The 223288-nt window shown below is 40.2% G+C and overlaps 10 protein-coding genes and 1 long non-coding RNA gene across 19 annotated transcripts; 3 read left to right on the plus strand and 8 right to left on the minus strand.

Annotated features, from left to right (window-relative positions):
• The first annotated feature begins 17091 nt into the window (after positions 1-17091).
• krt18a.1 (keratin 18a, tandem duplicate 1) lies at positions 17092-23151 on the plus strand. Its single transcript, XM_069694110.1, has 7 exons — positions 17092-17629; positions 19905-19987; positions 20396-20552; positions 21586-21750; positions 21867-21992; positions 22216-22436; positions 22571-23151. Exons 1-7 carry the CDS (start codon positions 17177-17179, stop codon positions 22683-22685), a joined length of 1320 nt encoding a protein of 439 aa, XP_069550211.1. The 5' UTR covers positions 17092-17176; the 3' UTR covers positions 22686-23151.
• Positions 23152-24987: 1836 nt separating this feature from the next.
• LOC138618383 (keratin, type I cytoskeletal 18-like) lies at positions 24988-28010 on the plus strand. The gene is made up of 7 exons (XM_069694111.1): positions 24988-25440; positions 25922-26004; positions 26087-26243; positions 26417-26581; positions 26666-26791; positions 27242-27465; positions 27848-28010. Exons 1-7 carry the CDS (start codon positions 25045-25047, stop codon positions 27975-27977), a joined length of 1281 nt encoding a protein of 426 aa, XP_069550212.1. The 5' UTR covers positions 24988-25044; the 3' UTR covers positions 27978-28010.
• A 28579-nt stretch (positions 28011-56589) lies between these two features.
• Positions 56590-111773, plus strand: tns2a (tensin 2a). Of its 4 annotated transcripts, none has more exons than XM_069694112.1 (28): positions 56590-57393; positions 73279-73384; positions 73726-73763; positions 91864-91902; positions 92424-92465; positions 93843-93892; positions 94314-94497; positions 94801-94851; positions 94956-95078; positions 96771-96835; positions 97287-97370; positions 98441-98553; positions 99398-99458; positions 100268-100343; positions 100699-100828; positions 103523-103588; positions 103762-103878; positions 104139-105710; positions 105993-106158; positions 107740-108878; positions 109019-109150; positions 109283-109378; positions 109500-109577; positions 109907-109984; positions 110337-110505; positions 110623-110691; positions 111175-111204; positions 111589-111773. In XM_069694112.1, exons 1-28 carry the CDS (start codon positions 57280-57282, stop codon positions 111725-111727), a joined length of 5127 nt encoding a protein of 1708 aa, XP_069550213.1. In that variant the 5' UTR covers positions 56590-57279; the 3' UTR covers positions 111728-111773. The 4 variants fall into 4 exon arrangements, with proteins under 4 accessions (XP_069550213.1, XP_069550214.1, XP_069550215.1 ...); XM_069694115.1 differs by lacking the exon at positions 56590-57393 and adding an exon at positions 64459-64534; XM_069694113.1 differs by lacking the exon at positions 111175-111204.
• LOC138618387 (uncharacterized) lies at positions 102177-103766 on the minus strand. Its single transcript, XR_011310721.1, has 3 exons — positions 103482-103766; positions 103198-103227; positions 102177-102833 (listed from the first exon to the last, which is right to left on the minus strand). It is a non-coding gene; the product is annotated as an uncharacterized lncRNA (long non-coding RNA).
• Positions 111774-114065: 2292 nt separating the features above from the next.
• On the minus strand, positions 114066-122173 carry tmem106c (transmembrane protein 106C). Of its 2 annotated transcripts, none has more exons than XM_069694117.1 (8): positions 122058-122173; positions 121476-121710; positions 121206-121269; positions 119025-119184; positions 118105-118245; positions 117712-117761; positions 117156-117209; positions 114066-115714 (listed from the first exon to the last, which is right to left on the minus strand). In XM_069694117.1, the coding sequence occupies exons 2-8, from the start codon at positions 121687-121689 to the stop codon at positions 115540-115542; spliced, it is 858 nt and encodes a 285-aa protein (XP_069550218.1). In that variant the 5' UTR covers positions 121690-121710; positions 122058-122173; the 3' UTR covers positions 114066-115539. The 2 variants fall into 2 exon arrangements, with proteins under 2 accessions (XP_069550218.1, XP_069550217.1); XM_069694116.1 differs by having other exon boundaries at positions 121476-121746.
• Positions 122174-123538: 1365 nt separating this feature from the next.
• fam50a (family with sequence similarity 50 member A) lies at positions 123539-171902 on the minus strand. 2 transcript variants are annotated; one of them, XR_011310723.1, is made up of 14 exons: positions 171673-171902; positions 171289-171373; positions 171086-171185; positions 169318-169442; positions 167858-167934; positions 166770-166836; positions 166009-166070; positions 165793-165869; positions 164597-164651; positions 162555-162603; positions 161781-161851; positions 160339-160449; positions 156452-156567; positions 123539-123550 (listed from the first exon to the last, which is right to left on the minus strand). XR_011310723.1 is itself a non-coding variant. In XM_069694136.1 (13 exons), the coding sequence occupies exons 1-13, from the start codon at positions 171781-171783 to the stop codon at positions 156559-156561; spliced, it is 999 nt and encodes a 332-aa protein (XP_069550237.1). In that variant the 5' UTR covers positions 171784-171902; the 3' UTR covers positions 156314-156558. The 2 variants fall into 2 exon arrangements, 1 of the variants encoding a protein (XP_069550237.1); XM_069694136.1 differs by lacking the exon at positions 123539-123550 and having other exon boundaries at positions 156314-156567.
• LOC138618213 (PTB domain-containing engulfment adapter protein 1-like) lies at positions 124336-127877 on the minus strand. Its single transcript, XM_069693797.1, has 6 exons — positions 127724-127877; positions 127426-127497; positions 125228-125326; positions 124972-125109; positions 124706-124810; positions 124336-124608 (listed from the first exon to the last, which is right to left on the minus strand). The coding sequence occupies exons 1-6, from the start codon at positions 127769-127771 to the stop codon at positions 124546-124548; spliced, it is 525 nt and encodes a 174-aa protein (XP_069549898.1). The 5' UTR covers positions 127772-127877; the 3' UTR covers positions 124336-124545.
• sars1 (seryl-tRNA synthetase 1) lies at positions 129407-142554 on the minus strand. The gene is made up of 11 exons (XM_069694119.1): positions 142419-142554; positions 141329-141399; positions 141117-141197; positions 140862-141020; positions 137795-137938; positions 137426-137581; positions 134722-134943; positions 134392-134521; positions 133487-133644; positions 132907-133036; positions 129407-130480 (listed from the first exon to the last, which is right to left on the minus strand). The coding sequence occupies exons 1-11, from the start codon at positions 142552-142554 to the stop codon at positions 130323-130325; spliced, it is 1545 nt and encodes a 514-aa protein (XP_069550220.1). The 3' UTR covers positions 129407-130322.
• On the minus strand, positions 144008-156119 carry LOC138618214 (interleukin-17 receptor D). The gene is made up of 12 exons (XM_069693798.1): positions 155870-156119; positions 150860-150944; positions 149692-149850; positions 149120-149238; positions 148221-148344; positions 147872-147910; positions 147602-147747; positions 147392-147466; positions 146091-146157; positions 145294-145464; positions 145007-145179; positions 144008-144843 (listed from the first exon to the last, which is right to left on the minus strand). The coding sequence occupies exons 1-12, from the start codon at positions 155990-155992 to the stop codon at positions 144322-144324; spliced, it is 1803 nt and encodes a 600-aa protein (XP_069549899.1). The 5' UTR covers positions 155993-156119; the 3' UTR covers positions 144008-144321.
• Positions 171903-173174: 1272 nt separating the features above from the next.
• Positions 173175-178286, minus strand: cav4b (caveolin 4b). 2 transcript variants are annotated; one of them, XM_069693800.1, is made up of 4 exons: positions 178166-178286; positions 177458-177665; positions 176693-176880; positions 173175-173452 (listed from the first exon to the last, which is right to left on the minus strand). In XM_069693800.1, exons 2-4 carry the CDS (start codon positions 177662-177664, stop codon positions 173269-173271), a joined length of 579 nt encoding a protein of 192 aa, XP_069549901.1. In that variant the 5' UTR covers position 177665; positions 178166-178286; the 3' UTR covers positions 173175-173268. The 2 variants fall into 2 exon arrangements, with proteins under 2 accessions (XP_069549901.1, XP_069549900.1); XM_069693799.1 differs by having other exon boundaries at positions 177458-177669.
• A 2391-nt stretch (positions 178287-180677) lies between these two features.
• arhgap4b (Rho GTPase activating protein 4b) lies at positions 180678-220767 on the minus strand. Of its 3 annotated transcripts, XM_069694120.1 has the most exons (24): positions 220567-220766; positions 205856-206208; positions 203333-203504; positions 203068-203230; positions 199077-199139; positions 198792-198965; positions 198439-198567; positions 197874-198095; positions 194658-194759; positions 194294-194479; positions 193994-194078; positions 193529-193556; positions 192619-192646; positions 191349-191409; positions 191005-191082; positions 189721-189849; positions 188904-189009; positions 188435-188662; positions 187277-187332; positions 186925-187096; positions 185480-185569; positions 185165-185272; positions 182463-182565; positions 180678-181135 (listed from the first exon to the last, which is right to left on the minus strand). In XM_069694120.1, exons 2-24 carry the CDS (start codon positions 205923-205925, stop codon positions 180944-180946), a joined length of 2745 nt encoding a protein of 914 aa, XP_069550221.1. In that variant the 5' UTR covers positions 205926-206208; positions 220567-220766; the 3' UTR covers positions 180678-180943. The 3 variants fall into 3 exon arrangements, with proteins under 3 accessions (XP_069550221.1, XP_069550222.1, XP_069550223.1); XM_069694121.1 differs by lacking the exons at positions 185165-185272; positions 192619-192646 and adding an exon at positions 193157-193253 and having other exon boundaries at positions 220567-220767; XM_069694122.1 differs by lacking the exons at positions 192619-192646; positions 205856-206208; positions 220567-220766 and adding an exon at positions 193157-193253 and having other exon boundaries at positions 203068-203253; positions 203333-203421.
• Between the last annotated feature and the right edge of the window lie 2521 nt (positions 220768-223288).

Raw genomic sequence — 223288 nt, forward strand, 5'->3', positions numbered from 1 at the left:
ACATGCAAACACACATTCAAGAACACATTCACCAAACAAATACATGAAAGATGAGAAAAGTTTCCTCCTGTGCCTTGTTCATCTACTGTATTTGTATGTGTGCGTGTGTATGTCTGCAGCCTGTCACATCTGGTCACACAGGTTAAAAATGGAACACACCCACGTGTGATAAATTTGTGGATTTGATGATTGATTCTAATGCACTTAAGTTTGTCGACCAACAGGTTAAACCACCTGTCTTAATTGGGGCAACACTAGCTTTGTAAATATAGAACATGTCTGTGAGTATGTGTGTGTCCATATGTGTGTCATAAAGTAAAAGGTTAATATCCAATATCATTTTCCTACTGAGATTCAAAAATAATATTTTCCCATTGCTTGTTGCCACTGAGCAGTGCTTAGAAGAGGTTAGTTATACCACAAAAACTGGTTTTGATCCAATAGTATCATGTCACCTGATGCAGACACTTTTTACCGTGAAAGATCTTAAGATATGGCCCTTTATGACTCCTTTTTTACACCTCTGACCGCCAGCAGCCTGTTTCTATAGATATTTACAATAAGGAAACCATTTTTCGCAAACACTTATTCCATTTGGTTTGAGGTCTGGCCCCAGGTTCAGCTACAGCCAATTAAAATGAATGAATAATGCAAACTGTTCCTTTTGCCACATCTTAACAATGAGTAATTGATAGTAAAAACAAGACTTTGTATCAGTCACTTTGATGTTTTGGGGATAGATCTGCCCACTCTAGTGCACAGAGAAATGATATACAAGACAAGATAAGCATGCACATTGCTGTCTCCACAGGGTTCAAATTTGTTGATACTTGGTTAATTTGTTCACTGACATGACAGAAGTAGAGTGGAATTTTGTTTGGGGGTTTTTAAAAATCAACATCACCACATGCAGTTCAAGTTTGAGGGTCCACACAGAGGCAGAGAACTTTTCTTTTGACAGCGCCAGAGGCTGGATTTTCTTGTGTAACAGAATTATGTAACTCTCATGACTTGCCATTCTAACCTGGCTCCACCAGACTACCACTCACAGCTTCAGTTTTCTTCAATGTGATTATAGCGTGGAAACCCTGTTCACAATAGTTTTCTCTCACTCTGAATGGCAGACTAATCGGTGCGGGGGGTTAAGTGCAAGGACGTTGAAGTCAAAGTTTTTTTTTTTCTAAATGGAGTTGCAGCGGTGGTAGAGTTTTGGCTCAAATGGTGGTCAATGCTGATTGGATAAAAGTTACTCCAAAAGTTTCAAAATGAACCTGAGGTGAATAGCCAATAGGATGCAATGACTGAAAACGATTCCCTTTGGAGCATGGCCAGACCCAAATATTTACACTGTAAATTGGTAACAGATGATCGCAATTCTGCTTTTGTATTATTAAAATGTTTGCATTCAAATTTGCTCAAAAGAATTCTGACGAACAGTTGATTTGCTTGCTTGTTTTCATTATTACAATTTCTTCTCATTTCGACAATTAATCAACCTTTCTAGAACAATAACTAGTCCTGTACAGTAATGAACAATGTGTGTGTGTGGGGGGGGGGAGGATGGGGGTCTGTGTGTGTAAGCACATCGTTGTGTATACACCTCTGTGACAGAGTTTGTGAGGCTCTGTCTACACTATCACATGACCACTGCTGATGCTTCAACACCTTTTGTGGTCTTCCTCTCTTGACAGTTTCAATTACTGATACGGGTCTACACCTGGTGTGTGTGTTCACACTCTCGCACTCAACCGTGAGGAGTGTCTTTCACAACTTTACATTTCAGCTTTATCTAAAACATATGAGGGTTGGTTATGATGAAGAACACACCCTCATTAAATAACTTAAACAGAACTGTAACCATGTACAAAAACATCATTTTCATTTGGATTTTCTCTTCAACTTTGCTGGTGCTTGATTGTTATGAAGATTTTATAGCTGAAATATAAATGCGAGGGTCTATTTTCAAAGCCCAGTATCTCAGGAATTACTTCCAAAATGGACGATTTCACACATTTAAATATTCAGTACTACCATTGCACAGTTTTTTGGTGAAGGGAAAGTAAGGTTGTGGAAGTTGGGGTGATCGATTAACATATAGCACATCAGACCTCCATGCAAGAGATGGGAGTTTGTGTCTCACCACAGATTTGTTATCAATGCTAGATTTTGTATTAGCTGTAAATACAATAATATTTTTCATTATATCACAGTTACCATGCACAAATGGTTGAATTGTTAATGAAAAAGTTTGGTTGAACTTATAGTACAGCTCCTACCTCTAGTTTCAATAAATTGAACTTGTTCAAATTGGACCAATCCCATTTGTTAGCTAGTTGTTCTAGTGAGCTAAGGTGATTAGCTGTGCTCCCTGTTCACTCATTTATGAATGCGATAACTAATAAGAAAAGTTGTCAAATTGGAATCAAAATTGAACATTGTGTTATGGGCTACTTTAAAGATGCTGTAAAGTAGAAATGAAAATGAGTTTTTAAGTTCATCACACCACAGAAGTATGGGTTGTTAACTACCCATCCAAATTTGAATGAAAAAAAAAACACAGACAAGTTTGTTAAATTGGGCTTTGAAATCGTGAGAAAATCAGCAGTCTTCTCTGCTCTGAGACTGAGGGGGCGTGTCCTGAAGGAGCTGAAGCTCCGCCCACTCGCTGGAAGGTGTTCAGTGTTGTGTAGGACAGTCCTGTGGCTGCAGTTCTTTTCCCCACTGAGCGGTCCGTCTGACATCCAACCTCTCGGTGACTTTATGCGTGATGTCCCACTGGTCCTCTGTCTCTCTGGTGGACGGAGCAGCCTGCTTTGGGAAAACAGAATAGAATCAGAATTTATTTGTCCAATGAGTGAAACATACAGATGCATATAAATGAAGCTTGTCCCCCGAGCTGTAACACAGGAGTCAAACTGGACACCAGAGACAGCAGACAGTGAGTCTCCAACTACTTCTAACGCACCTGCATTACGATAGTGGAGATAATAAGAGCGGAGGAGTTGATTTAGTTCTGTAACGACTGCAACATGCACAACGCTGCATTACATCACGTTAATTCATTACATCACATCAATTCATTACATCACATCAATTCATTACATCACATCAATTCATTACATCACATCAATTCATTACATCACATCAATTCATTACATCACATGTCAATTCAAACTTTGAACCTGCTCAGGTCGAGCCGACAGTCTTTCTCTTCCACTGATGTCTCTCCTCCTCCTCCTCCTCCTCCTCCTCCTCCTCCTCTTTCTCCTCCTCCTCCACCTCCACCTGCTCTCTGCGGCCTCCTGCACATGTAGTCGGGCTCTTTTATCCGGACCGGTACCGGTGCATGTAACCGAGAGGGTCGCTGATTGTAACGTTACACCGGAGTACAAAAACAACAACCCTCATTAATCGTGAGGATTAGATCTCCTCTGGTCCATGTTCACCATCACCCCGACATGTAAAATACAGAGTTACATATATTATAGGGCCTGGTCGGAGCTATATTGAGACGCATAAAAAAATCTGAGGTTATCAAAGCATTTTCCTCTGAACTCTGCTACGAGCTCAATAGAAGCTAATTAGCACATTAGCTCCCATTTCATGTAAATAAAGTTATTCTACACCGAGTAAAATCACGTTAGCGGTAAATATAGCAGAGTTACTGTGGAAAAGTTATCTAGTATAATTATAACAAGCACACAGAACTGAGTGGTGAACTGCTGGGGGCAGCGGGGGACCCTGCCGACGGCGGTGGACACGGTCGGCGGTGGTGTCCACCGCTACTGGTGGCGGCGGACCCTGGTGGCGGCGGCAGCGGACGGTGCCGGTGCGACCGAGAGATGAACGGCCGTGAGGGTGATGCTCGGTTCGGCTCCGCGCTGCAGGAGAACTCCGTCCGTCTCCGGTGGAAGTTGGTGAAACAATCCGCCGTGAAATGGTCCCTGCACAGGCGGCTGTTGTTGATGATGCGAAGCTCTCCATCAGTGTGGCTGTTGACAAAATCAATCCATCTCTTTTTCCTTTCTTCATCAGTAGGGAATTTAAATAGCGATGCAGCGCTGCTTTGGAGGTTCTTGCTTCTAGGAAAGATGCACTTGCGGGTGGAGGGAGACATCCTGTAGCAGGTGGAGGGAGACATCCTGTAGCTGATGTACGATAACAATCTGACTACAGCAGGAGGAGAACTGAAGTCGAGTGGGATGACCTCTTATGCAAATGAGCTCCAGGCTTTTATAGCGTTTCACCGTGTGAGAGGAGGAGCCATGCAGAAGGTTATATAAACCGGCTGTGATATGACGTAGATAGGTTGTTGTGACGTAGATAGGTTAGCTTTTAGCCCCGCCTAAACAAAACCTACTAATGTACTGAGAAGCAAATCATGGAATTTGCTTTACAGCATCTTTAAGTTGTTGCTGGAATTAAACGGGAGAAGTTTATTTTAGCAGTGGGTTGCATATGTTGCAGGAAGACTCTTGTTGTTCTTGGTGCTGAAGAAAATGCAAGTTTGGACTTATTTTACTGCTGCAAAGTGAATTTGCGACAGTATGACACCTCCCTGTGGGTATTATGTGAGGGACAAGAATCCAAACATCTTATGTGCCTAAAATCTTTGCACAGCTCTGCACATTTTTAAAGTTGCCTTCACATACAAGAACTTGAACCCTCCACCCTCATGTTACAGAAACAGTGGGATCCTCGTATAACTAAATGCTTGAGTGTGGCTCCCCCGCCTCCAAAGGAGGGGACCACGACAACTCCACCCATCCCAACTCCACCCACAGATACAGTAAATCATGCTCCTGCCTTTTTCTACATTGAGCTGTACGAAGACTGCCCCTACACCTCATGTTACCATAACTATAGAGCCTCGTCTTTGACATGCAGGGTTTTTGTCTAGAGTTCAATCTACCCGACACACAGTTAGGAAGAAGAAAAAAAAAGCCTGTCGACGTGTTCAACAACACAGGTTGGCCTCAGGGAAAATACCTGGAGGTTAGAAGGGTGCTGCTGAAAACTTCACAGGAAGAGGACATCTCTTTACTCTTTTTGGACAAAGAAGAGAGAAGAGAATTAAAGAAAAAGAAAAGGGGAATGAGACAAAGAGATGTAAAAGAGTGAATGGAATAGGAAACTAAGGCAGACTGAGGCAAAGGCAATAAAAAATCAGCTGTGGTGGAGCAGGGAGGGGTGCAGCGTTGCAGACCTGTTATTTCCTACCCACTCAGTATGCTGCATTGAGATAACAGTCAGAGACTTTTTTTTTTAATTCAGCATGTGGTAACGCACAGTTTATTTTCTCTATAAATCATTGTTTTGGAAACCAGTCACAACACCTTTAATGTTGCTGGCTTCCCTGGTGCTGATAAGAGGGCTGATTCCGAGAAAACACCCACACACGCCCACACTTTTGAATTCCCTCAGTGGTAGTTTCTGTTCTCCATTGGATAACACACACACACACACACACACAGATTCAATCGTCCAAGAGTAACCCACATCTGATAAGCCCACATTGGGCGCATGGAGCGAAAATGAGCCTTATGCAATTAAGGACAGCAGAGGGTGAAAGCTACAATGCGGAGAGGGGTGCAAAGAGATTAAAGTGGGGCAGATAATCACGTTCCTCACCTGATATTTAACCTGCTGCTTCTACCTGTGCAGCAAACACCTGCACTATACTGCCCCCTTCTGCTGTTGCTGCTGCTTAAAAAACAAACAAAGGGAGCGCCTGAGTTTTCTTAAAACCAGCACGCATGCTGAATAAAGATTTAAGCTGACATGATTTTAATGCATAATTTGTACTTTCTCATGTGGCAAATCCTAGCTATTCTTTTTCAGCACAGCAAAAGACAGTGCTGCCATAGTGTGGCCCAGTTGCATGTGTTTGCATGTAATCCGACACCGTTATGTAATACCTTACAGGGGAGATTTGTGCATGGAGGAGCAAGATCCTGGGGATGTAAAGTCTGTCAACTAGAGAGTAGGCTGGACGTTGTGCAGCAGTGAGCATCATTTCCTATTTGGCAGAGGAGTTGAAGATTTATCCATTTTTGTTCAATGAGTCAGCGGCCACGTCCTGTTTCCATGGAAACTGGTGCGTCTCCACCCGTCATCTCATGGGAGGTTGGCGCAGGCATCCATGACTAAGTAGTAACATTCAGCTGCTGCTCACTCAAACTCAAGGTCTCTTAAACCACTGCAAAAAATGAGCAATGAGAAGATGAAATTACAAAGAGCGAGTTACATTTGGGAAAACCATGTAAAAAAAAAATTGGAAGGTAAGGTAAAGGTAAACATGAATACAGGTAAATAACAACTGTTACATTAAAAGAAATATCACTGCATCAAAATTATCCGGTGACACACACTCACAATAATATAGAGTTGATGTTTGATCCAGTTTATATTATATATATGTATATAATATAAACTATTCTTAAAATAGTTACCTTTGGATGGTAGTTTTAATCCTCTTTGTTTGGGACTTTGTTTAGGAATCCCCCCTTACACAACTGAAACCTAGAATTTGATGACTAATCTTGTCTTCCTTCCCCTTCTTCCTAACCCCTGATTGTGTTACTGGTCATGAAGCCGTGTCCTTGTGGAGAATCACTCTTATCAGCCCTGTTGTGTTTATGTGCAAACAGTACATTCCTGTCAGGGAGACAGGCCAGTGAACCAGGATCCGCAGCTCTGCAGCTGTAAGGTCAGGAGGAGACGGAGGGAGAAGAGAAGGGAGTGAGAAAAAGAAAACACACCAGAGCTAGAAAATTATTAGAGGACCCTCAATACTGCACACAAGAAGTGGTTGGGGTGATGGGAGGGGAACAGAAGGAGTAACGAACAGGGTGGTTTTCAGATAGAAAGCCATGAGAAGAAAATGCCATCTGTAGTTATGTTTGATTGGAGAGAGGGAGAAGCAGACAAGTAAGGCAAGATAAGACTGAAGCAAATCACAGCAAAGCCTATGAAATGAAGATAAAAGGCCCCCAAAGAAGAGGACTGGGTACATGAAGGAAAAGAGACAACAACACGAGAACTGAAAAGAGAGAGTTGAAAACAGGGGGAAGTGAGACTGTTTCAGGAGAGAAAGGAAAGAGAGCAGTGCAAGTTTGCCAAGTTCTGCATTCTCCTGACTGTTTTTGGTCATCATCTGCCACTCTTAGGTTAAAGGTGAAGAGAAAAGGCAAACTGACATACAGTCCACACCCAGAAGTTACACATGGGAACAATCAGAAGGCGTACAAGGGCACATGTGCACAAAAACTTAACACAAATGGATGCACGCATGCAAATACTAAAGCAGGAATGTTTGCATATGCATGATGACAGCCATGTACACAAGAAGACACATACTAGGACTCTCACACGTAACTAGCCAAATAGAAACACTTGTATATTGTATGAATACAGTATACAAACCTGTTTATGAACCTGAAACAAACAGTGACAAAATATTTAGAGTGGAGTAAAATAATATAAGATTTGTGCCAATAAATCTTTTAATATATTCATTGTGTTCACTTTACACGTGGGTGCTTCTTTAGTCAAAATTGTAAATAAATAAATAGAAGAAATTTAAGTTATTTTTTTTCCCTTTTTGGGGGGCAGTGGCAGCACCCCCTGCAGTATTCTCCAGGGATGTGACTTTTTTGTTCACAAACAGTGTCATTACTGTAATTTAATTGGTATAATGTCTTTGTGGACGGGAACGAAAAAAAGTTTGTAACTTAAATTCTATGGCCACGTAAAGGACTTGTTAACTGCCTCATCTTCACAGGTGGAGTCTTCACGGCTCCACTTGGATCTGAGGAACCGAGACCCGACCCAGTGCCTGGTGTGTGTGTCGCTGTGATCAATAGCTGAGTAGATCCGGATGGACCAGAGCATGGAGGTATCATCTCTTTCATTTAAATGATATAATGTCATCTTCCATCACTTTACTATTGAATTCTTGGGGACGCAGGTGACAGAAGACAGGTGCTCTACTGTCATGGGAGACAGGAGTATCTTCTGTGATGTAACGTTATGTAGAATTACTACATTATTTTTAACCAAACCATGATCTTTTCATAACCCTAATCAAATGGTTCAGCGCCCTCACCTATGGTACCTTACACACTTATGAGGTAAAACGTGACACTGACACAGTATGACACACTTTGGCATACGGGTAGGCAGATTAGGTCTGAGTCTGTTTTGAGAAAACTTCTCGGGATGTCTTAAAATCGCAACTGTTATATAACCAATGTTATTGTTAAAAAGGCTGATTGTATCCATGTTTGTAGGCTATACAGTACAAAGTGCCCCAAGTAGAGAACATGTCTTTGCGATGCACTTTAAATGTCACTAAACAACTGTCACTCGCTCACCCAGAGGCTTTAAGATAAGCGTTCCATTAAAAAGAAAAAAATTGCACAATAGCTCCAGCATCATCATAGTCTGTATTGCCTTATAGAAACAATTTGGAAAATCTAATTTCAGTTCAACTTTAAAGAAAACTACAAAAAATGTATTGCCTTTTTTATTAATTCACATTAGAAATTCAGCATTCAGCGATACAATCACATTTCATGAGCGTTCCCAGAGCTCAGCAAGAGGAATAGGGAGGGGTGGAGGTCAGCGAATGGTTCACTAGCTCACTTCTCAACATGTCAACATATGGTTGCTAGACAGACAAATTCCTGGGACGAGACATCGGCACCATCCGAGATGCACTGAGGTGGCTGAAGATTGTCATTTTGCATTTTCATGCTGATATGCTGCACCTAGTGAACATATGCGATATTTATCAGCTCTCTCAACTGGCTCTCCCTATTTTTCAATGCAGCTTTCTTCTTCTCCTGCCACTTTTACTCTCACTGTCCTTTTGTGTGTGCGCGTGTGTGTGTGTGTGTGTGTGTGTGTGTGTGTGTGTGTGTGTGTGTGTGTGTGTGTGTGTGTGTGTGTGTGTGTGTGTGTGTGTGTGTGTGTGTGTGTGTGCCCTAGTGTGGGGAAGCACTGTATGAATGTGCACTTAAGGTTTGTTTTCCTAAAAATGATTGAACTGACAAAGGCCATGGAAAAAGAAATAGCGAAGGGAAAAAAAAGTCTTTCCTGCCATTTGGAATAAATTAAGACCATACACAGCCACCGTGGCGTGGCAGGGGGAAAAAAAAAGGATAGCAAGAAAGACATAGCAAAGTGGAACGCTCTAGCAATATGTAATAGTTTCCAGAAGTGCATATGGCCATTGTGTATGTTTCAGGGTGGCGCTGAGGGAATGGGATACAGACGGATTCCTTGATATGGGGATACCCCCTTTTTAGAGGGATTTCCCTGAAGCAGCTTCCGTCCCTGCACAACTCATTTACTGTACAATCTATGAGGTGGCGGCTGGTCAGCCAGGAGGTAATTACATGGGAGGAATGAGTCAGCCTCTGTACCTGAAATAGACACAGCTTGCAAAAAGCCGTTAACAGATGGGACACATTTAAATACAGGCTTTCAGAACCAATGGAAAGAAGGGATAAAAAAAAGGGTAAACCAATTCATCTACAGACATGTCTGCCTGTTTCATGGGATGAATAAATAACGAAATAAGCTGTTTTGACTCAGAATATTTTCCTAAATAATCTTAATAACAGTTGCTGATATTAACTTTGAGTAACAATACTTAAGTTCATTTTCTTGATTCATGGTCACAGAAAATCTCTAACTATTTTGTGTCCTATGTAGAAAATATAGCAAATTCCACCATTTCCAAACAAAAGGTTGAATTCATAAGCAATAAAACATACACCTTGTGTTTAATAAACCTTTCTTGAACTGGTATATGACAACAACTGAGTGTTGGGCCCTGAGCATTGCCCAAACACAGAGGACCTACACCGTGGCTGTTTCAGGCAGGGTCTAGCAGTTGCACTTGTCTGGGCTTCACTCCCAGCCAGACATCCACCATCATTCTCCACCAATGTGATGCACCCCTGATGTCCTGCTCCAAGGGCTGATGTGGGGTCCCTGTCTGGTGAGACCCCACCCTGGACCGCCCCATGAAACCTTAACCTCACCATTATGTAACTGCTTTGCCCTTTTCACTCTCTGTGCGCCACCGGGTGCCCATCACTCCTCCATCTTTCAGGCACAGGAAATGAGGGAAATAGGCTGCATTTATTTGGTATAGTCTGCAGTTGTCCATTATTTAGAGTAACAAGTGATGAGCCCAATTCAATTGCTGTATTTTTAATGTAACCAGTAAGCAACTCTCTCATTTTATTCATTGCATTATTGCAATTAGTAGTCTCGAGCAGTGTTAGGAGTAATTCATTGTAAGTTATCACTCCCAACACTGGTCACCTATAGCAGATTAAACTAGGAGTGTATTAAATTGAGTAAGGTTGCATTTTGTTGCTTAACTCAACTTCTCATTTGTAATAGAAAGATGTGTTATTTCCTGTTCCAAATTACAAAGTCTAACTTGAAACTGTTATTTATATGGGTAGGATAATTTCAGGTTGTCCAACATGGATGCAACCTACAGTATGCCATTGGCTTTACATTTAAAGTCAGTGCAGACAGGAACACTTGCCTCTCACACACATCTCAATCAATGCCTTTTTTCTTCTAAGACTCAAACTTGGCCCGTTTGAACATTCTTTGAGACCAGACAGTGGTCATTCTTTCTCTCCCCCTTCTTTTCATTCTTCTTATCCCTGACTGAGACTGAGGGCTCTTTGGAGAACTTTTTCCACACTGTGCCTGTCCGCTCCAATGAGGCCATTGTGTTTGAAAACATGCTGTCCAGCGAGTCAGACACAGAGGGGAGCAGGGCAACAGCTCTTAAGAATTGGACCCTGGCTACTGCACTGTGTTCTTGCACGCGCTTGTGAAATGTGGTGTGTGAACATCACCAGGCAGTTGCCAAGAGGCTTCTACAGTATACAAGCCCATGTGTACCCAGCGGGGGTTATAGATTAACAGCCTGAGCAGAGCGCTTTCCCAAAGTGAACATTGCAAATTTGTTTCTCATCACTATGGTAGCTTGGTGAGGACCCAGTTTGGAACTTTCTTTCCCTAGGAGCACTCTGCATCAGAGGGAGGCATTCTGGGAGCAATTACAGAGTGGGAATGTGGGCCGCGATGGGGAAAAGGAGGAGACACAGTGGCTAAGAATGTCTGTGTGAAAGGCACAAAATGGGGGAGTGAGACAGAAAGTCACTGACACAGCATGCTGTGTCAGTGACTTTCTGGGCTTGCCTTGTTTTGAGCTGTTACTCACACCCTCAGTGCTCACATAGGGGCTTATCCATACTGAACTAACCTCCACCCTACAGCGCTTATCAAGAAGTGACACACCCTCCATGAGCCTTTCCTGTAGCATCCTTTCAAATCCTTGTATCTTGGAGCTGGCGATCACTCAAGAAAAACATCATATTCGAATTCAGAACTTCTCCCTGACAGCCACATAAATGAATTCTTCCCCACTACACAGTGTCATACACATTTATTCTCTGTACAATATATCCCCAGATCGCCAATGCACTCCCCTCCTTTACGTTGAAAAACTAAAGAGTTTTTTTTTTCAATTTCGTTGTTTGTTCTATCATTTTTATGATTGATTTTAATGATTGTTTGTTCTATCATTTTAATGATTGAACAACATGAACTAGACTTATGATGCTCTATTTATTCTTATCACTTAATCGTTTTCCAGTACTCCACCCTGAAGACCACACATCCACTGACATCACTGCAGCCAATACTGGTGACCCATGACTTCCCTTTTTGTCTGTGAAACTGTGCACTCCTCCGTTCCAGTAAACCTAGAACCTTGCAGTGAAACCAACACCCTGATCCAATGTGTTGCACCCAGATGTTACACATATTTTATTTCACAATAACATTCGTCCTTTCTTTTTTTATTTGCACCTTCTTCAAACATATACATATACCTCTCACACGTGTATCAGGTTTTTCTGTCTCGTCTTGGCCAACTGCGGCCTCATCCGCCTCCTGCAGACCTGAACAATTACATCCTTGGCTTCCTGGAATCAAGCAGCAGCCATTCTTTTAATCAGGAGCTCATTCTGAAAAACACCCTCTGACAGTGTGTCTGCTCTTGTCATTTTCTCACATATACACAAACACACACACAGGAACCTCTGACAGACATTTCCCAGCAAAAGATCTCCTTATCGTATCAGATCAGTATCTGCAGTTGGCCACTGCATCTGGTAGGAATGTTCCACACTAGTGTTTCCCATCTGTGTACCCCCATCCTCACCCTCACACCTAGTGAGTCACCCTGAGCTTCTTTATGCTGTAAAAATCTCACAACGGCATTGTGAGCTGCATATTCTCATGTCCATTACAGAGATACAGCACAGCCAGATGATAACTTTGCAGTGCAAGTGAGTGACTGACTATGTAAGGAAGTTGTGACTGAAGGTCCTTGTGATAGTAGGAGTTTTAATGGGAGCTCCACTGAAATCTTCTATGGTGGTTTGTCCAACTGAAAGATGTGCTGAGTGATAAATAGCCAAAGGCTCGGTTAATATCGTGCCACAAGGTCAGATGCTTGACGATCCCTTGGCCTGTAAATGAGACTTCTCAGTGGTCATCCTTTGCTTCTGTCAGACTTTTGCTAATTTAGTGCTTTCCGTGGGTGTTCTGGCCTCTGAGGTCAGGACAGCGAGAGGATGGGCCAACAGAACAACAACTCTACAGTCTCACTGAACCACTCAAGCCAGCCAAGCTACTGATAACTACTTTTTACCCCAGTAAGGAAGAGTTTCAACTCATTATCAGATGATCATGAGTCAAACTCAGTTGTGAATAAGTATGTTTTCTCTGTATCAACAACAAACAACCCTTGTAACCAAACAAACCACAGTCCAAACAGTGCATTTCAGCATAAATGCCATATATAGGCATAAACATATAACCCTTTTTGGTATCTATACAGTATCTAGTGAAAGTGAGAGTATGGACATGGCAGAGTATTTGTCATTACACAAGGTTGATAAGGGTGGTGGAGTAGAGTAAACAGAGGCTTAACATTGCCCGGTATCACACACATACGTGTTAAATTGGCTTTCCATGAGAAAATCCCTGTAGCTCCTAATCCAGTCAGATATTTAATGTCTTAGATCATGCACTCTAGTAAAACTTGGGGGCTGTGGGGCAATTGTCTTCAGAGACATTTAAGACTCATTGTTTCAGTCTTAAAAATTTAAACTAAATAATTAAAAAATAAAGACTTTAAATGAAAAAACTATTTTCCAAAGGAAGCAGACGGGCTTGAATTAATGTTCACTCAGATTGTATCTCCTCACTCACCTGAAAGTAGGCTAATTGTGTGTTGCTCTGCAGCAAGTTATGCATCCCGTTTTTCATCAAAGTTGTTAAAGGTAAACGAAGGGCTCTTCTTTCATGTAAATGTTCGCAGTATATAAAAGACAACTTAAACAGACACAAAAAAAAAACCTCTTTATTATAACAGTAAATACTTTTGAAGCAGAGTTTATGTCAGTATCGGTTTTTTACATTTAACATTTTTTCAAAATAAAATCCAGCAAATGAACACAATAAACAGCCCAGTCTAATGTCTGTCTACAACACCCTCAACAACCTCATAGCACTTTGATTAAACTTGAAGCCACCCATGATTTGCTAATATGTATGGGAACAAACTGTGATCTGCCCCTTGAAAGAACAGATTAGTGTGTAGCTGGGAAGGGAGCCAGTCATGGTGGGTGATGACTATCAGAATAATGACAGACAAAATTCTTGACAATGGGCCAGAACTCAGGAGGTAAGTCCTCGGTGGCGTCGCCGACTGCCAATTCTTGTGACAAAGGATGGAATAATGTCTTACATCCAATATATCGGCAAAATGGGCATTATTTTCCTTTTTATATATAAAACCCTTTTTCAGAAATATTGAGTCTAAAGTAACAGGAAATCACAACAAGTGTCAGTTAATCTGACAAATAGTAACATATTGAGATGACATAGTAAAATGTAAGTACTAACCAAGAAACATGATCAAAAGGAAAAACATTAAAGAGGTTTCTGTCGCTATTGCCTTGTGACATTATTGGCAAGTTCTCTGTGAAACATTGTTTTTTCTCATTTCTTTTAAGATTGAGATGAGAAGATAAAGTAATATCTGTGCATTAAGGAGCAGGAGTGGAAAAGCTAGCTCAACTTTTCTAAAGTGCAGAGTACTCCTACCAACCTGGCTACAGGCCACTAAATTTCAATTTTCAATTTCAATCAACAGTGGAATTCACAGACAAGCAGAACTTTTAAATTAACAAGTTTTTAACAATTTGCAAGTTTTCATAGATGTCCACATTTGGCATGAACAAACAGTTATTGCTCTCCCTGTATTACCCCTAAAACCATCAACTTTGTAATCCTTCATTTTCATATTTCTATTTGTATACCTTTTAAATAAACGTGACGTGTATTATCTTAAATAATCTTGAGTATTACAAAAAATATGGGCCGATGTCTTTGATGTGTCATATTGTTTTACATGGGAAAAGACTGAGGCTAATCTCCACCATTTATCTCACACATACACACAGGGAGTTTGAAACATGATACTCGGTCTGCTCTCCACCCGCTATCTTCTCTTTACCTTAGTCTTTGTTGTCTCTGCTGGGCGTGGCAGCCATCAGTACCAGACAAAACATTGCAGTCATTACTACCGCTGCAAGGTAAAACAAAAACTCCAAAACTGGTTAACCATGAAAAAGAGCCTCTTTGACAGGGGCTGCTTTTGTCTGTTTCCTGGCTTTGGGAAGAAGATTCAGGACTTATAATATGTATCTGTTAATCACAAATCATGTTTTTGTCTGCTGCCCTCCAACTTGAATTATTTCCCTTTCTGCTAACTGCCCTCATAAACAGCTTATGAATATAACAAGAACTAGAACAAATAGGCTATGCATTTGGTATTTGTTTCATTGTTATTATAATTCGTGTTTTGAAGCAACCTCATGAATCTACTTTATTGCTATGCTTAGAAGGAATCCCTTTTGTTTGCCTGCTCAATGACAGAGCAAGAGTTGTTTTGATTTCATCAGGAGCTCTTTATATGTTAATATCCTGTTACATGTCATTTCCTGAAAAACAAATGCAAAAACATGGAGCATTGAGGAAACTGAAAACCATTCGTAGGAATTGTATCTGAGGACAGGTTGATGCTCGTGTAGGGAGATCGTTGGTGGGAAGACAACGCAGGATTTCCAAAGAATGATGATGATGATGTTGTTGCTTAAGAGTTTGCACACTGGATTCCAGAATTTGAAGGTTAGAGATACTATAAAACACATGCTTCTGTGCTGATTCTATTTTTCACATAACAAACACAAGAAAATATAAAACTGTGAAGAAACTAAGTAAAGAAGATGTATTTCAGCCCTTGTTACAGCCTGGTACCAAGTAGTGGAATGTGTGTGGAATTTGCTCATGTTAAAAACCTGCAGGGGGGCACTGAAATATGTTTACTGATGTAGAAAAGTCATTGTTCTTAAGTATCAACTAACCAGACTGCGGAATTGTTCCTTTGTTTGACCATATCCTTTATGGGAGGGAGGCAATCAGACACACATCCGGCTATGTAGGACAGATAACATACCGTACCTCACATAACATCTGGAGCTGTCTAATGCCTAAACAACTTTTGTCTAATTTAAACAGATATTTTTGTCCCACTTTATCAACCATAATGGCTCTAAAGTATCAAACCATTATGTTTAAAGCATTTTTTAAATGATGATCTTTTTATGAAGGCACACTGTGTTCTTATAAATATCCAGATGTGCTTTTATATCATAGAGTGATCAAAAAGTTCAGAGAGCAGCAAGGTAATGTGAAGCAGAGGGAAGCAACAGGTTTGTTTTCATGTTTGGGAACCCAATTGCCATCATGCCAGAATTTAGGTCGAATAAGCTAAATGTTTTACCTTAGACACGTCACAATGTCACAGTAGATATGGTTATACTGTTTTCAGTCTTGGAAAGTGAAATGTGTATGCCACTCAGAAAACTTTGCCTAGCTCATTGCTTCATTGCTATAGATTTCTGAAGCATATAAAGGGTCTCAGTTGGCAATTTCTTGAGTTTGAAAAGAAATTAGAGTTGCGCTCTGAACTTTTTGTTGCCTCTAGTTGCCTATTTAAAACCATTTTATCGGAATGCAGATTTTCACTTACAAGATCTGATGCACTGAAAACCTGTTTTGTCTATAGTAAATCTAATGGAGCAATTAAGGTGAGGTTTTTTTAAGACAACCAGACCATATTCTGATGATTTTCCTCCAATGGTGCCAGTTGAGTGAGACATCCTGCTCCTCCAGGTGTGACATGACCTGATCTTTCCCAGTCACAGTGACTACAGACAGTGATGAAATCCTTTGAACATGTGATGCAGTTTGTTAATATTTCACTGTTCAACTGACTAATGTGGGTGTCCAAATCAGACATATTCGTTCATCATGCAACTTAATGTTTTTGGGATATTAGATATTGGTTACCTGTATCTGTAGCAAGTGTCGACACAAAAATATATTCTAACAGCTAAGAGTCCTTACCAAGGCTGGTTTTATTTTATGTTTTTATTACAAACATATTGACAAAGAGTCTAAAACTAATAATGGATTTATTAATTGTCTGTTTGGCGGCATTATATAAATATAATAATTATAAATATAAAACTAATACAATACATAAAAGAAGAAATAGGTCTGTTCAGGGGAATTGTTGTTAGAGACAAGAGGCAAAAATCATCTTGGACTTTACTTTTTTTTTTATTGAAGTCCAAGTGTTATTAAGTATCATTCATGTCTGGTGAAACATTTTTTACATTTCTTTTCTAAATTCCCTCGAATCTCAAAGTTATTGAATTCCTTTGAGTCCTGAAGAATTTACCAACTTAGGAGGGCCGTGAAGGACAAAGGCATGCTTTGAGCAGTCCTGCGGTTTAGGTGGTGGAAAAGAGGGAGGTGACAGGATGAGGGAGGAGTGGTTGGAGGGGCGGACCTGAGGGCCCACAAGGTTTATATAGTTAAACAGCTTCCCCTCTCCTCCTGCCTTGTGTCTGTGAGCTCCAAATTCTGCCTGCCCAGTCTGTGACTCTCTCTTACTCACAGTCTCTCTCACTGAGTCTCAAACTCTACAGCAACAATGAAAACCTCCAGGCAAAGTACATACTCTGTGCACTCCTCCACTAGTAGCAGACCTGCTATGTCAATCACCCGCTCCACTCCTGTCTACAGGGCCCCCACTATTCACGGTGGTGCCGGTGGGGCCCGCATCAGCGTCTCATCCAGCGTCCGCAGTGGGTTGGGAGCCGGGATGGGGGTGGGCTCCGGAGCAGGGGGCTTCTCCGGAGCAGGGGGCTTCTCCAGTAGCGTCCAGGTGAGCGGCAGTGGGAAAAACGCCGACATCATGGGCAATGAGAAGTTTGCCATGCAGAATCTGAATGACCGACTGGCCAGCTACCTGGAGACAGTGAGGAACCTGGAGCAGGCCAACTACAAGCTGGAGATAAAGATCAAGGAGGCCCTGGAGAAGAGTGGACCTGATTTCAGAGACTACAGCAAGTACCAGGCTATCCTGGACGACCTGAGGAAGAAGGTGAGGAGGGGGTTGGCGAGTGGCAAGGGCAGACATTGGAATGTACATGTGTTGATTTATAAAGTGCTGAACAAAAGCATGTGGGGGTAAGTTTGGGGGAGGGTGGGAGGTTCAGTAAACGGGTGAACTGAAAGATGAAAACCAGAAGGAGTTGTTGTGAAATGAGAAATGTTTTGAGATGTAAGTGTAATTGATTAAGACATGGGTAAAACTGACTATAAGGCACTATACTATTATTTTACAGAGCAAATGAGTTCATAGTCATATATCCTTTACCTCCTGAGTCAATGTAGCCACTTCAGTATTGAGGGTTTCAGATTGTAGATTCTTGAAAGAAGGGGTTCCCTGCTGGTCCTCTGCACAATGCCTGCTGCTACTCTGTGGGCTGGGGGCTGAGGGCTGGACCGGAAACAGTATGGAAGAGGAATGTTGGAGCATCAGGGGTCACAGAGACAGGAAACCAGAGATAAACCAAAATTAGGAGAGTCCAGGGACTGAAAAGGGTCATCCTGTCAGCCCTTTATGACATCATGACTTTAACTACATTTTTCCTCTTTCTTTAGTGTTTTTAACTGGATAACAGGACCCAATATACAGTAGTAGTCATTACTACTGTGCATACTGGAGCTGATAAGGAAAGGGAAAGAAGAGGAGAAACTTGATTAACTGATTAATTGATGAGTAGGATCTGTCAGCTCGTTGTTCCACATTTCCACATTTAAACTGATTCATTTCACACTTAGCAGATATACCCCACATACTTTCATTTGGTAGTTTAATAATGCAAAAAGTTTTAAGAATGGGCAGTAAATGACAAAATGACAAGCGGGACAAAATGTTAATCATTCATCCAGATTCTGTTCCAATAAGTGCCACATAACAAAATGTTCACTGAAAGAGACACGCTGCTATTCTTCATTCAAAACACCAAGACAAGAAGTCAAGAGTAGTTTCCAAATTGAACATTCCTGTTGGAAAAACATCTAAATACTGTGTATCTGCTGTAACATTGGAAAATTGTTATTTTTGCATGTTCTCATTGTGAGGAAATGCGCATATAGAGCATTTTCTTCCTCTAATCTTCTGCCTTGTGGGAGCAGCACAGATAGACACATCAAGGTCGGCCACCTTGAAACGAGGTCATGATTGCAGCAGGCTAAACAGGAGGCAAAAAAAAGGTAGAAAAGGTTTTGTTTATTCTACCAAATGCTAAGGACCTTTACAACCCAGGTTCAAAGAAGCCTAATTTTTCTTCTGGCATGATGTAAAAAAAAAAAACAACACAGAAATGGTGTCTTCAACCTCAGCCCCCAACTGAGAAAACACAGACTCTCACAAGAACATTAACAGAGACCAGTCGAGTAAAGAACGCAAAATTAACTACCCGTGCAAACACGCACATGACTGAGCATGCACACACACAACACCATCACAGACAACCAGCATCATCACCTCCCTCATGCAAATCCCTTGCTGACAGTGTAGATCCTGTTCCTCCACAGCGACAGGACAGTCGCTGCCTGGCAGCCACTGATTGGTCTGTGGACTTAGCCACCTTGATACCTCCCCTGCCATCCATCCCAGCTTTTATCTACCATAACCTGACTGCTAAAGCAAATATTTGCAACCATCGGTTTTTTGAGTGGCCCAAGTTCTTATTTATACATGAAGACAGTGACATTTATTCTCTGACAATGAACTTGCTTCTGCTTATATCAGTGGAATAAACACCCAAACTTTCAAATTCTTAGTTTTAACAGTGGCCAGTTTAAATATAATTTGTTTCTGACGTAGAAAAGGGCTCTTACAAAATGTATAGGTGGCACAAAGCCCTTAAAGATATAAAATAGTCTGACATTTTAAGAAATATACTTTTATTTTTTTGAGTTAAACAAGAATGTGGATTACACTCAGGTGTCTGTTCACTAAAAGTGTAGCTACTGCCAACAGCTGGTTGGCTTAACTTAGCGTGAAGAATGGAAATGGAGAGGAACCTTTTGCTGAAGTCTTTTTCATCGGTGTCAGGTTTCAAGGCACAAGGTCAAGTGCCAGCAGGGAGATTTTCTCAGCTTCAAACAGTTGTTTCCAGGCTTTATGCTATGCTATGCTAAGCTAAGTGGCTGATGGCTATAGCTTCACATTTTACTGACATGAGTAAAAAATGAATGATTCCGTTTATTATTTATTATCTTTGTTGGCTCCGTGAATGTTTACCCATGCTGCCCCCTGTCTTGAGTTTGCAATCTAAATAACCTATTTTGTTTTTGTTGTGTAGGTTTTTGATGCCACCACTGACAATGCCCGCCTTGTTCTCAACATTGACAATGCTCGCCTGGCGGCTGATGACTTCAGAATGAAGTAAGACCCGCCTGCTTTACCACTGAGACTGTAAAACATTAAGCCAGACAGCTGTGGGCACACCCTGTTTTACTGCTGAAAGGATGCAGGATGAATACACATGACATGATCTATGGAGACAGTCATTTATCTTGTAGTCATAAATCCTCACCTTTGCCTAATAACCGGTGGAGATATTGCAGTTGTCATAAATTTGATGTCATAGTATGTCATTGTATGCCGACCAGATAATGACTGTCTACATTTAAACATAAAGGAAAGGTACTTCAGAAAAGATTTCTCTAGCCAACCTAGAGTTAGGTAACTAATCAGCAAGACTTTTAGCACAAGTTCTGATGGATCTCTGTGAATGTGAGCAACAGTACATGGTCTTAAGTTCTTCTTGCTACCCTGTTTTGTGCTGTTCAGATATGAGTCTGAGCTGGGCATCCGCCAGTCTGTGGAGTCTGACATCGTCGGCCTGAGGAAACTCATCGATTGCACCAACATGAGCCGCATGAACCTGGAGAGTGAGATCGAATCCCTGAAGGAGGAGCTCATCCACCTCCAGAAGAACCATGAAAATGTGAGTTTGATTGCATTGAAAGCCAAATCTTCATCTTTATAGCTCTTTAAAACATTGTCCATTTCTACGTCTACATCTGACTATATTACTCATTGTGAGTTTAACATTCAAAATGTGGCTTATGTTTGTCAGAACTGTGTTGATTTAATTACATGTGACAGTACCGTCAACATTAGCAAACAACCCTCTCGACTGTCAGCACACTAAACTCTGGTGCACAGTGACATCACAATCCCAATGATTCGCTTCAAACCAGTGACCAAAACCAGGATTAAAATTAAATAAAATCAGCATAAGATATAAGGTTATTGATATAAGATCCATTCACTTATCATAACAACAATAACATATTCAGAAATTAAGTTTTTAAAGTCAGGTTGCAGTTTTGTACATTTTGTCAGTGAAAGTCAAATATTGCATCCATCCCACGTATTGTTGACACTTTTAGTGCTGCTTTCAACAAAGTCTAATATTTTCTCAAATAAAAACTCAGGACATCATTTAAGTAAACACCCACGCCTATAGAAGACCTTAATAAATATTTGCTTACTAGCTGATCTCAATCATCCCCTTCATTCATCACTGTGTGCGTAATGTAACACACTCCACACGTCGAGTAAGCTTCAGAGAGTTCTTGAAAACAGACTTCAGAAGTCTTCATGGGAAAGACAGGGGAGGTTTGTTAAGAAATTTGGAATATCTGGATGTGAAATCTGTGGGAAGCCTCATCGTAAAACTGGTTCCCATCCATATTTGGCAACACAGAAAGCACAAAAGAATGACTATGATTTGAGTGCATAAACCAGAGCACAATCATTTGTTTACTGAAGGAAGTATTAAATGAAATGTTAAGGGACCCAGACACAGGGTTAGATATGTCCCCCATGTATTTACTTGACCATAGCATGTGATTATGGTTGGAACAGGCTTGGGGTCACAACTGGGTCACAATTTAATGAAAAAAAAAACTCTTTAGACCTTGAGGTTTGTGATTTTGTTTACTAATTTCTAAATCCAATATTTATTTTTGTAGGAAGTTATGGAGCTCCGTAACCAGATTGCCCAGTCCGGAGTCCATGTGGATGTTGATGCCCCAAAGGGCCATGACCTGGCTCAGATCATGGCAGAAATCAGGGCAAAGTATGAGAAGATGGCACAGAAGAACCAGGAAGAACTCAAAACATGGCATGAATCTCAGGTAAATGATTAATGAAAAACTATTATCTGGAAACAGGGAAGTTCTTCTCAAGCAAAAAGTCCCTATTAAAAAATAAAGAAGTCTTAGTTGTCTTTTAATCTGAATTACAATTTTAGATAACAGAGGTGCAGACCCAGGTGGTCCAGAACACCGAGGCCCTGAAAGGCGCCCAGACAGAAGTGAACGACCTGCGCAGACAATTACAAACCCTCGAGATCGAACTGGAATCCCAGAAGAGCCTGGTGAGAAGCCCTCAGTCAGCGCACACACTTCATTGACCTCAACACACGCTTATCTTAACTTCCAGCAATGCCCAACTCAGCACTCTCACTTCAAGTCGCTCGCATTTACTTTGTTGAAACAAGCTTTACACTCTAGTAACCCGTCGCTATGGAGCAGCTGCCATCACAGATCTGGGTTCACTGTAAAACTTTAACCCATTCTTTTCATCACCCTTTCTCACAGAAAGGCTCTCTGGAGGGCACACTGAGGGACACAGAGCTACGTTACAACATGGAGATCGAGTCTCTCAATACCATCCTCCTGGGTCTGGAGGCGGAGCTCACACAGCTGCGTAACAACATTCAGCTGCAGACGCAGGAGTACGAGGCCCTGCTCAACATTAAGATGAAGCTGGAGGCCGAGATCGCAACATACAGGCGTCTGCTCGACGGTGAAGACTTCAAGTGCGTGGGATAACTTTATTCTTAAAAACGACATAAAATGTAATCTGCCTGCAGAGGCAAAGTCTGTTTATAGAAAAGAAATGTGTTAATAGAATCTTCCTGGTAATTAATTGGATTTTGATATTTTTGTTTAGGCTCCAGGACGCTATGGAAGACCAGAAAACCGTGAAGACCAAAGTCATGACTGTAACTCAGACCCTGGTGGACGGCAAGGTGGTTTCCTCCAGCACAGAGACCAAGAACCTTTAAGTACAAGAAGAAACCAACTGCCACTCCCAATAATCACTGTCACTAACATACAACAGGCCAAAATATAATTTCTCATGACATCTCCTTTTTAGTCATTCAGCACTAACCATCAGACCCTCAGCTATCTCTGCGATTAGTTTGACTTCCTGGGTATAGCGCTCTTCCACAGGCTGATAAAAAGCTGGATCAGAGGAAAACAAAATCATCTTTTATTTATTTCATCATGGTATATTTATGTGTTTGTGTGCAGACCTGCAGATGTTTACAAAGGTTCATGATTGGAGATATGTGAGCTTTTTCAGAGGCAAACTAATTGAAGACATTGAGTATTTCAAAGTAACAAAATCGTCAAATTGACTGCAAAATTGTTTTTATATTTCATCATCTTTGGTTTTCTTTCTGTCCAGTTAAAGTCTGCCTGTTGTGCTGTGATGTTCAGACATATCAATAAAGTCCAGTTGAGGAATTTGACTTGTGAAAATGTTGTAATTTCTGTCAAACATGTAAAAAGCTAAAAGGAAAAAAGGACATGTAATGCAGGTAGGAATCACACCAAAGCGTATAATCACCCATCAGTCCATTAAAGGATACCGTGTCAGTGTGACGGTTTGCCTGGGCAATGCGTGAAAAGTACAAGCATGTATGACCTGGGTTGAAGAAGGAGGTCATGTGTACAAACAATAGGGGGAAGGTCATTGGTGGTTGGAACACAGGACGTTCACCTGGTGTCTCCCAGTGTTCAAGTCTGTCAGAAAGCAAAAGTCAACATGGCTTTCTTATGAGTAACTCAAGTAACATACACATGCATAATATAGCGTTATAACTCACAGCATATGTAAACTACATTAAGTAATTTGCATGACATACGTAATGTTACTTGTGTAAAATTACCTAATTTAATCCAACCCTTTCCTAACATTTGATGCCCAAACATAACCACCGTGTCATGTGTAGTCCAAAAAAGGATTTTTCCTAAACTTAACCACGCAGGTTTTGGTGCCTCATCCCAGGGCATATATTTAATACGAGCTTTGACGTGATACCGCACTGCAATACATGCTGTATAATGAGAGCAGAGGGTGAAACTGCGTTTACTACCAATAACATCTGAACTCCTGAGAACAGTAAAATGAACCAAATCTAACAAACCCTTGACTTCTGACAAAAACAAACAGGAACACGAACTGAAGGGATGCACCTCCCACAGTTGTTGTATGATTAACATGATATCTCTAATTTCTTGGGTTATTTAGCTTGCTAATCTTTATTACCTCTTTATTTTTACTGACTCTGTTTTCTCGCACAGCTATAAACAGCCTCTTCAAAGGCAGGGTTGTGCAATATATATTAATATATATACTATAATTCTAATGTTAACTTTGCGATTGTTGAATTGATGGATACAATTATCATGGACATGATGAATTTCCCAAAGTTGGAACATAATTCCTTGTAGTATTCTAAAGTACTGTACCTTATCTCCAGTTAATCATTCTGTATTGTGTGCCAACTACGTGACAATGCCCCTGCCAACATTAGCTCTTTCATTTTCGGTTTGAGTACCCAGTTCAAGGACACAAATGGTGTAACTATTTCTTTTTGTTAACAAATTCCAGGAAAAGACCAAAACCAGTTGGTTACTCCATACTCTTTCCTACCCTGTCTGTGGCACTCAGTTCCAAGCCCACCCATTCCTCCTGAAGACATACAGTCATTTTTTATTTATTTTTTTCATTTTCATATGGCTCACATGTGCGCAGTATTCCTTAAGTAATTTCCTAAAACAGGTGGCTGCTGGTGGGTTTGGCAAATGTTACTCAAACAGAAGGAAATTTTCCATTTGTTCAAGTCTATTTTCAACTGCAGATAAAACACAAATTGTGCTCTGATGAGCATCAATATCAATAAACTACAGTGCCAATGTTCACAATAATGAAGTAATGTGTATCCTAGTGTGGCTCAGTATTACTTTTAGTGCAACAAATGGACTCTACTGTAGCATAAAGGAATAAGATGTATGAGGCTTTGGATTTTATTGGATTTATTGTTAATAAGAAAAATAGAGGAGATGTCGACCGTATCCTTTAATCTGCTCTTTATATTAGTGTACCATATATACAGCAAAATGAAAATGTAAGCATATATTTCTGCCTTTGACAGGTCATTTGGCAGTAGGTGTTGGGGGTCAAAGGTAAAACTATAATATAGATAGGAGAGGAGTGGCAGGACGGATATTGCCTTTCAGTGTCATATATAAAACCCCACACTCCACCCTTGTCCTCCACTCTCAGCTGCCACACTCCTCTGTGCCAGGCTGTGCCTCTTCTTCCTCTGATTGACCAGCACACTGCTATCAGCTATGGAGTCCCGACTGACACGCCAGATTTCTCAAGGTCTTGGTTATAAGGGACATACGGGCTATGCCCACAGCGTCACTGGAGGGGCAGGTGGCCGCGGAACCAGGATCTCCACTGGAACCTATGGCATGCAGGTTAGCGGTGGCTTCGGCGGTGGGTATGACTACCAGTCCTCGTCTTCTGGGGCCACCTCTGGGAACCTGGCCATTGCGAACGAGAAGCTTAACATGCAGCACCTGAATGACCGCCTGGCCAGCTACCTGGAGACAGTGAGGAACCTGGAGAAGGCCAACAGTAAGCTGGAGATCCAGATCAGAGAGACCATCGAGAAGAAAGTCCCCTTTGAGGGGAGGAACTACGACAGGTACTATGATGTCATCACGAAGCTGAGGGCCAAGGTGAGCAAATGAATCAGTTTTGACAACACCTGATGTGTGTAATTTAGTCTAGTCAGGAAAAAAAAACAACTTATAAAGGATATATTTCACAACACAAAGTAGAAACAGAAAAAAATAAAAGACAGTGAATGGAGCAGAAATGTCGCTTTTTCTAATAAAGCATAGGGTGCAGTCACTATAAGGAGCTAATAGTCCAAAATTTCAGTTAAACTGTAAAAGTCATTACAGCCTGAATCACTTACTTTTTTTCTATCACACCTCCTGCACTACAAAGTGTTCATGAATCTGTAACTGATGGATTTCTCAATGTTTATTGCCTGTGGTCTGACTTTTATCTTTATACACATGCCAAGCTAAGATAGCAAAAAGTTAACCAGCTATCAAAGTTATCAAAGGCCGTTCTTTTATCGGCACCATTCATCAAAGTGCAAGTTACAGTTACGGTTTGCTGTCCATCACAAAAACTCTTTAATTTTTCCAGATCTTTAATATGATCAAAGGCAACGCCCATCTTGCTATTTCTCTTGACAATGCAAACTTGGCCGCAGATGACTTCAAAGTCAAGTGAGTATTCAGTTTAACATGCACAATTAAACAAGTTTTCCATCTAGCTTAAGCATATGTGATATAAAGTATGTGTCGTTAGGCTGGAGTACGAGTTGTCCATGCGCCAGACAGTGGAGGCTGATGTTTCCAGACTGAGGAAGCTTCTGGATGACACCAACGTTGCTCGCCTGCACCTGGAGGGTGACATCGAGTCTCTGAAGGAAGAGTTGATCAGCCTGAAGAAGAACCATGTGACGGTGAGGGACATTACTTCGAAATTATTTGTATGATTATGACAGTATTTCAAAGAGAAACACACATTCGATAACCACAAAATACTACAGTACAATACAATCAAGGTTCCTTAGCACAGGATAACCTTACAAACCTCGCTCAGGAAATCACTCCCTGTCTATTTCCTCCTCAACAGGATGTTACGGAGTTGCGTGCCCTGATCGCCCAGGTTGGCGTTAACGTTGATGTTGACGCTCCTAAAGGACAGGAACTTGCCAAAATCATGGAGGAGATGAGGGCTAAGTATGAGAAGATAGCACTGAAGAACCAGCAGGAGCTCAAAGCATGGCATGAATCTCAGGTGCAGCAGAATTCAGCTGGGAGTACATCAATGACGTTTTAAGTACTATTTATGAATATTAAATGTATTTAATCTTGTATCCAGATCACAGAGGTGCAGGTCCAAGTGACTAAGAGCTCAACAGCTCTGGAGGAGGCCACAAGTGTAATAAGTGAAATGAGGAGGCGGTATCAGGGACTGGAAATTGAGATGCAGTCTCAGCTTAGTCTGGTAAGAATCTTTATGTTGGTCCATGTAATTAGTGCAATTTGAATTCTCTTAGTGTCAAGATTAAAGCCTTTAATCGAGGCATCCTCTCCATTAAGTGATTTTTCTTATCGTTTGGAAGCCAGATACCCGTGCTTGCTTGAATTATACATTTACACCTAGTAACAGGTGCTCCTTAGGATTAGCAAAAACCTTAGCAAAAACTCTACAGCCAGGAGAGAGTTACATTAATTAATTTATTTCCAAAGGTAGACGAATTCCAGCAACCAGCAACCGTGAATTCACCAGTTAACTATTTTTATCTAGCTATGAAGCTGGCTGTAGCTTCATATTTAATAAGCAGACATGTCAGATATCAATTTTCTTTTCTAACACTTGGTAAGACACCTGTAAAATAAATGTTACTCCTTTTCTCCACTTCATCAGTAAATTTTCTCTTTCACACCTTGACAGAAAGCGTCCCTGGAGGGCAACCTGCGTGACATCGATAGGCGTTACAACATGGAGATAGAGAAGTACAACACAATCATCGTGAGGCTGCATGAGGAGCTGAGTCAGATTCGCAATGACATCCAGCACAGCACCAGAGAGTACGAGCACCTTCTCAACATCAAAGTGAAATTGGAGGTTGAGATCGCCGAGTACAGGAGGCTGCTGGACGGTGAATTAGACTTCAAGTAAGTATGAGGAGAGAAGCAGAAAGAGTGAAACAGTGGAAACGGTTTGTAAAAGTGTCGGTGGCTCCTTTGCTTATAAAGGCAATCATTCAATGCTCGGCTTTTGGAGCTCACTGATACTAGAGCTTTGTTCCTCCCACGGAAGCGTTTTGCAAATTTGATTCAAATTAGCTTCATGCAAACATAGAGCTTCATTGATATGGAAAGTAAAAGTGACTCATCTGTCAATATTATGCCATAATTTACATGTCAACTGCTAAATTTCAGCATGTGGACACCACATAACCGAAAGGTGCAAAATATTTTTTTAAGCCAAAAAAGGGACAGAAAGTATCTGATTATAGGGTCTAAACTAATTCATGTTATGTTTTCATTCTACCAGACTCGAGGATGCAGTTGATCAAAGGAAAGTCCAGACCAAAGTGGTGACAATCACTCAGACTTTAGTGGATGGCAAATTGGTGTCTGAGAGCAAAGATGTCCAAGCCAGCGAAAATATTATGGATGAGTAAAAACTGAAAACAAACCCTTTGTAACAAAAATAAATGATCAACAAGAGCTATCATGCCAGTGACTTTTTTTTTTTTTTTTTTTTTTTAAAGCTTTCTGCAAAGAAGTAAAACACGCATCACAATTACAGTCATGCATATCAAATTCCCAGCTATCCACTGATTAAAATATAGGACTAAAATATGATATTTATATTTCACAATTACTTTAAATTAATATTCTCAGCAGTTTGGGAAATAAGCTTTATTCCTATTTGTAAAGAGTTTGCTGAGAGAATTAAAACCACTCCAATGTGTGTAGGTTAAATGAAGCTGCCCACCGGCAAGTTAGCTAGCTTAGCATAAAGACTAAAATAAGAAGGGAAACAGCGAGCTCTGCTCTGTGTAAAGGAGACAAAATCTACCTATACAGCTCACTAAGAGCCAGATTGTAGCTCCTTAATTTATTCACACATATACCAAAGCATAAAAGCATCAAATTGCAGTTTTACAGGCAGCTATGTGCTGTGTTATTTCTTTCCATACCTGCCAACAGTAGTTTTTGATTTCTCCCACCATCTCGCAGTGCCCTTCCATTTTTTTTTCATTCAGGGGAACTCATAATTTGTATTATGAATAATCACCATACACATATACACTAATTTTGTATGTTTGTCTGGAGTTATACCTGCCACAACTGTGCTGATTAGCCATCATGTAGCAACTTTTAGTGGCTTTTTTGTGCAGGGTTTAATTGGCAACACTATGCATAATGAATTAGCTGGCCAACTTAGTTGTGAAAATGACAGAGCAGGACGATGTTCCACCTAAAAAAAAACAGATACACCTGAAAATTAAAGCAAAGTTGAAGTTTCCAATTATATGTGCCAAAAATAATGTTGATGTGATTTTTTTTTGGTAGGGGGCAGAGACCTACATGAATCACTGGTTGCTTTCCAACATCAGTCATGACAAGGCTCCTGTAAAATACTAAAAAAGTCCCACACAGCGCCCCCTGTAAAAACACAGCTTGTTGTTAATAAAGAAAAGATAACTGTCCCAGTTTCTCAGCTTGCAGTCTTTAAACCTGCCAATCATTGCAGCCTTGCAAAGCTACATGAGGGGTTTTGAGGATGTTATCAACTTTACTAATGAAAAACGATACAACGTATCAACAATTTTCTTTTAGATCTACCTTTTTGTTTGTTTTTGTGTATGAATTGTGTTTTGCGATCTGCAACATTGTATTTTTCAATCGGAGGTCAACAAAGTAATAAAATTTAATATATCAATGCGCAACTTTAACTTTAAATACAGTTCATATACGTTCACATTGAATTCAGTTCATATTGAATATGCGTTGTGTGCATACACACTGATTGCTGATATCCTGCCACACATCCAAGTCTGCAGTGAAATGCAGGAAATTCTTTTAGCTTCTGAGAGTCACATCCTGACCTGCAGGTCTTGAGCCTGTTCCATTAAAGGCAGAGGGCCACTCTTCCCATGCCATGGTCAACAAGCCTGCGAATTGCTGTTTCTCCGCTTTCTGTTTATTTATATTCACATTGGTCAGTCTAGTTCCTGTGTGTCTTTGATAAAAACAAATCTCTTTTGGTCTCAGTTGAACCACTGCATAGCTTTGTGTTAATAGGCCACTCGTGTTGTTAAGGGGTGAACAGATTTAGATATAACAGGCTGGGAAGATTTTTTTTTGACAGTTTGGGATGATTGTGCAGAATGTACTCACATGTCTCACAAATCAATGCACTGTTCAACATCATAATGTCACAATTTGGGGTTTACACAACTTCAGCATTCCACAGAAAGCATCATATCTTCCTGCTAGATCAAAATTTCTCAACTGTGGCAAAACATCAAGTCGGAGTAAGGCGCAGCTGTTGCTCAGATGGCAGTGCGGGTCGCCCACTAAACATAATGTTGGTGGTTCAACCACAGAAAAGTGTCCTTGGATAAGACACTGAACCTCAAGTACCTTGCACCTTGCATGGCAGCTGTGCTGCGCTAAACAGGTGAAGTCCATTTACCCTTTTAATTTGTGCCTCTTTCATCCACCATTCTAAAGCGGTTGTTGTGTAAAGCGTGTGTCTCAATTTTTGTTATGAATAAAGCTGTTTTTCTTGACACTCTGAGCCTTTTTGGAGGGCTCTGTTATCCCCTGTAGCCAGACGCTTCATATTATGGCCTTGCTGAAAGAAGCTGCGCAGATAAACCACAAAGGGGGAAGGAATTTCAAACAAACAGCAGAAAAGGAGGGATGTTGGGACAGACAGGAGTAGGAGATAGAACAGAAAACATAAAGGGCAGAAGTGTTTGTATCTATTGCATGCCTGTAATCCCTCAGTGGGTCCCAACGAAAGCTGGCACAACTGTACTTTTCTCTCTGAGGCTTCACTTTGCTTGGTCATGTCACTCACTAAAAACAGTAATGCAGACGGGCGAAAGTTCCTACTTTAATATATAACATTTCAAAGCATTTTTAGTTTGACACAAAATATAGGCAAATACTGTTTCCACTTAAAGTACCAGTGTGTGAGATTTAATGGCATCTAGTGGTGAGGTTGCAAATTGTGCCCATGAAATATGAAAGGACCTCTCTGGAGACTATGTTTGGTTTGCCCCTTCTGGGCTACTATTGTAACATGGCGGTGCAACATTGTGGACTCTGTGGAAGATGTAGAAATGAAGGGTTGATTATAAGGTAATGAAAACAAAACAATTCTTGGCTTCAGGTGATTCTGCACAGATAAAAACATATGAATATTGTATTCCATTTCTGCAAATAGATCCCGCTAAATCCTATAGATCACAAATAAATTGTCATTTTGTTTTACTGCAGTTAAATTGAGAAAACCCTGTCAGTTCTCACTGAGAGATTTAAAAAATGCATCAAAGTGATTGAGACTGATAAAAGATTAGTGTTTGTGAGAAATGTTGCAGAGGCCTGCAGTATACACTAACGCTATTTAAACTTTTTCCTCCGTTCAGTAGTAAAACATTTAACCGTTTTAACATAGACAAACATGAATCATCTCCCACAAACAAGCACACATTCTTGATGTTTCCCTCTACCCCACACATCTGCAGGGTGTGTCCAGTTGTGAGTCAGTCATCCAGTGCTCCCAGTTTGCTGGGCCTCATCCCAGGGGGAGTAAAAGAGAGTGAAAAGTGGGGGCCGGTGGTGGAATAAAAAAGGGTGTGTCTTTGTGTGTGTGCAGGAAAAAAATTGAGAGACATAAGGACAGCTGTACTAAATTAATGGGAGTAGTGGCAAAAGAAAAGACATACAATTAAGAATTGATTAGAGCTTCACTAAATTCACTCTAATTAGAGTAAATTTTCTAGTTTACATACATAGACCAGCCCACAGGAAGTGCTCATAATCAAAATCCAAACAAGTGGTGAGGAAATGCTCTGCACAAGGAAGGATTGACTCACCAAAATGAGACCTTTGACTTCTCACAGCATCACAGACATGACAGATTAGTAAACAGACTAATTCCCCCTTAAATAACTTCTGGGAACGGAAATGATTCTTCAAACAGTTACTGTTAGTCCCACTATTTGGAGAGGCCAGTGTGCAAATGTGCTAAGCATAGGGGAGAGGTGACAGAAAATAGGTGCAATTGAGGGTGGGAAAATATAAGTGAATGTAAGGAATCAAATTGAAAATGAGTGATAGATAAAAAGAGGGAAAACAGGAGTGTGGGAGAGCAGAGGTGGCTGAGGAGGAGGAGGAGGAGGAGGAGGCACAGAGGGCAGGTTGAGTAAGAACAGAACTGGGCAGCAAGCCACGGTCCAGCCACTGTTTGCTCTCCCCACTTTCATTTTCCAGTTGCATGGGGGGAGAGCTGGAAATCTGAGGCTTGCCTCCCAAACTGAAGCACTGAATTGGCTGAACTTGTTGGGTGACTCACTCGTCTGGTTTCCGTGGAAACTAACCAAAAGAACTCTGTGACCAGAAGGTTGAAAGCTGTACACCCAAAGGAGAAAGATGATTGCTGCCTATCCTCTGCTAAAAATACAGCGGTGCGGTGCGGGTCTCTGGTGTGGATGAATCCAGCCTAAAACAGAGATGCCAAAAAGCTTAGTTCATCAAGTTAAAAGCCCCTCAAGTTGTTTTTTCCCTTCCATACACTCCAATCTCATTATCTGAAGCAGTTTCATTAACCTTGGCATTCTTTGAATGAGTAACTGACTCACATTCCAGAGCAAAGGGTAAAATGATTAAAACTGCAAGTGAAACCATGCTGCACTGAAGTAAAACCCGATCAAGTTTAAAAGACAGAATATACCAAATAAACATATTTTCTTCAACTGTCATGCAGGTTAGACCAAGGCAGACCCATCCCCACGTTACATGGACAGTATATCACGAAATATATTTTTTCATAGTTTAAAATATTTCATAATAATGTGAACAATGAAGAACTTCGGACAGATTCTACAACACTTTAAGTTTTGTTTTTCAGAAATATCAGCATTGAATATGTAACATGCCTAAGCAAAATGAAAATTAAGCAAACTGTAACCATAGAGCAACTATAAGGTATAAAATAAACCATGTGAAATTTTTAGCAGCACTCAAGTGGTAGAGTGGGAACTATAAACTTCCAGTTGCCACAGACTCAGCTCCACCCTAACTTTCTCTCCAACCTCACTCACCGCCCTCTCATCCTCCAGATCCACAGTAGCCCATAGTTCTACAGTGTGGGACTTTGCCTTTCTTCACAAGGTACACGAGTAACCGCCTCACTAAGAAGCAACAGTGACTGTTGAGAAATACGCTGTATTTATCTCATTCCAAACTGTACTACATGTAGTAGAGTAGTAGTGCTTGTTGTGGTCAATATCAATTAAATCACAAATAATATTCCTTTTAAATTTCACAAAAATGTGTAGAGATAAATATAGATATTTTCAGATTGGCAATTTTGTTTATCAAGAACAATACCAATATTTACAGGGTCTCCTCCACCTCCACAATACAGAATACAATGGCATTGTTCCTGTCTACACAAACGCAGTGCAGCGCAGTAAGGTGCATGAAGCAGGGGAAGCAGTAACTTTTGTGAGTAAGTATCCCAAAGTCACGTCGCTTGATCAGCACCTATGTTATATGTATATTTGTGACCAACGTTCTGTTCCCAATGATACAAGTATTCTGTATATTGATACATATCTGGCATTAGTAATAAGCAGATTAGCTTAGAAAATGACTGGACGTTTAGACAGTTTTCATTTTAATGGATAGATCTCCTGTCCTGATAGACACACATGTATTTGGAGACAAGGCTTCACTGGAGTAATGTGGCAGCCATGTTAAAGCAGTGAAGGAGGTATCTCTGTGCATATGTCTATGTGCTGCACCTGTCAGTGAAAGGACCGGCAAATATTTCAATGATTTTGTTGTTTATCACCTGAGAATGAAAACACTTGATTAAAATATGCTTGTACTGTAACAGTTTTTGTCATTGGCTTTGCACTGAGTGGTAAGACTTCACAAATAAATATAACTGGGCTCATTTTAAATATAATAAATTAAATGAATAAAGATAAAGTGATGATAGTGGGAGACTTTAACATTCATGTTGACACGGACAACGACAGCCTCAGTTCTACTTTTAGCTCATTATTAGATTCAATAGGCTTTTCTCAGAATGTAAATAAACCCCGTCACCGTGGTAACCATACCCTCCATCTGGTTCTGTTGTATGGTATGGAAACTGAAAATTTAATTGTATTTCCTCAAAACCCTGTTTTGTCGGACCACTTCTTATTAACATTTGAAGTTACAATAATGGACTCCACAGCATGTGGGAATAAATCCCACTACAGTAGATGTCTGTCACATAATGCTGTGGCCAAGTTTAAGGAAGCAGTTACATGCTTATCCTCTTCGATGCCGTGTGTTAAAGCAGTGAAAGGCATCTACGTTGATCTTAGTCCCACACAAGTGGATCATCTGGTAGAAAACACTGCAGTATCTCTGCTACAACTCTAGATGATGTCGCCCCTCTGAAGAAGAGAGTAATGAACCAGAGGAAGTTGTCTCCGTGGTACAACTCAGACTTACGCTCTGCTAGGCAGGCGACTAGAAAGCTGGACAGGAAATGGCGTTCCACTAATTTAGAAGAATTTCACCTGGCCTGGAAGGATAGTCTAATATTATATAAGAAAGCTCTTTGTAAGGCCAGGACTTTATATTATTCATCATTAATAGAGAACAACAAGAACAACCCCAGGTTTATTTTCAGCACTGTAACAGGCTGACAAAGAGTCATAGCTCTGCCGAGCCCTCTATTCCTTCAGCTCTCAGCAGTAATGACTTCATTAACTTCTTTACCAATAAAATTTTCACTATTAGGGAGAGAATCGGGCAGACCCTTCCTGCCACCATCACTGATGTGATGTTACATTACATTACATTTAATTTATGTTAAGCACAGCAGCCCTGAAAGCAATTGTAGGACCAGATGTATACTTGGAAAATGTCTCTTCTGTTGAGCTCTCTGAGTTAACTAGTTATTTCTTCATCTGGATCCTCTAGCTGTCTGTTAGATCCCATCCCAACTAAACTTTTTAAGGAAGTCTTCCCTTTAATTAATACTTCCATATTAGATCAGATCAACCTATCTATTGTACCCGGCTATGTACCGCAGGCTTTTAGTGGCTGTAATTAAACCTTTACTTAAAAAGCCGACTCTTGATCCAGCTGTTTTAGGAAACTACAGGCCAATTTCCAACCTGACGTTTATTTCTAAAATCCTTGAAAAAGTTGTTGCAAATCAACTTTGTGATCATTTACAAAGGAATGATCTGTTTGAAGATTTTCAGTCAGGCTTTGGAGTTCATCATAGCACAGAAACAGCTCTGGTGAAAGTTACTAACGACCTTTTATTAGCCTCAGATAATGGACTCATCTCTGTACTTGTTCTTCTGGACCTCAGCGCTGCTTTTGATACGATTGATCATACGATCTTATTACAGAGATTAGATGACGTTACGAGGATTAAAGGAACTGCATTAGATTGGTTCAAATCCTACTTATCAGATAGATTCCAGTTTGTCCATGTCGTCAATGAATCTTCCAGACAAACAAGAGTTAGTTATGGAGTTCCACAAGGCTCAGTGTTGGGCCCAATACTTTTTATTTTGTACATGCTTCCATTAGGAGATGTCATCAGGAAGCACTGCCTAAACTTCCATTGTTATGCAGATGACACTCAGCTATATCTTTCTATAAAACCAGATGAAACAAATCAGTTAGTAAAACTTGAAGCCTGTCTAAAAGACATAAAGGCCTGAATGACCAAAAACGTCCTGCTTCTAAATTCAGACAAAACAGAAGTATTGTATTGTGTCCTAAACACCTCAGAAACTCTGTCTGTAATCACTTAGTTACTCTAGATGACGTTGTCTTGGCCTCCACCTAAACTGTGAGGAACCTTGGAGTCATCTTTGATGAGGACTTGTCCTTTAGCCACCATATAAAGCAAATCTCCAGAACTGCCTTCTTTCATCTGGGTAATATTAATAAAATCAGGAAAATCCTTCCTCAGCGTGACGCAGAAAAACTCATTCATGCGTTTGTTACTTCCAGGCTAGATTATTGTAATTCCTTGCTGTTAGGATGTCCAAATTACTCATTAAAAACCTCACAGCTGATCCAAAAAAGAAAGAGTACTGACGGGATTTAGCAAGAGAGATCATATTTCTCCTGTTTTAGCGTCTCTTCACTGGCTTCCTGTGAAATCAAGAATAGAATTTAAAATTCTCTTGATGACTTACAAAGCTCTACATGACCAGGCTCCATCATATCTTAGAGATCTTATAGAACCATATAATCCTAGCAGAGCAGTTTGCTCTCAGTACGCTGGTCTGCTTGTGGTTCCTAGAGTTCATAGAAGTAGAATGGGAGGCAGAGCCTTCAGTTTTCAGGCTCCTCTCCTGTGGAACCAGCTCCCAGTTTGTGTTGGAGGGTCAGAAACCCTCTCTAGTTTTAAGATGAGACTCAAAACGTTCCTTTTTAACAAAGCCTATAGTTAGGGCTGGCTCAGGTAGACCTGAACCAACCCTTAGTTATGCTGTTATAGGCCGAGACTGCTTGTTACATGCTGAGCTTCTTTTCTTTCCTCCTACTCTTTAACTGACTCACACCTCACCATCCTTTTTCTCTCCCATAGCTTTTTCTTACTGTCTGTTGTCTCCATTCAGTTCCCTCGCTCGCGTAGTTTCTCTTCTTTCTTTTGTAGATGTCCTATCATGGAGCTGCATGTCTCGGCCCTGCGCTTGTCATCTCCACCAACAGTTCTTCTCTTCTATCTCTATGCTGTCCTTTTCTCTCTATGCTCTCCTCTCACCCCAACCGGTCGAGGCAGATGGCAGCCCACCCCTGTGCCTGGTTCTGTCGGAGGTTTCTTCCTGTTAAGAGAGAGTTTTTCCTTCCCTCTGTTGGAGGTTTTTCTCCCTTAAAGAAGAGGGGTTTTTTTTTTTCCCTCCTAGCTTATGTGGGAATTGTTGAATTGTTGGGTTTCTCTGTATAATATTGTAACGTCTTGCTGTAAGGACTTTAATGTGTTAAGTGCCATGAAATAACCTATGTTGTGATTTGGCGCAATATAAATAAAGTTGAATTGAATTGAATTGAATTTTGGGGCTTTTTGGTTTGGGCAAATACAGTATTTGGGTTTGAATCTGACAGGACCTGTTACAAGACAAACCCTCTTTCCCTCTTTTTAAAAAAGTTGTTTTTAAGAAATACCATAAGTTAAAACCAGTGTCAAATTTGAATGAATACTTTCTACAGAGACTTCTTTGTTTTCTTATTAATTGTCTTTACTTAACTCCAGATAATCCACTTACTGCAGGATGCTGTGTGAGCAAGGGGGGGCTCTAATTATAGAGATTGTTTGGGAGAATTCTTTTGACGGGAGGAATTCCATCACAGGAAGGGAGGGTCTTTTTTTAAAGAGCTCCAAAAGGTTCCACTGACCCTCTGTCATAACAACATGCCCAGGAAGAATGACACACAAACACAAATACACATGGTTCAAAAGCACATTCCGGCACACCTGCATAGTTCCTGCACTTTGCTCACATACAAAAGGTCTGCGTAACATAATCTTGACAAAGCTCTGGCTTGCTTCACCTATTTAAAATCTAAATCTTAGTAAATGAGGCGGAGAGTGAAAACGAAGACCAGCAGAGATGGGAGTTAAGCTCCTGAGGCCCCTCTCTAATAGTTAGTAGTAAAAACAGGGGGATTTAAGAGAACACCAGTCACTGGCTCAGATCCAGTGGTGAAAGAAGTATTCAGATCCTTTATTAAGTCAAAGTATTAATACCAAACTGTAAAAAATACTTCTCTACAAGTAAAAATCCTGCATTAAAAACATTACATTACTCAAAGTATACAAACTAAAAGTACACACTATGTAGTAATTGCTATCTGTCAGTGTTTGACTATTTTATATTTAATTTTTGGAAGAATATTTCTGCTGCACACGTACAGTTTCCTGCAGTAGTTGTTTACCGTTGTGCTAATTTGAAGTATATAGTAAACTACAGTGATGCATCATATTAAATAAGATCACTATATTCTATCCATATCTACATATACTATATCTCTCTTTACAACTATATCTCTGTAGCATCATTGTTCTGTGAGAACCACGTATCTCTGAAAATGTCAATAAGCTCAAACTCAGTCCTATTTTCAGCTTTGCGACGATGCATTTTCCAGTTGATCCAAGAGGATTTTTACATTGTTTATTTAGCTTAAGAAGTAGATGGATTCCCTCAACCCATAAAAGAATATCCATCCATCCACAATTATCTACAGTATACCCGCTGTATCCTGAACAGGGTCACGGAGGGGCTAGAGCCTATCCCAGCTCACTTTGGGCAAAGGCATAGAACACCTTGGACAGATCGGCAGTCTCTCACAGGGCCAAACATGTTTAATTATTCAAAGTCAAAATCATTCAATTTGGAGGTACATGGTTGTCACTGGACAGAAAGAGTATGAAACTGAACTATGAAAAGTAATTAAAGCTGTCAGACAAATGGAGTAAAAAGTAAAATATTTGTATCTGAGATGTAATGAACTGGAATATTATAACGCTGAATAAAATGGAAACACTTAAGTAAAGTAAGTACCTTGAATTTGTATTTAAGTATTGTACTTGTGTAAATGGGATGAGAGATTGCTTCACTTCTCACACCAACTCACTGATCAATTTGTAATTCCTAAATCAAATGGTGGGTTGTTGTTAAGACATGACACCATGCTCCCTGGTAATGGCATCTGAAGGATCAACTACATTGTGTTGATCATTGAGCCACAAACCTCTGTCTCTGCAGTCAAAATACAATTCTTCAGCTGTAAAAGTAACAGTCACTTTGACCCCTTTTAAACTTTCTACTTTTATACATATAATTTTAAATCAATAAGATTGTCATTTTTACCATCAATCTACACTTAGTAACCCGTATGTTTTTAGAATTTTTTGCAAAAACGGAAAGTTACAAAAGTAATTAGTTCAGTGAATTGTTTTGGTTCTACAGAACACAAACTTGCTTTAAATTAGGTACCTCTCTTACAAACCCCTGCATTTAACTACGGACAGCTGTACCAGCAAACAAGTTGAAACAAATCGAACGTCGTCTGAGTGTCTGGTGGATTAAGTTGACCGAAAAAAGACAAAGGTTAGTAAAAACTAACCCAGAGCTGAATTCTAATGTGAAACAGCAGCTGGAGAACAAAAAGCTAAGACTCATAATTAATGCTGCTCAGTGTGCTCTAACACACTGCCTTCTTATTCTGTGAGGTAGCCGTACAGAGCAGCACCTGCCTGCACTTGACCTAAAACTGGAAGATTATGTGTACAGCTATCCATCAGAAAAAGAAATCAGTTCCCATGTTAGTGTGTCAGAGCACAGTGAGCCTGAGCAGTATCAATTATGAGTCTTTGTTTTTGTAGAGAGTAGAGAGTATGTCTGGCCTCACTGTTTGTTGTTCTTTCTCAAAGTGTTCGGTCTTAAAAGGAAAGCGTTGCATTCCTTTCATATAGAGGCATGCTCTCCAAAACCTTTTACTTCCCTATACATTCTCAGATAAAAAGCCAGAGGAGGTTCACCTGACATCATTGTGTGCCCAGAATGTTTTGGGTTTGTGTGTGTGTGTGTGTGTGTGTGTGTGTGTGTGTGTGTGTGTGTGTGTGTGTGTGTGTGTGTGTGTGTGTGTGTGTGTGTGTGTGTGTGTGTGTGTGTGTGTGTGTGTGTGTGTGTTGATTTGGTTGCCGTGGTAACAGTGACAGCAGTAAACTGTCACATTCTGTATGGTAAACACAGCAGCAAATAATGACTTTATTTTGTTTGTTTTGTTTTTGCAAAGAGAAGAATCATTCGTCAAACAGTTGGAAAGCCCCTGGAGAAGTGAATATGGTGACACTTGTAGAATTATGCAAGTTTTCTGTCTGTTCCACATGCGTTTTCCATCTCCACCTGTGTCCTATCTTGTTTCTTGGGGGCTGCATTTGTATCCAGTTGAGTGTGACAGTCTATCAACAGTGCTAACAGGCTAAATGATGTCTGTCATCACATCAACACCTCCCCCTCAGGCAAGAGCAGGGGTGGGACAAAACTGTCACAGTCTTCTGCACATCAGTCATGAAGGACAGCTTCCTAATTCTTAACCCTTGTGTTGTCCTTGGGTCAAAATGACCCGCAGCTGTGTTCAACCAAGTTCTATTTTATTTTCATATTTTTTGGGATCATTGGTGACAAGGAGGCTGTGAGGGTTTCTTTAAAGAATGATGACCAATGATCCCCAAAAATATATAAAAATATAGAAATAAAATAGAACTTGGTTGAGCACAGCTGCGGGTCATTTTGACTCAAGGACAACACAAGGGTTAACTTCAGAAACCGTTTCAATCCTGATATCCTGTTCTGTTAATAGATATCTGGATGTTTGGATGTGGGTGATTTGTACAGGAATACCTCAGCTGGGTCAGGGATTAACATTTATCGTCATCTTGGTGGTAAAAGTCCCCTTATTCTTTCGCACATCCTCTCCAGTGGAAGTACTGTTCCCAAGGGAGCCACTTTTAGCAATGACTAGCAGACAGGAAGTGCCAAAGGTTGTTCCTTTCTACTGTAAGCGCTCGACAGAATGTCCTGCTGGAATTCAACAAGTGCTACAGAGCAGCACTTTCTGAGATTGATGATATTTAGTTATTAAGTGAATAAAAAGATTGTGTAGTGAAAAAAGTCTGTTCACAAAGCAATTTCTGTGTTGCAAATATTAGCGCTTCACTCCCCCTTGTGTCTGTGTAGACATACTTGCACAACTCTGGTCATATCTGTTTCACAGAATTTGCCAAATACATTTACATAAGACAGTAGAAAGCAAATCAAATTCTTAAAATGTCATGTCCTTTGTGGGGAAAAAAAAATCAACTGTTAATAAAATCGTATTTAATCATGAGGATCGAAACTATTCCCTTGATCCAAATCTCCAAAACAGACCGACTCAGACAACCACTGCATGCCGATGAGTTTTGCCAGTGGTAGGTCAAGCAGCAATAATGCAGCTCAGTGCTGAGTCTACAGAGTTCTTCCTCGCTACTGGCTTATTTGGCCTCCGATTACTCTGATATGACCAAAAAAGGCTTTTCACTGCTCACTGCTGCTGGGAATCCGGCCTTTATCTCTCACCCACGTGGGCTTGGACTGTTGCAAAATTGTGCTAAAGCTCAACATGGGAGCTTTGGAAAGACAATGAGGGAGATGGGACAGGTCGGACAGAAGGTAATGCTGGTCGTGTTCTCATGCGTTTACATGTGAGCGTGTGACCTTTGAAAGCACCTTGATGAATAATTAAACCTTTTCGGACTTGGTAATTATTAACTCATCCACTTGATACAGTGCAGGTATGTGGGAACAAAAACCACTGTCAGAAGAGTTATTTTATCTCTCCTGGTAAACATTTACAGACCAGGAGATTGCCTTGACATGACAACTACAGTTGATATAGCGGTGACACATTAGGAGTTATGGGGTCAGCTGAGGCTTGAAACTGAAGCACTGAGCTCCGGTAAATGAACGCTGAAATAACACTGTGCAAACAAGTCCTCTGTGTAATGAGGAACAACTTCAAAAGAGTGAGAGAAAGTGAAGGGAAATGATTTCAAATTACAGCAGATGGTTTGACCACAACCTCTTAAGGAGCATCGACGTTTTGGTCTTGGCTCAAATGCAGTTTTCTTACATAAGCAGGCTAAAGAGCACTCTGGTCTCCTGTGGTATCTGGAGCTGACTTTGTGCTGCTGAACACGGGAGTGACTGAGGCTATGTAAGGGAGACTCCCGCAGTGATCTCATTTTAAAGGCATCTTGGGTTTTTTTTGTTTTTTTTTGGTCAAGTGAACACACTGAGGTGACCCCTTAATATTTTGCCCTGACTTCACCTAATCTGGTGCTCCTCTGGGGAACTGGCTCGCCTCTGCATACCCACAGCTACTCATCCTTCTCTGTGTTCAATTTAGGCTGCATTGGTTAACAACGAGCCTTCCTTATAAGAGCAGAGAGGGAAGTCCAGCTTCCCACTGGAAGAGTGTCAAAGGAATAACCGGATTTAGTCCTACTGATGCAAAATATGAGTCAACTGTGTTCAAATGGGCTCTGACGCTTTAACTTTCTCGCTCGATGCATAGTGACACACTGACCCACTTCAAACCAGCAAAACATAAAACATAAAGAACCACATGTTTCATGAAGAACAAGACAATAAAGAAATTGCCCAGACTGAAATATTTATCATGAAATATTTTGTTTGATGGACAGAAATTTTTTTGTAAACACGGTACCTCAAGTGTAAATCCTGAATACTTCGTTGATCCCTTGACTTTCACAATTAAGATTTTTTTGTTCTGAGGGATATTCTGCATCTCATTAGCTATAGCATTGATTGTGTTAATTACAAGCATGCTAACATACTAAGCAAAGATGGCGAAAAATGGTCAACATACTTGTTATACCACTTTAATTATGAGCATTGTCATTGTGTGCATGTTAGCATGCTGACCCGAGAATTTTATCGTAGCACTGCTGTATTAAAATTGCATAAATGTATTTATTTAATTGTATTCTTTCTATGTTTTGTTGTGGTTGTTGTTGTTGTTGTTGTTGTTGTTGTTGTTGTTGTTGTTGTTGTTTTGGGGAGTGTGGGGGGGGCAAAACAATCTGTAAATACTGATAGGTTATCATCCTATTAAATATGTACATAAAAAAAATGTAATGTCCATTTTGACATCCAATAGGTTATTATTGTTCAACATTTCTCCCTTTCTTAGCTGTTTTGGTCTCAACCATCTCTTGAATAAAATCTGATTCATTAGCTGCTTAATGCTCCGTTATGTTCACCGGCTAGTGACTAACTGTCTATTATGATGTGTCAGAGCCTTTCTGCTGAAAACAGCTCCCTGTTGTGGATGGAAGCGAGTGACTCAAAACCCAGTGCGTCCAAAACAATGAACTTGAAAGACAAGACAAATCTGTGTTGAGCTGGAGAGAAAGGTAATAATTATTTGAGGATTTATTACTATGAGTGACATTTCTCACTGATCACATCATAGATCATGACTTCATCCAATGCTATTATAAAAGTATTGGTAGCAGCTTTAATATCAGCCTTACAGAGAGTTGTGGGGTGGCTGCAGATGTAGGTTGACTAAACAAAAAAAGTTTCTTTGAAATTTTATTGAATCTTGAACAACAGTGTGAGAGTAAGGACCAACTTAAAATTATGCTGGCTTCTTGTCTCATTCTGCATTGCCAAATGTTGTACAGTGTAATATTTCTACAGAGAACAAAGCCAAACTTGTGAGTTCTTAGAAGCCCATTCATGGTTACACTTACTGTATGTCAGTAACTAAAAGATGCCATCCTTGGAACAGAGTACTCTTCAGAGTCATATAATATGTTATATAGCATGATGTTTCTGGATAAGGGTGGAAGTTATATTGTTGTTTGTTCAATATTTAGGTTTTTACCAGCTTTCAACCAACACCATGGTCCATAAGCCCTCAACATTTGCGGGCTAAATGTCAAGTGCTCATGAACAAATTTAATTGTGAGTTTGAGGTTTTTCAGTGCTCAATGTAATCATAGTTAACATTGTTAAAATCTCAAATTAACTGAGCTCAAATCTAAAATAGGGAAAGTAGTCCGCTGGACAAGCTGCACAAACAATAAAAAAAAAAAAATAGGAAATTGCATTGATTTACTGAAGCTAGTGGCACAGAGGCTAACACTGACATGATGTCATGACTTTAGTTTCATGTCAACTTTTTCTCATTCATTGTATATGACTACAGGATTATACTAATAATACTTCTTTCAAACCAGCCACACCCATGAGGACACCCGTTAAACCCTAAAATTGGCACTCACAGCTTCCCCTTATCTCGTGAATGGTGGAGACAAATGGATATTTGTTTAAACATAAGACACACACAGTTTTACAAGACCTCACCCAAACTCACACTGGCAATCCAAATCTCAGAACAATCTGAGAAGCCGAGAGCCGGATAATGCCAGCCAAGCCTTAAGCTCCCGTCTGCTGTCTCCAGACTCAACAGAGGGTCTGAACAAAGTCTGGGCATGTCAGACAGCAACACAGTGACAAGTCAAATAAATGAGGGATATTAAACTAAATCAGCTGTGTCTCTCAGGGCAACAACTGAAGGATTTAGATTCTAAGTAGTTTATCTACAGCCACAGTTAATAAAATTGGATTCCATGACGTATACCTGTCTCAAAGACAGTGCTAGTTTTTTGCTTAATGAAATAATAACAAGAAGGTTTGGGAAACCGTTCCATAACGATGGCATCAGTTTGTATAACCCGGCACCTTCTTCCCTATAACTTAACTGTGTGATACTATAATCCACAAGCTTTGATTGACCTAAGGGGTTCACATGCTATGTGTGATGTAACCATTTACATCACACATACCGTGTGATCTCATCAACTGCCTCATGGTTGAAATGCACTTATTGTAAGTCTCTCTGGATAAAAGTGTCAGCTAAATGTAATGTAATGTAATGGTTAATTTTAGGGTTGTCAGGAACGGGTGGTATTAGCCTGAAAAATCAGAGATGAATCAAACTCAAAGATATAAATGGGACACCTAATTCATGTTGTCTCTGATTCATGTCTTTCTTATTTTCTTCTTGTGTCTTTTCTTATTTACTTGAGGGGGGACAAAGAAAGAGGATGGAAGCAAGTTTAGGAAAGTGTTGAGACAAGGGAAGACAATAATGGAACTGTTAAGTAAAATGACTCAGCGCTACCGTAAGCCTTTCACTTCAACTGCTCTACATCAAGCGTAATGAAGTGCAAACATTGATTCTCTGCAGGGAATCACTTTACAGCTACAGCAAGCATGACAGAACAATTCCCAACATTCGCATACCTGATTTTACATTTTTAAAGGAATGGTTTGTCAATTTGAGAGATAAATGTGCAATTCTGCAGAGAAAGATTGATACTGTCTGTTAATTTTTGTAACAAAGATCCTCTGCATTACTCACACAACTAAGGGAAACACAACACACATAATCTGCCAATATATATATAATTAATGTGCACAGTAAGAGGTAGGAAATACCAGCACAAACATAGATTGAGTATATTTTATTGACTGAATTTATTGATTCTATTTCTTTTTTTTTTATTTGTGCTTTGTTGATAGCTGCCTCTCAGCTGGCACAAACAAAGGCCTGGTCTGTGGAAGAAGCTCACAGTGGGCTCTACGTGTCGAACTCGAGAAATTAGCACCAGTGACCCTTGAAATGCTAACCCTAACCGTCTGAGGGAAAACATTCGTTGGAAACAACCTTAACTGTGGTGCGATTGCAGTTGGGTTCTCCAACATGACAACGTTCCTGAATTTTTTTTTTCCCCTCAACAACACTATCATTGCTCTGCAAAATTTGACCAAATCTGATGGTTGTGTAGTTTTTGCTAGTTTCAAATCTATTGTGAAATTGCAGGTTCGCATTTACCTGTGGTATCAAACACGTGTGTATCTTAGGTGCTGATGTTGATCAAGTGACATAATTTTGAATACTTACTCAAAGGTTATTCAATGAACACTGATCTCATTATACTCATTATGATTATCCATATGTAAACTTCACTGAGTTGGTCTATTCTGCACAGTGTTGTCAAATGTACGATAAGGATTGTATTTATATACACAAACTCTAATGTGGGGATTTACAGGCAGTTCTATGCTGCAACCATTTCTCTCCAGGGTAAGTGACTTCCTGGGATCTTGTCTTTTTCCACAAACATAATTGATATCAATGTTCTTATCTAAATCCCTGCACAAAGGCAAATAATCACGGTTCTCCAAAACTATTCCCTTGACAAGAAATAAGACAAGGAAAATATTTGAAGTCTGCCTCATTGGCATTGTAGCCTATGTTGGTGCACAGTAAGTGATTCAAAGCAAATTTATCTGGAACCAGGAAGGTAAACCCAAGATCTTCTCCTTTCATTTGGCATCTGCCAAGTCATTATCCTTAATCATTTTTGTTGTGGTTCAGTCAGAGCTTGCAGTCACTCGTCTTCCTGCATTAACAGGCTTACTGTTTATGACTGCAAAACTAATGAGTGCCTCTGTCTGTCATTTTTATGTGGTGATAAATTGCCTGGGTCTGTTTGCTCTGCAAAAGAACAAATCCTCTCTCAATCATGCTCCTTGTGCTCACCTTATGTAATGCTGAAAGGGGGTGCCTTTTGTGGGGTTTTACACAAGGATGCTTCAGCAAATAATCTGTCATAGTAATCTGTGAGAAACTGAAAGTTTAAAAGTTTTAATATACACACACATATTTCACCAACTCACAAGATGCCGTGTCTGTGGACTACAAGCACAACACTGAGAGCTCTCCCTGGAAAAAATTAATCGTGTTCATTTCAGTTTAACTCATAAATCAAATAATACAAAGATCATATTGTATCTGTCCAACCAAACTCTAATACCAAGATTTTCAATAAAATCTTTAAAACAATTTGGCTGCTCATTTTGTTCTGAATGCACACAAAACACTTCTTTCTCCGCTTGGTCAGAGAAAGCAGCCTGAAGGGGGTTATGCGGTTGGGTGAAGTGAATCAGAATTTCTAAAAGCCCTTCAGTTCAAGTTTAGCAAGGACCCTTTCTGCACTGAGCGTCTCCATGCTGAGGAATCTGAGGGATGATTCTGCCAGGAACCACACAGTGATCGCACTCAAATCAAAATTTGACATCTGCAGAGAGCTGCAAGCGATGCCCTGCGAAAGAGTTTGCATTAATTTGACCTCCAATGCAGTACAATTTTAATTAAAACGGGATTCTTTATGGTCATAAGGTAAAATATGCATTACCAATGCAGGGAGTTCTGTGTCTTTTTATACACGGTATCAGAGCTCGTGTAACATCACAAACCTGCATTTGATGTTTGTTTTCTTATTAACTGAGACCATAATCTTTCCCTAACCCTAATCCCTTCAAATCTGGGCAATTTCTTTACACTTCCAGCTAAAGAATATCCCCAAACAGTTCCGCAACTGTACGGCCAAACTGAACAAGTCTGGGCTCAATGAATGTGGAATAGTTGGAAGAATTAAAAAAAAAAAACCAGTGTACTTGTTCCTATCAAAAGGCCAGAATAAGATTTAACCAGAGTGAAAGTTGCCTGTGAATGTACATTTACCGCTCTATTGGCCGTAACCAAAAAATTTTCTAGCCCTGGCCACAGCTGCCATGTAAGTTGTAAAAAAAAAGTTACAAAAATAAAATCAAAAAAGGAAACAAACAAAAACATTAGCATCATACATAATCTGTAGTTAATAAAGCCAACTTTGTCTGGTTATAGATTTGGTTTGTGAGTCCAATATCTATTCTTTCTCTTCTTTAAATTTTGGGTTCCACTAAGTCCTGCTGGAAAATATACTCCACTGTGCTCATCAGCCAGTTGCTAACTTTGTCAGCCTGTGTTTAGTTCTGGTCTAGTAGCACATTATGGATTTATCTGAACTTTTTCACTGAAAACAGCTGCCTACTGCATCTGGAAATATGACCGCTGAAAACAGCGAACCAGAGCAGTTGCAGGCTGCAAAATCAAAACATTGAGCAGAAAGACTGCAGTGGGTTTATCACTACACAGTCAAAAAGTGCATTGGTATTAGTATTGGAAAAGTGTGTTTACAAAGAGTACACAATGGCGGAGCTGCGCTTCCTGCAACTATTTATTGACACAGCCTAGCAAACCTCAACACATCATGATTCTGTTTTTCCCAGAGTCTCAACACCAGGTATAATACACTGTCCTTATTGTGTATCTTTTATGTGATTGTCGAAACACAGGCAAGCTGATGATCTAAAGTTTCTATGGGGGTTGAAATACACCTAATTAAAAGGTGTTGTTGATTAAGAGGTGAAGAGCGGAGCTTTGACAGGAAAACACTATGGCTACATTTGTAAATCACTGTTACTCCCAAAAGAAGCCTTCAGTCATTCAGTCTAGCTTGATCCAAGTGAGGTTTCTGGAATTGTGTCACTGCCTGACAGACTTCTGCTAAAGATAACATTTTTGGAAAAGAGCTATGAGGAAAAAGTGACAGAGTAAAAAAAAAAAAAAAGCTCTTGAGAAATTTTCCACAGAAAAGAAGACAGAGTTCCCTGTGTTTCCCATGTTAAATGCTTCAAAATGTTGTTCTATCGTTTCTAATATCACAATCTTCATAATTATCCCAGCACCGATGAAAGTATCTTATCCCCAGAGCTGTTTATTAAAGCTTTAGACACAGAGATCCCCAGCTGCTCATGGAATTGGACTTAAAGTTTAGAAAGCAATCATTTCTGTGAGTTTTTTTTAAGGCCAGTTAATGACTGTCTTGTTCTGTTGAGACACTTTTATCTGTATCAGTGTCTGAGCTGTGTGTCACTCAGTAAATATGTCATTCACAGTAATGTCTGAACTAAAGGCAGAATAAAGGGCGCATTTCCTCCTTCGCATATGCCTAGCACTGACAAGCAACTACCGTGCATTTGTGCTTTTGACTGTTGCCATGACGATCCGAAATAAATGGGAAGTACTGTGAATGCCCAGTAACATTACTCTGTCACTCTTAAATTAACTTCCTCTTTTTCTTGTCTGGCCTTCTCATGGCAGCCTCAGTGTATAACCAGACAGAAGCTGGAACGTCCAGGAATAACAAAGAAAAAAACAATTCTGGATGGTACATTAATGAAAACCATATAAAACGGAGGAATCTACAGCAGCTCAGGTCTAGCAGCTACTGCAGGAATGTGAGGGGGTGTCGGTGTTGTCAAAACAATGACTGAACTGTTTTGGAGTTACCAAGACTTTCAGGCTTTGGTTTTGATGACCAGCAGGAAAAATCGACAAAAGAGGAATGAAATATTCCTTAGCTGGTGCTCTTTTCTCCTTCTTTCAGCTTAACTCTCATGTTCACACAGATTTTAGTCCCCAATGCAACTTTGTGCTCTGACATGTATTTGCTTGTACACAAATAATACCTTGTTCTTCGGAAGCTGTTGCCAGACAGGTAATGGTTAGGTTTTAAGCACAACAAAGCAGTCAATGAACTATTTGAATGCGTGATAGCAGCACACGAAACAGTGGTGGAAAAGATCTCTTAATATACAAGGACATGAACACACGTATACTAAAACAGAACCATTCAGTAGTTGACACAAACCTCACAAACATGAGACACAATCAGCTATCACCTTATTCCAGTATCACTTCTATCATGAAATGTCAACCGTTCGTCCTTTCCGATAAAAATAAAAAAGTTTTAACAATAACGATATAATGTAACTTAAAGTTCACAAATGTAACAGCTTAAAATAATGTCATAAATGTGCAGATTTATTTTTTTATTATCATAATAATAAATATAATTTAGTCACTGAGTTAAGATGAGAGCAGAGGTTCAATTACAAAAAAAACCTACTGGACATCTATTGAAATATGAACTCTTTCATTTTTTGTCCCACAGATTTCTTTGCCTGCACTGCTCCCTAGTGAACGCTGGGTAAAAATGTTTGACACCAGAGCATCGCCACATGGTTGGCAGATGCTCCACGCTTTCTAATGAGCTTACCTTATATAGAATAAGATTATACATTATAATAATGGTTCCCAACCTCGGGATCAAGATCTACCCACGGAGTCACAGAATGATTTTACAACATAAGAAAAGGAAAAAAAAAAAAAACATGTCTGAGGTTATTTTTTCAATTCTTTAGTCGGTGTTTTGTTTTTGTTTTTTCTTGTGAAACCTCTGACACGATCTTCTCACAGAATCACGGTTTTGTTTTTTCGTGTCACTCCATCCACCCACCAGAGGTCTCTTGCCTGGTTCGCCCCAGCTGCAACTACTCTGCGGTCACTACTATTGTTACAGAATGATAAATAAACCTTAAACCTTAAATAATTAACCTTTGTCACAAGTCTTTGTCTCTTAAAGTTAATCTGATGAGTTTTCTAGGCGAGAAGCCTGTGTTTTGTCAGCTTCATACCCTGCATGGACTTTCCACTCAGCCTTTTCCTTGGTATTGTGTTCACATGGCCAGCTACTATTCTTTGCAAGAAGACTTTGCTTTGTGTGCTTTAACAGCTGTGTGTCGTGCATTTAGGTATTTCTGTATTTCTGCTTGCTTGCATATGTAGTCTCTTTTTTTTTTGTCATCCTAAGGACAAAGGACATATCCTCCACACTTCATCAGGCTCCAAAATGAAAAGGTGAGTCAAATCTGCGATTCCAAAAATTGGTGCAGTACTTGGAACCATCAAATACCTTTTGACAGTTCGTGTCCCATAACATCTGTGAAGTAACGGATTGTAGCTCAGCTACTACAGGCTATGCATGTTAGCATTAGCTTAAAGATTAATAGATTTTTTTTTTGCCACCTGCATTAACCTCTGAAAGGTTTCAAGACCATTGCAAACACCTGAATGCATGTGCAAACAATCAAAAGGCCCAAACAGTGTCGTGAAAGCAATCTAACGCTGTACTACTGCCACCTGGTGGAAGTTATTTGCAAGGTCAAAGGTGAAAATATATGTCACCTTTCATCGATCCATCATCTATACCCGCTTTATCCTGAACAGGATCACAGGGGAGCTGGAGCCTATCCCAGCTGACTTAGAGCAAAGGCAGGTACACCCTGGACAGATCTATCACAGGGCCAACATAGAGAGACAGGCAGAAACAAAGACCATTCACGCACTCATTCACAACATTTTTTTTTCTTTTTCAGAATCACCAATGAACCTGACATGCATGTCTTTGGACAGTAGGAGAAAGCTGGAGTACCCACGCAGGCATGGGGAGAACATGGAAACTCCACACAGAAAAGCCCGAGCCGAGGTTCAAACCCAGAACCTTCTTGCTGTGAGGCACCACTGCGCTGCCCTTGGCACTTTTTAATGCATCACAAAACGTATCTAAGCAAATTCCACCTACTCAGGGAGGCACTGGTTCTGGTCTCTGACAGAAAGACAATATCAATAACCCCAGTGAATGGTGCTATATGACGCTCTCCTGGCAGATAAACATAAGAACACTTTTGGGGAGGTTACTTTTGAAATGTAATACGTTACAGATAGTTACTATGTTATAAATGTAACAAGTAATGTAACTATTTTAAATAGTTCATCAAAGGAATATAACTTATTACATCTGATTACTCTTTGTTACGTTTATGTTCACAGCAGGGCAACAAAGCTAAAAAATGTTTTTTTTAAAAAAAGACCTGATAACTAAATTTAAACGAGTATGTGTAAACCTCACAACAGCACTCAACATGAGACTTTAATCAAAAATTATTTAGTGTGACTTGACTTAAAAATTGAAATGTTTTGAATATAACTCAAATCCAAACCAATCACAAGTGTGTAGATTATAACTGAGTGCAGTAAAGGAAAAATATTCCCTTTATCTTTAACCAAATCTACATTCAGTCCACCTGCATGGTGGGTGATGATACTACTATCAACAGGGCTGGGTACTGTTCACAGTTTTTGGAAAGTGGATCCTGAATGACACTTTTAAAATAGTTCTTCATCATATCTGACATCATGGCCAACCACCTTGCTATGCTTGCTTAGCGCATTGCACATTGATTTGAAACCGCAATATTCAGACGTCATTCCTGCACATCTAATTGTTTCTGCTTTGCTTCTTTATTTTTTTATTTTTTTATCTGACTTCCGTGGTAATATTGTGGCTTCCATTGATAAGATGACAAAGATCAACAATGAGATGACCGCTGAACATGTACAGCAGAGACTGCAGGCAGATTTAGATATCTCACTGAGTCTGACCAGCATCTGCCGCGCCCGCAGAAACCTGATGAAAGAGCGCATCAAAGAAACAAGGCTGCAGCAAGTTCTGGAGTGGTTACAGTCTGGGGAGAAATGGCATGATGTGCTGTTTACAGGTGAAACCACGATAACTCTGGAACACTGTGCCAGACGGAGATCCTGCAGAAAGGATCACTGTTGCAGAAGCACAACCCGGACATCCCGTAGATTTGGCGCTATATAAATAAAGTTGAATTAGAGGTCAACATATGGGGATTGATTTCACGATTCGGTGCCGGCCCCGTCGTCATATTTGAGGGAAAAATGGGTAGAAAGTTTTGTGAGAATACTATAATTATAGAACAGGCAGCCATATACATCAGGGAACAACTGGGGTCACATCATCGCTTCTTCCAGAGCAATGATCCAATACACAACGCTGCTGCAGCTTGCATGGCGTCAGAAGGAATCAACTTGGTGAAAACTCCACTGCAGTCACCGGATTTGAATCCCATCGAGCTTGTTTGGGAAAAGATTAAAAACTTCATCAGAAAGGAGGCAAAGCCAGGCACCGCCAAGAAGGAGCTTATCCGAGCCATAGAGGTCTTCTGGGAGAGGAGACTGACCCTCAACCTCTGTAACAGAGAGATTACGGATGTAGCAAGCGTTGTGAGACAAATTTTGAAGAAGAAAGGAGGCAATTGTGGAAAATAACATGTTCAAAAATCCACGCACATTTAGTGTTCCCTTATAACAATATCTCGTTGTATATTGTTATTGTTTTATTTTTATTTTCATCGGGAATAAACACGACACACAAAAAAAAATCTGCTGCGTTTTTTTATTTTTTGTTAACAAGCAGACCTTTATAATAGGACAATAATAACTTAAAGATAAACAAAATAATTTCCAACGGAATTGTTTGTATTTTCTCATACAATCCATATTTAGCCTATGTTAAAAATAAATAACATTCTGAAAATACCCAACTGCAACTCACTGTATGCCCACTTGTTACAGTCCACATGGCCTTTCGCCAGCAATGGAGGACTTAAAGCAATGTCTCAGTCTAACCACAGAAAGGCGTAACAGATTTGTTGTCAGGAGCTGAGGAGGACACAAACTACATTTAAATTTCAACTTTTAATCAACCATTTAATATGTGAATCCTACTTCAAAGACATGTATTAACACATAATCATGGTTTCATTATAATCCTGGCTTTATTGTTTGGCTGCGATGCATTTAGATATAAGTTTTAAAAACAACATATGGTCCAACATTCCCTAACTGTCCATAATGCTCACACAGGAACCCGTTTCTCATACAAAGACAGTCATGGGAATTTATAAAAATTCATCCAAATCAAGTCCGCAAGACGCTGTTTAAGAGTGGTACAGGTTAACCAAAATGGATGTGAGGAATTTATTACTTAACTTGTCCTCTAAAGGCAAGGGCCAACCACATATGCCAATCATAGCCTATGTTACCCTTTAAAAATTGGCCAAACCACAATTGACTGTGTGGTGTGGCTTCTCCGTGACACCAAAATATTCAGCGCTTGTAGAACTGCTAAGCAGAAGTCAAGGCAGCGAGGCGGAATGCAGGGTTACATCACACAGTAAAGACAGCATAGTTTCAAATCCTGGACAATTTATCTGCCAACATGTTCCTTGGTCTTGCCTCCACTTTTTCCCACCCTTTCCTTTCTGTTTTCCATGTTGTGATCAATACAGTGGACACTCAACATCATCAACTTCCTGCTTAATTCCATCTGTAAAAATAGAAATGCCATTCTGTTTACCAAAATGAGAGTTTATCATCATTCATTTCTTCTTAAAGTGCACATTGATTTCAACTACTACTCCTTGTTTACATGAACTGTGTGTAGGTGGTCTGTATGAAAACTGCAAGCTAAAAAAAAACTTCTGTGAAAAGTTGTGGAGAGACCATTGGGTAACTTTCTAGCACAGGACAAGCAACTAGTTTTCAAACAAGGACTTTCAGAGATTGAAGGGCTTTTAACAAGATGTCAGTTGAACTAAGCACTATATAAGTTTTTTTTGTACTCGTCCATAACCTCCTGATAGCTGCTGGTGTTTCACCAGTTGTGTGGACTAGGGAAATGCAACAGAGGGCAACAGGGGTGGGAAATGTCCATCGTGTCTGGTTTGATCACATAACTTTGTCCCGTGCTGATTCTTTAACTTTTAATCTTAAACACATTTAAATCTTCATTAATTAGGGTTTAACTTTTATCCAAACTTTTAAATATAAATGAACCTTTGTTAAATTCAAACCCGTGCCGAACATGTTCACTGAGTACTTATTAAGTCTATATTTCACAGTATCAGAGTTTTTACATGTGGTGTGTTGTGATATATTCCCGCAGTAGTGCACCGGTGATGCGTTTTACATCTCCCACCATTCATTGTTTTTGCCAGAGCTGAAGAGGGAGAATCAGTTGGGACCAAATGAGCGTTTGAGTTTCCAAAGTGGATGCTCCTGATAAGAAATACTCTTGGCATTCAGAGGGTGGATTTGGGAAGAAAAAAACAAAACAGAAAGGAAAGGAATCGACAGTGATCGCTAGCACAGATGGCGACGGGTGTCGTTTTTCTTCATGTTACTGCTCTTGGACAGGTTGTAAAATATTTGGCTGGGAGGGGTCGGCAAAAGTTCCCCACTGTTTAAAGGATTGGGCCGGCATCTCCATACAGTTTTCTTTCTGTCAACAAATCCAAGGAACAGTCTAAAACTAAATTAACCAGTAGGCTACATCTTTCTGTCTTTCTTACTCCTGCTGTCGCACTAACTTGCGAAAACATTGGTCCTTTACTCAAGGTGTAAACATTTCAAAAGAAAAAAAGAAAAAGATGGAGTAATTTTCTAAAACAGCTGGGCAGAAATAGTCCACTTGTCAGCGCTATTTTCAGCGCTGCATTAATACACATTACGTTGATTAGTGAGTATTCACAGCCGGACGGTGTCTGCAGGATTGATTCAAAATAAGTCCACATGTTCATCATAATGAAGGAACATGTCAGCCACTGTGGCTTGTTCATGTATTTTTGATAGTTTTCTTTACAACTATGGGACAGAGGGAAAGGATAAATCAGACTTTATACATACACATGTTAAAAGGGTCATTGGATTGTTGGCTCTGGTCTTTTCATAAGATTTGTTGATAATATGAAAAAAATACTGTTACATCCATTACATGTTAAATCTTCATAGTGCTATTTTTCCCCACAAGGGGGCAGAAAATCTCCAAGACAAACACATAATATTTCCCATCGGTAGTGTCTCATTGTGACATTGCAATAGTCCTCCTATACTTTCAATTCTGTGGGGATCATGCTTAATGAGGTGTAAGTGTAACCAGTGTACACACCCTTGGCTTGGACCTTCGTCCTTAGTTAATCTGTGGCCTGACAAACATGTTATCACCCTGCACATTTACCACACACACACACACACACACACACACACACACACACACACACACACACACACACACACACACACACACACACACACACACACACACACACACACACACACACACACACACAGTGAAGTTGTGGAGTGGTAAGACCCCCCCAGAAATAAAAAAAAAATTGGGCACAACAAAGAGGCCAAAGAGAGAGTAAGACAGGGCTTTCTAGCATAAGGGCATGCTAATGTGTACACACTTCTGTTTTACAACTAAGTGCCGTTGACAGTTGACAATGATAAAAGTCTTCAGTCAAGAATCCTCGGTTAACCAACACTGATGTTGTAGAACCCTGTGCTTAACATCATCTCTGACATCATCACAACTGTGATGGTTCTGTGCTCCTTTGTTTCTGTAGCTTTTGTTTCATCACATTACAATCCCTTCTGTTTCTCTCTCCATCTCCAGATTTGGACTTGGTCTATATTGTCTTGACTGTCCTTCTCAACTCTTCTCTGAAATGTTACTCCTTTCTTTCCTCCTTATCAAAACTTTCATTGAGAAGTCTGTCATTATCCTCATCACTGATCCAGTCTGCCAAGTCTCCTAACAAGTGCTAAGTATTCTTTGATTTACTGGCATTATTGCCAGAAACACTGAATATTAGATTTAGTATATATGTATATATAACCGTTTCTTTTAGTAGCCTCCCATATTTTCTAATCAGATGGAATTTGGATCTTTCCTTTGGCTTTAAAATAAGCTGTGGATAATGGCTCAGTCTTCAAACTACCCTGTGTCTTTCCCCATGCAAAAACTAGCATGTTGGCAGGACCTGGGTTGATTAGAAGGAGTCCATTTCACAGCACGTAAAACCAGGAGGGGGCTTGTTGTAAACACTGTCTGCAGCCTGAGCTCATGTCTGAGACCTTGCCTAAAAGACAGCACTGGTTGTGGGAAAGCAAAAGGAGGGGCTGAGGTCAAGTGGAGAGGGAAATTAATGCACAGGGCTGGTGGAGACGCAGAGATGGAGGAGGGATAGATTGATGATGGGGCATATAGGAAGGGAGAAGAGAAAGGACACCTGGTAGGTTTGTCTGGGGTAAAATGACTGCAACAATAAGACTGGTTTCAGTCTGGAGAGAGAAAAGAAAGACAAGGGAGACACAGAGAGAAAGAAAACAAAATTAGAGGAAAGGGGGAACGTAGAGTCAAGTTGGGAGGAGGGGGGTGGGGGCCTTTGGAGGAGCATCAAGAATTTGCCTTTTAAGGGGTATAGTCTCACTCTTCCAAGCCTTGTGAGTTTCTGCGTAGCAGCCAAAACCCTCAAGGGAAAAGAAATAAACAACAGCAAAGAGACTGTGAGGAAAAGAAACATGAGCAACTCTAATCATTTTAACACTTAGGCAGTATTAAAAATGCAGAGGGCTACTTTTCTTTCATTACTCAGTTTATCTAAATAATGGCAAGAATGCATCTGATGCTCCTTCATGCAACTTCTCACATCTGTGTCATATAGGTATGGATTCTGTGCTGAAAGAGACTTTGTTTCACAACAAACAGGCCATGGCATTGTACGCAAAGGGAATGCTCAGTCCACTCTGAATCACTGACTTGCGCAGCATCCCAACAGCTGCCACTGTTGTGCTTTTCTTAGTTGTTTTCTGGACAATACCAACAATGTGTTGGCAGCACGAAGGAGAGACTGCCTGTATCTGGGAGCAGGAAACAAGGGGGGAGCTGAGGAGGAGAGCTGGGTGGGGGCGAGAACAGAGAGGTAATTGTATATGTAAGAGTGAGGCAACCTTGGCAGAGGGGTAGAAGCAAGAGGAGAATGAAGGAGAAATGGGAATGGGAGAAAGAAGAAGTGGAGAGCTCTTGGGATGGGAGGACTGGGAAAGGAAAATAATAGCAACAAAGGAAGAGAAAAGACAGAGGGAAGAAATAAAGAAGAGCTTCACAGGAAAGACGAATCTTTAAGTGTTGATGTTTGAGTCAGTGGTCTTGAGTCCATAGAAAAGGGAAGGTGTGAGTGTGTTCGACAAAGAAAAACAGAAAGTAAAGCAGGAGACTGAGGTGTGCTTAAGAAAGTTGGGGTGTTTGTGTGAAACAAAGAGGGACAGTGAAAGGGGGTGGAGGCAGAAACAAATTGGGAGTCCACATGTGACTGCAACAGGGCTGAGTTAGAGAGAGAGGTGTTTTTAAAGTCTGTGTCGAAAGGAACAGGGGTGGAGGAGTAGGGGGGCAGAGTGTATCCTCCCCTCTGTCCCCGTAGCAGAGCTGAAGGAGAAGCAGGAAAAAGGAAAAAGGGAAGGGCCTGCATCTCCTCCTTTCCAGCTGACAAAAACAGCTGCCCATTAGCCTGGGACTGGAACCCGTTCAGAGAGGACGTGTGGAAGAAGACATAGAGGGAGGAGGAGGGAGGACAGAGGAGTAAAGAGGAAAAAGTCCCAGGGTCCTGGACCCTGTCAACCTATATGGGTTGCGTCCTGAGCTTGGACTGGTGTGGGGAGGGAGAGGTGAAACCGGTGCTGGTGGTCAGGAACCCGTCTCTGAAGAGGAGTGAGAGTGGCAGGATGAGGCTTATGAAGGTCAGTGTGCATGTGTGTGTGATGAAGCTGTAGTTCAATAACAGTGGCATGCCGATGTTGATATGCACCTCCCAATTGAGATACTGGACATCACATGTCCCAACATGACAGTGTAATAACACAGCTTTAAAAATGTTGACTGCAGCATGGCTCTATTCTGTAATTGGGTTATACTGAAACATCTCAAGAACTGAATGGTTTGATTGATACAGATATTCATGACCTGCTAAGGATGGATCCTAATGTCTTCAGAGATCCTTTGACTTTTCCTCTGGTATTACCATTAGCTTTGTATTTTTGTTTAGAATGCCAAGCAAATTGGTAAAAATGATTATACTGCTTAATTTTCACTTATACACTGAAATATCTCAACAACTGTCGGATAGATATTGGTAATATATGTCTTTAACACTTTGGTTCATGACTGCAAACCTGCACAACCAATAATATTTCCATCAGCCTCAGCTGCACTTTGTGTTTGTGCTAATTAGCAGATATCAGCAAGATAAGAGTGAAAAAGATAAACATTACAGCTACCTGCTAAACATCAGCATGTTGCCATTGTGAGCATGTTAGCATTTACTGTACCTCAGTACAGCCATACTCTAGTCTTACTATTCAACAAAAATTGTTATTTAAAGATATAGGGGGTATAATATACATAATATATTTGTAATCCACAATATTGAGGTAAATAATTTCATGAAATCAACATTATTTTAGCAACACAGTTAAGTTGGAGATGCTCTACTCAAAGCAGTCATTTTCAGATAATACTTTTGACACCTGCTGGGTAAGAGAAGTGTGAGTGTGATAGAAAAGTGAGGCACACCCCTCATTGTTGTTTATTTTGAGCCAAGTTTAATATTATCTTAATATTAATACTAATAAATAATGAATATTTAGTTATATCAGTTTCATGCATATCTGAGAATAGAAAAAGTGATTCTTGACATTGGATTGTTCCATAGTGTGTGTGTGTGTGTGTGTGTGTGTGTGTGTGTGTGTGTGTGTGTGTGTGTGTGTGTGTGTGTGTGTGTGTGTGTGTGTGTGTGTGTGTGTGTGTGTGTGTGTGTGTGTGTGTGTGTGTGTGTGTGTGTGTGTGTGTGTGAGGGTGTCTCTTTTGTTTGGCCTTGTTTTAAAAGATGTGGATGACGATGGCACATCTGTTCAGTTACAAATGTTCTGTTGTGATGCCTCAACACTGCTGGTGAGTTACAATCCTCTATATAGAGGAGGCATCCAGGCTGGCTGCATGGAGGGATCTTTAAGAGAGCATTGACCTCTTCAGCTAGTTTATATCACATTGGATAACATTTTATCCAGTTGTGTGAACTGTCTAAGTATGTTTGTGTGCAATTTTGTTTCTACATGCGTGCATGCAGTCATCCATCTATGCTTGTTTTCCATGAGTGTGTGTGCATGTGTATCTGCATATGTGTGTGAGCTTGCTTGGTCCCAGCGGCTCCATATCAAATGGAGAAAAGCAGTGTGGGAAAGTGGAGCTTTCGGGACTACGTCATGCTGCAGTGACCGACCCCACGACATGGGTGTGGGAACCAGTTAGATTCCAATTACCCTCGCGTAGCAGATGTTGTCTTATCCATTCATGGTCTGTTTTTTAATGAACTTGTTTTTTACTTTTCAATATTTTTAGAGACATGCAGGCATTCATGTGGGTGAGGGTTACTATAGGTTGCTATAGTTCAGATGCAACTATCACTATGAACCTAACAAATATGATTTAAGCCTTTAATGCCTTTATATTCTGGCAAGAGCTGTATACATTCCTAATACAACTCATGCCTAGTACTTACTGGAAACCCTTGTCAACAAAAAAATTATGTCTGTGATTACATAATTTGCAAATGTTATGTCAGTCACATGGGACAGGGATGTTTTACAACAATTTATTAAAAGATGACATTATATAAGCTGTTTTTTCACATTGTATGGGCAGTGGTCAAAACATTTTTCTCAGAAAGTCACCTGTCTTGTTTTGGGTTGTAAATGATTCTGTGAGCATTAGTATTTTACATCTAATTAGCGAATTTTCCACAGCCTTCTCTAATTTTATATTCTCATCACCTTATGCTGCTTAAATGTGCACAGTATACTCAAAACATGCATGCCTGCACCACATTTTCTTCCTTGCCTAATTATTCTTGGGCAGTCGATAAACTGCTGAGCATCGATAGATTGAGGATAGATCCTTGAAATAAACAGCTTCATCCAGTGAGAGTCAATAGTTTATATGGTTCTCTTTAAATAAAGCACTGAGCTATGTAGGAAAGCCTCTGTCAGATGTAATGAAACTGCCACCTCAATCAGGATTATTATATATTCTTATTATATATACTTTGTTACCTGAGTTGTCTCAAAGCACTACGGTTTGCCTCCCATTTACCCACTCACAAACACACACATTGACACACCAATGGCAACAGAACTGCCATGCAAGGTGCTCACCTGCTATCAGGAGGAATTTGGGGTTCAGTGTCTTGCCCAAGGACACTTCAGTATGTGGACAAGAATTGAACTGCCAACAACATGATTGGTGTGCAAAGCACTCTACCATCTAGGCCACCTCAGAATTATATCCTTGTCTTTAACTTCAAGTTTTTTTGATCGATGTTATTGTATGTTATGATCACAAACTGACTATATTGCCGCTGAAAGTTAAATGTCTTACTATCTTGGCAGGCATCATAACAAAGATGAATATAATTCACCTGTGTGTACAGCCAAGGGTATAATTCTGAGAGACATTCATGGAATCAGTTACCAGTAAAATTCCAACATGAGACTTGTTCTGTTTGCTCAGTTCCCTTTGCCAGGGACAGACAGGATTTCATTTAGCTACATTAGCAGAAAGTAGGTGGTCAAGTCAGTCTGTTAATCATTTTGGTCCAGAGTGAAATATGTTATTAACTAATGGATGTATTGACATAAAACTTAGTACAGATATTCATAGTGCCCAGAGGATCAATCCTCCTGACTTAATTAGCCCCTTGACCTTTCCTCTAGCCCCACCAGTGTGTCAAAGTTTGTACTTCTCCTTTCAAATATCTTATATTTCATGGATGGGCTACTGCAAAATGTTGTTACAGGCATTCATGGTTATGTACCCAGATCATTTTAGAAATTTATTTTCTTTTCCTCTTGGGTAATGAGGTTAACATTTTCATCATGAGTGGTATGTCTCAACAACTATTGCACAGATTGCAGTGAACCAGCATACAGATAAGTATGCTCCCCTCAGGATGACCAGAAATAACTTTTACCATCACCAGACTTTTCATCTAACAAAACCTCAGGTTCATTTTGAAATTATTGGAGCAGCCTTTAGCCCATCAGCATTGACCACCACATACCGTATGTTGTCATTGGAAATTCTACCACTGCCTCCATTGCTGGAACTACCTAAATGTCATCACACATAGCCACAGCCACTGGTTCCTGATTGGTCTGCCCAAATAATAATGCCAACAGGGTTTCCAGACTACAGAAAATACAAAAACTGTGAGTAATAGTCAGGCAGAGTCAGTCTGGAGGCGGTCAGACACAACTCTGATGTCGGTAAAGTGTGGTGGTAAAGGGTTTCCAAAGCTGTTTGATCATCCATAAATTGAAGCTTCAGATGGAGTATAGCAATATAAATTTTGTCAAGGTCTTTTATATTAACCGTTCTAACTCTAAAGTGTGAAAGTCCCACTGTTACTGCCAATCTTGCTGGTAGTTGACAGTGATCTAGGAATAAAAGTTTAATATATTCTTTCTTCCAGCTGTTATTGTGCCCCCACGGATAAAAAGTAAAAGCAATGTTCTTTTTTTGTGTTGTTGACTGTTGAAATATATAGAGACCTGGCGTTGAGACAGAGGTTTATTATGTATTTGTCCATCTTCCCTGTAATTACTCACGAGCAGCAAAGTTTAGATTGGCCATGACCAATACAGAGGCCTTGAACCGCAGGCATTCACAACAAACACACAAGAAGCAGGAGTAACCGGTTCTGGTTAAATATGGACACACACCCCCGGCCCCACCCCCTCCCACAATATCAATAATAGAATGGAATAGAACAGAAAAGAAATAGAAGTAATTCTTACAGTGCTGCATTTAAAAAAATGGGTTACTATGTAAAGTCCAGGCTCAGGGGGCAGCTGTTGTAGACTAGATTCCTGCGGCTTGAAAACAATGATCTGTCCCAAACAGGGTTTGAGGAATGCTTGTTGTTGTGTGTAGCAGGCCGGCAGATGAAAGCCTATTGAGGGAAAAGGGAAAGACATAAACCATTTCCTGCCTCAGTGAGTCCCCAACAAATCCTAACACCGCCCTTAAAAGAAACACCTCCCAGCAAACTGTGCATAAAATGTTTTCTTTTCTTACACACAACAATGTCGAGCTTGATTTTTGGCCAAGTTCTGAAAATGTTTTCGGGAGTAAGCAGGACTGGCTGCCAGAGAGGATTTTATTGAGTTCATCGGCACAATAAATATGAACATGTGCACATTTCTGTCCTCTGTATCTCTGTCTCACCCGCTTGTCCCTCTGCTTTCTCGCTCTTTTTGCTCTGCCAACAGCTGCACCTTATCAGCCTTTGGCTTAGTGCTGTTTTACACAATCCATCGTTAGGCTACACAAGCCCCTTTTTTAGCCTCCTCCTCCCCTCATTTCCTCTTGGCCCTGGTTCCCTCTCTGTCCACCTCTCTCATTTACCTCCAAGCGTGATCCAAGTCCTTCCACTTGTTCAAGACTCTAAAGTCTGTGTTTTAGACAGACTAGACAAAAAGACACCCAGCCTTCCAAATAATAAGTCATGCAACATGAAGCACTTTGCATTATGGGGACGTTTTCCGCCATTTGGTGTGCAGATAAAATGGGATTCATGTTTCACTCCATGTGTTTACCAAAAGTGTTGTGAACCCCTCACTTCATTCACCTCCTCTCTGTCAGCGACTTTGTTCCCCCCTCTTTCCTCTTCTCCATCTTTCTTCCAACATGACCCTCCCCCACTTTACTCACTGACTCATACCCCTCATTCCAATCCCAAGCACCAGCTTCCTGTCTCTGTGGTCCCTCGCTATTTTTTTTGTCTACCTTTTTCACCTTACTATTCTGCTCCCCGCTTCATAATCCAACTCTCCTCCTCTTTATCGCCCTCCTTTTCCTCTTTGCCCTGCTAAAAAGGAGTCAAAAATGCCACACACAAGTAAACTCTCTGAGACCCCCCAATCTATCAGCCAGCGCTTTTCTTCTATTATGAACCGGAAACTCTTGGAATGCGAGCAAAAGGAATGTACCACATTCATACACGTGCTGTTTGGTTATGCACTGATTGGCAGGGATATACTGCACAGCCTTCATACCTGCATTTCAATGCAACACATGAAAAGATATTGAGGCAGCAGACAGAAATAATGCAGTGTGCATTAGGAGTCTGACGCTGAAGAATATTATGAGCTAACAATTTAAGACAGGATGATCAAAAAGCCATATATAGAGTAAAATCCCAGCCAGAAGCATGTACAGATTTTGGGTAGTTTGCTGATTTGAATTATATTGAAGAACACAAAACCAGATTGATATCTGCTTTTACCTTACTATTAAATAATACAAAGTTTTAATAAGCATATATTCATGCTGTCAAAAAGCACAATGTGAACATTTTCCTGGAATTCCTTAGCTGCTGAGAAGTTAAACTCAATAAACAGAAAAAGTTGTAACTGGCAAAGAAGCAGAGCTCTGCCTTACTTCTGGCATTTCTTAAACTATACCACTAGGTGCTGCTACAAACACACAGGTCACTACACTGCAGCAGTGTCATTGCAAGTGTTAATCAAGGCACATGTGTTTGTGTATGCTGGGGATGGGGAAGAAAGGTACTGACCACAGAGCCTCAGATGAGGAAGGCATCTTTGAATTTCCTTGTAAATTGGGTCAGGTTTTTGTTTTTTTTAAAAGAAGAGAAAAAAATATGTTGTGAAGTGATAATTAGATATTCTCACTTCACAAAAGTATATCCAGCAAGTAAGTGGAGAAGCTAAAAACACTGTGCTTGAAACTCAGAGAACAAGCATTGAAACAAATTTAATATCCACATATATGCCATGTCTAATATAATTAAATAACACCTAGTTAAAAAATATGTGATATTGGGGGTTTATAGGAGGAGGAGAGGAGCCACCTCGTGCACATGGCATTGAGCCCATAATCAACACACCCTTGTGTGTGAGCTAAATTGCTTCATGTTTGTGAACATGTTCAGATTTCAAATGCTTCTCATTTTTGGGGGCACACTAAATACCTCGCTGATTACCTCATCAGATCCACCCACCATGCCACAGAATGGACCTTGTTGTCAAAGCCTTGGACGAAATCAAGTCGATTTTTTTCTTAGAAGTGCATCATTAGTACACTTTCCGATAAGTGATTCTAGAGTTACTTAATTACACTCATTAAAATGTATTTTAATGCATATTTTTTTAAGTCTCCCATACTAAAAAAGTGCCTTTCTTATTGTTGGTAACATGGACTTTAGCCAGTCCTGGTAAAACATGCTTTTGTGACATGGCACATGAGCACATCAAGCAGTTAAAGAATTGAAATTAAAAAATATGTCCATGTTAATACTGTTTTAACCTATTCATTTGTAGGAAATCCATACCAAACACAAACCATCATTATAAGGAAAGTATTTTATATTTCCTAAAACATGTCTGGAGGGCATCACTGAAGTAACTATACTATTGGACAGGCCACACAGATCAGAAAATGCATTAGAAATAATGTAAGGGTTTAATATGTGATTAAAAAAAAATACATTGAAAAGTAAAGTATATTCTGGATTGACCACCTCAATCACAGCAGAAGTTCTTATAGTGTAGCGATTAACTCAGCCAATCCGGAGTGAGTGTCTTTACGCTCCCCACTAAAAACTGACCAATCAGGGGGCGAAATTCTAGTAATAGTACTCCACACATGCGTTTAGCTCCGCCCCGCAGCTCCAGAGCTGACGTTAGACCAGAGAAAAGAAAACAAGTTATCTCATATAGTCCCAGACCATGTTATTGATGGACTTCCCGAGAAAGAGGGGCAGCCCTTAAACCAGGGAATATGATGAGCGGGAAAATGAACAAGGCAAGTATCAAGTCTATTATCCTGGGTAGAAAGTTTTGATATCACTCGCTTATCGATTTCCTCATGATTTCCTCGTATTTGCAGTGAATATGAATGGTTTTGGATGGATGGATGATGCTGCGTTTTCATACGCAAGTGTTGCCGTGCAGTTGCGCACTTTTTCTGTTAAGACGCCATAACTTCAGAATCACTGTACAGTATAGGCTTTCTCAAAGACTTACTTTGACCTCATTGTATTAAGTCCTACACAGTGCTACATACTCTAACGATTATAAGTTCCTGTATGTGCTGTTCATGAAGAGGTGGAATATGCCTTTAACATACATGGCTGCGTGTCCTGACCCACGTCTGTGTGATATCCCATATTTAGCATAGCCTACATATTGCTCATATATATATATATATATATATTTTTTCTACTGCAGTTACCATTGGAGTTTTAGGGGAAAACGTAGTGACTTCAGTGACTTGGTGCTGTTCTCTGAGTAGTTGCTCGGTGTGTCGCACTTCATTAAACTGACATCAAATGTTCCGAATAGGGTCATATGATGCATTGGGCAGCAGCCCTGCAGCCCCGCGGTGACTGCCCAGCGCCAAGCAGGATTTGTTAACGTCGCAATGTCACAATGTGTAAGACGATAAAATACCCAAAATAAAAACGTAGCATCTCAGCGCGTGCGCGCGTGCACGTTTTTTTTGATGGTAGCAAAACCAAGTAACAGGTGTTTTACAATTGCAGGTACTAACTTTATTTAATTTTGAAGTTAAAAAAAAAACACAGCCAGTATTGTGTTTAGAAGTTAAGTTGCTAGACATGAATTTGTTAAATTAGAATGGGGTCTATTTTAGAGTTGACTTATTTCCCATTAGCATGCTTCCAGCTGTATTAAATTGGACAAGGACTACAGCTGGAAAGGTCACTTGGATTAGCTGTCTGACTTTTGTGAAGTAATAAATAAATGAAGTTTGTGAATGTATCTAATACAATATAAAATGTGCCCAAATTGAGTTAAAGTGTAAGAACATGTTTAAAAAAAAAAAAAGAAGTAATCTTCAATTACACAAGTGATTACAATTTGTTGCTGCCTGCTTTGCCAATTTAAGATGACACTCTAGTGCTGAGTGTGTGTGCACATTAAACTGTACCTGTGTGTACAGTATGTATGCATATGAATGGGTGATTACTGACGATGCATTCGTCATTCCATTAGCCAATTAGTGTTGGCTCCACATCATGACGCAGGCTTCTTAGAGTTCCTATACTGGTTTACAGCAAGAGCAAAACAGCCACGGATTAACAACAAGATAACATTGTGTCCAACGTCTAATACCTTCCCTTTACTGACAGTGGTGTGGTCATTTTTCTCCTGTGACCCATACCTGCTGGAATTTTGATCAGATTGGAAAAGGAGTTTGTGATGAAAATGTTCAACTATCTGAGAAAACCTGTGAAGGAAATTGGAATAAATGTGCTGCCTCTGAGCCAGGCATTAAAGCCAAGTCGCTCCAGTAGAGATGCTCAGTGACCGGCAGTATGATAGCGGGGCTGTGTTCAGTGTACAGTAGGTACTCTATATTTGTAATTATTGGGTGTAACTGAGAAGTTTGATGGCCCGGAAATGGAATATGATGGTTGGGTTTACTTGGGACACCTGCCAAGTCAAGAGGCTGAAAACAGAGGCTGGTTCACATTCCCTTGTGCCAGATGCAGTTACTCGTTTGAAAAAAAATCAACAGGAGCAACTATTCACTGTCACCTGGAAAATCCTGCAGCTTTAAAACAGGATGGATGCAAACAATTCCCCTCTACTCCAGCAGACTCTGCGACAGGTTCTCTTGGCATGTGTCTCAGGCTGCAAACAGATTACATCTGGGAGGTCATTTATTCATCACCCATGGATGTTGTCGTGCACTTACTGAGGCTACGTCACAGTACATGGGTAACATTTTAAGGCCAAAACAGTTGGTGCACTTTACCAGTTGATATGAACAAATGCAGCAGGGGTGTTGCTGCAATAACCTTTCTGTGTGTGTGGATGTTTGCAGCAGGAGTCCAGTTAGGGAACGGAAGTGTATCATGGCAACATGCTGACCTCACCTCGGGAACAGGCCGTCTCTGTTCCCCCTGCTGCCTGTCACACCCTTTGGACACATGCGTGCACACACACAATTATTAACACACATGCTGGCATTGATGCCAACAAATGATGCAGGAACTCAGGTCCCGGTGAGATACTCTCAATGGAGGGTGGGATTTAAGTACACAAGAAGTCACAAACAAATCACTGTATGACTGGGTGTGTTGTTGTGCATGAAATGCAACATGCTGTGATTAGCAGCCGTTACAAAATGGACAGCTTTGTCTTTTGAAGAGAAAGTCCAGTTCTGACGGACAGTAAACATAAACAGTGAGTGAGGATACGTCTGTTGGTACTGAGGGTCAAGTCTTTAAATTCCTTCTATAAGGACCTAAGAATGTTTCCCCTCCCTGCAGGGTTGTGATTGTCAAAGGGAAAACCTGCTTTGCACTCACACCATTTGCACACCAGATGTGATTTGACCTGCCAGCCAGTTTACCTCTGTTCATTACTGACCTGATACAATTATATTATGTGTTCATTCATCTTTTGACAGAAAAGTAAAAACTGCTTTGATAAGAAATCCTTCACATCAGTTGTCTGGCAAATATGCCAAAAATAATTCAATGATAAGAACTCTTAGCTTTTCTTTGTCATATGTGACAGTAAATGGAATTTCTTTGGTCTGATACAAACACAGAACTAATCCTTTAATACAGGTGTGAATTTGTGGCACTGTAAAAAAAAAAAAAAAACTCAGCTAATGCGCTAACGGGGCTTCGATATGGAAGAAAAATACATTGCATCAATTTTTCATTATATAGAAACCAAGAACTTTGCTGGAAACCTGTCAAAATAATGTAGTGTAGTGCTGAAAGGAACATTTAGTGTAACTTGCATTGCACTTTGTATCTAATCTTTTTACCAATGTCTTGTCTTACATTCTTTGTGCAGGTTAAGGTAGAAAAACATACTCAGTTTTTAAAGGCGAAGTTAACGGCCAAGTACAGAAAATATATTGTGTGGCTGGGGTGTCAGTGGCTAGCTTGTGAGCGCCAGTAGTTCACTGAGTTATAACCGTAGGTGTAGTGCTGCCGGAATGATGCTCTGCCATTATTTTCTCCAAGTGAAGGCATATCATGTTCTGGTGTTTCAGGAGACAGAAACCTTTCACGTCTTAACAGGGCTTTTATTCTGAAATATTTTCTGAAACATGTTGTGACTGAAATCGGACGATAACACTTGAGATGAGCAATACAGAACAACCCAGGAACAACGATTGAAAATATTTATTGTTGACAAAAATAAAGTAATGGAAAACACATTATTAACTATTGTTTGTAAACTTGCCACTGTAGGAACTGTAGGTTGGTGTGTAACCGCTACTATCTGGTACAAATAACTACACCCTTGGTCATCACGTCAAACATCTAAAACAACATTTTGCCTTCAGTCAAATAAAACTCAACTCTGCCATTTTGCCGTTTCTTCTACATTTTACAAACCAAATTTACAAATTGGTTGATTAGGAATATTAAAAAGAGTCAGCTCTAATTGTTCATCAGGGATTGGACAGACCATTTGATGAAATGAGAAAAACCAAGTGATCAAATAATGTCAAACCAAAAGCAGTCATGCTGGTGCTTCACGGAATACACCGTGAAAAAACCTGCCACTGTTGGTAGAAGGACACACAAAATGAAGTGGCTGTGCTTGGCCTGAAACTAATGACCTCAAGACAAAATCCTATAATATTGTAAGAGACAATCACAGAATTCTTCTGAAAACATAGACTTTCCCTTCATCTGCCTCTAAAGCTGAGGTCACAGTTACCAGTCCTGTAGTCAGTAATGAGCCACTCCCACACAAGGCCCATCATTGTCAAATATCAAGGCTATTTTTAGAAAGAAACAAGAGGGAAGGGGCAAGAGAGTTTCCAGGGACTTGTGTGTGTGTGGCCAGGAATGACCCTCTCTGTCTCTGTGTATTTGTCTTTAGGTTTGCATGCTTGTGTGTGCATCTCTTGTGTACGTGTCCGGCCCCTTCCTCACTTAATCCAGCTACTGTTCTGTGAGGGCCGGCAGGGGCAGTGAGGAAGGGGGAGGGATCTCTGGTTAGAAAGCATCTCTTTGACTCCAGAAACTTCTGGCTCCTTTTTCTGCCAGAAGGCTAAAAATATTAGAAAAAGGACCTTCTTGTGTGTAGCAGATGTTATGGAGGGTGGGGGGGGGGGGACGAGGGTAGCCGGGGAGGGGGGATTTGTCCTGGAGCACATCGGGACGGGAAGAGGAAAGGGAACGGCTGTCTGTTTCCACCGGCTGCCTACGGGGACACACGTCTGCACGTGAGTGTGTGTGTGTGTGTGTGTGTGTGTGTGTGTGTGTGTGTGTGTGTGTGTGTGTGTGTGTGTGTGTGTGTGTGTGCATGTAAAGTGTCTCTTCCTGAGGTTTCAGGTAGATGTTTACAACTTGTGTCACTTCTGTCAAAATGTCTGTTTCAGCTGGTGGAGGACGTTGCAGCTCAAATGTGCTGTATATGCAAGATGGGTTTTGTCGTCCATCACTGTGCGATTGTGATGACATGAATCCAGTGTGATTGCCCGTGTGGTCGTAGAAATGTCAATCTTCAGTGCATAAATAAACTAATTTGATGGTTTATTCTGATTTTGAACGTACCTTCATATCTCTTTTTTTCCCTCAGCCAGCAGAAACGATCTTATCAGTGACAGTTTCTTTATTAGTTCAGAGTTCTGAATCTTGAATAACACATTTTGCCAGAGGAAGATGTTTTTTTTATCCATTACGATGGTGACAGTAATTACTATCCCGGGGACCGGGCTCGCCATCACAGGTTGTTTTTTTTGTGCTGATACACTCAGACTCTACCGGCTGTTATGGGTTTGTAATCCTCCATGAAGTTGTAAAACTCCCTCACTGTGGTTTCATTGTCTGGACTCCCAAGTTGAGCTGAGTGTGGTATTTTGATAGACTTGTTTGTAACCTCAGTTAACTTCATTCCTTAATTAAACTGTTATACATTGTGACTTGCTATAGTAAACAGTTCATGTTTTGGATCCCAATGCTGTCCTTTTCTCTCTCTGCTCTCCTCTCACCCCAACCGGTCGAGGCAGATGTTCTCCACCTCTGAGCCTGGTTCTGTCGGAGGTTTCTTCCTGTTAAGAGGGAGTTTTTCCTTCCCTCTGTTGGAGGTTTTTCTCCCTTAAAGAGGAGTTTTTCCCTCCTAGCTTATGTGGGAATTGTTGAATTGTTGGGTTTCTCTGTATAGTGTTGTAAAGTTCTACTGTAAGGACTTTAATGTGTTAACTGCCATGAAATAACCCTGATTGTGATTTGGCGCTATATAAATAAAATTGAATTGAATTATAGAAGTCGCCCCATACAGGACTATCTGAGTTTCTAGGCTGCAAAACAAAGCATTGATCTGAAATTGTGAGGACTTTTGATTTCTTGCCGTCATAATTAGAATGTTAGGATGTGCCTATGTTTCTACGATACAGTGTTAACTGCAGTCTTACAGGTACAACTGGAGGACAAAAGGTTAGCAACTCCTTTTAGACATTTAGATGTTCATTTTGTTGCCCTTTATGACAGCATCATTTATTAGAAATAGATACAACAAGTCTGTACCAAAATTCTGAAAACAGTACCAAAGAACAGAAAAAAACAGGTCAAGCATCCAGTCCACTGCAACGTGGAAGTTGGGACCTCTTTCCCCCTCCTGAAAGAAACAGAATATTAATATTTTCTTAGATTCTGTGCACTCATTTAATTTTAGCTGAAGGTCACGCTGTCTGTCCTTTGTCTCATCTCTGAGACTATTTTGATGGAGCTAATACGCCTTCACTGTCCCGCACAACGAGCAAAGTAGTTTGGCTGGTTAAAGGCTTTTGTTTAGTGATTTTAGCTTTTTCTAAGGGAAGACAAAGTGTCTAGTGGAGCTTTCTAACACAATATTCCAAATGAATATTCAGCTAGATAGCTGTTTATTATAACATACAATGGGTCATTTATGTATCTGAGCAGCTAGCCACGAAGTTAATTTTTTGCTAGTATTTAATTTGTCCAAAGAAAAGGTGTTGTTGAGGTTTTTTTTACAGTGTGGTAATGCTGCTTATTTCACCCATTGTTTGTTATTTTTGTCTCTCCTTTTAGCTTCATATTGTTCCGTATGTGCTTCTTTCTATTGACCCTTTAAAAAGTAGAAAAATTGATCCACTGCTCCTGTAATGCTGCTTCCAAATAGAGCTCATGGTTACAACGTGGAAAGTTGTCAAGTAAGTCGTGAGAACATTGCTCTAAGGCAACGGAAACATGGGGAGTGTTTTTTTTTAAACCTCTACGGGTTGATTATAATTTTAAAACAGGTGGGGGTTTTTTTTCACAGTGTTGCATATGTCATTAGGCCATCCCCTTTATTCTATACATTTTAGATAATGCATTGTTTATGAAACATGCTTTTTCTGGATATTGTATATTTTGTTTTATATATATCAGATTTCTTTTTTTTCAGCGCTTTTTACCTTTATTACATAGTCAAGACAGGTACATTGTGCTTCATGGTCTGCTCATAACACATCGCTGCCTGACCATGATTGCCTGTGGTTGGACCATATATTGGTCTTGATTGTGTCTGAAACAGAAAGAATGCTGCCAACCTCTCCTCCATGCTGTCAGCCCACATCTCCACTGCAGTTAAGCTGACAATAACTGGTTTCTTTTTTTTTTTCACTAACCATGGGCCCCATGTGTATACTTATAGAAGCTGATAGAAACTCTGATCCTACATGAGAAAGATTGCATAGACTGAATCTGAAACCGCATACAAGAAAATGTAAGAAATGTTTGGTGTTCTTTTGTGTATGGTCGGCTTCTGTCTACTCGGTGTGCATAAATGTCACTGCAGTAGGAGTAAAGATGTATATCATAAGGTAGTAGATTGGTCATGAGGAAAGGCCAAGGGGCGTCTGCTGTACTTGGGGTTTCAGGAATACCACCAAATCTAAAAAATGATCTGGACAGGATCAAGATGAGATTGAACATATTTTGGTTTGTTATTGTGAGAGAAAAAAAATAAACAAGAATAGTCCAAGTCTTACTGAGTCAAACAAAAAGGAATGAAAACCCCAACATAAAAAAAAACATGTAACTTCCACAAGTAATGACTATACAGTTTAAGAGAAAGGACATCAATCTCCTGATCGCACCATACTACATACCCAACATCGGCCCATGAGCCACCCACTTTGTCCACCTCCGCCATCCAGGGTGCTGCGGTCGTACTACACTTGTGCCGAGGGAGGCCAGCAGCCACTGAACACAGCTGGCGGAGGGTGATGCCAGGCAGGCAGCTGTCCAAACACTGTTCAGTTCCCGAGAACGGAGTCAGAGAAGCCGGAGAATGGAAACTTAGCAAACAGCCTCCTTTCTCTGTTACCAATGAAGAAAAGCACAGACATAGGAAGCAAAAAAAAAAAGCTTTCCGTGTACGTGTCACCTAAATTATCCAAAGTTTACAGACACTGAGTAGCAGCATAATTGCTTACCTACATATAGCTGTTTGCTCCTGGTGTGATGTGATGGTGTGTGTGTGTGTGTGTGTGTGTGTGTGTGTGTGTGTGTGTGTGTGTGTGTGTGTGTGTGTGTGTGTGTGTGTGTGTGTGTGTGTGTGTGTGTGTGTGTGTGTGTGTGTGTGTGTGAATGCAAAAATAATTGAAGTCCTAAATACTGCCCTTTAGAGTGAATATCTGTCAGTTTCGAGAATGCCTCTGAGCATGACATAGCAGACAATTTATTCACATGCTCTCCTTTTCCCATCATGCATGAGGACACGCTAAGCAGTCCTCGTACTTAGCCCGTGGTCCTTAGCATTCTCATGTTCAAAGCCTCTATAGAGTCACGTCAAGCCCAGTCATCTGTGGATCTGATCCCATGTTGGGAAACAAAGAGGCACTGGGGGGGAATGACTACACACACACACACACACACACACACACACACACACACACACACACACACACACACACACACACACACACACACACACACACACACACACACACACACACACACACAATGAGGATTATAGTGGGGAATGGGCGGGAACCACAAGGATTATTACTGGAAGACAGTTACACAACCAGAACAGAAGTTCAAGAGGCAAAGAGAGTAGAGAATGGATTTTGCCATAGTTCTGCACATATATTCACACACACACACACACACACACACACACACACACACACACACACACACACACACACACACACACACACACACACACACACACACACACACACACACACACACACCATACACCCTGTTCTGTCATACGCACAGGTTAATGCTGACAGTTCTAAGCTCTTGTCAGTATTGCAGTCAACTCACTCACTCAAGCATTACCATATGTCTTTGTTTCGGCTTTTCTTTCTCATCTTGGAAAGATTTAGAGCGGTTGAATGACTTTGTACTGCAGCGTATAGACGGCTCACAGAAGACATTCACTTGCCAAGTCGAACTGTTGGATTAGTGTGAAAAAAGATCAGAGCAGGCAGTCCACAAGCTGCATTATCATGTCTGGTGCTGTTTCAGGTATCTAACTCAGAGTAAATTCTGTTTTTTTCTGTGTGTTGTGTGTGTGTGGAAGCAGGCGGGGAAGGGAGAGCCCCACGTCTTTAAGGAGAAGACTTTCAAGAAGAAGCGGCAGTGCAGCGTCTGTCGGCAGAACGTCGACAACGTGGGCTCCTTCTGCAGAGGTGAGCATGTTGCAATGTTATTTACCCAAGTTCCATTGAATGAGCCCAGAAAAATGTGCTTGATGATGTGTCACAGGCGCCTGTGCAACTTCAGCGCTTGCACACAGGATGCAGGGCTTCAAGTAGAAGATGGAGGGTGAAGTGATCAATGGCACAGCAATACAGACGAGTGATTTTTACTTTATTTTATGTACTTTTATTTTATTTGGTAGATGGACCTCACTACTTCTTATGTAGACACCTATTTTGTAAGTTAACATAAATAACTGCAGCTGTGGCAGGACTAATTTGGTCTTCTTTTTTTTCTTTCCTCCCTCCTTCCTGACTCGCATCTCTCATAGTATGCAAAACAGCCACCCACAGGAAGTGCGAGGCAAAGGTAAGGATCAACATCAGAGAATTTCAAAATAGTTTGTAGCTTTTTCTGACTTCTTTGTCACTCGAGCCACCACTATGTGTGGAGCAATGAGAAGACTTTGATGTTCTTCAAATTAACACATGAAACAAACATGAGGCATATTTCCATTATGCTCTCTTTGTGGTTATCATCCATTTGAGTGTGAACTCTTTCAATAAAGTCATATTTCTTACGCCCTCTGCTTTTGCAATAGTTTGATGGCATCTGATTGGAGAATTACTCCGCCTAGGAAGAGGGATGGTTGATCTGTAATGGAAAACGGAATCCACAAATGCGAGTTGAGAAGTATTACGTTTTTGACCCCAATGGACTTTAGGAAAAACACAGAAATTCTTATCACAGTTTAGTAGATATGAGGTGAGGTGTGAAAAAAACCACATGACGGTGTCTCTATGAAGGCAAAAGTCCCGAGATCCCTGCTAATAAGAAGGCTGCTTGATTGCATTTCTCAGAACAAGCTGCAAGCCTGGCTGGAACCCACACTGCTGCCTCTGTGAAAGGATCATTGATGGGGGGGACGGTTTAATGAATAGACAGAGAGATGCAGAGGGGGAGAATGCCAGCAATGGCCATGGAGTGACGAAGAGCGGGGCAGAGGCTGAGGCAGGGGGGGCCTTGGCAGGCAGTGAGCACAGGAGAGAAAGCCGAGGGCAAAGGCATGTGGCAAAGACGAGCCTCATTCCCACCGTCCTCTTGTCTTCTATCTGAGGAGAGGAGAGCCTTGAGGATCTGTTCCGAGATGAAAGGAGGGCTTAGAAACAGCACATAAAAGTAAAATTGGGCTTTTCAGGACAACTTGATATATGGGTTGTAGCTTAGCATTACATTTACAATAGATAGATATGACTAGTTTTCCTATTTCCAGTGAAGGAGGATATTATGTTATTTCGGTATGTTTGATATGATAGAGTTCAACTTTGAGAGTTAGATACTAGGATCGATACACTCTTATGTCTGAAGGACAAATATGAAGCTGCTGCTCGTTAGCTTTTAATTTGAGCAATTGGAGATAGCAACACAGCAGTAGGTATGTTACGAGAAGATGCTCTAGTACCAAGTCAATACCCAAATTTGTAAAACTTGTTTCCTGTATCAATGGTACTGTAGACTCCAAAGGTACCACAAGAACAGAAGAGAACAGCAAGTAATCATTTCAAATGACAAATCAAAGAGATGTTGTAGGTCCAATGTTTCCCAGTTTGTTAGGAAACAACAAATCTTGAAAAAAATATGTATTATTCAACAGAAATTCTAGACAAACCCAAATTAAACTTAAAATTGATTACAAAAAGGAAGCACAGGATGTTATTTGACAGCCTTACCGTAACTGTGTGATGTGTTTCTAACTGGGAGTTAAACTGATATCCATCACTGCTGCCCAGGAAGGGAGCGGTTCGGATAAGGCAGGGTGGGGAGGTCGATCTGCTGTGTCCATCCTCGCTGTTTTCTAACCTTTTAGTGCAACGATTTAAAGGTTCAGTGTGTACAAATTAGGAGAATCTATTAGTAGAAATGGAATACAATTTTCATGTGTAGGGGGAGATCTGGGGAGGGATTTAGCTGGGATGGCATCAATCTCTACAGTGTGAATTCAACAAGGAAGACATAGATTGTGCTGAATAATAGATCTCAGCACTGCCAGATAGATAAATATATATTGTATGGTTTGTGCTTAACAGCTGTTTTTTTACCAGTGTTACTGGTGTTATTTGTTCAAGGTGTTTCCTCTCTTGCATGTCATTAACATTTGGAAGTTCTTAGCCATAACCCTGTATTTCAGTCAGCCACCTCTACCCTACACTATGAGCATATTTACCATGGTCATGTGTGTCCATGCTCACACACACAAACACACATCTGGAGACATCTGTTAGCCATCCTGTTCTCACCAGACTTCTATTTACATCTCCACCCGGCTGCTGTTGCCATAAACTTGATGACAAATCATGTCACTACCCCACCGTCCAGTATCCTGTCAGTTTGACTCATCCAGTTCTCTGGAAAACCCTTACAGTTTCCGAAACTTTCGAGAGAGAGAATAATTGGTGGTATTAGCTAGTCAGTGTACGGTTCATGTTTTTGTTTTCTCTTTTATACCTTCTCTGTCATTGTGTTCCGTACTCGTTGCCCACAAGGTCAACAGCCTCCAGCTGGTCCGTCTCTATTCTATTAAAGAACACTCCCAGGCTCTCTCAGAGACGAACAGAAGACTGTAAACAGTTTGTATTTCAGCATGTTTTCTCTAAGAGAATAGTTCCCTCTTATCTTTGATCCCAAGTGGAATATTTAGTCCATGGGGAATTGGTCGGGGGCTCTGAGGGAAAGTGCCTGGGGCCCAGGGGCAGAGAGATGAAGAGGGCGCTGGGGAAAGACACGGAGGAAGAGGGGGGGGGGGTGAGGTACAGTGGGAGGAGGAAGGATTAAAATTAGTGAAATGCAGTCCGTGACGAGTTGACTGGCCCGTCTGTCTAATTAGGCAAGAAGAGGCATTTCCGCTGGTCAGGGAAAAAAGTCCACAACTGGCTGTTCGACTGACTATCTGCTCCGCTTACAGACTGAGTCACACGCCACTGATATAAAATCCCACAGGCTGGTTTATTGAATGGCTGTATGGTTGACTGGCAGATGTACAGTATTATACAAAATAGTGCAATAAGACTTGGAGTCTTTCTGACTGACTTGACGAGTGTGCTGAAAGATTGATGGACATTTCGATTGACTGATATGAGAACTTTCTGTTACCGTACATAGCCAAATGTCATGATGTAGCTTTTCTATTTTGCTCAATATGTGGGATCTACCAAGGCGATACAATTAGAAGTCAAATCTGATTGCCTTCTTCTGACTAATATTGCAAATACATTAACATCAGTGGCAGGTTTACTTAACATTACTTAATAATATTCAAATAAACTACCAATATTGTTATGCATGTTTGCTAAACTGGTCATTTTTCAACATAAAACAAAGCAAGTTTACTTTAAGGTTGACTTTTCTCTGACTGTTTTAAAATTTAAAAAAATTGTAGGATCTCGACAACAAGCGGCAATATTATTTAATCTGATTCTATTCATGTACATTACATTCAGTGAAATTTTGTGACAATACTAATCATACCCGCTTAACATGTATAGGAGACAAATACAGGCCTACAGTGTAACTTGATGTACTGTTTATTTCATTAGCAATATTAGTCAAAAAGAGGCAGTTAGATTTATCAGATCTAATTGTATAGCCTTAATAGGTGCGATAACACTGAGCAAAATAGAAAAGCAACATCCTTCCATTTGGCTACCCAACGAGTGCGTTTGCTGTAACGTTACTGTGCAACACTCATGTAAAGCTGCAGTACTGATTTCACTTCTGTGAATAATAATCCTGAAAGTGTGATCACCTCTGCTGTTGCAATTGTCTTCCTGCCGCTTGTTGTTACAATTGTTGTGTTCTTATTGTAAATGCAAAGTTTGCAGCACAGTAAGTGCAAAGTTTCTCATGTATGCTTCACTCACAGGTTTGTGAATGAACCTGGATACGAAGCGTCTGTAGTCCGTTTCTAAAGAGATGAGACTGAGAACAGGACAGCAGAGCAGAGGACTCATAGAACAATAAATCAAAATCTAAAATCCCAAGTTCATAGCACTGACTGGGAAAAATGGTTGAGTGATAAGTCGTCCTACAGATGGTCTATGTTGGCAATGCAGAGATGTGTATCACAGTAATTACAAATCCTTCTTCCCCATTGTATCAGGACTCTTCCTTGTTTCTCGTCCTCGTCAGTCCTCTTATCCGCAGAACATGTCAAAATATATTTTACATGAGACTTGGCTGTGTACTGTTTGCACCTGCACATAGAACCAGATAAAACAATAGCTTTTTTATTTATTTATTTCACTTTATTAATCCCCGAGGGGAAATTTCTTTGCTACAGCAGGGGGGGCTCTCAGGGGGGAGCTGCTGCAGCAGGCTGCCACTAGCGCGGCGCCAGGTAACCTGACCTGAGGTGCATGTTTTTTTTGGATGATGGGAGGAAGCCGGAGAACCCGGAGAGAACCCACGCAAGCACAGGGAGAACATGCAAACTCCGCACAGAAAGGCCCAGGACCGGATTCGAACCCGGAACCTTTTTGCTGTGAGGCGACAATGCTAACCACTGCACCACCGTGCCACCCCATCGCTGCTTATTGTCAAGTTTCTGCCAGTTTTTTTTTTTTTTAAACCAGTCAGAGAAAAGTCGACCTTAAAGTTCGCGCTGCCCGCTCCTCTCTTCACAAGAGGAGGATGTAGTCAAGTACAGATAGTCAGAGCGGAAGTGGGGGAGGATGCAGGGATAGGTGGAAGAGCAACATCACTCGCCTGATGTTCCACTAACATATAACCCTTTCACGAGGAGAGCTGTGGCTGCAGCCATGCTCCTCACACATGGAAATACAGTCAAATAAAAAACTAAACCATTTTACTGAAGACTTCCAATTCATATATTCCAATTCTCTTTCCTTTCTAACTTTGCATTAACCGAAGTTATCCTTCCATACAAAACATACGGCAGAAGCAGAATGGAGGAAGTGATGATGAGGAGATGGAATGATGAGTAATGGCAGAAAAAGAGAACCAGAGTCCGTGTTTTGCCAACATGCAGCTCACCCCGACATCCATGCTACTCTACAGACTTCCCGTCAAACTGAAGTCACTCATTACTGTTAAAACATGTCAGCCACAGCTTACTTTTTAGTGGTCTTCAGTTCCAGGGCTGTAAAAACTTGCAACAAGTAAAAATATCTGTGCCAACAGTTTATTGTTTAGCAATCTTCTTGTTTCAGTAGGTTGTTTTGGGGGATCTGAATGACATCAACAGCGAGTAATTCTTGTGGCCTTGAGCCCAGGCCTCTGATTTCCTCCTGCAGACCCAGCACTTCACCAAATATTCGCTTTGTCAGTGTGAGTCACTCAGGAAAATAAGATCCAACTGTTTCGAATGTGTATTTAATTTTACCGGGACCACGACTGTTTCTCCTGACTAAAGGAGTCCCAACTTTATCACAGACAGCTTTGGTAATTGTGGCGATAAGCTGACATGAGTTCAAGTTCTCTCTCTCTTTCTCTTTCTCTCTCGCTCTCTTTCTCTCTCTCTCTCTCTCTCTCTCTGTGTGTGTGTGTGCGCGCGCGTGTGTGTGTGTGTGTGGCCAGCAGCAGGGTTGAGCGAGGGAAGGAACAAGTGAGTGAGCAGGGTTGATGAGAGTTAAAACCATAAGCATGACAGCTAACTTCGCCAAGTTGGGACTAAGCCAGTCCGCTGTGTGTGTGTGTGTGTGTGTGTGTGTGTGCGTGTGTGTGTGTGTGTGTGTGTGTGTGTGCGTGCGTGCGTGCGTGTATATGTGTGTATCTGCAGTGGTATAAGTTGCACTAATTAGCCTTTGAGTTCGGTCTGTCCTGTGTCTAACAGGAAGAGACTATTTGGATAGCTCTGCTAACAGGGATCTTAAACATCGACAACCACATTGCTGCAGTACACGACACACAAAGGGATTTTAGTGATACACACTGTAAAAGTTTGTACTAGTTTTTAATTTTGGGGCATTTCACATTCACAATTCAACCCAAAACATCTATGTCAACTGATCACCAGTCTAGCTCCTGAACTACTGTTACAGATCTTCCTAAGTACAACAAAAAAAAACATACTCTCAAATTGGGTGTATCAAACGGGTCTAATCGGGTAGGCCTGGTCTTTTTGTCTTATTCGTTTAGTGCCCTGCTCTAAAATTGACCTTATTAGGCCATAACGACATGATGAACAACAAAAATAAAATAAAAATCACAGGAAGACAATAAAGACTTGGACCACAGAGTCATCTTGTTTGGGAGCTGTGGTGTAGGCCCTGAAGCAGCTGTTGACAAGGCCCTTCTAAGGAATGTGAATGCATTTTTTGTGCGTATGGTAAACAGTGTTTAAGCTAAAGGGTGTTGCAAATATAGAAAGAGGAGGGAACAGTGTGCTTTTGTGAATTGTGTGAGTGTCTGCTTATCAACAGGATGAATGACAGATGCAACTCGACTACAGAGGGTAGACATGGAGGGAAAGACATGAGATTTATAATAATGCCCCACGTCGGTTGGTTTACAGATTTTTCCATTGTTGATCTCTCCCAGTCTCATCACAATAAATGTCTTCATGCTGTGTTTATTTACCCACATTTATTTGTTCTTGTATTTGCACTTTCAACCCTTGTTTGGCTTGGGAAGAAGATAAAGATGAGTATCCACTCATCCGAGAGTGCTGTGGTGTGTATGTGCTTCGGCATTGAGCATATACCTAGAAACCGTCTGTACAAGCAACATGTGGCATTCCTGTTTGTGTTTCCATCTGCATTACTTTATGCGCATATATATGTGTGTGTGTGTGTAGTCACTGTATCCAAAATTCCCAATCTCCATAACAGGGAATTGTATCCCACTCGGTCATAAACGCTTCACCACAGGGACCCATTTGACCAGCAATATCTTCGACCTCCCTCTCAGCAGAGAGGGAGGTCGAAGGTTTGTTTTCTCTTGTAGCGAAAACGAAACAGCAAGACACGGACACTTCTTTCTTTCCTTTCGGGGTTAAAATACATTTTGGGAACAACAGACAAATAGTGAGAGAGTAATCCGTATTTAAGAGTTGGAATTAGCTAGCAAGGCTTTTGTGTTTCATTTCTTTTTTTTTCTCAAACAGCGAAGAGATTTGGTCTTCTGGTCATAAGTGTTTCCCCTATAGGTGTTGTTTCTGCTTAACTGTGGCCTTGAAGTCCCTTTGAGGTAGGCCGGGTGCCTTCCGGATTTCTCTTGAAGTCCACCTTGTCATGATTAAGAGGCATCAGACATGTGGGGTGCATTTGAGGGACAGTTATACGACTAACCCAGGTAATTCTCTAAACTGCCATAAAATACGTGCACTCCTTTGTGCCAAAGAGAGACCATCTGCATTTTCAACTGCCAGGCATACATTTAAAAAAGTTTGAGTTACTCTCAAGTGTTGTCTGAAAAGTTTTGGAGAGGGGCATGGAGCTCAAGAAATAATTCATATTATTGAAACTTGAAAAACTTTGAAGGCTTGGATAGACTTTTGAAGATAGTATTTGAAACAGAGATACTTAATTGTAACGGACTTGATATAAACCACATAACAAAAAAACTTTCCAAATCATTGCACTTTGGAAGACACTCAAGTATAACTGCAGTGATCCAGCATTAAGGCTGGGTATTGTTCAAATGTTTTTCGGTACGGGTACAGGTACTGATACCTTGACTTTGGTGCTGGTACTTTTTTTGATCCCAATTTCATTATAGGGATATGAAAATTAGATGACATATTATTGTACACATCTTTAGTTTTAATGCATTTTAGAAGGGGAGAGTGTAACCCATGTTGTTTCCTGTAGCTTCAGTTAACAGATGTCCACTAAATGTTATCATCTGATGCTACAATTTACCAACGTCCCTTAAACGCCTCACATGCCGTCAATAGATGCTAGCTACCGGCTCCACACAGAGAAACCCACTGTTACTGCAGAACATGCAACCATGACACGCAAACGCCCAAGTAGAAACTATGTACTGCTGCTGCTCACTTACACAGATAAGATTAACTCTTGAGGAATGGAGTAAAAGTTATAAGCGTTAAAACCCCATTGATGTAGTCTAAGTATTGAAATTGGTACCGAAATGATAAGGCATCTTTCGATGCAAAATACTAACGGAGGATTCGGTTGTTGCCATAAGTTTGGTTCCCATCCCCAGCTATAGCATGTATGTACGTAGGATGTCTACCATCTAGAACAGAGGTTCCAAAACTTTTTATTGGAGCCCAACCGATACTGGATTTTTGGGGACTATACCAAAAAATGCAGACAGTAATATATTGGCTGATATTGTTTAAATAAACTGTATTTAGCAGTCAGGCTATACTTACCAGACCATGTACCACAATGTACAATGGTACCAAACCAAAGTTTTGGTACATTGTGGTACATGGGAACCACTTCCCATTGCAGAAATAAACATGTCTTTTGGACCTTTAAACATTTAAAAAGATTACCCTAATTCCACTTGCATTTTGTTTAAAAAATGTTTAAATGATTAACAATTCAGTTTCACATCATTGTAGTGTGATTCATACATGGAACATTGTAATGAAATGACCATATTTTGGACATGGGCCAGCTTGAGTGATTTTGTTTGGACTGTCAAACAAGACTCTTAAGTAAAGCCTTGTGTACCACCAGTGGTCCATGTACCACTGTTTAGGACCCAAATTGCTCCCTATAACTTTCCAAAGCAAAATGATACACACTGTGGGCAAGAGCAAAGCTACTGTAGTATGTTCAACCAACTGAACAGCTTTAGTCAACAGGGGAATATGAAACTGCAAAAAAGTATGTGTCATTACCATTTCTGTCTTTTTTTTTGTGTATGAAAAGAACAAAACATTCCCGTTGCTTCTTTCCTTCTTTTTTAGAAAGATTTTGATTAGCTCAGACACCTTTAAACATGCACGTCTTTTTGTTTATTTCTGTGGAATCTCAACTATGACAGAAAACACGTGTAAGACATTAAAATGTACCATATTGCTCTAACTCTTGTCAAGAGCATTGTATGTATGTATATATGTATATATATTCACCAGCTCTTAATCATCCACTTGGACATGTTGTCCATATATATATGCACTATTTCCTTGGGCCTGTAGGTGCTTCAGTGAGGCTGACACATCTGCTGCATCATTGCAGTTTTTACAATCAGAGAAAAAATATGCCTTCGGGTTCTTAAAACATATTATTACTATAATACATTACTTTATTATGTTCACTTTGATACCCCTGCATTCTTCTCGAGCTTGTTCCCTTGATGATGATCATGATGAAAGCGCAAAAGGTCAAGGCCAGTATTGGCATTCACTGCTGACTCCTTGCAACTTTAATCAATGTTCTCTGATTGGCTCTCCCAAGGGAGCTGAGGGAATAAGGACTGTTAGACCTAAGGCTGACTGTCAAAGGAAATAATGCACGAGTGCAGCATTCATATGTAACTAAGGAGCACACATACTTTGATGGAGATCTGGATTGGGTGTCACAGTTTGCAGTGCTCACAGATATAGTTACTATCACGTCCCAGTTACTCACTGAGCAGCTCTTGAGTTAGTCGCTGCACAGATGCTATTAAGTGCAACACACACTGACCACTTCACATCTTTTGATGTACAGTTGTGGATAAATTTGTTGGTACCCTTAACAGATCATTGACATTTTCTCCTGAAAAGTAATTAAATTTAAAGCAATTTTCTCATGTATACCTTCTTTTCTTTGGGTATGTGACAGTGAAAAGAAAAAAACAACCTTAAACTACTGCTTCCTCAACAAAGATATTTTAAAATGGCCTTGATAGATTTGCTGGTACCCTCAGAATTGTTTTTCTTTAAATTTGGATTAAAGTCATATGTCAAACCAACTAATTTGCCTCATTAGTTTCACACGTTTTAAATTTTGTAATCAGTGATTCAGCCTGTTTAAGTGGACAAAAGAGGTCACTGCTGTTTGGTATCATCTTGTGCAACACGCCGAAAGTGGACCAGAGGAAGCAAAGAAGAAAGCTGTCTGAGGAGATCAGAAATAGAGTTACAGACAAGCATATTAAAGGTAAAGACTAAAAGAGCAGCTTGATGTTCCTGTAACCACAGCTGCTAATATTATTTAAAAGTCCAGTGTCCATGGGATTGTAGCCAACGTCCCTGGATGTGTCCGTAAGAGGAAAATTTACCCCAGATTGAGAAGAAGGATGGTGCGAATGGAAAACAAAGAGCCAAGGAAAACTTCCAGAGATACAAGCTGAACTCTGACATCTAGGTACACCAGTGTCTGATTGCAGCATGCGCTACATTTTGAGCAACAGTGAGCTCCTTGGAAGATGAATCTGGAGGATTCCACTGGTGAACGAAAGACATAAAACTGACTGGAATTTGCTTGACTGCATATTGATAAGCTACACTACATCTGGGAGAATCTTTTGGACAGATGAGAAAAAAGCAGAACTTTTTGGCAAGTCATATCAGCACTGCGTTTTCAGGCAAAAAACAAAGCTTTACCAGGTAAGAACACCATGCTTACTGGGTGCCGTGAATCTGAGCAAGGCACAATGAAATTTCAATGCTATCAAGGCATTCTCTCAGAAAGCTCCGTTTCAGTCGCAGGTCATTGGTCTTCCAACAGGACAAAAGCCTAACACCCACAGCAAAAAGCACCCAAGAATGGCTAAGAACAAAACATTGGACTATTCTTAAGAGTCCCTCTATGAGTCCTGACCTGAATCCTATCAAACATCTATTGAAAGAGCTGAAACATGCAGTCTGGAGAAGGCACCCTTCAAACCTGAGACAGCCAGAGCAATTTGCTCAGGAAGAGTGGGCCAAACTACTTGTTGACAAGTGCCCAAGTCTCATTGAGAGTTACAGAAACCGCTTGTTGATGATTGTCTCTAAAGGTTGCGCAATACAATAAGAAAAGGGTCCCATTAGTTTTATCATTGCCATTTTAATTATGTTTTATTATTTAAAGTGTTTAGTTGAATCAAAAACTAAAAGCAAAGTCTGATTTTTATGTATCACTGAATAAACAATCATCAAGTCCACTTACATTTATCAGTTTCAAATTATATTGTTCTTCTTATAGTCTTTAAAGGGTAACAACAATTGTCCACGACTATATATCATTATTGATTGTTGCCCACACCAAACACACAGTTGGTGGCTCCTGTGCCATAACTGCTTCAATCATTTGTGGTGCCTCCACAGCGAGAAGTGACAAGGTAATGTTACTGTAGGGCAGCTGGGTTTACAGAGTTAGTAACTTTTGTCCACAGTTTCCTCACACAAACCCAATATGCTTCATCACGTTACTCCTCAGGTTTGGCACAGTATTGTGTTTTCCTGACCAACATGGCTTACAGGCGTCTCCATGTTGCGTTAATAGAAAGAATAACAATACCAAAGTGATATGGACCTCAACACTTTTTCATGTTGTACGTTATTTGGTCACACAGCTTTACTTCTTCCAAAGTATTTTCTTTGACAGATAAAATGTTTTATCTGATTAAAAAAAAACAAAAAAAAACATCAAATATCAATCAATTCATTCCAAGGATAGACTTTACTGAGATAGGAGCTCATATACAGGAACTATATTAGGATTCTTTTAAAACCACAACAGCTCAGAAATCCATAGTTAACAGCTTCTCAGAATAGAGCCCATGGCAGTGCTTCGCAGAGATCCAGCACCTGTTGGGAGGAGACTGAGACCCAGCTGAGATGGATTGGGATGAGTTGGTGTGAAGATATAGCAGCCAACAAGTGCTCAGCATATGTGGAACTCCCGTAAGACTGTCGGAACAATTCCAAATGATGACCTCACTAATCTGGTTGAAAGAATACAGAGTGTCTAAAGCTGTTAGTAAATCTCTGAAGAATCCAAAACTTTGAAACATTTATTTATTTCCATGGGTGTACTTGCAAGAACATAATAAATATACCTTATCTTTTACAGGGTATTCACGTACAGACACACTGAATCTCTTGGGGTCTCACAAACGTTGCCCTCACATATCAATTTCTCACACTAATAACATACCAAGGCCCCTACCTCACCCCTTAGCTATCCCTCTTAGAGCCCACAGCTCTTAAGCCATGCATTAAGAGGAGAGAGCTGTGCATTATCCATTTGCTATGCTTCCTCTGGCTTGTGATGAATCAAAGAGTGTGTTAGGAGTTGGAGGAGCCGGGGCTACTGCAGAGAAAACAAAACGCTCAGAGGACGAGGAAAGAGTGCTGGCAGAGGGAGATGGAGCAGAGGGTTATGGGGGTCAGGGTCTTTCTGAGTGTCAACAGCTGGACCCACCTGAGAAGAGGCAGCAGAGGAAAGGGAGGGACAGCGTTTCACTGAGTGTGTGTAAGAATAGAAGATACCAAAACAGAAGTAATGTGCGTCTGTGTCGTTTTGATCATACCGGTCACTTTGCAGTCACGCTCTCTTCTGCTACTTCTGTGATTAGGCATGCAGCTAGCACTTCCCAGGGCAAGTTAGAATAAGCTAGCTTTTCTTTTTCAAGGGTATTTGGTGACTGATGGACACACAAGATCAAACCGGTGACCTTCAAGTAAAAAGACACTCAAAGACAGGACCATGAAAACATAAGAAAAACAGCAGCAGTTCAAAAGCAGAGTTAAGGGAATGAAAAGATTTCAAGAAAAGTAGGAGGTCACTAGGGACTTGGAAAGGTGAGAGGAAGACAAACAGGAAAAGCTTTGTTGGAAAGAGATTAGAGAAGAAAAAGAATGGAGGAAAGAGGAAGGAAATATTGGGATCGAGAGAGGATATACATAGGAAGAAGAACATTGGTCATTCGGAGGAATTTCAGGGAGTGAGACAAGAAAAAAAGATGAAATCTATGAGAGGAAGAAGTAAAAGAAAGCTAGAGAGGAGGAAAGATAAGAACAAAAAGAAAAGCAGGAAGAAGGAAAAGTAGCAAAAAAAAACAACCAAAAAACAGTATATAGCTAAAGCACAAGTAAAGAAGGAAGTGAACAGGGATATAAAAAGAAGGGAACAAGACGGGAAACAGGAAAAGAAGGAGCATGGGGAGTGAAATGAACAGATAAGAGAGCAGTCGAGGTAAGAAAAAAAGGGATCCCAGAGGGATGAAAGGAGAAGGGGAGAGATGGGTGGAGGTCTGTTAGCAGGAAGTTTGTGCGTAAGTGTTGGCCTGGGGAGATGGAATCTGGTGCGGTGTGGTGTGTTTGTTCTGGCTTAGCAGCCACCCTCAGCAGGCCCCTTCACTGGGCACTGTAAGACAGGGATGTAGAGGAATAAATGCAGAAGAGGAGGGAAACATAGGTAATGAAAAAAGAACGGGTCAATAACTGTGTGAAAGCCTCAGCCAAGGTAAAGCCTGATTCACACTGCCTTCAGAAATACAAGCAGTGAAGGTTACATGGTCACAAATTGGGTAATTGTAGTCAAAACGACTAGAAATTTAGAACAATGTGGACAACATCCAGGGATACAAAGTGGAACCAGTGAATGATGCCATGAGACTTTGATACTTCTTGTAAAAGGCCAGTTGAGTTGCTGCACTTTCTAACAATTCCACCAGATTGCATGACGAGTTTTGCGGCTCGTCTTTCATTGAACATTGTGCACATCAAGTCTCACAAAGCATGAATGAGGCGTTTGCCGACTTGGTTAACATCCAGTGCAGTATATTTAATGTTCAAATTAAATGTAGTAATGTTACTGGAATAACAACACCTTAATGAATGATGAAGATGAAAGTACTGCGCTGCATTTTCATAGTTACAATATATCATAGAGCTTGACCAATGAATGCAGATGCTATTGCTCAAGGTCATGCATGATATACTTAGGAAATTATTAACCTGTCATGCTCTGTGTCATGTAAAAATACTGAGCAGGCCCAGTTGATCTCAATTTCAATCAAGATGGCAAGAAGTGACTTTGCAAGAGGGTTTAAAGGTCAACCAGAGGAGTGAGGTACTGAATGAATCCAACCACAAGCTCACTAAGACACCAAGGTTGTTAAATTGTTGGGGTTTCCTCATAAACTGTAAACAAAAAATTGGCACAGGCCCTGTTACTCCACCCATAGGTTTCTTGAAGAGCAATTTTGAAGCTCGGTTTCAGATGGCTCAGACTGTCGCCAATTGGCTCTACCTAACCCAGTCTGTCTCCCGGCTGATCCAATAATGGGCAAAAAGGTGTTGCGTGTTTAGGACTGAGGGGGCCTGAATGAAGCCTAATTGCCAAAACCAGCACTGAGGAGAGTCTTTGCCTGTGTGGCTCTGGCTGACAGTTAATTTGTAAGAATTAAACCCAACTTCTTTGTATATTAGGGGCAGTAGTGAGTCACCAAAGCATCCAGCCAGTCACTGAAATCTAATAATTCATTCTTCACCCACAATAACAGAAGTTTGTCATCAACAGAATCATAAAAGATTATTCTTTCAGTGGACCCATCTTTGTTGCTGCTCTGCTTCAAGACCGAGCTTGATGTTTGACCCATTATTTACGAAATGAGAATTAAATAAATGCCAAATTTTTCGATGAGAAAGTTACCTCTGCATTAAAACGTAATCTTAAACCAAACTTGAATGAAATTAAAAATACTCAAATAGAAAATTATCTATCAAATAAAACATCTGCGTCTTCCCTACAATAATATGACTAAGTTGCCCCCTCTGATTAAACCTGATTGCTGATGTGATCAAATCATCAAATGAGGCGAGTGTATCATATCATATATATTTTAGGCCTGCTAAGATGACTTGTTCACAGTGGGGATAGATATTACAGATCACGTGGAAAATTTGTTGACGTTTTTGAGCAGTAGTTTTTAATTTTAAATAAAATCTGACAGCCCGAGTAGCCTATCAGGGGACCGAAAATGTATTAAAACAGCACTTTTTCTGGAGCAATGCCACACATCAATGCAAGGACATTAGGACAACCACTTTTAATAATTGTACGCATAGTTTATATCTACGTATTTTGTGATCCATTCCTTCACTGTATTTCAAAAATGTTTGCCACATATCTGAGCTGAAAACTTTCCCGTTAAAGGAAACTGGAGAAATCAAATCTGAAGTCTGGGTATTTAACCCTAGCATGGCGTCACTCGACTGTTGCTCTTGGCTTCAGTCTTCTCTGTGAATATAGTCTGCAAACCCTGTTTTCATTAAGGTTCACTCAGTCACTGTGAAGGCATACCAATCGGCAACCACTGGGGGTGGCTATAGGTCAGATGATGGTGAAGTTGTTCCAACAGTGTTGGCAGTGGCAGAGTTTCGGTGCAGAGAGCATACGGAATATAGTGTTCAATGGCAAATGGTTCGAGGCTGCTCTAATGGTTTCAAAGTGAACCTGATGTATACGCCCATTAGGATGCAACGACTAGAACCAACCCCCATGACCAGACCCATATATTCACGCAGTCAATTTGGGTCTAGTAATACCGGGCTAGTCAAACCTTACACTTAATTGATTTGCGACATTGGCACTCCTTGCAAAGTTTGGTCGAAGTGCTTGATGTATAAAATAAAAGTCTAAAGATTGAAATAACTGAAGTTATCTGGCTATTCAAGAAAACAGCAGGAGACGGTAAAAGAGAAGAAAAAAACAAGCATCTTTCTTTGAGATGAAATTAAAAAGCTATTTGACAAGGACAGTAAGGAAGTAACTGCTGCTAGTAGGAACTTCTTATAGTTTGACACAAGTACAGTACATGCTCTGCTTTAATAGAAAAACAGACATAAAATGAAACTGACCTGCGTCAGCCAGAGGGAATTAAGATCAATTTGAGCCTGACTCATCTGCCGATGCATTTGGTTCAGAATGGGAATAGAAATCTCAGGAGAAGATTTGAGATTCAGTCCCCCTGTGGAAATGGAAAACAAACATATATTTCCAGAGTGAGTCATACAGGAACATTGTCCAGTTTGTCATTTGATAGCCAAATGTACGTTGTTGTATCTGAACCAGTTTCCTGCGACTTCTGTCAAACACGCCGCATCTCAGTTTAGCTCATTATCTGTTTGTCTGCCTTCCTGTTGATGTCCGTAGTTACGGACACAACAGCAAGCTACTGAGATTTATGCTAAAGCAAGAACGGAAGAAAGAAAGCCTAACACAAACTGTACAACACAGAGTCACTGTGGTGACACACCCCCAGGTTCAGGGCCTGTGTAACTTCCCCTTTGTGCACAATGAGATATACACAGGCCCTTGCCCTTTTCCTGTGTCCAAATAAACAGTCCAAAAAGGGCCATTTACCGGGAACACTGCCTTGAATGTTTGTGTGTGCACGTGTCTGTGTCCATGTGTTGCCATCGTTATGTAAGGATGACTATGGCCCTCAGCCCCCTTCATTAGGGCTGCTATTCAGCTCCTGCTTCCTTCAGTCACAGTTCACTGACCTGTAGGCCCATAACAGACATGGGAATTGGATGTGTCATCCTGTGTGTGTGTGTGTGTGTGTGTGTGTGTGTGTGTGTGTGTGTGTGTGTGTGTGTGTGTGTGTGTGTGTGTGTGTGTGTGTGTGTGTGTGTGTGTGTGTGTGTGTGTGTGTGTGTGTGTGTGTGTGTGTTTCTATCTCAGTGCTCCTCCAGCTGTGGAGCTGCATATTTGGCTTTCAATTCGCACATACTTAACTTGCTACAAACAGGCACTCAAACACGAGCTTGTATTTACCAAACAGTAACACGAAGTAGTTTTACATTGTGCTTTATTCATCATCATGTAGGGTTGTTGTCTATGTGTTCCTCCCTTGTCTGACCTCAACAAGTTGCTCTGCAAGACTGTCTGATTGTGGTAATCCAATTTAGATTAAAAGATCATGACTTTTGGCAGTTACACATTCCCACACTGTAATACTGAGGCAATTACAGTTTATTGTTGATTGACAATCCAAATTGACCAAACCTAAAGCTTAAGGTTTGGTCAACTGAATTGTTTAAATATCAGAAACAAGTGACTTCAATCGCGTGAATATCCTATTATCAAGCCCAATTCAGACCAGATTCACAATAGAAAGTCCAAATTTATTTTAGAGTGTGGTAAGGAAACATTGCATCAGCGTGAACTTGCCCATCACCGCTCCACTCAAGCCAGCTGAGAGTGTCATCCGCGATTCAGCTTGTCAAGTCAGACTGTAAGGCATGATGTATTTGTCTGCTTACTGGAGGAGACACCAACTCCTCTCAATAACGGAACTGCTCCGGGGGAAAAAAATGAGAAAATGATAAGGCGGGGATAGATCTCTTGTCCCGAGTTCACGGCATAAATTTGAATAACTCTCAAGCGTATTCCGTTGGAGCACCCATGGGGGGCTCCAAAGTCTCAACTCTAGTTTATTTTGTTTTCACCATTTAATCATCACGGATAACTCACTATCACTACTTTCTCACTCACTATCACTTTTAAAGCGCTAAAAACTATAAACAGCTACGTAAAAGCCTGCAGTTCAAACAGAAGTACAGAAAATTGATAGATGATACACCATCTCTTGTAGTTGCTTTGGTGGAAACTGGAAGGTTTCAGAATGTTGCAGACTTGCGAATTGTTCGTAGTTGCAAGTTTCAAATGTTTTCAACACAAACTATCGGTCTTAAGATGACCATGGACTTTAAAATTTGTGTGAATATTTACACCTTGGGAAATACCACTTTTATTTTGAATAACAACACTTAGCTCAAAATAAAGAGTGGGAACAGCTGGCATGACTTCTTTAATATATATATATATATATATATATATATATATATATATTAAAAGGCACACCTCCAAAGCTCAATAATTAACATGATATAGTTTATCCTTGTTTTATCTTAAAAGAAAAAAAAAAATGCCAATTTGCTATTTTATGGGAAGACACACTCTGTAACTTTTACATGTGCATTAGCATTTTGAAAAGTCACAATATCCTCTATTTCCACTTTTAGTGTTAAATCCAAATTGCTTCCACACATTACTTCAGACATTTCAACACATGCTTTTTTGTTGTTAGTAAAGAGGACAGCTCTAGCAGTCGGAGGCTAACTATGTTCTGGCTCCTTCATATTTAACAATGCTATCAGTTTAGTCGAAGTATAAAGTAAGAGAGCAAATAAGTGAATTTCCCAAACCTTCAAACTATTATTTAAGAATGTTGGAGTTTTTTGTTTGTGGATTTTTCCACTCTTATCTTGTTGTCTGAGGAAGCATTTCCTTTTAGTCATCTAACAACGCCATCGCTCTGTCCACAAGCAAAAAGGATGTTTGTTGTTTTCTCTCTCTCTCTCTCTGTGTGTGTGTGTGTGTGTGTGTGTGTGTGTGTGTGTGTGTGTGTGTGTGTGTGTGTGTGTGTGTGTGTGTGTGTGTGTGTGTGTGTGTGTGTGTGTGTGTGTGTGTGTGTGTGTGTGTGTGTGTGCATGAGAGAGTGAGCGAGATCAGTCTTGTATTCAGATGTGGTTTTCTTTGTGTTCCAGGTGACCTCTGCATGCATCCCAGTTCCCTCCAATGATCTAGTAAGTCCCCATCATTTCATCTTTCCCTCAAGAGCATTCTGTACAAGTGTGTACTATTTTCCCACTTTGTCTGTCCATTGTTAGGAGGTAAGGCTCCCCAAAACCACCGTATGGTTTCCTCCTGCTGAATTACTTCAGGGAATCTCAGTCCTCGGCCGAGCTTGAGCTCGGTTCATTCCTGGAGCACTGCAGGATTTCTGCCTGAAAGGAAAAAAAATAGTTGATGTTGCTATAAGAAGTAGTAATGTTTATCCATTAGGGAGTCTGTTTGTTTAATTAACTCTCCATTCCTTCCTCTGTGTTGCCTCCTCTTCTCTCCCCTTTCTCCCCTCTCTCACCTCCTTTCAACCTCCTCCCTTTGCCCTACTTCCTCTTACCGTCCCTCGCATCCCTCCTCTCCTCTCCTCTCCTCTCCTCTCCTCTCCTCTCCTCTCCTCTCCTCTCCTCTCCTCTCCTCTCCTCTCCTCTCCTCTCCTCTCCTCTCCTCTCCTCTCCTCTCCCCGTTCATTCCTCACATCCAGCAGCGGAGAGGGACCGCTCCTTCTCGACACAACCAACACCTGGTGAGCACACTTTAATTCAATGCTCTCTGCTCCTCCTCCTCACCTTCATGCTTTTTCTCTGTATCTTCCCTTTTCCATCTTTCCCTCCATGTCCCCAGTGTCATGCTGTCTGTTTTGGAGATTCCCAAACCTTCCAAGGAAAAAAAAAACACAGCAGCTTCACTGAATGCATTTTATACATTCTGTGTAATAATACATCACATCACCGTCTACCCCCACAGTCTTTCAAGTAGGACAAGAAATACATTCTCCTCCTGCTACAGGCGCTGTATCTGAAATAGTTGCAAAAATGATTAGGAGGATTCATGTTTTTTTACTGACTAAAACACAGCAAGCTGTATTAAATTTGTGCAAAGGCTACAGCACAAAGTAATAAATAACAGCAATGAACAAAAAAATGACAAAACAACTTTTAGACATGCTTGAAGCACAAAAATCGAAACACTTAAAGGCTGAAACGCTTCCGGTGGGGTATGAGGATGGGACAAAATATCGGGTCACATTCGACATGACAAACCAGTGCCTGGTGGAAATGCAGGTAAGGTTTGCTCAGCCACCCTAAAGGGCAGACCAATCAACAGCCAGCGTTCATAATGTTCCAACAGTGGCAGCGACTGCAAAGTTTTCACCCTTCCACATACGTTATCTGGTGGTCAATGCTGCTTGGTTAAAGGCTGCTCCAACACTTTCAGAATTAACAACTGGAAACGATACCCATTGGAGCGTGGCCAGGCCCTTGTATTGGCATGTTTGATTTGGGTCTGTAAATATCAAGCTGGAAAAAATGTGAAACAGAATCAGATTCCATCAACAAACAAACAACAAACACAAACGCCAAGTCAAAGGCTGTCTCAAATCACGACCCTTTTACTATGTAGTGCAATTCATTTGCTTTTTTGAATTGTGTCTGTCAATGTATTCACAATATAGCACTTTAAAAAAGTTGAACAAAAACAGTACTTTCATCCAAAAAAAAAATTCTCTGAAAGCCAAAAATGTAATGATGCTGCCAAAAAGTCAGACTGTGTTGACTGTATATATATTGGTTTATATAATGTCAAGGCACCTAATAGTTGTGAAGATATTTTTGTTTGAACTGCAGTGATTTTTGACCAAGAGAGCCTCTGTTCTTTGCTGCATTTGGGAATAGATTTTATTATTATACTATAAAAAATACAGGGTATGCTGTTCTGAATCCCTAATGACCTGACGGTGCTATAGGGGGGCTATATTAGGGATGGATACACAGGTGACTGGCCAGCTGCTCAGGATTTTCATCATCACATCAAAGGGCCAAAGTATATAATCTGAATTGGTCAATCAGTAATGGATAAACTCAGAGTTTTTATTGTATTTTTTTCTTATTTTCTTAAACAGGGATCCACGAAGTCTCTAACTTACACGAAACAGAGAAACACCCTGCCAAGGTAAAGTCATCGTATTCTATTCTCATTATACATGTTGAAGAAATTTCTTCAGAATTTAGTTAATACGAATGCAAATAAATGTCACCGTGACAGCACTGCTCTGCATTTGGCTCTCATCTGTGCCTGCTCACACTTGTTCCTCAAACTACTGTTTTTTTCCCCTTTTTTCTTAGTGGAGGGTTTAGTGTCACCCATGTGATGGAGCGAGTTGATCCGACCTAGATGCTACACACTGTATCCAGTTTCTCTCCTTCCCTTTCCTCCTCGCTTGTTTTCTTTTTCTCCTTTCATCCGGCCAGAGGATTTCCTCACAGCATGTGTGAGGTTCACGTCAAACACCGCCTGCAATATGCTCTGCTCACATTTCTCTGTGACCACCTGACCCCCTGCCCTTTCCTCTCCTCTTTGGGTGTTCCTTCAGGAGCTTCAGCGTAGACCGCGTGATGGAACGAGTGATGGAGCGCAACTACGACTTCGACCTGACCTACATCACTGAGAGGATCATCTCCGTCTTCTTCCCTCCAAAGCTGGAAGAGCAGAGATACCGGCTCAACCTGAAGGAGGTGGCTGCCATGCTGAAGTCCAAACACCAGGACAAGTTTCTGGTGAGGGAACAGAGATGCAGCACTCTCATATCAGCCGGGGATACGCAGCATTTACAGGAGCTGGTATTTGCTGTCGTAGTGATTTCACCTCTCTCCTTGAAGTATTTAGTTCAATTCAATGTAAGATGCTTGTTGCACAATGGAGTTTGGCCTAAAACCTCAAGAGGCTGCGAAATACACTTAGCAACCCACAAATAAGCAGTCTATTTGTTTTTTCTGTCATACCCATAGTAAAATAATTGACATGATAACTGGCTGCAGTGATAGAGTGGAGTAAGAATAAAAACATCTTTTCTCTTTCAGCTCCTAAATCTCTCCGAAAGGCGCCACGATATCACTCGACTAAATCCAAAGGTAGAATATTTCTTCTTATAATTCTCTTGAGAATTCAGTTTAATTGAATTGAATTTAATCTCCTCAAATTGGCACAACCTTTTTGTCTGTCTGTCAACTACCAGGTTCACGACTTTGGCTGGCCAGACCTCCACGCCCCACCGCTGGATAAAATCTGCGCCATATGTAAGGCCATGGAGACCTGGCTGACCTCTGACCCCCAGCACGTGGTGGTCCTGCACTGCAAGGTCAGAGTTCAGGGGGCCGCTGAGGGCTTTCAGACGGACATCCCGCTGATTCCCTCGCTCTAAAACAGGCAGATGTGGTGGTATAATGAGTGAAGTTTTGTAACCAGGTTGCAATATGTCTTGAATTACTGTTAATTGTTTTGTTTTTAATAATGCAGATTTCATATTCATTTTGACAACAATATTTGAAATAGGACTGGTAATAGGGGAAAAAAAAATCTGATATGACAATTGTGGGGATGGCTATTGGGAATTTCACAATAGTTTTAAATGATGTGATTTTTTGATCAAAAGTCATCAGTAATGTGGATATAATGATGGTTTTGAGGCAAACAGTAGAACAGCTCAAACAGTGTGGTTAGTTCAGAGGATTACACTTTACTGTGATGCAGCCTTTAAAACCAGTAAAAGACAATGCTTAGAATTGATTATGATATTACCACATCCAAAACCTAAGAAAATATCTAGCCTCATACTCCTGCTCATATACTGCGGGCTATTTTTTTCTAGAACAAAACATCATGTTTTTAAGTCAGTCATATACTTTAAATATAAAATCCTAACTGCAGCACGTAATTAAATAAGTGCCAGACGAATGAAATGGAGTAAAAAGAACAATATTTCCCTCTTAAATTTCACGGTGTAGACATTAAAGTAAAACACAATATATATACATAATAGAAAATAAGTTGTACATCAAAATTATGAGTGGAAAAGGTTTGTATAATATGATGGAGAAATGTTACAGAAATAAAAGATGCACTGACATTTGGAGAGCTAATATTTAAATTGACCATTTATTTCACTTGATGGTTCAAATTTATCAGCCTTAATCTCTCCAATCACTATTTTCTGATAATAATGCAATAAATTAAATCTAATACTAATGCTAAGACATGACTTGACCGGCGCCAGTTCAATAAGCTCCTTCCACCCATGCCAGAAAATTAGCTGCACGACTTAGATCAAACTCTGTCAACCTGATATTTAACTCCCACACCCTCATGCCACATTTAGAGTTTCATTTATATAATTTGTTCAGGACATTTTAACTCTTCCATTGTTACCAAACAATAACCATCTTACGCTGAGGGTGACTGATCTCCCACAGCTTGTCTGGATGTTTTATTTATTGGTTTTGGTCAGGAAAATTGAAATACCAAAACCACACTGCTTCTGTGGTCTGCTGACTTCCCAGAACATTCCAGCTACAGGCAGCTGGATCTGCAGCTCTTAGCCAGCTGCAGATCACACTAGGGACCAGAATAAATAAGTTGTTGACAATGTCCCTTTTAGGGACTAAAGCACTGTTTTGTGTGCTCAGCACGTGGAGGTGCAGCCTTCCTTGTGGTATCTGGAGGGTTCAAAATTAGGAATTCAGAAATGGAGTTTCTTTGGAATGTGTCAGGAAGTATGGAGCACCCGGAGTAGAAAGAAAAAACACCACAGGGAGCTTTTTAATTTGAAGTCAAACAGCTTTTCCACATCTCTCTCTGTCCCTGCCTTGTCTCCATATCTCTCTCTCTCTCGGTCTTGCCTTAACTGTGTTTCTGTCTATCAAAAATCAACCCTGCAGTTGAAACAGTGAGGCATTGAGGTTTGAGCTGACAGCTGATTTTCACAGCTTATAGACCTGAGGCTGAAATCAGCACATCATGACTTTGTCCTGGTTGTTCCTTCTTCCTCCTACAGGGAAACAAAGGTAAAACAGGCGTGATTATTGCAGCCTACATGCACTACAGCAAGATCTCCGCAGGGTGAGTTTGTGTGTGTGTTTGTGTGTGGTTGTGTGTAGGTGTGTGTGTTGGAGACATTTTTTTTGTTTGTAAAATGTCTACACATGGAACCCATTAAATGTTATTGAACTGATGTGTACAAAAACATTGGATTTAAATTCATCTAATCCAATGTACATGACCAATTATGTTTAAAAACGTATTTCTCCAGTGTATCTGGTTAATGATGTGTGCATGTTCAAGTCTATGCAAGACAATGATTTCCATTCAGACTGGCAATAAGTTGTTTGATAAATGAAGCCCTGTGGATTCTGCACAGGAACAGTGGAAACTGGTTTATCCTGTGGCCAACGCCAGCTGTATCCTCTCCATGTACTTTCTGGCATCTAGAGAGTCTGGTGCAAGTCCCATGATGGAAATTGTTGGCTGAAAGCATGTCTGTGTGTCTGTTTGTGTGTGCATTTATGTGTAGGGCGGACCAGGCTCTCAGTACTCTGGCCATGAGGAAGTTCTGTGAAGATAAGGTGTCCTCTTCCCTCCAGCCGTCCCAAAACAGGTATGAGGCCACAGGATGATCTGAGGGGAAACTGGAAGTGGGGTGCAGAGTGTGTGTGTGTGTGTGTGTGTGTGTGTGTGTGTGTGTGTGTGTGTGTGTGTGTGTGTGTGTGTGTGTGTGTGTGTGTGTGTGTGTGTGTGTGTGTGTGTGTGTGTGTGTGTGTGTGTGTGTGTGTGTGTGTGTGTGTGTGTGTGTTTCTTTTCCCTAGTTAAAGGGAAAGCAAAGAAAAAACACTTTTAGCTTTAAGCTCTTCATGCTGGGTTTATCTTTAGTTTGAGGTTTTTCTCACAAGACTTGTTGCTTCTTTCTTGAATTTTCAAGACAACAGAGCCATTGTTAATGTATATAATAGGAATAAAGTTTATTCCTAATATGACAAACCAAGCAGTAAACTGTAAAATAGACCTATGGAATGGTAAAAGTAAATAAGCTGTGCAAATTATGAATGAGGAAGTGAAAGTTGAAGAAATGCAATGCAATGCTGCAATGCAGTGCCTTCCCACCATCTTTCTATTCACTGCTAAAAATTGTCCACTTGACCTGGATTGTAGCACATAACATTTTAAATAAAAAATGTAATACAGTAATGAGTAGGTGTAAATATTTTCATCGAACCTACAGCAAGAAAAAAAGAGGTTATTTCAAGTATCAAACTATTCTTTTGATTGTTTTTGTCATAAAAATATACTTGCAGAACTTCACACTCACTTATACATTTAGTTATTTTAGAGATTAAATATCAAAGATTTAAAAAAAAGCCAAATTAGTATCAAAATAACAACTGATTCAAGAACATTCCTGAATCAACTTTAGCTGTGTAAGATAAAAGAAATAGTTTCTCACACGCATTTAATTTGAGGAAAAACAGTTTATAGACTCAGCATAAGATATCTGTTGCTTTTTACCTGCCTCTTCATCCTCTCTGAGGAAACTGCTGTTGCTGAGCTCACTGCAGCAGTTGTAAATGTTTGTTGGCAAACTCAGTCCGCAACTGTTATTGTTACTCCTGCTTTGTCATTTCTGTCTGACTCTATATGATAGAATCTCTTTCCTCCCTTTTTATCCTTCAGGTATATCTACTACTTTGGGGGCCTTCTCTCTGGGGCGATCAAGATGAACAGCAGCTCTCTCTTCCTCCACCAAGTTCTCATCCCGTCATTCCCAAACTTCCAGGGTGAAGGAGGTGTGTTTTTTTTCTCAGCCAAATCACCAAAGCTCCAAATGTATTTTTGCTTATTCCTAATGAATATTTCTACATGGGCACCTTCTAAGTCCCTTATTTTGTCATTCCTCGATACTTGATCTGGTTCACGTTATGAAGGGCACCTCTTTCTCTTATTTCTGTTCCTCTGGCCACGAAGCATTCGCAGAGGGTTTTTATTGAGGATACCTGTCATCATGGAAGTCTTTTATCAGACTAACACATATTGGAGCTTTGAAAACTGCAGTTTAATCAGGCTGCTTTTAAGCTTCATCAACACGACAGCAGTTATTTCAACTTAAAAATAACATGAAGGTTTGCATGCCTTTACATTAAAGAAAACGCCTAAGAGGAAGGGACGTCTCGTTTTTACTAAAACATGTTTCATGCTTCCTTTTTTTCCTTGCACAGTCCTTAAATGTGAGTAAGCGAGAGGTTAAGAGAATTGAGATGTTTATAATGTCTCTTTAAACTATGCCTCCGTACGCTGATTAAAATGTATCATGAAGTCGTCTTTATTTTGTGCTGTGACAGGCTTACCTTCTGAATTGCAGCAGTGTTATTGAATGCAGATGCTATACCCCCCACACACGCACACACACACACACACACACACACACACACACACACACACACACACACACACACACACACACACACACACACACACACACACACACACACACACACACACACACACACACACACGTCTGTTTATCTTTAATCTGATGATCAAGTCCACAAGGACGGGATGGCAGTCAACACATTCCTCTATCCTCATGTTGGTAATGCTTGCTATGTCTAAAACTCTCTCTCCTCCTTCTAGGTTACTTCCCTTTCTTAAAGATCTACCAGTCCATGCAGTTGGTCTACACTTCAGGCATCTAGTGAGTTTACCTTTCTTTCAGAAGCTCAACTGATAGCACAGATAAGCCGGCATGTGTTTGTTGGCTCTGGGGTGTTTTCTATTCATGAACTGAGGTTTCAACATCGTCACAGAGTAATTAAAGACATGGGAGTGAAGAAAAATCACAAAGGGTGTTTTTCAGCCAAGCTTTTATCTCATATGTTGATTTTGTTTTTTTTGTTTTTCTTAAGGCCTTTTCAACTTTATAAATGTCATTAGCCCGTGTCAAGTGAGAACATTGTCTAACAATCCTTTAAACCAGAGGTCTTCAATAGGGGGTCCGCGACCCCAAAGGGGTCCGCGGAGGTACTGCAGGGGGTCCGTGAAGTTTTTGGCTGATTAGACCATTTTTCATATTTTGTTTATATTTTTTTCCCCCAATTTTTTTTCTACAAATTTAAATGTCTTGAAATACACATTAACATGAATCCAGTCAGAAATGCACACATTCAGCAACACACAGGAGCGCTCAAGCTGGGCACCGGTTCACTCACAGCGCTAGACTAGCCTGGACCTGTCCCTCCATGCCTCCTGCACTCCTCCAGTTTAATATAAAACACAATTTTATACAATATTTATAGTCAGGGGTCCATGCTCCATCTCTCTATCAGTTTGGGGGTCCTTGGCCTGAAAAACGTTGAAGACCCCTACTTTAAACCAGTTAAAATGCCACAAATTGCATCTGCGTCTTTGTAGTGGTCTGTGACAACATACAAACTTTCATACGATATATGTTTTTTTGGCCACTGTTTATAACAGGCACGTCTGTGTGCACTTTGTTTTCGACAGTGACCTTCAAGGCACTGGAGGCAGACGGCTGTGTGTGACCATTGAACCGGCATTGTTGCTAAAGGGTGACATCATGGTGAGTCATATGGGAAGGAAATGATAAACAGAAGGCCACAGATATGGGTGGGTGTCTAATCATTATTTCATGATGTCTCATTATGTTTGACAAATATAAAAAAAATAAAGAAACAACAAATACAAAGTAATGCCCGATAAGCTACAAAACCTTATCTCATGACTGAACCAAAAATTTGGTCTGGAAAGAGTTTTGTCATTTTGTTACCATGTCTGTTTTATTCAGTCTGTCATTTCTAAAGTGCAAGTGTCACTCGTTTGGGAACACAAAGCCCTATATTTAATGCCTAGGCCTGTCTCAATGCCACATGCATTTTAATCTGCATTCCCTCCCACCTCTCTGCCGCACTCTGCAGGTCAAATGCTACCACAGGCGAGCCAAGAGTGCAGACAGAGACACGGTGTTCAGACTGCAGTTCCACACCTGCACCATTCACGGATCCCAGCTCTGGTTCGGGAAAGGGGAACTGGATGGAGCTTGTACGGGTGCGTTTATTTAGGCGGTAGACCGGAAACAGACGATCAAACTTAAGAAATCACAGAATAGAGCTCTGAACAATGAGGGGTGTGTTGGTGGCAAAATTCAAAATGTGCAAAGAAGGTGGTCGGGAAGATAATGAAACACATTGCAAAAAATGCAGCTTAAAAGTCCAACTGAAATTATTTCTTTTTCTTTTTCTTCTACAGCATACACACTGCATCTGCTCTCATTTGTTGTGCTCCAAAGCAAAAGGGAAGATTTTGTGTAGCTGTGTTTATGTTTGGCCCCTAGTTCTACATGAATTTGATTGAATACCGTTTCACTATTCATCTACATAAATGGAGACCTCAGTTTAATACAGCTAATGTCTAAAGAAGCCATTTTGATGTTTCCCCACAGATCTTTTTTTTCTTATTTCTAATATACTTTTAAAAAACAGATTATTTTCAACGACAAAAAGGTCTGATTAAATATGAATTCAATTGGACAAGTCACACATTTGTTAAATGCTGTTCCTATTCTGCATTGTATTAATGAAAAAGTACCCTGTTAACGGAAGTTGAGCCATACAGTGGATATCCTATGCAGCATGGGCCAAGTACAATGCTTCCAATTCTATTTGCATCCCCTGAAAGTAGTTTCACCGTTTTAATCAGCAAGCAGCAGCTGCTTTCCAGGAAGAAGCTCTTAAAACCCACTGCACAGAACCTGCTCAGCACCAAATGACAGACAGCAGTCTGACAAGTTAAGCAGCTTAAGAGGAAGATATGTTTACCCACAAACTAGTGGAGATTCAAAACATAACTAAAAGGGCAGCTTTTTTTTTTTATTGTGCTAAGTGGACCCAAACCAGACTCCCAATGGATGTTGCTCCATATCTGCTGGATATGTGAACCAGCTACTGTTTGCTAGTATGCTTACCATATCAATGTAGTAAATAGTGTAACAGTAGGACAAATAGAAGAGTCATACAGCCAGCAAACTGACACAATAATATCAGTTACACAAAAATATGCATGTAAAGCTAACATAAGCCACAACAAGCTATCTGGTCATGCCAGATATTAAATTGAACAGTGCTAGTTTTTTTTGCTTAAAGCCTTAACTTTTGATTTGTAAAAGCAAGATTATGGTATCCATCCATCCATCCATTATCTATGCCCGCTTTATCCTGAACAGGGTCACGGGGGGCTGGAGCCTATCCCAACTCACTTTGGGCGAAGGCAGGGCACACCCTGGACAGATCGCCAGTCTATCACAGAGCCAACACATAGAGACAGAACGAAACAAAGACCATTCACGTTCTCATTCACACCTAAGAGCAATTTGTAGAACCACAGATACAGTTGACAGCCATTTGTTCAGTGCAAACAGCCTGCTGAATCTTTCATCTCCTCCTCTGACAGGTGGAAGATGGCCACTGATAAACACCTCAGCATTGACAGAGCTGACTGTGTTTAACAGATCAATAAAGTCTCGCTTCAGAACTTCAGACTGTTGTTTCACAATATCACAGCTTCCTGTGTGCACCATGATGTTTTTCACCGTGGGATGGTCAGCCACGATGTCCAGGATTTTGTCTCTCATGTTAGAGACCATATCTTTCAGAAAGCAAAGTATTTTGGTTTTGTTGCTGCACATCATTCTATAATCTTTTACAGCAAAGTCACCAACAATCAGAGCTTCAGGCCCAGTCATTAGCTTTCCCTGCGGCCTTTTACGTTCACATTTACTCTCAGTTCTTACCCTGCTTTGAGAAGATAGCTGCTTATCCAGGTCATCAGATGGAGATTTAGGATCCTGCGACAATGGAGCAAATCTGTTTTCAAGTTGTAGGCTCGATTGTTGTGGAGATTTTTTGCTGGTTCTCCTTTTCTCAGCGGTCCTTGGATGTGTCCTGCTGAATGTAGGGGTTGAGGAGGAGTTCTGCCTGTGTGGTAGTGCAGGCCAGCCAGTCGCATCACAAATCTCAGGGCGCTGGGCTCTGCCTGTTAGTCGTCCTCCCACATCCTGAGGGTACAAGAACAAACTATGTTGCTCCCTACATGCTCCCTAAATGCCTAATTTTGCTCCTTCAGATACTTTTAAATCATTATTCAAGCACAATTTGTTAATTGTGGAAGGATAATCCCCATTTACAACAAACTGACATAATAACAGCTCTTTAAACTGGCATTGTGGGCTTCATAATATCATGGTTGCATAAGCCTCTAAATACTAGTAGCTAAATCCCCAACTTGGACATAACGTCTCCCTGGAGGAGAGAGTTGTGAGAATGAGCTGTACAATATACCGCAGTAAGTGTCTCAAACTACCCAGCAGAGAGAGTAAATTATACCTAAAAAGCTCTTAAGTACATAATGAATATACTCACTACTCCATTTCCTTCTCGGTTGCACTTTCTCTGAAAAGAGAGAATATGTAGAATCGTGTTCAGAAAGTAATGTGGCAGTCAATACATTACACTTAATCTAGCATGATGCAACTCAGAACACATCTGTAAAAAGTATTTGTAATTTGTTCTACTCAAAATCACCCGTATACTTTAATAAAGTTGGATGTCATGTGGAGATTACATTTATATTTGAAGTCTCCATATTTTTTCCATATTTTTATGTTAGAAAAACAGCTATTTATCATGATCTTTCAGAACGTTACCTCTGTTTTATTGAGAATTCTTCCCTTTTTCTTCTCCCCAGATGAGCGTTTTCCATCTGATGCCACAGTGGAGTTTGTCTTCTCCTCTGGACCTGAGAAGATCAAAGGTGGGTTCGCTCTATTTCAAATGATTCTTTGTGTTCCACCTCGAAAGCTTGGTTTCTTTTTGTCATATGGAAATAAGACAAACTGATTCATGTGCTCAACTGGAATGTAAAAACGTGTTCAAAGATCATAAAAAGTCCAAATTAAGGAAGAAATGAAATGTGTCTTTTCTCAGGCCGTGAATACCAGAAGAACGACCCGGCTGTCACAGTTGACTACAACACTGCTGACCCAGTGGTTCGCTGGGATTCCTATGAGAACTTTAACCAGCGATACCAGGACAGCCTAGAGGGTAACTGTTGACTTATATCTTTATATCTAAGTAGAGAAGTACAAGAGGTTGGCACTTTAGCTGAACCTGCCAGCTCTAAATCTAACCCAACCCCTCAACAGTGGTAATCCTAGCCAATAAACAAAAACATACAGTCTAGATCTCAAGTTGACAACCAAGCACAGTAATACGCTGGATAGGTTCAAAACAACTGGATCCATACATTGCTAATGAGTGCTGTCAGTGTGAAAGTTGAGCTGATCTCTGTACTTTTGTTTCAGATATCGCCCACACCAGAGGTCCCCTAGATGGCAGTCTCTACGCTCAGATAAAGAAGCGCAGAGGTCCCGGCTCTGGTTCTCTCACCTCAACCAATGGTAGCAGCCCAGGGGCAGGTGTTGAAGAGGATAGGCCTAATCATCTCATCACCCAAAGTTCGGACTCCGCCCTCTCAGCCCATTCCCTCCATTTGAACCAATCATCTATCCATCCTGACTGCCCAGAGGAGACCATTCGTCCTCCACCTCCAACCAGGCAGGAAAGGGAGGAGCTTGAGCGTCTTCTCGGAGGCATTGAGGGAAGCCGAAATGGAGAACGAGAGACAGCCATCTTGGATGATGGAGATTCTTTGACCTCGGAGAGAACCGGGACGCTGAGGCTCAGTCGGTCGTGTTCCTGCCGGGATGGTTACCGATCCCAGCGCTGTGCCGAGCCCGGCTGTGACCGCACACTCCTCATGCCTAATGGTTACTGCCTTGATCGGGCTCCTGGCACCAACGGGCACCATGGGGCAACCCCTTCCGCAAGCCTCAGCCCAGCTGTTGCTCCATCACACATGGATCTGTGCCAGCACTACAGCCCCCACTCCCACCAGCCCCTCCCACCCCCAGATCTGGTGTGGGACCGTCAGAGTGGCCCGCCACACTATCTGCACCGCTCCTGCTCGGAGGCTCCCTCTTCTCGACATGCCTGTCCATATCCATCACCAGACCTTACCCCTCACTCTCACAGCCACCTGCATCACCACCCTCTGTCTGCGGCAGGACGCCTCTGCTGTCGAGAGGATGACTATGCACCCTACCACCACCCTCCTCCACCTCACAGCCACCACCATCCACACCCGCATCACTCCAAACCCTCGACCAGCCCCACCTACCATGATATAATGCTAATGGATGATGTGCCACCCCCTGGCTGTCCCTGCAGGGACTGCAGCATCAGAAGAGAGGACTCGACAGCCTTTCACAGCATGAGGTTGGACCGCGGTGACAGCTTTCACTGGGACAGAGAGGCGGAGCTTCAGCAGAGGGAGGTGGGACTAAGGAGAGCCAGGGAGGCGGAGCTACCCAGAGGGTCAGAGCTCCACTGGGAGAGGGATCCTGGGCTGAGACGGGGCCGAGAACTGTCCCTCCACTGGGAGCGAGACAGGGAGGCTGAGCTGCAGTGGGAGAGGGAAAGGGAGGCCGAATACTGGCACAGGAGAGCCACCGTAGCCTCCTACGGCCCACAGGGTCACGACCTTCCAGCATTCACCTTTGACCCTTTGCCATCAGGTCATCCAGCTTATCCAGAGGCGTCAAGGTCCCACGCTCATTCCCATCTGGATCTGAAGTACAGTAGCAGCAGCAGCGGTTACCAAACGCCACGTCAGGTGTGCCCCTGCTCGCCTTACCAGCCCTCACCATCTGAAAGTAGGGGCTATGGTTCAGGCTACCAGTCTGAGTCAACATCCCCGCTGCCTCCCGCTTCTTCCATGACAGGACCCTGCAGCCACAGCAACGGGCCAGCAGTGCATAACCTCCATCATCACCATCTAGACTCACAGCCGTCATACAGCTCTGACTCACACACGGGTGAGTCACGTTAAAACAGAGACACTCAAGTGTTTTTCTTTAACAGGAATATGGAGGAAATAAATTTACCATAATCAGCAACAGCATGCATTGAAAACATCTGTTTTCCCCAGACAGATGCCTTCCACATTACTCACAAACTGCCTTTTGTCGCCGGTCGCCTTTTCTGAATTTTTTTTACAGAGCACTTACTATCAGCTGGCAACATACGACCCCAGCCGATACGATGTTTACCGAGGTTACTTTTCATAAATGCAGTCTATTGTTCCCTTCCCTTCTCAGATGGCCTTCGTAGCTCTGGTGAAAGTGTGGGCTGGAGGGATCACATCACCCAGGGCTCCTTTAAGAGGGTGTACAGGGACGCTCACGCAGCATGCTCCTCGCCGTCTGACATGTCTGGACCGCCCACTCCCGTCCACACCAGCAGCCCTCTACGCACACAGGAAAGGTATAACACTTTTTCTCTCTTAGGGATGGAAAGCAGGAACGTTTCTCACCATCAGGGGTGGGGGGGGATAAAAAATGAAAACATGCTGCTGAGAGCAAACATTAAATATGGTTGTTTAAGACAGTCGGTCATTTAATGCTGACAACATGTGAGCGGGGGTGGTGGGGGATACTGAAAGGCCATTGTTGTGATTTGGGATCCACTTGCACCTGGTATTAACATGTGAGCTATATTTGGATATAATAAATAACATGTGATCCACGAGCCGTAGCATTTATACATAATATTAAAGAGCATTATCATGTTTTACATTCTTTCTGCGCTGTGATTGGTTCTAAGTATGTAAATTAGCTAGAAGGAGCTCCCGGACCAACATGGTGCTTCCCATGACTTTCAATCCACTTGCTTAAGCTTGGAGGAAGAGATAGGGTGAGGGGACCTTTCAAACAATGCTGAGAAGATTTTTTTTTTCTCTTCAGAATATGACTGGACTGCATTTACGAGGGGCAGTCCAAAAAATGTCAAGGCTGCACCATGACATGCAGGGAAAAGTACAAAGCTATAATCTGCCTCAGAAAACAAACAGCAATGAAGCAATGAGCCGGGCAATGTGTTTCAGAGACATTTCAATTTCTAAATGGGCAGAATGTCACCTGTCCAATATCAAAAAAAGGCCATTTGTGGGATTGGGCACCGTGAATTCATCCCCCAGTGTCCAACTGTCAACACGAAGGTCGACTGTGATGTTCTGTGACGTTGTCATGATGGGTTCTTTGACATGACAATTCACTTGCTTCCTGTATGTTAAAAACGCAGACGTTTCTTGCCCTAAAGAACACAATCATTGCTCTCCACCTCCCCCACTCGCCAGGTTTGGCTCCCTGCGACTTCTTTCTGTTCCCTAGAAATTTGACTGCTCCCTGCTCAAGTTCCAGGCCCATGTTGAAACGATTAATCGACATAACTTGGAAATAACGTACTCACCGGAGTTATAGCTTCCACCTGCTCCGTGCACGTCATGGTGCTGTGCTCCTTTTCCTGTGCAACGGGAGCATTCTGTGAAATTTTTGATTGCCCCTTGTACACTTGGCTCCACTGTTGCGGTCCAGCCGAAAATATTGTATTTTTGTTATTTACCTAATTTATGAACACCCGTTTCTTCCAGCCTTCATTACACTGACATGGTGCAGAGCAGACACGGGGAAAACGGAGAGAGCGGAGATTTTCCACTCGTTAATCCATCTCGTCGACGGGGCCGTTCTCTCGACCAAGTTAAAAAATAGACAAATAAAATATTCCAAAATGGATCGCCAAATTTACTTGGGCGGCCGTCCATATACCTGGGCAGCCCGCCCAACTAAGTCTATGTATTAGAAACACTGCACATTCTTCAAACCTTTTGAGAGCTACTCAGAAAAGGGTGGTGAGCTACTGGTAGCTAATGAGCAACGAATTGGAGTCCCCCCGATTTACACATATCATTAACAGGTGTTGTTCCCTATCCAAACTGCACATGAAATTAACATTTCATCAGCGCTTCAGCAAATCTCTCACTGCAATAATCCTGTCTGTCCATTTAAGCCCCAGTCCAGGAGGCAGAGATCATGACATCCGGACCACAGACATCATCGGCAGCGACTCCGAGGCTTCCCAGCCAAAGAACGCACACTATCGTGCTAATAATGTCGTCCAGGAATCTCTGGAAAGCCAAAGAAGCAGCATCGAGCAGTCTTCCCTGCAGTCGGTCGCCAAAATACCACACGCAGCCACACCTCTACAAACAGAATCCCCCAACCACTGCACTGCACCTACAGACTCATCCCCTGCCGCTCCCCAACAGCAACACTGTAACTCCGATACACCTTCAGCACCTACATCCAACCAGGGACACTGCCAGGCTCCTTCTTCCCGTGTCCTTGCTTCCCCTGTGTCAGACACACACCCCCAGCATGGCCCTCTCACCCTTCAGACCCTCAGTCCTTCAGAAGCTGCTGATCTGCCTTCCGCTGCGGCACTGGCGGTGTCCCAGCCTCAGACCCAGACCCAAACCCAAGCTTCTGAAGAACCAACTCCAGCGCAGGTCAACGGCTCCTCTCCGACCAGGGAACCTCACCCTGAAGCCCCCAAACCCGCCACCTCCAACCCCACACCTGCTCCTGCATCATCAGTCCCACAGCCTGCATCCAGCAGCATGGAGGGCTCCCCTGTCTCCGATACCCCAGTTCCAGGCTTTGCCACCTTGGGCAGGAGGTTGATGTTGAGCGGGTCGGACCCTCACCACCCACACCACATGCAGCAGCACAGACCCCCACATCCCCAATACCCAGCCATGGAACACAGTGCTGCTCCGGACTCTAATAAGAGGCACTGCTACTCTGGTCAGGCCCCACAAATCCACGCGTCTTCCTACTCCAACTACTCCACCATCTCCATCCCTCTCCCTCACCCACAGCCACCTCTGCCAGAGAAGCGCCACCCATCCACCCAGTCAGGTTCCCCCAGCGATGTGGTGAGGCCAGCAGTGGACCACGTTCCTCCCTCCACCAGCCAACATCAGCACCATGTCACATTTTCACCCACTGTGGGGGAAATCGCACCCTCTGCGTGCCAAAATGATGAAGCGCTGTCCGTGGAAGCCGAGACTGCAAACAAGGTCAGCGTGAAGTTTGTACAGGACAGTTCGAGGTTTTGGTACAAGCCCAGCATCTCCAGAGAGCAAGGTCAGCTCTTCGATTGCTTTGACGCTCGTTTTCTCCTAACTTCCACACAAAATCTTGTTTGTTATGATTAAAAAAAATTTTAGGAGAATTACCATCTCCAGATATGAAATTCCTGACATTTATTTGTGCTTTGGCTGTAGCCATCGCAGCTCTGAAGGAGAGAGAGCCAGGAACCTTCCTGATCAGGGACAGTAACTCTTTCCAGGGGGCCTACGGCCTGGCGCTGAAGGTAGCTACACCTCCTCCCAATGTCAACAACCACAGCAGCAAAGGTGAGAACGACGGCTGGCATCATTTACATGTCTCTCATTTTGACATATTTCTCTTTTCTGTGTGTGACTTTTCTCTTTCAGTTGCTTTATTCTTGGTAAAACAGTGATAATAGTGAATCTGTGCTGTTGCAGTGAGCGACCCCCTGGAACAGCTGGTGAGACATTTCCTGATCGAAACAGGCCCTCGAGGAGTCAAGATTAAAGGATGTCAGAATGAGCCTTACTTTGGTACGTTTCCTTCTGTATGTGTTTGTGATTCATGGAAAACATTGTGATGACGAAGATGATTATTTTGCACTTTGTCATCTTTGAGATGTAACAGATTTTTACTGTCATCTGTGATCAACAGGGAGCCTGTCTGCGCTCGTCTACCAACACTCCATCACACCCATCTCTTTGCCCTGCGCTCTGAAAATACCAGAAAAAGGTTTTTACAGACTGCTAATATGATCATTTCCATTTAGATCACATGCTGGATATTTGGAGCCAATTCTGATACTAATACTGGGGAGGTGAAAAAGTACCGATTTTGATGGACCAATATATCTGTGATAAGCTAAACTCAAGCTGACTGGACAATATATCAGCCAGGCTCTAGTTAAGAATCTAATAATCTGTGATGAGTTAACCAAGTTTAACATGAAAAACAAAGCATGGCATTTTCCTTTAAATCATACAACAAATTTCAAAGTAACTGTTTAACTGTATTTGACACTTTGATGAGATATTATTGATTCTTTACCTCCTTGTTATCAGATCTGACAGGAGAGATGCAGGAGGTTCAACCAATCAGTAACATCAGCACAGCTGCTGACCTGCTGAAACAGGGAGCGGGTGAGTTCTGCATCCCGCCTCCTGTCTGTTGTTTCCTGTTTCAGTCCACCTGAATCATATTATCGTGTGTACGCAGTACTCTGTAAAAGTTTTAGGCAATTGAGATGTTTTAAATTTTTCTCAATCAGGGTGCATATTTCAAATTCATTATCCTACATCTTATCCTACAACCCGGTTCCAAGCAGGTCAAATGATAAAGGATACTCTCAATACTGGACATAGAACATACATGCATTTACCAATATTACTACAAATGTAAATATCAGTACAGAAAAAGGGGGGGGGGGTCTCTGTCTGTCATCTCATTGGTCAATACGCTCACCCGTCTCTGTATCTATCCGTCTTCCTTCAGCCTGTAACGTCCTCTACCTGAACTCGGTGGAAACGGAGTCCCTGACCGGCCCCCAGGCCATCGCCAAGGCAACAGATGCCACGTTGGGTCGTGTCCCGCGTCCTGCAGCCACCGTAGTCCAGTTCAAGGTGACATCGCAGGGCATTACACTGACTGACAGCCAACGCAGGTGAGAAATTAATTTTCCCGTGGATTCTTCAAAAACATGACTTTTATCTTCACGCACATGTTTACAGTTATTTCATGGAATCTCATGTCAAAACTTCCATGCGTGTATCTATTCAAGGGTTTTCTTCAGGAGACATTACCCTGTGAACAGCGTAACCTTCAGCAGCATTGACCCTAAAGACAGAAGGTGGGGAATCAGAACAAAAGACACGTTTTGGTTTTTTTTGTCTCATAGCTGTAGTCGGAACCATAACTAACATAACTAGTAAGCAGGAGCCGTAGAATCATCACTGCGATCAATCATTCACTGCACCCATGATCATTCACTGCACCCATGATCATTCACTGCACCCATGATCATTCACTGCACCCATGATCATTCACTGCACCCATGATCATTCACTGCACCCATGATCATTCACTGCACCCATGATCATTCACTGCACCCATGATCATTCACTGCATTTGTTGCTGTGAACCGCCGCATGAGCGTCTGTTTAGTGAGTGCATTTGTTTTTGCCTTGTGAACTTGTGTGTGAGAACAAGAGCATGAGACACAGGTGACTTTGCGTGTCAGCATGTTTGGCCGCTGCTGCATCAGCTTGTTTTGGCAGCTCTGCCTGTGTGCGTTAGTCTGAGTCCAGTTTTTGTCTGTCTCTCTCAACTGTAGGCGGACTAACTCAGACAGCACAAGTGTTAAGTAAGTGGTCTGTTTTAATGGCTGAGAGAAAGCAAGTGTGTGCGTGTGCTGTGTGTGTGTGTGTGTGTGTGTGTGTGTGTGTGTGTGTGTGTGTGTGTGTGTGTGTGTGTGTGTGGTTTCACCTGTGGCTGAAAAATCTGTGACATTAGAGCCTCTGCATGGCATCGGATTGCGTGTGAGCTTTGGCAAAAATCATTCAAGCAAACGTGATTTAAGTATGAAGCGACCTTGTATTACGTAACACTCATCGTAGTTTACTCTGTAGGCAGACAAAGACAAAGAGGGAGTATGGCCTTCGCTTCTCTTCATGCTCAGTAACTTGGTGTCTCTTCTTTTTCATCCACATCCCCCCCCCCCCGCCCCTCCTCCTTTTTTCCCTCTCAGGGTGTTTGGTTTTGTTGCTAAGAAACCAGGCAGCTTGGCAGAGAACGTCTGCCACCTATTCGCTGAGTTGGACCCTGAGCAGCCTGCTTCTGCCATCGTCAACTTTATCAACAAGGTCATGTTGGCACAGCGCCGATAGAGGGAGACAAAGAGAGGAGACCCAACTCAGAGTCACCTGCAACATATAGTGTTCAGTATTGGCCTCACGCCAGTGCTTGTGCTTTCTGAGTGTGGATCTTTGTCCATCAGTTGGCGATGTGACAAAGATTTCTTCATTGTTTCAAATCTCAGCCCTCGATCCCTACTGGTTGTTTTGCATTTGTTAAGTTTTCCAAGCCACGATGTGGATTGTTACAACTCCTCCAAAGATGAAGAGGCTTCAGAACAAGCATCTATCAGAGGCTGCTATCATGAAGCAAGATGATTAGGTTTAGTCAGCGCTATCGTTGAGTGTGCCATGTCTTAAAGTTTCACTTTAAATGAGGGTAGATCACCACGGTAACTGGTGCTGTGTTCCATTTCACCTGCTACAAAGCAGGTTTACTCAGCAGAAACCCTTTCAGCCGCCTGCACACCGAGCAGTCTGATTTAAGACGAGCTGAGTCATGTATCCTACAGAATCCCTACATGGACAAAAGGACTGACTTTAGAATAAAGTGACGGGTAAAATAAGAGCATGAGAGACTTTTTAAATATTAGTAGAATAAGTTTGCCAAAGACAATAATTAAATCAGACACAGAAGATGCCCTTTATACGCAACAATGTGGGTACTCTGGTTTTCTAAAACGACTTCGAACAAACATCCATCCATCATCTATACCAGCTTTATAGTGAACAGGGTCACAGGGGGGGGGGGGCGCGAATAAACACCATTTCTAACAAATGGCGTTTGTAGCTGGAATTCTATTATTTAATGATATTTTACCTACAAACAGAAACAGCATTAGTTTACTTTTAACCTCTGTTACTTGGTCATGAGAAAAAAGAAAGCACAATTTCTCTGAAAAAACAAATGAATCATCAGTTCATTCTTGATGATGGACAAAGCTGAAAATGCCTCTAATCCTTCTTATTTTTTATTTTTGCTCTAGTCCTGACAATAGTTTTAGTCATATTCTTCCGAGAAAATATAATCTTCGACTGTAAATTGTGTTGCTGTTGAACTGCATTGGGTTATACTCAGAGGTGTTCCTTTTATTTTGTCCCTCCATATAAATGAATCTGGTTCAACAAAACATTATAATCCTGTTCAACTGACTATAATCTCACTGACTGCAGAGCTGAACTTGGTTCATGATTCGGGCCTCTGAATAAATGACAAACAATGACAGTCGTGCTAAAAGCTGCTTTAAGGAGGATGTTTCCTTCCACTGTTCTGGGCCAACAAAGACACGATAACTGCATTTATAAACAGACGGTGTTTATATTGTGTACTGTCCCCTCTTTTTCTATGTTTAAAAGTGACCAAATTTGTAATAATTGACTTCCTATATCTAGAGATGGTCAGGTATTCTCATGTATGTACAGCATATTTGCAGCCACTTTGGCCTTCATCAGCACCTTTTAACCAGTGGAACACATTTAATCATAACCGACAATCATGCCCCCCCCCCCCACACACACACATACACTTTTAATCAGAGCGAGCGACATGAATCTAATGCAAGTAAACACAAATGGGAGGTTTTTCTAACCTTTAACGAATGTGTGTGCGAGGTAGCGGCGTGTTTGCGTTGAGGGGATTGAGGTGAATATGTTGGATGAAGGTATGTTACGTCAACTTTTAAAGGCATTTTTGTGAAATGGGGGGGGGGGAGCTAGTAGGGGGAGCACGTACAGAGTTCCAACCACAGCACTGCCGTCAAATGTTTGCGGTTCTTTTACTGGTGCACATTATTCACAGGTAAACACACACAAGCAAGCCAGTGGCCTAAAGACAGCCGTACGTAACCAAAGATAAAGCACTCTTGTATTAATACGCGTGTTATTCAGTTATATTTTTGTACTTACTGCTTTTTGTATTTTTTACTATGCATTCATTTAGTGTGTCGCCTTGTTTGGTAGAAAAAAACACTACTTGTATTGCAGCGATAATATATTGTGGTCTGTTTTCTTGTTGATCTCTATTATGTAGTAATATATTTTCACATGCAGCTATAGGACCGTGTATGAGACATTAAAAAAAGGAAGCGTTTGTTTGTTAAAAAAGATATCTGCTATTTTGTATGCGGAGAAATGAAGAAGAGAATAAACTATAATGATGTGGTACATAACGTCTGCTCGAGTGACTGCTTCTTTTGGTTTAGCTGCAACTAACAATGATTTTCATTGCAGATTTATCTGCTATGCATTTCCTCCGTACATGCTTAATAATAAAAAAATAAATACAAAATAATAACAATAAAATACCAGGAAGTAAAATACAGCAGCTCTAAATGGGCAGCAAAAAATAAAAAGCATTGGTCTTCATTGTTAATTCTATTTGTTCACAATTCCCTTTATTGTCTTTTCAAAGCTAGAACCAAGCATGAAAATATATGCTGTTTAAAAAAACACTAAAAAATCTTTCAGAAATGTAAAATTCAAACCACAATCAAATTGTTCTCAGTCACTGTGTTTTCATCGGGACCTGATGAAAGACAAGAGTCCAGTCAGCGTCCAGGCTCTGACATCTTGTACTTGGTCTGATAAGCCAGAGAGCCCACAGATGAAGGACTAACAGTGTGATGGTCAGTCTGACAGACTTCCTGTTAGAATACTACACAACTATGCCTTGGTGCTGAAAATATTGTAGCTGTTCCGACAACTGCAACTTTGAGGTCCAGTGGGGCTGCAGTGTCATTAAGGCTTCAGCTTCCTGTTTCAGTAGCTAAACCGGGAGTGTAAATGAGGAACTTGGCAAAAATGATTGTAATGAATGAAGAAGACTTTTGACAAAACAACAACAAAAAAGTTTTAGTGACGGAGCCGAAATCTAGTCGAAGAACCCATCTTCCACTGAAAAGCTGGTCCTTGAGCTAAAATCAGTGTGCTTAGACTTGCTGAGATCAGAGGTACCAAGAAATAACTTAACAATTCATTTAAAAACATCTATGAAATGTTGCATGTGTAAATGCCATTTTAACTTTAGAACACAGCAAAAAAAAAAAAAAAACCCAATAAGCTCCAGTTGCAAGTCACTAAATAATTCTTTCTGTGGTCACATCTAAAATAGAAACAGCAATGCAGCTATTTCTCTTCTTTTTTTTTTATTTATTTTTTTTAAAAGAGGTGTCAGTAGCCTTCAGTCAACAAATTGTCACTCAAGCTATGCTGAGGACTCGTGATGTTGCAGCACTAGGCACAGCTCTGCAGCATTAATTAAAGCTTGGATAAAATTGCCGTCCCTGGCTAAGGATGTCGGCCATTTTCCCCCAAAGAAAAGATCGTTTTCTGACGTTTGTCCAACTTCCAGGTCAGCGGCAGCAACTCATTCAGTTTACCACTCCGTTGTCACAACTTGAACATGTGACTCATTCTCTCTGCAAGTTGGAAAACAGCACAACGGCTTCTTTCTTTTTTTTAACTTTCAAACAGGATGTGTTTATCTCAGGCAAGTGGAAACCAAAAGTGGTGGAAGGAAATATCCAAGTCCAGAAATAACAGATGACATCCTTAAAGCAGCGCTGACCTTTAACTCACTGCCGTGAAGCAATGTTTTCACAACAACCAAATCAAACCCACTTATCTGAAGCTTCTGGGCTGAACAGTCTCTAAACTGCCTGTTACAACAACTCCCTCAATCTTCAGCAAACTGCCTAATCCTGCAGTTGCACAAGAAAACAACACCTCGGCGAGAAAAAAAAAGAAGCCCTATTTGTTATTTTGCTGCTGGTTTTGCCGGCAACAGGTAGCAGAAATCCATCTTGGAGTGTGAACTAACACACACACACACACACACAGAGAGAGAGTCAGAGCAGAGGGGGGCTGAGGGACATGGCTGGTGAGAGGGTGGAGGAGGCGGAGAGGTCCCGGTGGTGCTTGGCTGTGTGGTGGAACGTGCTGTTGGCGCCGCAGTCGATGTAGCGATAGGCCTCCAGGCTGTTCTGGGATGTGCGCACCATGTATGAAGTTTTCACCGACATCCTGAAAGCGGGTGAGAGCACAGAGACGTAATCATCAGTTAGCTGCAGATAAAACGCAGAAATAAATGTCAACATGGGCTTTCCCACAGCTCTTTAACTACAACACTTTGATAACCAGCAAAGAAAAAAAGCTGCCGCTGCACAAACGATCAGTCCAGTAATTTCAAGAATATCCAATGACGGTATTTTGTCTAAATTACAAAACAGGAATTTTCTTTAAAAACATAATAATAAAGAAATAAATAAAAAATAGGGTTTAACAGAGTTTCACTCTAGTAATGATATTGAGTAAGTGTTTAAATGTGCGGCCTCTGGGTTGTGGGCTGATTAGCAAAGGTAACTAGTAACTAAGTATATTTACTGAAGTACTGCAATTAAGTGCAGTTTCAATCACTTTTTACTTCTACTTCATGACATTCCGAAGGTAAATACGGCACTTTCTACTCCCCTGTGTTTATGTGACAGATAGAGCTTGTACTTTCCACCAGATTGTTTGGGCTGATGCCAATATTAGGAAGTAAAAAAATTCCAGTATAGATATAATCGACCAAAATGTGATTATCAAACAGGCAAAAATATGTAATGGAGGCAGGATATTTTACATTTTACCCCAAGACCTTTATTGTCCAAAATTACATCAGAGTACTGATGCAACACACACACACACACACACACACACACACACACACACACACACACACACACACACACACACACACACACACACACACACACACACAAGTAAAGCCATTTCTAAATTACCCCAACTATGTTTATCTACATGTCGTTTTCATACATCACAGAATCAATACCTGTGACATGCCAATATCGGTTGATAAAATAGGCCAACCAATAAATTGGTCAGGTTCCGCTAGTTTACGTATCTTTTGCGATACATTTTTCACCATGAACTTCTTTTAGTCTGAATTTCTTAAATAAGCTGACATGAAATAAAGTTTTCTTCATACAGAAATATCTTAATAAGATGAAGGTTTAAGGATAAAATTGCTCAAAACCGAGTGCGCTGAGCACTGCGGCTACGAGGGTAGAGCAGGTTGCTCGTTAATTCTAAAGGTTGTCAGTTCGACCCACAAGTACTCCTGTCCAGATGGCGAAGTGTCCTTGGGCAAGACACTGAACCTCGAATTGCTCCTGATGGCAGGTGAGCACCTTGCATGACAGCTCTGGATGTGCGTGTTAGTGGGAGAATGGTTCGCAAACTGTGAAGTGCTTTGAGATTGCAAAGGTGACAAAGTGCTAAATAAGTTCAGACCACCAGTTGGTATTTTTGAATGCAGGAGTATTGTTTACACTGTTGTAGCTGCACTTTCACCTCAGGAAAGGATCGGAGTAGTTGCGCAGCCCATGTGGTGATGAACGACAGAACTGACCGGACCATCGGAACAAAGTGAAACATTTTCTCAGGGAAAAGAGACACTTACTGCATAAACACCACGATGTTGTGGACCTTGATGCTGGGCATGGTGCAGAAGGCACTGAAACAGACACAGAGCAGATTATTAAAGTGGAGACTATTACTTGTAGACTTGTAGACAAACTCTTTAATGGAAAAATAATGACTTGTCAAATGTTGGTCTATCTGTTGCACAACATGTTCCTATTGTCTCAGAAAAGATGTACTCATTTATCTGTTGCACAACATGGTTCTATGGTCTCAGTTACAACGTCTCTGTACCTTTATCTTGAGACCTACAACCTCAGTCAGTACTATCTACAAAATCAGATATACAGAGGGAATGGGGGTGACTGTCAACTGTTTGTCACACTGTATATAATAAGCTGAACTACGGAGGAGAGACTTCGAGCAATGCTGGACATCCTTCTTTGAGTGTACATGCATTTGCCCCTTCTTGCAAGAATAAATGTCCGATATGTTTGATTTTGTAAATACAGCTTCTGAGTAATTTTTCTAACACTCTTCTATTTCGTTTCCCTTCGTGTCACTGTTTGGACAACGTGTGGGCTCAAGACACTTACTAGACGTAGGGTGCGCTCCTACCGATCTCCACGCTGACGGTGTAGTTCACCTGCAAAACACTGATATGTTACACAACAACAAAGTCCAACGTGTTGTTTTGTAGAGCAGCAGAGAAGGAAACTTCACAGCAAACAGATATTATCTTATAAGTAATGGGACAACGGGAGGAGGTGATGTATACAAGGGTTTTGATTATCCCTCCTTTAACATGAGTGATAATAAATATCCAGGGAACAATATTAGAGTGCAACAGCTATTGCATCAAACTGACAATGTAGCTAAAGTGATACTCCTTATTCTGTTTTTTTTTCCCCATCAACATATCAATTGAAAGATTCAAATCGGGTGTGAGCCTGTCGCAGTCTTGAGCCCATTCTGTCTGTTTCACGTACCTGACGATCACTGAGCGGCAGGATGGCGGTGGCGCTGTCGAGCTGCTGAGTCCCGATCACCGTCTTCATGTAAAGGACCTGGCAGCTCACACTCTGCACGAGCACCGAGAAGAAGTTCGGGTTGCTAAAGTTGAGAGTGCTCTGAGAAAAACAGGGTGAATACAGAGTGGAACAAAAAAAAAAAAATCTATTACTTAACGTGTTTCCGTAGCAATAATAGGTTTCTGATGTCAGGAGCACTGAATGACAACATGTTTTCGAGCTGTTTTTGAAACTAGTTCCTAAAAAGGTCAGAGTTGTTAACACAGTTAAGCATCTTCACGAAGACAACACGTCATGCAGGGATACTGTGCTGCATCGTATTACATCTGATATATTCAGATTGGACAAGAGTGCAATAATTAGACTTCTTCTCACTGGTTCAAATCTTTAAAGTTACCATTTTGAAACATTTATGAGGCAGCAATCTCATAATTTCATTAATATTCAAATCTGCAGAATATTTGTAAATATATTGATTTGTTGTTGTGTCAAAAAAAAATTGAGGAAATGGTGAAAAATGCAAATATAGCTTCTCAGTCATACTGTCATATTGATATTGCCAGTTTTCACAGTCCAAAATTTTAAGCTCTTCAGTTAACAATCATATATGACCGAGAAATGCATTAAATCATCACCTTTGAAAAGATAGAAACTTACAATGTTTGGAATTTCAGCTCATAAAATGACTAAAATAAATGATCTAAATAGAGATCTGACTCAATGCTTCAGATCAAATTTGAAAGTAAAAAAAAAAAAGAAGAAAAAAGGTCCCTGGTCATAAACTAGATGACCCACACCACACAAATCTACATTTGACTTAGTGCCATTTGTTTAAACATACACAGACTTGTAAGCTACAAGTATGAGATGAAACCTACCGTCATGTTCATCAGGACCTTCCTGTTGGACTGGTTGAAGTGCACGGTCACTAAGAGTATCCCGTTATCCACCACAACCACCGAGCGGGGATAGAGGAAGAAGGCAACGAGGGACGATGCCAGCAGGCAGAGCACAATCGAAAGCACCACATACATCTTCCTGCCACACAAGAAATGTACAGCCTGTATACACCTGGAACAACTCAGACCACGAGTGTGCTCGAAGTCCATTTTGCTTCAGAAGGTTCCTAACCAGGTGAAATGACCCGGAATTATATGAGCGCCAGCCATATTGAGAGCTGTTCAAATTCTCTAAATGCTGAGGAAAAGGAGCATCAGTGCTTCCTTTCTTATCTCCTTTAGCATAGGATGCCCCGGACCACCAATTGTGAAAGGAGAGACGATAACAAAGTGTCTGAGATACAATCCCATTTCCAAAACAGTTAGGATGCTGTGTAAAATGCAAATAAAAACAGATTGAAATGATTTGCAAATCATATAAACCCATATTTAATCAAAGACAACATGTTAAATGTTGAAACTGAGAAGTTTCCGTTATGAATTTAATGTCAGCAACACATTTTTAAAACCGTGTTGCATCATCAACTCTTTTAACAACACAAAACATTTGGCAACTGAGGAGAACAGCTGCTGGAGTTTTGAAAGTAAAAAGGTTGTCCCATTTGTGCCTCAGCTGCTCAACAGTTTGGGGTTTCCTTTGTCTTATTTTTCATTTTATGACAGGCCAAATGTTTTCAATAGGTGGCAGGTCTGGATTGTACGCAGGCCAGTTTAGCACCCGGACTCTTCTATTATGGAGCAATGCTGTTTTAATATTTGCAGAATGCAGTTTGGCAATGTCTTGCTGAAAGGCCTTCCCAGAAAATGACATTGTCTGGAAGCCAGCATACGCTGCTCTAAAACCTGTATATATCGTTCAGCATTAATGGTGTACTACCAGATGTGCAAGCTACCCATGCCATCGCGGATTCTGCCTTTCTGACTATGGCGGGGATAACAAGCCTGGTTGGTCCCTCTCCTAAATACTGATTTAGCACACCCCAGGACAGTTTTCCACGTCACTTCAGTCCATCTTAAATTAGCTGAGGCTCAGAGAAGGCACTGGTGTTTCTGGATTATGTTTATAAATGGTTTCTTCTTCACATGGTTTTCTTACAAGATTTTCCCGAAAATTCCCAATGCTGCGCAATAAGGTAGTTAGAAATTCAACTCTACACACAGGCATTTATGAATGCAGCAATGTGCTCACAGACAATAGTTTTTCAAAGTGTTTTTTTAAGCCCATGCGATAATTTCCACTACAGAATCCTGTCTGTTTACAATGCAGCGTAGCCGGAGGGTTCAAAGATCACAGCTATCCGATATTGGTTTTTGGCCTTGTCTCTTGCGTACAGAGATTTTAATCTGATCCTCTGAATTATTTTATGAAATGATGTACCGTAAATGATCAAATCCCCAAATTCTTTGCACTTTTAGATTTGGGAACATGATTCTTAATTGTTACCCTATTTACCCACGCAGTATTTCAACAGAGTAGCTCATCTCCACTGCTGAGAGACTCTCTGGGATGCCTTTTTTTTTTTTTATATCCAATCATGTTACTGACCTTTTGCCGGTTAACCTAATTATTTGAGAGATGTTCATTCAGGTGTTTCTTTTAGCATTACACAACTTTTCCAGTCTTTTGTCGACCCTGTCCCAACTTTTTGGAGACGTGTTGCTGCCTTCGAATCCAAAAATAGCATATATTTTTTATTAAACAATAAAAAAATTCTCAGTTTCAACATGTTATGTTGTCTGTGGTCTAGTTTAGATTAAATATGGGTTTACATGATTTGCAAATCATCGCATTCTGTTTTTCATTTACATTTTAGACAACATCCCACCTTTTTTGGAAATTGGGTTGTAGTCCTTCTTATAATTGCAGTTTTACCAAACAGATCACATCATTACCACCAGTGCATAATTACGTTGCCTATGTAAATGGAGTCTGATTCTCTTAACACTGCGAGTGCCTTCGTCCTGATGAATTCTACTTCTCTTCTTTCACTGACCTCATGACGTCTTCCATCAAGGTCAAGTAAAAGTGGTTTAGAAAAGGACTTAAGATGTCTTTTTTTGGGGACTATTTGACCACACCAGTGTACTGTGTTTACTCACGTTCTTGGGGGCTGCAGCCTTTGGTCACTGTATGGGATTAGAGCAACCAGTTCATTCACTTGTTCTGTGGAAGAGGAGATGACAGTGATGTACTGATGACTGTTTGCTATGGTATAAGTGGACACACAGCAAAGCCTCTAAAGTTGTACCGAGCCAGTCTGTTAATCATCATCAAATCAGCTTTTAACAAATAATTTGACTGTGCTAATGTTACAGCCTTGCTTTGGGATATCAAAATAAACGCAGTGTTTCACCGTTTCCTCCTTTTACCTGCGGGGATTCGCCCGGTGCCCTGACATGTTGGACATGTTATGCTGTCCCTGCCGGTGAACTCCACGTACGGGAACTGGGCTATGTCCTCCCGTCTGCCGAGCCCGTCCAGGGATTCGTTATCGGAGTCGTTGTCGTCTGTCCGCCGCTCCCCGCTCCGCCTCTCCGGGAGCAGCGCCAGGCTGCTGCCGCTACGAGACCACCGCGTCCCCATGGCGGCTTCGGCTGGCCTCGCCTGTGGGCACCAGAGCCAGAAAACCCCACCGACGAGCTAGTTCCCGTTGGCGGGCGGAGAAGGAGCCATTCAGTCCCTCCTTTTTTTTTTTTCTTTTTTTTTTTTTTTAGCAAACAAATGGACTAACAGGGTTAACAGGGCAGCTGTGTTTGACACAGAGTGGCCACGTGTCAGCCAATACAATGAAGACACTCCACTAAATCAGCTGACCGTCCGGACCAGGGGGGCGTCTCGAAGCTAGCTGCTTTAGCTGCTAACAGAGGTCTTCTAAGTGAAGTTCCTCATTAGTTATTGGTGTCTGGAGTCGTGTCTAATCTAGTTAGCTGACTTGCCGGAACTTTATTTACCTGTCACCTGGACCGCTTCCACACCGCCATCACAAAGCCGTGTTTACACCCCGACAACAGTGCGGCTCTCTCTTCCTTCCTGCTGTCTCTTCGCTCGATTGGTTGGCTGGTGTTTCTTCTTCTTCTCTGGTCCGCCAAAGTAAACGCGGCGGTAGCGTATTTGCTGCCCTCTTCTGTTCGGTCAAAGCCATTGTTACAAATCGTCCTATACGTCGTCTAGTACAAACCGCGCTTATTCAGCAGTTTCGTAGTTTTCTCCGAGACATCTAGTCTAAGTATGGTCGATATTGTAAATGCAATTTCTGCCAATTCCGCTAGATCACCTAAACAATTTATTTATCTTTTAAATCTCTTTTGTGCAATGAAATAATGCCAATTTCTTGGCACTACAGAGTAACATGTTTCATAGACACCATCAGAATGCTTTTTCAGACTGCAGTGGCCTCATCTCAGTCTCGATAATTTAACTTGCTCTGCCCATCCTTCCCATGAGGTTATGGAAGTCCTATTTACTGATGATTGAACAGGATAGTAAGACCTACCCTCATGCTTTTTTCCATTTCTTATAAAGTTCAGATTTTTGAATACATTTGAACTGTATGCAAGAGATATTTCAATATTTTTGTTTAGGGTTGCTTTTTTTTTTTTTTTTTTTTTTTTAATTGCATGCCCTTGCTCTCCCCTGTGGCTATATGTACTGGGACCCACATGAGTCCCACACAAAATTTAACTTTATGTAGGCTATTCTGAGTACTGACATTCTTTTTTCTAACACCACACCTGGCCTTACACTTTCAATGGTTAATCACTGGTTTCAAATTACATCCGACTTTGGTTCAGACGCTTCTATCCACCGAAGGGCCCATACAGGATTGCCAAAAGCTTTGCCATGAATACTGGAGTCTGATCAGGAAGCTTCCACCCTTTCCCTATTTGATGATCCATGAAATCGCTATCTACAGCAAAGAGCTGTTCTTTATTCCTACCTCCTGTGCACTTTTGCCATATGGAATTGACAAAGCTGTTTTTTCTTCCAAGATTTTCCAGAAAATTCCCAATTCTGTTGAATAAGATAGTTGGAAATTTGACTCTACATGCTTGAATTTGAACCCCGATATGGGGAGCTAATTTAATCTGTCTTAACTCCAGAGGAATTTCACATAATTCTACTGACAGAGCAGAGACTGGGGAGGTGAGGAATGCTCCACTTCATACTCTTAGAGCCTTAGCTTGCACAGTGTTTACAACTGCAACACACTACTTCGTCATTAAAATGCCCCTTGAACTTTGACTGTTTTGGTCATATCTGTCGCGGCCTGCAGCACAACATTTTAAGTTAAAGAAAAAGGATGTGAACGCTTCCTTTTGATGCCTCTTCCTCTTCTTCCTTTTGTGAGTTGCAACCGGGCGAAGCATCAGTGCCAACAACTCTCTTGGCAGTTCAGACTATGTGACGTATCCTCTGCTGTCCAGAGGACAGCCAGAGAAACATTCTAGCCTGCTTACGACAAAATACGACCAGATGACATCCTGGTATTTCTGGCATACTGCATTTCACAAATTGGGACATACTAAATCTTTTTCTAATGGTATGATAGTATAGGTACAGAACGCGCAGTCACTTTTTTGACCATTTTGAGTGCGTCATCATCAGCGTGTTTCCATATTTGTCAGTATGAAAGCACTCATGCACTCAAAATAGTGAGTGATAGTACTTACGTATGCCATTTGGAACACAGCTCGAGACGAAAGTGGACTAAGCTTCCAAATCTAAAAATAAATTAGGCCATAAAGCGCAATATCATTGATTACCACTGGGGGTTGGCTTCAAAATGCCTTCTGCTCCAGAGACTTCCATTTAACTTCTCATTAAATACAAATACATTATTTTTTCCAGAAGTTATTTTGTTGTTAGCTAAAGTCTCTCCTTCTTATTTATTTTCTGGCCGTCCATATGAAATACTCCCGTCATTAATTCGAAATTAGGCCTCAAAAAGCCTTGTGCGTGGGGTTTTGTCGGGTTTTACTGAACGACTTGCTCAACAGTTTCTGATGTTGGTCAGTTATCAGTTCTTCCAAGTCAGCTTTTAAGACTTTGGTTATTCATGCAGGCACAACAACCAATTTCAATATTTCCGACAGTGAAGGCAGCATTTTGACACCTGCAATACAACTTGATGGGCAGTTAGAAAGCTCACTGCTGCCATCTATACTGTTACAGTTTGGGTAAAGTAGCTACATGTATGTCAGAAAAAGGTCAATTACAGCATATCAGATCGGGGTTTTTTTTAATAGTGTTGTTACAACTCCAGCACAGATTTATATTCTTCCTTCTTCCATATTTCTTTCACTTTTTTTGCTCCATCATTGTGAATAAGGTTTCCCTGAGGGAAAACCATGAAACAAAGAGAAAGAGAAAGAGAAAGAATAAGAAAAAAATGTGTCGCAACCGCTGTGTGTACAAAAACAACTGCATATATAAGCATTGCTAATCCCTTTGTCCTGCAAGTCTCCTCTTTAGCTCAGCATTCTCTTTCTGCAGCATTTTATTCTGAAAAAATAGGAAAAGAAAACGACAATAAAATAAAAGAAAAGTGAAAAAAAATGGACCCCCGCCCTGATAGTGTGAAATGCAACACGGTACTAACCTTATGTCTGAGAGCTTCTACTATCAGGTCTCGTCCTCCTCTGACTCTCTCCTCCTTCTTTGACACTCGGAAGGTATCCCCAATTACTGAAACCAGCACGTCAGCCTGAAAAATGCTAAGGAAATTCACATCTAGAACACTAAAAGTCTAAATATCTTATTTAGCCATATGGTGTTTCCTGGCCAACCCCATTGAAACAATAAACCATAAATTGGTTCCTGTTTGGAGTGCATAAATTATATTTATGCTGCACATAGAATACTCACAAACTTGCTGCTGTGGAACAGATAACAGTGGTACATGTCTGCTGCAGGATGCCTGGCTACAAAGCCACAGATTTTGGGTGAAGAAGGCAGGACGGCACAGAAGGAGACGGTGGAGAGAGGGCATGAGTACAACAGAAACTGAGGACAGGAAAGACGGAGAAGTTCATCAGAAGATTTAAAGTGATAATTCATTCAAATTGAACTGCATCTTTAAAATTACTGTTGCGATAATAAATACATATTTTATCAAACACACCTTGGTTTTGTTTTCCAAAATGTCGATCACAGTCTGGGACAGGAAAATATGTACTTTGCTCTTCCTTGTTGCCCTTTCTTTGGAGTCTTTATCTGCTGTCTAGAAATGAGAGGGGTTGTATAAATTACATGTCAGCTGACAGGTAGAGTTCAGAAAGAAAGAATCATTCTGTGATTAAAAAAAAAAAATCAAATGCTTTGATGCATGCACACTAAATGTAGGTGGTTTGGTTAACTTCTAGAATACAAGAATGTATTGGGGTAAATTTAATTGGACTACAAAAATACATTTTGAAATCTTTGCTTTGAACACATTTTTTTTTTTCAACTTGAAAATAAAAACAAGACAATTGAATTGGATTTTGCCAGCATATCTTAATCAATATAGAAGTACCTGAGCCAGCGGTTTGCTCTCCAAGATGAAAATGTTAAAGCAGTGTTTTAAAGGTGTGTAAGCAAGACCAGACGCCTGCAGCCAAGCTGGTGGCCCCGTGGGGTTGAAATTAGACACATTGGCGCTTTGGATTGAATGCTAACATCAGCATTGGAACATACTCACATTGGCAATGCTGACATGCTGATATTGGCCTGTCATTTAGTGATTACTGGAGCACTAAATCGTTACACAAGTATCTAAAGCTGTGGCTGATGGGAATCCTGTAAGGTTTTCAGATATTTGGTGATAAAACAAAGATACTTAATGATGAAGATAAAGTCTATCCCGTTAGAAGCATCAATGTCTGAACCAAATTTCATGGCAAACCATCCGAGAGAAATTTCCGTCAAAACCATCATCTCATTAACTTCGTGCTTTTTCTCTCCCATAGTTTTTGCTTATTGTCTGTTGTCTCCATTCAGTTCACTCAATCGCATAGTTTATGTTCTTTCTTTTGCAATGTCCTGCCATGGAGCTGCATGTCTCTGCTCTGTGATTGTCGGCCCCACCAACAGCTCATGTTTTGGATCTCTATGCTGTCCTTTTCTCTCTCTGCTCTCCTCTCACCCCAACCGGTCGAGGCAGATGGCCGCCCACCTCTGAGCCTGGTTCTTTTGGAGGTTTCTTCCTGTTAAGAGAGAGTTTTTCTTCCCTCTGTTGGAGATTTTTCTCCCTTAAAGAGGAGTTTTTCCCTCCTAGCTTATGTGGGAATTGTTGGGTTTCTCTGTATAATGTTGTAAAGTTCTGGTGTAAGGACTTTAATGTGTTAAGTGGCATGAAATAACCTGTGTTGTGATTTGGCTCAATATATATGAAATTGAATTGAATTGAATAAATGTGGAACTTAATTTTGTACCAACTCAACTGGTAGATGTTGCAATATTTCAGTCATGGAAGGATTACTGAACAGCTCACCATAGAATAGGGAAGGCCATCAAACAAAGGTGAGTTCAAATTTAAATTCAAATGAGCAATGTCAAACCAAAAAAGATACACAAACCAAGTTAAAAAAAAACACAAAACAACTACAAAGAGATGCAAAGATGATGCATTAAACAGCAACAAAGACACAAAACCATGAGAAAAAAAACCCAAAATAATTACAAACATGCCCACAACAACCAGAGACACACAACAACTACAAAGAGACACACAACAACCACAGACACCCACCATCACAGACACACAACAACCACAAAGACACCCACCATCACAGACACACAACAACCACAAAGAGACACACAACAACCACAAAGAGATGCAAAACAACCACAAAGAGACGCACAACAACCAGATATACACAACCACAACGAGACAAACAACCACAAAGAGACACAACTGCATATATACAACAACCAGGAAGCACACAATAACCACAAACTGATACAAAAGTACAATAAATACAAAATAAAAACTAGAACGAGAAACAAAACGACCACAAACAGGAGCAAAGTAATCACATACAGACCCAAAATAACTACAAAGAGACACGTAATAACCCCAAAGACAAACAAAACCAGAAAGTTAAAAAATACAAATAGATATCAAACAGTGTCTACCAACTGCTACTTTCACCCTCTGGAGTAGAAGAGGGGTGGGGGAGGGGGTCATTTACATGTCTGTGCCGGGGGTTTGTTGTCTCATAATCCCTCCATGACTTCAGTGGTGCTTGACTACCTGTCCCATGGAACTGTTTCTAGCTAAGTTAAATGTATTATAAAAACAGCAGCTGGAACAGTGTTAGCGGGGCAGTAACGGCTGACCTTAAGGTGCTCAGCCGCTTCCTCCAGGATTTGGAGTCCATCAGGGCGGACTGTCTCTATTCGACCAAGAAACTAAATTTAAAAAAGATATTGAAAGTGGTGTTAAAAAAAACACAACAAAAAAACTTTACAACCACATGAGCACTGTACTTACAGTATATATCTGAAAACTTGAGATTGTTACCAATCTGCAACACAATATTGTTCAGCTGCCAAAACGAATAGAAAGTATCTCACCCTGTACTGTGTTTTCTACATTCAGTAATATATTTTTTAACTGTCAAAAATCAGTATTTACCTTCACTGGAAAGGAGATCTCGTTGTCGTCTTCCAAAATATTATTCATCTTAATTTCTGATACCAGATTAAACCCTGCTGGTTTTGGAAGACAGATATCTGGAATCACACACGTATCCGAATCACACAACCCTGTAGATTCTGACTTACCTCTAGTAAATATAATACAACCAGGTGGAATCAGCGTTTTATTGCATTACAAACAGATGGGTGTAAAGTCTGTTGGAGTTCATGAGTAACTGATGTATCTTCCTTATTACTCTTTGGTAGGTATAAAGGTTTCCTGAAAGTCTCAATGAAATTTTTTTTTTTTTTTGATGGATCAAAGATATTTTTAACGTGAAGATGTAAAAATGAAAAGAAAATAATTCCTGGAATTTTCTGGACTGACTTACAGTAATGGTGGACTGTCACTTCTCTTTACTGAGGTGGGCAGTTCTTCAGAATTTATATATTTTTTTGCATTTCAGTGTACAACTTAGAGATCCAGCTGTGCTTTGTTTCTTCTGCAAAAGGTGGCTTGGCTACTACTACTACTACTACTACTACTACTCTGCAGTCGATCAAAACTGAAATGTACAATAATAATATCAAAACTATACCTATATAAGCAAGAAAAAGCCAACTTTAAAATCTTGCTCAAAAAGTATCTTAAAATTAGTTTAAAAAGGATAAATTAGGCAGTCAGCAGTGAGTTCTCCTCATCCATTGCTACTTTTCAAACAGCTTTGAATATGCATATAAATAAACCCCTGTGATGAGCATGTGTTTTTGGTGACTTGCTTGTTTTACTAAAGAGAGAATTTGTTCAATTCAGTGTTGCTGTTTCAAGACCAGCATTGTTGGTTCATCATTTCTTGCCAGAATCTTTAGGAAAGGCTTACAGGGTTTTGAATATTTGCAGACTGGAGACAGCATTTTGTCAATTAAGTGTTAATTCATCAAGATGAGACAAACTGATTTGTCATGATGGGTGAACGTTTCTTTCCAGACACATTAAAAAAAAAAAAATTAAAATAGAAAGCTTAAGAACTGAAAACATTTAAATGAAAACATGGATTTGAGCTCAGTGACACACCAAGGCACCCGTCAGTTCACTAGAGAATACTGTGTGAGCGTCACATCTTGCCTCGCCAATGGCTTGAAAAGAACACATACATATGACCAGGGTTAAGGAAGGAGGTCAGCTGAGAAAGGTTGGATAGATAAAACATAGGACCTCATCCCGGGAGACCAGGGTTGGAGTCCAAGAGAAAGTAATGCGGTTATCTTTTAATTACTGTAAACAAGATCTTATCTATTTAACGAACGTATTTAACTGAATGTAATGTACATTCAATAACTTGCGTGACATACATAATGTTGTTTACTTACAATTACTTATTTTAATCCAAATCATGATCTTCTCCAAACCCTACCAAATAGTTTGATCTAAACCTAATCACATGGTTTTTGGAGTCTGAGCAATTTACTGCTCAAAGTAGGGGAGGCTAAATATGACATGACACAGTATCACTTAGTGGTGTTAGCACATGTTACGTGTGATAATGGGTCAGGTTATTGAGTTTCTGTTGATACTCTGACTATTAACAGCATTTGGTCATTTTAGGATTCTTTCTTGTGTACATTCAGCATAGTTTTAGAAATTTAAAGACACATAGTCTCATTAAAAACACAGAAATAGTTCGACATCAACTGCATTTATTGTTTACAGTGAGTGTCGCTTCATTGATGCGCAATCATATCTTATATCTTTATAGCAATTACAGAGAATGTTAATATCTCCATCATAAGCTAGTGGACAGCTGAATGTTATCAATGATATATATGGACAGAGGAAATATGAAGGGAAGCCCACAACACAGTTGAAATACATGATGGTTTTCTCAAGATAGATTTTACATTGTAGTAATCAAATTAAAGTCATTGCATACAGGAAGGAATCACAGAACCGAGGCAAGTTTTGGTCTCGACAGAGTCGCGGATGACAATTTTGGACAGTAAAAGACTTAATCGGTTATTCTGAAAACTCAACATCCCGAAAATGCACTTTTACAGGATAACCGATCCCCAAACAGCGGGAAAAACAAACTTGTATTTTTGTAAAACTGTTAATTTGCTCATCAGTCACAGGAACTGCCGAGGAACTGAAGGCCAAACGTTTGCTGTAGCTGCTGATTCTGATGATATTAACGAGCTCCGTAAGAAGTCATTCTCTTGGTTTTTTAGGCTCAGTGTTGCTGCAGATGTGAGGAAGTGACAGACAGACAGGTGACAGGTGGGCCGTGGGTTGATGGGCGCTCAGTGGGATCCTTTTATCAGTGTGCTTGATGTGAAAGAGAGAATGAGATGAATAATACCACACACACACAAAAACACAGATGGGACAGAGCCAAAGCCTTCACACGGAGGTTAATATTACCTTTTAAGAAATGAAGTGTCCATTTGCGAGATTACTCTCAGCTTTTCTAATCTTAACCATTTCCTTTTAGGATAACCAACAAAACAGATCCAAGAGAATTATAATGCATATGAGGCTCTGTCCCATCAGTGTGCATCTGTGAGGTTGGCGAGGCGTCGCTGCTGTTGTGTGATGGAGTCTATGAGTCGTTGACAGACATGCTCTCCATGGCGTTGGGCAGGTTCTGGTCTCCGCCCTGCTTCTTCTTCTTCCCTCCGTCCTGCTTCTTGGATTTCTTGGCTTTCATCTCCTGGTCAATGGGAGCAGGCTTCACAAACTTAATGATCTCTGTTAAACCTGAGAAGGGAAACAAATATATTCAAGGTTTTCCATATGAATTTATGAGCAAACAAGTTCCACATTGACAAACCGCTTGGAAAACCTTTCAACCTGTGGGTTGAATAATGAACAGAGGAAAAAAAAGGTTACTGTGATGTCATGGCTATTCAATCATAGTAAAAACTCATGCCAACGCTTTTCAGCCTCGAAGGCCTTCATCCGGGCAGGTACAAATAAGCTGCCTTTGGGCTGTTCCTTATACGTGTTGGTCAGTATGTCAGTACTGACCCAGTACATGGGGAGCAGGTAACGACACATGATGGGAAACATAATGTCTGGACTAGAAAACCAAATCTTAAAATCTCTTAATAGTTTAACATACATTTAAACATTAAGTGGCAAGTAATGAGAGAGAGAGAAAAAAAAAAAACAATACACAAAAATGGAGACAAATCAAGTTCTCCATTCAAAGTGGGGTATTGCGTGGCTTTTAATGTGTAAATCCAAAATGATTCTCTTTTTAACCTGTCTTCAAGTTTTCAACTCAAACTTGTTTGATCCCCAAACTGAAGAACACCAGAGGGACAATTCTCACACCGGAGCAGCACTCTCACGCTGACGGGGTTTTAACATTTCACATTGACACTGTATTTACACTCTCATAAACAGAGATATGCTGCAGTGTCATTAAGAGATGCAGCACAGAACCACCAGGAGGCAGATAAGGAGAGCACACAGAGAATCAGATGTCGATGGCAACCCAGTGATGTCACCTAGCAGTTTGTCAACTGTAGTTTTGAGGCCTCCAGTCTGGCATTTTTGGCCACTGTAATTAAATGTGGACAAACTGGGGGCGAGAACGAGGACCGACAACCAGAATTGGTAATTAAGTGTTCCAAAATTCATCTGCTAGATGAGTGACGACTGTGTTGCTGCAGGCGAGTCGTTTGCACATTTTCAATGCGTTATGAGTGGACACGTTGTCATGCTGGAGAAGCCAAATGCCATTGCGTCACACTGTTTGCACCGAATGTTTCCCCCAGACGCCTCAGAAAATCCAGTGTTTCCCCTACCATTGTCTTGTCTCCCCCCCCACCCCTCTTTCCCCTTGAAACAAACAAAATACGACCGTACTCGTAGAACAGGAACTACTATTTATTTACTTAGTTCCTGTGCACCTTTTTTCATTTCAGCTAAATAAGAGTCTCGTATACATTTTCCGACACAAAAAAAATCGTGCTAATTTGTCTGTTTCTCCGCACTGCTGCACAAAATGTTACTCGAGTTGATGAACTACACTCGTCGCATGACATCAAACAAACCGCAGTAAAAGCCAAAGTTAAGCTATTAAATGGCCAAACCTTTTCTTTAATCAAGAGACAAACTTTGGAATTCTTTCTCATGAAAGTTAGCTTCCTTCTGCTCTTTATGAGTGACGGTGCTGCGCACCGTTAACACGCAACAGGAGCAGGATCAGAATTTTTTGATCCACCCTTGTACCGGAAACCTGACAGCCGCTCAAATACCAATCAAACCACGATCCACCAAAACATACCTCTAATATCTAATTCACTATGGAATTATTTTCAGACGGACCATCAGAGCACTCATTGGAATTTAGCAAATGAAACCATAATGACTTGTGGAAAAAATGTATTTTTTCATGAGAGAAGTTGATACTTTTTGAATGGTAATCTATAGGAGCCAGTGGTTTTTTGAAACCAGGCCTCTCAGTGGTATTGCCCTTGGGACACTTCCACATTCGCTTTACTTCTCAGACCCGGAGACCAAATCCATTTATATATACAGTCACTGGATCTGATTTGTTTAAATCCCTAACGATCAATTAAAACCTTCCTGGACTGGCCCCTATATAACAACATTCCCAGCATTCCAGAGGTTACTGCAAAGTTTCACCTCTTCACAGGTGTCAAAAACTGCTCACTGTCTGTGTGGTCCCTCTAAAATGTTCCTACTTGGCTGGCATTTAACACATTTTTTAGGAACCTCTGTTCATTCCCATGAAGAAACGACTTATTGTGATCTGTTTGCTGTACTGTACAATGTGAGCATGATATACTGTTTTTTGAGACTGATCGGTTAGCATCGAGCTGTAGTTTGGCGCTTTTCAAGCACCTAGGAGGCCAATTTCTTATCTGCCGACAGTCAAACGTTTTAAGTCAAAAATGAAAGCTTTAATAGTAGAAATGAACATGGTGATACTTATTGTCCCACACGGAAGTCAGTATCTTGAAGTAGTACAAACTGTGAGCAATTTAGAGAGCGTGTATTAGGAGCTTCCGTTATTATCCTTCATGAGAAACATACAAGACAAAACAAGGTACAATTACGTCATCTGCCAGAACGTATAATAACAGCCAGCAAGTTACCTTTTAGACTGAACATAACAAACAGCAGATGTGACAGCAGACAGCACTGCTTACCTGGAGGCATGAACGCCCTGAGCTTCTCTGGAACAACAATGCCGTCATCTGTTTGGTAGTTCTCCAGGATGGCACACATCACACGCGTGGTTGCACACATGGTTGCGTTCAACATGTGCACATACTCTGCCTACATAACACACGGGAGGGAGAGGAGCAGAATGTGCAGCTAAGGAAGGGGTGGAATATATACAGTGATGCTTCTCTGCCTCCAATCTACCTAATCTTAGAATGCAAGGTGTGTTTGGACCTCTAAATCTCTATCACTAGACTATTATCATATTTTACGGAAAGCTTTTGATCACATTTTTAACTTCCGATGTTTTAACACTCGCTGAGCAGCAGGGAAAAGACGTCGTAGGAACTATTGCGTCGTTCATTTAAAATAGCAAGAAGTCAAAATTTTTTTTTTTTTTTTTAAAACGGCCATTTTTTAATGTAGAGTGGACTAAAATGATTTTGCTTTCTGGAGGGGAAAAAAAAAAAAAGTAACATCTCAGTTCCTTGGCTAGTATTGCATGAATTGCTCAAAAAAGACATCAGGCTGCATTTGCGTCTTTTGCAGGAAATGAGTACTCACCTTGTCCATCATCTTTTTCGTCTGTCCGTAGCGGATGCGGAGGCGTCTGGCCTGGTAGTCGGTGCAGTTTGAGCAGGAGACCAGCTCTCTGAAGGCACCTGAGCCAGGGAACCACGCCTCCAGATCCAGCTTCTTACTGGCTGCATGGTTTAGGGCACCTGCAATATAATTGAGAAGGAAGTAGTTAGCTGATATCACGGTCGCATCTTCTTGTAAACATACACATATACATGCATGCATATTTAATGACTGAACGTAGAAAGTAAAAGATGTCTTTAGAAATAGCTCTTATCACTGTCACTTAGGAGGAACAAACTGAAATCACCTAAAAATCACAATCTCCCTTCAACGTGGTATAACAGCTTAACTTTAACATACACAATGACAATAAATACAAATCACATTTACACTTTCTTAGTTACCAGTAAACGGATTTCGTTGAGTGTTTTCATTTTAGGTGCCATCGTATGAAAGAAGTTGTTAATTGATTAAACGCAGCTCTGACTACCACCTTGCAAAACGCTGTATTGGAGACATTACATGCTGTTGGGCTTCTTTCGTTTTTTGATTTGTAAATATTTCCACACTGTGCACATTTTAGCTGTGCATACGCCACATGTCAGAATACACTTCTGCATCGTGCTACTAATTGTGCTCTCTGTTTATGGCACCAGTGAACACACAGTTTATGCAAAACAAAGGGTTGGAGATAATTATAGCTCAGCCGATACCGATCCGTGAAAAAACAGCCTTGAACAGCCAGGCTTGTCTGAACATGATGTCATTCCCAGCTCTGACTTCTGAGGTAAATGGAACGCATCATTACCCAACAATTTAAAGCTTGTGTAACTATTTGACAGGAAATGATAGTGGGTTATTAAACCTGAGGAGTTTGTCTGACCTACCGGAGACGATGTTGACGATGCGATAAGGAATTCCTAGCGACTGGTAGAACTCTTCTGCCGTCCCTATCATCTCATCAAACATCTCCCAGGATTTCCCATCATGTGGGGAGGAGTAAACAAACTGCTCAATCTACAAGAAGAGACATTTTGGGTTCAATTCCAACCGTTACACATATAAAAATGACAAAAATACATGTAATTTTTATCTTTTAAACTACTTAGTGCGAGTCTTGCATACAGTTCTTGGATAATAATAAAGTTTTAACAAAAACTGGTCATTTGATGATTGAAACATCAATCGGATAACATCACTTTTGCCCCACCACCAACCTTCTCAAACTGGTGCACCCTGAAGATCCCACGGGTGTCTCGGCCATGGGAGCCCACTTCCTGCCTGAAGCAGGTGGAGAAACCAGCGTAGCGGATGGGAAGGTCCTCGGGTTTCAGCCACTCGTCCCTCAGGAAGGCTGCGATGGGCTGCTCGGAGGTGGCGATGAGATATTTCTCATCGATGGAGTTGTCCTCTGACTTCTCGCTGCCCTTGCCGATGACCTGACAGAAACACATACACGGGGGTTTAGTGTGTGTGTGTGTGTGTGTGTGTGTGTGTGTGTGTGTGTGTGTGTGTGTGTGTGTGTGTGTGTGTGTGGGGGGGGGAGGAGTGCAGAAACCCTTTTTCGAGGTACGGTCATGGAGAAATAGAGAAATGGAGAAAGTCAAGGCAGAATAGTTTGGAGGACAGAGTCGTGTGCAGGGCTGGACGGGGACAAGAAAATCCACCCTGCCATTTTTGGCCAGGAGGGCCACCACATTCCGTCGGACACAATTACTCAGCGACACTTCTGTACATTCAGGTCCAGAAATGATGGAATTCCCAGACAAAGATGCAAAAAGCAGTCACCTACAATTTAACCACAACTTACTGGTAACGAGCAAATAGATGTTTATTCAGTTAATGCAGCTGTTCCATCTTATTTCATTACTTATTCAGTTCATAAAGATTTCAAGTTTCCAAACATGTATGATGGAATATTGCACAAGTTTTATGTCGTTAATAAGATGACTTCTTTGTTTTACCATCAGAAAGAAGTAATACTTACATATTTGTACGTAACAGAGCAAATTAAATCAATTGTGCACTCGTTTGTTTGGAAATTGTGAAATGTGAAGGCGCATGCTCAATAACCAGCAGCACCAAATAATATGATCTTACTGTAGCCTAGATGGAGAACTACCTCACAGATATTAATTATTAAAAATTTTATTAAAATCCATCAATCCCAAAAGTTAACGCCATACCTGCCTGACAATTGACATATGACAATTGTCATATATTGTCATATGCCCGTTGTTGGAAATGAAAACATAATTTTCTTACAGACATAGCAGGCACACATTTTAGCAGTGAAGAGTTTCAGCCGTGATATTTGACTTTATGTGACGACCGCCACGGCATCAAACATCAGCCTTGAGAGTTAAAATATTTTTGGCCCGCAGCGTTTTCAGAGAGAAAGAGAAACAGGACAGAGGAGTTCAGTAAGACGTGATCGGGCCAGCCCAGTGTCAGTAAAAAAATGTAAGAATGCAGTTGGACACAACTTTTGTTTTTCTGACACGGTGAATTATTCTGCTTGAACAGTCTTCGACAAAAGATCTATCTGTCTCAAGAACTGCCGCTCACTGGATGTTATTTGTTTTTTTGTACCATCCAGAGTAAACTAGTGAATGTTGTAGTTGAAATCCAAGAGATCAGCAGATTAAGAAATACTGAAATCAAATGTCTGAAACCAAAAATGTTTTGTTCCTCATTTTGATATTTGATACAAACATTAACTGAAGCTCCCTATATCTGCAGGAGTTCATGAATTGCACTGCTGTTAAATGGATAATTGCATGAATAAACAGGTATACAGGTTCCTAATGGAGGGCTCAGTGAATATACAGTAGTAGCATGTTCCGTAACGACAGCTGGTTTTGAAGTTACTGAAATCCACTGGCCAGATATGAATCAATCCAGCATTCAGCAAGCCACTATGCTTCTATCCACAATGTGCAGCTCTTTGATAAGGCAACTCCACTACATGGCCAAAAGTATGTGGACAGTGACACCAGCAGGATTTAATTTGCCTGCCGGTTAGGGAGCTATGTTTTATTAAAGCTAATTGCTGATGCGAGCAGTCAATGCAATTTTACTATCAAATGTGCAGCTTTTGTGTTTCCAATTGTATTTGAAGCTTAAGTATGCGCAGATCAAACCCTGCAGCATTACATTTGGTATGGTCAAACAATGTGACAGGTATATATATTTGACCATCTCACCTGGTACACTTATGGTTTTGAGCCACAGCGTATTGACGACTATCTATTCAGATAGCCTTCATTCAAATGTCAAAAAAAAAAAAAAAAAATCTATTCAGATAGCCTTCATTCAAAAAAAAAAAAAAAAAGCATGTTTCATCAAAAATAAATATAATTTCATCCAGTCACCAACATAAATTTAAAAATGGTTGTTTTATTTTTTTGAATTTATGAAGTAAGAGGGCATGCGTGGAAATAGGAAGGAAGGAGCCCAAGATATGCATTCGGGCCAATCACAGTTATGTTACTCTACTGTATGTTACTGAGCGCCTATGTCTATTAAGCGAGCGAGTGAGAAGCAAAAGAGACTGATTCATGTTCTTTTGCACAAACGTTACCAACGCAAACACCCTCAATAAGACTGATAAGTCTATTGCATCATAACATTAGTGAGTAGATGCAGCCAAAAAACGATACAGGATCTGTTTTTGTCACAATTTGATTTTCAAGAATGGATTTTTAGTTTTTTTAAACATTAAAAAAAAAAAAAAAAAAAAAAGTACACTGCATTCAGTGAGTGAACACCTCAACATTTCATTCCAATCTGATGCTTTTATGATGGTTAGTATTTTCCATCTCATTCTTATACTGGTCTATGTTGCAATAATAAAGACTCCACAAGGCAGAATATCCCCGTCCATCAAATTTTACAGGAATACAGTAAAAGCTTGCATACCTTATAAAGCTCATCATCAAACTGACTGAGCTGGGCGACTTCCTGCATAACCTCTTTCCTCATGAAGAAGGGTGTGTAGAGCATGGTGTAGTTCTTGCTGTAGAGGATCCTTAAGGCATAATTGATTAGAGCCTGCTCCAGGAAAACCAGCGGGCCCTGAAGGCAATAGAAGAGAGGAAAACAGCTAAACAGCTGGTTTCTACATTTGTGGCTCAGGATGCAAAAGAGCAGTCTTGCTGCTGCTGCTTCTTCTTCTTTGGATGCGGCAGTGCGGATTAAATTTGGCAGAAGAATGTTGGCCTGTTTGTGCTTAGCTCTGTGTACTGAATGTGTACTGGTACGAGTGTTGGAGCTCTTAGAGGAACACACCTTCAGAAAGTAACCTCTACTCCCAGCCACGATGGCTCCCTTCTCTCCTTCAAAACCATCGATCATGACCACCAGGTCGACATGGGAGTACTTCTTCTGAGCGCTGCAGTCGCCCCAGGTACGCTCCACCTTGTTATCTGCATCCTGACAAAAGCAAAAAGAGGAAATATTATGACAAGTGACAAGATAACCAGAAGTAGCTGATAAGAAATTAGTCTGCAACAATTTTATTACTCTATTTACTGATGACCTGCAAAGTTATTTGTCAGGGAAAAATGCTAAACACTGCTGGTTTCTACTACTCAGATGGGACGATCATCTAGTTTGCTCCATTTTACATCAACGTAAACTGAAAATGATTGGGTTTGGACCAGGTGGCAAACCACCCATTGATTTGTGAACTTCTGTTTTGGAGTCTTTGAGTCTGGCATTCTAACTATCGCTGTATTCGTGTTTTTGGAGCCAGAAGTGACCATATTTGGTCAAGCTGGGGAGGAAGGAGGGGTGGATCTGACTAAGGAACCTGAGGACACCATGCAGGCCCATCTAGATCGGCAAGTTGACTGCACCCCAGGCATGTCAATCAAACCAGCCCCCCTCCCCCACAGAACACTTGATTCATGATTTTCAGTCGGACCACCAAAACACTGATCAAAACAATTAATTTAGCTAAAAACATTATAATGACTTATGGAAAACAATTGACTTTTTATTTCATGAGAAAGGGGATGCATTTTGATTCGTAGTCTATCAAAGCAGCTAGCCCCTCGTTGTCCCTTTGTGGTACTGCACTTCAAGGCATTTCCCAATTGGCTGCATTGGCCGAAGACTACGTCCATTATTTTCAGCATGAAATCTGTGATTCTTTTTTTTTTTTTTTTTCCTTTACTCTTTTCTGATATCTCAAAGACTAAACATGTTTTTGGTTACATCAATTATTGGATTTATAAATATCAGTGATCACAAATGAATGATGAACGAACACAACAAGTTAATTGACGACATCATATTGAATCTTATGCAGGCCCTTCCCATGCTCGCTCATCTTGCATTTAAAAAAATAAACAATTTAAATCTCTTGCTGCCTTTGCAAGGACTTTAAAAGGGTTTAGTGGCATCCAGCAATGAAGTGCAATCAAATCAAAGGGCGGCACGGTGGTGCAGTGGTTAGCACTGTCACCTCACAGCAAAAAAGGTTCCGGGTTCGAATCCGGTCCTGGGCCTTTCTGTGCGGAGTTTGCATGTTCTCCCTGTGCTTGCGTGGGTTCTCTCCGGGTTCTCCGGCTTCCTCCCATCATCCAAAAACATCCAAAAACATGCACCTCAGGTCAGGTTACCTGGCGCCGCGCTAGTGGCAGCCTGCTGCAGCATCTCCCCCCTGAGAGCCCCCCTGCTGTAGTGAAGACATTTCCCCTCGGGGATTAATAAAGTGTATAAAATAAATAAAAAAAATTAAAAAATGAACACCCCTCCCTTATCCTCGCAGCATTTAGGAGAATCTACAGTGGCCATGAAACTTGCAATAAATATGAAAAAGCCTCTCAAGGCCGTGTTTGGTTTGTGCCTTGTAAAAACACGGCAGTGCAAAAAGGATGTGTTCCATGACAGAGGACATAAGGACATGACATGAAGGGCTTCATTTGAGGTAATTATACCACAACTATTAGTAGTTTCAGGTGATTATTCACTCATGGAAACATAATTATAAATATTAGATTCCATTTCTGCCAATGGATCCCCCGAAATTCTGAACATTAAACATTTAAGTGTTTTCTGCCGAGTAGCTTGAGCCCCTTGCCTGCAAATTTTTGCAAGTTTGCCAACTTCTGCTGCATTTGAGGTTGACTTGACAGTGAAACAGCACTGCTTGCAGTATTTGAGGGTATTTCTGCAATAATAGTACATCACACACGTATGCTCCATAACAAGATGGAATATTGTCATTTGCAAGATGTGATTTTTTATAATATATTTTATAAAATGATACCGATATTGTGAACAACACAACGCATTTACAGATGCTTGCAGCACACACTGCACATAGTGTTGGACACTATACTGGTTCATCCACCGCTTTCTTTTCCCGTCATTTGTCGCACATCAAGAAAATGCCTCTTCAACAGATGTTGGCCTCACGGTTCCACTGGCGCTACTGCTCGACTGCCTCACCACAACAGCGACTCACCAAACTGAAAAATATAGTTTGTGGATCCTCGGCAGATTTCTTTAAAACCTCAAAATAGCAGACACAGCTCCTCTCTCAGGCACAAGTTCTTCTGGTGCATCTTCAGTGCGCCTTTCATCTCTCTCCATTTTTTATTTATTTTCTTGAATGTGCTGTAGCAATGGACCCTCTCCCAGCTGTTTACAGACAGTTATGCTACATGAAAAGTTAGCTCATGTACCCAGCATGCTGTTCAGCAGTGTAATTTGTACAGTTTGTACATGTTTATGTGTGGCGAATTGTTGTGTGCCATAGTGTTTTGTACTGTTCAAAGAGAGTTAGTTGTGGGTTATTAATTGTGTGATTTAGGTATAACCAATGGTAAGATGGCTAAACAGTTAGAGGTCCCGTCTAAAATCCCTTTTCACAGCGTTATGTGGTTCTTAACGAGGCCAAATGGTGGTTGCCAAATTATAACTTCAGTTCTATGACCGTTTATAATTTGCCTTAAAAAAAAATACAGCAAATGTAAAACAGGGTACGGAAATTAAAAAGCAGTGTATCGGTTATCCAACACTATTTAAGTATTGGATTTTTTTTTTTACATAGCAACTACTTAGATAGAATCTATCCTAATCTCAACCGAAATCAACTATCAAACACAATTCGCATATTTCATGTGGCTGACAACAAATAGATTACAAATATCAGGAAATGTCGGCAACTATTCTGTCCAACTATTTGCTGGGTCAAATGTTCTCCAATTGATAACACTTTAGGGGTGACAATCCTGTCAGTCCACATGATAGTGTGGAGTGACAGTAGATTTACAGCTACATAAAAATTGTTAAAAGCAAGTAACGTAATCAGCTCCTGCAGATCAGCCAGTACCAAACCACCAACCTCATCATTGCTGATGGGTACAGATGGGTGCAGAAGGTTGCCGATGTCCCTCAGGTACTCAAAGCGCTCCGCCTCCAGCTTTATCCTCTCACTGTCAGTTTTCTCCACTGCCTCGTCCACCAACAAACGCACCTTTTTGATCTGGGTTACAGTCAGGCCCTAATACAGAAACAAATCAACACAGATTTGATTGACAACATGCACAAATACAGCCATACAGGTGGGAAAAAGCACTTTGAGCCCCGTTTGTCATACCGATAGGGTTTCGGCAGTAAGGGACTCCAGGTTCTGTGTTTCTTCAGGTACAGACTCATCCTCCCCAACTGGTTCCTTCCTCTACATTAACAACATAGGAGGAGATATAAGACACAAAGTTAAAAAAAAACTTTAAAAAAACCCAAAACTGTCAGGGTCCCATTACAAGGTTCAACAGCCATGTAGTTATTTATTTGGCGTTGCTTATATACCTTCATTTTCTCTCCGATGCTCTTGCTGCAGAGGTTCTTCGCTTTGTTGAGATTGTCTGCAGTGAAGCGGCCTGTCAGGGGGTAAATCAGTTAGTCAGTGCATCATGGTGTGTGTGTGTGTGTGTGTGTGTGTGTGTGTGTGTGTGTGTGTGTGTGTGTGTGTGTGTGTGTGTGTGCTAAAGCAGCAGGACTACTAACCTGGTGACATGTGTCATTCGCAACAAACCCTCACAACGATCAAAATATGATGTGTTTTTACTTCTTGCTTAGCTGCAACAATGTACTGACCAAATGATGAGCGTTATCATGCTGGATCAGATTGACTCTGTCTGCAGCTGCACTGCAGAGCGAGGCTGACCTGTTGTCCTGGCTTGCTATTGCATCAGATCCCACGTTTATTACCCGGCACAGCTAAGCTACGCTAACGTTAGCCAACATCTCGTATTAAGATGTCTGTCGATAAAATAACAGATAAGCCCGGTTAACTGGTGCTTGGTCTGGTGTGGTTAGAAAATGTATGTTACTTATTACAAGGAGCTACGAGAAAGGTAACCGTATGGCTTACACAGACTCGTTGAGTAGTGCTAGCCGTGCTAGTATTAGCACCACTCTGGCGAGGACGCCCAAAACTCCATTCAAAAATGCGACTATAAATTGTTGCTCGACTTACTGACAATTATTAATGTGTAGACCAAGTTCAATTCAATCACGTACTGTTTGATTAATGCCCAAAAGCCTAAACTTTCCTTAAGTGAAAGTAGACTACTGCAGTAGAGTGAAACCTACTAAGAGCGTGAAGAATATTTATATTTTAAATATATTCTGAAAAGATGTTTTTAACATTTCATGGTGCCGAATTGAACATTGGGTCCCAAAAGTGCTTGTCGTCTTCTAACACCTCCGATAGGGTGAAGCCGTTAGCGGAGGCGTGGAGTCACAACTCAAACGGACCTATTTCTAGAGGAGTTGGGGTTTAGGTTGCCTGTCCAGTAGAAAATACATTGACGGCTACGCTAACATTAGCATCATTAGCCACTGCGCTAACACCAGCACCGGAGACACAAACCATAAAAAAGAAAAGGGCTCTTACATTTTCTCCACTCTGTATCCGCGGTTACCAGTTTGTCAACTAGAGTCTCGTCTTTAAACCTCTTTATTTGAGTCTCACGGACGATTTCTGGATCGCCGCCTTTATCGGTCCGAAACTGGTCCAAGTCGAGCACCATGGTTCCCGTCGTCTGAGGGAGAGATTGAATGAACGGATGACGGATCACCCGCCGGGTTGTCCGATTACTCAAGTAGCCCAACCCGTAATTACACTTTCAAACTTAATTAATTAGTAATTAGTATCAATTAGTCATTGTAATTACAATTTCAAACTTTCGATTTTATTTATATAAGGTGGATATTAAATTAAAACAGTTTCGAATACAAAAACGTCGGAGTTTTTTTTTTTTTCCCACCTGCAAACCTACAACTTTAGCAAGAGTCATAGTATTTAATATATTTCATGAGAAAGAGGAAACTTGAAAAGGCATTTACAGTATTTTATTTAGCTGGTTAGATGAAGACAAATATTATACACATTATAATGTACAAGACAAGACGAATCACACCATTTATTCATGTGATAGTAGACAGTCAGTAAAAAAAATAAAGAATATATGTAGCCTATATGAATATAAACAAAGAATGTCTGTAAACATCCATGCATACAATGTTCAGTATGTATTTTAAGATACATATTCTCAGTGTTACTGATTTATTTTAATGAGATAAATAGTGTATTTGTAGGGTATATAATTTTATAGAGACTTTTTACATTGCATTGCAAGATAGGCTATAATTTGTTTTTTGGAAAATCTATTTTTGGCTTCTAGAAGGACTCCACAGTTGAAAGCAAAACTTTAAAAAAACAACTGGAATTTGCAAAAATGCATATTGACAAGCTACAATATTTTTGGGAGAACTTCGTTTGAACAGATGAAACAAAACTGGAGCTTTTTAATATCTCACATTAGCTCTGTGCTCACAGACAAAAAGATAAAGTTTTCCAAGAAAAGGACACCGATGGTGAAAAACGAAGGAGGCATGGTTTTGTTTGAGGGGTGCCTTGAATCTGTGCAGGGCTGCATGAAATCTCAAGACGTTCTGCCCAGTGTCAGAAAGCTCTGTCTTGGCCAATTCAATTCAATTTTATTTATATAGCACCAAATCACAACACAAGTTATTTTAGGGCACCTAACATATCAAAGTCATTTCAACAGAACCTAACAACATTATAAAAAAGGACACAATAATCCAACAACCCTCACATGACCAACAACTGGTAGGAAAAACTCCCTTTTAAGAGGAAGAAAAACTTTGTTTCAACAGGACGATGCCTCTGAAAGAACCAGGCACAGGGGAGGGCAGTTATCTGCCTCTACCAGTTTGACTGAGGGGACAGGAAGAGAGAAAAGAACAGCATAGCGATCCAAGAAAATGAACTGTTGGGGCCACCAGAGACATGCAGTTACACGGCAAGGGATACCTGAAAAAAAAAAAAGACAAAGAACCACAAGCAAGCCAGCAGTCTGTGAGCACTCTATTACGATTACATGGTTATAAACTCTTTGAGAGAAGATGGAGTTTGCCCATGAAAAGCTTTGTAAGTCAATAGAAGAATTCAAAATTCTATTGATTTTACAGGAAGCCAATGAAGAGAAGCTAAAATAGGACAAATATGATCTAAACTAAACTTGATTGTTTTAGGTTTCCATCCTTTTTTTCCATTGCCATTTTCATTTCTTGTATTATTTAAAATATTCTGTTGAAACAAAAAGCGTGAGAGCACATCAGTGATTGTAGCTGTGAGCTCAATTTCCTGCAATTTTCATCCAGAATGTCTATCTGCAGGCCAACCTTTTTCCTTTATGGAGCTGAGAACTAATATTAAATCAGGGTATACAGAATCCCTTTTTCACAGTTTGGTCCCCTCCCCTCACAGCATGCTACCTTTTTGCCCCCATTGCCAACCCAGCCTCATAGATAGCCCACTGCAGGGCAGCTCCTGCTGGCAACTTTGCAAAGCCTTCCTCCGAGATGTGGCTTATCTTCAGGTAACTCCCAGGCATGTGCAGAGCCACTCCGTGGAGGTGGGAGAAGAGCAGTGGTAAGTCACTCATCAGCGTGTAGTGAGATATGAGCCTCAGCTCCATGGGGATGTCCGTTATCTCAGAGTGCTCAAAAATGGCGGCCATGTATTTGGACAGGTCCTGTCCCCTGGCTTTGGCTCGACCTACCTCCTCTCCAATAAGTTGGATGACAGCATCAGAGCTGTAGGCGCAGCACCCAAAATCTAGCCCTCTGTCTACCTCCTCATTTTCATCATCCCTCTCTGCCAAATCAGGTCTTTGATTGAGGCCCCGAGAACATATCACTAAGACGAAGTCGCTCTCCTGGATCTGCCGGCAGTGCCAAGCTACACTGCCCTCCTCAGCCACTCTCAGAGAGTCCCACAAGTCCAGGCACACCTGGGAAGAAAATGATCTGATACTACAGTTAACTCCATTTCGATTTCATTTTTATAATAAAGAAATGATGAAATGGACCACATAATAATTAACAGTGGCAAAATTTTGCAGAAACTGTCCTTACAACATTGCAAATTAAGCCATTATATGTCATGTTTACTACCTGTGTGGCCATGTGCTGCTGTATAAAGGCCCCTAACTGCATGACAGCTTTGACATGAGCAGGGCCATCATAGCTGCTGTAGCAAATCAGAAGACGAGGAGGGATCGGCCTGCTTCTGGGCAATGTCACTACATCTTCTTGAGGCCTGCTCGCTTCTTGTTGACTGGTAATGTCTAAAGTGATGACAAAAAAAAAGAAAATCTGGATGCATTTCACACACTGCTGATAATGGAAAAGACAGAACAATGGAATAAGGTTCATAATAAATGTTTGTTTTGTCTTTGCACCTGGTTTTTTGTCAACCTTCTTCATGCGCTTGGGCCTGGCTTGGGCCTTCATGCACTTGGGCCTCCTCCTGGTGAGAACAGCTAGCAGGACTCCAAGTATAGCTACCACAGCCAGACACAGTAGAAGCACCACAGCCAGGGAGGGGGTGACGGAGAGCAGCGAGGCACCCTCTAAAGGTGGAGTTGTAATTACACGACAAATCAGTGTGAGACCTTGAAGAAATAGTCTGACATTTGGGCAATGTGCTTATTTACATTATTTCTGAAAGTTACATGATACCACTCTACCCTACAAAGCTAAAACACAGTAATACACATTTGAGTAAGGATATTACACCACAAAAAGGTGTGATTCTATAAGACAAGCGACCTGGCTTCCAGAAAATAACTTTTTGTTGTTAGTTTTTTTTTGTTTTGTTTGTTTGTTTTTGGGGGAGGGAGGGGGGGATTCTATTAAACTTGAGCAGTGTTAAGTGTATTTTTCAGAGATACATACTCTTTACCCTGAGTCTTTAGGATAGCTAATTGCTTGTGGACTGTAGCTCCATAGTTAGCAGGATATTTCTCAGCATTTCAAAGTATTATTTGTACTTTAAAGAATGAAAGACTGGTCACACATGTATCAAATAGTGTATCTGTGTCGAGCACAAAGACCTGGACACAAAGATATACCGTATCTTTTGGACTGTAGGCCAAAAGATACGGTATATCTCCTCACCAAAAAGTAAGGAGAATTGCACCTGTTAAAATGTATTGTGATTGTGTGGATCAAAAGCAGCCTCAACAAACTCCCCTACCTTTCTGAATGTGCATGACATCAATATTGAATGTTTTCCTCACTGCATCCACTTCGTTAGCTGCGATCTGTGACATGAAAACATTTTGAGCATTTAAGTTTATTGGAAGTTTATTGGACCTTGGGAATTGCATTTTGGCATACAAAATTGACATACACATCACTTTAATGTATTTACAAAACTTTGCTCTCATTGGACTGTTTAGTTTAGCTTTTCACTACCAGCTAGTTGGGAACTTAGAATGTGGACTACCATGTGTCTACAAGGGCTTTATGTCAGCTTTTGTGCACAAAACTGTTGCGTGATATGACATTTTGAAAGCGGTGCAAGTACAGTGGCCCCAAAAACCAAAACAGTTACTCTGTTTTAAATTTCATACAATAATACTTGTATATTCTAACATGCTAATACACTTACTTGTGTAGTATCCTGCTTGAATGTTGACAGCATAGTGTTGTCTCAAATCACACTGCGATTCTGCACCGACCGGAAATAACCGCAACATTTCATATGTATCACCCACCAACATATCTGCCGGCTTTGATTATTTTACCCATAAATTAAAACTAATAAAATGTTTCTCCTGTGTATGGCAACGGCTGCAGCCACCAAAGCTTTAAGATACTGTAGGTTGCTGGCCGGCGGTTCCTCCGTTTCATTCTCAATTTCTGCACCGTTTTGAATACCTCATGTATGTTTTGATAGTGCATTGCTATTTCCAAACTTGACAATGTAAACGCACTTATGCATTCAAAATAGTATGTGTTAGTATGCAACTTCGAACATAGCAACTGAGCTGAAAGTCAGAAAGCTCTGTGGAGCTGAGGGGAACAGAAAGGTCAGCTGATAATTCTCAGTGGGTTTGTCAGCATAACCGATCTTCTTGAAATTACACTCAGTAATTAGATCCATTGTTATGAAAAAAATATTGATCAGTGCAGCTTTAACTTAAATCTTTTCTGGAGCTTATCTCAAAGTTTCAAACGTAGGTCAAGTTATAAGAACGGAACCATTTCTATGACTATGAACCAACTCCATCTGCTAATGAAGTAAATAAAATGTGCTGGAATGCTCCAGAAAAGACCTTGTAAGCAGACTTGAGTTCACAATATTTTGTACAGCTGCAAGAAATGCTGTTTCGGGATGAAGAAAATGAAAGCTACAAATATATTTTGTATTTCAGTGCTGTCATTAAATAAAGGTTTTCATTAAGGTTTTCATTCACCAAAAATACATTTTGATAGCCGATAGCTGTATATTCAGTTTAAGGTATACATTAGTTATAAGTCACTCTAATTTACCTCACAAGTGTAATTGGTTCCTTCTTGAAGGTCATTCAGCTGATAGCTATAGTGAGTTCTGTTTTTGGTGGAATTCTAAGGAAATTCAATGAATGGTTAATACAAATATTACATTTACTTATGTGCATATTTTTGTAACATAAACAATGTATTAATGAATGGAATGAAAACAAAGCAGAAAAATATAAAGCTGAAGAAGAAACCACTTACAGGTATTATGTCTGTGTATTTCTTTCCTCCATTTGCATAACACAGTGAGAAGTAGCTTCTAATGCCCAGGTTTGGGGGGGCCAGATTAAAGGTCACAGTGATGGCAGTGCCTTCCTGCTGAACCTCAATATGTCTCGGATACCAGTCTTAAACAAGAGCATAAACAAATAATAGATGTAAAGTTGATCTTAAGAAGAAACGTTTAATCATGAGATGGGTTTCTTTTACCAGACTGGATTTTATTTGTGATTTATTGGACGTATCTCTTACCTTTTTTGCAGTACTCAAGACCTTTCTTCTCTGCACATGCTGCAAAACCATATTACCATTAAATCAACACTGTTTTAAAACTTTAAGATATACCCATATAAAAGTATGAGGTGTCATAACTAGACAGACTGCAAATGAGCTAACAGGATTCTGGCTTTTAAGGTCACCCCCAGAAGTAACTGCAAACTGTATGAACTCGTGTGTGTGTGTGTGTGTGTGTGTGTGTGTGTGTGTGTGTGTGTGTGTGTGTGTGTGTGTGTGTGTGTGTGTGTGTGTGTGTGTGTGTGTGTGTGTGTGTGTGTGTGTGCATCATGAGATTATATCTAACAAGAGCTTAATGGGATCTTACAGCGTGTTGAGAAGATCTTGCTGTGGTAGAACTTCTCCCACTCCTTAGGAACCGGCAGAGCCATGACAGTAACGGCATACTGCGATCCAAGGGGGAGGCCGGGGAAAGGGTCAGACTTGTACACCTGCAGAATATCTCAAAAATTGAGACCTTTCTTTTCCTTAAAAACACACTGCACAGTTTTACCTGCATACAGGTTATACAAGTTTTAAACAAATGCATTACATGTTGTGGAGAAGTACTTTCCAATAAAATCACTTCTACTGTTAAACTGTTAAAAACAAAATGTTTTTTTCATTCTGTATCTAATATTGATAGCTGTTAGGTTTAGCTACATATTGTAAAAATGGCCATGTTAGTCAACGGTTGGTGGAGGATGTCACACTTGACATGGTATTTGAAACCCTTCATGACATGCTTGTAACAAATGGCTACATAAATAATAGTATTCCCTTGATGTGGCTTCACCTAATATTTATAACTTTTGGATGAGCCTTAACATAAATTGTACAGCTGTTTCCTATTAGGACATGTTTTCAGTTTTGGAAAGGATTATGTCTTTGTGTTGTTACCCAAAATACAGCATCTTTTCGCAATCAGCACATCAAAATTTGGGAGTTTGCCGAGAAACTAAAAGTGACCAATGGTGTCTTCTCAGGGGAATGTTATTGGGAAAATTTAGAATCCACTTTCTGGATCAAAACAAATCAAAATAGTAATACGTCTGTATGAAAACTACATTGTATTATTTCATTCTCTGTTTAAAATAAAAATAGCTGAGGATATTTCTGTAACTAAAAGCTGTGCAAGCTGTACGTTTTTAGGAAGAATCCATGTCGTCCCACAGCACACCAGACAGAAAAATAAGTGAAGAACAAGGTGAGTGAAGCCCTTTGTACCCTTTGAGCATGTGAAGCTGGGAGAGAAATGTTCCATTGGAAGAGAAAGAGCTGACAGGCTACACCAGACCCTCCCAGAGCCTGGAGGGACACCTGAAAGCCCCGCAAGAAGGCGATCCCTGCAACAAACACAAAATGGACATAGTGACACCAGTGTGACGGAATCTGGCTCAATTTCATCATCCAAGTTGCTCGCTGTCAAATACATGCGAGTGTTGCGTGAGACGCACTAGTTCAGTTCATGGTCAATTAAGCTTTAAACATTACCGGCTGTTACAGTGTCATATGAACCATAATTAATTTTTTAGTACTCTCATAATGCTTGAGAATTTTTTCCTTTCATAGAAATTCACTATGTCACCTGTAACAGATCTTGTTTATGTCAAACTATGACGTGAGAAATTATTCAAGGGGGGGGCCAAGTTGTGTCTGACATGATGATTGAGTTGAGTCTTAAAACGGCAATCCAACCAAATTCACAGGCATGTGACCTTATAACAACTGCAACCAGAAATTGTCTTTAAAGTACAAGATAAGGGTACATATTTAGTTGACAATGTGCATCAACATACCATAGTAGCTGGGCTTCCAGGAGACAACAACAGTGTCAGATCTGGGGTTTGGCTCATATACAAACTCAACCTCCACATCATTTGGTGCATGGACATAATGTTGACAGATTTTAGGGTCTTTATCACCAAACAGCTCAAAACATGGCCATGGAATACAACCTGTGGAGGAAAAACAATGTGCGTGCGTGCACACGCACACGCACACACACACACACACACACACACAGTGGACTATCATTTATTTTGACAGAGCATAAGCCAGCGATTAATACATTTCGGGACATCAAATGTAAACTAGGAAACTGGATATTTAAGCAAGATTTGTCAACAGATATCCATCATTAACAGATCTCTGAGGTTGTATTTGCTAACATGCACATGCTAACATTTAAAATCAATATGCTTGGACTTTTAGCATACTAATATTTGCTAAAGTGCACCAATGCAATGTACAGATTAGTCTGATGTGAATGTTGCTGTTTGGCCATAAACTAAAGTGGGTAGCTGTTCCTATGCAGCTCCAGACAAACTGAAATGAAACAAAGAAAAATTAAGGAATCATAATTATTTACATTTATCCTCTGGGTAACACAATTGTCTGAACAATATTTTATTTGAATCCAACCAGTGGTTTTAATATCAAATAGATGTTTCACACACAATCACAAGTAGACAGATGGCTTGGCTAAAAATTGTGGAATTAGTTGACAGTTGATAAAACTGCAATGGAATTTTGCATCAAAAAAAGGTCGAGTTGCCAAAAGCAAGGTTGGAGTCTGACAAATATTTGATACGAGATTATCAGGAGTTCCGATTTTCATCTGCTATTAAACGAAAAAGAAATGCTCAATGCAAACTTGAACTTTGATCCCAGGGATGACGACAGTTTATACCTCTCCTTTGTTTGATCTTGAGGCTAGCCTGCAAGCAAGTGCTAAGTCAAAAGGCAAAGGGTGTGACATCTACTCATTGTGAAAAGCATAGATAGAAGTTGAGTTGAGGGCATGCAGGTTAGACACCTTGAGTACAGGCTGAGCAACATGTTAGTGCTGCTGAACTGTGTTTGAGAAAAGTTCATTCTGTACACAGTGTGTAATGAAGTCACGCAGAGCACAAACATTTGCTTGTAAACTGTGAGGGCAGCGCAGTCCGCCAGAATTCAACTTACTTCCAAACACTTTGATGGAGTTAAAACCCAGAACCTTCTTCACATCACTTCTGGTTATTCTGCAGTATTCGCATGCAGGTCCTCCCTGCGGAGGAGAAAGTAATAATGAAGTCAGGCTACACAATTTCAACTGCATTTCTGCTGATGTTATTTGGAAATGTGTCAGGTGAACCTGATGAGCAACTCGTTAGATGTAATTAGAACCAGGACTGTGTGCATTCTTTGTTCTGCTGCCAAGAGAAAGGTGAACGGAGGAAATTAGTAAGTAATAGCAGCAACAAAGAAATGAAAATAAGGCTATGTAATACAACTCGGATTTGCAGTATTGCTGCGTCATATTGCCATTCTTGCCTCCCTACACTGTCAGCCATAAATGTAATCCCCACATCTCACTGCCAAAGACCTGGCACCCTTTCACAAAAGGCTCCTGCCAGTCCAGAGAGCCAGGACTAAGCACCTTCACTTTGGACTATGGAACTGTCTTCACTGTGCTGTAGATTTGCCCATTTCTGTGGAGGTTTTTAAACTTTTTAAGGTTAATCTAAAAACACTTTTACTCAATGGTCTTTATAGCTGTGCCTTAATTAAAGGCATTGGTAACAACTAAAATTATTGTTGGATTGCCTAAGTTCGTCTGAACGTTTGAACTTGAAAAGCAGGCCCAATCGACACAGCGACCGACCAGGTGAGAACATAGGTTTGCAGTTCTCTCAACACCTGTTTTTGTTCTTCACTACACAACTATTTCTTTCACTTTTCATGTGTACAACACTATGAATGCTTTTAAGGTGAAACTGTCTGAAAATGTGTACTATTGTTGCACTAATGTTTTAGCGAACATTACATCTCTCCCATCATTTACACAGGTGGCTTTTCTCAGAGAGCTTTCAGCTTGAAGTACTTTTGTATTAAGTTGCAGGTGGGCCACAACCTTGATCATAAAGAACATTATTGCCTGACAAAAATAATATGAAAATAATAGAATATTCATTCATAGCTGTTCTGAACAGCCACATTGGAACTGGGGGCAACAGTTTCAGATGGACGAGAATTGACAGAAGTTTGATTTCATTTAAATTTTTGTTTTTGCACAATGTGGAAAAAGTCTCATAGTTTCACAATGTGCACAAAAGGTTAAGTTAGGTCATTTTGATCACAAAATGAGAGATGATAGCTGGCAACATTGGTTGTCATGAATCCTATAAACTGGGATTTGAATAGCATGACTTAGAAACAACTGATCCATTTTTGGGGACTGTTGTAACCCACAACAACAACACACTGTTCAGATTTCTCAGTTTGTATTTAATTTATGATAGCTAGCAAGGTCTAATTAGATGGCATATACTGTATCGTCATTGTGCATCTGATTTTTATTACTTTTTATTTTATGCTATCTTCCTCCCTTCATTCTGTTTTCTCTTTGTATGGATCAACTGTGTATTAAAGTTTTATTTGGTATGCCCCCTACTCCCTGCTGCCTTTCACAATATTATGCTTCAGTCATTGTGGAATTTACTATAGATTAAGACACATACTTTTTAAATAAAAAAAATATCATCTCAAATATGAGATCTGAACAAAAACAGCTGCTTTCAGTCCTTAGTGCAATGTGCTATTGGAGAGGATATCCATATTTTATTCTAAGTAATAGTAAACAATATCATATAAACTTGAACGAAAGAAAAGTGTCCAACATTAAAAGCTAAGTAGAGGCCAACAAAGGATATTCGATTTCCAAACATCTGCACACACTTACTTATCATCATTCAAACCCTGTATCACCACTGACAGTGCTGTCAGAGTGAGTTAATGGGGAACCATAAATCCTGATCGTATAATACAGGAATGTGGATCTTTTTTTGAGCGTTGTCAATGTAATGCTTAATTTGTGAAATGTGATTGCATTGCACAGCATTAGCTGTGGCTAATTCTTGTCTTGGATCACTAGTTGTTCCCTTAAGTATCCAGAAGAACAACTAAAGCATTGATCAGATCTTTGGAATTCTACTCAGATTTACCAATATCAGACTGTTCTGATTCGAACTTGAGAAAGAAAGGGAAATATTTTACTTTAATTTCCATATTTATTTGTATTTAATTACTTTTCCGATAATAACAATACAAGTATCTTATTTGATCACAGGTTTCCAATGTGATGAGTTCTAAACATCTCACATAGTTTCATTTAAATAAATGTTCCAGATAGAAAAAAATATATAGACAACCACCATTAAAAAGCCAACCCCTTAGATGTATCTTGTAATGAAAGTAACACATATGTGTGCTGCTTGCATACCGATTCACCAGTATTAACTAATTATTTATATTTAACAACATATCCTCTCAGTCCCAAGAATTTGTATTTTTACTTTCAGTTCAATTCAATTCAATTTTATTTATATAGTGCCAAATCACAACACAGGTTATTTCATGGCACTTAACACATTAAAGTCCTTACAGTGGAACTTTACAACTTTAAACAGAGAAACCCAACAATACAACAATTAAAAGCATTCATAAAATAATACTTTATAACCTTTTACATTATTTAGTTATGGTAGTGTTGCTTTATACTTCAGTCATGTACTGCAGACTTGCTCGGCAGGTTTAGAGTCCATAACTAGACTAGCAGGTGAAGAAAATGGGACAGAGAGAAATACTGCCTCTGCCTCGGGCAAAAGAGAAAGACTGTGTGTGGTTTTGGTGGTTTAAACAATGGTAGTTAAACTGTCAGGTCAGGCAATGGCCATCAGAGTGTCTTTGTAGCTTAAGTACTTACTTGCACGCAAGCTTAGAGAACATAATCAACATGGAGATCAACACAAAGAAGATGCTCAAAATATAGACAAAATCGGCAAAAAGTTTTGAATATTTAGCTCTTTGTGATTGCATCAAGTTACCACACAGGATATGAAAGATGCGGTATACAGAACACATACTAACCTTAGAGTAAATGTGAACATAAACAGATGGAGGAAACAGTGCACCAAGGCTCCAATATTTTATCGTTTCATAATCTCGCTGCTCAGTGCAACCTATTTAAGTCACCACGGGAGAAATACATTTTGTAAGGTTTTTGACAATTTATAGCAAAGCTCAATGTTTGGTCACAAATTATTTATATTAAGAATAAAATACAAATGGCTTTACAAAAAACCTTTTGTTATTAAAGAGACATAATTATCAGTTCAGGAATAAAAAAACATGGACAATGTTTGTAAAGTAAATATTAGTGGTGGAGAAACTTGTCTTGCCTTTAAAGTTTTCAGCTGATAAACATGAAGCTTTCATTTGAAAATGTTTTAGTTCTTCCTTAATTTATTGAGTCCAGTTCAACCTGTTTTGTGCTTGACTCCTTAAATATAGCAACCTCTGTTGCAAATGTCCTTCAGAGCGATTTGTACTTCTTAGTTTCATTTGATTTAATTCTTGTTAGATGTTCTCGATATATAAATTGTCAAAACAATTGCTGCAAGTCTTAGCAGAAACAACATTTTTGAGATTTTAATGACATTTCTAGCAGACTTCCCTTGTCGAAGTTGTCAGTGAAATCTTAATGAAGGCTGATGCAGGTGAATATAATTAGTGATGGTCCTGCTTGACCTAACACCTTTTTTGACATCGTGGATCATAGCTTTATTGCTGATAGGTTGACAACATGTTTGTATTTCTGGAATTACCCTCTAGTTGTTCCCTTTGCAATTTTCAGAAACAGAGCATTTTTGATGTTTGCTTATGGCTTTACTTCCTCACGAGCACGGTCTAGATATGGAGGACTTCGGGGCTTCATTCTAGGACCAATCCCTTTTTCTCTCTGGTCATTGCATCAAACAGCACTATATTTATTTTTGTTGTTATGCAGATCTTAAACAGCAGTACCTGGCTTGCAAGCCATCTGAATCAGCCAAGTTATCTTGCCTGCTTACAAGCCTTACTGTAGTCGAGGATTGAAAAGTTTTCTTCAGCTAAATTAGTATATTGGCTTTGAGTACACGTCTGGCCAAGTTTTTGCCTGCTCTTGGCAATCAAGTGCAACGTGTTGTACACATCAAGAAACTTGGATTTATCAGACTCTCTCTCTCAAATCCCGTGTTAAAAGTTGTAAACTCAGTTGTGTTTTTTTCAGGGTTTAATGTTTTATTACTCATAGTTTTATACTCAGTTGTATTACTCTATTACTCCTGCCTCTCTAATTGTGACTCTGTCATTTAGAACCTATGGTACAATTTTACTCCAGACTTTTAAGGCCCTGCATGGTATTGCACCGAGTTCAGGGTGACGTGGATTTTGTGGTTAATGTTCCAACCCTTTGGAATATCTTTCCTGAGCAACTTACAAGTAAATTCTTTGCTTTCTTTAATATCGTCCAACAAGACTTGTTTTCTTCCATTTATCTGCACTTTTAACTGTTGTATTGGTTTTTACTTTGTTGACTGACTTTGTACTCTGTTTTCCAGATTTCCTTTAATGTCCTTGTTTGTGAAGCATCATAAATGTATTTCTTCCTCTTTCCAAGCCTTTTTACTTGTGACCCCTTAAAGGGCCTGACCCTCAAGCTCAGAACCATTACTTTCGGATGTGACCATCTTAACTGAAGAATTATATTTTTCTTGTCTTTTTTTAATAGGAGTAATTTGTGCTTGACGTATAATTTTAGATTAACTCATGTTTAAAAAAACAGATTACGAAAACATCTAAAATGTCAATCTGTTAATCATCTAATTTTAGATTTATCTAAAACTAGGTGTAAAATTGCACACTATGTATTATGACGTACTGCATGTTATAGTTTCTGCATACAGTTTCTAGCCAATTTGCCAAAATTGCTGGGTAAGAGGGAGGAAATAATACAATAATTATGTTGTTGGAAAAAACCTTGTGTGCACAGTATAGAGAACCCAGCCAGTCTACAAATGAAACTATATATTTAAGTCCTGCTCCACTGTTACAGGTGTCACAAAAAACTTCAACACAAAGGAGAAATTATAGGTTTGAAATGTGGCTTACCTTTCTAATACAGTCCAGACTGCAGTTCTGAGGAGTGATCGCAGTAGCTGTGGCATCATGCTGAGCCAAGACAGGCTTAGCAAGTGCCAACAACTGGTATAAAATTAGAGCAGCCCTCCACATGCTGGTACAGACAGCATGACACTGTCCCCACTGTGAGCACACCACAAACTCACATACAAACTGGCTGGAAGTAATTGTGAGAAATCTGATGGTGAAGTTCCTCCACTGGTGCGTGAGAATAAGTGACTGGATCCTGGTAGGAGGAAGCATAGGGGAGTGGTGTCTTCAGGCTACGGGTGGAGTGTGGCGTGTTTTAACAATTGCGTTACCAGAGGAGTTCATGTGCTGCAGGAGCAGCAAACACATTTGTCTCTCAGGCCCACCTTAACATAAACACACTTAGAAATGATAAACATCTTGCTTGTCACAAGGGTTTTGGAATCGAGTTTTGTGAGTCATTTTATTCAGTACAGATACTACAGCATGTTTATGAGTTATAAGCGATGTACATAGATTTGATTACACAGGAGGCAATTCAACCACATTTGGGTAAAATCAGTATTTCACCTACAGAGAAACATGAATGAATAATTTATCAAATCTCGAAAAAGAATTGATGAAATATGTGAAATCAGATGGAAAATGACAACAAAACGTTTGCATCAAGGATCCTGGAGACTGGATGATCACCGGATCTGGAAAACAAACAAAATAAATAAGTTCTCCATGAAAAGGAAACATATGGTACTAATAATAAACAGTTGGAATAATGAGTATTCACAGTGCTTCACTTTTTACACATTTTGTTATGTTACAGACTTATTCCAAAATGGATTAAATTCATTTTTTTCCCTCAAAATTCTACACGCAATATCCCATAATGACAAAGTGAAAATAGTTTGTTTAAAATTTTTGCAAATCTATTAAAAATAAAGAACGAAAATGTAACAGCCTTTGCTCAATACTTTGTTGAAGCACCTTTGGCAGAAATTACAGCCTCAAGTGTTTTTAAGTATGATGCTATAAGCTGAATTTAATCCATTTTGGAATAAGGCTGTAACAACAAAATGTGGAAAAAGTGAAGCGCTGTGAATACTTTCCGGATGCACTGTATTGTGCATTTTGTGATTTTTCTCTCATTTATATATTGTTATGATGTTAAAAGTCTCAATTATACATGGTCAAAGTTCTGCTCTGATCAGCTCGTTTGCAGTCTGGTTAACTCAATTTTGAGGGCTGTACCTGATATAGAATTCTGAGCTTGCTCCGATTTGGCTGTTTAATTTGAATACTCGATTATTAGTTCCTTTATTTAAAAAAAGAAGGACTAATTGGCAATTAGAAAATCCATAGCATTCTGTCCTTTTTCTCCACATTGCCATAGGTCTGCCTTAAAAGTGAATCTGATGGGAGGACAGATTTCTGAGTACTGCTGGCTTTCAGACGTTCTGCAGTTTGGTAGAATTTAAATATCCATGTCCTGCTGTTGGTTGGTAGTTGTTTTTTCTATAACTGATAATTGTAAAGTTTGATAATATGCACCCAGACAAAAAAAAAAAGGTCATCAGTTTAGCCTGTAGTTTATGTTAGAGAGTGCTTATGTCCCTTTTAAGGAAGACCATGGTAGCAAAAAAAACAGTCACTGAAAAACGTATTTATTGATTGAATGCATCTTGAATATTTTTCATTAGTTTGTGTTATCATTAGCTGAACTAAAACAAAAACGAGTTTCAGCCATCATTGGGGTTATTGTTGAATTCATAACTAGAAGTTAGAATACACTACTTGTTCCTCTCATGTTGGACTGTGGTACAAAATGGTATTATGAGACAGGCCAGGTCGGCGCTAACTGGTTATGATACTAATTTCAGTAGATATCTCCACAACAAAATACACAGAAGTCACTGATAAAACATCAACACTGCTATTTTTACACATACTGTGGATATGTTTCGACAAGTTTTTCAAATGCTTCTGCATTCCAGCTCTGAAAAATCCCAATCCATATCCGTCTCAAACAGCAAAAATTTCTCTCTCTAATTACAACCCTATTTCCAAAAAAGCTGGTATGCTGTGCAAAATATAAATAAATACAGAATGTGATGATTTGCAAATCATGTAAACCCATACTTATGGAAAAGAGAACAAATTGTTATTTTTTGGGGGAAAATATATGCTTAACCCTGTGTTGCATCTCCTCTTCTGTTAACAACACTGTAATCGTTTGGGAACTGAGGGGACCAGTTGCTGAAGTTTTGAAAGTGAAATGTTCTTGTCAGATATATGAATTCAGATTTTTAGCAGTTCAGGGTTTCCTTTGCCGTATTTTTCATTCCATGATGTGCCAGTGTTTTCAGTGGTTGACAGGTCTGGGCTGCAGGCATGCCAGTTTATCACAACAGACCCATGCTGTTGTAATAAGTGCAGAATACAGTTTGGCATTTTGCTAAAATAATCAAAGCCTTCCCTGAAAAAGCCATTGTCTGGTTATGTTGGGGCTTGAATGAGGCCAGTTTAAGAGAAATAAGGAGGGTTTTTAAATGTAAATAATGCAAAGGCATGCCAAAGTGGTTCCCTTTAAGGTGAATAACCTGTCCCATCGTCTCTTATGTATTCCACCCTTCACCGTCTTCTGGAAATACCATAATGGCTTGAATATAGTAAGACCCAACAATCTGTTTTCGAGAAGAAAACTTTAACTTAAAACCATTTGTATGAGTCATTTTCTGCAATAGTATTTCTCCAACTGTGTGTGACTATGAGGCACATTTTCTCTCCTGTTCATTTGTCGGGAGTAACTATGAACTCATTTTCAGGCGTCATAAATATGATTACTTAGTGGCGCGGCAAAAACTGCTGCAGGTTGAAACACTTCCAATTATAATGTATTCCTTATTGACAAAGCTTTGGCATTCTCTCCAGTATGACTCTAGAAATTTAAATATCAGTAAAAATTACAAGGCCAACTTCGACCAAAGATCATCTTGATGAGCTGCTGGAACCACTCGTATAAACAGATTTAAGAGAGCGGTTCAAGAGACTGTATGTAATTTCTGAATTTTCTCTTCAAACAAAATTCACATGTGGTTCAGACAAGTCTTAAAGAAGATGCCTCTCTCCCCTGAGCGAAAACACTAATCATGCCTTAATCAGACTGTATTTGGAGTTTAAATGTAATACTGAAATGAACTAAAATAAAACTAGGTAAAACTTAAACATTTATATTCTACTCACCATATCATCAAGATCATTCTCATATCTTGCTAGTGACTGATTAGCTTTTATATTATTATTATTATTATTTATTTATTTTTCGCTTTTTTTGTATTTAAGCTAATATTAGACACAATAAAGTGCATTACTGTAATTGCAAAATTCTCACTTTCAAGGCCTGTGTGTAGGTCTCTGCCTAGTTGCACTTTCTGCAAGCTACAATAATAACTGTGTCTGTCTAATATCTGTGTAGCTGAACATGATCACTTATCTGCTTTGGTTTAGAACTTTTTTTTGAAGTATTGGACCATGTAATATAATTTCCTCTTCATTTCTGTCAGAGTAAGGAGCGGCTTGAAGACAGGTCAATGGCATTAACAGAGTGTTTTAATTGTTTTAGGTTCTCCACTGACATTGCTACATTCGTCCTTCCCACAACAGGTTCAGGTTTTCTTTCCAACAAAAATGTTAAGGGTGTTGATTATTTTAATGAATGCACACCTTCAAGTTATCAAACTGAAACAAACAACCAGGGTGATATCTGGCTCTTTACCTCCAATGTTTTCACCACTGACTCATGAATTCATTTGTTTTGGGTTGTTTGGTGCTGGGCAGATAGTGTATATTGTGTTTATCTTTTGATTTTTTTTTTTTAACTCAATCACTTGCTTGCACCTGGACACAAAATGGTTAAGAACAATGACAATGAAGAAGAGCAGTGGAAGTTTTGGGCCATGGAACTAAAAAAATTAGTTAAAAATCTTATTGTGGCTATGAGTGACCACTTTCACAAACAGTTCAGTTGATAATGTAAAAATAGTGATTAGAACTGCTTTAATAAATGTTACAACAGTATTTACTACAATATTCACTGGTGTTGAAGTCAAGTGCTTGGAAAAATTCTATAATTTCAAATAAATGTTTCCTTTATTATTTTGAATTTACTTCAGTGTAAGTTGTCTTACTTTCTGCTAGTATAACAGGTATGTTGTTATTACACTGCAGAGAGGACTGAGTGGGAGGGGCTTGTGATAGATTTGGTAATTTTCAGGGGTTTTTCTTCTTTCATAGAAACAACAGAATATATTTTGGAAAAAATATCCATTTTCTCAATAATGTCAGATGATAAACTATGATAAACTGTGATCGAAGATCAGCTCGAGATTAGATTAAACTTTGATAGTCTCTAAAGGGAAACTGGTTAATTAACTACTACATGCAGCTGGCTAACATTAAGCAGAAATGATTCTCACCGTGTATTTGTCCCATTTTTTTTCAGGATCGTACGGCTCCCAGCGACTAGCAGGGAAGATGTGCTTGTTCTTCTCATACCAGCTCCTCAGCACCACTTTACCTGCATGAGACTTCAGGAAAAAGAGCAATTAACTGCATTAACACTGACACAGCTTTTGGGCACAGTGCATGGCCAGCTCATCATCCTCAGTATGAGGTCTGTAGTAAATTTGAGCAAAGAAATATTTTGATATAATTTATGTTTTTAGATCTAAATTAAGAATGTTGAGTTTGACTATGGTTTGGAATATTAAGCAGATTTTATGTGTGAACTTTCACAAGTTCATACATTAAATATAAAACTACCACCAGATACATTCAGAAAGACAGTTTTGTTTCTGAAACATTTCAGGTGGGTATTTAAATTTTAACATTAAGTGAAACTGTATCACTACTAAATAGTGATACAATTCCACAAACAGGTATTCAGTTGTTTATAAGCTCAAAATCTTTATTGCCATGATGCCCACAGACTGTTCCATGTGTTTTTTCACACTACATAAAGCCAACATCAAGTCTAATGAATTCTGGGTAAGTTAAATTAGTTTGGAAAAAAGGCTTAACTAAAAAACATTGCTGAAAGTGTCACAGCTTTAAATTGCTCAGATCCTTTCACTCCAGTAGAGAACTTATGCCTTCTTGAAGAATTTACAACCTTTTACGGGAAACTTCAATAATTCAGCCGGGAAAAAACGGGCCGTATAAGTGTTAATTGCATCAAGCATCAAAGAAGAATAAAAGGACGTACAAGATGCAAAGAAAGAAAGCGCGGATGCGTACAGGAAAAGTTTAAACCCCCGAGTGTTGGCACTGACAGCAGTCAAACAATTTGGCAGAAAGAGACAGAAGCTCAGGGCCTTAATCAACACAGATATTTTGGCTCAACAGAGCAGGAAAAGCACAGATGTATTTGATAACATTGAAAATGGATACATCGATGGCATTTATTAACTTAGACAATGGATCTTTGTCTTGGTTGTTTTGGTATGCTAATGTTCCCAAGAATGATTTAGCATTGATCTTAGTTCAGCCTCAGGGGAGGTTGGATAACCTACCAGACTCAGAGTAAAGCGGTCTTCATTTTCTGAGCGCGAGACTAATCTAAGAGTATGATTGTAAATGATCTAACACTAAACACCGATCTACAACACTTGTCTCTGAATTACACCCAACACAAATTGTATATTTAAAACCTCTATAACCATCATAATGCCAGACTTCAACATCTGTCTCATGATCTCTTTCATCACAACGTGACACTAGAAACTGATTTGCAGATAATCCCTTGGGCATTAATTGGTCATTTCAGTTTCTTTAGCATTAAGTTTGACATCCACTTCAAATCAACTGAAAAGTGTAACTAAATTCCTGTCGTGACCTTGTTTTGCTGTAAATTCCTTACCTCATCTTTCTCCACAGTGGCATCGTTCACCAGTCGAATATCATCGTGGACGTCAAAACTAAACAGAGGCCCTGAGGGTAAAAGACTATATGAGCAAAAAAGCAGGAATATAGAAAACTTGTTTCATTTAAAAAGAAAAAAATATTGGAGATCAAATCACATAATTATGAGAAAATGTGCCCATTATTAGGAGACTAATGTGGCAGGAATTAGAACCCATCAGAAGTTGCATGCAAATCGTGTTTTTAAGATTTCTTCAGTTTCCAAGTAATTCAGTGATAGTTGTCAGTACATCCAATAGCACTCAGAAAAAAGGAAATGTTAACAGCTAATTTGGCTTGCCTTAATTTCCAAAACTTACTTAAAACAAAAAATAAGGGGGGTTATGCACGGTCGAGTTAAGATCTGTTCACACAAGTGAAGATTTTAAAATACTGGATTGGATTGTATAGAAAAGTGTTTTTAATGTTTTGACCACTTATTCATGAGTCACACTTTTCAACATGAAGCACAGATTAAGACCCAATTATCCACTAGTACCTCTTAACATTAGAGAGGATTATTATCTTTTCACAAACATCAACCTATGTTGTGATTTGGCGCTATATAAATAAAGTTGAATTTAATTTAATTGAATCAACAAAAACTAAAGATGTGAGCTTTCTATGGCAGAACTTTCATATTCGATTGTACTGGGTTGCACAGGTGTTACCATTCAAAACCAAGTAATGACACGATATGCCAATGGGCTGGAAGCTGTTGGTGTTCACTTACCAGATTTGCCTCTGGCTTTGGTCACGATGAAGTCGTAAAAACTGTGGTGCTGAATGAGACAAAGAGATCAAATATGATGCAATTCAACAATTACATTCAAAATTTGAAATCACACCACATACACCAGGTAACCCCGAGAATCTCACACCAGGCCAATGACACAAAAATAAGAGTTTTTTGTTTTGTTTTGTTTGTTTCTTTATCATCAGAACAGACTGGGCTTAAACACATAAAGTCTACCAGTGTAACCAGACTGTGTCTCTGAAAAAGCTTTTGGGTTGTGAGGACAAAAGGTACATCACATATACAGTGGGTACGGAAAGTATTCAGACCCCTTTACATTTTTCACTCTTTGTTTCATTGCAGCCATTTGCTGAAATCAAAAAAGTTCATTTTATTTCTCATTAATGTACACTCAGCACCCCATCTTGACAGAAAAAAACAGAAATGTAGAAATTTGTGCAAATTTATTAAAAAAGAAAAACTGAAATATCACATGGTCATAAGTATTCAGACCCTTTGCTGTGACACTCATATTTAACTCACATGCTGTCCATTTCTTCTGATCCTCCTTGAGATGGTTCTACTCCTTCATTGGAGTCCAGCTGTGTTTAATTAAACTGATTGGACTTGATTAGGAAAGGCACACACCTGTCTATATAAGACCTTACAGCTCACAGTGCATGTCAGAGCAAATGAGAATCATGAGGTCGAAGGAACTGTCCAAGGAGCTGAGAGACAGAATTGTGGCAAGGCACAGATCTGGCCAAGGTTACAAAATAATTTCTGCAGCACTCAAGGTTCCTAAGAGCACAGTGGCCTCCATAATCCTTAAATGGAAGAAGTTTGGGACGACCAGAACTCTTCCTAGACCTGGCCGTCCAGCCAAACTGAGCAATCGTGGGAGAAGAGCCTTGGTGAGAGAGGTAAAGAAGAACCCAAAGATCACTGTGGCTGAGCTCCAGAGATGCAGTAGGGAGATGGGAGAAAGTTCCACAAAGTCAACTATCACTGCAGCCCTCCACCAGTCGGGGCTTTATGGCAGAGTGGCCCGACGGAAGCCTCTCCTCAGTGCAAGACATATGAAAGCCCGCATAGAGTTTGACAAAAAACACATGAAGGACTCCCAGACTATGAGAAATAAGATTCTCTGGTCTGATGAGACCAAGATTGAACTTTTTGGCGTTAATTCTAAGCGGTATGTGTGGAGAAAACCAGGCACTGCTCATCACCTGCCCAATACAATCCCAACAGTGAAACATGGTGGTGGCAGCATCATGCTATGGGGGTGTTTTTCAGCTGCAGGGACAGGACGACTGGTTGCAATTGAAGGAAAGATGAATGCGGCCAAGTACAGAGATATCCTGGAAGAAAACCTCTTCCAGAGTGCTCTGGACCTCAGACTGGGCCGAAGGTTCACCTTCCAACAAGACAATGACCCTAAGCACACAGCTAAAATAACAAAGGAGTGGCTTCGGAACAACTCTGTGACCATTCTTGACTGGCCCAGCCAGAGCCCTGACCTAAACCCAATTGAGCATCTCTGGAGAGACCTGAAAATGGCTGTCCACCAACGTTCACCATCCAACCTGACGGAACTGGAGAGGATCTGCAAGGAAGAATGGCAGAGGATCCCCAAATCCAGGTGTGAAAAGCTTGTTGCATCATTCCCAAGAAGACTCATGGCTGTACGAGCTCAAAAGGGTGCTTCTACTCAATACTGAGCAAAGGGTCTGAATACTTATGACCATGTGATATTTCAGTTTTTCTTTTTTAATAAATTTGCACAAATTTCTACATTTCTGTTTTTTTCTGTCAAGATGGGGTGCTGAGTGTACATTAATGAGAAATAAAATGAACTTTTTTGATTTCAGCAAATGGCTGCAATGAAACAAAGAGTGAAAAATTTAAAGGGGTCAGAATACTTTCCGTGCCCACTGTATTGTAATCTACTGCAAGACTTGTACTTCAAATGAAGTGGTGAAGTGAACCAAATCAAAATAAAGTGAAGCAACGGTTCCTGGGCATGTCACAGAACTTACATGTGGGATTATCAGATCTTCTTTGATGTACATCAACTGTTCTACTCCAGCAGACCTGCACAGTGGAGAAAGTAAGTCCAGTGAAAATCAAGTGTAAGAATGTGGCACCTACTAGTGGCAATAATAAAGAACACACTGTAACAGAGCAAGGTGGGTTAGAGATGGAGGGGCTGAGAGGAACAACAAGTTATGTTATACTGTTGGTAGAAATTGTCTGATCTGGTGACCTGGTCACATTTTTACTATGGAGGTATACAGTTTTTTGTTATGACATGCAGTGCGAATTATAAAACCTCATACAGACAGGTGTCCGTCTCTCTACACTATGTCCAATCAATTTAATTGAACTAAAATGATTGCCACAAACCAGCTTTAAACACATATTAAGGATCACTAAAGCAGTCAGTAAGATTTTATGTACCGTAGATGATGAAATTCCAAAATTCTTTGCAATTTTACAGAGAACCATTAATCTTAGACTGTTGCACTATTGGCCCACATAGTCTTTCATAGAGTGGTGAACCCCTCCCCACCTGTTACCTTTAGCATTACACAACTTTTTCGGTCTTTTGTTGATCCTGTTTGAACTGTTTTGAAACATGTTGCTGGCATCAAATTCAAAAGCACATATTTTTCATAAAACAATACAATTTCTGTTTCAACATTTGACATGTTATGGTCTATTTTCAATTAAATATGGATTTACATGATTTTCAAATCATGACAGCGTCCCAACTTTTCTAACAGGGTTGTAAATTAGCTCCTGTTTCTTCTCCACTCCAGTGCTATTTCCTAGGCTTGCTTTTGCTTTGATTTTTAACACAGAATATACTCTTACCTATTCCTACCTTCTAGTTACTTTAACTGTAGTTGGAGCCAATTTGCTTATACTTTTATGGAAGAAAAGGAAGTAGCGCACCTAATGTAATGAGGACCCTACTCAACTCTACTTCCAATTGGCTTCCGGACTTCAGAGGACCCAAACCTAAGGTCATCAGTTGACCCTTCTCGGAGCAACATCCCTCTGCCAACACAGCACCTTGTGTTGTCTTTCTTTCCCTAGTAGTCTGTTTGGTAACATGGTCTTTCTGCACTCTCAAAACAACAGGAGGAAAGGTGGGAAAGAAGACATTGTGAGAGGAAGGTGACCCATCACTATTATAGCCTTTCAATACATCTTTAATGTCTGAACTCACCTGAGCTCACTAAAATCCTTCCTGAGGACTTCCAGGGCCCTCTGCAAGAAGTTCTGAATGGTATTTCCCTTCTTCATCTGCAGGAAAAACACAAATGTGACATCATGAGAACAGGAAGAAAGAATGTCGTTATATGGCACAAGGGGAATGTACAGGATATCTTCATAATTATCCTATTATCAATTGTCCAGTGCCAGAATTGTTATCATGTTTTACCTTGACAGTTTTACGATGTCCAGAGCCATCCCAGTAGCTGAATGTAATCTCAATCTCCTCACCTGAAGAGAAGATACGCACCAGATACACAGAGATAGTGTTGTGTAAAATGGATAAAGGAAATCCTCCCAACTTCCCACAGTATTTTACCAATGACTGCAGTGAAATGTTTCTGAACAATAAAATCTCTTCTAGGCACTTTTTAGGCACAAATGGTTCTTTCAAATATCATGTATTGTATATGTGGAGCTCTCTAAACAATGACAATCTCAACACAAAACAAATGGTCAAAGACCAAGGCAAACAAATGTGTCTTCAAGCATTTAGAAACCCTTCAACCATGTGTGAACAACCTGCAAGAGACAACATCAACCACCCAGGAAAGAAAGATTTCAATTTAAGTTGAAAAGTATACGTTTAAATAATTAAAATAGCTAAATACATAGAAAAATGGGAAAAAAAAGAGAGAAAGAAAGAATTAATTAACTAATTGAATAATAAAGCAAAAATACAAAAGATGAAAACATGATAACAGAATTACAAATGAAAATTATTTAGATGAAATAATTTTTTTTGATTTTTTAAAACAAAAGAACATGTATATAAAGGGGTCAGCTTGAATTCTACATTGAGACCTTTAGTAGATAATATATCAAAACCATCGACAGAAAGAATCAAGAATGGGATGTTATGTACCTAATGTCTGGTCGTGATTAGAGTAAAAGCATGGACACACTATTGTTTTCAATGCTGGTACTTACTCTTTATCTTCTCCTGTTTGAGCTCCCACTCCTGTCTGAGCTCCTCTCTGAGACGGTTCTCCTCCTCCTGTACAAGAGAAAAATATATATAAAATATTTTCCGGAGCAAAAACGAGAAAAAACTGTTAAAATACCTGAAATGGATAATATGATTGGTTGATTGCTCCTTGATCGCAGTGCGAAAGCTCACAAAAATGTATCTTCTTCTAAAAGAAAGAACATGTTTTTGTTCGCAGCATAAATTCACAATAAATAAACTCTGAAACTACTCAAAAGAGCATTTTGAAAAAATATGTTGAAGTGCAAATTAATCCCACAAAAAAAAAAAAAGCACCTCTGCAGTGTGAAGGCCTTTATTGCGATGTTGGTGACGTCTTAACAAGCAAACCTATTGCACCCACGCTAGACTGGCAATTTCCATGTTCTGTGAGGTACAATTACTGCTTTTGTCAAGGGAGTCTGGTGGCTTTGAGGAGAAGAGTATGTGGGCTAAATTCCTCCATTGGTGAAGGCTGTCTGATTCAAGGTAAACCAGTGAAAATGTTGCTGGTGAATGGTGCACAGTACGGAGCACAGAGAAGCAATACTCTTTGTGAGTAAGTACTCCTGGAGATATTTTGAGTGGTGTTCACATTTCCAAGGGGCAAGAAAAAAGGCGGATGAAAAAAATAATCTGATCAGGCATGTAACCAGGTGGGTTTTCTTTGACATTCACAGGGTTGTGCACTGTGAATTCCCTTCCCAGGGTCAGACTGTAAACACCAATCCTACTGTGACATTTTAAGGCATGTGATGGAAAACATTTAGTGCAAATGACCTGAAGTGCGATGGCACTTGGGTTCTCTCAGACATGACAACGTGCCCGCTCACATAGCATTGAAAATGCACAAGTTTCTTGCCCACAACAACACAATCGTCACTCTCCACCACCCCTACTCACCGGATTTGGCTCCCCGACAAAACTTGGAGTACTTAGTCACAAAGGCTATAGGTTCTATTTGGTCCGTGCTCATCATGGTGCTGTACACCATTTGCACGCAACAGGAACAATCTTGGAACTGGGAAGTACGATATACGGTTTCCCTCACCTCTCTGTCTCGATCAGGCAGGAAACTTGTGTCCACATCTGGATTCTTCCCCAGTTTTTTCTTCTTTGCTGGTGCATCTATGAGAAAGCCATACATCAATGAGATTCCATATGGGAGGCTGTAGCTCAGACGGTAGAGCGGGTTGCACACTAATCAGAAGGTTGGTGGTTCGATCCCCAGCTCCTCCTGTCCACATGCTTAAGTGTCCTTGAGCAAGACACTGAACCCTAAGTTGCTCCTGATGGTGCACCATCGGTGTGTGAATGTGCTCCTGATGGCAGCACCTTGCATGGTGATCTGTCTCATTAATGGGTGAATGGGAAAACCATGTTAAAGCGCTTTGAGACCGAAAAGTGATAAAGCGCTATACAAGTACAGACCATTTACCATATGACACATTACATCTCATTTGTTTAACCAGTACAAAAATCAAAGTTGTGTTTTAGCTTCATTTAGCTGGGGTTAACATCCAGGGTGGCTGCTTTGGGGAGTCTCCACAGGTTGCCTCACAGCGATGAAAAGATCTCAGGATCTTGTGATCTATTACAATTACAAGGAAAGCGCCTTAGCTGTGTCATTTCATGCGTGTCTGACCGAACAGCGTATCTCTATGCAGCTGCTCTGCATGAGTTCCCCGCTTTCCCCCATGCTCCCTGTCTTTCATGCTAATGCTAAGCTAACCGTCTCCTAGCTCTTGCTTCATAACAAGCAAATAGATGTGAGGGTGGTGCTGATCTTTCTATCTCACTCGTCAAGAAAGCAAATGGGCAGGTTTTCCAAAAACTGTTCCTTTAAGATGTATAAAATGCTGGTGGTCCTAGATCCTCAAATGGAGCCACAAGAACACATGTTTTGTTTCTGCACTCTCCAGTTTAACCCCCACGAGACCCTGTTTGTTGCATGTTTAACTTTTAGTGATAAAGGTCTGGCTTAAACCCATTGTAATTTAGATTTAGGAGGCAATTATTGTGCCAAATTGACCAAAACACACATAAAGCAAAAGATTGTGAAGGAGTCACACTACATTAATGTAGTTCTGTAAAATTATATTTCAAGTGCCCTTAAAACAAAACTGCATCTTGTTCCGTTACTGAATGAATGTGTCTCACTGCGGATGTTCAGCATTGTTTCTTTCAACCTTCCAACCAGTTAGCTCTTCTTGACCCTGACTCCTCTCAAAGTGAGAAAAAAAAATTATTCTTTACTTTTGTTAGTATTTGCTGTCCACATTCAGATACTTTCTACTTATCCATATTGTCCGTCTACAGCTACGCCATCCTGAGTCCACTTTATATAACTCTTTCTTTGTCGTTAAAGTGTCTTTTTTTTTTTTTTTTCCCAAAAATTCAAAGCCATTTTTCTTTATTTTTGTGTTTTGTGTGTTAAAAGACATTACTGCTGTCTCTTTCCTCTTTAACTGTGCAGGTTTGTCTTCAACATCCTGAACATCAAATACTCACCATCCAGCTCTTCCTCCTCATTTTCCTCTTCCTCTCCTTCTTCGTCCTCTGGATTAAAAGACAAGCTGGCTATTTTCCTCTTCTGTTCCTCCTTTCTCTTCTTTTCTTTCTGCTTCTCAAGCTTACTGCAAAAACAAAAATGGTCAAAAATGAAACACCACAAACCAAAGGCAGCCAGTAGGGGAGGGGGGAGGGGGGAAGGAGGCGCGGGGGGAGGGTACCATATGATATAATTTCTGATAATATCAGCATAATGATGATTGTGATTAAAAAAAAAAATCCTATTGTGTTAATGGCAATATTGTGATGCAATGTGAGTCATACTTTTACACAGTATAACAGTATGTCGTATGTAAGTTACGCAAGGAAACAACAAGTGTGGTTAAAAGTTGTTCCAGGTTGGAGGAGTTAGACATGCAAAACTATTAACACTTATTTTGTTGCAATAGGATGTTCCTGAAATGTATTCTAAAATATTTGTTTGTATTTTTTCTTATATCACAGAACATAACATGATATTATTTCAGGGTCAAATTGCTTACCCCTAGTATTCACTGAAAGCAAATGTCTCATATAGCTGCAGATAAGCTGTGTTCTGGACTTTGATATACTTTGTGGGACAAGTAAGGCTGGACACCACCCAGGGCTTTCAAACATTTTAGTTTTGTTATTTTGAGGGTCAACAGCTCTTTAGAAGTACAAGGTTGTTTTTCTTCCAACCAGATGACAAGATTTTACATGAAGAAGAACATCAATCAATTCTCTTAAATATATGACGAAGTTAAACATAATCCCAGCTGAAAGCAATACAGTTGCAGCTGCAAATGCAGGAAGGGTGTGCTGGCAAGAAATAGCCAACTGTGTGAATGTGTAGCCTAAGTTGAAAAGGCTTATACTATCACTTTCTCATCACCAGCGCACAAGAAGATCTGACTATAATTACACGTGTGCATTCCATTAAATATATTTATTCTTAGATGTATTCTCATGACATGTATGACAGTTTCAGCCTTATCCTTTCAGCTGCAGTCCCAGCGGTGTCAAAGGGACCTGAGAGCAAGTATAAACATAAAAACATAATTCATAGCTGTAACTTGGCTTACTGTCACATGTAAGTACATGGCTTTAGTCTGTCTCTATTGTAGAATGATATCAGTTATAAAACACAATGAAATAGAATCTATATCTAAAACGCCATGGAAAGCCAAAGAGGTTTGCCGGTCTCTGAGCACTCAATCTTCTACGATTAGTGATGCCATTTTCCAAGAGAATTGATTAGTCAGTGGGCGGTGCTTTTATAGGTTTTGATCTGTTATCTTGAACATAACCTGCTCCAGCCCAGATTAGGTTTGCAGCATATGTTACCAGCAATCTAACCAGGTTAAAAGAGAGCCACCTTTGTGACATTTAGAACCCTTGCTTTAGTCTCAACATACCTCACTAACCCACTAGTCTTGCTTCGTAGTAGAAGAGTGTACTTCTTATCTGAAGTTGTTGTTGTTTCCTGTAGCAATCATGATTTTGTCTATTTTATTTTGTAAATAGCAGAAAACTAGGAGAGAGTTGCTTGAAATAGTCAGCCAAAGTCAGTTTTATACCAACAGTCAACATCCAATGATTCAGACCAGACGCCAACCTGCATACAACACTGGACCAAGACTGATTAAACAAACCAGACTTGCCGTCCTCAGGTCCTCAGAGCCATGTGCCGTAGCTCAATAACCACAACTATTGGATGAAAGTTAGCCAGACGGCAGGAATAACTCACAGCTGGAGTTCCTTGGACTGCTCCTTCTTGGCCAGCTGTTTCTCTCTTTCCTTTACCAGCGCCTCCTGCTTGGCCTTCATATCATTCAGTGTCACCAGACCTAATCAAAACATAAAAAAAACATTTAAATCGAGACTCAAATTGACATTTTCTCTCAGGGATGTTCCTTAAACAATACCACTGCATGTTGCACAGATACTTACCAACTGTGCTTGACTTGAGCTCTGCCTCCACAGCATCATAGTGAGCGGAGAATTTTTTATCAATGTTGGACTTGACCATGTTGTCCTGCAAAAAAAAAACAGACGCAGTACAGAGTGAGGAGTAAAGGGAATAGGTTAGTTTGCTCTTTATTTGAGGCACTATGAGTGACAGAGACACTTAAGTTACTGCCAATATAAAATAGTTTTTAATGAAATGACTGATCCCAACACTAACGCTGTAGGTGGCTGGTCTTAAAGGGACTACATGAACGCAAACATTTAGACATTACATTAAGACCTCACTGAGCTCGCAGCATTACAAAGTTACTGCAAGAGACGACATTGATTAATTCATTAACTAATTAAGATTAAGAAGTTACAAACCTCTGCAATCTTCTGCTTGAGCTGTTCAAGCTGCTCTCTTTCTTTTTCTCGTTTTTTCATCAGTTGCATGGCTCTGCCGGCCTCACTGGCAGCTCCTTTGTACTGCGCCATGTTGCTTCCTTTGTTTTTGACAAATATTACAACACGAAAAACCAAAGAAAGTGTAATTATAAAGCTAAGCTGGATCGTCCACAACTCTAAAGAAACAGTTCCCTCCAGCCGATCATAACAAGAAAAATGGCGACGCGAACTGTATGCTGGGTAGTTGCTGTTTAGACATGGTGCCTTCAAGCGCTTCAGGAATCCTCGGAATCATGAATGATTAGCGACGGACAGAGACGTCAGAACTATTATTCTTTACTCATTTCACCAAACTGGCTTATAATTTGTTAGGGTCTGTGGAATATAGATCTGCTTAGTGCATATGAGGGCTCATATGTTGTATGCTAATACAATATAATTTGGGTTGTCTTCCTTCGCCTCCTGGAGTCCTCCAGACAGCCATCTGATAATGCCTCAAAGAAAGGTATGTGACCTTTTGGTTTGGCCAAGCAATATCACTCTCATTTACATACACAGCCTTTTGTCTACACCTTAAGATTGGTATGTGACCTTTTGGTTTGGCCAAGCAGTATCACTCTCATTTACATACACAGCCTTTTGTCTACACCTTAAGATTGGTAGTGATGGTACGACCTATATGTAAGTAATATGATATGATATATATATATATATATATGTGTGTTGTATTGTTGTAAACATATCCTAGCACAGAAGCACAAAATACATACTGACTGTAAGCATTGTAGAACACATTGCTTATGCAGGAACTTAACATGTTGGGGTCACAGTAGGGTGCAACTCACTATCAGATCAAAAGGGGGATGTGGTTCAAACAGAGGACAGTGGAAAAGTGCTGAGACAAACATACTATGCAAATGTCCCGCCACAACCTAGGTAACGCCTCTTCCTATAGTATAAGTGTATGTGCCGGAAAGGGGGAAGTCAGAATCCAACAAAGAGACCTCAGGTTGATGTTGGGCTCTCCAAGATATCTTGTAAACTACGCTTAATAAAAATCAACTAAAACCGGTAACTGCCTAAATACTGCTTCTATCAACGGACTCGGGGAAAACTATTGGGGACAACAATTTGAGATACAACAGGTCCAAGCATTTTTCTACTACAGATGAATTAGTCTATCTTCATTTTATGATTAATTAATAAATTAATCATACAATTTTAGAAAATAAAAAAATAAAATTGGAGTTTTATTTTATTAATAGGCCTATTTGAATACAGTTTTCTTACAAATTCTTCTGTAATCAGTCTAAAATGATCAGCAACAACAATAAAAACAAAAATAATGACAACAATAATCATAACGATTGTTTATATTATAATTTATAAAATGGCAGAAATAATCATAACTTTGCATATAGAAAACATGGTGTCAAATAGGATAAATATGAGCAGATTACTGAAATATGCCACATAAAAAAAAAATCTTTAAAACACATGTAATTTAAACAAATTCTTTCACTCTATTTCCGACTCACTCACTCACTCACTCATTCACTCACTCATGTGTCCCATTCATATGGCGTCTTTGTCTTTCATTTGATTCCAGTCCTTGTTCAACAACGAAATGGCAATTTGACTGCAGCAAAACGAGAAAGACATACAGAGGGGAGCAATGAAAACATTTACAGCGCACATCCACGAGGACCGCAGGCAGGGAAGGAAGGTGTTGCTCAGCTGTATGCAGGGCACCAGAAACCTAGAGAGTGAGAAAAACATTAATTATTGTGTCAGACTTTCACAGATAAATAGAGAATATTTGAGGAAAAAAAGATTGTTGAGACTACATCATAGTGAAACCATTTCAAGGTTTGGCAGGCAATAAGAACTTTGTACTGCTACTGAGGCATGTGTTGAGTTTGTGTGAGCACTTAACTCAAACCTAAAATCACAGCTTTCCATATTTTTGAGGACACAAATAGCTGAGCAAGGCAATGCACTCTTTGTAATCCTTATGCAGGAAAAAAATACAGTGATTATTTTGAAGACAATCATTAAAACATACTTTTCAGTTTTAATCACTGAAAGGAGCCTCAGAACATTTCGTGACTAATGCGCCCTTAATTGGTTTGAAACGAAATCACTCTCAATGGTAAGATTGTACCGTGAGCAGGATAAATATTTAATACTTTTCCTGTTATCTATAAAAAATGTTGCTAAAGGCAAATTAATTTATCCATAACTCTTAAATGCTATCCCATCTTTTGTATTTGTTAATTACATTAACATTATGACCTATTGATGAAAGGGAACTTTGTTATTAACGTTGCTGAGAGAGGGATGTGAATTTTTTACTTTCTGACAAGAAATTTGTGTACCAAAAAATAGTGTAACTGTGGCACAATACAGTTTCAAGTAAAGCACGATTTGAGTATCAAAGCACTCCTTACAGAAGTAAAGTCTACGTTAAAAGATTACTTCAACATTTTAAGAAAGACAAACATTTGGTTTGTGATCAAGAAGTATATTAATACTCCTCTCAAATCTGTTAAGATACAGCCAGGCTATACTATACTAGACTATACTATATGACTGGCCTGAAGCCACACTGTGATTATATGTCTGGGTTAATGCCAATCTTGGTGAGTTCAGAGGTAGATCCATGGATCTATTCAAAAACCTGGACATGGTGCTGCCATTCAGTCTTGCTGCCAATTGTTCTCAGTGGTCACTTTCAGTATTGCAACAAAAGAAATTGCTGAGGCCCAAAGAGCAATTTGCTTATAGACCACAATTTAAGTGGTCTTTAGGCAAAAAGAGACGTTGGTAAAACTGTTTACAGGACAACTGCAACAACTTTCTCCTTCTAAACTCCCCAGAGTTTATCAGGATATTTGCTCAGGATAAATTTAGATTTTGGGCCCTATTTTCATCCGCCTAAGCGCAGCGCAAGCGCATCAAATACAAGCGCTTCACAAATGCAAAGCGCATCTGTGGTGCAGAATGGTGCAGTGGTAAAGTAGCAGTAATAGATAATTACAGGATGTGTCATAGCCGATTTCCATCATGGCTAATCAAATCAAGTTTTGTAATAGCTGAAGAAGGAGCAAGTTGGCACCACCATCCAAATTTGACGCAAGAGGGAACTGACATACTTGTCTGGTAGTTCCGGACTCCCAATCATCAAATTCATGGTAATATGAGCAGGCCTCCAAGGGCTGAAGATGTTAAATTGCCGTGGCAAGAGGTAACTAACAAAAACTTGTGCCTTAAAGATGCCAAATACTGGCCTTAATTAAATGACAAAGTGAACAACACTTATAGTATATATGGTGAATATAGTGAAATCATGATGTTAAGGAGTGTGCAGAAATCAATTATGCACACATAATAGCATCCGATGCAATTAATTTATTAACAACACTGATTAAGAGCGATGTGCTCCAAACGTCACTAACATTGTGACGTTAACAAATTAAATGCATTGTGAGCTTTGAGTGTGAATAATTTACTTTCCAATCAATAATTAAATGACCTAAGTCGCTGTACGTAAATTGCCCTAACATTTTGTGCGTAAATAATGCAGTGTCACACGTCGTGTCCTTGCATGGCGGGCTCGATTACTAAACCAGATGAGTGGGTGAAAAGGCTTTAACATTTTTACCCTTTTATGTGTAATTTAATTGCAATTCATTTGTGGTTAACCCAAGTGCATTTTATATCTTAAGACTGAGATTGGCTACTGGATCATAATGCGAACTGACTGGCTGATTGACATCCAATTCATAAGAAAATAGTTAGCTTACTTTTTTATATGATCAACAGAAGTTTGCATCCAAAAATATTGTTTAAATTATTTATGTAAGTGGAATTAAATACATAGATCATCCACCAAACCTGTCTGTGGGATTTTAGATATGTCTGTTCATGTGCACTGTTGCCCACTGAAGCCATGGAAAAACCCCTCTGCTGGCTGCGATGCACTTTCACTTGGTCCGAGATGGCACAAAACTGCACTGTATGGGTGCATCTTTACTGACACACCACTTGTTGCACTGTTCCGCAAATCGAGGTTCAGACATCTTCACATTGAGCCACAAAAATTGGAAATCGGTGCAAACTCAAAACAAAGCCCCATGCGCTGCACCAAAATGCCAATGCCCCTGGATCTGTGCTGCTTTTGTGCTGTGCTGAGTACAAAAATAGGGCCCTGCTGACTTGTGACTTTTGCGAGTGTGATACCTTTATAGAAGACATTTATGGTTCTGAAGCTGCCTTTTTATTTAGTAGGTAGTCCAAAATTGAAAACCATGGTTCCTAACAAGGGGATCAGGAACTCACAAATGGATCACAATCAAGATAATTATCATAATGTATTTACAGAATCGAGAGCTTAAAAAAGATATTAGATGATTTTTTTTTCAGGCATTATTGGATGGATAATTTTACCCCTTCATGTCAGGATCCCTGTCTGACCCTAGTGTGTCTCCCTCTGTTTTGTCCCCAATCACCTCTCCTCATGTGTGCTGTCATTCCCTGGTCTGTTTGTTATTGTTTTCCCATGTGTTCTGTGTCCTCCTGTCCCCGCCTCCGGTCACCTCCCATGGCCACACCTCCCACAGGTCTGAGCAGCTGCCACCACTGATCACCACCTGCGGGTGATCACCTCCCTGGACTATATCAATAGGTTCCTCCAGTCATTAGTTGTCGGTCCCTCTTATGCCGATGTAAACTGAGTTTTGTTTTTTAACTGTCAAACTGAATATATAAAGATGTCACCTTTTTCCTATATTTTCTGACATTTTATTGACTGAAGTGTAATTAACATAACATTTGCCCGATTACTGGACTGTAAAATGGTTTCAAGTAGAAATTGCTTCATTTTGGGGTCTCAAATGTCAGGTGTAGCACAACTATGCCTTCACAGCGTATCGTTTATGGTATGTTCTATGTGTGATATGATTTTCTCTGTGAATGTCTTTTTTTTGCACCAGCATACCAGACATGTAGGCAAGCAAGAATGGCCAGAAAAATGCCACACAGGAAAGCACAGGGCACCGCAAACAACAAGGACAGGCAGCGGTATGTCCAGATACGAGCCGTCTCAAAGCCAGAAACACTGTAAATCCAGATGCGGTCTATGCTTTGAGGTGTAACGGGTTCTGCCAGCACATCACTGACTTCCACCTGCAGACAGAAAAGAAGGGAGAGAGCAGTAAAAGTCAAATCAGTTTAGAGCAAACTGAAAAAAAGTACATACAGTATTTACATTCTGTGGACAGTAAATTCTTGCTTGACAAACAAGTGATTCAGATGAGTACAGGACACAAGATACAGCAGACCCAAACCTTGTTTGTGCAGTATTGTGGATTTGGCATTAGCATGAGTTGGCATCATTAGCATGAGCCAGCTTTCAAGTTGAAAGTATAGTAGGTAAAGGTAAAAACCACCTCTTTCTCCATGAAACTTGTTTGCAATGGTATCATTCACAGTGTCAATGATAATGTTACATGAGGATTCTTAAAAATCCACTGCCCTCCGCACTTAGACCTGGCTTGAGCAGGTGGAGACGGAGGCACAATTTCACCTCAAAATTGACACCAAAATTGTACTGAATGGGCAGATCTTCAACAGCAAACCGTCTGTTACCACGTTCGGCTCATCTCGGCGCAGGCTGGTATGAAAATAGGGCCCTTATTTTAAGACACTCAGCTGGTAACGATATCACTCATGAGAGGCAAAGAAGGAAAAAGGAAAAGAGGACCTTTAAGTGGTGGTTGATGCCACGAGGGTCCCTGTTGACTGAATAGGTGGGTGGCAGTGTAGCAAGGATTACAGGGGGGTTCGGAGGTTCGGATGCAAACTCTGGAGGAGGAGGAGGAGTGTTTATCTGTTCTTCTCCTGCATCATCCTCATCACTGTCATCATCGATCTTGCACTCCACCAGACAGTCATCACTCACCATCATCATACTTGCTGAAGGAAAAAGCACGTTTTTTTTCACAACACACAAAAATCAAACTTATGGGACACTGCATTCAGCCTGTTGAACCACTGACACACACACAAAATTACACTCCTCCAGCATGTAAAGTGAAAGCAAGCTGAACCCTGTCACTACCACCTGTTCTTTAGCCCCCCCAAAAAGAAGCCATACCAAAATCTGTAAATAGCAGTGGGTAATTTTAAGATGACTTTTTTTTTTTTTTTAAATGAAACACATGCAATGTAGTCAGCGTTCCCACCAAAACGTTATCCATTTCAAATACATGTGTTAAATACAATCCTAGGTAAACTTAGCAGTTGATTAAAACATTTCCATCAACTTGCATGTGTCACATACATTTTTGAAAATATGCACCAGTGCTGCAAGGTGACAAAATGTAGTTGCCGTCAATATCTTAAGAAATTGTCATAGCAGATCTAAAACAGGGACAGCAGCAGTATGAATGATAAATCATGTCTGACTTACCTTATTTAAAGGATTATACTGTATCAATAACAGTAGAAAAATGAAGCAGGGAAGCCCTGAAGAGCTGTTCTAAAATGTCAGTGAGATCAATTCAAGAGCTTCCTCACAATGTCCCTTAGAGTTGATTTGACATATGCAGCTTATACAGAGACACACACACACACACACACACACACACACACACACACACACACACACACACACACACACACACACACACACACACACACACACACACACACACACACACACACACACACACACACACACACACACACACACACACACACACACACACCTACAGTTTGACACTGAGTTAGAGCGGTAGAAGTGCTAATGTGCCTTTCATTCCTTGTGTGTATGTAAGTGTGTGTGTGTGTGGGGGGGGGGGGGGGCATTTGTGGGAAGAGGTTATTTTAGGAGGAAGATTGGATGGGTCTAAAAGATCACATTACAGTACTGGGGTGCTGTCTTAACACAGAAATGAAAACAATGACACATGCACCCACACACATACCAATAATAACAGCGAGCAAGTGTAAATTAATATTAATAATCTGACTTAAATAGGTGTGTTTAACATAGTGACAAATCAGACCACAGCACTGGCCAATAAATCAATTATTACATGGGGCAGAGGGGGTGGGGGTGGGGTGGGGTATATTGGTAATCTTTACTGCCCTGGGACACAGTGATGAATAAACATTGTATTATTTCACAAAAATAGTATATATATTTATACTCATACTCATACTTGGTTTTCTAGCTGCCCCTTCATGCCCCCTGGAAAACTCTGTTTTCCTACTGTTTAAACACACCAACAACCCATCACTTTATCATCTTTATTGTACTGATATTTTTTTTCAACACATACAGTTGGACACAGTAAATTTAGTGACATCATCAAACAGTGATTAAAGAATAACAGGGTGTTTAAATCATGAAAAAACTTCACTTTTATGTTTCCAATACTGAAACATGACAGGGGGGAGATGCCATATGTAAGAAATTTCAAATGCTTTTGGAGTCAAAGTAGTTGGACACCTCACTGCAGAAGTCCTGACACACATTTGAATGGGATCTGTTGATGGTGCTTGATATTGCAAGGGGCGCCAAAATGTGTGAATGAATGAGACAAAAGTTTCACTTCCAAAATATTGCAGTTGCGTTCAGTTTCAACCAGAGGATATCACTGATGCCTCTTCGATAGGGACCATTTTGGCTGTTGAGGCTGGGGCACAGTTTCCAGTTGAAGAGTAAGTCAACCAAAGACCTGAGCGAGAAACTCTTTCTTATTCCTTCAAAGCCAACCCTGAGTTAGCCCGTCTGTAACTCTGCAAAAGCCCTGAGATTTAGCCTGTGTATCAGGCCTTGTATCACATATTAAGGGGAATGTGTTTTCCATCTGTGCGTGAGTTCTAACACTGCATGCTGCTATGCAAAATATACTGACGTCATTTCTTACAGTTTTCCCAGCTCAAAGTGTCTAACCCCAACCTACATTTTGTATAAATTGTGTAAAACATCTAAATGAAACTATTTCTGACATAATCTAGGAAATTATTGAAACTCATTATTATGAAATGTTATTTCATCACTTAAAATAACAGCTTGGTAGCAGTTCACAGTATGAAAAAGTATATTTCAAAATGCCCCTTTTTCTGTTTTTAATCCATAACGGTATTTTTCTGAGTAACAAATGTATTTACTGTCACTTTTCATAACCGAAGTGTTGATACCACCCAATTACCTTTCAACCCTTCACACACTACCTGTCTAACCTGGCAAACTCAACAACTGTGAGCAGAATTAGCCAGTTAAATGCTATTAGCTTCAGCAACAATAATGTCACATGAGCTGCGGCTTTAAATACAGACAGTAGAGACAGACAACATCATCTCCTGTTTTTAACTAAGAAATCTACAAATGCCTGCCAAGCTAGGCGGGGTTCGCAGGTTAAATATCAGTATATCTGTCACATTTTGATTCTCAAGATGGCCCTCAGACAAATGCACACAATGTTGTGAAAATAAGAACTAGAGACAGTCTTTCCGTTTGTTATTCAAGTCAAGAGGACAGAGACAACATTTTAATTAAAATGTCTATAGTTAAATGTTTTTAGGTAATATGATATCCAATTTTATAATGAAAGAGAATAATGGAATTAGTTGCTATAATGAGTTGAGTTTTATAATTTCTTCCATTATTTTACTAATTATTGGTATTCAGATATTTTACACAATTTATTTTCATGATTATTTGTGTTATAATGTTTGTTTTTAACACTAAACACTTTGGGGGCCCATAAACATCTTCCTTTAAAACACTTTTTTGAAATACCATTGGCAGAATTTAAACCTAACAGGTCTTTTCAAGTGAAGTAAATGTGAAGAGTGAAATATGGAAAGGCACTCCTCAACACAGGCCCCATATCAGTTTCCTTTTTAAAATTAAACAAATTATATAAGAGCGAGCTGATCTCAGACCTGCCGCTAGGGGGCAGCTTAAGTCTTTTGTTGTTGATGCAGAGTAAGTAAGGAGAATAAAAACAGACCAGAACATTAAAAAAAAAAGACCAAAACCAGCTGCAAAACAGACACAATGAATGTACAATAACACAGCACTGAGACTAGTGGCACTATGAGATGGCAGAGATGCAATTAACACCTATCAAAAAAATAAATCTAGATCTTCACCAATTGTATCATCTGCATCAGCATAATAATCATCATTGTCAATCAATGAGCCAATAATTCCCTGGTCATCCTCTCCTCACTCTCAGTCCACCGGCCTGAAAAGGGCCCGTCCTCTGAGACTGAATCCTACTTTTTTGGCAGCGGGGGCAGCTTGAGGAAGAGAGGAAGAGGAGGAGGAGGGGGCGGCAGGAGTGGCAAGGGTGGCCGTCTGCACTGGAGGCTGGCGAGACAAGAGCTCCTTGAACACCGAGTTCATTTGACGGTTGATCATATCCTAAGAGAGCAAGAGAGGGAAGAGGAAAACCCCTAATAAGAGACACTGAGGATAAACAAACTCATTCAGGAAATACGTGACATGAATGCTATGTTCGAGTTCCTCCCAGAGATATTTTTAAATCAATTTTGTATTTGTCACAATTTAAGTAAATTACACAATGGAAAGGGGGGGAAACAAGCAAAGCAAAAGGGATGTACATTTATTCTTCTGACTTTGACATTGTCCATTAGTTTATCTGAACTGAGATACTGTATGGCATCATTCTCTTCTTTTGCAGAGAAGGTGATACAATTCTGTCGTTTTCTAAAGACAGTCTCCCCCTATTTAAAATGTTTTTCCATCACATATATATCCCTTGCAACATCCAGCCATTGTTTAAGACTGGGAGGCTCCTCATTATATCAGTTGTGTAGTCAAGTCAAAAGGTGAAGTGAAAATTCTGTTATAAATCCATAACTCCATCATGTCCTAAGGAACCTCAAAACTTAAAATGTCTCTAAAAGATACATATTTTTTTTCCTAAACATGGTCACCTTTTAACATTAAATACCCTTATTAGCATTTATGGGTTCACACAATCTCTAACAGGAGCTATGATTTAAAGAAAGAACATTTTTTTTGTTTCAAACATATTCCCTCTATTTCCCAGAGTTTGTGGACACATGCAATAGAACACTAATCCTCCTCTAATATTTCTAAATTTCACTTTGACATAGAGTGAGTTTTTATCTTTACGGACCTGTAAATGCTGATTCAATTTTGTTCTTAAATTGTTCTTAAATTGTAATTCTAAAATGTGTCTCTTTATATGCTGTGACAAGTGTATTGATTGCTGCCCCAGGCCCTCATCAGGTAGACTGTCTTTGGATATGAATCGCTCACTTTTGAATTTATTGATTATTATAATAAATTAAGATCAAATGTGGTCACAGTTATAAATGTAGGTTTAGCTTAACCTCCATCCACTAAATATCGATTGTGTGCTTAGACCATTCACAGAAAAAAATGTGAAATGAAAAACAAAAATTCAGATTTTTGTACCATAAGTTTCTTACCCTTAGCTCACACCAAAACACTGCACAATAACCAAAACAAACTGCTGACTGAACAACTACTGCTAACATGAACTGCTGATTGTGAGCACGTTTGACGTGCTACAAAAGAAGACTTGAAAGTTTGTGGTTCTTTATTTAGATGAGTCTAAATGCTTTTTAGAACACATCTTTGATGTATGATTGGCCCGATGTAGTTCCTAACAATAATTATTACAAGATGTAATTCAATTTAATAGACCAACAGAGCTAACAAAGTACAAACTACTAACCTTATCAACTGCTGTTCTTTCTGGCTGAACAAATGGAGGTCTGTCTGGGGCTCTGAAGCTGCCCTGTCTTACAGTGTCTAAAGTGTGTCTTCGCTCTTGAGACCTGAAAGACATAACAGGGAACAGAAATAAGACAACACATAACCGAAGACAGAGATAGATATAACTGAAAGGTAAGGTATTTTGGTAAGAAAGGCTTTCCTCCCTCATCTCACACTGCAACGGCTGACGTTTGGGGATTTAATAACTCGGATCAGATCATATCAGATCACAGCAGCTGTCCAAACTTTTTGTCAAAAATTGTCAGGACGGCCACTTTAATCCTTCCAATGTGTTAATTAAGTTTGAGAAAGTATCCCAGATAATTATTGGTACTCATGAATGTAGATGGTGATATGGGGTCATTGTACTCCTTAAATGGCCTGTTTTGTCACTATTGAACTTTCCTATTACAAAGTGGATTTTAAGATGTATGGCATTTATTAGGTCAAATGGATTATTTTGCAATCATAATGAAAGTAAAATATATTTGTGGATTTGTATTCGCTTCAAAATTGTAAAAGGTTCTTGCCCTTCTTGCAACCTTTGAGTCCTGCTAACAAACAGACAAACAAACAAACCACACTGAAAACAAAACCTCCTTAGGTAATTAGCCAAACACACACACTTCTGTATCATTGTTTCTGGGTTTAAGTACTGGAACAACAAGACAACACTACCACCACTATGTCAAACTGGAAATTACAACACTGCCTTTCTAATTTTTGCACAGCATATTGTTATCAGAAACCAAAATGTAAATAAAAACAGAATATGATGATTTGCAAATCATGTTAAGCCATATTAAAGGAAAATAGAAAAAAGACAACATATCAATAGTTTGCCAGCAACAGATAAAAATAAAAATAAAAAAAGAAGTTGGGACGGTCGACTGTCAACACTGAGTTTTACTGTGAAGTAAAATTTGAGTTATTTAAGATCAATTATGCATGTTTCATTTAGGAATGTTTTCCCTGCTCAGCCTGCTGTAGTTTAGTATAGTTTATTCCATCGGCCTCCATAGAGCAAAGTGATCCCAACAGATAAACAAACATTGAACAGCACTCTTTAAAACTTCATACCCCTCTCCCTAATGGTGATAAACATGGCAACCACCATCTTTGTCAAGGTTTATGTCCTGATGAGCACACGGCAAACTGAGGTCGATAGTGTCCGGACTTGTCCATGCAAGAATATATGGGACGAGAGGAGTTGAAGCATCAGGTATTTAAAAAAAGAGACATCTAACTACAGCCTCATTTTAATGCTCAATCTGTTCAATTCATGACATATCCTGTATCTATAAATGCTGCTGTAGCGAAAACATTTCCCCTTGGGGATTAATAAAGTATGTATGTCTGTCTGTCTGTCTGTCTGTCTGTCTGTCTGTCTGTCTGTCTGTCTGTCTGTCTGTCTGTCTATCTATCTATCTATCTATCTATCTGTCTATCTGTCTGTCTGTCTGTCTGTCTGTCTGTCTGTCTGTCTGTCTGTCTGTCTGTCTGTCTGTCTGTCTGTCTGTCTGTCTGTCTGTCTGTCTGTCTGTCTGTCTATCTATCTATCTATCTATCTATCTATCTATCTATCTATCTATCTATCTATCTATCTATCTATCTATCTATCTATCTATCTATCTATCTATCTATCTATCTATCTATCTATCTATCTATCTATCTATCTATCTATCTATCTATCTATCTATTTATCAATCAATCATATGCCTGTTTCACGTTGGTAAATGTCTGGATGTAAGTTTATAACTTACAACCTGAACTGTCAGGAACCAATCGCGTTCAGATTGTTTTTAATTGTGTCAGTGGAACGCTGGTACGCAGCTCTTTACCGCGGTGGATATTCCATAGCAGTGGGTCTGATGTGTGTCCAAAATTAGACGAGGTGATCGAAAAGAAAAACAGCTAAACCCAGAGGAGGCTTCACATGCAGCTTGTTTTTAGTCATTAGGAGCCCAAAGGTGCGTCAAGTAGAGGTAGGTTGTTGAGGATTAATCAACATCAGCACTATTGCGTGAGCTTGGAATCTGGGGATGTAGCTTGCGGCAGACAGTGAGGGAAATTGCAGAAGCAGCTGAGTAGGTAGACTGTGGTTTTGGCAGAGAAGGAATGGTATCGTTGATCATGTGTAGCATGTATCATCTTGTGGCTTTGAGCAAAGATAATGTTGCCAAACTATGTCGGGACAAGTAAAACTATATTAGATGTAAAGTGGAAGAGCAGAGGCGGTGCATGTGGGTATTGAGGGGAATAGTTTGGGGTCGCCAGGACTGTTGTTGAAGCTTTCTGAGGTGGCGTCAACCAAACTCGTTGAAACATTAGTGAAAGGAAGTGTCCACCATTAAGATATTTCACAATTCCACCTTGTTGCTGAGGGTTTGTACCATATAGAAAGGTAGTAACATTGAGCCAGTCAACCTACGTAGTGTTGTTCCACAATAATATGGTACGTTGTGTGTACTGAACTCTGACGGTTAAACTATGTTCATGGTTATGTTGTGTATTGTTTTTCCTATTACTTCCCTTTAAGTTGAACGTTTCATCACCATGAATAAAATGTATTCACTCTATCTCAAGAGGCTTTAAACCTCTAACAGCTTGAGTTAGAGCATGCATACAGTGTGCACTGTCCAAGGTGCGTCTCAGGCTTACACTGGCAGGTGTCGTGTGGCAGGGGAAGTTGGTGGCTTTCGATTGGGGCTCCCCTCGCTTCCTCTCTGCCTCCCCGGCAATGAAGCACTGTCGCTGTTAACCCTCATCCTGTCAAGACACACAGAAACGTTGTACTGTGTGTGCTTCATTGTTTGAGCTTGTATGTGTATGTGTCTGCGGGCAATAATGTGGAACTGAGTATATTTGTATACGTGTGTATTGCTGTCTACATCTATTACATGTGTTTATTGGTGTGTGAACATATTTATTCGTTGCATTGTGCATATATGTGTGTGTTCATGTCTGTGTGTATACCGAATTGTGTTCTCCGTCTGTGAATCTTCTGCTGTCAGGTTTCCAGTGCTGCCTCCTCCTCCTACTTCATCTCTTTTGCCTCGCTCTGACCTGAGGGAGGTGAAGAAGAGAGAGATATATTAAGCATACATTTCACGAGAGAAAGTACAACCAGTACAAGTTTAAATATGGGAGACTGAGAAAATTATGTGTGACCAGAACAAAATGACTCAATGACTGTAAATGACTACAGCCATTAGATAAAATAATGCAAACGTCTTGCGTTACATATATTCTTTATATTCTTTATGGTATAAAGCTTATACCATAGAATATAACAAGTCTATGGTAGGCTATAAGCTTTGTCTCCCATCCATATCTAGACAGGCCTTATGCACCCAAATTCAGAGTACTGTTTTTAAATGGTTCTCTTGTTTGAATTCGCACTGCCTCAGTTCTGCCAATCAAATCAATGACCATTGCTCTAAGCAACTACACCGAGACAGTTGGCCATGTTGTCGGATAAGATGCAGAGATATTTAAAAAAGAGTCATTCAGGAACCAATGTCGAAAAATTTTGAACAGTTCCCAGTCCTGGACTTAAGTGGTGACTTATTTTGAGTTATACAAACATTTTTCCTTCACTGCGTCAGTTGTTGTCTACATACGTGTGACTTGTTTTAATGGCTGCGCTTTAAAAATCTAAATATCCCCAATATTAATTAATATTATTATAGAACTTTTTATAAAAGTTGGACAGTAATCAGTGCTGAGTACTGTTGGAATTTTACACTGCCTAGTTACTTTTTTTTTTTAGGACTTTCTAGCATTATTGTCCAGTTTAAAACAGTTGTGAGAAAATTAATCTAATTTAATAAATTACAACTAATGAAAATAGTGACATTTCAACAGGGTAACTAGTAATCTATAACCTATTACATTTCAAAAGTAACATTCTCACCAGTGACAGCATTTTTTTGAGGCCATTGATTTATTTCTTGGCTGGGAGCAGTGACAACCTCATGGTAAGCGAAAAATTCTAAGAAGTCATTACCCCTGGCCAAGAAAAAGTGCAGCACATATAACACATTTACACTTCAGTTTTACCTCTGGACAGAGACAGGCTTGCTGTTTCTCCCTGCTCTCAGTCTTCATGCTAAGCTAACCTGTTTCCTGACTCTAACTTCATTTTTAACAGACAGGAGAGAATGATAACTAGCGTTTAACTTTCCATTTAACTTTGTCCAAGAAAGCAAAAATATATATTTCACATTCTTTCAATGCAAATTAAGACATGTTACCATCCTGTGCCTACTGTACATACAATGCCCCTGCCTATGGCTATAAGGTAATTAAAACAAAGTTACAGCATGTGGCTCTAGGGCCAAAATTAATTTCAGGATCCACTTCAAGGATCTTCTCTGTGATAATTACCAGAATGGTTATGGTATAGAAAGTTTACTCACCCTTCCAGCACGCTGATGTACTTGTGAGGGATGAGACCCTTAATCCCCCCCACCTCCCCTCTCCACCAATCAGAGGAGGCCTTGCTGTGAAGGATCAGAGGCTCTCCTTGCTTGAAAGAAAGCTCTGCTGGAGATCTCGCTACATAGTCAAATAAAGCCACCGCCTCCCACTCTGCACACACATGCACACATGCACACAAGCAGCAAGATTACAATCAACTGTATCTTTTTCAACTAATTAGATCAAAAATCCTCATAAATCCTGTATAAATCATGATTAAAAGTGGTTATTCAAAATGTAATGTGGTACATTTCTGTGACATATAGCCTAGGTAATCTGTGTGTTACTGACCATCTTCACTGGGCAGATGCTCGGTTTCTCCGTCTCCCTCCTCTGTGATTGGCTCACTGCAGAAAAACAAAAGTCTGTAGTCATGCACAGTTCCTATTTTGTTTGACACACAGACCAACTGTCACACCAAACACTTAATACACAATTTCACATGCAAAACTTCCTACTGCTGTGAGATTCTTAATGTCAAAAATCTTATAATATATTATATTATATATGTATTCATTAAGAAAACAGATAGTTTTACTTGGATTAAAGGTTTCCATGGACATTGTCAATAGGCTAGAGTCTTGTGTTCAATTTTAGTGTGCAATCAGCATAATAATTTTAGGCAGTTTTCAAACAAAGTATTGCGAGCTGCACAGAAATGCATTTGGCATAGCATGAAATTCTGTTTCAAGAGAAAGAGCCATGAAAAAGGGATTCAGCTGCATTTTATACATGGAATGATTAATCAATCAGATTGAGTCTTAAACTTTAACATGAACGACAACTCTGGAGCAGAAAGGTTCATTCATTTCCTGCAAGTCATCCAAGGACAGAAATTATCCAATTGTTTTTCTGAATGAAAATGACAGTATGTATTAAGTGTAAAACAGATTGATCACATATTAGAGTGCTTCTCCAACCAAAAGCATCAAAGCAGTTTTAACCAACTGCTGAAGCTCACAAATCAGTTTTAGTTAGAGAATTACAGTAGAGATTTAAAAACTGATTCTATCCTGCATGAATGCAATGTAGGAAGAAGAAAAACACCTTTACTGTCACTTGGGGTGTTCACAAATTGCTCCAAATATAGTTAACATTGGTGCTAACCTTGTAATCATACCAGATATATAACGTACTAATTTGGTATTATTCATGTGTAGCAGTATGTTACTAAGTTAAACCAGACAGTCGAAATTGCCTTTAAAATTTGCTGAATGGATTGTATTGTATTAATGCTGGATTTTATTGGAAAATATCTTTACTAATTTGACAACATAAGAAAACAAATACAGAAACAAGCATCATGTAAGTAATGACAAAGACATACTAGTTTTCTGTTTTGCTTGTGTTGTGTTATATAAGTTACAGTATATTGAGCTCTCAGGGACACTGTAGTTTTGGGGTCTATATTTTCACAACCAGTACTACATTTATATTAATGACTCTTACCAATACTCCTGCTCCAGAGTCATGTGCTTCTCATAAACGGGGCCTGGCAATTCTGATTGGCTGGGGTAGATGATGTCATGCTGCAGGATCATGGTTTTAACGAGGTCATTAATTTGTGGCTGCCTAGCAACAGCGTCATCAGAATCAATCCCCCTCAGCAGGCTCGGACCAAAGCAAACGGCCAGGTTGTAGGGCTGCATCATGTTCTCATCACTGTACTGCGACACACTGGGAACACACACACACACACACACACACACACACACACACACACACACACACACACACACACACACACACACACACACACACACACACACACACACACACACACACACACACACACACACACACACACACACACACACACACAGTGTCTCTCTATTTTTAGCATGGGTGTGAAGTTTTATGACCATAGCAGATTTTAAAAATGATAGAATATCCCACACTGGGTTTTGTTGCAACTTACTGATTGAGGAAAGCAAAAAGGTAGCGTATGACGATGAGGAGAGGCCGCGGGAAGGTGGAGACAATTGCTTTAATCTGGACAGCTTTCTCTGTTACCCCCTCGATTTCTGATAAAGACATGAAGGATAACAAAGTGAGCAACATGAAAAGATGAAAGATTATAACAAGTTTCTCCATGACTGCAGCTGTTGAGTCAAATTCCCAAATCACTGAAGATTCTACCAAAAGACAAGTTGTTGCGACAAGTACTTCTACGATTGAGGTGAGGAGGCTGGGTTGACTTGTTATAGCACTGATAAGGAAATCTAAGAATTTATGGGGAGTAAACAACCTGTAGGCATGTTCACAACATTGGCTAATTGTGCAAATTGTGACTCAGAGTGTCTGTATTAAAAAACAGAGTTGGGCATAAGCCTACAGGAATAACAAAGACACAGTGGAAAACATAAAACCATGGCAAACAAGTAAGTGCAGCGCACTAGTACAGCGTAAGTTGCACCATCTTGCATCAACAGTGTATTATTTTTGCAGGTAGAATTTCCTCAGTAAGCTACATGCTATATGTGATGCATTGGTAAAGTGGCATCCGTTGTATGTGGCTACTATTATAGCAGCATAAATCATGATTAACAGCTTCATTCATATACATAAAAGTTCATTTTACTGCATGTGAGGGGGTGAATCAGCTGAAAAAGCAGGCAGAAGCTAAATACCTAAATAACTAAACTCAACTGAAAGCAGACATTAAAATCTATAGTGAAATTAAGGTATGATCTGACAACGGAAATACACATAGAAGTTATATAAAAGAGTCTTACGGACACACTCCAGCAGCTGAGAGTAGCTGTCGTAGGGGAAGAGAGGAGGCTCAAGGCCCCTGAAGTAAAGCTTCAAAACACCAGCCACAGAGTCCAGGTCACACTCGCTGTCTGACAGGGGATCCTCTCCTGCAGGGAGTTCAAAGACACGTACAGTATGAATGTACCAATGCAAAAACAAGACAGACTGTTTTGCACAAAAAACAAGACATACATTTAAATATAGTAGTATTGCAGAAAAAGAGATAGGCTATTGCTGTAAGATGTTCCTTGAGTATGTACAATCATTTTAGCTGTAGATAAATTAGTGGAATCATTATTACTAAGCAATTACTCACTCCCTTTTCTTTAAAACTACTATAATTTGTATTATTTTGTTTTGTTTTTAATGTAAAAGGTGCCATCGTGATAAACACACAGAAAAGACTCTGCTGTTCTGCTCAGCACGTAGAGCGATTTAGCCATTAACCTCTTAGATTCTTTTATTTTTTTATTTTGGAGAAAAATTAAAAATTATTTCACTCCAAGCCACAAGGTTATTATTTTGGCCCATTCTCACAGTTCTCATGGAGTAATTTTTTGTCATAGCAGGCAACTTTTTTCAATACATTAACTTTACCCACTAACGGAGCAAATATTTCCTTCAAGAGCTGAAAATTTGGCTAACAATCTACATACAGGGAAACACTGTAATATGTTTGTGTTGTGTTTGCAACTTCTCCCAGGTGTCCATGAAAATAATAATTTTCATGCATGTTAAACGTTAGGAGCAGTGTTTTATTGACAGACGAGGGACACTATTGTACTACCATTCCGTTTCACCTTTAAAGTATTTTGCTAGGCTCACATTCATAGGGTTAAATGTGATCAACCTGATGATCAATAAGATTGTCCATTCCAGATCTGCTAGTTTTAGCACCTTGGTTGGAGGGTGTAACACTGACACTGGTTCATCCTGCAACATGTGCTTTTTACAAGCACCCTGACCATTCAGAAGGACTCAGCAATGCCGTGGTGAGGACACAATCTCCATTGGACTTTCTACCCCATATTTTTGTTCACTGGATTCTTCTTCTTCCAAAGGTAGTACTGATAGGGTAAGGTAATTTGTACATACAATACACATATTCCTTTTATGTTTAAAAAAAAACAACAACAACAACAACAACAACAAAAATTATTAAACATTCTTTTTTTCTAACTTTTCTCCATTAGAGGGAAAAAAAAAAAGACAATTTCATCTGCTCCAAATCACATGTGTTGTAAGATGAGGTAAACTCTTACCTCTTTCAAATGCATCTCTGATGAGGTTCACCTCCCTCTGTGAGCCAGGAACTCTGAATATTCCTTCATGGTGGAGGCCTGACACCACACACACACACACACACACACACACACACACACACACACACACACACACACACACACACACACACACACACACACACACACACACACACACACACACACACACACACACACACACACACACACACACACACCCCTTCAAATTATACTACATGTTTACAAATGCCTGATGTTCTGGATACAGGATTGCATACAGGATATACAAAAACAAGTACTTCTACCTACTCGTTCTCTAACAAATATCCGAAAAACTGACTCACCATGAAGGTTTATGAAACGAATGCAGCTTTCAACCACCACAGGAATCTGCTGCCCAGTGCTCTAGAGAAGAAACAAGGGTAGAAAAGGAGAGATGAGAGGACATGAGAGAGTTGGAGACAGGAGAGTGCAAATAGAGATGCAAAGAAAAAGGAGGACAAGGTGACAAAACAAAACAGCAAAGAAACAGAAGGAAGGGCATAAAAGAGCAGGAGAATAACTGAGTCTTTGAACTGAGGTGTTCTTTTACAGACATTACTGAACTTTGTCTTGATTTTCCTTATAATTAGAACCAAATTACATAATATGTTTAGGTGATTACAAAACTGTAAAAAAAAAAAATCATGTATCTTCTGTCTTGAACAGTGTGTTGTTTAAATCAGGGGTCTACAACCCATAGCTTGTGAACTACCAATAGCACGCGACCGGGTTTTGAGTACATCGCAGAAGGTTCAAACAGTATGCAGTGCTTCCAATACAAAGACTTACTTGGGTGCGCTGCCCAGGTATATTGACAGCTGGCCAAGTATATTGGCAATCCATTTCAGCATTTCTCATATACTCTTTTTTAACCTGCAATTGATTAACGAGTGTACAATCTCCCCTCGGTCTCCTTTACTTGGGTCTACTCTGCACCGTGTCAGTGTAATGGAGGGGGGACAGGCAAGGTTGAGCTCCCCCCTTCATGAAACACACAGAGATCAGAGGACTCTAAGGCGACCTAAGTTGCAGGTCGCCTTAGAGTCCTCTGATCTGCAAAATGCAGCAAAGACTCTCACACTGAGCTGGAAAGAAACGTGCGCTCATAAATTAGGTAAATAACATCAAAACAATATTTTCAGCTGGATCGCAACTGCGAAACCAAAGCTATAAAGCAAATGTCTATCACTGAGAGAGTGAGAGACCAAAAGAGGCTTTGACCTAGACATGTGTTTCTTTCAAGAGGTGTTAGGGGTCTCAACTGAAGGGGAAACACTGGGTTTTCCTTGTCAAATCTTAAATTATAAGCTTTTATTTGACAGTTTTCAAACCAGTTTGGCCACACAGTTTTGCAGTACAAACTGTTGAGGACAGACTGGGGAGGAATACACCATAGTCTACACATTTTAAGTTATCAACAGCAGAATGTAAACTTCACTCTTCTTCCAGGGTTGCTAAAATTCTCCAGAACAAAATACATTGGGCATGACCTCTGTGCTCAGTGGTAGCTCTGCTGAGGGAAACAGCCCACCTGCCTGCGTGCAGTAAATAAGCAATCAAGGTGCTTGGTACCTGGGTCCGAGACATTCTCCTTCTTCTTCTGCAAAAAGCCAAGCACGGCAGAGCAAGGACACAGGAAAAGCAGAAATTAGTAGAGAAGGCAGAGTGACAATAAGGAGAATAAAGATTTAGATTTAGAAGCAGTGGGAAGAGGCGCACATAAACACACACACACACACACACACACACTCAATAGAGTCGAAAGGAGGCAGCAAAGAGGCCAGGGCATTTTAATCCTTTTCACAAGAGAGAGGAAGAGATGGGGGAGGAGGGGTACATTGAAAGGAGTGAAAAGCCAGCAATAAGCTATAAGCATAACCATACACATGAAGGCAGCAATAAGTACACTGGGGGGGAGGAGGATCAGCGTGTGCATATGCTTCAAGAAACCCTCCCCCCAATTCTTGAATGAGTGTGACAGGATTTTCTGGATGATTTCCTTTGGAGGTTTGAACAGCAGTGCAGCAAAGTGCAGCAGGCAATATCAGGAAAGTAACAACACAGGTGTAATTCATGTCATGTTTTTTTTATTTGTCTGTGTGAGTGTTACCTGTATGTAGGAGAGTATGTCTGTGGTGAAGAGTGTGTGGCAGAATTGGGAAACAGGTCTGGACTTCCAAATACGCACTGACCGGGCACATTGCACTCTGGGAAATATAATAAATAAAATGCATGATCCTATTTTACACAAGGTGAAAGGCAGTCAATATCTAATAATGTTGATAATTGCTATGATCAGTTAATTATCCCCCCCAAAAAATAAGCTTTTACACACAATCAAAAATTGCTCAAAATGGCATTTTTGGTTTCAGTTTAGTCCGTATCTTTCCCGCTCTCCTTGTCCTCTCTGCTCTCTCCATGTCTCTGTGCCACTCTCAGTCACACTCTTTTTTGTTCTCAGCAGTGCAAATATACTGCTTACCTGGAAGGGTCACTGTCAACAGCCTCAGCTGGAAGAAAAATACAGAAAACATGTGAAAAGGTCTGATCAAGTGTTTTGGTACAATGAATGCACAATATTGTTAAAGGGGAACCTCACTAATTTTGCAAATAAAATTGCATATGTTTGTGGGTTGAGAGGGTTTAATAAATGGGTGGTGTTGCTTTAGGATGCATATGTTGGGGCTTAAGACCACTAGTTTGAAATTGAAAACAAAATCTTGGGGTATGGAGTTAGAAAGATGTGAGCTTACCAGAAATGTGTTGCTCCTTAATTCTAGAGGCTCCAGGCTATATTACCCACAACCGTCTTAACACACTTGAATTTCCAACTAAGCTGTCGGTATCCAAGTTGCATTGTGGGAATGTATGTGTGTGTCTCACAGATTTGATCAATAGCAAGATCAGAACAAATTGCATTTCATGCAACATCCTTGTAAAAGAGTACCTTTTTGAATGGCATCTTGTAGAAGGTCATGTTTGGCTTGAAGTTTGAAGGTTAGAGAACTGCTGGTGAGAAACTCCTTCACTTTCTAAGATAAAAAAATTAAAAAAAAAAAAATCAAATATCAAAGAAATCCAAAACTTCTACTGGCGTCCTTTTAATTTAAAGGACACATGTCCCCCATGAAGCAGCATGTCCATTTACATTTGCTACCAGCATTTTCATGACAGTAAGAACCAAACATAATTTGAAAATGATTAAATGTTTAAAAGCTGAATCTCGGAAAACTCTGAATTCACTCACTGTAAAGTAGTAGGTCTCTGTCTCCTGCTGATTGGCTCGACGCTTGGCAAGGGTAAGTTTTGGGACGGTGCTTCCGCCAGTGGACTCAAGTGCTAGGCTGCTGGGTACGTCAGGGGAGGGGTTACAGTCGCTGTCACACATGCTGTCCAACAGGGCTACGAGTGTGGCTTTAAGGGTTTTACTGACCTGAGAGAGAGGAAGATATATAGATATTTTAATGGAGTTCATTCATTTTTATATAATTATTAAAGCAATTAAGTTCATGTTGTAAGTTGCACACTGACGCTCACTCACACACTCGCTGACTGACGGACAGGGACAGACAGATCATTATGGAAACAGGCACTGAGAACAATTAGCTGACCTCCTCTGTTTCTAAAGTAACGGCAGCGAGTCGAGACTGGAGCTGCTGGAACCTGGTCTCCAGCTCGTACCTCACCTGGCTCTCCGCACTGACCTCGCACACCTGAAACAAACAAACAAAATATAATATAACGTTGCTAAGGATCATCAAGCTCAATCCAGTGGGATGTTGTTTGGAGAGAGAGGCAGTTTTATTTGATGGTACAACCCTGTTCACAAAAAAGTTGGGATGCGGTGTAAAAGAACAGAATGTGATTTGTAAATCATGTAAACCCATATTTAATTGTAAATAGACCTAAGACATATTAAATGTTGAAACTGAGAAATATATTGTTTTATAAAAATGTATGCTTGTTTTGAATTTGATACCAGCAACACGGTACAAAAAAGTTGTGAGAGGGGCATGTCATCGTTTGGAAACTTAAGAGAGCAGTTGCTGAAGTTTTGACAGTGAAATGTCCCATTCTTGCCTAATATAGAATTTCAGCTGCTCAACATTTCAGGGTCTCATTTGTTGTATTTTTCGTGTAAATGGGTGAGCAGTTGAGCACCCGGACTCTTCTACTGTAGAGACATGCTGTTGTAATATGTGCAGAATCCGGTTTGGCATTGTTTTTGCCAAAATAATCAAAGCCTTCCATGAAAAAGATGTTGTGTGGATGGCAGCAGATGTTGCTCCAAAACCTGTATATATCATTCAGCACTCATGGTGCCTTCCCAGATGTGCAAGTTATCCATGGAATGTGCACTAGTGCACCCCCATACCATCATGGATGCTGGTTTTTAAACTGTACGTTGATAATAAGTTGGATGGTCCCTGTCCTCTTCATCCAAGATGCATCATCTATGATCAGCAATAATTTCAAATTTTGATTTGTCAGACCACAGGAAGGTTTTCCACTTTGCCTCAGTTCAACTTAAACAAGCTTGGGCCCAGACAAGGCAGCAGTGTTTCTGGATCATGTTTATATTACAATGGCAGTCAGGGTACCTCTGGCTAGCACATGGAGGGCTGTGCGGCCCTCCAAAGAAATGCCTCCCCAGACCATCGCTGACCCACCGCCAAACCGGTCACGCTGGAGGATGTTGCAGGCAGCAGAACGTTCTCCACGGCATCTCCAGACTCTGTCACGTCTGTCACATGTGCTTAGTGTGAACCTGCTCTCATCCGTGAAGAGCACAGGGCGCCGATGGCAAAGCTGCCAATCTTGGTGTTCTCTGGCAAATGTCAATCGCCCTGCACGGTGTTGGGCTGTGAGCACAGGCCCCACTTGTGGACGTCGGGCCCTCATACCACCCTCATGGAGTCTGTTTCTGACAGTTTGAGCAGAAACATGCACATTAGTGGCCTGCTGGAGGTCATTTTGTAGGGCTCTGGCAGCGCTCCTCCTGTTCCTCCTTGCACAAAGGAGCAGATAGCGGTCCTGCTGCAGGGTTGTTGTCCTCCTACGGCCCCCTCCACGTCTCCTGGTGGACTGGCCTCATGTCTCGTTCCATCCACCGACGCCACGTCGCACCACAGACAGTCCAGGAGTTCACTGACGCTTTGATCCAGGTCTGGGAGGAGATCCCTCAGGAGAACATCCGTGGTCTCATCAGGAGAATGCCCAGGCGTTGTAGGGAGTTCATACAGGCACATGGAGGACACACACACTACTGAGCCTCATTTTGATTTGTCTTGAGGAATTTCCACAGAAGTTGGATCAGCCTGTGATCTGATTTTTCCACTTTTATTTTGAGTATGATTCTGAATCCAGACCTCCATGGGATAATGATTTTGATTTCCATTGATCATTCTTATGTTATTTTATTCTCAACACATTCCACTATGTCATGAATAAAGATTTTCAACTGGAATATTTCATTCACTGAGATCTAGGATGTGTTGTTTAAGTGTTCCCTTTTATTTGTTTGAGCAGCGTATGTTTTCCAGCCTTGTCCCTTGTGTAGAGAGATTTCTCCAGATTCTCTGAATCTTTTAATGATGTTATGTACTGTAGATGATGAAATTGCCAAAATCTTTGCATTTTTACATTGAGGAACATTATTCTTGAATCTTTGCTCATGCAGTCTTTTACAGTGGTGAGACTCAATCATGTTCCTGCCCTGTTGCAAATTAGCCTAATTAGTTGTGAGATATCCATGAGGTGTTTTCTTTTTTTGAGAATTACACAACTTTTTCAGTCTTTTGTTGACCCTGTCCCAACTTTTTTGAAACGTTTTGCTGGCATCAAATGTAAAATAAGCACATATTTTTGAGCATTTGATTTGTTGTCTTTGGAGTATTTTCTATTAAATGCGGGTTTACATGACTTGCAAATCATTGCATTCTGTTTCTATTTACATTTTACGCAGCGTCCCAACTTTTTTTTTTTTTAGAAAAGTTGTACGTTGTAGTTTTTTTCATTCATTTAAAGCCGAGTTAAAAAAAACTAAAAATGTATTAAACAGCCTTTAAAATGAATGTAAAGTAAGCAGCAGGGTGTCGCAGGAGCCTGTCACACATTCTATGAAAAACTGACGCAATTTAGTGTTCGCTTAACTTTCCCTCTCTTAGCTGCAGTTGCTACACCTGTCAAGCTCTCTAATCTACCATGGTAAATGCTGTTGACAGTGGCAGATTTATACTAAAAATGTATGGACTGGTCTGGAAACACTTCTAGGTTTCAATACATTATTTGACACTTTGCAAACCAGTTTGGCAACACATGAGTTGCGTACACTGTAGTATATATTTAAGAAACATCTGTGTAATTGTAGGTACTGCCTAGACATGTGTTTCTTTTAGGAGGGGCAGGGTGTCCCAATTGAAGGACGCCTTAGAACGCTTTATTTGACACTTCTCAAACATGTTTCGCCACACACAAGCTTTTGGAACATCTGTATAATTGTAGAAAGAGAGAAGGGCTGTCTGGAGCGCAAGGTCTGGCCATTATTGGAGTGCACTTAATGAGTTGTTTATCCAGGATTCACTACCCATTGCTTAATATTTCTCGATCCCCATAATCTAACTTAACCAAATCAAAAATAAAGGATACTGTAAATCAACAAACTATGGAGAAAACAGGTTACCTAACAATGGTAGGTACAAAATAATCCGTATATGTCTCATATCTAAGAGTCTTGGGCTAAAAAATGGGAGCTTTACCTGTGAATGTAACCAAAAGTAACATTTCAGTTTTATCATACAGCTCTACCTGATACACAGTAATTTCACCTGGTCTCCCTCATGTGGGTGGTAGTTGAATCTAAATGGAAGGCAGAAGGCTGAGTCATGTTGCTGTAGCAACGCATCTCTGTCTCCACCCTGGTCCAGAGATGTCACAGCAGCTTCCAGCTGCTTTAGCCCTGTCTCTTCTGTCTTCTGGATGCGCCACCTACTGGCCAGGTAGCACTTCATCACCCTCTCCGTGGACAGATGGAAACCAAGATCACAACACTGCCAGGAGGGAGGGCGAGAAAAGGATTTGTGAAGGGATGGAGTCAGTATGGAAAATGAATGGTAGTGCAGAGAGAAGAATAGGAAAATGAAGGGATAAGATGGCAATGATGGAGAAGAGGACAAAAAAAGAGGACAGATGGAGAGAGTTGTGTCAGAAATAGTAGGACAGAAGAAGCTTTTTTTTAGAGGGAATTCTTTAGAAATCAATACTATGTTATTCTTTCTTCCCATATTTCAGGTTTTCTGTACCAAGAAAAAGAGGCACAAAAAGGTAACTGAAAATGACAGAATGCTCTATTCCCACAGAAAAATGAGACAACACAAACTGCATGTTTCTTACATCGATGAGAGTGCTGATGTCCTGCAGGTAGTACTTGTTCATGGCTGCATTTGCTGCCGCTAGATTCAGCAGGTAGTCATTACGAGCCTTGGTACACTTCAGCTGGTTCTCCTGCACTCTGCCATGCCTCTGTGCATGCACACACATTCAAAAAGCAAGGGAAACAGCACTAAACCACACGTACTGATAAAGATACAACACATGGTGATATCTTGTCAACGAAATATGTTTCACCTAAACACACAGAGTAGAGACAGAACAACAGGAACAGGATGTGGTTTGTTCTGTGGAAAACCCACTTCAAGACTTCCTGTGGCCTGTTCTCTCTTTCTTTGACTCTCACACAAACACACCTTCTCCATTAGTCTCTCCATCTTCTTGACAGAACTACGCCTCTGCCCTACCAATTGGCCTGGACCGAGCTCAGCTGACTTGCCGGTGTGTCTCTCTTCCAACCGCTCAGCTTCCTTCAGTTTTCCCTCTGCTATCAGGTAGTCTGTGTGGTACTGGTTATATGTCTTCAGAGCCTTCACCAGCACACAGTTAAAAAAAAGCAAATCGCACATCAGAATTGTCAGTTTCAGTGCATTGTTACAATATTATGCATTAAAGGCAGTGTGACAATATGAAGTGCTCACAGTCTGCAATTCAGTGGTGACCTTTAGCAACTCATCCTGCATCTGGATTCCAACTTCTTTGCTCTGCAATATACATAATAGGAATGTCAGTTAAAAATACACTGCACTTTAATTTTTAAAGTGTAGTATATTAAATACAAATTAATTTTAAGACACAGTTACTTTCCAATTCTGTGAAAGAGAAGCCTGACTCCACTCACAAGTCTGTGCGTGTAATGTCCACATGTGATTAGCATAAATTAGTTTCAACATGTAACTTCCCATAATACTGCAATTTTGCTTTAACTTTTTAGTTTCACTAGATGTTAATTGATAACCCTATAAAGCAGGGGTCTCCAACATTTCTCCTCCTCCTCCTTCCTCAGGTTGTTATATGTGTTCTGTCTATTGGGTTGATGTTTAGATTATTTTTAATTTATCCCCCTGGTGGTTGCATGTGTTATTGCAGTTAGTTTAGCAGTAGAAGTCTTCTCTTCATTCATTGGCCAATAGGGTCACATGACGTGGCCAGAGCAATGATTCCAGCTGGTAGCAGAGGTGAGGGATGATCACATGGGGGCAGCTCATCCTCTGCCTTTCTTACGTTGAGTGCCTTGAGAAGCAATGCTTGTGAGTACCAAAATATCAGGTGTGCTGAATTGTACTGCTTAGTGAATGTTTACATAGAACTTTAACATGAAGAGGGACGTTTTATGGAGCTGGTATTTTTTAGCATCTAAATTAAGGTAAAGCATTGTGATGACTCAGCAAAAATGTTCATTATCAAGCCATGCCTTGTTTGTTGAAAAGGAAGGTAATTTAGCACAGTGTTTTATTCTGTGTGGTACATCAGAAAAGATATGTCATTTTATTTTGACATACATACTGATTGAGTGATTTATTTTGTCCTTATTTCAGTTTTACAAAAAAAGACTGTTGTACACGAGAAGAGGAAAACAAACAGTAAACGTTCATTCAACTTTACTTCTTCGTCTGACTCTCTATACAACAGTATGTTCGCTATCTGTCGAAGTGTGGTCTGACACCTACTCTGAGGACAGAATAATATGTTTGGACAGAATCAAATTATCCATTACCAATGCTTCATGTTTTCCTGCTTGACTGAGACTCTAGTTTTGTTTTTAGTATACAGATATGTGAGTGGTATCAAACTAGTCACTTTATTCTATGCAAAAAAGTAAATGAGAGTATTTACAAATATTACATATTCCTTTAAATTAAAAATTAATCCATAAATAAGTAATTACACAAGAGTAGTAATGCAACACTGCAATTGTTTTGTTCAGCAACTTTTCAAGATTACTTGGTAGAAAAACATTCTGTCAAGGTCAATCTATTTTAGCCAGTGTTGTTTCGATTATTTATAATTGCACAGCGTTACTCTGATTGGTAGCAATAAAATATTCAATTTGCTCAGCTTGGCATCTGGCCTAACAACACCTCTTAGCTGCTTTGAAATCACTGCCATGGTTTAATTAAGATTTGGCTCACTTCTCAACCATGAGAAGGTACAGAGCGCTTGTCTGACAACCAGTAATTTGAACAAGATGACTGTGTACTTTATAAAATGAACAAGACTGTGGATGCCTCTGTGTTACCAAGACAAATACATGACGGGGGATTTATCTGAAGACTTTAATTTTTTTTAATGTGTCAACTTATGACACATATTCGTTATTTTACAAACTATTTGAGCATTGTGTTATATTAACTACAGCACTGAAAAAAAAATCTAATTTCATGAATTTATCTATTAAGGCTTTTAAATGCAGAAGATGGGGTGATTTAAATTGTTTATTAGTGTAGCATGAAATCGGTGTAGCAATCTGCTTATTATACTCTTGATACTGCAGGTCTACAGAAAAGAGCTGAAAGTACTTGATTTATAAGCATAATTTTGAATATGGCAGTAAAGATAAATCCACAAAATGCAAAAAAAAAATCTGAAAACACAAAAACATTTTACAAAACAGAACATTTCACAAACCGGAAAGGGTACAACAACACTTGTTGTTTGTGATTGGACAGTACTGACAGAAGTCAGTCTGCTTGCAAAATCCTGATATTGACCCTCCTATAAAACGGTTCCTGGTTAGAGCCTCTACTACGCATCATTGTAGCATAAGCCGTTTTATCCTTGCGTAGATATTATTGACACAGGTGTTGGGGTGTGGTTAGGCTAACATTAGTTTTGTGTCTCTCTTTCTGCCAACATCACTGCAACGACGCGTTCCTGTAGATACATGCTGCACAACATCAGGAGAATCCGTCCTCTTCTCACTCAGAAGGCGGCGCAGGTTCTGGTCCAGGTTCTGGTCCAGGTTCTGGTCCAGGTTCTGGTCCAGGCTCTGGTCATCTCACGTCTGGACTACTGTAACTCCTTCCTGGCAGGTCTACCTGTTAGTGCCATCCGACCTCTGCAGCTCATCCAGAATGCAACAGCTCGACTAGTCTTTAACCTCCCGAAATTCACTCACACGACTCCGCTCCTCCGCTCCCTTCACTGGTTATCAGTAGCTGCCCGCATCTGTTTCAAAACATTGGTACTTGCGTACCGTGCTGTGAACAGATCGGGTCCAGTCTACATCCAGGACATGGTCCAACCCTACATCCCAGCCTGCTCCCTCCGCTCTGCTTCTACCAATCAGCTTGTTGCTCCCTCGCTGCGAGATAAACATTCTACAAAATCACGACATGTTTCCCCACCAACATCAGGACAGCAGAAACTCTGTACATCTTCCGCCGCAAACTAAAAACACACCTCTTCCTCCTTTACCTTGAACAGTAGAACTTTAGTAGCACTTAAAATGGCACTTACTGATAGCACTTTGTAGTTTGGCTTTCTTTAAGAAATTGTATTTCCTTGATTCCTGTTGTTCTGGGTTTTGTACCCTCATAGTTGAAATGCACTTATTGTAAGTAGCTTTGGATAAAAGCGTCAGCTAAATGAAATGTAATGTAACGTGTCCTGAGCCCAGCACTAATTAACTTTAGGCAAATCGTATTTAGCAGTTGAAAAGGAGAGGCATGCCACCAGTGATCGCTACATTTCAGTGGTATATTCTAAAACAGTGTGTGATGAAGGAGGACAGCAGGGTTGAGCTCTGCCCTTCATGAAACACAGAGATCAGAGGACTCTAAGGTGACCTGCACCATGCCTGCAAAACGCAGCAGAGACTCTCACCCTGAGCTGGAAAGAGACGTGTGCTCATAAATCAAGTAAATAACATATATACAATAATTTCGGGTGGACCCAACAGCTGAGCTGGAGCTATATAGCCAGTGTCTTTCACCAAGAGAGAGAGATCAAAGTTACACATGCAAAGTTATTTGGTTGGTTTGGGTAGAGCTCAGCTATGTTAATGCATGTTATTAAACATGAGTAGCTCTCGGACACTTTCATTTTGTCAGAGTAGCTCTCTGAAGAAAAAAGGTTGGAGACATCTGCGCTAAAGAGATCGTTAAAGTCTGCACCTTTCCGGTTTGCGAAATGTTTTTGTGTTCTGACAAATTATTTTGTGCTGTATGAAATATTTTTTAGCATTTTGTGAAATGTTTTTGCGTTTTGAGAAATGTTTTTGTGTTATGTGAAATGTTTTTGTATTTTGTGAAATATTTTTGGGTTATGTGAAATGTGAATGTTATGTGAAATGTTTTTGCATTTTGTGAAATATTTTGTATGTTTTGTATTTTGTGAAATATTTTTGTATTTTGTGAAATATTTTTGTAGCCTGTGAAATATTTCTGTGTTATCTGAAATATTTTGTGAAATGTGAAATGTTTTTGCATTCTGTGAAATATTTTGTGCTTTGTGAAATGTTTTTACGTTTTGTGAAATATTTTTGTAATTTGTGAAATGTTGTTACCTTTTATGAAATGGCGCTGTGTTTTGAATTTTGTGATGGCTACCACACTCCAAGTTTCCTCCACAATGTGTCTCCTCTGTGTCTGTTTCTGTATTCATATGACCAAACACCAAAGATCCTCTCACCCGTTTGTGCAGGCGGTGTGTGTCCTCTGTACTGTGTGCCAGCCTCTGTGTGAGCATGTTGCAGCAGGTGTCACCCAGTGCTGCATGTTCCCGACTCTCAAGACGGGTCTGAGTCAGCAAAACAGACCAGACTTGACACACAGACTGACCCCACTGCTCCTTTCTGCAGAATAATAGACATATTCCCTGAGATTATGGGACAATTTAACCACCTGTAAAAGAGAAAAGAGACACAAATATGCATCCACGCTGTGTATTCACTTACTTTTTTGTCTTGTGGGTAAATCTCTCTGTGAGTTTATCAAGAGCACGCGCATATTCAGCCTCGATGTCGCCTCGACGGCGGAGAAACTCAGACAGGTCTGAGAGCTGCTGCTGTTTCACCTCCACCTGAGAGTCTAAAATCTTTATCTGGTCTGTCAGCTGGGCCCGCAGGTCTGAGATGTCAGAGAAACAGAGATAGAAAGAGAGGGTCAGCCATTCAAGTAAATACATTTTCACAAGCCTGGACACGTGCTGTCACATGCAAACACAAAAAGAGATATGAGAACATAACATGGAAAAACACAGTGATCTTTTATCTTATTTTTTTAAGCAAGAGGTGACTTTGATAACCTGTGACCATATTCTGGCCACAGGTTATCAAATTATCAGTTATCAAATTGCAGGTTATCAGGCTATTATTGATAGCCTGCTGACCTATTCACAAACCTGACAGCACCTCACGCATGTCAATTAAACCATGCACGCCCTGAACATACGTCTTTGAAGCCTAGTTTTTTTTCAAAAGGACATACACAACACGGAGAATGAGTGTATTGTATGTACCTAATGACACTATAATCACTTGTGGAAAAAAATGCATTCACTTTTTATTTCATGAGAGAAGTTGACATGTTTTGAGTGGGAGTCTATTGGAGCCAGAGTTTTTTTTTTTGACAAACCCTTAGGGTCCTATGTGGTCTTGCACATTAAAGTATTTCAACGCTATCTTCTATTTGTGTGTTGGAAAAAGCTGAGAGGAATGAGGTGATTTTAACATCTTTAAAGTTATTTAAGGGAAAATGAAAGGGGGAAACTGTATGTTAAGGCACTCAGGGTAAATCAAATGTCATCATGTTTGAGATGTACAATATATTAGGTGTTTGCAATTCAACCAAAGAGTGATCACTCCCACTTGACAAAACAAACTATGTGTTTCTAAAGCATTTCCAAGTATTCCATTTTGACCAGCTAAAACAGTAAATACTAACACACTAATGCACCTTCATAAAAACTGAAATAAATATAATAGAATTTGAATAGTGGTCTTTTGAATTGTACTACTACTTCTGGTACTTTAAATACTTTTTGCTGAGAATTAAACTTTTTACTCAAGTAAGGTTTGACAGTAAATGCAAGACTTTTAATTGTATTACTTCTTTAATATATAGTGTGCATTTATTACATTTAATAATTTGTTCAGCCAGGAAACATGGCATAAAGGCAGAAAGAAAAGGGTCAAGTTTGTTCAGACGTCATGTAAAATGTTTAAGTATTCACAAAGATTAATTAAAAACATAGACTAATAACAGATGCACAGACTACCAGAATGAAAATGCATGCCACAACTGCTCCTGCTTCACAGAATGGGGACATACAGTTCTGTACACACTTTAATCACAATTATTTATGCAGTTGGAAGTAATGCAATTGCACAAAGATACACATGTATTTTTCCATCTTTGATAACCATGCATTCTGTAATCACACATTTCGTCTGAATAATATCTTGATAAAGTTAAGTGACTATTCTGAATCAATACTAATTCAAGTCTTTCCTTCAGGTGGCAAAATTCAATAAAGTGCTGTTCATGCTGTCAATGAGGCATTTTATTGCCTCCTCCAATTTAACAGCAATATTATGGATCATTATAAACAGCTCACTTGATAAATCCGGCATAACCTGATATTATACATACAAGCTTGTATGCAAACACAGCTAAGCCAATAGTGCAGTGGCCCAGCACTGCACTTTTCTTTGAAAAGGCTCGTGCAACTGTCATTCTCTCGAATAACAACACGTTTGCTTTGTTCCCTCTCCCCTCTCTCTCTCTCTCTCTATGTCTTCTTTTCTTATGCGTTCTTGGATCTCTCCTTTTTTTCTTCCTTGCTCACCCCCCACACACTCTGCCTGCTCCCTTTTTCCCCTCTTTACTCTTTTTCTTTGTCTCTGTGTGCGTACACAGCCCGGGGCTGACTGGATGTGAGGAGACAGCATCACTAATACTAGCTATAAATACACCCTTGTAGTACAGTACAGAAAGCCAGCAAGCCACGGCATGCACCCTCCAAATCACGGCACACACACACACACACACACACACACACACACACACACACACACACACACACACACACACACACACACACACACACACACGCCGTTGTCATGTGAGAATCTCGTAACACCACAAATGGTTATGTTAATGTTTTTATTAAAGCATTATGTGCTCTTTTACAGGCCCTTAAGTAATTGAAAACCTGGTCATGAAACGTCATCAAGCTATGAAGAAGAGTGATTTTATCAGCTTCTGACAACAAGCGCATTTCTGAGCCATGGCTGTATGCATACGAGGATATGACTGGATGGCTGCAGAGCAACTGAACACAGTCTCGCACGCATGCGTATGTGCTGTCTTCTATGCATTCATGCGTGGAGGTAAGTGTAAATGGACAACAGAAAAAGTGTGATAAAGGGCACAGACATACACAGAATCAAGCATATGACACACACAGGGGGGCTTACCTTTCATCTGCAATTCGTACTCAGCCAGACTCCCCTTCTCCCTCCTCAGCTTTCCATGTGATGTCATCATCTTTGATCCCTTGACCCTTGTCTGTTCCTGAGACCTTCCTCCCTGATGTCTGATTCTTCTCGTAAAACCACAGTCTCTCCCGTCTGAAATCTTTCAACCTCAGTTCCTGCTCTGGCTTGGTAGTCTTTGATCTCTCTCCCCTGACCCCTTGTCCTTGCTGCTCCTCTACAGTGGCTAGCAGCGCATCAACATCAGTGTCGATCGGCTGCGTTCAGCTGGAATGTCAGTCTCGATGTGTCCATGGAATCCCCTTGGTTTATGATATGAACGCTGATCCATAGGCCTGGACAGAAGAAAGGAATAAAAAGAGAGGGGAATGGTGAGAGAGGAAGGGAATGTCCTTCCAAGGACCTGACAAGTGGACATCAGGGGCAAGAGAGGTAGATTTACTGAGACAAGAAAAAGAGAATGAAATAGTCAGAGGCAGAAGACAAATTAGGGCAGCTGACTAGAGAGGGCAGACTAGAGAGAAAGGGACAGTGACACCAGAAAAGGGAGATTTAATAGGAGGGACGGCAGGACGGGCAGAGCACAGAATGGACAGTAAGAGAGTGGAGTGATGGGGATGTGAGGGAGGAAGGATGAAGGATGGGAGGGGGTTAAGATGAGAGGTGATGAGTAACAGAAATACATTCTGTGGCTCTCGGTCAATGATTGGGAATGTCCATAAAAGGTAAGAGTCATTTAGGTAAACAAATGCCTCCAATGATTTTCATGCCCCTCCACCGGCGATAACCTTAGCCAGAGGCATGACCTCTTCGGGCTGTCTGTCCCGTTCTCGTGAATGTAATATCTCAAGAATGCCTTGAGGGAATTTCTTCAAATGTGGCACAATTGATGACTTGGCCTCACAGATTAATCAATGACAGTTTGGTGGTCATAGGTCAAAGTTTAATGTCACTGTGACCTCAGTTTATTCTAATCCGTCTGTCCTGTTCTCGTGAATATAATATATATATAAATGGTATATTGTATGGTGTATATATATATTTTTTTATTATTATTTTTTTTTTCACCTAAAACATGAATTTTTTTATCTGAGAATGAACTGATAAGTGGTGGTCAAAGGTCAAGGTCACTGTGAGCTCATATCCATTTCACACTGAAGGTGATAGCTCCGGAACGCCTTGAAGGAACAACAATTTATTTGGACTAAATTTATTCAATTTTGTGGGTTAAAGGTTAATAGTCAAGGTCACTTCACAGTGACCCATGCAAATGAGTACAATATCTGGGGGAAAACCTAGAATGTTTTCAAGTCTGGCACAAATGTTCACTTGGCCTCAACAATGAATTGATTAGATTTTGAAAGTCACAGTCAATCCCCTCACATCTTTCCCGTTCTTGTGAAAGTGAGATGCCAGGAGTGCCTTGAGGGACCTTCTTCAAATTTCAAAAGATTTAAAATCTTCAAAACAAGATTTTTTTGAAGGCAACCTTCCAATTCAGTTAATCATGTGACTGACTCTTACCTATTAAAGTGAGTAAAGTTGGTGCATCATAACGCTATAGCCAATCTTAGCCATAAAATATAAAAGCCAATTCAGGTTAACAACCAAAAAAATTGCAATTAAATTACATAAAGGTGTAACAACTCAAAAGGCTTCTCATCAACTCATCTTGTCCACGACCACGGACTTTGACACTGCGTCATTTACGCACAAAAGGTAAGCACAATTTGCACCTGTCATTTTAGGTCATTTAATTAATGATTGCAAAATAAATTAGGCACACTCAAAGTATCAGTGTAGTTAACTTAACACCACAACATCATTGATGTTTGGAAGACATTGCTCTGTATCAGTGTTGTTCATGAATTATAAATAAATAAACTGTCAACAGTCATCAACATTGTTTCAGCACCTGATTTCCCTATACTGGATGAGTGTTCTTTGTTCGCTTTGACATTTAATTAATTCCAATGTTTGGGGACTATAAGACACATGCTTCTGTCTTTTATCATTGAGCCACTTCCTACACTGGGCAGCAGTTTTCATAATACTAGGGAAGAGTTATTTATATTAGTTACCTCTTCCCAAGCCCATGATCAGCCTGTGGATTCCAACTCGTAGTACTAAAAATGTGTTGATTAGAGCCTGAACCTCCGAGACAAGTATGTCAGTTAAAGCCTGGGTCGAGTTTGGATGGTGATGTCAGTCTGCTTCTTCTTAATTCATAAGAAAACTGACAGTCCGCTGCATCACAGCAGTCTTAAAGGGAATGAGAGGAGCTGATTTGATTGGCCATAATTGAAGTTGGCTGTGACACACCTTCTAATTATCTACACCTCCTACTTTCCCAGTGTTGCATCCATGTTTTATAATTTATAGCTTCTTTACAGGAACATAGGAGTTTGGACAGATCTCCATATAAACTACAACTTGAGTGGTTAATGGATGCATACAACCACCAGGCAGTAATTCTAGTTTTACACATACTTTAAATTGATAAGACTTGTCTCACAGCAGGATACTGGACAGAAACCTACCACAAGCTGATCTGTAATCTGCTTTGTCTCCCGAGTCACGGTTTGTTAATGTATTAAAGACTGTTCATAGTTGGTTTTTGAGTTACTTTTGCTGTTTAATAAATTCTTGTGCCTCAAACAACACAACAAAGTCCGTATACCCAATGGCGAAATGTGCTGCTGAACAAGGTAGAAATGTTGAGTCATGTCTGCTGTGGCTCTGGAAAAACACTTGAAAAGTTTGAAAAACGACCCTTATGATATCATCAGGTTGAACAGAGTTGTGGAAGAATAGGTGGAGTTGCTGGTAGTTTTAAGTATTTTTTTTACACTCTGAATTCCCATTTCACTTCACGAAAGCAAAAAAAAAAAAAAACATACCCTGAGCAGTGGCAACAGTAACCTCTGTGGCCATTAATTTCAGTGACAAGATTCTGGTGTATCCAATACTGCTTCATCACTGCATATGCAGGCCACCAAAGCTACGCCTACACTTTGAGTATCAGGGGTTGTATATATAAGCTACACTTTAATATTAATCTCCTGGTTAAGATACTGCTAATACGAAAGAAATAAGACACTGAAAAATGCCTGGATTTGAAAAAGGCTAGTGCCAACAGAGTCAGGGTAAAGGCTAAGACCAGCTCCTCCAATGCTGGGCTTCAATTCCCCATTGGCAATGTTCACAAGCTGCTGAAGACGGATAACTATTTGACCACTGAAATCCCAGAGATGGGTAGAAACTCACCCCGTGAGAATATGAAGATGAGGATCATCCCTGTTACCTGCAGCTGCCTGCCCCAGTGGTTAAGGGTTCAACAAGTTGCGGCTAGCAAAGAGTGCACTTTTCGCCAGGTATCTGACCTGCTCACCAAAGTTATATCGTGCATGAACAGGCATTCGGGGCATGGAGTGGGGTTGTAGGAGGTGCCATTTTCCCAATTACAATTCAAGACATCATTAAAATTAAAATGATTTTAAAGCTGTTACTTTACATTTTTAAAAAGTGACATACATTAATCTTATAATGATATTCTTATTCTTAGCATTAAAACAGGACATGTGGAGCACAAGTAGAAAAGTTTTCCACATGTCATAAGTGGTAGCACATGGAGCATATGTGGAAAACATGTTATCGCATGTTGTACGGTCCCACAAATACTGAAAAAAAACGCATTTTTAACAAGTGCAGTCATGTGAGCACTCACAAACACAAAGGTTCAGAAATATTGATAAGTGATATTAATACATACAGGTCCTACCTTAAGACAATACATACACAGGGAAATAGGAAATTGTCAGCAAGTAAAGACACAGCCTTGTCAAAGGCAAAGTAAAGCTCGTGAGAAAACAACAAAACACAAAAATTTTTCCTTTTTTTCATTACGCGAATGCAAAATGAGATCATGAGCCAATCTAAATTGAATACTGTACTCATGGATCAGCCATTAACGTTTTACACAATATGCATTAATCAGGCCCTCATTGGCATCTGACTTCAAATTTGTAGAATTTCATTTGATTTCACTTACTAATGTCAAAACTTCACACAGAAGACTGATATCAAGGCCTGCATGCTAAAGAAATGAAAGGACGTGACATGAGCAGGAAGGGAAACGAGGTAACCTACTTACACAGTATATGCCAAGATACTGATGATAGTGTATTTCATACAATCCAGTTTTGGATGGCTTCGAGAGGGCCCACTGTAGGCCTGCACAGCAGCTGTTTTTGTTTTTATAACTGACTACTCTGAATACATAGTCCACTCATAAATTTGAAATGAACAGAACCAGTTACATGATTGGTGACGTGACGAGTCACGTGATTGGTTCTGTACATGTGTTTTGCACCATGAGAGCCAGTCAGAGTCAGTGGGTTTTGGCCTTTCTGATGTTATTATCCACAGTAATAATCAAGATATTATAGGATGTAATAGATCAGAGGACATAATTATGGTTTTACACAGACACTTTCATAGACATATCCCAGAAATTGGAGTGGAAACTTATTTTGAAACATTTTAAAATGTTCCACTACTTTGCAGGTTGCAATCAACATGTTACAGAGACAGATAATAGCATGGCCCACACATTCTCATGGCACATTCTCACTTACATCCTACCGTGTGTAAAAACTAGCGCACACAACACTTAAGTACGTGTGCACTGTTTATACATGAGGCCACTGCTGCCAAACCTTAATCCTTGTCACTTATTTTGGGATTCCAGCTTACTCGGTTAACCTGGGGACCTCTTTGGACCTGCACACCTCTACAACACTCTGCCCATTGCCAGCTTCCCACTCTGCCCTGTAGTTTAACCCTATGAACCCTAGGCTTTTTTCAGGGTAAATTCACTACCTTCACTTTTAAGATCATGTATTGGTCATTATAGGGGATAGCGTTTCGTACTATTTTTTTTTTTTTTATATTAACCTTTATATCAAGGAAAAAAATTGTCTTGTGAAATTGTTACGTTTTTACATGTATCTCACCATTAAATATTGGCAGTAGAGATATATTTTTAGAATTGTGTCGAGTAGATTGTCTAGTAACTGGCAATATCTAAATCATGGTTGTGGGAAACACTATGACTTAGCAATATGAAAAAATATGTGCTCAGTGCCTGATGGAAAATAAATGTCATGAGTGACTCCGGGTGGCCAGGGGCTCAAACCAGGGACTCACACCAAGGGCATACACCCATCTGATATGTGCAAATAATTTGGCTGTCAGGTAAGACATACGTATGAGAGTAACAACAATTAAATTTGAAGCAATTTCAATGTAAATTTTCTCTGCAGTGCTTCAGCACATAGATAAAGCACTGAATTTGTTGGAAAGCTTAAGCCATGCAGTTTCATCGGATATGTACTGCATCTTTCTGTGAAAAATACCCACTGCGCAATTCAACTGAGATTTGGAAAACAACAGCCTCAGTTCTGCTTTCAGTTAGACTCAATTGGCTTTTCTCAAAATGTAGCCTAAATAAACCCACTCACTGTTATAATCACACCCTCGATCTTTTTCTGCCATATGGCATAAAAACTAAACATTTAACAGTATTCCCTTAAAAATCTCTTTTGTCAAACTATTCTTTAATGAGACTTGAATTTACAGTAATGGACTACACAGCATGTTTGAAACAATTCCAGGACAGTAGATGTCTTTCTAATAATACTATGTCCAAATTTAAGAACCCGATTCCATTTCTATCTACCCCAATGCCATGTGCCAACACAGTGGAAAGCAGCTACCTCGACTTTACTCCCACACAAGTGGATGACTTTGTTAACAACACCACAGCCTTTACAAGAATCACACCTGTCCTGGATAATAAAAATACTATATAAAAAGTTCCCCATAATGCCAGAAATGCATATTATTCATCATTAATAGAGGAAAGAAGAACAATCCCAGGTTTATTTTTAGCACTGTATCCAGGCTGACAAATACTGACCCTTCTTTTCCTTTAGCTCTCAGTAGCAATGACTTCATCAACTACTTTAAATAAAATTGTTACCATTAGGGAAAAAATTCAGCAGATACTTCCTGCCAATGTTACAGATGTGTTGTCAAACAGCAGCCCTAAAAACATGCATGGGACCTGATTTATATTCAGAACACTCCTCTCCTTTTAAACTAAATACAATAATTACTTCATCTAAATCATCAGCCTGTCTCTTCGACCCCATCCCAAACAGACTGCTCAAGGATGTCTTTCCTTTAATTAGCACTTCCATATTAGATTCATTCATTTCTCTCAACAGGTTGTGTACCACAGGCTTTTAAAGTCACTGTAAATAAATCTTTACTTAAAAAGTCTACCCTTGATCCAGCTGTTTTAGGAAAGCACAGACCTATTCACAATCTGCCTATTCATGTCAAAAATGACTCTTCCAAGTAAACGAGTTAGTTATGGAGTTCCACAAGGTTCGGTGCTAAGCCAAATACTTTTCACTTTACACATGCTTCTATTAGGCAATATCATAAGGAAACACTTCATAAACTTCAATTGTTATGCAGATGACACACTGCTATATCTGTCTATGAAACCAGATGAAACAAATTGGTTATTAAAACTTCAAGAATGAAGACCTAAAGGCCTCGATAACCTACTTTTCTTTACTTCTAAATCAAACAAAATTTAAGTTATTGCATTTGGCCCTAAACATCTCAGAAACTCTTTATCTAATTACTTGGTTACTCTGGATGACATTGTCTTGGCTTCCAGCACCACTGTGAGAAACATTGGAGTCATCTATGATGTGGATTTGTCTTTTAGCTCACATGTAAAGCTAGTCTCTGGGACTGACTTCTTTAATCTACATAATATGAATAAAATCAGGAACATCCTGCCTCAGTGTAATGCAGAAAAGCTAATCCATGCATTTGTTACTTCCAGGTTAGATGATTGTAATTCCTTGTTGCTGTAAATTACTCATTAAAAAGCCTGCAGTGGATCCAAAATTCTGCAGCAAGAGTACTGACGGGATTTGGCAAACAAAATACTTTTTCTCCAATTTTAGTTTCTCTTTATTGACTTTATATAAAATCAAGAATAGAATTTTAAACTATCCTATTGATTTAAAAAGTTATTCATGGCCAAGCTCCATCTTGTCTGAGAGATCTTATAAAACCATATCATCCTGATAGAGGATGGGTTCAAGGGACAGACACCCTCTTTATTTTTTTATTTTATTGTACTCCATTAATCCCAGAGGGGAAATTATTTCGCTACAGCAGCATCCCGAGGGGGAGCTGCTGCAACAGGCTGCCACGACCGCGGCGCCAACTAACCTGAGGTGCATGTTTTTTTGGGTGTTAGGAGGAAGCTGGAGAACCCACGCAAGCACAGGGAGAACATGCAAACTCCGCACAGAAAAGCCCAGGACCGGATTCGAACCCTGAACCTTTTTGCTGTGAGGCGACAATGCTAACCACTGCACCACGTTCTCCACGCTCGCATAGTTTCTGTTCTTTCTTTTGCAGGTATCCCAGACCCTGGAGTTGCATGTCTCTGGTCTGCGATTACTGGCCCCACCAACAGATAATGTCTTGGATCTCTATGCTGTCCTGTTCTCTCAGAGCTCTCCCCCCATGCCAACTGGTCGACGCAGATGGGCGCACTCCTCTGAGCCTGATTCTGTCGGAGGTTTTTTCCTCTTAAAAGGAAATGTTTCCTTTCCGCTGCCGGAGGTTTTTTCTCCCTTAAAGGGAAGGTTTTTTTTCTTTCTCCTACCCACTTATGTGGGAATTGTTGAATTGTTGGGTTCCTCTGTATAATGTTGTAACATTTTGTTGTAAGAACTTACTGCCCTGAAATAACTTTGCATTGTGATATGGGGCACTGTGTAAAATGTAAATAAAAAAAGGATGCAAGGATTTGAAAATCACATAAACCCAGGTCAGTAACATTATTGTGTACAAAAAGAGCGTCCCAGAGAGGCAGAGTTTCTAAACAGTGAAGATGGGAAAAGGTTAACAACTGTGATAAAAATGTGTGGATTTCATCATCTACGTTACATAAAATAATTAAAAGATTCAGAAAATCTGGAGAAATCACTGAACACAAGGGACAAGCCTATATTGGATAGCTGTGTTCTTTGGGCCCTCAGGCAGCGCTGCATTAAAAACAGACAAAATTCTGTGGAAATCATCGTCTGGGCTAAGAAAAACTTCCAAAAACCATCATCTGTGAGCACAGTTCATCGCTACATTCACAAATGCTGGTAAAAACTCTACCATGCAAAGAAGAAACCATATATAAACATGATCCAGAAATGCTCCCACCTTCTCTGGGCCAGAGCTCATTTAAGATGTAATGATGTGAAGTGGAAAACTGTCCTGTGGTCTGACAAATCAAAGGTTAAGATTATTTATGGAAATCATGGATGCTGCATCCTTCGGGGTAAAGAGGAGAGGGACCATTCAGCTTGTTATCAGTGCTCAGTTCAAAAGCAAGCATCCGTGACAGTATAGGGATGCATTAGTGCACATGGCATGGGTGGCTTGCACATCTGAGAAGGATCTGAGAACAGAGGGAAGGAAAAATTCCCTTTTAACAGGGAAGAAACTTCTGCCAGAGCCAGGCTTAGAGGTGGCCGGCCATCTGCCTCAACCGGTTGGAGTGAGGGGAGAGCAGACATGTCACCCCTTTAAAAAATTGGCGCATCATGACATGAAAAATACCACAAAGGAGAACCTGAACTGTTGAGCAACTTAAATCCTGTATCAGGCTAGAATGGGACAACATTTCACTTCCTAAACTCCAGCAACTGTTCAGTTCCCAAAAGTTTATGGAGTGTTGTAAAAAGAAGAAGTGATGCAAAACAGTGGTAAACATGACCCTATCCCAACTTTTGTGAGATGTGTTGCTGGCACAAAATTGAAAATAAGCATATATTTTTCATAAAACAATAAAATTTCAATATTTGATATATTGTCTTTGCTCTATTTGCAATTAAATATGGCTTCACATGATTTACAAATCATTGCATTGTGTTCTTTATTTACATTTTACACAGCATCCCAACCTTTTGGAAACGGGGTTGTAATTAAAAATTAATTAAATACATTTTTCATATATTATTGGTTTCACATGTAATTTTATGTTTTTCAAACAGGGAAATGTATGTGTATGACATGGGGATATGTATGGGTTTCGCATATAACAGGTTTCATGTATAATATTATATATTTCACATGTAATCCCAGAGGTTTCACATGACAATATACATGAGTTTCATGTACATAAAGGTAAGAGTTTCACATAAAAATATACATGGGTGTCACATGTAATCCCATTAGTTTTACATGGACATCGACATGGGCTTCACACATTACACTATCAATTTTTTACCAAACCCACGTTTGCAGTGGGCAAAATGCATTTCACATGTGCAAGCACATGCACTCTATGTTTTACATCTAACTTCAACATGTTTTCACATTTTAAGTTAAGTTTTAAATATGTCACATGAGATTTTGCACATTTGTCTTCTGTTTTGTTACTGGTGTTATGTGAATCGATGTGAGGATGCATCCTTGAAAGGTTTCAACTTTACCAAATTTAATGCATTTTACATATACCCAGACATACAGAGACAAGAAGAAAAAGGAGAGATGGCAGGAAACTACCAGAAAGAAGTAGCGTCTCTAGTGAGTTCTCAGTTCAAAAACAGAGTTAAAAAAAATGCAAGATAAAGATTTGCTTTACTTTCCGTCTAAACGTATTTGAATGAGTTTCAAGTTTCAGCTGTGGGTCATCTAACAACATCTCTGGGAAAACTAATTGGACATTTACTTCTCGAACCAGAGGTGTCTGAATTAGCTACTAACTAGTGATAAACTGGGGGCAGAATGTGACTTTTTATTAGGCAGGAAGGGTGTCATTAAAGGGCATTGACTTGCATTATGGGAAGTGCTGGATCCAGTAGTTTTGGTAGCCAGAAAGTCTGACAACAAATTAGGGACAACAATTTTAACTATTTTGGCCTCTGCTGCATTGATTTTGACCATTCTTTGTTTCTCACAAGTCATCCAACCTTTCTGCACAAAAATCCTAAAACTGTTATTTAATTGTTTACAGTGCAATAAGAGAGTTTGACATGACTGAAACTATTGAAGGCTTTTGAAGAATGTTTCAAAGAATTAAAATCAGCTTCTGCACTGCTCATAAATTGCTTAATTTCAACTGGCAGGCAGGCAGGCAAGCACACACACACACACACACACACACACACACACACACACACACACACACACACACACACACACACACACACACACACACACACACACACACACACACACACACACACACACACACACACACACACACACACACACACACACACACACAAAGGCAACTTGACATCCCACATCCTGTGTCAGTTTCCTAACAGGTTTCAGTACTCTGCAATAAGTGCCAAAATGGGTTGCTTTCACCGTTAATTTTCTTCCTCCATCAGCCTTAAGTAATAATTTCAGTTTAATTTACAATTGAAGCAAAATGTGACCAGAAAAACACATTCCCTCCAACATTGACCTGGTTAATGTGGTCTCTTGTATCCCCCAGTGCTGTGGGAAGACATAATATTGTTGATGTAGGGCAAGTTTCAGCTGTATATGATACATTTATAAAATAAAAATGAAAAATAGACGGATATATTGGTCAAATGTTACCCTGTTATTATAACTACAGCATGACTTGCATCTTAACAAGAGCTGTTAGACCTGTACTTTCATTTCCTCTTCTACAACAGGGCAGTGGATGTGATCCAGACATGTGTTACAATGACAGTTTCACACATAATTATAGAGTAAACGTGGAAGTGCGGCAAAAAAAAAACGCAATGAGATTTCTGCAAATGGGACTGGGAAGGCCCTGAGAACTCTAAAAGCATCGGAGGCCTTCATTAGTGTGTGACCTTAATCTGCACAGAACAAAGCAAATATAAATTATTTGAGAAAGAGAGAGGAGAGGTTAGGAGAAATTCAACAGGAAAAAGGTTTACTGAGGGGGGATGAGAAGCAAAAAGGGTAGCCAGGACAGAGAGATGGATGTTATTGGGAAACACTGTTTTATACTTAAAGTCAAGGTCATTGAAATAAAGAGGTCATGTGGTACATGTGGAGAATATAAAGTAAACTGAACACAAGAGACGTTACATGTGGTGGAGTGTGATAGATCCTTAATGCTACCAAGGGGATTTTCTGCAAATTTCTACTGAAGAAGTTTTTTTTACGACTAAGCAGAAGCAATACAAGTGGGATATTGTGTTAGATGTTATAGCTGATACTGTAAGGGGATTTCATGACATTTATGAGAACCAAGAACACTCTGCTCTGTTGACCCTGTTACTGTGCAGAACTTTATCTTGTGCTGTGTTTGTTGCAGAAAACTATGCAAAGTCTTTCAATGCTTACAGTTGTGATGTCTGCTTTCCGTGAGCAGAAAATCATACCTAAACCCAGTGAACCGGGGACATGGCCAAATCATTGCTAAGACACTGTACAAATCAAGGAAGGAAACACATGAGTGTCAGTGGGACCCTCAGCCAGATGATGTAACTTCCTTAAAAGCGAACTTTTGGGAAATAGTGGATTTCCGCTTCACGGTAACAACATGCACAAGTTCTGAAGTATCATCTGCATCAGAGCAGAGCCCTAAAAGATGAGCGCTGAAATGTTGAAAGGATGCATGAGGATGTCAAACACAATCCTATGCTTATCTGTGCTGTCAGCCACGCTACATCTCTGTATTCACTAATGTGAACACAAGTCAGTTAGACTCAGGTGTGACATCTGTCAGTCCGACAGACTGATGGGAGAGGCTTTAGTAGACAAACAGGACTGTAAGGAGCTGGAGCTTTATGCTGCCTGACGAATCTGTAAGATTAACAACAGTTGCTAAAGTTGTTGGGCTGAAGGACTGTAAAAATATATCATATAACAAAATATAAGCATTTATTGATATGTGTTCCTCTTATTCATTCACTGCCCCGCCTCCCAAACCAGCCCGTCTCCCTCTACCTGCAGCAAAGACAGGAGGACAGAGCAGTGACCAGACTGTATATTGACTTATAATGATGATATATATTCATAGTTGCTAACCTTCACTCACTATTTTGATGTTAGGAATATTAATATCATTGAGTTTATAGTGACTTTTCTGTTGTAAATATTTCTGTTGTCACTTTAAAAACAATATTTTTTCATATTTAAAATATAAATAATCTAAGAGGAAGAAACAATAGTATTGATAAAGACTGATAAGAGTGTGACTAAAATCAAAATAAAATTTGACACGTTTAATATTAATACACTATAATGAATAGGCAACCGCATCTCTCTGGAGCATCATTAGTAAAGTCACACCATGCAGTCAATACTACTACCAAACAGGCTATTTTGAACAGGCACTGGATTAGTGCTACTTAATTGCAAAAGTACTGAGGGCAATTTTGCATCAGACAGGGCAGCAGAATTAAAGCCAAGGGACACAAAACGATTTTCACAGCTGCCTTGCTTTGACTGACTTTTATGCAGAACCCCATTAACAGGTAATGTTTGTGGAACGCATACCTCTGCCCTACAGGCAGAGGGCAAAAATGGAAAAATGTGCAATGAAACAGTAGAGCAGTGTGAGGGGTGGGAGGCTGTCAGGATGGCTCTACAGGCACAGCTGAAACCTCTGCTTCTCCACTATACTGAAAGTTTATATGACACAACTAATCAGAGGTCAATTTGGGGTCCATTTTCATCCATCGTTTCAGGATGTGTGAGAAAATCTAAAAAAATATGTAACGAAGAATATTTATACAAATACTGTATTGCCACAGTAGTGCAGTGATTAGCCTTGCCGCGAAAAGGTTCAGGGTTCAAATCTAGGCCTGGGCCTTTCTGTTTGGAGTTTGCATGTTCTCCCTGTGCCTGTGTGGGTTTTGTCCGGGTACTCTGGCTTCCTCCCACCATCCAAAAACATGCACCTCATTAATTGGTGGTTCTACAAATTGACCTTTGGTATGAATGAGAGCGTGAATGGTCTTTGTTTCGATCTGTCTATAAGTGTTGGCCCTGTGATAGACTGGCGACCTGTCCAGGGTGTACCCTGCCTTTGCTCAAAGTGAGCGGGGATAGGCTGCAGCCCCCCTGTTATCCTGTTAAGGATAAAGTGGGTATAGATAATGGCTGTAATGTGCATTTTAAATATGTGTACCTTACTTTAAAAAATATATTTTATGTTGCATTAAATTTCTACCACGCTATATTTCAGGGGATATCACAATGCTTTTACTCCACCATTTTATCTGATTGTTAGTTACTTTATAAATTCCTTCAACTAGTTAGGAATACAATAACATATATTATTCAGAAATTATTCTGCATCATGAGCACAGTCAATTGAAGTAAAAAGCATGTGTTCATACTAAACTGCAAACACTGCTCAAGTTGTCACAAATTCTGAGTGAAAGTGAAATGTTAGAGTTCCTGTAATGTTCCTTAAGTGGCCACCACAGCTCAGGCAAACCGCTACATGAGGGAAGTGCGCTAGTTTAGAATGAGCATTACTTTATGCACTTTATGCAAGTTCAGCAAATGTACATGAAATACACAAAAGGCAAGAGTTCTTTAACAGAAATAAAGAGTATTCTGGTTGTTGTTTTTTAAATAAGAGATTTTTGATGCAATGAAAGCAAGATGGTAGCCCTTAGCCTTCATGGCATGTTGCTGCATGAGGTCTGGGAGCTGCATCTTAGACAGGTTGGAGTTGCTTCAACATGTGAGCTGCTACCATTTTAATCTAAGCACATCCGCGTTAAGACATTCAATTGCAAGTCAGTCATGATCTCAGCGCAATCATACTCGTACTGAATCTGAAGCTCCTCCTAGGTTAACTAAACTTAAACATATCAAATATACAAAATAAGCACCTGTACCTACAACAGCTTTCAAGGTTGCTCAGGCTGCTCTGTTCCATTACCATCATAATCTTTATTGTTGAACTGTAAATCACCTGCACAAAGGGAATAGTTCTTTGCAGATGCCTTTGAAAGGCTTGTTTATGCTTATCTGCATCCTGTAATAACATGATGTGAATTAGCTGTCAGCACAATTGAGGTGATGAGCACAGGAGGGGAATTAAGGTTCCACAGCTCTAACAGCATTTGGAGGGTTGAGTTATATTTACAATGTTTGTAAATCAACCCATATGGTCAAGGCAGTGTGGCAGTGCTCCACACAATGGCCACATAAACACCTCAGTATAATGACACAAGATGGTAAACACACGCAGACACACAGACACACAGACACACACCATCAACGCCAAAAATGGTGCACACATATTACATAATTGATAACGTTCAGCAGCTCCATTTGTCCACTTACAAAACCCCAAGTGAATTCAGTGTCCATTTAAAACACTAAACTATATATAAACACACAGACATATTCACTTTAGTCACACATGCACACATTCTCACACACACACACACACACACACACACACACACACACACACACACACACACACACACACACACACACACACACACACACACACACACACACACACACACACACACACACACACACACACACACACACACACACACACATACACAAGTTGCTATTGGATTCATGAACAGTATGACAGCTGTACATACCACACTTTGTGGTCCTCTCCTGTCTCTTGTTCTCTGTTCCTCAGCTCTCCACCTCTCTTCTCATCCCTCGTTCTCTCTATCACACACAAATACAGAACAGTGTGTTTTGAATCTGACAGATTTCTCTCAGCTCAGTACTCTCCTCCCTCTCTCTCTCTCTCATTTCTCAGGGACACACATACACTCAATAACAGCCCTCCCCTCCCTCCCTGCCTACCGCCTCTCTTTCTTCCTTCTCTTGCCAAATAGCCTCTCCTCTCACTCGCACCAGAGCTGCCTCTCTCCTCCCATTCCCTCCCTCTCTCCCTCTCAGTGCGAAAGCCACAATCCAAGCCACGCCTCCTCCCCCCCACTCTCTCCTTTCCTCTGGGCAGCTATAAATACTGCTGCTGCTATGAATATACCGTCTTTCTCCCTCAGCATCCCTCGCTCCCGCTCTCTCTCTCCCTACATCCATCCCTCGCCTGCACTGCCTTCCCTCTCTCCCTCCCGCTCTAAATGTTTTTCTGATGACCTTGTATTATTCACCCTGACACCATCACATGACAGCATCCTTTCTCCTCACACTCTTGTGTAAGATGCAAACATTTACACACATACTCCAAGGAGGCATGTCCTCAACCAGCTGCATAGACACACACGCGCGGACACACACACACACACACACACACACACACACACACACACACACACACACACACACACACACACACACACACACACACACACACACACACACACACACACACACACACACACACACAGATAAAGAGACCCAGAATCAAATAAACAGAAACACAGTTTTTGTGCAACCCAGTCTGCTGTGCTTCCTGTCTGTTGCGCCGGATGTGGTGCATTTTTAAGCCAAACGGCTGAGAAAAAAACCACACTCTTATCGAGAGACGCGCATCAATGGCAGATCAAATTGTACTTCACTCAGTCCTACACAAATTAATTCTACTTGATAAAGACAACAGATGAGCCAATCTGTGTGTGGTTATGATTAATGAATGTACCTGTCCCTGTAAAATGCAATAAGTGGTCATAAAATCTATTAAAGACAAGACAAGAGGAGTGAAAAGGTGTATATCTATCAGCATATATTTCTTTATTCCATCTTTTATGTACATTTTAGGTTGATATATTACAGTAAATGCAGAATAAACCTGCAGCTTGATTAAATCAATCAAAGATAAACTCTGTGTTTTGTTGTATTCTCTCAGCCTGTACTGCTGCACTGAACAGTAACAAATACTGTGTAATATATTCAGCATGTCTAGTTTGATTCATCTGCACACAAAAAACTCTGTAGATAGATTCACATCTTGTACTTCCAGTTCAGTAGGTATTATGAACATTGAGCAGCATTCTGTCTCTGCTCTTGCTCTCTGCCAGCAATATTGTCTGAGAATGAGGTTACAAACATCTGGTGCAGGCGCGTTATGTGCACTGTGGGTACACTTAAACAGAATCAAATCTTTGCCTGCAGTCTTTATAGTATGTCACAGACATAATTAATCTTCAGATTGCACAGCGTCACTGAGCTATAACTTTCTAATTGAAGCCACCAAAAAATTTAAGTAGCACAAAGACAGACAAAGACCTGATTGAAAAGACAACACTTTGCTGCTGATCATGCTCCTTTGATCCTGGCAGATATATAAAACCACAGGATGCATATGCGCTGCATATGAGCAACCAACGTTGTCCATTTTATGTTTGTTCACTGGTTATTGTCATGTGTTGCTGTTTTTGATATGCTGTTACAAGATTTTGATAATTGTAAAAATGTGAATAATTAAAATATAATCTTTATCATAACATTAAAACATATCTAGAATTACCGCCTAGCAGTTGCATGCCTTTGCTGACCACTCCAGTTGTAGTTTACATGCATATCTGTCTAAGCTTATATGGATGTTGCTGCAAAGAAGCTATAAATTCTAAAATGTGGATGCTTCACACACAACTTCAATTCTGACTGCACAGAAGATCTATACAATCACCACAATTTCTAGATGGATGTCCCAAGGGTAATATAAACGTGAAATATAGTCACAATCTCCCCTTATGCTCCTCAGTTATGGTGTTGAATAATGGACAGAAAAGAATAATAATAATTTTATCGTATCAGATATTTGTGTAAAATGTTACCATAATTAATGTGAGATATTGACTTTTGGCCACAAACGTGTTTTGGAAGGATACGGTTACCTTTGACCATCAAATTCTTATCAGTTCATCCTTGAGTCCAAGCAAATGTTTGAACCTTTGTGACAAATTTGAAGAAAGGGGAAAAATGTCATGTCAACCTCACAAGCATGGGTCAATGTGAGGTGACCTTGACCATGACCTCTAAACCCCCAAATCTAATTAGTTTATCTTCGAGTGAAACTTTTTGTCATTTTTGAAGAGATTCGTTGAGATATTTGAGATATTGTATTCACAGTGTCAAACAGATGTGAACTCACAGTGACCTTGACCTTTGACCACCAAAATGTTATCAGTTTATTCTCAAGTGAAAGTGAATGTTTTTGCCAAATTTGAAGAAAGGCGTTCCTGAGCTATTGCCTTAACAAGAATGGAATGGGCAGATAGGGCGGATGTGAAGACACAATAACCTTGACTTTTGACCCGATCCCCAAAATATATTCACCTTATCCTTGAGTAAAAGTAAATATTTGTGCCAAATTTGAAAAAGGTCCCTCAATGCCTTCCTGAG

Source organism: Brachyistius frenatus, unplaced genomic scaffold, assembly GCF_029030835.1.
Source record: "Brachyistius frenatus isolate BFR_SWC_R1_liver_20210118 unplaced genomic scaffold, ASM2903083v1 Contig_16, whole genome shotgun sequence".
NCBI classification, from domain to species: Eukaryota; Metazoa; Chordata; class Actinopteri; family Embiotocidae; genus Brachyistius; species Brachyistius frenatus.

Bases quoted from the DNA above. Each gene is read 5' to 3' on its own strand.
- tmem106c (XM_069694117.1), bottom strand. From the start codon at position 121,689: ATGGGGACGCGGTGGTCTCGTAGCGGCAGCAGCCTGGCGCTGCTCCCG. The intron at 117,762-118,104 runs GTACGTGAAACA...AGTGTTTTGCAG, and splicing joins TGCCGCTCAGTGATCGTCAG to GTGAACTACACCGTCAGCGT. The intron at 115,715-117,155 runs GTAAGTGTCTCT...ACCCGCTTTCAG, and splicing joins AACATCGTGGTGTTTATGCA to GATGTCGGTGAAAACTTCAT.
- tns2a (XM_069694112.1), top strand. From the start codon at position 57,280: ATGGGTTGCGTCCTGAGCTTGGACTGGTGTGGGGAGGGAGAGGTGAAA. The intron at 98,554-99,397 runs GTGTGTTTTTTT...TCCTCCTTCTAG, and splicing joins AAACTTCCAGGGTGAAGGAG to GTTACTTCCCTTTCTTAAAG. The intron at 108,879-109,018 runs GTCAGCTCTTCG...CTTTGGCTGTAG, and splicing joins CAGCATCTCCAGAGAGCAAG to CCATCGCAGCTCTGAAGGAG.
- LOC138618213 (XM_069693797.1), bottom strand. From the start codon at position 127,771: ATGAATAATATTTTGGAAGACGACAACGAGATCTCCTTTCCAGTGAAG. The intron at 127,498-127,723 runs GTAAATACTGAT...TTTTAAATTTAG, and splicing joins AGATCTCCTTTCCAGTGAAG to TTTCTTGGTCGAATAGAGAC. The intron at 124,811-124,971 runs GTGAGTATTCTA...AGCATTTTTCAG, and splicing joins TGTTCCACAGCAGCAAGTTT to GCTGACGTGCTGGTTTCAGT.
- fam50a (XM_069694136.1), bottom strand. From the start codon at position 171,783: ATGGCGCAGTACAAAGGAGCTGCCAGTGAGGCCGGCAGAGCCATGCAA. The intron at 171,374-171,672 runs GTTTGTAACTTC...TTTTTTTTGCAG, and splicing joins TCAAGCAGAAGATTGCAGAG to GACAACATGGTCAAGTCCAA. The intron at 164,652-165,792 runs GTGAGTTCAGAC...TCCACTGTGCAG, and splicing joins AAGGATTTTAGTGAGCTCAG to GTCTGCTGGAGTAGAACAGT.
- LOC138618214 (XM_069693798.1), bottom strand. From the start codon at position 155,992: ATGTGGAGGGCTGCTCTAATTTTATACCAGTTGTTGGCACTTGCTAAG. The intron at 149,851-150,859 runs GTAAGTTGAATT...TTTCCTCCACAG, and splicing joins CTCCATCAAAGTGTTTGGAA to GTTGTATTCCATGGCCATGT. The intron at 148,345-149,119 runs GTACAAAGGGCT...GATATTCTGCAG, and splicing joins CAGCTTCACATGCTCAAAGG to GTGTACAAGTCTGACCCTTT.
- LOC138618383 (XM_069694111.1), top strand. From the start codon at position 25,045: ATGGAGTCCCGACTGACACGCCAGATTTCTCAAGGTCTTGGTTATAAG. The intron at 26,582-26,665 runs GTGCAGCAGAAT...TCTTGTATCCAG, and splicing joins AAGCATGGCATGAATCTCAG to ATCACAGAGGTGCAGGTCCA. The intron at 26,792-27,241 runs GTAAGAATCTTT...ACACCTTGACAG, and splicing joins TGCAGTCTCAGCTTAGTCTG to AAAGCGTCCCTGGAGGGCAA.
- cav4b (XM_069693800.1), bottom strand. From the start codon at position 177,664: ATGATGATGGTGAGTGATGACTGTCTGGTGGAGTGCAAGATCGATGAT. The intron at 176,881-177,457 runs GTCCTCTTTTCC...TTCTGTCTGCAG, and splicing joins GCATCAACCACCACTTAAAG to GTGGAAGTCAGTGATGTGCT. The intron at 173,453-176,692 runs GTATGCTGGTGC...CTCACTCTCTAG, and splicing joins CTTGCTTGCCTACATGTCTG to GTTTCTGGTGCCCTGCATAC.
- krt18a.1 (XM_069694110.1), top strand. From the start codon at position 17,177: ATGAAAACCTCCAGGCAAAGTACATACTCTGTGCACTCCTCCACTAGT. The intron at 20,553-21,585 runs GTGAGTTTGATT...TTATTTTTGTAG, and splicing joins TCCAGAAGAACCATGAAAAT to GAAGTTATGGAGCTCCGTAA. The intron at 22,437-22,570 runs GTGCGTGGGATA...ATTTTTGTTTAG, and splicing joins CTCGACGGTGAAGACTTCAA to GCTCCAGGACGCTATGGAAG.
- sars1 (XM_069694119.1), bottom strand. From the start codon at position 142,554: ATGGTGCTCGACTTGGACCAGTTTCGGACCGATAAAGGCGGCGATCCA. The intron at 141,021-141,116 runs GTATGACAAACG...TTTCTGTATTAG, and splicing joins TTACTGCCGAAACCCTATCG to GGCCTGACTGTAACCCAGAT. The intron at 134,944-137,425 runs GTATGCAAGCTT...TGTTTCTGTCAG, and splicing joins TTGATGATGAGCTTTATAAG to GTCATCGGCAAGGGCAGCGA.
- arhgap4b (XM_069694120.1), bottom strand. From the start codon at position 205,925: ATGATGACATCACATGGAAAGCTGAGGAGGGAGAAGGGGAGTCTGGCT. The intron at 199,140-203,067 runs GTGAGAGGATCT...TGTATATTGCAG, and splicing joins CACACCGCCTGCACAAACGG to AGCAAAGAAGTTGGAATCCA. The intron at 194,480-194,657 runs GTCAGCTAATTG...CCTCTCTCTCAG, and splicing joins TTACTTTAGAAACAGAGGAG to GTCAGTAAAACCCTTAAAGC.